Raw genomic sequence first — 288,358 nt, 5'->3', positions numbered from 1 at the left:
CTACTTAGGGCAGGTAGTAACGGCGGATCCGGATCATGAGACGGAAATAATCAGAAGAATAAGAATGGGCTGGGGTGCATTTGGCAGGCATTCTCAGATCATGAACAGCAGGTAGCCATTATCCCTCAAGAGAAAAGTGTGTAATAGCTGTGTCTTACCAGCACTCACCTACGGGGCAGAAACCTGGAGGCTTACGAAAAGGGTTCTACTCAAATTGAGGACGACGCAACGAGCTATGGAAAAAAGAATGGTGGGTGTAACGTTAAGGGATAAGAAAAGAGCAGATTGGGTGAGGGAACAAACGCGAGTTAATGACATCTTAGTTGAAATCAAGAAAAGGAAATGGGCATGGGCAGGACATGTAATGAGGAGGGAAGATAACCGATGGTCATTAAGAGTTACGGACTGTATTCCAAGGGAAGGGAAGCGTAGCAGGGGGCGGCAGGAAGTTAGGTGGGCGGATGAGATTAAGAAGTTTGCGGGGACGACACGGCCACAATTAGTACATGACCGGGGTTGTTGGAGAAGTATGGGAGAGGCCTTTGCCCTGCAGTGGGCGTAACCAGGATGATGATGATGATGATGATGATGATGATGATGATGATGATATGCAACACGAGAGCAGGCAGGAGAGCATGCAGCACATGCGCACTCATGCCGGCGAACCCGGGCTCAAGCACAGCCAAAACAAGTACACACGCACACGCGCGCGCTCACAAAACACAACTGACCGCACACAAGTGTAAACACGTTCAAGCGTAGGGAAACACAGCGATGGGAGAAGGCGAAGAAATCAGAGTGAAATCGAAACAAAACAAACAGCTACAAATGGAAACTAAGAGAGAGAGAGAGACAGAGAGGGGGGGGAGGGGGGGCACGCGTATGGTATGGTCGCCCTCGCGCGACCCGCGATCGCGGCAAGTCGAGGTGTGCGGCATCCCCCGTCGGACGTGTGGCGGCGGAAAGAAAAAAAAAAGGGGGGGGGGGGGGAAGCCCTCCTTGTCGGCCGCACCGCGCGTGCTGCTATTCCCGGCGCACTGCACGCAACGTTGCGCACGCGACGGCGCTGTGGGCGTTGATCGCCTTTCGCTGCGTTCGCTCTCCGCGGGCACCCAGCGGGGCGCCCTTTTTAAAAGAGCGCGCTCGCCTCCCCCCCCACTCAATATGGGCTTTTTATTGTATAGCCTTGCGGCATGTGCGTTATTTCTCTCGTGGACCTCGTACACGCCAGGTTGTGTCACTGCGTGGTAAGGTACCCCCACTATAAGAACCCATTTAGACAGCCTGCACAAAGCTCGTGGAAGTTTGTCGACGATGTCTACAGGTTGTTTACATATAGCCTAGGCATGTAGACTTGCGGGTATATACTGTGGACAATCTCGTACGGACTTCTTCAATAGCAACTTCAGAATTCTATGGACGACTAATAGATCGAAATGTACCTCTTGACAAATTTCTTCTGCAGTCCGAATATCCTGCATGGACAAAAGCAGAGGGATACAGAGAGAGGGAGAGAGACAGATAAGCGGGGTGGGAAAGGCAGGGATGTCAACCCGGAAAGATTCTGGTTTGCTACCCTAGCTGCCCTGGGGGAAGTGTAAGGGGAAATGAAAGATCAAAAATATGGCGAAGAGAAAAAGCAAAGACACTAAAAAAAATAGAGGAGGTTGGGAACGTACGTGGGAACTTTAGTCATGCTTTTACAAATATACAGGAGCGCAAATCAGTCTGTGATATGTCTGTTTGAATGCGTTGTCATTCTTAACGTACTTCGCGTACTTTTAGGGGACTATATATTTAGGTATCTGTCTATGTTTGTATCTATGTGTATATTTATTTATTTATTTATTTATTTATTTATTTATTTATTTATTTATTTATTTATTTCACGTACTTTCAAGGCCCGAAGGCGTTACAGAAAGGAGTGGAGTCAAAACAAGAAGTAATGCAGTAAAAATACAAACAAAAAGTACTAACAAAACATATTAACAAAAGGCATTCTGAACGGCGGTCTTGAAGTTAGTAGGGTCGGTGATGAGTGCGATTGAGGCGGGAAGGCGATTCCAGTCCGCGCTTGTCCTGGGGATGAACGAGTCACTGTACCTGTTGGTACGGCACAATGGCACCCCGATTTTAAGGCTGTGGTCAGTGCGGGCCGAAATATAAAACGGAGGGGCAAGAAGGGTTTCCTTTAGAAGGGGGTTCAAGCGAGAAACTTTGTGAAAAAGGGAGAGACGGGAAGATTTACGGCGTGGCGAAAGATCATGTAAGAGTTCGTTTCATTGAAGAGATACTCGCATAGCGAGTATGTATGTTAGTAAACATTTCCCGCCTGATTGGGTCACTGGCTAATCATGCAGTCGCCGAATGGGTATCGTATCGGGTCGCCGTGCTGAGGTAACAGGGTTCGAAACCAACCATCGGACCAACTTGGGTCGCCGAGTTTGTGGCACTGTGTACACACTTGCCGCTCTTCAACGAATTGCTTTCGCGCCGAGATGAGTCACTGCAGGCGCGCAACTGTGTTTAGTACCGCTGTTCGAGGAAACTCTTCGACGCCGACTTGAAGTACTGGGTGGGTACCGGAATGCCAGACACGCTAAAACGCTCCATTACCAACACCAACGACCGGCTGCGCGTTCGCACCGATATACCTGGTCGTATGCGGCCGACTTCTGCGCTCCCAAGCAGTCTGCGTTGCAGCCTGTGCTCTTTGACTGACACTTGTTGCGTACCTCGCCGCTGCCGCCGTGCGAAAGCCGTTGAGGAACTCCCCTTACCAGCGTTCCTCTAAAGAAATTGTGACCGCCTTTTTTGTGCTCCAACAACCAACCATTTTCCGTCCTATCAATCAATCAATCAATCAATCAATCAATCAATCAATCAATCAATCAATCAATCAATCAATCAATCAATCAATCTTTATTATTAGATAAAGATGCTTTACAGACAGAGGTATACAGAAGGAGGTAAAACTGAATTAGGACCTCCTGTTCATGGTTAACATATAAAAGTTCCATTGGTGACAAACAGCAGCCGAATCGGTGCAATTACAGAAATGATAAATAATGAGTACAGATATAAGTAAACGAAGATATTACCAGGCATCAATATATCGGCAGTAAGCAATACTGTGAAGTATTGCTTGAATGTAAACGTAGTCTGGAGACGATAATTAATTAAATCTAAGCTGATATACTGCCCACTTACGTCCGCTCGCCTCACGGAGCGCCCATCGACAACAGCCGGCGTGGACGCGGGCTCCATCTTGGGGGTGCGTGCTTGTGCGGGCGACGCACGTAGGAGAGACTTATATTACGCACCGAAAGCGGCACCGCCGTCGGCTGTGAAAGCGAGCCGGTCGCCGTCGGGTGAAAGCGCGGTCCGGGCACAGCTTCGGGCGATGCGCCCACGGGGTGACCGCGTTTGATACCGACTGCACCACGAGTGGGCCATTAACGACCTGCCCACAATGTCTGCCTCTGCGCTGGGACGGCGGATGCGTCCACACACTGTCCTTGCTGGGTGAGGATGAGCGCTATCGAATGTTTCCAATGTTTCTAAGCAAGTGAAGAAGAAAATAAAAGAAAGAAATTGGCATGCAGTAGGAACGCTGCACAGATCTGTGACCGAAGCGGTTGGGCGAGTTGCTCAGGAGTCATGTTTAACGTCTGAAACAGTCCGAACAAAGAGCAGGAGAGAAGCGGGGGCGTAGGCAAGAATAAGAAGAAACGACGTGTAGTCGTTTATTGTTCTTTCGTCCCTGTTTGCTCGCGCTGCTTCATTCGTTACAACGAATCCGTAACCGTATTTACGTCCCCGTTTGTCAGACGTCTGGCAGCGCAGTTCCTGGTGTGCATTTCGCCGTTGCTTTCTCCATTTGAGGGCGTTGATTCTCTCCTGTTCCATTCGCATTGTGTAAATATTCGGCGACGCCAATCGTCTAGCTAGCAGTAACTGTTCAATGTGAGCGGGACGTCTAAAGCTAACGGCCGGCCTGTTTTGCTTGACGACCCGTCGGATAAAGAAGGAATACTGCTACAAGGGAGAAAGTTCATAGGGCCGCGGATTAGCGAACGTCCTCGTGCACGCTTGATGATGATGGTATTGGTGGAGATGATGATGATGATGATGATGATGATGATGATGATGATATTACCGACTGTACAATTGCCGCGTCAGTCTCTTAAACCCTTCATGGAGACTGTTTTTGTCTGAAGAAGTGTGCCGCTTCTTACAACACTCATTATAAATATACGAATGCATTTCTATCGATTTGCTTTCGCATTCAATAAACTTTCTTTTCAAGTTCAATTAAATGTCAAGCATGGCTTTTGGAAGTGGGGGACCTGTGAGACAGGATCGAAAGCATGCACCTTAATCAGCAGATGTTTAATAAGTGCATTTTTGCCTGAGAAGGAAACCATTGTATGTGCGCAATGTATATTGACACTATATCCAATTTTCTCTCGTGTTACGTACTGTGTATCTGAATTGTGCCTGCAGAGTCCACAACATATCTAATCTGCCATTTTATAATGCACTCTTTTCTCTCTTGTAACAGTTCGTATCTTTAATGTTTGTGGAATTTAAAATGTGTCATTGTACAATATGTCTTTTTTTTTATTTTCGTGATGTGATCGTACATTTCCGTGTGACTCATGTGAAAATGAGTAGCCGGCATCGTGAGATGCCGGCGCCAACATCTCATTATTTATCCACGTCAATAAAGAAACAAAAATGCGCGTTTCGCGGCGACACAGAGTATAGAGTCGAGTCATCGCCCAGTCACTGCAGGACACGCTTGATTGACATCAGATGCTTCCTGACTCACCTCTCGCTGCAGACGGCTTTCCTTCGCGACCAAGGAAGAACTTAGTTGCTCAGACGTTCACTAATCTCCGAGCAAGGCTGTATGGCCTTTCTTCGGCCACGAGGAAGGAGCCGAATCGAAAGCGCCCGTTGCGGGAAAGGTGTACGTACCCCTCGATGAGTCGCGGTCATCCCCGCTTTCGACCTCGGCGGGACGTCGTCGTGTCCGAAAGTCTGCGCAGCAAGAAACGCAGAGCGCTCAGTCAGGGTCGCGCGCTTCGTAGTCCGTCGAATCGAATGCGATGCGGCGCTCGTGCGAGTCTTTTTTTTTTCTCCGCGTGGACAACACAGCCGCGCGGCGCTGAGCGATGCCTTCAAACAAGGCAGGCGCGGTTGAAGTCTGGGAGATGAGAAGGAGACAGGCAGGCGCCGCGACTGTTCTCTTTCTTTTCTTTTTCTTTTCTTTTCTTTCTTTCTTTCTTTCTTTTTACTTTTTCTTTTTTTGTTTCTGCTGAGATGCATGGCCCCGAAGGTCGAGTACGCGAGGCGAGGTTAATGGCGAGAGAGCGTGGCGCCTGGCCAGAGCAATTCGAAGCGAAGGCCGCCGCCTTGTCGAGTAGTAGTAGTGGTATAGTAGTATACGTGGACAGGATCGACACAGGCGGGCGCCATTAGAGATCGACGCTGGACTCGGAACGGAGGCTGCGCGGTGTGGGGCTTGCTTTTTTTCGTGCGCTGGACGCGGTTGCGTGCACACTGTGAGAGTGATATCGGTTTCGTATCAGTCTATATACACAAGGCTCGAGGTGACTTAGCACGCCCGAACACAGCTGATCATTCCTATCTTAAGTGAGCTATGATGCGGGTAAAAATTACGGCAATGGTAAGTCGGGCCATAGTCGTATTTTAAGTCGTAATATATAGCTCATGGGGGCGAGATTTAGCGGGTCGTGAATCTCATAGTGGAATAGCGGAGAGCCGCGTGAGTGGCAGAACTTGAGCGCATGAGTTTGTGCCATGACCGTTTAACCCTTAATCGAACGAGATCAACACGGGCCATGAATGCGAGCGATGGAACTGAACCTGCCACCAACCGAGTCAGATGAGTGCAGCAGTGACACCGATACCGATAAGCGCGGGCTGTATACCGGCACCAATTGCTTGGTAGGTCATTGGACTCGTTGCAAAGGTTTTGCCAAGTGCCTTACTCGGTCCTTCGATAGCCCATCGATGACCTTCGATGGCCCATCTTCTATGCAATGCCCAAAGAAATAATTGTGATGAAATGAGAAATTTCCAGGAACAAGATAACGTGAGCTGGCACAATATAGGATGAGAGATTGGAGATCGCTGGTAGACGTCTTCGTCCTACAGGGAACATAAAGTCAGCTGATGATGAGGCCTGAGAGAAAAGCACTGAAAGAGAGCAAGATAGAAAATGACTAGAGAAAGGAGGAAGGAAAGGCCGGGAGGTTTACCAGAGATGGGACCGGTTTGCTACCCTGCACAACGGGAGGAAAAGAGGAGGTGCATTGGAAACGAAAAGGATATGGAGAAAAACGTAAATGAGCATAAAACACGTAAATGAGCATAAAACACGAAGTGCTTTAACAGCCTATTTCTCTTGTCTTGGATCAACCGACAAAACAGAGCACGCTGTTTCATTGCGTCTCTGCACTGCCATACATTAGCAAACAAAAAGAAGGGCGAAGGCGTGCTTATGTCTTCACGGCACGTTGGGAGCCAGAGGAGCCAGACATAAAGAAGAAGTAAGAGGGAGGGAGGCAACAAGAAGGTTCTTGGTTCGTGCAGTTCTTGGTTCAACAAGAACTGCACTGGTTCTTGCGCTTCTGTCGGCAACAAGCCGATTACATTTGTGAATATAAATTGCGACAATCTGCCGGGCTTGGCCTTGCGCTTTGTGTCGTGACACCAAGACTACTACCCTGCAGGGCAGTAGTCTGGTGTTCAACCGAGCCGTCTCGGTAACTTTCTGGTGTCTGTAGACCGTAGTTCAACAAGCAACACGGCGATAACGAAGACCTACCGTCTGGCAGTGGCAGAGAGTGAAACCTTTCGGTCTCACCGACCTCGACCATTTCAAGTCATGTCGCTCTTCAGACACCTCCATACACTACATAATCGAGCAATCCGCGGCCTGTCGCTCACGGGCGAGTCAGCCCCTTCTATGTCCTCTGGTTTGCTCGCACTGCGTGGAACTAATGAGATAGTTGCGTGGGCAGCGGCTGGTGCCTGAGCCTATACTGGGTAGTGTATAGTTGCAGGGCCCGTCAGTAGTACTCCGTGCGCGCGCGGAAACTTAAAGCGCGCAGCTGTGCGCCTCTCAGAAGCGGAGCAATAACAAACGCAGCTTAAAGAGAATAAGAGGAATAACGAACTCCACGGGGCTTGCGGTCCATGGCTGTGATCTTGTGGCACTCCTCGAGCTGAAGCTCGCTGGGGAAGGGCCGGCCCGGGCCGGCCCAACCGGCCTGGACGTGTGGCGAATAATGTAGGCAGATGAAAAAGTTTCCGCGACAAATATGTCAAGGTCTCTTGCCTCCGCAGATCCTCCTTTCTTTTTTTTTTCTCTGTGGGCGTGATTTTTCGGCTCGGGCGCGTCTACCTTAAAGGATAATGTCTTCGCTTTTCCCGCGAGTGAGAAACTTGGACTACGCTAAAGGGATCGCTGGTGGCGCTTCATCTACCCAGCGGATCGCGTTTCCCGTTTCTATCATCGGCGTTCACCGCTCGATTGAACTTACCTGAATTGCCTGCAGCGCGAGCAACGCACAGGGGCCACGATTGACAAAGTTATTTTCTTTGCCATGCGGCAAGGGTGTACGAGAATCGGGAGGCGCCCTGACGACGTCACGATAACGACGACGACTACGCACGCCATCGTCGTCGACGTAACGGAAATTAACTAGCATTCGGGGGACAGAGGACTCAAATCACACCGGCGACTTGAGGTCGGGGGACCATTTGCGACTGGCGACCAAAAAGCGACTGAAGGCGACCGATGCTCAGACCGTCGAGGGCGACTCGACAGTCACCACCTCCTCACAATTGCATCACCACGTGAAATAAGTATCAGCGTTTACGGGCGTCCTGTTCCTGCACTTCTGATTGCTTTAGTGGTTTTGTGACTGCGATTGCGCGACCGCAAAATCGAGCTGCGAGCTACTGGCCCGAAATGGTACCTTCTGAGAAAAGCGACCATTTGCGACCAACTTGGTCGCGCAACCGTTGTCCATCTCCGGTATGAATGAGCTTTTAGAGATTTCAACAGGCGTCGGAGTAATGGTATCCTGTACGAATATCTTTACGAGCTCACTAAGGAACGCCAGAGGCTCGATAAAGACAGGCGAAATGAGAAGTCAGTCCGGTCCGGCCCAGCCCAGTGCAGTCAGTCAGTCGGTCGGTCGGTCGGTCGGTCGGCCAGTTGAGTGAGTGTTGCTTGTGATGCGTGGTGCTTGTGTACTCATAATGGATGCTGATAGAGGTGTGTACGCGGACAGCACGACGCGCGCGCGCGAGTGAGTGAGTGAGTGAGTGAGTGAGTGAGTGAGTGAGTGAGTGAGTGAGTGAGTGAGTGAGTGAGTGAGTGAGTGAGTGAGTGTGATCGATCTATGAGTTGCTGGTAGCAATGAGGCACCGCCATCGTTCCAGTGTAGACGGCACGTGCTCTTTTTCGCAAGCGAACGGAAGACGAATGCCCTACTCGACAGGCCACGCACCTTTCGAGCGGCCGTGCTCTCCTCTCGTTTCGCATAGCGCTTGTAACGAATAGGGCTTCGGGGCACACTCACTGTACACCGTCGCGTTCGCACACAGGGCGTGGCCAGTGTACACTATGTACAGTTTATACTGGCTGTCGTTCGAGCCGGTTCTGAGCCATATACCATCGACTTCCCGAGGCCGAGTAATTCGAACGCGTGCTGTATGTTCCCGGGTACAGGCCGCTCCTACAGCACGCAGCGGGCTGCACTTTACAGCGACTTACCATGGGCTACGGTGGACGACATTTTTTTTTTTTTTCTCCCACTGTTTGGGCGTCTCGACGTGATCAAGCTCGGAGAGCCCTTCCATCGTTCCGGAAGCTGACATATTTATACTCCCGATCACTGAAGTTTATGACCCCTAACGGTATCTAATTTTATACTTTGTGCTAATATGATCTAACTTGCACTTTGTCAGAGACCGCCACAACCGCAGCCCTCTGGGCAGACTGAGCACCAGAGGTACGGTTGTTGCACGAGTCCCCGTCGGACTTGTTTATCTTCCTTATCCTCGGGACAGAGCAGCACAGAACGTGAACGTCGGGTGATGTAATAGGGAAAGAAAAAACAAAGCTACAGCGAGCTTTTACCAATAATGGTATGCATTAAAGCCTGCACGAAATTCGATCTTCTGGGATGACATCGTGCACAAACCACGGCAGTAAAGCACGCGGATCCGACGCCACGTCGAAATCTAAATGACGCAAAGCTTGCATATATGAGTTAGCGAGGCAGCAGACCACACCAATGACACGAGCACAGCGACGTCACCTGTACTTTGTTATGTAGCTAGCTGTCTGTCTCCCGAGGACGAAGGCCATGCGTGATGCTTTCTGACTGATGATGGATGCGGATGAGGGGTGCACGCGCACAGTACGACAAGCAGGACAACGCGCATGTAGATATCTTAAGGCTTTCATACCTCTTGTGTCGCAGTGACACGTTCACTCTCGGGGATCGGCGCGGAACGGGCGCACACCCAGGGTCGAAGCTGCCGGTTTGGGCACATTCCCACTGGCACATATCCGCCGGGACCCAAGTTGTAAATAAGGCCAGACAGCAGCCGGCAGCGAGTTGTCTATTAGTAGGCGCACATACGTGCACAAGCGCATTGCGAACTATAATTTACATGCTTCAATGTGCGTAAAGATGTAAATTGGTCTATAACTCTCACACCCTTACACCCTTAAGGAAATAAGTGGGTGCGAGTTACAGATTGATTTACACCCTTATACATCTTTAAGGGTGCAAATTAGACTACAGTGCTGCTCAAGTTGCGCGCTATCGGCAACGCAGCGGCTAGCACATTCCCAGGGGTCAAAGTTTTCTGTACATGTCCCGCAAATCTGTAATTCTATCCGCAGAAAATTTAGTCTCAACTCATCTTTTGCATCTTCAGAACAATCATACTGCAGCGAAACAGGTAAAGTATTTCTAACGAGCTACACGACGACGCACTGGAACCGAGAGCGAACAACTCTACACCTTCCAACTCCTTTCACTAAAACATTTCGCACACATTATTCGTATTTGCAGCAAAGACGCACTCTGAAGTGTCTTAACTTCTACATGGGACGAGATTTTAAACACCGTCATTTTCACCGGTGCTTCCGCTTATCGCGCGCTATTTCAGCGTCCACGATCGTGCGCACGGAGCCTGATGGGTTAGTATGCGGACTATGGGCGGGCGGATGCGGTATCCTACAGCGGCGCGTGTGTGTGGAGTACCGGTCGGCCCGCATATAAAGACGCGGCTTACATACAAGCGGTCAGTGGCGGAGCGATCGCGCACATGCCTGAGCATAACCGCTCGTGTTCGACCTCATTAAAGAAGCCAGGTGTTCGATGGGCGCGGAAGGATCGAGGAATGCCGGCTAGCAGCCGCTTGACGCCCTGCGTACACAGGCACACAACACGCACCTCGCATTGCCGCCGGGTTGCGTTTAATTCTGCGCGCTACGTGTCCACCCTCGAGAGGGCGCCGTCGCAGCTGTTGGCGCGACGTCTAAAAAAAAACACAAAAAAAACGCTCCGTGTCTTTTGAGGCGACCGTATACACGACGACCGCGCTATGTACCGCGTGTTTCGGCGACGACTACCCTGTCTTTTACTCGATCATGACGTGCTCTTTCTTTCTTCCCGAAAAAAACGCGCAAATAAAAAAAAAACAGAAATGACGTGCGCGTTCGAACCGATCGAGCACGGAGCTAAAGCTGTAATAGTGACAAGGCATGGTCATTGGCATTCACAAGTGACGTAACTCGGCCCACACATTTAAAAAAAACTGAGCAAAGAAAAGGAAGGGGAGGGGGCAGTGTACAAGAACAGCACACACATAAGAGACTATAGGCGACACAAACGTACGACATAAGTGCAGTGTTTATGTCATCCGCTTTCTATCTTGCATTGTGTTTTTTTGTGCGCCTTTCTGGTTTGCACGCTGTCTCGACGGCTGGATAACTGCCGAGGGAAGGGTGGTGATTTGACTCGTCTAATTAACTGGGCTCATCCATTCGTTGTCGTGGTTCCCTCCCGTTCATCCTTTTCTCCGGTTTCCAGGTAACGGTGGAGTGAGCGCTTTTAGTCGTTGTCCACGCTGCGCGAAACGTCTGGTTAGGAGGTGCGGTGGTGTGACACGTGGCAAGCGATTAATTAACACCCTTGGTGATGTTGAGACGCAACAAACACCTCCACCGCCAAGAGATCGGACCTGAGGGTGAACAGATGTCAGGTTGCCCGAAGCGTCGATGCTCGGCCGCGGCCTTGGGGATCGTTCTAGTTCTGTTAGCTGTGTTAGGAATGGCCTGCCGAGGTGCCAACATGCAAAGTTTCTCAGCCAGCTGCAGCAGCAGGGTAGGCATTTTCTGGGAAGCCACCGTCATTCTCCTGTGTGAGCACTGTGTGAGCACTGTGTGAGCACTGTGTGAGCACTGTGTGAGCAGGACAATGCGCCGAGTGAGCAACTCTTCGTCGCCGCTACGACTAAACGCGACCGACGAACAAGGCTTTGTTACTGAACTCGCCACCGCCGATCTGGTCTGCCGTGAGCGGGGGAGTTCCCGAGGGAATGTATCTGGCGGCAACGTCCCACGCGCCTTTGAGGACGCAAGACAATGGAGAACCGGCGGCCACGCTGCGGGGGTCAGCTTGGGGAATAAGAGGCGCCTCCTTTGGTCAAGACGTAAGCCCCGAGTTCTGCGAAGCCCGTCTCATCTCGGTGGGGGCAGTGAAACCAGTGCGTACGTGTGTGTGTAAGCCCCCCCCCCCCGCTCAAAGGCGGCTCGGCTATGTTGACTGGTCGAACGTTTCCCTCACCTAGGGATCTAGGGAGCACGGAGTGTTTATAAGCAGCTGTTTGTCGGCTGCTAGTGTGTGCTCGTCATCGTGCTCGTGAGCTGTGTGCTCGAGCTCGTATGCTGTCTGCTTCGTCTTGCGTGCTCCGTTTGGGAGTCCCGCTCGACTCTCGGATGTGTCTCATGTTCTAATGTAAATTACTGTAAATAAATCCTGCTCGCCTAGTTCTGTCCCCCCAAGTTCCTCGCTATGACCTACAACCCTTACAACTGGGGGCAGCGGCGAGATCGTCCGACAACTCCTACAGCTGGTATCCCACAGCAGCTTGAAGGCCCAACCCTCGTTTCATTGTGTCCACGTACCTGGGAATACAGAGGAATATACAGGCACACGCACAGACACACTCGTCGGCGTAACCGAGCAACACGCCTACCGGACGCTACGAACCCCGTATCGTTTTGCAATGTTTTACTCCCTCTCTCTGTCTTCCTCCTTTCTAGTCGTGGTCAACTCTCGACAAGACAGAAATAGGTTGCCTAATTTAGGAACATCACTAGCGATACATATAAAACACCTTTCTAAAGAAAAAGAACTCTGAGCTCGTGGCCCCAGCCGAGCGCGTCTGCATTCTTGTTCCGGCCAAATGCGACCATCTCATTCGTCTCCCGTTTCTTTCCGACCTTTGCTTCAGCCATGCAAGAGGGTCATGGTCGCTGTCGAACGAGAATTTAGCGCCTCGAATATCGTATCCTGGCTTTTGTACTGCCCCCCCCCCCTCCATTCCGTGCAAAAACATTCTTTCTCCGAGGTGCTAAACGCCTCTTCTCACGGTGTCAGTTTTAGACTGAGGTACTGCACAGGGTGTGTTTCACCGCTTTCGTTAATTTGGGCAAGGACAACAGCTTGACCACGGCTGCTGGCGGCGGACGAGAGAATGCATTCTCCGCAGAAGTCTGGCGAGTCAAGTACAGGCCGTAAAGACAAAGCTTCCTTCTCGAGCAATCCACATTTTCGAAGTAGCATGGCTAATCTTCACTTTCATGCGACTCACGCACTAACACGGTCTTTCTCTTGTCCACAAATGACCCGCACTAACGCAAAGAGAAAACAAAAATGCGCTTCGTATATTACGCGCTTCAAACGACACGAAGAATCGAGCTTATTTCTTACTTCTACCACGCACGCTCTAAGCGATAGTAAAACGCTGCTGTCTGATGAATACACGTGCGACACACGCACCAACGCTTAGCTTCTTTGTGTCCGAGCACGACACACCTCAAAGGGACAGTACTAACAGTTTCGAAATCGTGCGGTTAACAGCGGCTCCGCTAAATACCGCGTCTTTCTTCCAAAGAAAAAAATCTCGCGAACACTTTTGAAAAGTTAACTGAAACTTAAGCATGCCCTACAGGTTTCTAACAAGTAACCTAGACTTGGCGGTGCAAGCGTAGCTTAAAAAAAAAAAAAAAAAGGAATCCTATCTGCGAGAAGAGAAGACATATCGAAAAAACAATGTTCCCAAAATTTACGCCAGCGGAAACCGCCTCCTTAAACCGCACTCGAGGTGGGCGCTCTCTGAAAACTCGTGTCAAACATGTCAAATACAAATTGTTCGTATGTCGTTCCCTTCGCTGCAGAGCCCCGATACATTTCGTACTGTCCACCTGCCTTTCTGGCATTGCCCTCGGAATGCACTGCTTGGTATGACTACGTCGCGTCGCCTGACCGCCGCGTTTTCCCCTGTCAGACCGGCTACACCTCGAAAAGAACTAAACGAGGGGGAATGTAATTGCCCCCTTGCTCTTGTCCTCCACCGCACCGAACGAAGCTTTCTTTTCCCCCTCGTCTGACGGTTCGGACGCGCTCTGACTCGACACATTGATGCCGACAAACGCGCCTTTCTCAGTTTTTCTCGGCGCTTCCCACAGGGTTTAGTGGCTTTAGATTTACTCGGCCGCGTTGTCTTTTCTGCCGCAAGACTGAATTTGCGACGCCTCTTTCTCTCGGCACTGTTTTTGGTGTTCCGTTCCGAGCGCCTTTCTTTTCTTTCCGTTGGTGGCTCCTCCGCCTGACCAACTTCCTGAATTTCCGCCGGGGAAATCAGCATGATTTCCTCCTCCGGCTTGACTGTGACTCTGGAGCTACCCGTTTCCTCCTCTTTCTTCGCACTGAGTTCTTCATCGTAGTTCAGCGCCTGACTTTCTTCCTGACTTTCGGAAGGTGCAATCGCCAAGATTTTCTTCCCCGGCTGGACTACGTCTCCCGAGCTATCTACTTCATCCTCCTTCTCGGTATGGTGTTCAGCGTCACAACACAGTGGCTGATCCTCTTTCTGATTTTCTGTCGAGGAAATCGGAAGAATTTCCTCCTCCGGCCGAACTACGCTTCCTGAGCTCGCGGTTTCATCCTTTCTTTGCACTGTGTTCCACGTCTTAACATAGCGCCAGGCTTCCTATCTGAATTTCAGTCGAGCAAGTCGGTTCCTCCCGATATTCCTCTGCGGAAAGCTTGTATTTTGCGAGCAAAACCGCCTTCACTAAAGTGTACCTTTCTGCCTTGGCTTAACTTAGCCGGACTATGACCTGCGCGACCTCTCCCAGCATGAACTCAAACAACAGCTCCGGCCATTGTGTCCAGTTGAAACGATCGCTTCTCACAAATCCGTTCGAAATGAATCAGCTAGAGACCCATGCCATCGCCTATTTTGTACGGTTGAAGCAGACTCGTCATTTTCACGCTTTCTGTTTGTGGCGGTGTCCTGCGCCCTAGCCTCATGATGTCTAGTCTTGTTTCCGTGAGCTCAATTTCATGCTGCCTTCGTTCCCTTTCAAACTGAATATCTTCCTGCCTTTGTTTCTCATGCTTCTCGCGCTCTTTCTCTTCCGCCCGTTCTTTCCTCTCGCGCCTCCATTACCTCGCATTCCTTCTCGCGACATATTTTTTACCAAGCCTCCGTGACCTCGTCCTCATCGAAACTCACTGCGTTAATCGCCGTACGAATTTCGGGCTTCCTTAACATATGGCTAATCTCCATACCGAGCACTTCTGCCAAGAGCAACAGCTCCTATTTCTTTAACACTTAATATGCATGCTTTTCAAGAGCCAACCACAAATTACCCTGTATTGACCGCACACCCGGTGGCGATAAACTACAGCTAATTGCCCGATAGAACGCTGTCCTTATCGTCCGGCAAAACGTAGTCCCTCTAGCACTCACCCAACGTGGAGCTTGCGAAGGTCGTGTCTACCGGAGCCACGTTCACAGGTCCGCCTATCCCAGATGGTGGGACTGCCTCCAGCTGCTATTTGTTCGAGTTTCCTCGAGTTGTCACAAACTACACGCCGTTACTGCGACGGTTGTGTCTCCCTGAACCACGAAGAGGAGGTCTGCCGGTCCCGGATCCACCGAAGTCGCTCTTCCTTCCGTATAGTTTCCCTCGACCTTGCAAACTTCGCGTCTCCCGGAGCCACGTACACAGGTGCGCCGATCGCAGAACGTGAGGACTGGTTTATTGATGTCACCACTGCCAACCAGTTGTTGCAGCTAGGTTGGCGTTGAGGGCATGGAATCTACCAAGCCCATCGACTACGACGTCAAGTTGTAGAAAACGAAGGAAAAAGGGTTTATTAGATTAGTTACACGGCTTCAGTACGGAAGCCCACTCCATCAGGAGCAAGTTTATCGTCTCAGTTGACATCAGGACCCTCTGTCTTCACTGTTGAAAAGCATCTGCTTTTCACCCCGTCGTCTCCCCTGGGCGAGTCGACTAGGGAATCTGAAGGCTGTCCAGCAGCAAATCACCATCGTCGACTCCGTTGCGATACCACGTACGCCCACGCTATCCATAACCCGCAGTAACTCCGCCTCGAAGAAACTGGTTTGGAACTTGTGGAAGCAAGAAATCATCCGGCGACACCTAATTCGTTCGTCGTTGCCCACCCCGTTCTTCACTCAGTCTGCCACGTGAAGGGCGGGCTGAGGGCCTTTCGTGGAATCCTGCAACAGCTGGGTTACACGCTGTCTCGACGGCTGGATAAGTGCCGAGGGATGAGTGGTGATTTGTCTCAATCAACTGCGCTTTTCCATTCGTTGTAGTGGTTGCCTACCGTTCATCCTTTTCTGGTTTGAAAGTGCGGTGGTTTCACACGTGGCAAACGTTCATTTAACACCCTTGGTTGTGTTGAGATGCAACAATATATATATATATATATATATATATATATATATATATATATATATATATATATATATATATATATATATATATATATATATATATATATATATATATATATATATATATATATATATATATATATTCAGTCGACTCCCGTTAATTCGACCTTGGTTAATTCTACTTTTCACTCAATTCGAGCGCACTGGAACTTCCCGGCTAGCCACTATATACATTGGGAAACTCACTTAGGAAAACTCGTTTAGTTCGAACGCTAAAGCAGCTAGTGCATTCGACAACCATCTCCATCAGCCATCTGGTAATGCGCGTAGCATTAGGGAGCATTAGGAATGAAAACAAGGAATTCAGCAGACGACGTTACTGCTTCACTAGGCGACGATGGTGATGGCAGGAACGTGTCTTTAAGTGATCATAACTACCTACTTGCAATGTGCCGCGGGCACATCTCAAGCAGGTATGATGGTTTTCTCAGCGCCGACGACCGCGCTCAGGTATGTGGGCCGCTTGCCTATGATGCTAGATATGGTTATTGTGACTTTGTATTAAAATAGGCTGTTGATGACAACAGACTACATCAAGCAATGACAAGAATTAGAACTCGTTAATTTTGTCATCACTTGTTAATTCGACCTTTCGGATGATTCGACCAAATCTTGCGTTCCTCTAAGGATCGAATTCAAGTCGACTGTGCTGGCAAATGCCATTCTTTTCCCCCCTATACCCCACGCACACGTTTGACAGTAAGGGAAGGGGGTGGGGGGCGCAAGAGTCTCTATCACACCTCCGGTATAGTATGCCTATGGTTTCTGTAACTCGTTGTGGTTCAAGATGGCACTGCCAGCGCTGATACTTCCGTCGGTGCCTGCGGTGTTCGCACATTTCGTAAACGTTAACAAGCCTAGGACAAACTGAAGCCGAGCGTCTGCTCCTTTACGTTATTAGCACGTACTCGTACGTACGCTCCCGAGTTGACCACCTGCCAGAAGGGCGCATGCTATGCTCATCTACACGCGTACGCTTGTATGCAGAGAGGTCCCTGTCGTCCGAATGCGGCACCGTAGTCGAAGGCAACCGCCCGCATCGAGCAGTAAAAGCAATCGCACGTGCACCTTACATCTTCATACGTAGTACGTGCGCGCGCGTTTACATTTAAGATCGTTTCCGACGCCTTTTCGGTACCCGTATACGCGCGAACAAGCCGCGCGCAGAGCAGGCGCTGCGGCTACGCTATCCCGGCGGCCCTGACGCTTCCAGGTCTACGCACACGCACAGCGTATACTTTATGAGGCCGTCCCTGCGCAGTCGGACTCGTTCGTGTGTAGTAGGCGAAACCGAGATGGCGGAACAGGCGAAGTTCACTTCGAGATATATATCTAAGGCGAGACAGAGCCATGGGAGGCGCCCGATTCCGTGGATATTACGACCAGCGCGAGTGCATATATATCGGCGCGCAGGTTGGGAACGGTCGCAGTGCACCGTTGGAGTGCGCTAGCCCCTCTCGGTGCGGATGCGCACATCTTGGAGATGGTGTAGCTATACTAACTCGGAGGCGTGCCGCACGTGCTGCCTTTAAGGCAGAACTCGCACGCCTTTCTCGCGCTTCGCAGACTGAACGGCAGCAACGCGCTACACGTGATACGGGATCGAAACGAAGGCGAAGGGTTCGCAAGAAGTGCCATGGGCACGTATAGGGATCGGCAGTGGGCGATCAAGTGAAGGTTCAGCCCTCGGTGTCGATTCTTTCGACGTGGAAACTTGTTGGCCGGAATAAGACAAGCCGTCTTGTCGAAACGTTAGCTATCCTTGTTCGCTCACTCTAGATTACACGATGCGAAGCATTCGCTTGCGTCTCGCTCGCGTGGACGGGAGGCGAAAGTTTAAAAAAAATGATTTAGAAAGCCGACAGATAACGTACGCGCGTTTTCCTGAGAAGTTCATATAGATTGGCCGGAGAAGCCTATGAACTTCCGGCCTTGCATTTGTAGGCGGCTGATAAGAAACACATATATCGGCTTTCTGCGAACGACCGGTCGGAAAATGTGTGGGCTACAATCGACCAAAGGAAATAGATTCTTTAACGACCTTATCTACAGACAGTACGTAGACTAAAGATAATGGCTAAGGAAAAGTCGAAAGGACATATGTATAGGGTGGGCAGAGTAGTTCAGAAGGGAACCATAGACAAGGTGTAGGCTGTCATAATTCATTTTATTAAGAAAAGGTGCAATCTTGAAGTGGTTCACGTGCAAGCGCGTACATGTGCGTGCCTATCTGCTACAATAATTAAATTTTCGCCAATTGGCTTCAGGGCAAATGTTGTCGTTGTGGATTTGGAAGCCGTGCAGTATTTAAATCCCGCGCGCTGAGTAGAAGCCTTGAGAATATACCGCCAGCTTTTGATATACCCGTGCCTAAAACGTGCCGCTCGCGACGCATTGGCGTTCCACTTTGTTTCTTATTAAGCGGCTCTGTTCGGAGAGAAATCGCAAGGTGGGTAAGTGTAATGAAAGAGGTACATGGAGCCTTCGAGGAAGTCTTATTCTCGTGAAGACTCAATAGAAAGGAGCAGATTGACGTCTGTCTTTCCATCCCTGTACCGGGGATCGAATCCCAGACCAACAACCCTTTCCGTGGCGGTCGCTCTGCCATCTGAGCTAAACAAGAGGCCTGCAGATGGCAGCACGAGAAGGAATTATCCGGCAGCGCCAAGCGCGAGGAGTTAGACTGAATTAAAAGGAATTTCGTTTTAGCAACACAATACGTATAGAGGCATGATACGTGTGCTATACAGACACCTTTCGATACTCAACAAAAATTCCAACAGAATTGCCCGGTTTACTTTTGGCACGCAGTACGTGAACATTTTTTCAGTGGTATAGTTGCAAGTGGAAGACTTGAAAATACCGCAGGAATAGTTTGTGGGCGAGAAACGTCGCGGAAAGACATTCATATAGTTCTGACAATGAATGCATGACAGGTTAACGGCTACTAAGACATAAAAAGGGCAGTTCCGGACACGCACCACCACCACCATCTGCTAAAGTGGTCCCGTTCACCTTCGCACGCCACGGGGGCCTGCGCGGAGTTCCGATACCTGGGGAAGCACGTCGTGCCGTACGCGCAAAAAGGTGCTTTCGTGTGCGCACAATGCACGTAATGAATGGACAGGTATACTTCAGCAACGTGAGCCATGTCACCGCGCGCGCGCTCGGCCGCCACACGTGAGGCGAGCAGTTCCAACGCGCGTCCTCAATCATTCGAGCTCGTGTCACTCAAGGACCGCTGTTTTTCCATTCAAATTGCTCCGTGACCGAGAGTTACGGCCCACGCCTGCAATTCTCGGCTGCGTCAGGCGCGCTCCATACTGCTGTCGAAATATCGCGCAGCATACGAGTATACGCGCGATTGCACGCTGCCAATCCTGGTAGAAGGATGTTGTCGGCGACGACCTAAGCATATACGCCGGCTATATGCGCGAGTGTACTTCAGCGTGGGGCCCAGTCCTCGAAGGACGTTTTCGGTCCGGCCTCGCTCTTCTTTACTGGGCCTTCGTGTTGGCCTTAAATAAAGTTTTCTTCCTCCTCCTCGCGCAGGCTGTACCTTGTCTGCTATATTTGATATAACTAACGTACGCTGCCTTAGAAACTGCCTCCCGTGGTTGTCAAATACAAGTAGGCGTTTAATATTGGAGCTTCCTATTTCACTAACAACTTCTATTCCAGCGTTACTTTAGGTATATTCAGCTGTTCGTTTACCTTACGGTGACACGTGATACCTGCGGCATCCTTATTCCACCTTAAATTCTTTCTCCTTTTTCTTTTTCTCTTGACAGTACCAGCTGTCAAGGCCTAAAATTCCAACTTTGTACTAACGCGGCGCGGCCCCAGAAAGACAAGCATTTTCTGATGTCTCCGATATTGCAACGGTGTCGTTGGAGAGTGCTCTTATGTGAAATGTCAATCGCCTTTGGCGCTATACGAGGCGCTGTCAAATGCATTTTGATCACCGAGAACGGCAGTACGGTATCGAGCTTGGGCAGGGTTGGCAAGAAGAATTGAAACAAAACGTTGAATTCTCGACAGAAAAGCACAAAAATAAAAAATAATAATATTGGAATAATGTGAAATTGAAATAATATTATCGCAAGTTCAAATCAGGGACAGCAAAAGCCTGCAGCTGTCGAAAACCGGAGCTCGCGATTCGTTCGTTCGTTCGTTCGTTCGTTCGTTCGTTCGTTCGTTCGTTCGTTCGCTCGCTCGTTCGCTCGCTCGCTCGCTCGCTCGTTCGTTCGTTCGTTCGTTCGTTCGTTCGTTCGTTCGTTCGTTCGTTCGTTCGTTCGTTCGTTCGTTCGTTCGTTCGTTCGTTCGTTCGTTCGTTCGTTCGTTCGTTCGTTCGTTCGTTCGTTCGTTCGTTCGTTCGTTCGTTCGTTCGTTCGTTCGTTCGTTCGTTCGTTCGTTCGTTCGTTCGTTCGTTCGTTCGTTCGTTCGTTCGTTCGTTCGTTCGTTCGTTCGTTCGTTCGTTCGTTCGTTCGTTCGTTCGTTCGTTCGTTCGTTCGTTCGTTCGTTCGTTCGTTCGTTCGTTCGTTCGTTCGTTCGTTCGTTCGTTCGTTCGTTCGTTCGTTCGTTCGTTCGTTCGTTCGTTCGTTCGTTCGTTCGTTCGTTCGTTCGTTCGTTCGTTCGTTCGTTCGTTCGTTCGTTCGTTCGTTCGTTCGTTCGTTCGTTCGTTCGTTCGTTCGTTCGTTCGTTCGTTCGTTCGTTCGTTCGTTCGTTCGTTCGTTCGTTCGTTCGTTCGTTCGTTCGTTCGTTCGTTCGTTCGTTCGTTCGTTCGTTCGTTCGTTCGTTCGTTCGTTCGTTCGTTCGTTCGTTCGTTCGTTCGTTCGTTCGTTCGTTCGTTCGTTCGTTCGTTCGTTCGTTCGTTCGTTCGTTCGTTCGTTCGTTCGTTCGTTCGTTCGTTCGTTCGTTCGTTCGTTCGTTCGTTCGTTCGTTCGTTCGTTCGTTCGTTCGTTCGTTCGTTCGTTCGTTCGTTCGTTCGTTCGTTCGTTCGTTCGTTCGTTCGTTCGTTCGTTCGTTCGTTCGTTCGTTCGTTCGTTCGTTCGTTCGTTCGTTCGTTCGTTCGTTCGTTCGTTCGTTCGTTCGTTCGTTCGTTCGTTCGTTCGTTCGTTCGTTCGTTCGTTCGTTCGTTCGTTCGTTCGTTCGTTCGTTCGTTCGTTCGTTCGTTCGTTCGTTCGTTCGTTCGTTCGTTCGTTCGTTCGTTCGTTCGTTCGTTCGTTCGTTCGTTCGTTCGTTCGTTCGTTCGTTCGTTCGTTCGTTCGTTCGTTCGTTCGTTCGTTCGTTCGTTCGTTCGTTCGTTCGTTCGTTCTCAGTGCTTGAAGTGTTACATAGAGGAAAACAAGGAAACAATATACAAATGTAACATAAAGGTTCTGTTTTGGATCCCACCGATGGCATCGGTTGTTGGGAACTCGGCGCTGACGCCCGTGGTTGTACCTGGGTCGCAAGCCCCAAGGGTAGCGTTGGCCTGGCGGCCTGGGGTACAACTGGAAGCATCCGAAGGTCCCGGCAAAGCATGAGTCGACTGGTAACAACAAAACAACTTGTTTATTTTAACATCGCAAAGAGTTGGCGGTCAGGTTGACCGAAGTAGAGAGACGGGAGAGCACTTTACTCAACAGAAGAAATCGGAGCCCTCCTTTTGGCGTCCGGGGGCAGCTGTTTTTATACTCTCGCAGTTGAGGGCAAGAAGGAACCCCTCAATAGACGAGCACGTGATTGTACAATGGGCTAATGGTGACGCACACTGTCGTAGCGCTGCCGGTCGGGCACAATGACTGGAATGAGAGGATGATTCCTGCTTTCGCATCGCCTGGTTCGGGCACAATGACTGGAAGGAGAGGGTGCCCCTGCTGTCGTATCGCCTGGTTCAGGCACAATGACTGGAAGGAGAGGGTGATCCTTTGCGGTCGCATCGCCGCAGTCGCGCCTGGAAACACCTGGCGGGGAGCGTTGCGGCGACGACGATCGGGCTAAAATGTCTGCCGCCCCGCCGCAGTCGCGCCGGCAAAACCACGTGTCGCAGGCGAAACGCAACAGTTCACACAACAGTAAAGGTCACAAAATATAGGTGTTCTAGGGAAGTGTCAAATTTGGTCTCTCTTGAGTGCCGCACTCCCACCACAACATTCGCGTACTCGGACACAATAGCCACTGAAACACGAAAACGCAAGAAAATACGTAAGCAAGAATACCTGCTATTTCAAAAGAACACGAACACCAATACGTAAAGGAGGAAGAACAAAGATAAGACGTGTAAACAACAACAAAGATAAGAATAAAGAGGTGAGAGTAACGGTTATCTGATCTAGTAACTTTTGTGAAATTTCTGAATCCTCCAAGAACTGTACCATCACATTTATGTTGTGTGGCAGGTTTGAGGAGTGACAACTCGAGAGTTGGAATGGTTCCGGTTTTTAAAACAACCTAATGGAATTGGAGTGGAATTATGGAACCCGTCTGGCAGATGGAATGGGAATGGAGTGAGAACCCGACATTCCGGAATGAAGTTGAAATGGGATGGACACTTAGTACCGGAGCGCTAAATGTTGATTTTGAGCGAGACTACACCACCGGTAGGTTTGTCGATTAGACTTAGCTAGACTTGGTCAATTTATTGCATTTCTCAATTTTTCCTTAATGCGGCTCTTTCATCATCTCCCTATACCTCTGCTGTTATATTCATAAACCCGATATTCTACACATTCTACACATCTGAGGACCCGAAAACTTTTCTTGGTTACACTGGTGACGTGCATTTAGACAAAGCAACTTCTAGCTGGAGTAAACTGCTTAACTGTTTCTCAAGAAATTAAGCTTAACTTCTTAGTTTTAGTGAGCTGCTATTCCACAAATTCTACGCTTCTGATGTCCCGGAAAGTATTGTTAGTGGTATTGGTGAAGTGCATTAAGAAAGAACAACATTTAGTTGGTTAACTCCTTAACGTTTTCTTAAGGAGGGAAGGCAACGTTAACTTCTTAATTTTAGAGACCTCATTAACATGTTGTTAAGGAGTTAAGTTACCAAGAATTACTCGATTATGCAAGAGCATACTTTACCTACAGCGAAGGAATGCAGGCCAATGAACGGCTACGTCGCAAACTGTAGCACCCTCTGTGAGTTCACGGCGCTTTGTAAGGTGCTCCATGGACATTAGGCAGGACATTAGGCAGTATAACAGCAAGAGCTTGGTGCCACAACCCACCGCCCCGTTCCAAAGGGGACGCTCATGACATCCATCCATCCATCCATCCATCCATCCATCCATCCATCCATCCATCCATCCGTCCATCCATCCGTCCATCCATCCATCCATTCATCCGTCCATCCATCCATCCATCCATCCATCCATCCATCCATCCATCCATCAATCCATCCATCCATCCATCCATCCATCCATCCATCCATCCATCCATCCATCCATGATATTTTTTCGCCTGCTGCCGAGTATCCAGGAGGCGCGACGACAGGCAGGCAAAGAGTTATGCTAGAAAATGATCCCTGTTATCATGGCAGTAAAATTGAAACAAGAAAAAGCTAGTAGACTTCAGGGATTCCGTCAACCATGAACTCATTTACTGCGGCAACGATATTCTGCTTGAAGACTTCCATATTAGCTTGCCTGCTTTTTTTCCTCAAATATTCGCGCTCACCCACTACGAGGGACATGGTGTGAGATTATGTTGTACTTTGCTTCACTCGAATTATTAGTAGTTAGATAGATCACAGGCAAGAATTCCCTGAATATGTAAAAGGTTACGAAGTGCATTTGTCCCCGAGGGAATAATAGTACGTAACATTGTTGTTACGGTGCTAAGACCTCAATAAATGCGTTGTTTCTTTTGTCGCTAGGCACGCAAGCACAAATAGTAAACAATGATGGAGAAAGCGTTTCGTTTACTGTAACTAGGAGGAATGTAATGAAGCAGCCCAGCCACTGCAGGAGTGCGAATGGTCCAACTCTCAGCATTTCGAGGAGATAAAAGGAGTCGGATTGCGGGTATCTCAACTCTCCCGAATGGAGTGGGAATTGTTTGGATCGCACCGCTGGTACGATCTGTTGGGATCTCGGCGCTGACGCCCGTGGTTGTACCTGGGTCGCAAGCCCCAAGGGTAGCGTTGGCCTGGCGGCCTGGGGTACAACTGGAAGCATCCGAAGGTCCCGGCAAAGCATGAGTCGACTGGTAACAACAAAACAACTTGTTTATTTTAACATCGCAAAGAGTTGGCGGTCAGGTTGACCGAAGTAGAGAGACGGGAGAGCACTTTACTCAACAGAAGAAATCGGAGCCCTCCTTTTTTTGGCGTCCAGGGGCAGCTGTCTTTATACTCTCGCAGTTGAGGGCAAGAAGGAACCCCTCAACAGACGAGCACGTGAACGTACAATGTCGTAGCGCTGTCGTAGCACAATGTCGTAGCACAATGTCGTAGCACACTGTCGTAGCGCTGCCGGTCGGGCACAATGACTGTAATGAGAGGGTGATCCCTGCTTTCGCATCGCCTGGTTCGGGCACAATGACTGGAAGGAGAGGGTGCCCCTGCTGTCGCATCGCCTGGTTCAGGCACAATGACTGGAAGGAGAGGGTGATCCTTTGCGGTCACATCGCCGCAGTCGCGCCTGGAAACACCTGGCGATGAGCGTTGCGGCGACGACGATCGGGCCAAAACGTCTGCCGCCCCGCCGCAGTCGCGCCGGCAAAACCACGTGTCGCAGGCGAAACGCAACAGACCGCCCCGCCGGGGAAAGGAGATCCCGATGGACAGGGGACTGCATCCGCTGTCCGGAGGGATGTCGCTCGATGATGCTCATAACCGAAGTCGGGCGTCCCTCGACGTTTCTTGAGCGCAGCGCACAGAGAAGGCCTCGTTCTCTTGTTCAGGTTCGCACGGGACACTGCAAAGTGACTTCGGGAGAGTTCACATTTTTGTTCTCGTTCCCGGCAAGCGTTAGAACTACGCTGAAACTCAACCGCTCAGTCAGCAAGCACGGCACAACCCTCACTAAGCCCTGCCAGGCTCTTTCCCCTTTTTATACCACTGCATAGTTCCTTACAGTAGTCTAGCATCACTCAGAACGCGTCCACAAATTGAAAAATTGCACTAGAAAGCATATCATCACTTTGAAACACTAAACAAAAGCAATATGTTAAAAAAAATCCTGCCTCAGGAAGAAAAACATCAGTAACAAACAATTTTGAGGCTGATTCCTACGTTAGGGGCTTCGACTTAAGCCATCGGCGTTACCGTTGAGACTCCCCTTTTTGTAACGCACCTCAAAGGAATATTGTTGTAAAGCGAGGCTCCAGCGCAGGAGGCGGCCATTTTTGGGAGAGATGGTCTGCAGCCATTGGAGAGGGCAGTGATCCGTCTCAATGATAAACCTCGAGCCGGCTAGATAGCATGACAATTTCTGAACGGCCCACACGAGACATGCACACTCTTTCTCGGTGGCGCTATACGCCTGCTCACGACTGGTCAGCTTACGACTAGCATACAGGACGGGGTGTTCTACTTCTCCCTTTTCCCGTTGGCACAGTACAACGCCCATGCCTCGCTCACTAGCATCGCACTGAACAATGAACCCTTTTGTATAGTCTGGCGATCGTAGCACAGGCTGGTTTGTTAGGGCACTCTTTAGGGCGCTAAAAGCTCTTTCCTTTGTCTCGTCCCAGACGACTGTTTGAGGCTCTGTTTTTCTTAGAGCATCCGTCAGGGGAGCCGCGATATCAGAGTACCTGGGGATGTACCTCTGATAGTAGCCGGCGACACCTAAGAACGACCGAATATCGGTCTTTGTGCGCGGTTGCGGAAAGTCTCGCACAGCGGCCACTTTTATTTCAGAGGGGCGGCGACGACCCTGACCAATCACGTGACCGAGGTAGACAACCTCGGCCTGTGCTAACTGGCACTTAGGAGCCTTTACTGTCAAGCCCGCTTCGCGCAGGCGGGTTAGCACTGCCCGCAAGTGTGTCATATGCTCAGACCAGGATGCGGAGAATATCGCTACGTCGTCTAGATACGGTAAAGCGAATTCTTGCTGTCCCCGCAACACTTTATCCATGAGGCTTGAAAAACAGTATGGCGCGTTCTTCAAACCAAAACTCAACACTTTAGGACGGAATGTTCCCATTGGTGAAATGAACGCCGCATACCTACTAGCCTCTTCTGTAAGTGGAACCTGCCAATAACCCCTGACAAGATCTAGGGTGGAAATAAACTGAGCGCTACTAACTTTCTCAAGGCGCTCCTCGATGTTAGGGATCGGATAAATTTGATCCTTAGTGATGGAATTAAGCCTGCGGTAGTCGACGCAAGGACGAGGTTCCTTGCCCGGTACCTCAACTAAAATCAAAGGGGAGGTATAATCACTCTCACCTGCCTCAATAACACCGAGCTGTAGCATTTTCTTTACCTCAGCCTCCATAATATCGCTCTGGCGGGGTGACACACGATACGCCTTGGATCGTACTGGCTCTGGGGAGGTAAGTTCTATATCATGAGTAAGTACAGAAGTCCTACCAGGCCTCTCAGAGAACAGACCTTGAAACTCTTGTAATAGCCGGTGTAGTTCGGTTTTCTGCTCGGGCGACAGCGGTGCTTTACTGATAAGGTCACTAATGACTTGACCGGTGTCTTCCCTGTTCGTCACTGAGCCTAGTCCCGGAAGCTCGACCGGAAGCTCTTCAGGAACGTTTACCATCATGCACACCACTGCTTCCCTTTGTCTATAAGGTTTGAGCAGATTACAGTGGTAAACTTGCTGTGCTTTCCGCTTTCCTGGCAGACTTACCACGTAGTTAACGTCCGACAGTTTCTGAACAATTCGTGCTGGGCCCTCCCACTGCACGTCTAGTTTGTTGTTTAGCGATGTGCGCAATATCATGACCTCATCGCCCACCTCAAAACGACGGGCCCTGGCTGTCCGATCATAATAAACCTTGGCCCTCTGCTGGGCCTTTGTCATTGCTTCACCTGACAACTCCTGTGCCCTTCTTAAGCGTTCGAGGAGCTTAAGTACGTACTCCACCACGACTGGGTCGTCGCCCCTGCCTTCCCATGATTCTCGAAGCATGCGAAGCGGAGATCGAAGCGAGCGACCGTACACCAGTTCAGCTGGCGAAAACCCCGTAGCCGCATGCGGCGCGGTCCTTAAAGCAAACATCACCCCAGGCAGACACAGCTCCCAGTCAGTTCGATGTTCAAAACACAAGGCTCTCAACACGCGCTTCATGACGGAGTGGAGCTTCTCAACGGAATTCGACTGTGGGTGGTACACTGAGCTGTGTAGCAGCTTTACCCCACACCTTTCGAGAAAAGTTGTCGTCAAAGCGCTAGTAAACACTGTGCCCTGATCTGATTGGATTTCCGCAGGAAAACCAACTCGCGCAAATATGGACAGTAGTGCATTGACTATCTCAACTGAGCTGAGTTCTTTAAGCGGCACTGCTTCAGGGAACTTTGTCGCTGGGCAGATCACAGTCAAAATGTGTCTGTACCCCGTGGCTGTTACCGGCAGAGGTCCCACTGTATCAATAACGAGCCGTCTAAAAGGCTCCGTAATGATAGGTACCAATTTCAACGGCGCCCTCGATTTGTCCCCTGGTTTGCCCACCCGCTGACAGGTGTCACATGACCTCACGAAGTGGTCTGCGTCCCGAAAACACCCTGGCCAATAGTACTCTTGCAAGAGACGGTCCTTAGTTTTCTTAACTCCTAGGTGTCCGGACCACGAACCCCCGTGTGACAAGCGCAACAGATCCTGACGATAGCATTGAGGCACGATCAGCTGATCGAACTCCACTCCTCGGCGGTCTAGATACTTCCGGTACAGGACTCCACCTCTTTCCACATAACGCGCAGTTTTCCTGGCGATACCTTCTTTGACATTGCAGCGTATGTTTTCTAGGCTACCATCCTTCTTTTGCTCGGCTATCAAAGCCGACCGGCTGACTTTTAGCAACCTATCAAGTCCGTCTGACGTAGGCGCGATGAGCAAATCAGTAGATAGCTCTTCTAACTTTCCCGTGTCGGGCGTTTCCTCTCCGGTATCTGGTGCCTTTAACGTTACAGACTCAAGTTTATTCAGTTCGGGCGTGCTCTGAATATCAGCTTGCTGCGCCTCTGACCCTTTTTCGTTGTTTGATAACGTCGGCCCCGCAACTACCGCCTTTGCAGCGAGCTCCCGAACCTTCGATCTGGTTAAGGCCTGAACACTAGCTTCACCAAACAAAAGCCCCTTCTCGCGCAGGAGGTGATCGGACCTGTTTGAAAATAGGTACGGGTACTGGGTTGGCAGCATAGATGACACTGCCGCCTCCGTGTCAAGCGCTCCGAAAGGTCCTTCAATAAGCATTTTTGCTACCGGCAGACACACGCTATGAGCTTCCACGGCTTGCTTGATCCATGCGCACTCGCCCGTGAACATATGGGGTTCTACGTAAGACGGGTGAACTACATCCATCGTAGCTGCGGAATCGCGAAGCACTCGGCACTCTTTCCCGTTCACGAGGAGGTCTCGCATGTAAGGCTCGAGAAGCTTCATGTTCTCGTCAGTGCTGCCTATTGAAAAAAACACAACTTTTGGTGTTGTTTCCGGACACTGCGCCGAAAAGTGACCCGGCTTCTGGCACGTATAACAAACGCGCGCTTGCCTCATCTCGAACCGCTTTCTGCGTTCGGCTTCGGCTGCCGCCGTCTCCTTAGGTTCGGTCGCACTGCTTCCACTCGCATCCGCACTACGCGTGTTCCCCTTTGCTCTCATGGGTGTGAACTTCGGCCTCTCGAACTTCGAGCCAAATTCACCCTTTTGACCGTCCTTAGCTCCGCGAGCCCGACGCGTCACAAACTCCTCGGCTAGCTCAGCGGCTTTAGCCACCGTACAAACGTCTGGCCTATCCAAGACCCAGTATCGCACGTTCTCCGGTAACCGACTATAAAACTGTTCTAGCCCGAAGCACTGCAGAACTTTATCGTGGTCACCAAACGCTTTCTCTTCTTTGAGCCACTCCTGCATGTTTGACATAAGCCTATACGCAAACTCTGTATATGACTCACTTTTGCCTTTCTCATTTTCCCGAAACTTCCGACGGAACGCCTCCGCAGACAGCCGGTACTTTTTTAGAAGACTCGATTTCACTGTGTCGAAATCCTCTGCCTCCTCTCTATCCAAGCGAGCGACTACGTCGGCCGCCTCGCCGGGTAACAAAGTGAGCAAGCGCTGTGGCCACGTTTCCCGAGAGAACCCCTGCTTCTCGCACGTTCGCTCGAAGTTAACCAGGAACAAACCAATGTCCTCTCCAAGCTTAAACGGCCGCATCAGGTCAGTCATTTTGAACAATACTCGTTCTCCTGCACCGTGTGCCTGACTTCCATTACGAGCGCGTTCCATCTCTACCTCGAGACGCTTCATTTCCAAAGCGTGTTCGCGCTCTTCTTTTTCTTTCTGCTCTTTAAGTTCGCGCTCCTGTTTCTCTTTTTGCTCTTTAAGTTCGCGCTCCTGTTTCTCTTTTTGCTCTTTAAGTTCGCGCTCCTGTCTTTTTGACCTCTCCTCAATAGTCTCAAGGCATTCCGACAGCTCGTCATCCTCAGCCTCTAACTCAAGAATAGCCTTTAGCAGTTCTGGTTTTCTGAGTTTGTCCGAGACATCCAGACCCAACTCTCTTGCAAGCTCCAACAATTTCGGTTTGCGCAACGACTTCAAATCCATGGCTGCTCTGAATGCTGCTTTCTCTACTGCTTACTATTGTCTTGCCGCAAACTAACCCGGCAGCAACGACAACCACAATTACCAGCTCTGTTTCTAACACTAACAAAAGCCTGGCAAAGCTCAGAAGAAGAAAGTCCCGCACTCACCAAACCTCGCAGGCAGGAATTCCGCGCAGTCGTTCCGCTGCAGGCAACCAGTCGTCACACAGGGCTCGTTGCACTGCTCCCGAATCGTCGTTGAGCTGCTCAGCATACAGTCAACTGCATCTCTTCGCTGCTGGCCTCCGTTGTCGCGGTCTCACCGCTGGCAGACAGATGTTTGAAGTCGGAGGCGATCTCACCGCTGCCAACCAGATGTTTGGATCGCACCGCTGGTACGATCTGTTGGGATCTCGGCGCTGACGCCCGTGGTTGTACCTGGGTCGCAAGCCCCAAGGGTAGCGTTGGCCTGGCGGCCTGGGGTACAACTGGAAGCATCCGAAGGTCCCGGCAAAGCATGAGTCGACTGGTAACAACAAAACAACTTGTTTATTTTAACATCGCAAAGAGTTGGCGGTCAGGTTGACCGAAGTAGAGAGACGGGAGAGCACTTTACTCAACAGAAGAAATCGGAGCCCTCCTTTTTTTGGCGTCCGGGGGCAGCTGTCTTTATACTCTCGCAGTTGAGGGCAAGAAGGAACCCCTCAATAGACGAGCACGTGAACGTACAATGTCGTAGCGCTGTCGTAGCACAATGTCGTAGCACAATGTCGTAGCACACTGTCGTAGCGCTGCCGGTCGGGCACAATGACTGTAATGAGAGGGTGATCCCTGCTTTCGCATCGCCTGGTTCGGGCACAATGACTGGAAGGAGAGGGTGCCCCTGCTGTCGCATCGCCTGGTTCAGGCACAATGACTGGAAGGAGAGGGTGATCCTTTGCGGTCGCATCGCCGCAGTCGCGCCTGGAAACACCTGGCGATGAGCGTTGCGGCGACGACGATCGGGCCAAAATGTCTGCCGCCCCGCCGCAGTCGCGCCGGCAAAACCACGTGTCGCAGGCGAAACGCAACAGAATGGGAATATCGTATATGTACTAGTGCGACTACTATTACATGCGGTCCCTCAGCATATAATTTCTAAAACGGCTATATGCTAATTACATACAGGTTGCGAGACATGGAGTGACGCTCCATGCAGGAGGGCTCCCTTCCTTTAGCGTTGCTTTGCGGTCACTCAGCGCATGCATCTTAGATAGCTAGCATTGCAGTGAAGGAACACTTATAAACATATGCAGCCCTAGCTAGGTCACATTAGTGAGTCTTGGAGACAGGCAGTCCTTAAATATTTTTGACTAACACGTCTACGGCGACAAAAGACAGAGATACGTCCACCCGTCGAAATGTTGGCGAGCCTGAGGGAGTCGTTACAGCATATCCGTGTTGCAGACAACATACGTACAGGCAGAAAATGAGACAGCACAGGCACGGAACAAACCAACGAGGACAAGTGGCTTCCGCTATCAAGAGCCCCGATGCCGGAGAGCAACTATGGGCTGTCCAGAGGGCCCACGATGCGGCGGTCGGGCATGGCCTAACTGTCCCAACGTGGGAGCGGCCCGCAGCGCGCTGAGTCGCGCACCTCAGGGCTTTCATTAAAGTTTTACATCCATCCATCCATGAGCGCACTGTGTGTCGATCGTCTCTTTCTGTGGCCCGTTCCTAAAGCGTGCGCAGCGAGCTTTCGGCAGCGACCTGCTACAGCGGCACGATCACACCACAGTTGGTGTCTGCTTCCAGATGCTTCGCGAGCTAAAACGGAGGCTCTTTTTTTGGCGGCCTATATTAACGACGGGCCTTGTCGGTGTTGCGAGATGAGAGGCCCTTGACCTCCTGGTCCGAAGGGTGACTCCCCCGCGGTCTCGCAAAAGCTCAGGCGCCCCGGAGCATTATACAGATCCAAGGTTGCACGAGCGACACCAACCACATGTAGTATACGTACGCACTGGTTCGCGCGCAGAATCTCGGGGCCCGAGGAGAATGTGTGCACGCGTGCGCTGCATGCTACGTTGGTACTTTCTCCGGTGGCGAAATCATGTACGCACAACCGCGTCGGCGCGGCTCAGTGGCTGTGGCTTCATGCTGCTAAGCGGGAGGTCGTGGGCTCATGATTCATGTATTGATGTATGTATCCGAGAGAGAGAGAGAGGGGGGGGGGGGTATAAGGAAGGCAGGGATGTTAACCAGTCAAGAGTCCGGTTGGCTACCCTATGCTGACGGAAGGGAGAAGGGAAGAGAGAGAAAGTGCAGAGACGTGCACAGAGAGTCATTGAGTCAAATCCGCTCGTGCAAACCAGATGTTCTCAGAAAGCACAAAAGTGCCTTCACTGCCTTCCGAGCCGACGATCGGTAGCGACGGTGCTCTAGTACTGTCTGTTCACTCAGAGGGCGATCATCTAATTTCCTCAACGTGTTGGACAAAGCTTGTCTTTGTGCTTGAAATTGAGGACAGTGGCACAATAAGTGGTCAGTGTTCTCCTCGCATCCGCAAACACCACATGCAGGACTGTCAGCCATTCCAATTAGTGCTGAGTAAGCTTTCGTGAAGGCAAGTTCCAGCCACAACCGACACAGAAGAGAGGCTTGGCGTCGGTTCAGCCAGGCCGGAGGTCTGAGTTGCAGTGAAGGGTTTAGTCTGTGCAGTCTGGTGCGCTTGGTATGCGCGGTATCCCACTCTGCTAAGGAGGGCGTGTGTGCTACAATGCGAAGTTGTCTCGCAGCGTCGGTCCTTGAGAGAAGAATGGGGACGCAGCGGTCTTCTTTGTTTGACGTCCGAGCTGCCTTATCTACGCCATCATTTCCAATGATATCGCAGTGACCTGGTATCAATTGAAATAAGATATTATAGCCTTCTTCTCTCGAGTGGTCGATAACATCCACGATTCCACACGTGAGCTGATCGTGAGTTTCATGTCGGATAAACGACGGCACACATTGCAACGTCTGCCTTGAATCACAAGAAACTGCCCATTTTCCAGCACTTTCATCATTTATCACATGAAGTGCGTCGCGTAAAGAAAGTGCTATAATGCAGCTAGGAGTACAATGTTACGAAAATGTATTTTAATTACTGTAGACATGCTTAAGCAACAAAATCAGAACTTATGCAAAAAAAGTAGAGACGACTATGAACAACCATTGCAATCAAGTGCGACGAACGGTTCTTTTAAAGGAAGGACACGGATATTGCCAAGTAATGAATTCTACAGGCTCATATCGCGTGGGAAAAGAGCTGTACTATAAGATCTGCTAGTGCGAGCGTACCCAATGTACCCTAGCAGGGTTTAAGGGTAAGCTCATAATAGCTACTGGTCGAGTATTGGTTATTTGAAAGCCCACACCAAGATTTCATTGTATTATGCATAAACTTATAGGAATCGATTTCGTGACGAGCAGGCATCCTTCGTAAGTTTGAGAATGGCAGAAGACGGGGCACTGCATTTGCACCCTCATTTGCTTTCGAGGGTGCCACTTAATTTACAGTGACACGGCCTTCTGTGCAACCTCGACTTCTTTAGGAGCGCAGCTCCCAGGCTCGCATTCCTGGTTTGACAATCGGCGCCCCTCGGCGTAACAGCGCGAACGTGCTCGTGCCATCTGCTCGCACGTTCGTCGTTGTCTTCCTTCACAGCTGGCTCCGATGCCGTTCGTCGTGCCAGCGTTCCCATACTGATCCTCGCTCCGCGAAGGCGCTCACGGCATTGGTTCCCTGCCTGTCGGTGCGGTGATTTCAGTAGCCTAATTCTTCGCCTCAGTACATGGCGAAATGAAAACAGGTGTAGAGCTGCGCTCAAATTTCGCACGAGGGAGTATCGTGAATCGTCGGACATTATTATATCACGCAGGTGATAGGGACACGCGTGATAAGGAGACGCGTCGCGTCCCACCGGACGATAGATCTTCGTACCTGACGGAAACAGTCCGGCGGGCTCAGCGGTGTGCATACGAAAAGCGACCAACCTGAATACTATGAGCGATGGCCTGTATACAACACATTTTATACGTCGCTTTTGCGTTATCTGTATATAAGAACAAAGGCCTCCGTGCTTATATTTAACTTCATTCAGACATTATGCCGAGTGGCAGCCCAGGCGAATAATAATTTCTAAAGAACATTCTAATAGAGTTGGAATTATAGCGGAGTGCAATAAGAAGAGACGGAGACTTCAGCTGCACTCCCCTGGCTCTAAACTGACTGCGATACAAGCAGACTCCCAGAACGGGCGATGCGCACGACGTCTTCCTCTTCCGCAGCTGAGGTCGCACTGCCTCGCGTGGCCTCCGATATACACGAACAGGCGCCACCTTTCTAAGAGTCAGTGTATTGAGCAAAATGTCGCACAAATTGCTAGGCGCGATATCGCGCCTAGCAATTGCTAAGCGCCTAGCAATTGCAAATTGTAGGCGCGATATAGACGCGATATCGCGGTGGTCCTCAGCTCGTCCGAACCGCAACCGCGCATTGCCGTATAGGGGTATTAGCTCGAATGCAGTGGAGTTAAAATATTTTGTTTTTCTTCGTACTATCGCAAACACGAAGCTGAGAACAACAACAAAGAAAGCAGGAAAGTAACAAAAAGTCATGATGAAAGAAATCAAGTAAACAAAGAAAAGAAAAGAAGAAGGCTGTTACTCCCATAAAAGAAATGGTCTTAGGCACAAGGTTGCACATTCTACTTATTCGGCGATTAACGAAACAATCTATCGATGCCGGCTGCCGCTGACATCACGGCCGTCCATGTACCGAGCTCAATTCCGGTGACGTCTACAGGGAAGAAAAACAAACGCCTTCCCGTGTATGCAGATAGCTATACCTTCCGGCCTTAGTCCTTATTGATTCAATTCCATGGAACGACGACGCACGCTTTGTCCTCAGACGCCGCTCACAAGTAATCTTCTTAGTGGACGGATCACGTGTAGCACAACGGCAGATCTCTAACTCGGCGGGTCAGGTTTTACTGAAATTTTCTGGTAAGGCCTTCCTTTTGTTTTCCTTTTGTGAAACGCTTCTAGAAACGTCCAGGCGTCTCGCGAGTGGCTAGCTGTTCGCAAGCAAGAAAGTCATTTCAGGAATGCACGCATCTGATAATCGCGACTGTGTGTTTTGTGCCTTCCGCCTTTGCGAGTTCTCCGAGGCGACCCCCGACGTCAGATTGGCCTTGCGAGGCCGTATATCTGACGAAACGAGCCTTTGTCTCGACTGGCTGCCTGTCCTTGGCGCGCGCGTGGCTTGTTTTGAGGCCAAGTTCGAACTGATATGGACGCGCGTGACAACTGCCCCGTCCCCGACCAACGAAGCGGCGGGAGCGTTTTTCGGTCTGTATAGCAACATCAGGGCCCGCTTTATTAGCACCATTAACTAAATGAGTTTCTGTGGACGTCGTTATTGTTCTTGCTTGATTTCTTGCTTGCTTGTTCCTCATTCTGTGGCGTGTGCCCACTACGGGGGATTGGCCAAGAAGCCGGCGATAAAAACAAAAACAAAAAGAAAGAAAAGAAGGGGGGAACGGGCAGAGAAAACTCAGAAGATAAAGTAGTAGAATGGGAGGGAAAATGTTAAAGGGGTACTCACATGACATTCCCGTCTTTCATTTTCTTGTTTTGCTTGAAAGGTCTTGAACCTAGAAATCCTAGAGAAAAAAAAAAGATACTGGTTCTGCCTCAGAGCCCTCTAAAAATTTACTATAATAGCTTTTCTCTGAGCCATTGTGGTTTCGTTTCTCAAGAGGTGTATGTGTGACGACGTCATGGCGAAGAAAGGGGTCACGTGCTTGCAAAACATCCAGATGTTTTCGTATTCTCTCCGGCTGTCGCGGTCATCTGCAGTCCTGCTATGTCGGGGCACGCGCGACAAGTAGCAGAGTAGCTTTTTACCGTTGCTGTTAAGACAACAGGGTCAGAGGAACGTATCGTTATGGCAACAACAAACTACATTTTCCTGCTGTGTAGTCAGAATCCAGACGTATCGATAACACACTTTTATCCTACAGACAGACAGACAGACAGACAGACAGACAGACAGACAGACAGACAGACAGACAGACAGACAGACAGACAGACGGACGGACGGACGGACGGACGGACGGACGGACGGACGGACGGACGGACGGACGGACGGACGGACGGACAAAGAACTTTATTTACAAGGTCCTGAGAAGCTTACATTTAATAGAATGCTTCCGATATCATCAGCGCAAGCCTCTATAAAGCCGCTGCTGCGTTACCTTAAACAAAGTGACCTGTGTGACAAATTATGACTGTGCGCTGTGTGACGTTGAACGTATTAGTGGGACGTTGACACTGCGCATGACTTAGTGACGCCCTCGCAGACCGTGTGACAGTGCTCACGCAGGGACAGTTCTATATTGTTTGATTTTGTTCATTTTCCTTTTTCTCTCACCTGTAGCACCCCTTTACCTCTTCCTTGGTAAAGGGTAGCCAACCGCAGATACCTCCTGGCTAACCTCCCTCGCCTTCTTTTGCCACACACACACACACACACATGCATATATATATATATATATATATATATATATATATATATATATATATATATATATATATCACGCGCTACCGCATCTTTACTGCTACCTAAAATCTCTAATCTTACAAAACATGACCCACCACCTTCACGCCGGGACATCCACTCTTAAATGTGAGCCATCATTATACCTAACATTGAGGGCGTGCTCCTTATGGCTCGATCGTTGACCAAAGAACTCGCTTGCGAGGAGCTTAGAGGGAACGTCGAAGATATTGTGTGGTCACAAGTTAACCCGGAACACCACCCCAACACACTATAAGCATGTCACTTTATATGTGCACAAAGGGTGCCTGGTTTGTCCCATGATTACCACTAACGCCTCCTACCGCTCCGTAGTGTACGCGGTTTATTATGGCTCGTTTCTCTCTCTCTCTCTCTCTCTCTCTCTCTCTCTCCTTTCCGCCCTCTTTCTCTTTTTATTTCCCTACTCCTTTCCCCATCCAGGGTAGCAACCGGATCTAGTACCTCTGGTTAACCTCCCTGTCTTTCTATGGCTCCTTTTCCCTTGGTCTGAAGGGGTAACATCGAGTCTTTGATAGGGACATATGAGGTTTTGTCTTGTTTGGTGACTTCACGTGGCAAGTAAACATGACGATGGCATGCGAGGGATGGCACCAAAGCTCCATGAAATAAGGTCTGATAGCTGTCGCTGTCAAGTGGGCGTCTCAGATACATCGGGGCACACCAGTTGATCAGAACTATAATCTGCAAAGCTCGCAACTAAGGCTTATCTCATCGCAGGTGCAGTTTGGTCGTGCTGTCGTGTGTACAACAAAATTTTGTGCAGCCTGGAGAGCAAGGATGCTAGCCATGGGACAAGGCAGCACATATTAAAGCACAACTTTTAGACGCCCGTTCCTGCGTTGTGCGTCGGCGTGCCTCGGCATCCCTCGGCGTGCCTCATCCTCCCTCGACTTAACTGAGCGAACGAAGAATGTGAGAGCGAACGCGGAGCGCAACGAGTAAAGCGGCAGACACACGGTCCGATTCGGTGTCCGATCCGGCGTCTGACGAGCCGGAACGGCAGCCGGAATCGAGGTGTTTTGCCGTGCCGAAGCGCCGGATCGGACGTCCGGCGTACGGCAAACCGGGCAGATTTTCATCGTCCGACGCGACCGGCAACCGCACCGTCGTCTGGCCGCAGCCAATGACAGCGCGGCTGGCATGTGACGTTCTCCGACGTTCCCTCCACGGAGGCGGCGCTGGCTGGCCGGTTTTTCGCAGTGTTTTTTTTTTCCTTGCCTGCTGCAGTTTGTTTCCGACAAGAAATAGTTAGCAGTTCAGTGAAATGATCGCAAACGTGTGCCTGTTATGCAAAGCAGCGCCTAGTGCACTAGCACTAAGCTACTGGCGCGATCGGGAGCCGCGACGCGAGAGCATTTCGCGGGCAGACATCCCACACCGACCGTCTGAGCGACGCTGCTCGCTTCGCTTGCACGTTTGCCCTTCGCAACGACTGCGTCGAGTAAACCAAATGTATTTAATTACGCACTACCTAAGTGTACAGTGTTAATTGTTTTGGCAAACATAAGCGCTCTTCGACGAGCGCGGGTTGGATCGTAAGCGCCGTCTGCCTAGCTAGGCCTACCGGCCCTATCGCTGGCTGTTAGCGGAGTCGTCAGTGGACAACGCGCCGTCGTGAAGTGTTCTGTCACTTGCAGGGGCATGATTTTATTGACAGTGTTCGTGTAAAGCGAAGCAGTGTTGTGCAGAGTTGTTTATATTGCGTTTCTCGACGTGGCTATGAAGTCGAGCTGGGGGGCTGGATCTGGGCGGAGCTTACGCGCCGCTCAATCTTTCGGATGCACGCACCGTGTGCCCCGAATCGTCGTATGCCGCATGCCGGAGCATGCGGCGCCGCACGTCGGATCGGACGCCGAATCGTACCATGTGTCTCCTGCTTAATGAAAGGCAGCGATACCGGAGAGAGCGCGAGGAAGAAAGCGAAGGAGGAGACTGCATCGGAAGCATGAGGCGGAAAGCGGGAGAGGAGAGGATGGCGAAAGGGTGAGCAGGAAAGCAGAGCGTCGCACGAGATGGCGCCATAGTATGAAGCACTGCATGAGTGGAGGTCTGTCTGCGGTGGCTGCTGTGAATTGCGCCCACGCGTCACCAACGCGCTGCCTCTCGCGAATTCCCGAGTAGCGAGACCCAGTCGTGGCACATTTTGCTCCGTCTGCAACGTGCCGCACGAGACAGATTGTCCGCACCAGCCAATATATCGCGAAATGAAAAGACGTATGAGCTGCACTCAAATTTTCGCATTAGGGAGTATCATAATCGCTGGTGAATTTTTTTTAAGGGTGTGAGCAATTTCAGAATGCAATACATGGGCATGCTGTGGCTACAGGTTGTCGTGTAGCCGGCACAAACTAACTTAAAGCGCCAGTTAGGCACTCTTACGCGGGAGCAGTTTACAGCTGTGATTATACACGAACGGCTGGTATTCTCAATTTTTACTCAAACTTTCGCTTAAGAACAACGCTAAAACGTGCGCGGCCTCCTTTTTGTTTGTCCCTTGACTATGCCGTCGGAACGCAGCGGCATTGATTAGAAAATGGGAGCTTTCGACTTTTAGGGTAATGCGCCCCCCCCCCCCCCCACTGACCCCACGGTAGCCACCCACTGCGTCAGAGCGTTCGCGTCGGCGGTGTTATCGGCGCGCAGGTTGTCTGCCAGTGCTCACGGGAAAGCGCTAAGTGCTGTTGCGTTAAATGTCTGCCCCCCCACCCCCCACCACACACACACATACACAAGTCCCCTATCTGTCCTCTTAACTGTACTCTAATGTCATTGCGAAACAACTCGCACTGATGTCTTTTGTTGTTGTTTTCTTTCCATCTCTCTCTCTTGCGACCGCGTCCGTGTTGTTATACGGTTGAGCAACCTGACGTTAGTGATACCATGCAGCCTATATCGCATCTCAGTCTGGATAAAGTGTACATACGCAACGCCGGGCCTAGTCAAGGTTGCCGAAACGTAATAATTTGGTACGTGCCAGTTTGATTTCTTTAGTTTGGGCTCCCGTGTTTCAACACTGATTGCCATGCGCCATTGACAGCGCGTGCGCCAACTCCAACGTCTCACAGAACGTTAAAAGGACTGGAGACTTTCTTGAAGCATTCCAGATTGTTTGGATCGTTAGGATAAAGAAAGGGGGGGGGGGGGGGTAGAGAGATTATCAGACACATGACACACAAGAGTTGTCAGAAAAGGTGACACGAAACAATTGAAACGGTAAAAATAGCTTGTCAGTTCGCAAGTTATCGCAGGTAAAAATGCGGCGCGCAGAGCCGGAGCACGGACCAGCGAAGCTGTGAGCGCCGTATTACGTATGCAATGGGGCCTTTTTCTCCCTTCTCCACATCCCTTGCAGAGTATAGCATGTAGGCGAATACTTCTACGCCGGCAAAGCTCACTGCTTTGAAATGAAGAGCTCTCTCTCTCTTTTAGGTTGATCGGTGCACACAGACAGATTCGGCCAAACAAAAGGCAACACATGCGATAGATGGGTGTCCTTATTTATTGGTCCCATATGTGCTACGTTGTGCCGCCCCAAACACAGTCAACAAAGTTCATTTAATGCACCGCCCATGCAGAGGCGCGATCATCACCGGAGTGTGGCTAACGAGCTCGGAAGAAGTGTTCCGCAAGGGTGGCACGGCGCATCGCAGGTCTTATTGCCGTGACGGCCGACTGCGATGGTTCTCTCGGCGTGGGCTCCTCCGCGACGACTGCGCGGCGGATCGTCGCGCAGCGCTCGAATGCTCGCTGTCGCCGATGGTGGCACGTGACAGCAGCATCTATGTGCAAGCAGGGAGGGGCGCAGCGCGTTCGCAGAATACGGGATGTGGCGAAACGGGGCGGTGCGCATTAAAGCTGCAGCTTCGGCTGTGGCGTTCGCCTTCGCGCGTGCTGTAATTATATGGGCTTCCCGATTAGGAGCGGGACGTCGGAAGACAGAAGAGGCACCCGCCGACCGTCGCACTATAGAGACGCACGCCGGTAACGGACATATGAAGGTGTGTCTGCCGGCGGGCAGACAGGGGTGAAAGTATGCGCGTCATGGTCACGCAGAGCTTTTCAGAGAGAGGTCCGCGTTATCAAATTACGCAATGAACATCGCTAATGAAGAACAACATATATACATATTGGTGGATCCAGAGGAAAGCTCTGTATGTATGTATGTATGTATGTATGTATGTATGTATGTATGTATGTATGTATGTATGTATGTATGTATGTATGTATGTATGTATGTATTCTCATACCGTGCGCACCCATTTTCGTCATTTTTCCTGCTCTTTCGCCTTGCGACACGGGGGGGGGGGGGGGGAGGATGGTTAGACCTCAGGCCGCCGGGCGAGCCAAACCAGCTGCTGCTTCGTGCGACGCTCTTCGTCGGGAACAACAATCAAGGGAAGGTTACACAAGCTAAGTTGGGCGACATTGACTCTACTAATGATGCGGCGCGATGGGCGCAGCGATCCGATTCCTCGTACATGCGCAGACTCATGACGAGAATTCCCATGACGTCAGCTCCTTGACGTCACTAATGCAAAACTCGTTCGGGGGGAGCACCAAAGGGGTATACGCAAGCGCGCGTCGATTAACGATTCGAAGAATATGCAGCGCTGCAACGGTAGTTGATTTGCGCCACGAACAAATGTCGGAGAACTTATCGGATTGAACGAAGTTAGCTCTCGTGCGTCGGTAACTATACATACGACTCGTCAGAAAATGATAATTGCGGGTTTAAACAAGTAGCGCCAAGTGACGCGGGGCTAACAGATGTGCTAACAGGGCATGCGATGAGCACATAAGGTTTAAGGGCGGCTCGGTCGTCTTTCAAGAATTTTCCGACTAAGTCTCACAAACTCAATATACGATGCACCGAAGGTTAGGGCTTGTGTCAGCCGATCAGTATAAACGAGAACCAGCTGAGTGTTCCAGACAGGGAAGCCTCGCCCATTGTACGCTACTAATCCAGCCGTGAAGCTTCCGTCCAGTCGTCGTAGCATGCAGAGCGATCACAGGTGCACAATGAAGGAACCACTTCTTCTGGTTGTCCCTTTTGCTGTTTGAAAGATGTAACACACAGCCTTCGTTGTACGGCATGGAGTCAGTAAGATAGAGCAGTTGCTAATTTCTGACAGGAAGTGGCCCTCAGGTCATAGGAAAGGGAAAAGCATTAAAGGAAGGAAGGCAAACCGGCGAAACGTATAGTCCAGGAGGCTCGGGCCACAAGCGTTGGAGCTCGTTCCTATCTTGTAAGCTTCTGAGTTCGCTACCCGAATCCTTTCATGGAAAAAATAGCGCCCGCTGTCCGCCCGCATTTGCGGACAAGTTCAGAAATGATGGCGAACATCCGCCTAGTCCGCCAGAACCGAGCAATGGAAGCATGCTTGAGGGGTTCGGTTGCGGTACCTTGTCCAGGATAGTGAGGGCCATTGGAGTAAAAGCGCCCCACAGTCCAGATCGGCTCCAGCTGCACCTCCTGAACCTGGGACAAACCAGGCGTAACCGGGACGGTGCGCGGTGGAATCAATACTCGCGTGCTTGCTTGCCAGATGTTAATCTTCTCGCCAAGGAGTGTCGCTCGGTGGTCCACGAACATCACCGTGCGAGTTGTCATATGGAGCAGTCTTACCTGGCATCCCCCATCAGCGCACCTCGGCACCTCTTTATTTCATCTTTCAGCCCAGTCACACGAAGTAGTATGTCAGATATTTCAACCGACATCCCCAATTTTCAATCAAGTCTTTCCCTGTGTGTTTTCTCTCTTTCGGCAACGAAAGGGTCCTATATACGACAGTCCTAGACGAGGGTGGCGACATGGCCTTGTTGGTCGGTCATCATTGAAAGGTATCTGCAGAGCGCAACAAAACAAAGACACAAGAAACGAAGACAAGCGCTAGTATTCGTTTCTTCTTGTGTCTTTGTTTTGCTGCGCTATACAGATAGATACCTTTCAATGACGACAGTCCTCGGCCGCGGGAGCGGACTTGGAGGACGTTCCGAAGGGCATAATCGTCGCCGGGTTAATCTGAAGTTGGGGCGGTCATTTCGTCACGCACGCGTACAATTTCCGCGCGCGGCATCCGAAAAGGAGGCTATATACGGTAATGAGGTCAGCAGGTTTCCGTGACGTAACGTTCGCTTCGACTGCGCGTGCGTCGCTCCGCCCGAGCACGGCGTGTAACGCTGACGCAACGGCAGCGCGACTCCCGACACCCACCGGGTCCCGTGATCGGTCGCAGCGGTGCGCACCTCGGCGCAGCAGCGGGAGCGTAGCTGTGTACGCGCGCGCATGAAACGCGGCGGCAGCGGCGGCTTCGACGAAACGACGCCACTTCGTCTTCGCGACGCGCCGGGAAAAAAAAAAAAAAAATCCCACGCGCTGTCGACGCGAGGACGCCGCGCCGCCGCCGTGCGCGGATGCCACCCACGGTCACGCGCACTCCTTACGGGCGCTTCGATTCGGCGGCGACAACTGGTGCGATGACACCGCGCCCGCTGCCCGCCCGCCATCTTAGAAGGCTCCGGCTTGGACCCGTCTGGGTGGCCCCTCCCGTGGCTACGGAGCTCCGATGCAGAGCACGAGGCTGTGGGTCGCGGGTTCGGTACACCCGACCGCGACGGCAGCATCTCGATGGGGGCATCATGCGGAAACGGTCGTCAGGTGCACGGTAAAGAAAAGCGCCATGGAGGTTGTAATAAATAAATAAATAAATAAATAAATAAATAAATAAATAGACAATCTGGAGCCTTCCATTACCACGTCTATCACGAGGCTAGTGCAATAATATCGTTCAAAACGACGGTGCAGTAATATCAAATCGAGTTTAAAATGTTGGCGAAGACTTAAGCCAACTGCGCAATAGGCTAGGAACTCTGCAGTTTCGGCACGTTAAACACCAGGATTATTTTTTTCTTTAGCCTAATTTGACTCTGGTGTCCTGTCTCTGTGACATCGTGTCCAGCGCTTTCGCGGCGATGGGGATAAGTTTATGTGATAATAAACGTTAATTTAAAGAGGTCGGTGGGACCCGGGAAATATTTCGTTGAATCGAACACTTCGCTGAATCGGAAACACTGAGAACACCCGCGGGAATAACGTTATATATAACCTAGAGGAACAAAAGTTGCAATTTACTGAAGTTGGTGCGAACCGATAATTAGTTCGTTAAATCAAAAACTTCGTTCAACTGATATCTCCTGAAACATTCGTGCGAATAACATCGTACTATTTATTAAGAGCAATAGCAAAAAAAAAATTGTGATTTTTGACTACCCACGCTCTGAAACCTGGCTGAAGCCTGAAACCTGAAGCCTGAAAGCTGAAGCCTGAAGCCTGAAACCAAGCCTGAAGCCTGAAACCAAGCCTGAAACCTGGCTTTATGCCCATATTTCCCCCATGCTTCTCCCTTATTTCTCTCCAAACTTATTTAAATCGGTCGAGTCGTTCAGTCAACCTAATTGCTTACGAGGTTTTCAACACATTAGGTTCTGTAAATATATGCCGGGGAAATGAAGGCGTTTTGTTAAATCGAAAGTTTTTTTTTTTTAATCGGGTTTTGCTTAAACTCAGGTTTCAGTGCATTTTTTTTTTATTTACCATCAACAACAACGTCGACGGCGATGACAATGATGTCAACAATAGTAACAACAAAGATAGTATAATCGCAAGCGTACTTGGAGGACGATTATTCATGTATATTTTGTTCATCATGATGACCCATCCGTCCACTCCACAGTGGTTATCAATAGAGGGGACAGTGTCTCGAACCTGCTCAAGCTCATTACGTCATATCGTTCATATGAGAACAGATGATAGGCCTCTTGTCCGACGCACTGTTAAGAGGTGACGAACACGAGCCTCCAATCCTGACTTCTGAGTTGGTTATTTACAGTATTTCCTTGTAACCCCATACTGGGCGACCTGAACGGATGAACGTTCATCGAATAATACATTTATTCGGCTCTGTGCCACATATCCTCCCGCCATTCGTTACTATTCTCCATAATTGGATTCATTCGCGTTTCCTGAACTTCATATTCCCCTCCGATCTCGCACGACGTGACTCCACCATAATAGCCCGTCTATGGCTTGGAATTAGCGTTTTCAAATGCGCACCCCTCTATGACTGGAATGGCCAATGGCGCACTTTGTGACTTCTTCAGGCGCGGTGAATAAATAGCGTAACTTGTTTTCTTGTGTGTGTGTGTGAGTGCCCTCGCTTCAACCAGCAAGCAGGAGTCATCACGATAGAGCCACGCTATACAGACAAGCTGGACAAACGCCCACTCACAGAAAGCAAAATCATCGGATACTGGCCTATCCGTCCGTTAGCGCGAGCCAATACGGTGCTGCCGCGTTTTCCAGGAGTCACTTAATTGTGGCACAAATTGTGACTGTTCGCTGTGTGGGGTTTTATGGCTCAGTGGTGCATTTACATTGTTTATGACGATGTAGCGCCTGCACACACTGCTGTGCATCCTTAATTCTTTCCTTCGATCGACTCTATTTTCTCCTTGCTTTTAATCATTTATACCGTTTTTCTCCTTCCCCATGCAGTACAGGATAGCAAACAGCATATATCCTACGGTTATATTCCCTGTCTTTCGTTTGCTTTTAAGTATCTCTCTCCCCTCAACTAATTTTGGATGGATGGATGGATGGATGGATGGATGGATGGATGGATGGATGGATGGATGGATGGATGGACGGACGGACGGACGGACGGACGGACGGGCGGACGGATGGACTGTCGGTCGGTCGTACGGATGAATAGGCGGAAGGACGGATATGCATCCCTATGGAATAAGAGTCGTGGTTGATACCAGCGCGCTCCTTATTTTTGCCTATCTTCTGCATCTATTGTCGGCCCTCAAGATCCAAGGTTTATGTTTGCAAACCAACGAACCTGGAAAGCATTCATTTCGCTAACGTATTAACGCATTTCCATTCTGCGCGTTCCCTGTTTCTAAGCCGCCAATAAACCAGCCGTCTTTTACTATTCTACAGCCGAGAATACACCAGACTTTCCTCTTTTGCCCTTAAAGTCCAAGGCCTCATTCAGACAGGGTATGGCGGCGTCTTCATTTACCTCTGCGTGGATGCTGCGACAAAGTGATAAAACATGCCCTATGCTTTTTCTGCGCTATATCAAGGCGCCAATCAAAGCTGAGATAAGGAAAGAGGAGCAGTTCCTATAGCACCGTCGGTCTATACAGCTAGCTGTCGCAGTGCTCGCATAGTCCCGTCGGGTCAAAACTGTTCACTCTATTATTCTAGTCGCGTTCACCCTGCCCCTGTGTACCAAGAATGCGGAGCCGACGCACCTGCGACATATAAATTCGCCGCCGGTGAAGCTCGCCATTAAAACTGTCCAAATAGGTCAGTCAGAGCAAGCCGGCCAACCTTCTCACTCGAACAGCACTGTCGCTGTCGGGTAGTACATGCCACACGCAAGCAGCCTATGCGACGCAGAAAAGGGCTCATATCGCCAGAAGAGATCGTTCCAAGATAACCCGCGATCAGCTACGTATCGACTTCGAGTTCGCCGAGTTATTCGTCGGCACACACACGCGGTCGTAAACAGGCGCCCCCCACACGATGCGACAAAAGAACGAAAAAAAAAAAAATCTACGCGAGCCGTTGCGACACCCGGCACCTCCTGCCGGAGTGCCAGGCGTGTCTTTCTCTTTCCCTCTCTCCCTCTCTTCTTTTTTTAATCGAAACTGCTTCGGTCCCCCTTTACACCCCTCGCTGTGGGTGTTCCACCGAGCGAAGCTCTTGAAGACGCGTGGGCGGCCAATCTTTTGAATGCGACGAACGGGCGGGAGCACCTTCGATACAGCCGTTTGTGTACACAACTGCATGTGGTCGTCCCCCCACGAGGAGATGCGCAGTTAAGACGAAAGCGAAAACGAACGAAAGGTCAAATAAGCGTTACCTTGTCACTAGAAACGGGCAGCGTTGTGTAAGGGTACGAGGGGCTGCCGGAGTTGTGACCGAGGCACATAAAAGGAAAGTGACGGACGCTTTCGACGGTGCTTCGAGCTGTGATTTACAGACGTAGTTTGAACAGGGGGTTTCTGGAACTACTGTAATATTAAGTAAAAAGGAAGTGAGACAACTTAGTAAAGAAATCGTAGCGTTTTCTGCATTTTTACGTAAGCCATTTCCTTTCTTGCGGTCTTTTGTTTCGTTAATATATATCGGGAAACGAAACACGTACCTCTTTCAGTCAATTTCTTCGTCAGTGACGTGCTTGTAAGTTTTCTTGGTAAACATATTCAGATGGCCCTTTAGAGGCAGCAGGCAGTAACGAAAGGAAGTTTTGTGCCCGTCCGAGTCTCGATGCTTCGGATACTTATCTGCTGGAGCTATAGGGTGCCCCCTAGTTTCCTTCTCGATTAAGTTTCTTCTAAGGTTTTCTTGTCTGTTTAACACTTTTCAGGCTCTCGTCATGACTCACTGATGCCACAGATCACGCACCACCGAACTCCTGACCTCATCTAACTGCTTCAACGCACCTTGCGTCGTTGTTTATTTACCGCTCTGCAAGAGCGAACGTTGCAAGTGCGGACAGTTACGCCTCCCCGCATAGACATCGGTACACATCTGTCTATCGACGTCATCAGAAAGCCTGCCGCCTAGCATACCTTGGGGTGCCGTCTGCTTATACAGACCTATAAGAGCAGACGACATGGCTATGGTTGGCGACGGTTGGCGTATGTGCCTGCTTCTAACAATGCTGCACGGTATTAGCAAGCCACCGCACAGAATCCTTCGGGTCTTTCGTACCTATACGTATCGCCCTGGCAAACAAACGCTGAAACGTGGAGGCGTTTTATCACGTGGCTCATCTGGGCGGCAGCCCGGCTAAGCGCGACAAGATAGCGTAGCCGGGTAAAAGGCGTTTCTTGCGTGGTAAGAATGCGTCAGAGGGTTTGGCTTGCTCCTCGTAAAATAAAGGGTTGCGTGGAGCGGCTGATTGCGCTGGGTTGCGAAGTTTCGAAAGACGCGCACCGTCGTTTATCAATAAACTTGTCATACGTGTTGTCTATAGGATTCGATTCCATGCCGCTCACGAAGCATAACAGCGCTTGTTGACGTTCTGTCAGCGCCGATTGTCAGCTGTCACGCATTATAAATAGCGTTCATACAGATGGCTGTAGTCGTTCGTTCGTTCGTTCTCGTTTATTTTACATCCTGTTCGGCGTGTTTGAATGCACAGCCAATTGTGCTGTGCCGGTACGTCACGTTTTGCATACAAATGCAGGAGCCTTTCACGTCCTGAGGACACGCCCTTTTCATGGTCTCGCGAATGCTACGTATGTATATATCTAGCCCTTCTTTTTCGGAGTGCGTGCGTGACCGCGAAGATTCTTCTGGGTCACCTTTCTTGCACCAACGCTTTTTTTTTTTTTTTTGTCATTGGTGGAAAGCCTTTCTTTCGTAGAGAACACGTGGTTAGAGTCTTTTGCTCAGATATGTGTCTTTCCTGCTCCGAGTGTAATTGCAGCTGGAGGCCACGGCCCACGCTTGGGCCGTAAAGCAAACAACGCAGGGGAACCGTCGAGAGGCAGGAAGCGTGCCACTTCGCTATCAGATATGGTAATTTCCACCGCGCGTTTCCGAAGAGCACTTCGCAGCGACGGACGCGATGCCGCGCGAAACCGTTTCACAGCTGATACGCAAGAGCAACGACAAAATAAACAATAAATACACAAAAAGTGTAGAGGCAATGCCGAGGTTATCGGGGGCGCATTCAGGACATAGCGCACAGAAAAAGACTGCGGCAGCGCAAAGCAACCAACGGCCTTGGCCAGCGGAATCGCCCGGTCGCCATATCTCTGGCATACACACCTCGTCCGTTCCATTCCCCGCGCGCTTCGCTTTGCGATTCCGTGAAACGCCGTGTTATGCACGGCACACTGCATAAGGCTCTCCATCATTTCTTGCGTACCTGTTACGTACGATATAGATCTAGACAGCGCACATCTTTTCTTCTCTCTCTTTCTCGTGCGCGTGTGTATGTGTGTCTGACACCGCGTGGACTGTGTATAAGCGCACGTGCTGGTCGCTTTACTCGCTGCGTATAGAGGTCGGCGCCGGCCAATTTCGCGAAGATCTGATAAGCGCCGCGTGAGAAGGCGATGATCGTCCAAATCGACGTCGACAAGCCGGCCGAGCCGGTCGGTCCCAGAGCGTTTCGGGTTGACGGAGTGTTTCGCGTGCGAAGAGTATACTACGCCGAGGCAGCTAGGCCCGGCCCCGCCGCTGAGGTCAAAGGTTAAACGGTGCGGCCCCGCATTGTTGACCTGGATGTGTGTGTGTGTGTGTCGTCGCGCCGCTTGTACGGCGCGTGTCGCCGCCGTAAATGACGCCGCCGCTTCTCCTATGGAGATGACGTCTATAGTGCTCACTTCTTGCGCAGCGCCTAGCGGTGGTTTCTATCTTGCATCGGATCCTGTTGTATGGGGTTCCCGCGGGGAACCTTCTTTAAAGACGGTTTGGGGGGGAGCGTCGTGGGTTGTATGCGGGGCTCGCCGTATGTATAGATCGAAGTAGGTCCGCGTCTGTGGATGATGTCAGGCTCCATCACCTATTTTTATTCCGCGTTTTTTTTTTTCTTCTTTATTCTAGGGGGAGGGGAGGCCTTATCTTTTTTTTTTTTTATTCCGCAGAGGGGTTCTCGCGTTTGTACCGAACAAGGGCGGAATGCGAGGACAACACTGACTTTCAGTGGAAGGCCTCCCGGCGCGAATGGAAATATAGGGCGCGGCCGTGTCATCGCAGCGCCGCCCGCTCATCGGTCATGATTTCTGTCCCGCCTGTTCCGCGGATATGTTTCATCTGTTTGCTTGACACTGAGAGCAGGTGCTCGTTATTCTTTTAATGCGCGAGGTCGCAAGGGTCGTGCTATTCGTTATGAGAGACACTTGGTGGGCGGTCCTGGATCGAGGGCTGCGTAATATAGAAGGCTTTGGTTTAAGCGTGACGGTCTGCGATATCACTTTAAGGTGCCTCTCAATCTAACATTTCTTTTTTATATTTAGAACTATATCGCCGCGACCCAGGCAGCTACGCCATGACCTTGTGTTCAGCAGTCTGGAGGAGCGTTCCATGCACGCCGCAGCGTGACTGGTAGCGACATCCATACGATGCTGTTCTGTATGATAGGAAAGAATAACGCGCTCAGGTGCATCACATACAAACCCCAGAGCATGTGCGCAAAGCGCACTGATAAATCTCTCGCGGGAATAGATCGGTTCTGCTAACTGTAAAATCTGCTCGCCAACACTGCATGCAGGCACCACACACCATGCACGCACGCGCACACACACAAGGAGTCGTGACCTAGCGGTTAAGTAGGCTATTGCCCTCAGCATCAGTCTTTGTGTGATGGAGTCGGTTGCATAACCTCGCTGCGCGGTTTGCTTTCAATGCGCTCTGCAGCCTAGCGTTTCTCACATGGACAATGGAAGCCGACCCAACGTGAGAGTCAGCTCCCCGCTGCTTCAAAGACTGCGACGTCAACTGCTCCGCTATGTCCGCGTTCAACGGAAAGCAAAGAAACGAAGAAAGAAGAAGAAAAAAAAAAGAGTCTGGAGGTCAAGAAGGCGAACGTAACGGCTTTCCAATTATTAGGCGACCGCAAACCGGCCAGGCGTTTCGGGGCCCTTATAACTCGGCTTCGCCTGTTTGTGCATGAACGAGTCGTCGGACGGAGCAGTCGCTGTGGTTGTCGTGATTTCTCGCCGTCGCCAACTTCCTTCCGGTTCGTTGAATAGGAGGCTGGGTGTCGATTCACCGACGCGCTCAGCAGGAGGGGATGAAAGCAGAGCTGCGGAATGTTGCTACGGAATAGTTATGTCATTTACGAATTGAGCACGCCTATCATGAATGAAGAGACGATGAGGACGAAGACGATATAAACTGGCACGGACTGTTTTTCGTCCTTGGCAGGGCTACACGCATATGCGCTTTTAAATATACCTGTATGTAGTCATTCCCGTGCATTTTTATACGTAACAATATTACTAAGGCGAAAGCCTTAAGTGGTTCGCACCCTCGATAGTCCGGGAAACGCCGCGCGCGGTACAGAAAGTCACGTGAGCTCGCCTCACGCAGACACAGCGATAAAAAAATGGTAGAAAACTACACTAAGTACGGTTCGTAATTTCATCGGCCGTATAGAATGCAGAAAGCATTCGCTACGTAAGCACGGTGTCACACGCGCACGGGAATACATGAACAGATCTCACTCGATGACCACGGAGCCACACTCGCTCTTACAATGCTGGCGTCATGAAGAGCGCTGTGCAGCTGGAACGAAGCGCTTTACATTGCTTTGCGCGGCACTGCGTCTCGCAATGTGGAGACTACGCGACCTCCAACCATACAGGCACGCGGGAACACAACACACACAAAGGCACCAGCCATCTCGGCTCGCCCTTAAGCTTCGCACCCGCCAAGATAGGGGGCGTGGGCCGCGTATGCGCTCAGTCGCGCAGACAGCCATGAGCAGCCACGGCTGGGCTAGAGGAGGAGACTGACTTCAACCCCCCCCCCTCCTACAACTGCGCGCTCTTCGTTACGTATCTTCCGACACTGGGCGCGCGGGAAGACGGCGCGCATCAAGCCACCATAGTTCTCGTCTCACCCTGGCACCCTTTTCCTCTCTCCCACAGCATACGACGCGCGGGCCACCATAGGACCTTATCGCATCTTTGTTTTATACGGGACATCGACGGCGACGGCGAAAATTGACATCGAGAGTCCATATTATTATTGCTATAGCAACAATCTTACGTGCGTAGGCGTGTTTGTGCGCATGTGTTTACTTACGTGGGGGGAATCAATCACTTTCTTTCGCTTTGCCGTTCATGCTCCTTCAACACGTGCCTCTTCATATGTGCTGTTGCACGTCAGTGTTCATTTGCATTTGCATTTGCATGACATTAGCCAGGACACTGTATATATACTTTCTCTCATCTTGAAGCACCCGCAGTGGTAGAGTAATGGTTACGGCGTTGCGCTACTAAGCCCGAGGGCGTGGGATGGAATACCGTTTGTGACAGTTGCATTTGGATGGGGGTGAAATAAAAAAAAAAACGCCCGTTTTCCGTACATTGGGGGCACGTTATTGAACCCCAGGTGGCCAAAATAATCCGTAGTTCCTCACCGGCATGTCACATAATCAAATCGGGTTTTTTGCGCGTAAAACACCAAATTTATTTAACCATCTTCAAGCTGGTGAACATGGTATGTCTCTCAGGAGCCAACTGCTGGCCTACTTCTATGTTTGCGGGCTGTTTATGCTCACATGATATTATTAATAGTCTATGATGATGTGTGGTGTTTTATGGCGCAAGGGCCATGCATGGCCAAAGAGCGCCATGACAAAGGTAATGTTAACGGTGCATTGTGAATGGTGTAGACAGTGAATTACACAATGAATTTCTATATGACATGGCTGTAAAAAGGCCTAAAATCAGTCGCTGTGGATGGCGTAAAGTATATAGTTGCTAAAATAATGACACTGACTAAGTAGTGCTGTGGGCTATGGTAATGTGGTTTCGTTAAATACATGATGCAATAAACCATAACATTGACACTTTAACTTCAAAAAGCCTTTATTAATAGTTTATGTTCGTGTATGTATGTATGTATGTATGTATGTATGTATGTATGTATGTATGTATGTATGTATGTATGTATGTATGTATGTATGTATGTATGTATGTATGTATCCGCTTACACTGATGTACACGTGTTGCCGTTTGTGCGGCCTTGATTCTACGTTCACATCCTCTTCTTTCATCGGTCACCAGAGAAGGTCGGTCGCCGATGGTTGCCAGTTCTACACCGAGGCGGCGATCGACAGAACAGCAATAAAGAAGACAGAAAGCATGTATAAAATGAAAGCTCCATGAATCGCAAAGACTATACAGCAATGGCTGAGGAATGGCGGAGAAATGTGAAAATGAGGAAAAAAAAGAAACAAAGAGAGGAAAACGGTTCGCAAGTCGAATCGCTCCGTCTTCGCGAAGTGAATTGCGTGAGACAAGCGAGACTGGCGTTTTAATGCACCCGTGTTTCCTGAGGGAGTGGTTCAAATCGTTTCGCGGACTCCTCCACGGCGGTCTTCAAGCAGCAGAGATTCACGTTTAAATGGTGCGCGTTGACTTGGAAGTTCTCTATATAATGCGAGGAACTTCAACAGGCCTCCAGCTAGTGTGGGACGCACGGGGGGCGGGATTTGAACGGTTTTCTTCTTATTTTCATGGACATATCGGTAGAAAACTGGGGGGGGGGAGGGCGAGGGGGGAGTTACAAGAGGCGAGAGCGATTTCTACTAGAGATAAACTATAGGTTAAGATATATTATTACCCTTCTACAAAATCAGACACGTTTGTTTTATGTAGAACAGAGGCTCCTGCTAAGCTAGAGAGGGCGTGAAAACAAACCAATGGCCATAGGCGCCTTATATTGAATTTGCCGCAAGAGTAGCTGTTTCTTGTGTATCTTGGAATAAAATTAAATAATGACCTAATTAATTATTATCAGACTAATTAATAGCTTTATTACTTTTGCCTAGCCCGTCGCTAATAAAAATACATAATTAGTTCCAATGCACCGCCTTGTCTTTCTTTTCAGCGCGGCTATCTGGCAACCATTCCTGCGTTCCTGCGTCGGAGGCGTAACCAAGCGAACGAGCACCGCAAAAGATGAAAGAGCGAACGCGGAGTGGGAGATGAAAGACGCGAGCCGCGAACGGCGGCGACCAATGAGAGCAGCCCCTTCAGTGACGTGTTCGCGTCAAACTGTTGTCATGCGGACCCGCCCGACCGCTCGATGCGTACTCTTATCTGGTCTCAGCCGGGCCGCTCGTTTCGTACTATCGTCTGCTCGCGTCAACTCTCGCTCGCGCTTGTTTGGTTTGCTTGGTTTTGTCTCCTTCGCGCTTTTTTCGATTGTCACGGTTCGCGATTGTTTTGTAATCTGATTTTCTGCGCGACGCGAATTGTATAGTACTTTCTGGAAGCCACGCGCCACCAGCGGTTAAAAATGGAACCTTCAACGTGTCGCGTATCAAAGCCGACGCGCTTGACCCGCAGATCAGATTTTCGACGGCATGCCTCTCTCAAATTCTTTGCCTCAATATATCGCGAAATGAAAACACGTATAGAGCCGCACTCAAATTTCGCATTAGAGAGCACCGTAAACGTCGCCGAATTGTTTTCTTCTAACTTGAAGCAGGTGGTACATTAAGGCGGTGCTGGAACGCGTTCGGCAAACGTACGTCTCCTGGGAACGGCGGCCACTGTTCGTATACAATTAAGGGTGTGTGCACGCCTTCCGATGTCTTTGTCGCCGTTGCTGACGACTTCGGTTTCGCAAGAGCGTCTCCGCTGCTGCTGCTGAGGTCCCACGCCTCTTCTATGAGCCGCTCGCCCGCGCACACAGCGCAGTCGCCGATCGTGCAAGCATAATCGCTTGTCCAGCGCCTACGAAAGTGCAGCTGTTGTGCCAAAGGCTCACGTGCTTCGGCAGGTTAATCTGCTCGCCGACTCACTCCCCATACATATTCGTTGACCGCAGTCAAATTTTATTTTCATTCTGCTGAGACACAGAGTGAAGGTGCAAAGAACACACTGCTCTTTAAAAACAGCTTGACTATTTCACGAGCCCTTCACAGTTTCACAGATGATATTAGACTACGGCAATTCATTGACTCACGCTGTCCGCACTTATTGCGCGTCGAACGGGAGCATTCCAAAGCGTCCGCAAAGGGCTATCTCAAGAGAGAGAGAGAGAGAGAAACGAAGAGGGAAAGATAGGGTGGTTAACCAAGGACGTGCCCGGTCGGCTACCCTACACTTGGGGCTAGAGAATGGGGAAGAGAGTCAGTCATTCACAGAGCTAGTCGCAGAGGAATGACCGCTGTCACAAGCGTTCGTACAATTCAGTATCCTACAGGGAGTGCAGAAGGGCTTTTGTGGCCTTTTGCACGCAATAATGCATGGGCCATGGTCCAAGGATTTTTTCTACCGAGAGCGCTACATTATCTAACAGGTTGAGCTTAGCTTGTAGAGTGTGTCGTTTGGCGCCATAAGATAGACAATGACACAGAAGGTGCTCTAGAGTCACATCACACCCGCACAAACTGCACGCCGCACTGTCGGCCATCCCTATTAGGAATGAATAGGCATTGGTATAAGTGCGACGCCCAACCACATGCGACACAGTAAAGTTGATTCGCGACAGAACAGTCCAGGTGGGAGGCGAAATCGCAAGTTTGGGTCGAGAAAGTGCAAGCGTGAGTCGGTTAAACCCAAGAGTAGCTGCATTCCAATGAACGAATGGGAGTATGCATGAGCACTGTGCGCAGTTTGGAGGCGCCGAGAGCAGTTAAATTGGACCCGCGCGAAAGGCGGAGTGCGAAGGATGTCACGTGACGCACATCTGTAATAACCTTTTATTGGGGTGCTTCCGTCGTTTTTTGGTTCAGTGTGCGCCAGCAATGGCGGCTGAAAAACGAAGCTCGCGTGATAATCACCCCTGGAAGGTGAACATTCTGGTCAAGTGATACACGTTCGCCCTCATATACCTGGTGTTCGAGCGCACGGGACGTTTCCATGCCAGCAATCTCGATCTCGCTGCGCACTAGGGCTCTATACTCCTCTCTGCTCTTTGTTTCCGCTCCTGTTTTGCCAATGTAGTGCCCTTAGATACGGCGATTGACTTAGGTATGTTGCATTGATGGAAGTATGGATGGATGGACGGACGGACGGGTGGGCGGATGGAAGGCTGAATAGATGGATGGACGGATAAATGAGCGGTTGAAGGGACTTCGATGGCTGGCTGGCGACTGGATGGATTGATTGAACGGCCCAGCTATGAGGTGGGCGGATGGACTGACGGATGGATGGATCAATAGGTTGGTAGATGTATGGGTGGATGTATCAGTTAGGAAAAGACAAATGTCTGCTCTCTGTTGAGATTGAGGATGTTAGGGAAGAGGAGGAGAGGTCAGCGTAGGGCTTAGAGGGCGGCAGTCATCCTACCAAGCGGATGACGCCGCGAACTAACTGGCGAATGCGTGTAGGCTATAGCTCCCCAGAAGTGCTGAGCGCGCCTGCACCTTCAGTTTCCTCCAATCCTCGAGGCTGGACCCCGAGCCTCGGTGCTTGTTACAATGGCCGATGTAGGCTGTACGCATTGCTGAAAGAAAGTAGATGGCGGGTGGTTGGGCTTATTCTCGCCTTGCACGTTGTATAGTCCGTCGAAGTCGATGTCAAGTATACACAGCGGTGCTATAAAGTATATATGCGCTTAATGTGTGCTTGTGCCGAAATAGCGGGAACGTACTCCATCCGGGGTGTATTAAAGCTTTCGCAAATGGGGTCGAATATGTGACGGACACGTGCTCCTTTTGTTCTTATTGTATGCTGTCAGCGCCGCTCGTGCCCAACAGGCCCAATAGAATGGAGACTTACTGGGAGTATTCGCGTGGCGTCAAGAACGTAAATTTGATGTCCCTCTTAAGGATTGCACATTCGAGCTGATGATAGTCGGAGTTAGATAACGCGCAGCTTATCAGATCGTTGTACAGCGCTATGAAGGCCGCGATGACTGAATCATTAGCTCCTCCATCGCCACCTACACCCAAGTAGAACTAAAAGCGGAACCAATGGTTATCCACATGTTGGTACTGCGTTGCCAAATTTAAGGCAAATGTGGCCAGTCACTGGGTCTACACTGACCCTGTCTTATGTGCTGGTCGAATTTAGGTTCAAGCCCACGGACTACAGGACGAAGACCGCTTTCAGAGGTGGGGAATTAGCCTTGCCTCATACATCGGCCGAGTCACGCAATCCTGTAAATTTAATCTCGTCGCCTTATCTAATCTCGCGGCTTGTTCGACTGGGTGTTTCGTCTCCCCTGTTACCAAGGTTAAATTTAGTTACTCTAATGGGGTACCAAAGGTATCGTTCGTGCACCTTGGGCGCCCCTATATATGGGTAGCCTCTAGATGAGCACCAGGTCCCCTGCTGCCTGCTTACTCGTTCCCACGAGCTGCCCAACTCCAGTCGGCAAATACTCGCCCGGTCCCTCCATTCCCATTTCCAGCCGCTTATCCGAAGTCGCAGCAAACGCGTTTGTTCTTTCTCCGGAAACGCAGTTAGAATGCAAATGCGCCTTCTCCTCGCGCCGCGTATACCCGACAGGAGGTCGCCCTAATCCGTCCCCTCTGTCTCCCAGGAGATTGGATCTCAAACACACGTCGCGCGCCGGGGCGTACAAGCACGCGTCCTCTCGATAGCGCGCCGTCGCCTCAAACAACGCGGCATTCCCGAAGCCGATTGCCCCGGCGTCGGCGACGGCGACCTTTCGTTTCGGCGATCGCTCAAAGACCTCGTCGCACACACCGCCGACAATTGGCCCGCGCGCTCGTTGCGTCGCTTTCTGCTCTGTGCGTGCGTGCGTGTGTATGTAGTACGCGTGTGTGCGAGCTTGCCCTGACCGGTCGCCATCGTGCTTTCACCCCCCGGGGAACGAACACGCCTCTGACGCCGTTCGTGAGTCAGAGAATAAATATTCCAACGTCCTTGCCAGGAGACGGGAAAGGAGGTCGGGAGGACGCGGCGGAAAACCGAAATAAAACGCAGAAAAAAAAAAAAAAAGAAAGACGCGACGGGAGAGCCGGGAGGATTGAAGCGACCGACCGAGCGCGGACACGACGGTGACGGGCCACGACGTCGGCGGGGGAAAGGACGATTTCACGTCAAAGGCGTGAAATCGCCTCCGCCACTCGCTTGACTCGGTGCTCGTACGTTGCTTGGTATACAGCGGCTGCTGCTGCTGCCGCCAGACTCTGTTCAACTCTCGAAGAGAACGCTCACGTCTCACCCACAGCCGCGCCGCGGAGGAAAGAGAGGGTACAGGCTACGGCGATTTAATTCGTGCGTTCCGCTTTCGCTTGCGTGTGAAAACACGACGCGATTTTCTTTCCCGCGTTTCGCTTTCGCCTTCGCAAGTGTGAACACACACACTGGCGAGGAGACAGAGGAGTGTTGCGTTTCGCCTGCGACACGTGGTTTTGCCGGCGCGACTGCGGCGGGGCGGCAGACATTTTGGCCCGATCGTCGTCGCCGCAACACTCATCGCCAGGTGTTTCCAGGCGCGACTGCGGCGATGCGACCGCCTAGGGATCATCCTCGCATTCCAGTCATTGTGCCCGAAACAGGCGATGCCAAAGCAGGGATCTCATTCCAGTTATTGGGCCCGAAACAGGCGATGCCAAAGCAGGGATCTCGTTCCAGTCATTGTGCCCGAAACAGGCGATGCCAAAGCAGGGATCTCATTCCAGTTATTGGGCCCGAAACAGGCGATGCCAAAGCAGGGATCTCGTTCCAGTCATTGTGCCCGAAACAGGCGATGCCAAAGCAGGGACCATCCTCTCATTACAGTCATTGTGTCCGACCGGCAGCGCCACGACAGGGTGCTACGAGATCGTGCTCGACATGGTGCTACGGCATCGCTACGACAGTGTGCGTCACCATTAGCCCATTGTACATTCACGTGCTCGTCTTTTGAGGGGTTCCTTCTTGCCCTCAACTGCGAGAGTATAAAAACAGCTGCCCCCGGACGCCAAAAGGAGGGCTCCGATTTCTTCTGTTGAGTGAAGTGCTCTCCCGTCTCTCTACTACGGTCAAACCTGACCGCCAACTCTTTGCGATGTTAAAATAAACAAGTTGTTTTGTTGTTACCAGTCGACTCATGCTTTGCCGGGACCTTCGGATGCTTCCAGTTGTACCCCAGGCCGCCAGGCCAACGCTACCCTTGGGGCTTGCGACCCAGGTACAACCACGGGCGTCAGCGCCGAGTTCCCAACAGATCGTACCAGCGGTCCGATCCAAATATCTGGTTGGCAGCGGTGAGATCGCCTCCGACTTCAAACAACTGTCTGCCAGCGGCGAGATCGCGACAACGGAGGCCAGCAGCAAAGAGATGCAGTTGACAGTATGCTGAGCAGCTCAACGACGATCCGGGAGCAGTGCAACGAGCCCTGTGTGACGACTGGTTGCCTGCAGCGGAACGACTGCGCGGAATTCCTGCCTGCGAGGTTTGGTGAGTGCGGGACTTTCTTCTTCTGAGCTTTGCCAGGCTTTTGTTAGTGTTAGAAACAGAGCTGGTAATTGTGGTTGTCGTTGCTGCCGGGTTAGTTTGCGGCAAGACAATAGTAAGCAGTAGAGAAAGCAGTATTCAGAGCAGCCATGGATTTGAAGTCGTTGCGCAAACCGAAATTGTTGGAGCTTGCAAGAGAGTTGGGTCTGGATGTCTCAGACAAACTAAGAAAACCTGAACTGCTAAAGGCTATTCTTGAGTTAGAGGCTGAGGATGACGAGCTGTCGGAATGCCTTGAGACTATTGAGGAGAGGTCAAAAAGACAGGAGCGCGAACTTAAAGAGCAAAAAGAGAAATATGAGCGCGAACTTAAAGAGCAAAAAGAGAAACAGGAGCGCGAACGTAAAGAACAGAAAGAAAAAGAAGAGCGTGAACGTAAAGAACAGAAAGAGCGAGAGCAACAAGAGAAAAAAGAAGAGCGCGAACACGCTTTGGAAATGAAGCGTCTCGAGGTAGAGATGGAACGCGCTCGTAATGGAAGTCAGGCACACGGTGCAGGAGAACGCGTATTGTTCAAAATGACGGACCTGATGCGGCCGTTTAAGCTTGGAGAGGACATTGGTTTGTTCCTGGTTAACTTTGAGCGAACGTGCGAGAAGCAGGGGTTCTCTCGGGAAACGTGGCCACAGCGCTTGCTCACTTTGTTACCCGGCGAGGCGGCCGACGTAGTCGCTCGCTTGGATAGAGAGGAGGCAGAGGATTTCGACACAGTGAAATCGAGTCTTCTAAAAAAGTACCGGCTGTCTGCGGAGGCGTTCCGTCGGAAGTTTCGGGAAAATGAGAAAGGCAGAAGTGAGTCATATACAGAGTTTGCGTATAGGCTTATGTCGAACATGCAGGAGTGGCTCAAAGAAGAGAAAGCGTTTGGTGACCACGATAAAGTTCTGCAGTGTTTCGGGCTAGAACAGTTTTATAGTCGGTTACCGGAGAACGTGCGATACTGGGTCTTGGATAGGCCAGACGTGAGTACGGTGGCTAGAGCCGCTGAGCTAGCCGAGGAGTTTGTGACGCGTCGAGCTCGCGGAGCTAAGGACGGTCAAAAGGGTGAATTTGGCTCGAAGTTTGAGAGGCCGAAGTTCACACCCATGAGATTAAAGGGGGACACGCGTAGTGCGGATGCGAGCGAAAGCAGTCCGACCAAACGTAAAGAGACGGCGGCAGCCAAACGCAGAAAGCGGTTCGAGATGAGGCGAGCGCGCTTGTGTTATACGTGCCAGAAGCCGGGTCACTTTTCGGCGCAGTGTCCGGAAACAACACCAAAAGTTGTGTTTTTTTCAATAGGCAGCACTGACGAGAACATGAAGCTTCTCGAGCCTTACATGCGAGACCTCCTCGTGAACGGGAAAGAGTGCCGAGTGCTTCGCGATTCCGCAGCTACGATGGATGTAGTTCACCCATCTTACGTAGAACCCCATATGTTCACGGGCGAGTGCGCATGGATCAAGCAAGCCGTGGAAGCTCATAGCGTGTGTCTGCCGGTAGCAAAAGTGCTTATTGAAGGACCTTTCGGAGCGCTTGAGACGGAGGCGGCAGTGTCATCTATGCTGCCACCCCAGTACCCGTACCTATTTTCAAACAGGTCCGATCACCTCCTGCGCGAGAAGGGGCTTTTGTTTGGTGAAGCTAGTGTTCAGGCCTTAACCAGATCGAAGGTTCGGGAGCTCGCTGCAAAGGCGGTAGTTGCGGGGCCGACGTTATCAAACAACGAAAAAGGGTCAGAGGCGCAGCAAGCTGATATTCCGAGCACGCCCGAACTGAATAAACTTGAGTCTGTAACGTTAAAGGCGCCAGATACTGGAGAGGAAAATCCCGATTCGGGAAAGTTAGAAGAGCTATCTACTGATTTGCTCATCGCGCCTACGTCAGACGGACTTGATAGGTTGCTAAAAGTCAGCCGGTCGGCTTTGATAGCCGAGCAAAAAAAGGATGGCAGCCTGGAAAACGTGCGCTGCAATGTCAAAGAAGGTATCGCCAGGAAAACTGCGCGTTTTGTGGAAAGAGGTGGAGTCCTGTACCGGAAGTATCTAGACCGCCGAGGAGTGGAGTTCGATCAGCTGGTCGTGCCTCAATGCTATCGTCAGGATCTGTTGCGCTTGTCACATGGGGGTTCGTGGTCCGGACACCTAGGAGTTAAGAAAACTAAGGACCGTCTCTTGCAAGAGTACTATTGGCCAGGGTGTTTTCGGGACGCAGACCATTTCGTGAGGACATGTGACACTTGTCAGCGGGTGGGCAAACCAGGGGACAAATCAAGGGCGCCGTTGAAATTGGTACCTATCATTACGGAGCCTTTTAGACGGCTCGTTATTGATACAGTGGGACCTCTGCCGGTAACAGCCACGGGGTACAGACACATTTTGACTGTGATCTGCCCAGCGACAAAGTTCCCTGAAGCAGTGCCGCTTAAAGAACTCAGCTCAGTTGAGATAGTCAATGCACTACTGTCCATATTTGCGCGAGTTGGTTTTCCTGCAGAAATTCAATCAGATCAGGGCACAGTGTTTACTAGCGCTTTGACGACAACTTTTCTCGAAAGGTGTGGGGTAAAGCTGTTACACAGCTCAGTGTACCACCCACAGTCGAATTCCGTTGAGAAGCTCCACTCCGTCATGAAGCGCGTGTTGAGAGCGTTGTGTTTTGAACATCGAACTGACTGGGAGCTGTGTCTGCCTGGGGTGATGTTTGCTTTACGGACCGCGCCGCATGCAGCTACGGGGTTTTCGCCAGCTGAACTGGTGTACGGTCGCTCGCTTCGATCTCCGCTTCGCATGCTTCGAGAATCGTGGGAAGGTAGGGGCGACGACCCAGTCGTGGTGGAGTACGTGCTTAAGCTCCTCGAACGCTTAAGAAGGGCACAGGAGTTGTCAGGTGAAGCAATGGCAAAGGCCCAGCAGAGGGCCAAGGTTTATTATGATCGGACAGCCAGGGCCCGTCGTTTTGAGGTTGGCGATGAGGTCATGATATTGCGCACATCGCTAAACAACAAACTAGACGTGCAGTGGGAGGGCCCAGCGCGAATTGTTCAGAAACTGTCGGACGTTAACTACGTGGTAAGTCTGCCAGGAAAGCGGAAAGCACAGCAAGTTTACCACTGTAATCTGCTCAAACCTTATAGACAAAGGGAAGCAGTGGTGTGCATGATGGTAAACGTTCCTGAAGAGCTTCCGGTCGAGCTTCCGGGACTAGGCTCAGTGACGAACAGGGAAGACACCGGTCAAGTCATTAGTGACCTTATCAGTAAAGCACCGCTGTCGCCCGAGCAGAAAACCGAACTACACCAGCTATTACAAGAGTTTCAAGGTCTGTTCTCTGAGAGGCCTGGTAGGACTTCTGTACTTACTCATGATATAGAACTTACCTCCACAGAGCCAGTACGATCCAAGGCGTATCGGGTGTCACCCCGCCAGAGCGATATTATGGAGGCTGAGGTAAAGAAAATGCTACAGCTCGGTGTTATTGAGGCAGGTGAGAGTGATTATACCTCCCCTTTGATTTTAGTTGAGGTACCGGGCAAGGAACCTCGTCCTTGCGTCGACTACCGCAGGCTTAATTCCATCACTAAGGATCAAATTTATCCGATCCCTAACATCGAGGAGCGCCTTGAGAAAGTTAGTAGCGCTCAGTTTATTTCCACCCTAGATCTTGTCAGGGGTTATTGGCAGGTTCCACTTACAGAAGAGGCTAGTAGGTATGCGGCGTTCATTTCACCAATGGGAACATTCCGTCCTAAAGTGTTGAGTTTTGGTTTGAAGAACGCGCCATACTGTTTTTCAAGCCTCATGGATAAAGTGTTGCGGGGACAGCAAGAATTCGCTTTACCGTATCTAGACGACGTAGCGATATTCTCCGCATCCTGGTCTGAGCATATGACACACTTGCGGGCAGTGCTAACCCGCCTGCGCGAAGCGGGCTTGACAGTAAAGGCTCCTAAGTGCCAGTTAGCACAGGCCGAGGTTGTCTACCTCGGTCACGTGATTGGTCAGGGTCGTCGCCGCCCCTCTGAAATAAAAGTGGCCGCTGTGCGAGACTTTCCGCAACCGCGCACCAAGACCGATATTCGGTCGTTCTTAGGTGTCGCCGGCTACTATCAGAGGTACATCCCTAGGTACTCTGATATCGCGGCTCCCCTGACGGATGCTCTAAGAAAGACAGAGCCTCAAACAGTCGTCTGGGACGAGACCAAGGAAAGAGCTTTTAGCGCCCTAAAGAGTGCCCTAACAAGCCAGCCTGTGCTACGATCGCCAGACTATACAAAAGGGTTCATTGTTCAGTGCGATGCTAGTGAGCGAGGCATGGGCGTTGTACTGTGCCAACGGGAAAATGGAGAAGTAGAACACCCCGTCCTGTATGCTAGTCGTAAGCTGACCAGTCGTGAGCAGGCGTATAGCGCCACCGAGAAAGAGTGTGCATGTCTCGTGTGGGCCGTTCAGAAATTGTCATGCTATCTAGCCGGCTCGAGGTTTATCATTGAGACGGATCACTGCCCTCTCCAATGGCTGCAGACCATCTCTCCCAAAAATGGCCGCCTCCTGCGCTGGAGCCTCGCTTTACAACAATATTCCTTTGAGGTGCGTTACAAAAAGGGGAGTCTCAACGGTAACGCCGATGGCTTAAGTCGAAGCCCCTAACGTAGGAATCAGCCTCAAAATTGTTTGTTACTGATGTTTTTCTTCCTGAGGCAGGATTTTTTTTTTAACATATTGCTTTTGTTTAGTGTTTCAAAAGTGATGATATGCTTTCTAGTGCAATTTTTCAATTTGTGGACGCGTTCTGAGTGATGCTAGACTACTGTAAGGAACTAGGCAGTGGTATAAAAAGGGGAAAGAGCCTGGCAGGGCTTAGTGAGGGTTGTGCCGTGCTTGCTGACTGAGCGGTTGAGTTTCAGCGTAGTTCTAACGCTTGCCGGGAACGAGAACAAAAATGTGAACTCTCCCGAAGTCACTTTGCAGTGTCCCGTGCGAACCTGAACGAGAGAACGAGGCCTTCTCTGTGCGCTGCGCTCAAGAAACGTCAAGGGACGCCCGACTTCGGTTATGAGCATCATCGAGCGACATCCCTCCGGACAGCGGATGCAGTCCCCTGTCCATCGGGATCTCCTTCCCCCGGCGGGGCGGTCTGTTGCGTTTCGCCTGCGACACGTGGTTTTGCCGGCGCGACTGCGGCGGGGCGGCAGACATTTTGGCCCGATCGTCGTCGCCGCAACACTCATCGCCAGGTGTTTCCAGGCGCGACTGCGGCGATGCGACCGCCTAGGGATCATCCTCGCATTCCAGTCATTGTGCCCGAAACAGGCGATGCCAAAGCAGGGATCTCATTCCAGTTATTGGGCCCGAAACAGGCGATGCCAAAGCAGGGATCTCGTTCCAGTCATTGTGCCCGAAACAGGCGATGCCAAAGCAGGGATCTCATTCCAGTTATTGGGCCCGAAACAGGCGATGCCAAAGCAGGGATCTCGTTCCAGTCATTGTGCCCGAAACAGGCGATGCCAAAGCAGGGACCATCCTCTCATTACAGTCATGTGTCCGACCGGCAGCGCCACGACAGGGTGCTACGAGATCGTGCTCGACATGGTGCTACGGCATCGCTACGACAGTGTGCGTCACCATTAGCCCATTGTACATTCACGTGCTCGTCTTTTGAGGGGTTCCTTCTTGCCCTCAACTGCGAGAGTATAAAAACAGCTGCCCCCGGACGCCAAAAGGAGGGCTCCGATTTCTTCTGTTGAGTGAAGTGCTCTCCCGTCTCTCTACTACGGTCAAACCTGACCGCCAACTCTTTGCGATGTTAAAATAAACAAGTTGTTTTGTTGTTACCAGTCGACTCATGCTTTGCCGGGACCTTCGGATGCTTCCAGTTGTACCCCAGGCCGCCAGGCCAACGCTACCCTTGGGGCTTGCGACCCAGGTACAACCACGGGCGTCAGCGCCGAGTTCCCAACGGATCGCTCCAGTGTCGCGACCCAAACAGGAGGAAGAGAGCGACAGACAGGAATAATAACCCTCGCGTGATGCATAGCTCGTCACGCCGGAGCCCCTCGGATGACGTCTGTCCCAGAGAAGGAACCGCTATGTCCGAGCGATGTACGCCCGTTCTCACTACGGCGTGCCCTGCTGCGCAGTTAAATGAGCGTGCGCCGTTTGTGTGTCTGTGTGTGTGCAGGGGTGTTTGCGTCGAGACAACGCTGACACACAGAGAGACCTCGACACGTGATTCCGTGTAATTTCAAGCGATGTCTGTGTGCACGCGCCTGTTTGTGCGCGCTTTAGGAAGCGAAAAAGAAACCGATGTCCTCGCGCGGCGCCAGCGGTGGCATGCGGTCGTGTGGGCGACGCCCTTGCAAGCCTCACGCGCGCGCCGCCTGTGCTTGCACGGAGCGTTATTGTTGTCCTTTCGGAATGTGGAGGCGCCTTTGTGGAATGCTGCGTATCCGTCGAGGCATAATACACGTGTTTGTCAGGTTGTCTGCCAATGTGCCATTTGTCAATGCGGGTGCCGTTTCGCTCATTCTCGTTTATTTCTTCTTTTTCCTTTCCCTTTGGGAAAGGGCTCCGGGGCTGCGGGGATATAACTGGTGTGGACTTTGTATATCTTTTTGTGACGGCGATAACAGTGCGACGAATCACAAAGCGACATTCGCGTGGTTCCTAATTCATTGTGTTGGTCGCTCGGTCTGTCTGTCTGTCTGTTGTCAACAGAATGCCACTGCACGGAAAAATAGAAAGATTATTCTTATCGCACGGTGTTCGAACTCATAACCTCTGTCTCGCGAGATAGGTGTTCTCACATGGCACCTCGGCAAATTCTCTCTTTCTTTCTTCCTTTCTTTCCGTGCATTTATTGCAGCGAGCCAATGACGCTTGCAGGTAGCACAGACAAGCGAGCTAATGAGTCCTCTCCATTTTCGGAAACACACATGTTGAATTCCCATGGTAGATCGAGATCAAGGTATTGTGCTTCGTATGGAGCTATCCCATTTCAAAGGCAGAATGAGAGCGTGAGTTGTGTGTTCCAATGGCAGGTTGGGACCAGCCACCGATTCCGCATCGCTCTGCGGGGGAAAGAAATGTTTGCTCCGCCGAAATTGGCACATTTGACCGGAAGTCCGCGTGACGTATTTCCTTCACCCGCCTCTGCTCTTAATGTCCCGGTCGCCCATTTCCGGTCGCGTGCAGCTTATGGACGACATGGAAAACATGGACGCTACGTCGCGGCGTGCGTTATTCTTACTGCTCCTGAGCAGAGACAGCTCCGACTCAGACACTATCATTTCCGAATCCAGTTATGATTCCTTCGACACAGATCAAAAACAAACGCACAGAATGCTGGCTGGGTGGCTAAAGCCACCGTAATGCTGGGATGATCCAGATGATGGTGTTGAGGCCTACCCGATCCAGCTAAAGCCCTTTAAACTTCGTAATGTAGCGCCACGCTTTGAAGAATGCCGCCTCCTCCTCGCGCGCTCTGGCTGAGGCCGACGCCGCATCACTATTGGCCTAATAACATCACGTGGGCCCTCGCGCCATGCTTCAGCGTCATTTTCCCTCGAGAAGCGTCTACGGAATTGCGAGGAGCACATGTTGGCGCCGTTCCTACGCTTGAGCAGTGTAGGCGGCGCCACGGTCGAGGAGGGAGCATGAAAGAGAGGAGAAACGAGGAGTGAAGGCGGAGGAGGAGAGTGTCGCTACTTTACGAAGTTTAAGGGGTTTTAGCTTTACGAAGTTTAAGGGGTTTTAGATCCACCTCTAGTTGAGCGCCCTCTCACGTGATTTCCCTGTACTAAGTGCCCCCGCGGGAGCGCACGCATACAATTCGTAGATTTGACGAGAGCGATCACAGACGGTGCGACGCGCTTCGTTCGTGATCCGGCCGAGCGCTCGCGATCTGCCATTGGAATTCAACAATAGTCTACCGAAGGGTGCCATGAAAGTTGATCCTCATCCTCAGAACGTGCTGTTCGAGCAACGGTATAGCTCTGCATATATTGAATACTGAAATAGCGGCAAGGATAAATACCTTACAAAGACGAGCTGCCACTGTGAACTAAATTAAATCTGATCGTATGCGCATCCGTCAGTTGGAGAATCATTTTAATTGTATTAGCGCTGCATAAATTAATGGTTTCGGCGCTTTGATTCAAGACGCGTGTCTTGCACATATATCAGCAGCCTCGTTCGAGTGACGGAGTGGCCCGCTACGGTTATGTTGATCGATGAACGCGCGTGGCCGAAGCAATTATGCGCTCCACTATATTTCCACGTGCTTCGCGGAAGACCTCGTGTAAATTATGGCGTCGCGATGCAGTGTACCGCCGAAGATCTCATGGTGACGACACATTTAGTGCGATTTCTAGCGCTAAATCTCTCCGAATTGTGCCCCCTTGACATTTCGGATGGCTTTCGAGTACACTGTAACTCTCAATTACTGGTAAGCACCCAGTAGCGCGCTTATCGGACGTCATTATAAACCACTGTCGTCACGCATGAACGGGTGCGGAAATTGAGAGGTGATTTCTCGTTTCTGCGTGCTTTTCTTGCTTACGGATCCTTCGATTACGACAAGAACTCCTCGGCTTGTATGGTACTCAAAAAAGAAAAAAAGAAAGAAAGGAAACGAATGTAACTCCCTATGTAGCTGTCCTTATTAGTCTTTAGTGTCATTTGCAATTGTGCTGCACCAGCGCGCATTTTCACGTTGTGGACAGGCGGGCAACGAGGGTCCGTGTGCTGGTCGGTCGGTCGGTCGGTCCTTGTAACATCGGCAGGCTAAATCTGCTCGACAGCGCTCTCACCAAAGAAAAATAAAACAGAAAATGTCGAGTCGCATACGATGAGTGCTGCATCGCAACGATTCGTCCATAACGACCGGCGTCGACGATCCGCTTGAAAGACGGACTCTTCGTTCCGCCAAAGTGGACTTCGCAGCAACGGAAAAGCCCGCCATTTTAGCACGGCGGTGCACAGCTTCCGAGATCGATGTAGGACGCGCCCAGTTCTCACACCTCGTCACCGTCTGTCTCAAATCATGTAAAGACGCGCAAGAGACAAGAAAGAAAGAAACAAAGAAAGAAGGAAAGAAAGAAAGAAATCTGTTGCTTTCAATTGACGGCTCGCGAAGCCTCCTTTCATTGCTGTCCGCGCAAGCCGGCGCCGAGTGACGCAGAAAGAAAGAACGGCAAGCGATCTCCGTGTGGGCGGGAGGTTGTTTAATCTGGAACGACGTTCAGGACGAACGAGCGTGCGGGGATACCTTCTCCAGGGGGAAGACAGATGCGTGCGCGGAGCGCACTTGCAAAGCCATATACGCACGGACCTCCGCCGCATTCGGAGAAGCGCACTTGACCGGTATTCGTCGAGGACCCGTCCTCGGCCTCCATATCTCAGCCGCCCACGTGGTAAAGACGTGCCTAAATGCAAGGAATGAGCACAGCAACAAGTGCAGGAACAAGGACGCCCTATAGAGGAACCGGCTTTTTCGTTTTTGCATTGTTTTAACCGACCAGTGTACACGTGTAAGATGAGCGACAACGCTTTCTTCCGGGGCTGCGTTTCATCTTCTGTGCGCGGAATTCGCGTTAACGGTGTTGATTGCCTCTCCTATACGCAATAAAGGGGAAATTGTCAGCATCCACCCGACTGTATCACTAGGATATAGCGTCCACCTTCATTTTTTTTCCCTCCTCGCGTAGTTCATACATTAGCGTATAGTTCTCACCGGTATGGAAGAGTACACTAGATGAGCGATCTAGCTAGCTGTAATTGCCACAAATGTTCCAGCTAGAAAACGTTAATATGTAAGAAACCACCTTTCATTTTCGTTGCAGAGCAGGCAGGAAAGAGTTACCGTCTTTAAACGCAAACCTTGTGCTCTCCTTCACATTGGCATGCTGTGCAAGCATTTATACTCGTCATGCCCTTCTGTCGCACTGTAAGTGCATTATATTATATAGAGTAACACCGTCTTTGTTACACCTCTTGCACTTTGCTTACTGTCGCTTGTGTGCATGTGTTGTTGGTGTCTGGCTGTGCCTACCTGAGGGTACTTCTGTGTTTGTTGTTTTTACTTTCGCTGTATTTAAATGTTATTGTAACATGCTTCTGTTGGCGCACTCGTCAAACACATGCGCATTCAAGTTTCCTTACTTCAGAGCTTGTCTTCCTCGATAATTCTGCTCTTATTTGTGTGTTGTGCGCGTGGACTTTCTTCCCCACGACTCTAACCTTATTTTTGCACACCGCTCCATCGTCACACTACTTCCCGTCGAGTGCGGCTTTCTTTCAGTATCAGTTTAAGAAGCTTCTGCGCTCTTGGAGTATGCGTCCTGTGTTACTACGGCTTCCTGAGAACTACATCACTTTTAACGAAATATCACTTATAAGGAAATAATTTTGTGTCATGCTGACTTTGTTGTAACGAGCCTTTACAGTGTCTGACAGCAGTGTAGTTCCGCGATAGGATATGTTGATTCAGCAAAGCTGTCCCAAAGAATTATCGCTAACGAAGCAGCGATATGCATAAATAAAAAGAAGTTAAGGGTGTTCTGCACTCATAATGCATAAACAACAGTAGGACGAATTTCTAACTTTCGCATTGCAGATCATCGGTCAAAGGAAAGTGATAGAGTTGGCGAAATTTGTGCTGATGGTACGTGTAAGACTGAAGCAAAGCCGGCGTCACATTGCGGAGATGATCACGCCTATGCATTAATTCACTCTCACTCACTTCCTAACTCGAATGCTGCTCACAACTCAGCTCGCGAACAGACTCAGTTTTACCGTCGTTACGCAAAAAAAAAACGAAAAATGAGAAACAAGTAAAATACTGCAGCGCAAGGCTCGATGCTACTAACAAGTCAATAACTTTACGAAGACACAGTGCTAATTATTCGTTCTTCTGTCTCAGCCCGCATTGCGGAGAAGGAAAGACTGCGCGCTCGCGCCTCCGTCTCCGCCGCCGGCCGACAGATGACGCCAGCGTTGCCAGCCGTTCCCCTCCGCGCGCGCCGGCCACGTGACCCACTGCCGCAGGAGACCGTTGCGTGTGCTCCTGTCTGGGCTGCCGTCGAGCGTCGAGAGTGAAAAGCAGACCGACCGCGGCACGAGCGAGATGGACGGGGCGGTGCTCTAGCGGGAGCGCGCGGGCGAGCGTACTACTACTACAACAACACGGCGGCGGCGGTGGCGGCAGCTTTCGCCTCGACAACGCGACCGGCGCGAGGAATTCGAAAGCGCCCGCGCTAGCGCGGTACCGGCGTTCAGAAGGTGGTGCGGGTTGTGTGTGACGTGCGCGCGTCGTGCAGTGCGTGCGCGAGTGCCTTTCGAAGTTTGTAGAAGAGGCGGCCAGCCGGCCCGAACCGACAAGCAGTTTTGAGCCATGTGTTCGGCCGCGTACGAGCTCGGCGCCGTGCGGCTGGAGATCCGGCCGCTGCGGCCGTTCAAGTCGAGCGAGGAGTACCTGTGGGCCATGAAGGAAGACTTGGCCGAGTGGATGAACACGCTGTACGGCCTCAAGCTGACGCCCGAGGCGTTCCTCGAGTCGCTCGACGACGGCGTCGCGCTGTGCCGGCACGCCAACAAGGTGCTCGAGGCAGCGCGGCGCGAAGGCCGGCTGGCCGCGCTCAAGCTGCCGGACCGCGACGTCGTCTACCGCGCAGACGTGCAGCGGGGCACGTTCCAGGCGCGCGACAACGTGTCCAACTTCATCGCCTTCTGCCGCGCGCTGGACATCAAGGAGTGCCTGCTCTTCGAGACCGAGGACCTGGTGATGCGGAAAAACGAGCGCAGCTTCATATTGTGCCTGCTGGAAGTGGCTCGCCGCGGGGCCCGGCTCGGCATGCTCGCGCCGCTGCTGGTGCAGTTCGAGCAGGAGATCGACGCCGAGCTCGAGCACGAGGACTGCGACTCGGACGAGGAACCGCCGCCGCCCCGGCCGCAGATCATCACCAACGACTTGCGATCGCTACACGAAAGGGTGAGTGGGCGCTTTCGGTTGGCCCGTGGCCGCATATTGATCGTTCGCGAACGTGTGTGACTTGGACAGTGGCTGTGACGAGCTGAAGGCCAGCGAGAGCTACGGTTCGTTGATGCTACAAGTGGCAGAGCTCTTCCGATCGGCCTGACACTTGGAGGGCGGGTGTTTTTAGCGGTAACGTCTCGGATTGTGCGGAGAAATTGTCCAGAGCCGGTGTTATATAATTTTGTATCATTTCTTCGCCCCGAGCGTTGTTCGACGAGTTTCGTATGGCAGCTCTCGAGACGGTTTGCGCATCGGAGCGCCCAGAAAATGTTTCCCACGTTTTTCTTTTTTTTTTTCCTTTTGTTCGTCGGTAATGCTGTATGCGAGGGACGGATCGCTGCAGTTAAGTCTGCGGACGAGGATACCGTTGCTCAGTGCTGCCGAATGGCGCCTCGCACAAAGGAAGCCGCTGACGAGGTGCTTGCTACACGATTCGTTGTCACGTCAGACTCGTCTGCGAATCGATTAAACGATCGGCCTCATCGTGTGAAGCCACGTTAGCTGGCAACTTCCGTGGCTGTATTGCATGTTACGTCTACAGCGGTCGCAATCGCGACTTTCGCGGTACACACCATAATAAAAAATAAAAGAAGAAATGACACGCACAACGATTCCGTAACTATACTCCGCATGCGTGGATGCGCTTCCAAGTTCACCTGCGGTTGTAGCAGTGGCTCAATTAAGACTACGGAACGTAGCCTTGGGTCTACACCACGTTTAGAAACCGGCTACGGAGCGATCTTACGTCGCAGGTACGTGTATTTACGCTTAACAGGCGCTGTGATCGGTTGTGTCCTGTTATCGTTTCAATTTATACCGAAGGTACAAACAAGCTCGGTCGTTATCGTGCGCTCCAGTTTCCTTCCGTTTCTGCGGACATTTCCAATTGGCTTGCGTTTTGGCATCGTCCTGCAAGTGCTCCTACCCTTCTTTGCTAACCAGTCAAGAAAGTTTTAGGGAAAGTCAATCTAGCCTCACGAGTAAGAAATGTGCCACGATGTGTCCATTACGGCGTCGGCACATTTCTCCGCGACCGCACGGGTGCTCCCGCGCGAAGCATTCTGTCGACCTCGGCTGACAGCAGTTGCAGCGTTTTCGGCGCGGTAGACAAAGAGGAAATTGTGTACACTAACAGTCCATACATATGCTGAAGCCAGCCTGCCACTAACGCACTAGACTCGAAAATTTACCTCCACCTGCTAATTTTCTCTTGTTACAGACTTGTATGGGCAAATATGACACACATCGACAGGCGCAAAAATCTGAGGTCTGCGGCTGCGATCGTGGCAGAAAATTAGTTGTTGTTTTTTTTCTTATTTCTGTTATTTTCTTTTCGTGAGTGCGGGATTTATTTATGCGCGCGTAATGAAGTATCGATCTTACAGCGACATAACCGTTGAGGGTTCTTTGGAGAAAGTTATTTCGCGTCTGCCGTACGTATTTGTTCATTTATCGTCACCGTGTTGCCACTGCAGAAGTAGCCAGAAAAGAAAGCCCTCGCGTCAATCGCAAGATTCGAACCCGGGAACGCGAAGCACGAGCCGTCGTGCAGCCTTCTTGTAGTTGTCGTGTATAGCCGTCTTGTAGTCGTCGTGTCCTTGTGTTGCCGTTGGCTCAGCCAGCGCTGTTTCTTGGTTGCGCGTCGGACAATTCTGTAGAGCGGCCTTCCGACATTTTTTTTTCTTTTTTGTAAAATACGTTTTCGTTCAAAGCCCGGGGGAAGGGAATAGGGAGCGACTATTACGTAACACTTTATACGGCACCCAACGCGTTCTCGTTAAGCGTTGCGCTGGAGTGCGCTCTCTTTCTAGCAGTCTATACCGCTCTACATGCGTGTTTCGTCCTCGCATGCAATGTCCTCTTCGAGCATTGAGCCGCATCTCCGAGATTAACGCAATCGAGGGCTTGGTGTCGTCACGTACGTGACGCAGATGTTCTATACGTAGTTATACATGAGCTTTTTTTTCTCCCCCGATATCTACTTCGCTACCGAAAGCCGTACGATGCGCGTTTCTTTTTTCTTTCATTTTTTTCCCCTTCTCGGCCGTGGATGACGAAAGACGTAACCGGTTGTGACAGTCGGCGTCGTCGGTCCGCGGCGCCGGCGACCTTGCCCCGGGGGGGGAGGCCGCCGTCAGCACTGCACTCGACGAGAGAACGGGATCTTGACTTTCATCGCCGCGAGATGCGCACGCGCATTGCTGAGCGAGAGGACGAGGTGAAGGAAAAGTAAGGGGAAACGAAATGCTATAAAGAGGAAAGAGCTTCAAGCCGTACGTGGAGGAAGCTGAAAGGAGATCGACTTATGCGTTGGCTCAGCGCAGTGGCGCGTTACCGGCATTCTTTTTCTTTATATATATATACGTATGAAATCCATCACCGCGTTCTGCGTGCTTTGCATAATCCATCTCAAGGTATGAGCGGAGATCCGTCACTGCGGACCTACTACATGACCTGAAAGCTCAGGTAGGCGTACTCGTTTAGAAGAGTAAATGAAGAAATAAAATTAGAAGAAAAAAAGAGAAAAAAAAAACGGCAGGAGGGCGCGCATACAGACACGGGGGATGAACTTTTCTTTATCGGCAATGCCTATCTCCGCAGTCTTGACAAATACTTAGAGCAGAACTTAAAAAAAAAAAAAAAAACGGGTTTAAACTCGAAGCCCTCTTCCACTTCAACGTGTGCTCCTAATTAGTATTCTGGTGCCGATTGACAGCTCGGGGCATAAACGCGAATGCCCGCGAAGGACGGGTCTCTTTCTCGTCGGCAGCCATATACCTGATTTCCGTGCGTCCGTCCCGCCGGCCGTCTTTTATTATTCCCCAAGCGCTGCTTTAACCTGCAAGTCGACTTCCCTGGAATGCAGATGCCACGCACCGCGTACGCGGTAAGAACACACACTCAGTGGGCGCATACCGCTGTTCGATAAAAGGCAGGGCCGCCGTCCTTTCAGGTGTGCACCTAATTTCGGCCGGATTGTCAGTTCAGTGTCGCGCGTACGCGCATGGGGAGAGAGAGAGAGAGAGAGATCAAGGACAGGAAAGGCAGGGAGGTCAACCGGACCAGTACCCGGGTTGCTACCCTGCACTGGGGGTGGGGAAAAGTTCGACGCCCTTCCTACCCCAAGTGCTGTTGCCTCGCCGTACGCGCGGTACACACCGTATCCGTTCTCGTGCTGTGAGACGAAACGAACCAGCCCGATGCGATCGAGCTATGTGTGCATAGTGATGGTTCGATTAAGAAGGGCAAGCCCGCGTGTTGTTGCCCCCCTATCTATCGGCTGTCCCGTGTGGTACAGCGGGGAGTCCGAAGACGGAGTGCCTTCGCCGATATAGGCGGCCCAGTCTTGCGTTCCGGTTTCATGGCCGCCAAGCAGCAGCAGTCCACTCGGAGCCGCGACCGCGCCCACGTCTTTTTTCCTCCGGGCTCTGGCATTGCGCTCTCTCCCGCTATTGCACAGTTGACGCACGTTTAGACGCACACGTTTGCTCTCCCACGCGCATTTCCTGGCTGCCCAGGCTCACCAGCGCTTTCGTTGGCTCGTTTCCTTTTCTCTTTTACTCTCTATCTTTCTCTCTCTTTCTTTCCTCATTCTCTATCTTTTTTTTCTTTTTTTTTGACCGTACTGAAAACCATGTTGCGCCGTCTTGGACACGGGCAAAGCTCGTCTTGTTCGCGTTTTTTCTTAAGAATGCCTGCGTACTTTTGAAGTGCGAGGTCACGCGGTAAGGCTGAGAGAGACCGGTGAAAACTGTGCTTTCCTTTGGAGGTTCACTTGCATGCGGCTTAACTCAAAATGTATACGAAGCCTTGACACAACGTACGCGATTCCAAGCTCGAGACCTCGCAGCCGTGAATCTTTCCTCTCTTTACGGTTAGGTCTCGTTTTCGTCGTCTTCACCGTGATTTTGTCTGCGCGCTTCAACTGTGTGTATGAAATAGCTGGCTCGTAATGTCGATACTGCGTTGTTATGTGTAGTGACTCTGCTGTGAATAAAACCAGATTTTTTTTTTTCGAAGCACCCATCATTTCCTCCTCTAGTAAGCGACTTCTGACCGCAAAATTAACATATATAGACTTTCGAAAGTGTGCATTGTCAGGCTAAACTGATATAGGATTTCCCTTTCATGTCAAATTACCATTGCCTGTAGCACACAGCCCTCAAGCGCGATTCCGATGAGTTGCGCGGTGATTAAACCGAAACGTGAATATCGCTCAATTCAACAGCCGCATGAAGTTGCCCGTTAGGTATGCTACCTGTGGGAGCCTGTATTGTATTAGTCTGTACCTGTATCGAAGGTGTTACGACATACAATGACTCCGGACGTATCAGAGCGAGTCAAGAGACCATAGCATCCGTCACCGTCAAAGATATAGCCATTGGCTCTCGTTAGAACCTGACCTCCGTCGAAATAACAAGTATAAGATCCCTGCCTTCACTCGTGACGTCACCGCTCACAGCGCTCACGCCTTCTGTTCTATAGCTAAATGTACCTGGACGAACGCGCTGTGGAAAGCATGCACTGCTCTTGCGCGAGCCGCTACCAAATCGCGCAGTTTTACTTTGTCAGTATTAGCCAGGGACAACGGCGAGCCAGCCTCGGAAAGATGTTATACTCAGCCGCGGAAAGATGTTATACTCAATCTTGCCTTGAAGATGACCTTTGGTCGAAGACCTTTTCCGTCGCCAAGGAGCTGTATATTCGGTCCATTTATGCACTTCTGGCATATGTGCTTCATAGACTTTCATGTTTTTTTTATTGTATTTTCTTTTCTCAGCGTTCATTTCGGAACGCATGCGACCTTCAGCTGTATGTGCGCAACACGTTGTATTATTGCGACGCGCGTATACGCCGCCACGTTAGAGCAAAGGACGCTTAGTGCACGTCATACGTGTACATTATGGCTCATTCTGAAAGGAAATCCGTAATTAGTGTTCAGACGAACGTAACTCCAAGGTATCATCAACGTCACAGGGAAATATAAAGGGCTTGATGTGGCCTGTTAGGTAGACCTGTATTGGCTCAAGATTACTGCCCATTCCTCCGTGTACTGAGCTGTAATCAGCGCAAAAATATAGATTTGGCGTTTCTTTTAAGAATGATGCATTCGTTGCTGTGATGGTATGGGCCTACAGTGTGCGCATACATTCTGATTTACTGTCAGGAAGTAATTAGTATTCAGACAAACATAACTTGAACGTATACGCGTCACAGGGAAAAAAATAAGTAAAAGGCTTGATGTGGCCTGTTATAGCTGTACCTTATATGATTCGAGTGATGCATGCGTTGTTGTGATGGGATGTGCCCTACATCACGGTTATACCGCATCATCCTGGAGTCGTAGATACCTGTCAATTGTTCCTTTAAATTTTGCTTACACTAGCGTTATCTTTAGGCCCGGCAAACAAACAAGTGTTACGATTCTAGACGGGCGGAGGCAACGCCCCTCCTGTAGTGATGGAGACGGTCGTACCAGCCGAAGAACGCCGGGTTTATTCACGCTCGGAAATATAAAGAAAAGGTAAGGGTAGAGGGAAGGAGGATAGAAAGTGTGCGCGCATGCGCACTGGAGGAAATAGCTTGCTTGTCAAGTTCATGGGTTACCGCAATAAGCAAGCTGACTACGTAGCTAGAACTTTAAGTGCTGCGCAAAACGAACAGAGAGCAGCAGAATGTGCAGGAACAAAAGTCGACGATTGCGAATGTAAGCGAATAGCGCTAACGAGCGAACAAACGTTTTCCTCGCCGAGTCCGACCATCGACCGACCGTCAACCGCGACAACGGCCGAAAGAAAACCCATTTGCTTTAAAACTGGGAGTTGGGACTGAATAGAGCTGGGAGCCGAAGGAGGAGGAATTGCCGGTCTATTGAGTGACCGTTTATTTCGCCGTGTCAGTAAAAGCACGTGTATTCTGGCTCCACGTGGCGTCGCCTCACTCCCTCCCCCCCCTCTCTCTCTCTCTCTCTCTCTCTCTCTCTCTCTCTCTCTGTGTGTGTGTGTGTGTGTGTGTGTGTGTGTGTGTGTGTGTGTGTGTGTGTGTGTGTGTGTGTGTGTGTGTGGTCTTCGCGCTGCGCCTAGCGTCCGCACTCCTGCTCACTTGGCCGGTCGCCGAGCCGCTTTGTGATCAACAGGTTGTTGTCGCTCTGCTCCGCGGGCCCGCCACGCGACGCGAGTTCATAGCTTTTTACAGCCGCGTGCCCGTCATCCGCACTCTTGCATCGACCTTCGCAGCGCACCGCCAGCTGGGCCCGCACAGCGCGCTCGGGAATGTCGTTTGCCGCTGTCGCCTCTAAACCGCGCAATCACAAGCGAGTCAGCGGGGAATCCTCCTGCGTCACGCGCACAGCCGCGTCGTCGTATCGTCCGGTCTCGCATTTTGTTTGTGCTTCCTCGTTCGCTTCGCCAGATTACGGGCGCCAGCTGCTAGGGGGGCTGTTTGTATACGATAGCGCTGTGTGCTGCTTGACGTGGGAAACTGTCGGTGGCCTCTCGGGGGTTTGTGACAAAGTGCTTTGCTTCCCTGTGGTGTACGTGGTACGCTGGCTCTGCGCCGTGCACTACGTAAAAGGCACTGCCTCGCCGTATACCCCATAAATGGTGTCTTATCAAAAAAATGCACTGTGTGAAGGCGTACGGCGGTACACCATATGTCTTGCGTTTCGCGAGGCGAATGAATCGGCTTCCGCACGTGCAACCGGAGCTCTTCTCGCTGCTAGAGTGACAAGGGCCCAGTTCTCCCATACCATCTGACGACGTTGACCGTGCATTGGTTGACCTTTAGGCGTCAACTTCAAGGATGTTCTCGTCCTTCTCGTGCACTTTCCGGACCCTGGGGCACCCCTGGTGACGTCCTTCTCGTGGGCGTGAGACACATGCCGGGTATACTCTGTTCAAAAATGCCACGTTCCTTTTATTTTGCGTTGTGCTTAACAGCCACTTTGATTTTCTACAACGTAACCTAATTCGATCGTATTTCTATGTGTTAAATCACCTGACCTTTTGTGTGTGTGTGTGTGTGTGTGTGTGTGTGTGTGTGTGTGTGTGTGTGTGTGTGTGTGTGTGTGTGTGTGTGTGTGTGTGTGTGTGTGTGTGTGTGTGTGTGTGTGTGTGTGTGTGACAAGGATCGGGGAACCCGAGGGCCTTGATTTTTTATTTTTTTGTTAGCATCTTAATAAGTTCAGAAAAAGCTGGGGGAAAATTGTGAACGATGTTATAGCGGCAGAGATATATACTCAGTGACGCCAGCATGCAGAACTTACGTTTGCAGCGGACCCCCATGAGCTGCACCCATCCTCGACTCCCTTCTTGAGCAGATCGACGCTTCGCGTTTCAGCCGAGCTTGCGTTTCCAGACGAAGAGCCTGCTCGTGTCTGTAAAGCTTCGACTGGGGCTAGTCGGCAAGACGTTGTTCTCTTTACTGCGTTGTAACTACTATTCACGCGATGGTAAAGTTAATTGAAAGGGACACACACGTGCACGCACGTGTGTACTCCTCATTTATTTTGTCCTTTGCGCGAACAGCACAGCGTGGTAAACAGAATAGTGTTCGTATCAGCGTGCACAAACAGGCGCTCACGCTGACTGCAAAGGCGTGGCCCGGCGAGCATCCCAGGGGCGCCTGGGGCTGGACACACGTTGCTTGCGTGCGGAGGAGCGGTCACCGAGCCTGCAGCTCCGATCGATACCGTTTCCTCCGCTCTATGCCGCCTCTTCCCTTTCCTTGCTCTCCTCCAGCCTGTCTGCGCTGAGACTGGCCACTGCCTCTCTCTCCCTCCGACTGCTTCCTTCCTGTCTCGGGCTCAAAGGCCCCGCGATGACTGCCGGGCCGCCGGCTCGCTCTCTTGGCTATCTGTTGCGCTTCGGCGCCGTTTGGTCCTTGTTCGTTTGCAGCCCACTTCGTGTGCATCGGGCAGTGACCGAGGTCGCGACCGTTGGTGGACGCGATGGATTCGCGCTCTTGGAACTGCACCGATAGCGAGTACTCGGCATTTTAATATGCAGGCGGAGTATGCTCGGCTCACGCGCATTCCTTTGCTCTGCGTATTTGAGGAACAAGACAGGGCAGCCGAGCGTACAGGAGACCGCCAGGACTGAGAGGGACGCTGGAAAGGAGACCATCTTGAAAAGGAGGGGAGCAGGTTACGAAAACCGCAACGCAGAGTAGGAGACACGTCGTCTACTCGCATCTTTATTTTGTTATTATTATTATTTGTCTGTGTGGGGGTGGAGGGGGTGTTGCGCGCTGCCTCCTCCCCCTCTTCTTTTCAAGATGACCGGATACCAAGCAGCCCAATTACCGACAGGACTGTGACCTTTTGCGCGTTGACGTCCTTACGCTACGAAGTGGTCTTTGAGGGGGAGCTGCATATAGTGCAGGGCTCTGGAATCATTTTGGCCGTCCGGGATTCTTTAGCGGGCGCATAAACCCCGTGCACGAGCGATATTTATTTGCATTCCGAAACCATACGAATGTCGTCTCGTGCGGGGCAGCAAGAGGCCTCATCCCGTGAGCCACCGCAGAGGGTTAACCTGAGTCGATTTCCTTACGGCTTCTCCCACAGCGAAGCTGCTACTCTAAAGGCGAGGTTGGTGGCGACGTCGCGCTGAAGCTCATGCATCAGCTTGCCGTGGCGTCTTAGATTTTGACGACGTTTTTCTTATGTGTAAGTGATTGTTTATCGGTAAACAGCGATTACGTTGTGTTCTCGATTCACCTGCAGATGCTCAACAACGTAGCCAGTTTCTAAATGTTTTTGCTGCGCCAAAACGTAAACGATAAGTCACTTAGAGATTGGTGACGCCAGGCGCTGGCGCGAAATTCGAGGATGCGAAGCTCGGCCTTCAGTGTCCCCACTGTAGTGATCAACTGGCTAAATAAATTGTAAGGGTGTTTTGAAAGAACGCCTGAGCAGCCTGAATTGGGTTTAGTCTAGTTTGTCTGAGACGAATGACAGTTGCCCGCAGGTTTTCCCTAGCTGCTCTGATTAAGTGAATAATGATTGACTGCCGTCTAAGGTTGAGCCACATGCCGCATTTATTTCCGCTCTTACTCATTTATAAAGCTAGGCCATTGTTTAAAAACATCGCTAGGTCGAAAACATGTTTTCTCGAATGTAAGTTGACTGGGAGGCAAATATAAACAGCGGCAAAGCTGTCTTTTCCGTTAAGCTGCCGCGTCAGTCGCAAATTGTTCCGAACATGGTTGCATGAGCCACGTCAAAAGCACATTCTCCTGTCAGATGCTCGCTTTGCCGCCGTTATCCGCATTGGTCGCGATTCTGTACGACTACATTGATTTTTCAATATTTCCCACAAACCCACCGGGCTATATATAGATCCATGTCGACATTCCAACATGACGCCTCTGCAACATGGCGGCCAATCCGTCACTACTGATTAAAGTATCGGGTTTTACGTGCCAGAACCACGATCTGATTGTGAGGCACGCCGTAGCGGGGGACTCCGGAAATTTGGACCACCTGGGGTTCTTTGACGTGCACCTAAATCTTGGTACACGGCTGTTTTTGTATTTCGCCCCCATCGAAATGCGGCCGCCGTGGCCGGGATTCGATCCCGCGACCTCGTGTTTATAGCAGCCCAACACCGTAGCCACTAAGCAACCACCGCGGGTAATCCGTCGCTCCTGCTAAATCACCTGCAAGCGAATCCTCATTGCAGCACCCGTTTCTGAAGCCGTTACACGGGTGCAGACGGCGTCTTCAGTTGAAGCACAGACAAAAATCTTCTACGCGAGGTAATTCCCATATAGTGCCCATTTTTGCAGTCGCCACACGATCACGTGCGGCTTCTTACATTTTTTCATTTAATTGTTTGCTTCAAGTAGTGAGAAAACTTGTCTGCTAGTGAAACTCCATGCAGTGTCCATGTTATAGGAAGCCGTCGTAGGCGGCATTCTTATTCAAGCGCCGGCGGAGGCAATGTCTTCTCTTGTCTTTTTATTTTCTCGCCCTGTCCGGCGTCGTCACAGTGCGGATATAGCGCGCACGATGTCGAGTTCGACGCGCGTTACGCTAAACCGAAAACGCGTCTCGTCCAACGGACGCGCACATATACAAACAAACATACAAACTTCATGTATACTAGGCGCGCTGCTGCGCACCTGTTCTGTACATCGCGTCTGTCACGGCAGTAGCAGAAGTACCGGTGCTGGGAGAGCGCGGCCAAGGCGAGCGCACGCTTCCCGGCCCGGAAAAAATATTGCGATGATGGCGGCGGCGGCGGCCTGCGATGGCGTCACGCGAGGAATTAAGCATTCGCTACGCCTCGCCTGTCGTCTTCTTTATCCCCATTTTCTTTTTATACTGCATCGGGGGTCGGCGCGTGCTGCGTGAAGCCCGACACTGGAGAAAGCGAGGGGCAGGTCAAGGTGGGGTCGTCTGGCGCTGATCGGGCGTCGTCTGCACAACGTCGTCTGCTTTCGCTCGTGTATGTATAGTGTAGCAGACGACGCGGTACACTTTGCGCGCCTCGACGGCTGCTTGCGGCTGATGAACGACGGAATGACGCTCGCGCGCATATCTGACAAGTGGCGCCACTGGCGTCTGTTATGAGTGGTGGTTCCGACCCCTGGATGATCACTTAATACGATATAGCCGCGGCACAGTTCAGGTGTCCACGGACAGGCGAGACGTGCCTTTTGAAAATCAAATTCTAACAATAGTATCAAGAGGACCGTTAGTATTGTTCTCTGTGTCTTGTTCTCTCTCTCTCTCTATGTTTTGTATGTACAACATTAAATGGTGGTGTACCACTTCGCTGACAGGAATTATAAGAGCGTAGCATGCAGCAAACACAACGTTCGTAAGTAGTTTTAGAGACGTCTTGTCTACATCAAAGTATATACTATAACATAGAAGCGAATAGCTTAAAATAGCTAGTGATAACAAGTATTGTAGTTGTATATTAATAGCAGTGGCAGTAGCAATAGCACTACTAATTACAGGAGACGACACACGCTGTGTTGTAATAAACAGAAAGCACCTGTTTATATAAATAACCCTCCCGTGGTGCAAGAAAAATGTAACATTTTGTCTATATTCTAGTACTGGCACGACGACAACTGCGTCATCTTATATAACGATATGAATTGCGATATAGATACGTCCGATTATGCTGAACGCTGCAACCGGGAAAGAAGCGAAGCGCATGCCCGGGTGTACGGACGATCACATGGAACCTATAACGGCAGGGCAGAACGAACAGTCGCCTCCTTTTGTCGTGGGGTCAGTGGTGTAGCAGCGGCCGACCCATTGATCTGATCTCAATTCGTGTTGCCTTTAGCCCCGTTCGCTGCTTCTCTTAGAAGATGGACCGTCTGGCATGGAGAAAAGGGAGAAAGAAAAAAAAACACTATACACGAAGTAAAACAGTACCTGCCTGGATGCGTAGCGCAACCCGTATCTCAAGCGCCATTACTCGTTGGGTACTCGGCCGTGATGAGTAGCTATATAGAGAGATAGCTATTATGAGGACGGCAGTTTGCATCGCGTGTCCGAAATAGTAATGTGGCAGCATCAGCCCTTTTGTCCTTGTACAGCCGCGTGAACTAACTGGCCGCCAAGCTAACACGTTCGCGCATGCGTGCGCGAGCCACAATCGAATAAAATAGAAGGAAGAAAAGAGAAGAAGAAGAAAAAGCACGATTCGAAGTGGTGTATACAGCTGAAATCAAAGGGGAGTACAGCAGACGAAGAACGGATGCGTGAGGGGCCGTCTGCTACGCCCGTGCGGCGTCGTCTGTCTTGATTTATCCGGTCGTGATTCAGACTTCGTGACCCGCGCGGTCGTGCTGTCTATTATCGCCTATTTCTCTCTCTCTCTCTCTTTTTTCTTGTCTCTGTCTTTCTCGTCGTTCCTTTCTTTTCTTGATCTTACGCTACCGCTCTCCCCTCGAACACGAAGTCCAGATGCAAAGCGTGCGAGCGCATATTGACTCCAGCCGACTTAACTTCGCCGCCTGAGTTAGAGGTTTTCCAGTAGTAAAGCAGCAGCAGCAGCTGCGTAACATGTGGATAACGGAAAAGAGCGCAGTCGCTTTTTCGTTCGGGAGGCCTTCGCCCCTCGATAAGTTGCAGGGCCTTCGGAACTACAGCAGACCAGCGGTTTAGGAAAGTGTATGCGCATGGGAAAAGGATGCTCGCAGCTCAAACGCCCCTCGTCTCAACGCAACAGCCCCAGAGACAGAGAAAACAAAACAAAAACACTGCAGAGCGTGGCTGCACGAGGATGTTGCAGCGTTGCCGCCAGACGCTACCGTTAAAACTAGTAGTTAAGCAAATTAAAAACTAGTGAGATAGTTTGCTGTGTCCGCGCTAATAATCAGAATGTTGGCAATGATGGCACAAATTATTGCTCGGCACGATGACGAAAAAAAAAGAACATATGGCTGGCGTAAAACGCGCAGTGTTTAAGAGAAGTAAGTTCAGTAGGTCACAAATGAAAAAAAAAAGAATGAAAAAGAGAAAGAAAGAGGTGAAGACTTTTGAAATCTCAGTTCTCTCCTTCTTGTTGAGGAAGGAAGAAGGACGATATGGGGTATTTTAGACAGCTAGAATATACGAAGCGAAATGCACTGTTACGGTTTCATTTCATTACATTTTGTTACCTTAAGGGCTCCAATTAATGGGGCGTTACATCTGGTTAATTACATTATTCGCTCGTTTCATCCCTGTGTCTGTGGTGTGTAGCGAATAGCATAGCGGCCACATATGTACCATACTCCTACCTGGCGTATACAGCGTAAACAGCTGCTTGCCGTTGCGGTGCATCTGGCCTAATAGTCAGGGCATCGGGCTATTGCGTTGGGAGACCCGAGGTTCGATCCCACGATCGGACACGTGGTTCTGATATCTTCTGTCAGTGAGCCATGCGGCGAGACTATATATACCATAGCCACGGCCAGCAAAAGCCGGGAGGGCTCGCAACGAAGGCTTTAAGATGGGCTTACTACATAGTCATAGTCATGCTTACTACATAGGCAGGCGACTTGCATCACTAAACCAACTGGCGCCATAAACCGATGGGTAAGTTCAATGCGCCCCACGCTATGTGCGAGGCCAGAAAGTTGCGCTTCTAATGCTACGCAATACCAAAACAGCAGCATACGCAGGCTTCGCTTAACAGCGACAGCGAAATGAAGAACGTGATTACATATATTATTTAAGGTATACAAGTGATGTACTATACAGATCGCAAAAGTTAACATAATAATAAGTATTAACATACCGCGCATGCGTACCCCAATAGAGGAAAGAGCTGCGGTTAGCAATTCTGCACTTCTACTACGTATGGCCAACTGAATAGAGAATATGTATGGGACCCTAGTCCATGCCCAAGTTCCCGCTGCGGCTTTTGCCAAAACATTTCTTCAGGTATTGTGCGAAGCCATGATACCTTGCGACATTGATGGTGGCTTTTGTGTTCTGCGTCTGCCTTTTAACCTACCCATACTTACTCTGGGTACCGTAGTATACAAAAATAGGCTTTCTACACCCTAATATTTTCCCACGCAAGCGCTCTTTCTTTTTTACCTCGCGTTAGAGTTTCCATGATCTTATGACTTCATTTAATTACGACGCATTTGCGCTGCAGTCCAAATTATAAACAAATAACCTTCATAGGTCCCTGCAAAAATGGGCGATGTCCCACACATGGCGTCTGTGACGTGTTTCCGGCTCCCGAATCCATTCCGGCGCATGTACTCCACACAAGCATAGCCTTCGAAGTGTGTTACTGTTATCCAGAGAAAAACCGTCCCTGGGACGTGGTTTTCGAGGCCACGCACCTATTATTACTAGAGGTAACTCTGGCGCTGTCGTGTCAGTGAGCAGGACGTCCTAACGTGTTTGGTTTAGCCAGCACGGAAATTTATGGTTTAGTGCACGGATTTGCCCGAACTTCGTCGCCTTTGGCTTCGAACAACTGGTGCAAACTGCAGTGCGCGAAACGATGATATTCGGCAAAGTTATTGCGCTCCAAACGCACCGCGATTCGAAGCGATTGCGCATGCGCGCCGATTTCTCATTTTCTTGTAACGCTACATACTCACATACTCTTCATGCGCTCACGCCGTTCACTGGCTGTGCTGAAATGCGAACACTTCACGCGAATGACCAGACGTTGGCGGGCATTGATGTCGCAGCAAACGGAGGCGATGTTTCGTGTTTGTTTGCTCTCGCGCGCACGTGACGCATACGTGGCGGCTTTTCGACCAGGCAGCATCAGCTGCGGTCACGGCGAAGTCCCGGATGCTTCGCGAGGAAAAAGCATCGCTTTAAAAGAAGTAAGCGACACCGTCAACGCGCGCGCGCCGCGACAACTGCAATAATCGCCCCCCTTCCGCGCGGCCAAGAAGACAGTGACAAACGACCCGTGCTAAGACAAAAGGCAAGGCGCGCTGGGCGGGGGGCACTCGTTGTCTGCGCGTGCCCGGGTGGCGGCCGGCAGCAAAACAAAAGGCGCTGCCGCCGGAACAATGGGTCACGCCTTCCGCCGTCGAAGCGTGCTGCCGCCGAGCGTCGTCCCATTCGCGCGATGGCGGCGACAACGAGCAGCAGCGGCCCATCGCCCAGTCCGGCTCCGGGCAGTCCCTGCCTCTGCCGGAGCCGCTGGTGTTAGCTCGTTCGTTGAAGCGTCGAACAAGAGTGCTGGCCGCCTGTTTTGGCGCAACAAGTAGTGGGCGTTCGAATCTCTCCGTTCTTCTTCTTCTTTATTTATTTATTTATTTTAGTTATTTTTTTTTTTTTTTGGCGTGCCGCTCGACTGAGGCGACACAGTTTGTTTCGGGGCCGATCCCGGCTTGAATATACGAGGGGTTCTCATTCGAAGAAATTTAAGCGAAACGAAGTGTGAAACCGGAGTGTTGGGACTGTTATATAGGTTGAAGTTCTGTGGATGCGTCGCCAGCGCCCTAGTATATATTTGGGGACGACTTGTGGAGTGCTGAAGGGCCTCGTGCTGAGCTTCGCTCCAGTACACACACACGCATGTGCAGTTTCTATGTGACACAACTCGTGTGAAGTACGTATTTTGGATGGCAATACGAACCCGTTGATATAAAAAAATGAGCTGCAAGGGAGCAACGGATACGCGTGGAAACGCGCAGTTCACCGTCTCTACAACGCGGCAACTGCCTTCAGAACGCTCAAGAAGAGGTAGCTCACTTATACATCTAATGCATGTATTAGATGTATAACATCTGTAATACATGGAATACATGTATAAGTTCATGCTGCATTCAGATCGCGCAGAATGGGTAGCTCGCTGAGTTCCACATAACGCCGCTATTATACACCTGCGCCAGGTACAGGCGCCGTGCAGATTGATGGTAGTGGCTGAGAAATGCTGGCTGCTTCGGTCTCGTTCCCCCCCCCCCCTCCCTCCCTTGCGTATCCTTCTCGTATGCGCTCTCGACGAGGAAGGATTGCGCGCGGGGGCGCCCCGCCACATGCTCCCACCTGAAAGGAATATATGTAGAGAAACAACGAAGGAAGGAAGTTGTTACGCGCGAAGTCGTGGTGGACGGTTTGCGCTCTTGGCACTGTACCATGTGGTGGCACTCTTATTTACGCCTCAGCTGTCACGCTGGCTGTCGTTGCCTGGCGTATACGCCTTGCCGTCTCTCGCCAAACGGCTGAAAAGTGTGTACACCTTTATTATGCATGCGCTAAGCGCGTCGCGACGCTGTATACGCCTTTTGATTCCGCGTGTGTGGAGGTCGGCTTGTCGGTGGAAGGTTTTAACGCGCAAACCGCCTCTGCGTTGCTACCGTGCCAGCCTGCTGGCGACAACCGCGCATGCGCGCTATGCGAGGCCGCGATCACACGCGTATAGCTAACGCCGTGCCTGCTTTGGGGGGGGGGGGGTGCTGTAAACGGAATTGGGTAAGACGGGAGCGCGGCACGCTAAAGGCGTCCCGTGACGCAACGTTTTAGCAATAAGAGTTGCTTGCTTGGCACGGTCGGCGCACACTCGCGACCGCGGAGACCACTAGGAGAACCACGGCATCAGCTAAACATGTTAATTCTTTAGCATAGCTCCGCAGCGTGGAATTGCTTCGGTCGATATTATTTGGTAGAACGCGAGTGGCGATTAGCAGCATGCATGCTTAAGCTGTTCTGAATATATATATATATATATATATATATATATATATATATATATATATATATATATATATATATATGTCTGCTCGACAAAGTCTGTGCTGACTCACAGCCAACAACAACAACAACAAGAAAGGCCTGATATAAGAGGCGAGCGAGACGAAACGCTACTACAGCCCAGAAAGAAAAGAAAAAGAAACAAGAAAAGCGAGGAGGCGGAGAATTTGCACGTAACATGGTCGTCTCGCTTACGTAAGCGCTGCGTCCATCCGGCGCTATACATACGCGTCCGTGTGCCTTTTCCGCAGCTGGCTTCGCACGACCGAGCGAGCGACCGGCTCGCGAAACCGCGAAGCCTCTCCGGGCGCTAAGCGCTAACCGCGAAGTCACGACTTCCCCAAATGACCCCGGGGCCGAGCCGAGTCTAGCCGAGTCGAGGCGGCCTCGGCCATTCGCAGCGCAGGCTCGCACTCTCTCACTACTCATCGCTATATCGAGGAGGAGCGCGGAAAAGACTCGAGCCACCCGCGCAAGCTCGGTTGTACAGCGGCAACCGCGGTTCACCGTAAATAATGAAGAAACAGGTCGGACAGTCGGAGATGCTCCTGTACGCAGCCGCCGGCGGCGATACGCAAGTCGTGAACACCGTACTCTCTGTGCAGCAGTGCGCGTCGTTTTTGTGCGCATGCGCGAGCGCGCTTAAGTTTGACGCACAAACATCAGTATATATATATATATATATATATATATATATATATATATATATATATATATATATATATATAGAGCACGTGCGAAATCTCCTGCCATCCACTCACCTGTTCAGAAAAATGCAAAAAGAAAAGAGAGAAAGAATTAAAAGAAAAAAAGGCGTGGTGACTCAGTTGCGGCACCGTATAATGTGGCTTATTCACGAGGTCGTGCGTTCGATCACCGATCGCAGCGGCAGAATTCAGATGGTGCTGAATGCAAGAACGCATGTGCGCTCACTAAGCGCACGAAAATCAGTCCGGTGACCCCCCGCCCCTTTTTTCGACCCACCCATCCTACGGAAGTTCTCTGGTTGCCTTTCCTGTCCTTGCTCTCTCTCGCTCTATTATTGTAGCTTCTTTGTTGCTTCGGTGCTTGAAATACTATCAGCGAATGAAAACGCGAACACCCCGAGAACAATGTGTACTGTATACGTATGTATATACTCCGAAAAACGCGATACGCATTACTTGCACGCCAATATTCAAGCCGCTAGTTCTGTGTGGCAGCGACCGCTCATCGCCTATTACGCACACGCGCGGTCCTCGGATTTTTTATTTTTGTCTACTTTTTCCTTCTTCCGCGTCGGCGAGAGCGGTGAGGAAGAAAATATATATACATATTAGCGCAGAAGTGGCGCTTGGGGTTCGCGACGCGTTACACGGTGCGGGTTTTGTCGCTTCTTTCGTCGAGTTCGACGTATTAGGCACTCGGGCTATATACTGTTATTCTCTCTCTCTCTCTCTCTCTCTCTCTCTCTCTCTCTCTCTCTCTCTCCGCCTGTGCTGTGTGTGTGAAGGCATTCTGCCCGATTCCGTGCTATGGCTATACCGTATACTGCTGCATGGTGCGTGAGTCTGTTTTGGTGCTTTGATTTTTTCTTAACGCCTTTTGTTCCTGTCTACACTGCGCGGCACTGCGTGGTCTGCAAAGCTGACCAGCAAAGATGCTGACATGTCTTTCTTTCTTTTTTTTTTCTTTCTTTCTTTCTTTCTTTCTTTCTTTCTTTCTTTCTTTCTTTCTTTCTTTCTTTCTTGAAGGTTTCGTTTTTCTGTTTGAGGCTGTGCTACGTCTATACCGTACGTTGTTGGCTCGCGAAGCTGCCCCAGAGAGGTCCTCCTTTCCTTCTTTCTTTTCTTTTATTTTGTTTGTCAACTCTTTGTCCTCGGAATAACGACCGTTCCGGGAGGTATTCCTCTTCCGCCCGGAAGAGTCGTCGTACAGCGTTGCGGAAAGAGAATGCACCCCGAGCGCGCTTGCGACGTTACGACGAGGCGGCGCGACGTAAGAGGCGCCGCATTGCGCTTTGTGCGAAAAAAAAAAAAAAGAAAATGAAGAGAAGAAAGGAAACAAAGAAACAAAGCAAGCGTGTTCCTCCACGAAAACTCTGCTCATGCGTGGGCCTCCGCTCGTTTGCCAGTGTCGTGGGTTGCGTTCCTATATTTGCTTGAGAGCGCATATAGTACACCTCTTGACGTCCTCAGTCTGCCGCAGTCTTCTGTTTATGCGAAACCATTGCGTAATGCACGTGACAGTCGTGTGCGTCACGTGGCACAGAGAGGCCTGTAGTAAGTTGCGATGAGCTTGCGCACACATTAACGAATTGCGTGTCACGTAATCGTGTTCTTTTTTGCATATTTCGGGAACTTTCTTTAGGACGCCGAAAAAAATTGTTACGCAACAAGGAGGAAGCTGGAAGCTTCTGTATATCGGGTTTTTCTAGAACGCTCTACAACATTCTCAATGGAGGTTTTGCGTCAAGTTAGTGCTTGCGAAGATGGTTAATTAGTCGACTATTCACGCAATTAAGGCGAATTAAGATATAAGAGAGCTTTAGTTTAGGGGACGCAAGCGGCTTGCGTTCCCTAAACTAAAGCTCTCTCCAGTGGGACTCGTTCGATACGATAGCCACCAACATATACGTTTAATCGCGTCCTCCTGTGCAGAGTACTTCAGCGCAATTTTTTGCACCTTGGTCGAAGTTTGCTGGGACACCCCCGCACGTCGACCGACCGCGGCAGCGAGCTTCGCGGATATGCTAATCTCGCGTCGCCCAGCGCCGCACCGTTCGTTCGACGACTTCCTACGCGCCTGTCGAGCCAGGCACGTCCGGCCTGCCCCCTCGTCGAGTCCGAGCGGGTTTGGGAGGGGAGGGGGGGGGGGGCTTTTTAACGGTTCATCCGTCACCGCCCTAATTTCCCTGCGCACGTTGAGGCACGCGCCGTTCGCTTTCCGTGGTTCTCTTTAGGGGACACTTGGCCTCAACCGGTCCCTGTAGATTATCCGGAGTTCGCGTGGTAGTTTATACGTTCGCTTGTTTGTATGTGTTCGATCATTAACATCTGGAGCACCGTGCTAATTCGCTAGCTCTAGGCTAAGCGTTTCAGTTTTCGTTGATTGAGGGTTCGCTTATTCTGACTTCTTTTTCTTTTTTGCCGTGCTGACTCGAAGGGGGCGGGAGAGGAGGACTGAGCTTAAAGCGGTGTTCCCTAACTGTTACCTGCCGCTTGGAAATTCGTGAAATCGCCCTGATTTCAACGAATTGTTGAGCTTGCCCCGTACAGGTATATCGTTATTATGCAACACAGACTCTAGGCATCGTTGAGGGTCGTGTCCTTCTCACTCTCATACTTTTTCGGGAAAGGTGCTAGGGAAAGAATGTTGTGCCATCAGGCAAGCTGCAGATGCCGCCCGAGTCCAAGGACTTCGAGCCGCCACCTGATCCCGCCAGCACAACCACAACTGCGGGACCATTCTTTTTTAACAAAGTTTATTTTCTTCTTCTGCATGCAGATCCAGCTCACTCACATGCTGGAATCTGAGAAGCGAAACCTTCGTGAAACGTTTAAAGAAGTGTCACGTAACTTAATATATTCTGCACAGCATTTTGCGCTATAGGGATAACCTGCCTGCCAGTGAAGGCGGCAGGTTATCCACCACGCGACCGCGCATCAGATTGTCGCCGCGATTGGAGACGGCTGTCGCCGATTGTCGCCGCGATTGCAGCCCTATACTGGGCTGCACTATATGTAAATAAAAAGGAACCCTGACGTGAGGCAGTAGACGCACCTCAGTCCTCGTGGAGTATTTTGTTTTGTTTTGCGGGGGACGTAGGCGAAATGGCGTCACCAGTTGTGTGTGCGGCAAGCGTAAGAGGAGGCCGCGGAACGCGTGCTAGGTTTATTTAGTTATTTATTTACGGGAATCGCAGCACGTGGCGAGTCACGCGTTGGCCAACTTGCGTTGCCCTTTTCAGAGAGACGCGTCGACGCTGCAGCACGCCCCTCCCCCCCCCCCCCCCCCCCCTCCGCGCGCGGCGCTTGTCGCGTAAATCCACCTGCTGGTCACGTTCCTGTCGCGCGGTGACGAGAGGGTGAGGGAGAAAGGGCGAGGGGGTTCTCTCTCTGTTGTGCATGGCGGCCTTGTCGTAGCGCACGCTTTTTTCTAAAGGCAACATGTGCGCGTCGGACGCTGAGTCATCGCCTCTATTTCTTCCTCCTGAGAGGACGGAACGGCGGTGGAGGTGAGGGAAGTGCCTCGGAACTGCTGCAGTTGACACTGAGGCTGTATAGTATACGTACTTACTACTACTACTACTACTACTACTACTACTACTACTACTATTACTACTACTTATGAAGATAATACAACGGTGGAATTATGATTCATGGCCGCAATTTCCGCGCCGCAGCTTGTCTAGTTGCTTTCCTTATTAACCAGCTGCCCCATGTGGGTTGCTCGTCCTGACTTACTTTTGAGTAGCCTGCCTTCTCTTTGTGTACTTTATGTGTGCCTCTTCTGAACGATGTTTTGCTTCGTAATGGGATTCAAGACGAACTCATCTCACTAAAAGACCGCTGGTGCACATAGTGAAGATGTCTGCAGGTCTAATACCGTCACTGATTGCGCGGCGAACGCTGTCGCGTGTGTGCGCACATTCCTTATTATTAAGTTTCTTCGCCTCTGTTCTTTTCTTTTTTTTTTTTTTCTGTCAGCTTTTCCCTTCCCTGTACAGGGTAGTGTAGGGTAGGCGCAACCTGGCTAACCTCCCTGCCTTTCCTTTTATTTTCTATCTCTCTATATTGCACACACACGCGCACGGCGCGTAGCTATAACGTCTGCGGATCTGCCAACGCGAAGGAAGCAGTTGAACGAAAGGAGATCAGCGGGTCTAGCCAGACGTGGAATCGTTTTCAGTCCGTCTCGAAAAGCTCATGCGCCATGCACCTAGGGGCGACGGTACTGCCCATGCGCAGACCCAGGGTCTGCGCTTGCACAGTATACCCTAAGGAACCTGTTTTGCATAACTGTATATGTTTATATGTAACTTAACGTGTTTGTTGAACCTTTTGGAGACGAGGGTGCGAGTTAGTTGCCTTTGACGGATGACGGGTGATGCCGGCGTGGCCCATGCACAGTTCTTCTTATTTTTTTTTTCATAATACGTTCGTGACGTCTGTGTTTCAATAGGCGCTTAGTTGTAGTTGACGAACGTTCCACCTCCTTCTTCACGTTGTCCCTCGTTTTACACGCTTTTATTTTTCTTTTTTCCGGAACCAACTAGTATCCAAGTCGCGTAGCTCACTACACTGTTCGCAACGGAGTTGCTGCCTTGGTTGCGATGTGAAAATAAGCGCAATAAAAAGGAGAAAGAAAAAGGACAGAGGCAATTCTCGCTCAAGACAATTAAACAACGTGTTCTTCGTTTAGCTTTTTTCTTTTTCTTTTTGTTTTTCTATGCGGCAAGCTTGAGACGAGTGGAAGTGATAGTGACTGCTCGCGTTTTACGAACGCTTGAAATACGAGCGTATAGCGCAGGGAACGGGGAGGGAGGCGGAACAAAAGAAGCTAGACAAAGGGTAGCCCCTCGGCAGAGACGACGTCCTGTATACTTCCAGAAGTAGACGGTTATCAGCCGTCCTGCTTCTCTACCCCACTTTGCCGCCCACTGGCGCCTCTCGCTGAAGCGCCAAGGCATTCGCTGAAGAAAAACGGCGCCTGACGCTTCCAGTGAAAGTGCGCCGGCACACTTTTGCTTTCGGCTGGACGGCGTGCTTATATTGAAAGACAAAAAGAAAAATAAAAGCAAACAAAATGCTTGGGGTAGGGGATGGGGGGGGGGGGAGAAGGAGTGCGGTGTTCCAGGCGTACTGCCTTGAAGTTTGGCTTCTTTGTCTTTCGTGTCCAGACTTTACGACGCTTTGTTTTAGAACGAGCGGTTACTGCATTGTTTGCTGTGCGTGTGCGTGTGTGTGTGCTTGTGTAGAAATACACCTTCCTTTGCTGTTATCTGTAGTTCCGCCACGCGCCGCCTGCTGTCGCTGTCGTCGGCGCGACGCACGGCTCGGTTAAAAAAGACGCGCCTGCAGGAGGTACAACAGGAACAGCTACGGAGGCCGCGGTACGTGCACGCTGCCACCGTGTGTGTGTCGTCGACTGTCAGCCTTGCTTCCGTGCCCTCTCCCATCCCTCACCCCCCCCCCTCACACTCACACACACACAATATCGTCAAACGCACTTTGTTCTTGTGTGTGTGCTTGATTCCACGAAATGCGGAACGGACGACTCGTACTTCCACAGCGTTTCCGCGTGTATCTGTGCGCAGGCGGGCGTTGCCTACTCGGTTCCTCTTTCTAGCTTTTCTTTGTCTTTTTTTTATGTTCTCTGTTGTTGGCTCATAAACGCTATGTGGGATGGGCCATGCTGCGGATGGTATTCGAAGGCGATTAGTAATTCCGAGAAAACCAGTGAGATAATTGGGAAAGGATCAAAATAATATCATAGAAAACAGAAAAAATAATTATACACTTATCTAAAGAGTCTTTGTTGAAACAACTTATAAACTCTTCAACGACTGGGCAAGCAACCTTGTGACATTGCCCAAGAGAGGAGAGTCCGAGCGAAAGTATTCAAGGAATTCAGTGCAATTTTCATCAAGTTTCCGCGTCCTTCCTCGTCACTTTCAGGAAAAATTAACAACAAAGAGGCGTTGAAGGGAGCCCCTGCCTTTTTCGAATTACATCCCTCCCTCCTTTCTGCGCGCTCCTAGCCTCAACAGAAGGCAGAAGCGCCCTACTATGAAAGGCCCCCATGGAAAATAAAAACAAACAAACAAGAAAGAAAGAAAGAAATGAACCAATTAAGCCGATGTACAGAGACGTAGCACACCACATTCCCTCTTGGCTGAATGCAGCGTAAGCTCCGCGCGTACGTGTGTGCGTTTCTGTTCCTTTCGCTGTCTTGCCTGTCTTTCTAATCTCTCGCTCTTTAGCGCCCGCTGGTCCCGTGTACGGCATCCAGAGGTCATCTGTTCCGCCACTCCGCTGCGTCTTCCTACTCGTAGCAGGGCGGAGGCCCAATCTCGCCTCAGCGAGGAAATGAACACGCGTGAGCTTTCTCCGCCGTGTGTATTTTTTTTCCGTCTCTCGCCATGTAGCTGTGTTTCAGGCAAACGCCGCGATGGTGGACCCAGAAAAAGAAATGACACTCAAGCTTCCCGCACGAATGAAAAGCGGTGCGCTTGCGGAACAATGGGTGCTTGAGACGGACTTCATCACCTTTGCGTGCGTGTCTGTGTCTGCACGTCCGTACGCGTTTGAACGGGAGTTTGTGTGAGTGGATGGTGGCGGCGTGTTACCTACACGACCACGAGGGGGTATACATTACGCTAGAGAACTGGACCAGATATTGTTTCCCACGCACACACGTATGCGTCCTCGGGCCCGGAGGGATCATATTTAGTCTCGGCGCGCGACTTTCTGTGCTGTGGCGGCGTGGGAAAAAAAAAAAAAAAAGAAATTGCCGTTTGCGTCTTACGCGCGCTACGCGCTGTAAAGGCAGTTGCAGGAGACGTGTAACCCACCGGTCCCGTGGACCGGGAGAGCGCTAAGAGTGCGCGCGGCGTCGTTTCGCACTACTCGCCGAGGGTTCCTATAAACGCATGGTCAGCTCGTCGCCCGTGCCGATGCGCGCAACGTGTTCAGCGGAAGGCCGCGTACCGTTGCCACGCGTCGCGATTGTGTGTTAACGAAATGCCCTTGCCCGCTATGTAGCGCCGATACGGAAGCACTGACGACACGAAAGCAAGGAACGCGTGTTCGGCGTGCTGTTGAGTACGCTTTTCTTGACGCGCGAATGCGCCAGCGAAAGGTACATCGAAAAGTCCTCGTAACTCTGATGCACGTACTGATGTCAAATTTGGGGACACTTCGCTACAGCTCCGATGTAATGAGACCTCAGTGTCGGCACCTGTGGTCCTCGTGAGGGAGGTTGCGCCCGATCGAATCTCACCTCAAAGCCCTATACGAAATCACAGGCACGTGTCGGCTCACTTTTGAGAGGTGTCAACAGCTTTGTCGTGCGCAGCTGTATCGACGAAGTAAACCTAAGATTTCGTTGTAGCCTGCTATTCTTAACGGAGAACATCGTTTGGGATGGGCCATGCTGCGGATGGTATTCGAAGGCGATTAGTAATTCCGAGAAAACCAGTGAGATAATTGGGAAAGGATCAAAATAATATCATAGAAAACAGAAAAAATAATTATACACTTATCTAAAGAGTCTTTGTTGAAACAACTTATAAACTCTTCAACGACTGGGCAAGCAACCTTGTGACATTGCCCAAGAGAGGAGAGTCCGAGCGAAAGTATTCAAGGAATTCAGTGCAATTTTCATCAAGTTTCCGCGTCCTTCCTCGTCACTTTCAGGAAAAATTAACAACAAAGAGGCGTTGAAGGGAGCCCCTGCCTTTTTCGAATTACATCCCTCCCTCCTTTCTGCGCGCTCCTAGCCTCAACAGAAGGCAGAAGCGCCCTACTATGAAAGGCCCCCATGGAAAATAAAAACAAACAAACAAGAAAGAAAGAAAGAAATGAACCAATTAAGCCGATGTACAGAGACGTAGCACACCACATTCCCTCTTGGCTGAATGCAGCGTAAGCTCCGCGCGTACGTGTGTGCGTTTCTGTTCCTTTCGCTGTCTTGCCTGTCTTTCTAATCTCTCGCTCTTTAGCGCCCGCTGGTCCCGTGTACGGCATCCAGAGGTCATCTGTTCCGCCACTCCGCTGCGTCTTCCTACTCGTAGCAGGGCGGAGGCCCAATCTCGCCTCAGCGAGGAAATGAACACGCGTGAGCTTTCTCCGCCGTGTGTATTTTTTTTCCGTCTCTCGCCATGTAGCTGTGTTTCAGGCAAACGCCGCGATGGTGGACCCAGAAAAAGAAATGACACTCAAGCTTCCCGCACGAATGAAAAGCGGTGCGCTTGCGGAACAATCGGTGCTTGAGACGGACTTCATCACCTTTGCGTGCGTGTCTGTGTCTGCACGTCCGTACGCGTTTGAACGGGAGTTTGTGTGAGTGGATGGTGGCGGCGTGTTACCTACACGACCACGAGGGGGTATACATTACGCTAGAGAACTGGACCAGATATTGTTTCCCACGCACACACGTATGCGTCCTCGGGCCCGGAGGGATCATATTTAGTCTCGGCGCGCGACTTTCTGTGCTGTGGCGGCGTGGGAAAAAAAAAAAAAAAAGAAATTGCCGTTTGCGTCTTACGCGCGCTACGCGCTGTAAAGGCAGTTGCAGGAGACGTGTAACCCACCGGTCCCGTGGACCGGGAGAGCGCTAAGAGTGCGCGCGGCGTCGTTTCGCACTACTCGCCGAGGGTTCCTATAAACGCATGGTCAGCTCGTCGCCCGTGCCGATGCGCGCAACGTGTTCAGCGGAAGGCCGCGTACCGTTGCCACGCGTCGCGATTGTGTGTTAACGAAATGCCCTTGCCCGCTATGTAGCGCCGATACGGAAGCACTGACGACACGAAAGCAAGGAACGCGTGTTCGGCGTGCTGTTGAGTACGCTTTTCTTGACGCGCGAATGCGCCAGCGAAAGGTACATCGAAAAGTCCTCGTAACTCTGATGCACGTACTGATGTCAAATTTGGGGACACTTCGCTACAGCTCCGATGTAATGAGACCTCAGTGTCGGCACCTGTGGTCCTCGTGAGGGAGGTTGCGCCCGATCGAATCTCACCTCAAAGCCCTATACGAAATCACAGGCACGTGTCGGCTCACTTTTGAGAGGTGTCAACAGCTTTGTCGTGCGCAGCTGTATCGACGAAGTAAACCTAAGATTTCGTTGTAGCCTGCTATTCTTAACGGAGAACATCGTTTGGAAGAAATGAAATCGATCGAGTCTCCCTTTGGACGCCGAAGTGGGCATTCCTATACGTACGCCGACTGCTTGTGTCGAGGACAGATGTATGCAACGCTATACCAATCCGCCAAGCTGAGCCAACACCCTCTAGACCAGCTAGACTAGTCTAGAGGGTGTTGGCTGAGCCCGCACCCAGTAAGAATATCTGCGGCATGAAACGATTGGCAACGTTTTGTCGTTGAGCTTCTTCGAGCACTGAAGCGGAGAGCGAGCTAACTTCGACTGCCTGAATATATGCGTAGATCTCGTCGACCAAGTAATGCATTTTAAGCGGACTTTAATTGCCGCTTAATTACAAGCGTCACGCGGCGCTCAGTCGCCAAACGGAACTTTTGAACTGACGTATACCGCCACCCTATAGTATGCGGCAGTACGTCACGATGATTTATCGCCGCAATCGGCACACGTTTGCCGTACGATCTCGATTGGATCCGCGAAGCAAAAAAAATAAAGTATGTATATATATATAAAGCTTTCTCCCCAACAGGTAACGCGCGTGCCTTGTGCACCACCGGCAACAATGCTGCCCTTGGCCGGGATTTACGATATTCGTGCGCGAAGCTGCAGTATAAGCTTTTAAAGCAAAGCCAAGAACGAGAAGTTCCTTTAGTCGTGATGAATATCGAGGCGTGTATGGCCTTAGCCGCAGTGTGCAAACAAGGAATGCTCGACGCTGGCCGTAACTTATGGGCTGTCTGTCCTCTTTTTCTCGCCTCTGCGCAAGAGGTGACCTTATATTGTTCGCTTACAATTTATTAAACGTTGTTCTGGCAGCTGAGCAGTGCTCTTTCTTTTTTTTTATGTAGCTTTTCGTGTATCTTTTGGGTTCGTTAGAGTCGATGGAAAAATGTTCCAGTGGGGGCTCTAGGCGCTCGGGTGCATTTTCTAATTTATCACAGGCTGCTGCCACCAGGCAGGCATAAGGAGGAAAGCAGACAAATTCAGGCTGGTAGTTGCAAACAAATGCGCAGCCTTAGAACAGAGAGAAATGATGACATAAAGTTAATGAATGAAACCGCAACTAAGCTGACTTCGGAGGCAGCAACTGAAGTGGCAGGCAAGGCAACAACGCAACCAGTAGGTAAGCTCTCCCAAGTAACCAAGGACCTAATAAAGAAACGACAAAGGATGAGTGTCCAACTCAAGCGATAAGAATTCGCGGAACTATCAAAACTTATCAACAATGCGAAAATAAGGTATATTCGAAATTATAACATGAGGAAGACTGAAGGAGCCGTAAAAGATGAACGCTACCTGAAATCAGTCAGAAGAAAACTTGGCATAGGATAAACCAAGAAGTATCCACTGAAAGATAAGCAGGGTAATATCATCAGCAATCTCAAAGGTATAGTAAAAGCAGCGGAAGAATTCTATACTGACTAGTACAGTACCCAGAGTAGTCAGGATACCTACATCCGAAGCATTAATGAACAGGGTACAGAAACTCCTCCTATAACTAGCGATGAGGTCAGAAGGGCCTTGCAAGACATGAAACGGGGAAAAGCGACAGGATAAGATGAACTACCAGTCGATTTAATCATACATGGTGCAAACATAATGCTTGGAAAACTAGCGGCCCTTTATACGAACTGTCTATCGACTTCAAGGGTCCCAGAAAACTGGAAGAATGCCAGCATTATACTAATCCACAAGAAAGGAGACGGTAAAGAATAGAAAAATTATAGGCTCATTAGCTTACTCCCAGTATTATATAAAATATTAAACAAGATAATTTGCACTAGAATAAGGGCAACACTGGACTTTATCCAACCAAGGGAACAGGCAGGTTTCAGAAAATGATACTCTACTATGGATCATATCCAAGTCATTAATCAGGTAATCGAGAAATCTGCAGAGTACAATCAGCCTCTCTATATGGCTTTCATAGGTTACGTACAGGCACTTGATTCAGTAGAGATACCAGCAGTCATAGAGGCATTGTGTAATCAAGGAGTACAGACCGCCTATGTAAATATCTTGGGAAATATCTACAGAGATTCCACAGCTACCTTAATTCTGCACAAGAAAAGTAAAAAGATACCTATAAAGAAAGGGGTCAGACAAGGAGACAATCTCTCCAATGGTATGCACTGCGTGCTTGGAAGAAGTATTCACGCTATTAAACTGGGAAGGTCTAGGAGTAAGGATATACGGCCAATATCTCGGCAACCTTCGGTTTGCAGATGACATTGCTCTATTCAGCAACGCTGCAGACGAGTTACAAAAAATGATTGAGCACCTTAACAGAGAGAGTGTAAAAGTGTGGTTCAATAATAATAATAATATTTCGGGTTTTACGTGCCAAAACCACTTTCTGATTATGAGGCACGCCGTAGTGGAGGACTCCGGAAATTTTGACCACCTGGGGTTCTTTAACGTGCACCTAAATCTAAGCACACGGGTGTTTTCGCATTTCGCCCCCATCGAAATGCGGCCGCCGTGGCCGGGATTTGATCCCGCGACCTCGTGCTCAGCAGCCCAACACCATAGCCACTGAGCAACCACGGCGGGTAAGTGTGGTTCAAGATTAATATGCAGAAGACAAAGGTAATTATGAATAGCCGGGCAAGGGAACAAGAGTTCAAGATCGTCAGTCAGCCTCTGGAGTCTATGAAGTAGTACGATTACCTAAGTCAATTAATCACAGGCAACCCTGATCATGAGAAGGAAATTCATAGAAGAATAAAAATGGGTTGGATCGCATACGGCTGACATCGTGAGCTCCTGACTCGAAGCTTACCATTATAATTGAAAAGGAAAGGTGTACAATCAGTGCATTTTACCAGTGCTGACATATGGGGCAGAAATTTGGAGTCTGACAAAGAAGCTTGAGAACAAGTTAAGGACCGCGCAAAGAGCGATGGAAAGAAGAGCGCTAGTCATAACGTTAAGAGACAGAAAGAGAGCGATTTGGATCAGAGAGCAAATGGTTATAGCCGATATTCTCATTGACATTAAAAGAAAAAAAATGGAGCTCGGCAGGTCATGTAACGCGGAACTTAGATAACCGTTGCACCATTAGGGTTACAGAATTGGGAGCAAGAGAAGGGAAGCGCAGTCGAGGACGGCAGACTATAGGTGGTGCGATGAAATTAGGAAATTCGCGGGTGCTAGTTGGAATCAGTTGGTGCAGGACAAGGGTAATTGGAGATCGCAGGGAATGGCCTTCGTCCTGCAGTGGACATAAAATAGGATGTTGTTGTTGTTGTTGTTGTTGTTGGTGATGATGGTGACTGCCACCGGGTGCAGCTGAAGAATGCACGTCTTTTAAGCGTTCTAATCGAAGAATAGAACGAAGAGCTATATGTAGGCTGTTTGCTGAATAGATTTCACTTTCTTATAATCGGCTGCCTGGTAGTTCAAAGAGGAGGCCTCGCGTATGTGTAGTGGAACTTGGCTTCCTGTCAGGTCAGTAACATACGGTTTTTCGTCAAATGATTGAACCATGCTCGTATAAATATTCTATTAAAAATGAATAACAAACAGAAAAAAAGATTTAAGAACGTGCTCACATGGTGCAAGTCTTTGTGCATGTAGATATCGAGAAAAGTTCGGATAATTGTTTGACTACTTATGGGGATCATACTGTGAAAATGCCAAGAAACATGTTAGCGAAAAGGTCATTCTAATGATACTGTCGTTGCGTAGTCCGATTTCCTCAAGGTATGGTTGTTTAGTTGACATGTAAACGTATTTTGTATACAGTATGTACGTGTTTCTACATATTATTTTGGGTATCATTAATATTCCTATGTGTAGTCTTTGTGTCCATCCTGTTGAACGTATCACCGTCTTCCTCGTCCTTTAGTGTACTTCTTCTTTCCGAGTAGTTCCCCCTTTTCTTGGCTGCGAAAAAGTTCAGGTCTGTACCGACAGAGGAAGACAGTTGTGATGCCGGTAGCCTGTCCTCCAATCCTTCTCTATAAATCGTGAAGGTGACAACAGCAACAAAATAGCCGAGTGCGTATACAACGAAATGACTTGTATAACGAAGAAATAATTCTGTCCCGGTTTGGTAAATGGGCCGGTGCGCGTCCTTTACAACAGGGTGAGCGCTGACATTTTTATTTGGAAGAACGGCGCATAAATACCAAAGAAAGCCAACCTGCGTGTGCATACACTCCGCATAAAAAAAAAAAAAATAAGTCAGATAATTTCATATCAGGCCATGTTGTTTTTCTATATATTTCGATTTCGAAATATAATTGCTTCAAGGTGCTGTTGGATAAGCGTACGCGTGCGCATGCTGACTTTCTTGTATTGATTCGCTGCTTTTCTGTTTCTTACCCCGTGTATTCTTATCCGTGTCTTTCGGTACCGCTTGCGTTGTTTCAAATAAGGAACGTTAACCGACTCGCCCATCTGTATGTATACACACACCCTGTAGAAGACGGTGTGATCTCAGTCGTCCCCTTGGAGCAAAGGAACAACAACTCAGTAGCGAAAGACAAAACCAAAGGACCTCGATCTCCACGAAGGTACACTGGTGCGACAGCGAAACGGCTTCCTTTCGCGCCATGACGCGCGAATCACCTTCGGCCTACGTCTCGTGACGTCATCAAAAGCGCGCGCGCTCGCCGCCAAAGGTAAGGAAACGGGCCCGCGTCTCCGCCCACCCGAACTTTTGCCCACGTCGCACCGCAAATGCGCGGCGGGGAGATAATTCGACCGCGAAGACTGCGATCGCTACGCAGGCGACCCTGTTGTGGAACGCGGGGAAGGGGGTGAATGCGGGGGGGGGAGAGGGGCGGTGTATACGATACAGAGACGTAATCGCTTTCCCGTGCGCCCGCCGCGGTTACAGAGGTGGGTGGTGCGATCGTGCGCGAAAGAAAGCCTAATGTAAACACGGTACGAGGCAAGAGCAAGTGAACGGGGAAAACAAGTAATATGCCTGGAAGCGGTGCTCTCGTGCGGAGAACAGGCGTCGAGAGCAAAAACGGGAAGCTGCTGCTGCTGCAGCAGCAGTTCGCGCGTACACGCGCTGTTCGTCTTGGCCTTGACAGCTTCGAAAGCGCAGTGTTGAGCTGCAGTCTCTCGCGCTGACGGCGCTGCACGATTCCGTCTTTATTTGTTCAAAATTTTCCTTCTCTCTGCCCCCCCCCCCTCGCCTCCTTCTCGCTGTTCTCTGCTCCGGCTTTCGCACTCCCCTGCCTCGCCACGAAAGCGTGTTCTTATTATTAATTTTTTTTTGCATGTGCGCGTGTTTTTCTGTAAAAACGCTCGCTAGTGGCGTGCAATGAGTTCAGGCGCGCTTCCAACCGGTCGACCGTGTAGTTTCGGTCGTGGTTATACAGGCTGTTGAAGGACAGGTTGTTACATTGTGACACTGCAATCTATTGGCAGCTGACGCTGGCGAGATCCGAGAGCTGCCGAAGTCTGTACGGGCTGAAGCGTGATGTCGTCAGGGACCAGAAGTAGTTGGAAGAGTGCAAGTTTATTTCCACACTCTGTGCTGTTAACTCCCTAAGCCAACATGGCTTGAGGGTACGGCGCAGGCGTAACGTTCGCAAGCAGTGGCCCCGTAACAGCTTGCAAGGAGGCGTTGCGAGGTGTTATGCTGCGTGTTTCGAAATTGAAATAAATAGACGTAATTGATTAGTCTTCCTTGAAGTTCGAAGACTTCAGGGAGGCTTGCGGTTGGCAGTCTCTTTGGCTGAATGTCTTTGTCGACCACTAATTATTGGCGTCGGTTTATGATGCAGCGCTTCCAGCGAAAGCTTGTATACAACTCGTGACAGAACGGATAGAAAAAAAAAGAAGGAAGGTAAAAAAAAATATGGGTGCTGTGCGAACGCAAGATGTTCAGCTTGGATCAACTATTTTGACGCGAGCACTGCGTCCCGTGTTTTGTTTTTTCTAGGGTCGCACGCAGTGCATTCGCGAATATTCAGCTGCGTTATCCCAGGGGCTCTGGAACGTCGAGTTGCTTCGTTGTACATTGCACTGGCCGAACGCGCTCACGTAGGCGCTGTACTACTTTATTTCAGCCGGCATGATCAGGCTGCTAAGAAAAAAAGAAGAGAAAAAAGAAGAAATAGCTGGCGGTACCATTGTCTCCAAACTCCTGCTAGCGATCGACTGCACATGCATAAAAAAAAAAAAAGCCTAAACGCGAGCTTTCTGTGCGTATTTAGCTGTGTTGCCCTTGTGCGTATGTACACTGCATTACACTCGTAATCTGGTTCCAGTAGCGTCGGCCGAGTTTCTTGTCGCTGCTACTTTGTGTGACACTCTTAATCATAATCTACGTCAGTTCCATTAAGTCGAACACCTTGATCACGTTCAGCAAATGTAGGTTACCTTAAGGGGCACATTTCTTTCTTTTTTTTTTCCGCATATATGTTACGCTCACATAGTGCAACCTAACCCTTTAAAGGCGCGACAAGAATTGTGTGCGACAAGACTAGTGAATCGACAGCAAAAGCATTCGTGTCCCGATGTCCCGTGCGTTAGGGGCGGGGGGGGGGGGGTCGCTATTGATCCCTTGGGGGTGAGAATTAATCCGGGCCCCCCCACTACGGCGTGCCTCATGATCAGACTGCGGTTGTGGCACGTAAAAAAACCCATAATTCAATTCAAAAGCGTTCAAGAAAGTAGTGATATTTAACGTGTCGCACAGATTGCGAAATAGTTCGGGTTAGAACTGTGCTGTAAGCTTGAATAACCTGTGCAAAATGTTTTATTAAGATGATTGGGAAAGTAGACGGCTGGTTGTTCTCGTTCGATGCGATTGTGTCATTGTATGTAGTGGGTTCACTTCTTTCATTGTTTTCCCACAATGGGTTGCACCGCGCATAATCTTGCAAGTTGCCTGGATACGCGCGTTCCGCTGCGAGTTAAATATAGTCGATATTCTTGTATCTTCTGTTCCGTGCAGCGAGTTTTCAGCATAGAGTCCACATTCTGTAAACTCGACAGAACTCGCTAAAGAATCGTATATCGCTAATCTTTTCCGCAGCTGTGCGCTTTTGTATGATTCCGAAGACGCAAGAAGTCCGGTGAATGCAGGATTTTAATCAACAAAAAGAAATATAATCGCGCACCTGAAAGAGCCAAGTGGAACAAGATCCAAATGTTCCACTTGCCGAGCGGAACTTGTGTGGAATTGGAGAGCTGTGCACGAGAGGCGCGCGCACACTGCACGCAACTCCGAGGTAAAGCGTCGTGAGCGAGCGAGCGAGCGGAATCCCCCGGCGCATCGTCGTCCTCCTCTCCGTCACGGGCCCGGAATAGCGCGGCGTCCTGTGGCCGCGGCGCGTCAGTCCGTCATCTCGGCGGCCGCTCGCTCCTTTCACACTGTGTGTGTGAGGAGTATATGCGCCGGCCCACGCCGCTGCAAACGCTTTCGCCCTTTTCTGGCGGCGGCAAAAGCGGGCGAAAGTTGGCGCGTCGCGTTGTCGTCGCCGCTGGCGTCGATGCGCGCGGCTCTTCTTGAACGCGTTTCTCGCGCGTAATATTGAGACTCGCAATTTCTTTCCCGTCTTTCTTTGTTTCTTCTTAAATTACTATTGCGGCGTTACGCGCCGTATAACCTCGGTGAAATATAATTAACTTACCGCGATATTTTCGTTTTTTTCTTTTTAAGCAGCAGTCATGTCTGCTTCTCCGGATTCATATCGACCATCTGGAGTTGTTGACGGTGCAACCAGCTGCTCGGCACGCGAGCGTTTCTTGGCGTTTCACCGGAGGCGGAACGCGACCGCCGCAGCCGGCAGTCGAACCCGCGACCTGGTCATCAACAGTAGAACGCCGCGACCTCTGAGCCGTGCCGCTGCGGATGGCCGCATAATGTGACCATCCTCAGTCTCCAACATCCAGAAACGAGCAAAGAGTTTGAGTTTGCCACAACGCTTGAATGAGAGAGAAAAAAAGAAATGTGGGTGTGTGGGGGGGGGAGGGGGGGGGGGCGGGTGATGTAGAGAAGAGGAAGGCACACCGCAACACAACGCATCACGCACAGCAGCCTTACAGTTTTGCGAGACACGTATCGATTTGAAGCTCGACCTTGCGGAAATAACAAATCACCGAACGCCGTTGGTTTAAGTCGCCATTACGTTATGAAAACAAGTGCTCGAGCGTTTCGTGGTGCTAGTGTTTACAGACCTGGACGCGTGTGCAAGGACACTTGAGAAAGCTTGAGCACGTGGGCCGAGCGCATGCGCTAAAGCTTGCTCAAGTGACCGCCCACCCGTGTCGCCCTTAGGGTGTTCGAAATTTCCTTTAGAGCGACCTTATCCCTTCCTCGCGTTTCTGTTGCGGTTTAAGTGCGATGCACTTACGTATCTGACACCTTTTCGGACCAGTTACCACGGGCAGGTCAAGCCACCTTCGTCAGGAACTATAGCGATAAGGTTAGCTGTTACTCGAGCGAATTCGGCGTGACCTTCTGCCCGCCCGCAGATTGACGGTCAGCGACAGGCTGCCCTTGCAGTATAGTGACGAAGGCGGGAGTTCAGCTTGACGTCGAAGCAATCGCCAGCTGACGCACAGTGAGTGTATTCACTCGCTTGGCTCCGTACAGATGAGATGGTTATGGGTTTTTCCTCCAAAAGGTCACGTGTCAGCCCGAACCGCCTATCTGGAGGAAGCGCTCGGTTTTCATAATTCTGTCTCTCATTACACCCCCCCCCCCCCCTTTGTCCATCTAGCGCCTTCGTGTCTCGCTTTCTCTGTACATGCCGTTCTTGCGCCATTACATGTGTTGTCCTGTACGGACAAGCCCAAGCTGCTCTCGTCAGTTTAGTGCTTGCACCCGCTAGTGAAAAGTTTTCTGCGGTGTTTCATATGTGCCTCCGAGGAGCGCAAGCATGAAAAAAAAAATAATTGGGGCAGCTAGCTACATATATTAAGCTTTTGCAGTGCTGCCTGCGATCTTGTCTGAAGCCTCTTGTGTGTCATACGTATATTTACAAAAGGCGCAAGAAAGCGCAACTACAGCTGCAGGGGTGGTGCACCGTCCGCTCTGCGTATAGTCCGTCCTATGTAGACGGCGCCAAAATACCGCGTCGCTCCAAACAGGGAAAAGCACGCAGGCTTCACAAATCACAGCCTCGGTAGCGCAAGTTGGTCCACGTGCTCCTTGATGGGCGACTTGCGAGCGCGCGCGCGTCAGCAGCGGAAAGACGTGAACCTGCTATCGCAGGTCTCTTCACTCGTCACACTTTTAAGCAAAGCGCCGGCTTTAGTCGTTCAAGGTATTTTTCTGGCTGGCTTAACTGCGTCGTGACCACGAGCATTTGGCCAGCAGTCTGTCCAGCAGCGGTGGCGCCACGCGGAGCGGAACAAAACACCCCTGTCAGTCTCGCGAGCTGTTGCGACTCGGCTTGAACGATGGGCCCGCGTCTGCCGTGACAGCTCGCTCGTATCACTTTATTTCTCTCGGGTTTGCTTTTGTTTTGCTTTCTCCCACAATGGAACGTGCCGGAAGAGACCGTGAAAAGAAGGCACGGCGCAAATTCTCCCTTCGAGCCGCAGCAGCTCTTTAACGCATTCCGGGGTTTTGGGCTGGAGCGCGCAACCTTCACGGTTCGAGTCTCAAACTGCCGGTTTTTCTTTCGCGAGACGGCGCAGAGAAATTGCCTGTGAGGCGCGCAAGCGCTTGCAGTGCTCTTGCGCGCCTGCATGCGCGTGGGACCGGAAGACCCGGAATAGTCCGCGACAAATGGCGGCGAGATGAGCATGTCCGTTCGTCCGTCCGTCCGTCGCCCACGTCTGCATGCCCATGCTAGAGCTCTAAGAGAGAGAGAGAGAGAGATAGCTTCAGAAGCCGAAAGACGCTCGTTTGGGCGTGTTTTTCGAGCAGAAGTGAGCGCGCGAAGATAACCCACAGGTCTCGCTGCTGCTGACGCAGACTTGGGCGCTGAGGCTCCCGCGTGCGATGTGGCAGCGTGCTATACAGTGGCGATAAGTGCTTGCGCTGGCTAGTGATGATTGGATATAACTCAAAGGTTGCACGGTGAAATCGCTGTTGCGCGCATATACGTTCCGTTGGTGCTTGCAGTCCTCGGGCTACAGCTGTAAGTACTCCACTGTATATGCGCAGAGGTGACGGCAAAGGTACAAGCGGGCCATCATCATCCTCAGCCTATACATATGTATACTGCAGTACGAAGTCGCCACCCAGCGCTCTCCGATTACGCCTGTCCTGCGATAGCTGATTCCAAGTTGTGCCTACTCCTAATCTAACCACAACAACTAAATTCTCTTCGGTCCTCGACTGCCATTCTCTTCCATTGGCACAGATTCCGCAACCCTAAGAGACCACCGGTTACCTGCCTGACGCGTTGCACGGCGAATCTAGTTCCATTTCTTTTTTCTATTAATGTCAACTACAATATATATCGGCTACCCCCGCTTGGTCTCTGCCCCACGCCGCTGTCTTCCTGTCTCTTAACGTTACGCCTAATACTTTCCGTTACATCGCTCGTTGCGGGTAACGAGTGGGTACGGTAAACTTGTGGGCACGGCATTCTAAAGCTCTCTAACTAGTGTGCCGTTCTTGCATCTCGCTCGGTAATTCGGATCGTTTGACATTCCTACGTATTGTCGATGACTCTCTCTCTCTCTCTCTCTCTCTCTCTCTCTCTCTCTGCGCGCGCGTGTGTGCGTCTGTGCGGACTGAAGAGGAGCAGACGTCGAGTGGAAGAGGGAGCCTGCCACTCCTCAGCGGTGTAAGGGGAAACGAGAGACAGGGAAAGGGAGGGGTACGTGACAGGTGACTACGCTGTAGCAGAATGAATCATATATACACATGTTGTCTAATACGCGATACCTACGCTACGCACTCACCACGCGCACGAGTAAACGCGTCCTCACAAGACGTTCTCGCGCGAGAGAGAATAGCACGGGACAGCAGGCGCTGTGCTTGTATAATACGTCCCTCTTGATGAATTTCAAGCAATTCGAGCGAGCTGTTCACCTTGCTACACTGCATTTCTTTTCTTTTTCTTCTCGCACTCAACGTCGTTCGCGATCTCGCTATATTACGTCTTCCCCATCGCGCTTTCAGCGTATCAGCGCCGCGAGCGCGCGACACCATCTCGCGTTTCGCTTGGCGGCGCGTCGCGGTGGGAGGTCGCGGCGTTTGATGTGACACGCGCGTCAGCTGCGGCTGCCGCCGGCGCCGCCTCTGCTGTTGCCGCTCGAGATCTGACTCGCCTTTAAAAGTGTGCGGCGTAGTGGGGGCTTTGAGGAAGGGCTCGTGCCGGCTTAGTCTCCAGTGGTACACAGCGAAGGCGTCAGTTGGCCACAAGCAGAAGAGAACCAGTTAAGAAGGGCTCCTCTCTCGTCCGCCCCCGATGGCACCTCAATGCGACGCCGGCCGAATGGTCGCTTTCACTGAAGGTTTAGCAAGTAACGCACGCACATTGGGTGAGACCTCCTACTTTCTGTGCTGGGGGGACGGGGGCACACGTGCCCTGTATCAGTAATGTAATGTGGACATGTGAAATGCTGTATGAAAAACATGTACGCTTGTATGAATGGGGGAACCTACCAACAGGAAAAGCCTCGTAATTGCAGGGAATTTGCAAGTTTTAGAAAATTCGGGGAAAGAAGCATTGTATTTTCGCCACAGTTTCATTGAATCGAGGGAAATTGGTAGCTTGTGGTGTATGCTAGAAGAGAAGTCGTCAACTGGACTTACGCAGTGCGCAAGCAATGGTGTACACCTATTGCTGCTTTTCTGTCAGCTTGGGGACTGGCCGGGTGGTTGTCGTGAAACAGGTGAATCAGTCAGATCTATACAGTGCGTTCCGACTTGCAGCTCGCTTGTGTAGTAGCTGAAAATTGTGGACAGGCATAGTAATAGGACAGGTATGGTAAAATTTTAGAATTCGCAGCTCTGCACCAAAAAGAAGAAAAAAAGAGATGTCGTAGTTCTGTAAACTGAATCTATTGGAACATAAGCAGACACCTTCCAAATGTATGTTTCGGTGGACAAGCAATGCGGACAAAGAGGCCGTGCCGGTAGCGCCGGTTGTACTATGCTTCCCCCTCAGTGGTTTGCCACTAACTGTACGCTCCGTGCTATGGTTCCTACCAAAATTTCTAGGGCAAGCTCTGGCTCTGCGAACGAAGCACATGGAATCCTCTGCGTAATCAGCTTGCCTGTGGCTTCGGGCGTCAGTACGGGGTTATTTATTACCCTCTGTACTTCTCTAAATTTCCCATCACTAATAGTTTTCTAAGCGCAGCTAGGCGTAAGTGTCCGCGAACATGCGTAATAATTGCGAAATGTTGCATTTATAGTGCAATAATTGGCTGAATGTGATCAATATAGCAGAGTCACAAAGCCGCTCGAAGCTAGAAGGACGGTAGCTTAGGCGAGTCCATGCACTATCCATTATTCCCATGCGTCTCTCTCTCTCTCTCTCTCTTGCTCTTTTTAACCCCCGAATCCTCCTCCCCCGCCCCTCCCCCCGTGCAGGATAGCCAACCGGACCTCTGGTTAACCTCACCGTCTTTCTACGCATCATTTCTCTCTCTGCAGGCTGAACCGCAGTATTTGTAGCACCCACAGACAATATGGGACCACAGCTCACTCGACCAATAACGTTTGTGTATAGGAAACGCTGGCGATCTCCGCAACGTTGCACGGTTTTAGAGAGGCAGCGCGCTCACGCGTCCGTCCGGAAGCACCGCGAGGAAGGTTTTTGAAGAGATGCACTGGAACGACAAGGTGCGGGGGAGAGGGAGGGGGGGAAGGACTGGAAGGCGCGTAGCTACGCTGGCGTCCGCGCCGCTGCGCGGTGGCTGTTGGCGTCGTCGGGAGAGTTTGGAAGCTTTTTGGAGTTCTGCACGCGCGCGGTGTGTCGACCGGCGCGGCCGGCGGCGTCTTTTCTTGGCCCGTCGGGTGCGATAAGCGGCTGCATTCCTGGGATGGCGCGAAAAGGGGGAAGGCACGGGGGAAGAAGCAGCGAGGCATGAGAGAGAGAGAGAGAGAGAGAGCGATGATGAAGTGCGCGGGTGGTGTTGTGCGGCCGCGATGGTTGTTGCGCACCCGCGCGCGCCTTCGCGCCATTCGCGCACCTGTGCTTTGCTTGTCTCGGTGGCATCTCCAAAGGCCATCCTTCAGCGCGTAGCCGTGTTTACATCGTGGCATTCCCCTTTCCCCCACCCGCAGTGTAGGGTAGCAAACCGGGTGCTTGTCTGGTTGACCTCCCTGCCTTTCCTGTCCTTGCTCTCTCTCTCTCTCTCTCTCTCTCTCTCTCTCTCTCTCTCCCTACTGTGAGAAGGGGGAAAGCGAGACGCGATGATAATAGAGCAACGCAGCGTCGTTCGTCCCCGCAAAGCGGGATAAAGTGAAAATGAGAAGATATTGTAGCGTAGAACGTTGTCGCGATTTCTTCCGCTGCGGAGATACGAGGCGAGCACACTGGAGATCCGTATAGACATTTTCCTGGTTTGTTTCATTTGAACTTTGGTTACTCGAACTAAAAATTTAGGTACTCGCACGTGACATAACTGTGACATCCCAGCAGCACTCGCTGCGACCTGGTGTCTCTTGGTGTCTCCGGCGCGAACTCCTCCTGGGGCGCCTCGGGAAGCGTCACAACAGCCCGCCAGAGAGCAGACAAAACACCGATTACGACTCCTCGTTGACGAGAGCCAATCGGGCCGCACAGATGCAAATACGCACAGCCAGTCGCGGGCATGCTGTTTCGAGTTTGAACTCGATGCCAGTTGTCTTCCTAAATAATTGTAATCCAAAGAAAAGTAAACTTACGCAGAAAGCTATAGAGACAGCCGTTGGGCTTTTGACGAACTAGAACCAAGAACTATCAGCGCCTATAGAAAGAGAAAGTGCACAAAATACTAGATAATGCATTCACCGAAAAGTTTGGGAAGTTAGAAGACACCGCTTCTGTCGTCAGTAAAAAAAAAAAAAAAAAAAGCCGGACGACAACGCGATCGGCCGGCTGGACCCTCAGACGCAGTGGGTGGAGCCCTTCCTAACACCCCCCCCCCCCCCCCATCTCGTGGGCGAAAAGACATATTGAGAGAAAAAGAAGATAAGAAAGAAAAGGACACTGCTGCACAACGCAGGCGACGAAGATACGTAAGGATAAGACAGCTACGCGACATTATAAACGATCGTTACATCGCCGGATGCAGTAAGATGTCGATACAAGGTTGACGGAATCCCGAATTTGCGGAAAGTTGTCGCTAAGACTGAAGGAATCCCACATTGTGCGCTAGCTTCCTTTAGGGTATATAGCTAGCCTTGCCGTGTCTCTATGCATCGCTCTCGCCTTCTAATCTCCTCTTCCGTGTCCCGATTACCGTATCTAGCCTGCGATTCTAAGCGGCAAACGTCTTGCGGGAGGTGACCGCGACGGTGTCTTCGTGTAATGCTTGCTTTCGACTTGCCGCAAGAAAATAAAGGGGAAAAAAGGAAAAGAAAGAAAAGAAACAACTATTTGTTTTGTAGGAAAGAAAATAAGTTTTTGCATCAGACGGTATTTAGCAGTCGCTACTAGTGCCGTATGTAACACGGTGGCAACTCATTGCAAGTCACATAAACGTTTGTGAAGTGCTTGTGGAAACGGATTTATCAGAGGAAGCATGGGTCGCCTTCCCACAACTTCCTCTGTTATCGCCATTTCATTTTGTTTTCTCCGCAGAGTATTGTAATTTGTTCTCACTGAATTTTTCTGAAGAACCGCACACATTTATGCAGTTAGCACTGCGTTCTTTCCCTCTCTCTAATATATATATATATATATATATATATATATGTTTGTATATTGCTCGCTAGCCACGGCAACAATGGAGGCTCGACCGGAGGTGGAATTCCCGTTGTTCAAACGGCGATACAGTTGAAAAATTGCTCCGGGCGAAAGAAAGCTGCGTCGGGCATACTTGCAATTTTTTTTTTTTTTCGCTGAGCAATTCAGATATAGGCTTCACGCTTTAAGAATGGTTGCAAAAAGAAAAAAAAAGGGGGGGGGGGGGTAGGCGAGAAGCTGCCTCGCAACACGAAGTGAGCGGGCATTGTTCTTTTCACGACCAATACAGATAAGGGGAAAAAAATAATCACAAAGTCAATGCGAAGCGTCGATCTGGCGCTACGCCACTCTCCAAAACTATACAAGGGATCTGGAGAACCGCCGGCACGGATGGTGGCTGGTCTCCGAGCTGAGGTGGGGTGAAAGCGGCGAAGGGGGGGGGGGGGAGGGAGGAAGATGGCATGGTTGAAGCCTGCGATGAGCGAGAGATGCTTTCTATCACCGATCGATTTGTCGGATCTGCCACGCCGTCGTGCTTCCGTCCGGAAAAGCCCGCGTCTGCTTCCGTGCAACGGTAGCGCGGTGGCTTCGAGTATTTCATCTTTTTTGGGAGTATGTGTATATATCGCACGTTCTTTCTGTTTCTTTTTGGGGGATTGGGGGGGGGGGGGCGGGGGAGTATGTGTATATCGTATACGTTGTATAGATTTCACACTCGAAGAAGCGTCGGAGGTATAGATGACGCGTAATCACGGGGTGGGTGCTCTGATATCTCAGCTAGAAGAAGAAAATGATGAGGAACTTCCGTCGGCCGATGCCTTCTTTAGTCGCAGGATCGATGCCTTGTTCTTCCGAGAGTTCACTCTTCAAGGTTTTCGCCTTTCTATATGGGACTGCGCCGCGGCTCCCTTTAAATCAGCGCAGCGTCTCGCAAGCTGTGGGGCCAACTTCACTTGGCCGGCAAGCGAAATCGCCGCTTTCTCTCTCACCCGACAGCGAGCAAAGATGCGGGAACCGTCTGCGAACTTCAACACGACCTCCATTTATTTCTCCCAGAAACTTCAGATTCAGAGCGACAAGTCGGTTCCATAGGGGTATGCGTCCGTGGTACATTACTCGAACTGGTCTGCACAATCCATTTTTTTTTTAATTGACGGCACAACTTGCGCACAGTGTAGCATATAAGCAGAAATATCGCGTGGTACAACAGTTGCGACCTTAGTGATGCATAAACGTAAACATTGCTCGCACGTTACATGTTGCACAGTGCGAAAGCAAGCGCAGTCGTACACATCGCCGTTAGTTGCACGGCGTTTAATTCACCGCTCACTTAAGTTAGGTGCGTGGGATCGCCATGATTCTTTTATTTGTAGTTCCATTTGGAAATTATTTGCCGAACGAGAAATGTAGGAGCTAGCCCTGCTGTTTCCAACCCCGGAGCTCTCAGTTGTGGCCTGTGTGTAACAAAACACACAGTGCGCGATTATTTCTGGGTGAGTCCGCGCGTTCAGCGCAGACGTGTACGTGATCTTTGTCACGTCCTGCAAGAAGCGGCTGCATCGCTATCTGTCACAGCGGCAATGTCGTCTGCATGCAAAGGAGAGAGCAGACGGCGCGCATATGCTGCTCGCGTTGGTGATTATTGCATGCAGGGCGACGTTATCTTCTTTCTCTTTCTTTTTGCTTTCCTGCGGCGAGTCGAGTGGTACTTGACAGAACGACAAACGCTTGCCGAGTTTTAACTTCTTTCCCAGGGTTTGTTTCCGTGTTCGAGCGACGTCCTTCGTGCGGCTGCACCGAAGATTATCTATAACATTCTCACTGCCCGCAGAACGATCGATGCACGGTGGGGAACGCCGATATCCTCTCGGCTGCGATAACCGTATGGTGCAATCCTCGAACTCCGCAAGTCCGTGGCGACTATTCAAGGCGGGATATCTACTAAGGTTTTATTATCGCGTTCTTTTTTTAACTTGTCCGTGAACGCAGTATACAATTTACTGAATACCGGAGCCGTAGGCAGCCGCGCTGGTGGCGCCACCTTGCTACGCAGAGTTCAACGCGTACGCACACAGCGCTGTAATCGCAACGACGGGCTTTTATTTATTTAAATAACTTCCGGGTCCGATGGTACTGCATAGAGAAGGATGCGTGAGAACGAACAAGGCATATTATTGCGCACAGCAGCTTCGAAGTTGCATGCGTTGTCCGTTCTCGTGGCGATAGAAGCAGGCAGATGGTTCCAATAGAGACCTGCTCTCGTGTGTGTGTGTGTGTGTGTGTGTGTGTGTGTGTGTGTGTGTGTGTGTGTGTGTGTGTGTGTGTGTGTGTGTGTGTGTGTGTGTGTGTGTGTGTGTGTGTGTGTGTGTGTGTGTGTGCGTGTGTGTGTGTGCGCGTGCGTGCGTGTGCGTGCGTGTGTGTGTGCGTGTTAGTATTTTTGTTCGACAAGACGCCAAGCTAGCATTGAGGCTGCGATGCAAACGGGATGATATAGATGTACGACGGGCTTGTTACAAGCTGTGAAGTTGAAATGATAAATTTTAATAATTCGCAAATGATCGGTACTCATTTAGGACGGTAGGGCAAGGTGGGTTAGATTAAGACTGCGCTTCATAGACGTAATACTGACTTAATGGGAAAAGTTACACAAAATTAAAAGAAAATGCGTTAAAAGAAAATACTTGAGCAGAAATTGGACTGTTCATTTTTTACTTATTTATTGAAGTCTTCATTCCTGTTAACAACAGCGGGCAGTTTTTTCAACTCGTGAACGACAGATACTGACTCTGTTTCTTTTCTCTCTCTCTCTCTCTCTCTCTCTCTCTCTCTCTCTCTCTCTCTCTCTCTCTCTCTCTCTCTCTCTCTCGCTTTCTGTTTGCAAGCTATTATCCTGTTCCGTAGTGTTTGCGTTCTTTTCTAAGCAACCGGAAAACTTCCACTCGTGTCTCAGCGCGCATCCCCACCATCTCCGTGAGTTACACAGGAAGCCTTGTCAAGATCGGAGCGCAGCCTCCCCTGATGAGCCAATCCAGTTTGTTTTCCCAATCGTCTGGGAGCGAACCTTTCTGGGGAGATTTCCTCGATGCACTACTACTCCGTGCCGCCAGTACCGTGCAGCGTAGCGTAAGTTGTGGGTCGCGTTATAGCCGACCGTTGCCAGGAAGAACCAGAACAAGGCCTCCGCCGCAGTTCAGTTTTCAAATTTTTATTTGTATTTTTCGAGTATATGCACTGGAAGCGTCCTCCTGGGCTGAAAAGCTGCCCCGAATAGCTTGGCTGCTCCCAGGAGCCGTTGTACACATGACAGCGCGAGAAGAGTTCGCAGCATTGAGGGGCACAGTAATGAAGGACGCTAACAAAATTGGGCGTTTTGAAAGCGTACTAAGCAACGACAAAAGGAAATGTAGTAAAAAAAAGGGGGGGGGGGATTTCGACGCTTTCGTACGGTACACCAGTGACAAGGATACCTAGCTGGCACGCGAATTCACTATGTCGCAATGACGCAACAATTGTTTTCTTACGATACGATCGAGAAATATGCAAGACCAATTTTTTTTAAAAACAGGTAACATTTCAACACTTCCGGTGCGAGATCAGTATGCAAAAGTGAAACCTCGTCACGCAATGAGCATCATTTAGACATGACTTCGCACGTTTAGAAGTTAATCAAGTGCATCTTTTGATTGCCCTCCGCTAGACGCCGACTGAATGGAAGCTTCGGATTACTAGCGGATTACTAGCGTGCAATTGGCGAGCTGTCGCCCTTTTTCCTCCTACTCTGGTGCACGCAAACCGGCTCTCTTTACTGATTTGCTGGCGCGAGCACTAGCTTTCGCGCTGCACGGAATTGGTAACAGGTATGGGGACGTAGTAGGAAGAATGTCGAGACGGGAGCGCGAGAGCGGAGGAGAGGGTATGGTTGAGTGTGAGTGGACATGGGAAGTCGTTCAGCTGTTCCAAGACGTCGTGCGCAATCCCCCTACGGGTGGATGGTTCGGTCGTGTTGAGTCTTGCACTGTTTTCCGGGTTTCTTCTGTATCCGTGTACCTCCCCATTCGGTTTGCCTCCTGTTCGGTGCCTCTAGGCAAACACAATGGCATGCGCTCCTCGGACGCAGAGCCGAAACCCCGCGGCCGGAGATGGGAAATGAACTCGGACGTCCGGCCCTGCTTACGAAAGCCCTTCAGCTTCTTTTATTTTCTTTTTTTTCATCCGTATGGTTTCGTTTTGCTCGGCTGTTATTCTTTCTTTTCTTCTTTCTTTCTTTTTCTTTTTCAGTGGCGCGTTGCTCCCACCTCGAGCTATTCTTTGTATGCCCGCAACTATAGCGCGCGAAAAGAAATGCGTGGATCGCGCTTAACGGCCAGCACCGCTGCGATGCCCATTGCTATATGGCGACCATTACGTGGGATAAAGCGCGCCGAGTGTGCGGCGACCTTTTTTTTTTTTTTTTTTCCTCCCGGCCCTTGCTGTATGTATACTTTTGAGACTGGCCGCTGTGCCGCCCGTCTACTTGCGTTCAGTGCCGCAGAGTCGCGCTTCCGCATGCAGTGTTTTCACCCAGCGTACAGCAGAGGAAACACTCGGTGTCGCTATATTATATCGGGCGAAGATTCTTGGTCCGCACTAAAACGCTTCGAGTGTGGTGAACTGATTTCGTTACAGCCGGATGTGTGTACTACGAGATTATAGTAAGTTTACATTACAGTTGCCCCGATCCAGTATGCATACTTCTTCTTCTTTTTTTTTTTTTTTCATGCAGACACAGAGCCTTGAGAATGCGCGTCAACGTAGTCGAGTGCACATCTTTGAAAGGCTATACGTATATCTCCTCGAACGCACTTTTCGCGCAGAGCTGCATCGAACTGTGGTGCGCTGGTTCGCGCAGACCCAGAAGCATTGCGAGCTATGTGCGACGTGAATTCCAATAAAGTACAGTTGAAAGTCCAGCGTCCGTGCGTGTCTAACGCCTTTTCACTGTATGCGCGTCCCTTTGTGTTTCGCTAGTACCCCCTTTTTTTGAAGTTCATGGCGAGCTGCTTTCTGCTGCTCGAATTCTCGTTGCTCGAGGACCGTGTACGGGGACAAGCTTATGCGAGTGTAAAGCTGCGAAGGGGTGAGTTCGCATTGCGGCTCGGGGTTACGAATTTTTGGGCTTCCTCGTCCGGGGCGTGTCGGCCATTGAAATGACGCGGGTTTCTGCGGACACTCTGCTGTAGCGCCTTCTGAAAGTACTCTCTCCCTGCCTACTGCATGAATGTTTTTCTCCCATCGTTCAGCGCGAATGTGAGTTGCGAGTGACACGAATGGAAACAGGAATGCGATTTCCCTGCGTGGGTCTTGGTGGAGTAGGGAGTTTTAGAAGAAGGTTCGGTTATTCTGCAATGTTTACTTTTCCATTTTTGAGCGGAATGGCCGGAGTTGCACGACCTTTGAATTAGGGAAATGTTTATTCTCTCGCAGTGTGCGTGCTACGCCTGTGCCTTTAGGTTCTGTCTCTGCTCCCAGAAAACTAGAGCGCTTTAGCACACCGCGCTGCCATTGTACCGTTACTCCGCTACCTTCACGCCACCTGCCAGCTTTGTGCGTGTTGTATGGCTCAATTACGTCAAGTTGGCGCGCGCGTGTATAGTAGGCGGTAGAAATGATAGCGGCAACGGTAGAGTTTGTTGCGGCAGTTTGGGATAAATGTCTCTAATCTCTTGCCTCGAATTCCAGTGGCAAAGAAGTCGAGGTATCCCGGTGGTGTTTAATCACAGCGAATGCGCGTTTCACTGCGTGTTGTCATTATTATTATTATTGTTTATTACACTGAACAATATGTACAGCTAGTAGATAAATCGTGTACAAGATAATTTGACGATATTTCAAACTACACCGAAATAAGTAATTCACCGCGCCCTTCTCGCGCACCACAGGCGTGAGCAATCGAGATCGGCGCTGCTGTCTGGCAACAACGAGATTCTAGTTTGCTGGCTTACGTACGGCGCATATGTTTTCTTCGAACTGCGTTTGCCGCCTAATTGTTAGGTTGTAACTGATTGCTTGGTTTGAAAACACGACCTTTTTTTTCTTTTTCACTGTGGTTTTGACAATCCAGATGGTCTGGTACTTCGTACCTATCTCATCTTGCGTCACATTTACTAGTCGGTGCTAAGTGTCTTCCTTCGTTCTAAAGTATACAGCCATTATGTGTTGCGGCACCCTGTTGCGGCGCACACGCACACTCACTTAAAGCCCGTTAAACTTCGTAAAGTAGCGCCACGCTTTGAAGAATGCCGCCTCCTCCTCGCGCGCTCTGGACGAGGCCGACGCCGCGTCGCTATTGGCCTAATGGCGTCACGTGGGCCCTAGTGCCGTGCATCAGCGCCATTTCTGCTCGAGAAGCGTCTACGGAGTGGCGAGGAGCGCATGTTGGCTCCGTTGCTACGCTCGAGCAGTGTAGGCGGCGCCGCGGTCGAGGATGGAGCGTGAAAGAGAGGAGAAACGAGGAGCAATGAAGGCGGAGGAGGAGAGTGTCGCTACTTTACGAAGTCTAAGGGGCTTTACACTCACTCACTCTCTCTTCCCCTTGGTCAGTAAAAAAAAAAAAAAAATGTGCGACCGAGCGCTTGCCTGAGTTCCTCTTTCTTCGTGTCTCGTCGACCCTGCGCTCCAGTTTCCCAGTGACGAACTGCTACTCTACTATCCCGACTACCCACCCTACCACGCCGTCTTATAATAGCGCATGCGCGCGCGCACTCAGTCAGCCCGACGCCAGCCGCTTCCTTAGACAAGCCGATATGGTCTAGCTAGACGTCTGGCTTTAACCGGTGCACCCTGTGTAGTATGCGTGTGCGGACAGCACGTATAGGGACTGCGCTTCGCTCTCACTACACGAGATGCGCGTAGCGATCGTTTCCTCGTGTCCGGCTCTCTAACCACTTATCTGCATACGCGTTCCACACGCGTGAAAGCGTTAAGACTTGGGACTTTCAGAACGCCGCGTGCGTTACTTGCTTGCTTGCTGCGGCCGCATATTTATATATAGATATATAGATAACGGACGCGGGTCTGAACTGCTTCGCCCCCCCCCCGCTCCCCACCCCCTCAATCGGTCGCACTTGTAATTAGGCGTTGGCAGTCTGGTTCGCGGTAGTAATGCCTTTTTTTTTGTTGTTGTTACTATTGCAGTCGCAGTTTTATAGCGTGGGACGTTATGTGCCATGCGTGGCCTCCGAAGGATAATTTCAATCCTCCGCGCCACGCCCATATTAGTATCTGCCTCGTTGCCTCGTGCTATTTATACGCCTCTCCATCCCTCCATGCAGAGGCCATGGTCTTTGTAAACGTGCACGTTTACCTTTCGCATTCAGTGTTGTTACACGAAATAATTGGCGTGACAACTGTGTCGATTTTCGATGCTTTCAATATTCTTCGTCATACCGAAAGCTGAAGAGCTGTAAAATATACGGCAGCTATACTTCTAGTACTGCGATTTGACTCCTAGCGCCGCTGTAATATCCTTTTTTTTCTTCTCCTATCGAAAATGCCTTTTTTTTCTTCATTTCCTTTCTTTTTTAAGGTTGTGAGGAATAACGAAAGCGTAGACGGCCAGCACGGCCGTTACCTATAGAAGTGAGAATGAAATGCGCGTAATCGTTAACGTGACCGTATTTAAAGAAAACGCAATATAAAGTCGAGGTAAGGCTGCCCACTGGAAAGGCCAGATTAAACTCCAGAAAAATATAATCATGAAGGTTCAATATGAGCGGTGCTTCACTAAACGCGTGCACGATGCGTACAAAGTGACGGATGCATGTTGGGCATACAAGAAGCTTCAGTGTATAGATATAGTCGTGACCATATAAAGTGAACCGACAATGAAGCTAAGGAAAGCATCGGAAAACATTTGTCCAGTGCCTTCCTTGACTTCATATACTGTCTGCTTTATGCGGTGATGATGAACAAAATCGCAGCCCCCCGGTTTCCCTCCTTGTCTCGAATATATATATATATATATATATATATATATATATATATATATATATATATATATATATATATATATATATATTTCGAACGATACGGTTCCTTTTACTACCACAGTCGGCGTTTGCGATCTCAGAACGTTGTTATTTAATTTCTGCTTTTGCTCTTGTGTTGCCTTTGAATCCTGTAGTCTGTCTAGTCATCCCCTTGTCCCCTGGTGTCTTCACGGTTCGTTCTCCGTACTGATTCTGTTCTTTCACCTTTCTCTTCTTCTTCCTCAGCCTTTGTTCTTCCTCTTCGCCTTCTCCCCCTCTCGGAGCTGGCACAACAAGCTGGCCAATAGGGCGAACCGGCCCCGGTCAAGGTCAAAGGTCGAGCGCTCTCACCTATCTGTGTCACCCCCCCCACCCCCTTCGTGCCTATATCATTCCATCTCATATCCTGCACCATCTCTCATCTCATCTGCTCCGTAACTAATCGCCACATCCCGACGTCTTATGCTTGCAGTTTTTCTTGCTCCGTGAGATGTATATGCATGCATTGCTTCATTGGACGTGCTCGAACGAAGCCCGGCTATAGCTCAGTCGGTAGAGCATGAAACCCTCGAACTCGCGATCTCGGGTTCGAACCCTGCGTTGAGGGCGGATGTAAGGGAAGTCGCAGTCCCGAAGAGTGGCCGGCCAAGCAGCACCTGCAGCCGCGATGTTGCCGCGACTGCCTTACGGTGCAGCTCGCGGAAGTAGACCCAACCTTTATGAAAGCCGTTGTAACAAATCTTTAGTCTTCGCATCATTTATTTTTTCTGTTGTTGTTGCATTGAGCACACATTCTATTTAGATTCAACAGGATAGTGTGCATGATTTCTTGCGAAGCTGCAAGCTATAAACGTTTCCGGGCTTTTTCTTTCTTTCTTCTTTATTATTATTATTATTATTATTATTATTATTATTATTATTATTATTATTATTATTATTATTATTTGCTCGGTTGGCGTAGAACTGTGAAGGTGCAGAAGCGTGCAGAAGGAGTGGCACTTGCAAGCAACCGTCCTCTGGAATGTTTTCGAAGCCTCTGGTATAACGAATAACCTAATCAATATACCAGATAGTTTCGTGAAACAATAGCAGCAATAATTAATGGGATTTTACTTACTAAAACACACTCACCTGGGAAGGGGCTGATCAAGAGGAGGGAAAAAAAGGCTCACGTTCCATTTTTATTAGTTCCGCACCCAGCAACGAGCGGCTCTGTTGTTGGTGTGACGTCAGGCTTACAGGCCCACTAGACATTCCGAATTGAATATTTCCTTGCTGATTTTTTTTATTCGTAATAAAAAAATAATTGGTGCTGAGCAGAGTGCCGAAGTTTATGACGTCATGTAGAGCAAGTGCGTCAAGATGGCGCTGCCAGCTGTCTTCTTGCTTTCCTTGTCGCATCAAGCCTCCGTTTGGGATAAGAGTCGCCCGTTCGAAGTTTCAGGAGCGTATGTTTTTCGAATTCATTTAGAACATTTCCTCTTAGCGTAACCTTTTTAAAACTAAATCGGACTTCTTGTGCAGTGCAGGCTGCCGTTATTCGGGGAACACCCCAATGTCTGTGTGTGGCTCTCACTTTTCCTGGCGCTTTAGCTGCCAGGACGTGGCCGAAGCTGCGTGACCGCGCCGCACAGCTGTGTTTCTTAAGGGTGCTAGCTAACTCCAGCAACCGCGGGTCGCCACGCTGCAAAGCTTGGTAGAGGGGAAAATTTTGAACGTGCGCTGTATACACTCGTGTGCGTTCGCTTTAACAGCGAACCGCACTTTGCGTTACTTCTGGACTTGATTTAGGCTGTTGACGTAGAAATGCCACGTCGTAACGCCAAACCGCACTGTACGTTTGTTTTCCCCGCTCTTCGACGTGACGCGTGGTAAGCTTTCGTTACGCGAGGGAAGCAATAAAGATGCCGCTGTTGTACGCATAAGGTGTTTTCTTTTATCTGCACCAAATGTTTTAAACGTCGCCTATGGCCCAATTCTAACCCTTGAACTAAATTTCTCGTTGAAGCGGACATTGCTTCCGCAAAAAAAAAAGTCGGATGCGTAACATACTTGGCTTGATGATGATTGTATGCCTAAGTATAATGATTATAGCTAAATCAAAATATAATCAAGGGAAACCAAGACTTAACCAGGCTAAACCAAGTTTTCGCTTTGCGTATCCAGGGTAAGCTGAGCTAAGCTGCAGCCAAATTTGAGACTTCGTTCGCCAGTTTAAAACTATAATTCCTACTTAAATCGCGAACAGAGTGCTATAGATTCCATGACTATAAATCGTGCTCGTTCCGTTCCCATCAATGTCTCGCAACACATTCTGGCCAGTTGTCAGTCTCGTTAAAGCGCAAGAAGTAACAAAGTTGTCCAGAGAGTCTTTGTCTTTGTGCGCTTCCTCTAGCACAGCTCGTGGCTGAGACCCGAAGTCTCGCAGCTTTTCAAGGCGTCCCACAGCCTCGGCTAGAATTACCAAGATTTGAATCTGCCTCTGACGTATCATCTTCCTCGTCGCAGTCTTCTCGTTTGGGACGAGCACTGAAAACGATTGCCCAACCTGATAGCTCAGCACAGGTAACGAGCTCACTGCCACACTTGCGCGTAGCCGCCCCTGGAGGGACGATTTGGCGGCGGCGGGCATCGGCTACGCCAGCGCTGCCGAGCGCAAAACTTCGTTTAACTGATTTGAAATTGGAACTGAAATATTCGATATTTAGAAATTCCTTTAACTGAAAGGTTCTTGCATAGAATGCACAGGAAAACCGCGGGGCATATTCTAATAGTTCATTGTTCTGAAATACTCGTTAGAACGACGTTTGTACAACTGAGAGTTTACTGTACGTGCCGTGAAGTAATCAATTAAATTGATAATTAGTGCAGTCGCGGTAATTGTTCAATTAAACATTCCGATTTCTCGTAGAACTAATGTCCGCCACACCGTGTAATTCTAGTCGATCGGTTAGAATTGCGCTACCTACCACAGCCTATTTCTTTTTTTTTTTTTTTTTACTTTTGTACAGCTATAAACGCCTGACATAAGGCGCGCAGGCCTTGTCCAACCACCTATTGCAAAGCCTCCAATATCCTCTTGGTGGGCTTCGATCTACTATATCGGCGTCAGGTTGAGGAACAGCGTTCTCGGACGATCCGCTTTTGGCGATCACTTTGGCCTTCGTCGTGACGTAGCGCTCGACCCAGCCAATCAGCTCATCCGGTTTTGCTCAGCCGGCCAATAAACGCGCGCGCCGAAAAGTGATATCGCCGAAAGCGATCGTCCGAGGGAGTTGCTATACATCCCTCTGTTCCGGCCAGCAGCCCCGTCGACGCTCATGGGAACCAAGGTCGCATCTCGCTCTCTTCCCATGCCCGTCCGCGTGCCCTTCGACTGTTTACCATTCGACGCAGTTCGGCTCCGTGATACCGGTGGACGACCCGTCTCGGATCCCATAGAAAGCGGCTTCGCGTTTCATTTTGCGGCTCGCAAACACGTGACGTCGCCGACGCCCATTCTTTCCCTTTCCCAACGTGCGTCGGAATTCCGCGTCTAACCAGGCATATATTCTAGGCACTATACCCGGCATATCACGGACCTTGTCATTAACTGCGTTTCTTTGTCGCTTCAGACGTTCTTGCGGCGGCGTTTATTACGCTTAATCTTTCTAAATGCTAAAAAAAAGGAAAAGAAAAAGATGTAGCAAGACAATTAGTGCCGCATGCGCAACCATTGCGAATCGCTGCATACGTATAACGCAACCTTTAGTTGAGAATGGTCAATTTCCAAAGCGCACGATGCCGTTTTCAAGCCGGAAGGACGATTCTTTTAGGCGGACTTTCCTTCATTTCAGTGCTGGCTGAACAGCCGTGCTTGCAATTGATGCAGACATTGCAGACATTAAGCGTCATTTATGTAGCCAGCTTTCTTTATTATTTGTTTTTTTTTGCAGGAAGCTTTATAGCGATTTTATTTGTGAACTATAACGGGACAGGAGTTCCGCGTGCGCTGCCTCGCTGCCGTCTCGAGGCGGTCGCAGCGCGGCGAGACCACGGAGGTGACGACGTCAGAGCGCTCAGTCGCCGCGCCGCGTCCACCCAAACAGTGACGCAACGACTTTTTTCCTCGCCTGACGCCGCAGAGAGAGAGAGAGAGTGAGTGAGAAAGAGAGAGAGTCGAGCCCCATGCGGCGGCACCGTCTCGCCACTGACTCATCGCCGGCACCGGCAAACTTGTCGAGGGCAATCCCCACGCGTTGGGACACTGCCACTGGCAGCGTAGACCGCGTTGAGAAAAGTATAAAGAGGGGGGGGGGGGGGGGGGGTGCTGCGCTTTCTTGGAGCGAAAGCAGCAGTGCTTCGTGGAGAAGTGCAGGCTAGATACGAGTACAGAGTCGGGTTTCTTCGAACTTCTCCGAAGCACTCGATTCTTTTGACCACGGTATCTCGTTTACGAAACTTTAGCGCTACGACGTTACCGAGCCGGTCCTGTTATAAGGGCTATGCATTAGGACGTCTATCGCACAGAGGAGTCACTCTTCTAACTCGTCGCATTATTGCGCGCATACTGTCAAACGTGTTCCATTGGGATCTACTACCCTATGACCACTGTTGTTTCTAGCCTATGTAGGGTGATTTTTTTTTTCTTTAAAGCTGCGCCAAGTTTTTAAAGATTGCCTGCGACAGATGGCCCAATTCTAACCCTTGATCTAAATTACTCGATGAGGCGGCCAGTACTTCTACGAGAAATCAAAATGCGTAATCGAATAATCAGCGTGATTACGCTAATTCATTTTAAGGAATTACTTTATGGCGGGTATTTCAATCTACGAATTATAGCCGGTGAAATCGCAAGGCGTAGCCACTTGGAACGAATTCGCAGGACTGCACCACTTTCGAAATATTAATATTCGAAGTGTGCGATGAAATGCATTGGCGTTCCAGTTTTTCTTTTTTTGAAGACGAGCAACAGAAGACAACAGAAGAGCAACATTGAAATTTGAGCAACAGAAAACAACCCCCCCTCCCCTTAAAAGAAAGAGAGGGAGAGAGAGAGATACGCACACTGGCAACCGTAATGGCATGCCAGACGAGCACAGGCGTTGTTCCTCTGCTTTTCTTCTTTGTAACGTATAAGTGCAGCATTTCTGTAAAAAGGCCTTAACGGTTGGCTTTGCTTTTACGCGTCTTAATTATGACTCATATGCAGACGAGTCAAAGGTCAGGCACCTATTTAAAAAAAAAAATAGGAAACGCGAGGCGCCAGCGAGGTATTTTTTTTTTCTTTTATGAGGGATTCTTGCAGAATCTCCTTTTAACTGTTACTTATACGAACTGGAAATCATCACCGGTAATCACCTGATTGACTGAATAGAAGAAGCACTTTCCACCCCAGACGGAGTCGTGAATGGAATTCGTTAACCCTTTACAAATCTAGAAGAATGCGGTCTACCGACATTCGCCCGTCAGTGAAAAAGACGAAGGCGTCACACTTTTGACGAATAGTGACCTGGTGCGAAGACTGAAGCACACGACCGCTGTACTATATGTGATCGTTGCCTCGTGATGGGGAAAGCACAAAGAAATAACCGATTCCATGGCAACAGCATTTCCGTGTTGCCTTATGGAGTAGGCACCGCCAGCGCAATAGAATCGATTCGCTTAATAGGTAGGGACGTCTCATTGTCGTCTGGCTTAATCTAAATCAATTCTGCGAACGCGCGCGGTGAAGGTTGTAGGCTGTCATTAAGGAGCCAGCATCTCCGTACGAGCATTACAGGCGAAGGCTAAATGAATGCGTATGGCATTGTTCCATTGTTTCCTATCCCGGCGTGTGTAGATGACCTGTGCGGTCCCAGTTGCGATGCTGCCGGCTCTTTCTTTCTTTCTTTCTTTCTTTCTTTCTTTCTTTCTTTCTTTCTTCCTTTCTTTCTTTCTTTCTTTCTTTCATTCTTTGCCGTTGTCTCTCTGTAGGTGCGCTGAATTGCGAGTCCTTGGCTTAAATTGGAAATGCGCATGCGCACGCACCAATTACCCGTTTACACGTATCGTCTAAGCCGAGAATCCGCCTTTCCAGCAGGGTCTCCGAAGGTAAACAGGCGTCCTGCAAAAACGTCTGGTAGAAACCTGCAAATGGGGGCGCGTTATAAACTAAAAGCTCTTGGCATAAAACTGAGAGCGCACAAACTTGTCATAGCAATCTTCTCACTCCAAACGTGTCGGTAAAAAAGAAATAGAAATCTTGTCTGGGGCTTTACGCACCAGAACCACGAGTTGATAGTGAGGCACGCCGTGGTGGAGGGTTCCTGATTAATATTGACCATCTGGGGGGTTCATTAACGTGCGCCTAATTAATGCACGGTATAGCGGTTGCGTTTTTGCATTCCGCCTCCATCGAAATGACGCCGCCGCATCCGGGGTCGAACCCGCGACCTCATGTTAGATAGCGCAACACCATAACCACTGAGCTACCGTAGCGAGTACGTCAAGATTTAGCGTCACAAAGACAACGCGCGATCTAGAAGCGCAGCACAAGAAAGCCACGAATTTTCGTAGGAAGTGACCCACTTACCTCCAGGAAGCTGAACGAAGAATAAGTTACGAATGCCATTCACATACAGCGGCTGGAGTGCAAAGATGGCGTGCGCTGGGCAGCCGACCTCTGCAAGTAAAACGGAGCAAAGCAGACGGGCCAGCAGGTCTGATGGCGCGACGGTTCGTCCAACCGTAACGGTATGCGCTTGCAGCTTGAGAGTGAAGCACACAGAGCAGCAACAGATTGGGCTCACAGGCAATGTAGATAGACACAGTTGGCCGATTTTTCAGGAAGCTCAGCACAAGGAAGCGAAGTGTAGTAGTGGTCCCACGGTATGCTTGCAACCATTTGACGACGATTTAAGGAGGCAGTCGGGCAGTGCCAGACGCAGCTGTCGCTTTCCGTTATGTCGGAGCAGACGTGCACATCGTCTGTGCGTCGGTTGAGCTGTCCGCACTGGACTGTTTGTTCGTATGTTGCGTACCCAGTGTGATGTTAGCCTATAAGTTAGGCACGTGCGATAACTTTAATCTTATCATATGAGACAACTATAAGCTTAACTTAGGCATGTCAAATGTATAAAGTAAAACAAAGTAACAATCAAACAAGAGTTCAGTGGCAATTTAGCGGTTGATGCGGAAGAGATGCGTTAGCATTACGTGCAGCTCTTTGACGTCCTTGATTCGTGATTTAAACCGCGTTCACCACATTGCAAAGTGATGTTCAGGAGCTCACTCGAAACGGGTCCTGCCTCTTCGAGGCGCAAAGTACAAGTGAGAGTAGTCCAGAGCAGACTACCGTCAGTTTACCTCTACAATGTGACTGGATTCCTACACTTCATATCCATACACTTTTCTCCGCTTTGACACTCCCAATCCGAACGCATTAATAAAGTGACGAAGAAAGTCCAGTGCAGACAGCGCGAGCAGACTTGCGGACGGTATGCACGTCTGCTCCCAGCGTTCCCCAGAGTTCCCAGCGTCGCAGCAGATGTGCACATCGTCTGCACGTCCGTTCCGACCTGAAGGGAAGCGACGTGAAAGGAATTCAGGGAAGCCGACTTCGGTCCGAGTTTCCGCGCATGGTTTGTCTCTCGCGTCCGATTAGCCTGTGACGCCTCGTCGCCTACGGAGTGCAGCTTCAGCATGCTTCAACAGTCCTTACACGCCGCCTGCCGCTTCGCTTGCGATGGCGCCAGCTAAGAAAACTGCTGCGCCAAGCGTCGCAGAAAGGCAACGACATCGACGGGCGAATCTCGCCTCGAGTCCGGCGAGAGGCACGTCAGCGTGAAGCGGAACGCCTGCGCGCGTTCGAGGCGCTCGCTGCGAACTCTGTCGCTGGCATTACTGATGCCGAGCGCGTCGCCGCTCAACCGGCTGGCCAAGACAAAACGGAGCCGGATCAAAATGTTCGTACCTTCGCCGAGGCGACTCGACAGCAGGAAGCCGCCGCCAAGCAAACCTGCAACACGGTCGCCGGCGCGCAAATCGCGCTCCTTTCGCTGTAGCGGACCGTGGGTTCACGAGGCAAACATGCAACAGCTTCTGTGAAGACGCGCTTCACTTTCGTGTTCTACCGATTCCTATGAAAGAGGGATGAGCCGTATCATTTTATTTTAGAAAAAGTTTATTCCAGCAAAAAACGATACCAACACGTTAACGCACAATGACTGCGCATTCCCGCCAGGATGATAACTATACAAAGTACCGAGCATTATAATACCTTTTGTGTTTAGAGAAAGTTTATTTCAAGAAACGACGATGCAAACACTTGAGTCGCAATAACGCCACCGGGACCAAAACATGTTCAAAGTAAGAAGCATTCTATACACGCTGCGTCTTCAAAGAAATGTCGGAGTCCATCTCTCATTTAACAACGTAGATCAACGGAAACGTACAGTCTTAATCAACCGTAATAATATATAAAATGATGTTGAATACTTTCAATGTGCACTATGGTTCCATAAAATTTAATCGCACCACGGTACTGCGCCTTTAGAGCCGAATTCTGAAGTGACACTTCATGGAAGTCGTAACAAGGAACCCCCTCACCTGCTCTAAGTAAATGTCTCTAATTAGATCAATGTTTACTTTGGCGCTTGCGGTAGTTTCAATCTTAAGTAGCATTCCTAACAAGTTCAATATTAAGCATGTTTCTTTTTTACTTAATCATGACTGCATTCTTGGTGTAGTCAACATACCTGTATGTAAGATAGCAGGATATTGTGAACAGTGCTTCGTTTCGGAAATTAGGACATCCACAATTTTTTACATTATTTCATTGTTTCTAATTTTGTGTTTTATCGTAACCTGCGATACTTGTGCCCCGTTCTTTTTTCTCTTTTTTTCTCTCTACATATTCAGCTTGAGGCGCGTTCGCACCGAAGTCAAAGTCGTTCGTTCGATGGTCGTCTGGGATGCCTGCACTGGGTGTTCTGTCGTCTGCGTTCTGTTTCGTTCTCGTCTGCTTGGTTCTCTGTCGTCTGTGATCTGTTTCATCCGCTCTTGTTTTTGTCGCGCTGCGTAGTCTTCAGTCGAGGAAGAGTAGTGCTGCACTTGTTATATCGCTTCATAATCGTTGGTGCCTTCGGGTCTCAGTGATTACAGAGGAGGACGCTTCTGGCTTTGTCTCTCTCGTGAGCTTCAGCCTCGTTTTTCACCAAACCATATGTGACGGTGTTCGCTGGATCGAAACGGGAGCACTCGTGCCGAGAGCGCTTGTCGTGCAAGTTGTAAGCTTTCCGCTGCTATGTTTAAGGAAAAACCTGGCGTAGACGAACGAAGGCGCCCTATAGCGATGGCGACGACAGATTCAGCAACGTTCCGGCATTGGTGCGGCGTTATCGTTGTTGATGTTATTATTGTTGGTCATAACAGCACCTTGAGTGTCTGCCCGCTCGTACATTCAAACTCTACGGCTTCATTTCACTTCGACAGCCGTAGAAGGTATACAGTTCGTCCAAATTTATTTGCGCTTTTGGCAGGCTTCATCATCATGTATAAACTCTTATCTTTATCTTTTTTTTCTGCACTTATCTGTTAGGAGGCGTCTAAAAAGCAGCTGTGTCGGTCTGAACACGACATGGTACCAGACATGGTACCATGCGGGGCCCGCTTTCTATACGGATATGGAAGAATCTCCTTCCATCATTCCACGCTCGGATCTCGGAGGGTGCTTGTAGTTTTCACGTAGCATCACGGGCGCCGCCCCTCGCCGTGTTAATACCGAAGCATGGTGACCACGATGACAACAGTGCTCCATATTATCACGCGCATGTTGTTTATTATTTTTGACTGGGGATCTATTTTGACCGGGTCGTCGCTGTTACCGATTTGTCGCTCAGCGCAAGACGTGCCTGTCGTGTTGTCGCGTTTCTTGCTTACGCCGCTTCTTGGCAAGCCAATACTCCAGGATAACGGCTACGATGACGTTGTAAATCAATCAATCAATCAATCAATCAATCAATCAATCAATCAACCAATCAATCAATCAATCAATCAATCAATCAATCAACCAATCAATCAATCAATTTTATTGACCAGAAACGAAAGGAACTGGAGGGACATCTGGGCAAGAAGCTGTTGCAGCAGCTTCACGGAGGCCCTGAGTCCCTTGCATGGCAGTAGCACTCACATGACATAAACAGAGAAAGATTTATGCACAATACCAATACTTCCATGACATGCTTCATACACAACAAACATTGCACATCGCACGTGTGAATTAAAAAGAAATGACACTTCACACTTGAATGCAATATACTGAACTGTCACAAATACACATCGATTAGTATGGGCGGGATGTTATGTGTTAACGACTCTAGGCTGTAATTATTTTGGTACCTTTCGTACCTCGGGGTTTCGTGTAGCGTGTTTTGTATTTGTGCAGACTTTCAGCTTAGCGAATACATTCCATCGGTTTTGTTTTCAGTTCATCTATTGTGTGAAATGCAAGGTCCAGACTTTTTGTCATGTTCTGCTCATTTCTGAGCTCGCGGTTTTCTATTCGTAGATGTATTTCTAAACTTTCGCAAAACAATTCCAGTTCGTGCCGCATCTCGTCTCTTACTTTAGCAAAATCAGACTTTAGTTGCTCCCTTATCTTGGCCAGTCCTTTCGACGTAGTTTGGCAGTCGTACTTAAAAATAACAAGCGAAAGAAATCGAAATTCAACACATAACTCCGGGAAACTTCACGATACTCGGCAGCAGCGACGAAAAAGCACGAATGTATGCAAATACAGTAGCTTCGCACTAACCTGCAGCATAAGCAGAACGATGCTTAGTGTCGTGCACTATACACTTCTCTCGCTACTGCCAAGTGAAGGCTTCAGGGCTTGAGTGGCTTCTTTTATACGGAGAGACCAGTGACGTGGGCGCGGTCGTTGCAGGCCCCAGGAGCAGACGATACCAATGCAAACAGTCTATAGGTGTCGCCTGCTGCTGCTCTTCTTTTTCTTTTTTTTTGACATAGTAATTGTGCTCGAGACACTGTTGGTAACGGAAGCGATGGTTAGAAAAAGCAAAACAGAATAACGTAATTTCTAAAATTCGCGTACACAGAATGCAAATGTACGCAAAATGTGAACGTTCTTGGGCAGTGCATCTAGAGTGCCACATTCCGAGCACCAGACTCGCGAACGCGCTCTAAAGAACCTCGGCACTATAATACGCCAAGAAACACGGGATCAAGTATACGAAGTGTGACACAAAAGAAACGAGACTAAGTGTGTAGCTTGAAAAAAGAGTGGAGTTGACAACAACTGTTTTGCTGACGTAATCACACACAACCTCCTCTATTCATGCGTCCAGTTTCGACGGAATCGATCACGCCAGTTGGGGGTGCTGTGTCATTGAGTGAACATGTGCAACTGCATTCTGCCGGAAAAAATGTCTGATGTAAGAACCGAACAGCGAATCAACATCAAGTTTCTTGTGAAACTTAAGAAATCAGCCGCGGAAACATTTCAAATAATAACCGAGGCTTATGGAGATGTAACTTTGTCTCGTGCACGTGTGTTTGAATGGCATAAGCGGTTTTGAGGGGGAAGGGGCAGTGTGGAAGAATATGAACGCGCTGGGCGCCCAAGGTCAGCGATTACAGACCAAAACATTGCCAAAGTTCGTGATGTGATCAGTGGTGACCGAAGATTAAGTGTTCGTGCAGTGGCGGAGTTGGTTCACTTGGATAGGGAAACTGTTCGACGCATTTTAACGGACGAATTGCACATGAGGAAGATTTGTGCGAAGGTTGTTCCAAAAGTTCTGTCCGTTGACTAAAAACAGTGCCGTAAAGACGTGTGTGTGGACATGTTAGAACGCATTGCAAACGAGCCAAATTTGTTGGAATCTGTTGTAACATGTGATGAGACATGTATTTTTGCATATGACCCAGAAAGTAAGCGCCAGTCAATGCAGCGGAAGTCTCCAGGGTCCCCAAGACCCAATAAAAAGCACGCATGTCAAAATCAAAATTCAAGGCAATGTTAATTGTCTTCTTCGACATTAATGGAATTGTAATGATTGAGTGGGTTCCCAGTGGTCAGACTGTTAATCAGCACTACTACATTGAAGTACTAAAAAGACTTCGTGAAAAAATTAGGCAAAAAAGGTCACAGTTGTGGAGTAATGGATGGATGGCTGTCGCACCAGGACAATGCACCCGCTCACACGGCCCTATCTGTCAAGCAGTTTCTGACTAGCGAAAACATTAGTGTGATGGGGCATCCTCCTTATTCACCTGATTTGGCTCCATGCGACTTTGTTTTACTTCCTAAAGTTAAATCTTGCTTAAAGGGAACGCATTTTAGCTCAGTTGAAGAGGTTCAGGCAAAAACGTAGAATCTCTCCTTAAAGGCCTTCCAAAAACCTCGTTCCAGAACGGTTACCAGCAATGGCAGCACCGAATGCAGAAGTGTGTGCATGCTGAAGGGGACTACCTTGAAGGCAATAATGTCACAGAGAACTGATTCAGTAAGTACAACAAGTTATTGGACCAGTCTCGTTTTTTTTTTTTTTTTTTTTGTGACACCTCATATGTGCTCTTCAAGACGCAGTGTACGGGCAAGAAGTATGTGCGATCATGACGAGCACGTAGACAGTACGAGCATTCGAGTGTGTGCTACATTCTGATCATGAGTTAAAAACAACACGGGGAAAAAAATTGCGGTATTACGTGGCAAAACCACGATCTCGTTTTGTGGCACGTCGACTCCGGAAATAGAGAGCTTTAGCTCAGCGAGCCAGCGGGCCCAGCGTAGACTCCAGTGCGCGTGTGCGGTCCGGAGTCCGGATCGCGCCTCAAAGCCAGATCGTCCCCTTCATAGGAATGCGAAAAGCTGCCCAGCGAATGGCATCATAAAAGAACGTTCACTCCAGAACAGTGGGCTATTTGATGCTGATAAATATATGTCCGGAGGCCATAGCCGAGTGATTTCGTCGGAGAGGGCTGAAGGGGTGGGGATGACTGCAGAAAGAAGGACATGACAGTTGAGTGGTACTGGGGAGCCAACAGGCCCTTGCTGTGCCTGACCGGCGAGCTCTTTTCGCGGCGATCTGGCGCCGAGCCAGCCTGGCGATTCGCGTTGCACAAAACGAGCCGCTGACGGCGGTGTCCGATGCTGCTGGCGTTTCTCGGACGCCTCGCGATGCAGTGGATCGCGTGGCCATCGAAGTTGAGTTGAGTTGAGAGAGAGAGAGAGAGAGAGAGAGAGAGAGAGAGAGAGAGAGAGAGAGAGAGAGAGAGAGAGAGAGAGAGACGACCATCGGGCGGTTTTATTTATTTTCTTTCATTCGGTTCTCGAAATGGCGGGGTCGGTTGCGCATGCTTCGGGAATCCCTGTGCACTCGTTCGCTGTATAGGCGCCGGGCCACGTGACGCAAGCGCTTTGAGGGACGCAATGGTTGTGGGTATAACTCCTTCCGCGGGAATGTGGCGTTCTGCGAGGCCTGGGAACCGAGCCCGCGACCTCTATATTGCCCTCGGCAGCAAACCGCCGTACACCTGTGAGGCACCGCTGTGGGTAATGTTCGGTGAACGAGAGACTAGAGCTTGTCGCGCACGACGTAGCTTAATGCCGCAACTGGAAAGAGGTATCGTTCGGCAAGCGGCAACGTTAACGCAGGGACGACAGAAATGAAACGGGAACACTGTTCACCTGACCGCCTATACTACAGCCAAGCAAAAGGATCAAGAGGTGAAAAGAGAGGGGGAGGGAGGCAGGGAGGTTAACGATAACGAAAGTTGGGTTTGCTACGCTCCACTTGAGGTGGGTAGGAGCCCTAGAAGGATGAGGAAATTTAAGAGCAAATGCCGTATTCACACAACGCCGTATACTGAAACGCAGTTCCACATAAGTTAAAACAAAAATTGCTTGTTCAGATATTTTTTTCTGACCACGGAAAGTATACAGTCGCAGAAAAAAAATATCAAACACGGAAATGTTAACTTATGTAAAAATTTAATTAGCAAAGTACTTAGTTATTTTGTAATAGGTTAACGAAACTATCTATCCACAAATGAAAACTTGCTCGAGCACGTCAAAAGTCTCTCGCGATTACAGCAGAGCTTTAGGGTGTCGAATACCCGCCGTGGTTGCTCAGTGGTTATGGTGTTAGGCTGCTGAGCACAAGGTCGCGGGATCGCATCCCGGCCACGGCGGCCGCATTTCGATGGGGGCTTGATGCGAAAACACCTGTGTACTTCGATCTAGGTGCACGTTAAAGAACCCCAGGCGGTCGAAATTTCCGGAGTCCCCCACTACGACGTGCCTCATAATCAGAAAGTGGTTTTGGCACGTAAAACCCCATAGTTTAATTTAATTTAAAGTGTCGAACCCAGAGTAGCAAAATTAACTCGCTACGCATTGCAGGGTTTAGATTCTACCGTTTGCGTTTTGCAGTAATGCTCACGCCTGGACCAGGGCGCGCTGTCGCAGTTCGGTCGGTCTAAGCTCGACAGGTTGTGATCTGACGAGGAGCGAAGGTGGTAGGGGCGCGGCGAGAGGGCGTGGACGTGTCGGTGGAAGGATGCTACCCTTTATAGCATGACCGCGGTGGCCGGGGCATCCATATAACGGAGAGAGAGAGAGAGGAAGCATCCGTCACGTTCGTGTCGCCGCGATGTCGCCGCTGTCGAGGGCGGAAGTGTGAGCGTATGGGGGTGACAGACACCGGCAGTCGTCGCCCGTAAGCGCCTCTGAGAGGGGAGAGAGACATAGGTGGGGAAGGGGCGCCGGGAAGGCCATTAGCGCGGCGTCGCCAGCGCGACCGTATTATTAGCCACGCTGTGCGCGCGCGCTAAGCGGACGCCGTTGACGCCGCCTAAACTCGCCCTACTTTCTGCGGCGTTGAACGTTTGTGTGTGTACTGCGCTGTGGCGTCAGGCGCCTGGTTGGAGAGAGTAAATACTTCTCGCGATGAGGGGGGGGGGGGGAGGCGTCAAATTCGACGTTGTAGATATATATATATATATATACATATATACACACGCGTAAAGTGCGCGCGGGGATGTCCGTATGCACGCTTGCGTCATTGCAAGCGAGACATGGCAGCTGGCAGACAGGTGTCAGTTATCAGCAGCTGTGGCCGTGTTATGTCGACGACTATCTCTTGTCGTTAGTATTTGAGGCTTCGCGAAAGAGAAAGAAGAAAATGTTCTCTTGCCGAAATTTGCAGTAGGAGGTGGGTGGAAGGGCGGGGCGGGGGAACGGGTGTCCTGGTGCTTAAACTATAGCATGTACTAAGTCATGCGAATATCCAGTCTACCTTCAGTCGCCGTTTCGAAGTTTGTCCTGCGAGATAAAAACGGATGAAGCAACTTGCACGTACAGGCAGGGTCAAAAGTTTACGAACCCTGAAAGAGAGCATTACATCTAGCAGTACAAAGAGAGCGTCTGTACTGTCCACTCCGTTTCTTCCCGCCCGAATTTCCCCTCAACAACACTACTTGATGCACCAGCTGGCCTATGCTTCTACAGTACATCTCATGAACGCATCCTTTATTTCAAATGCGCGACGTTCTTATAGCGTACGCAACCAATATATTGATTGTTCGAATATTGTATCAATGGCTGCAAGCTAGAACTGGGCTGACGTTTTACTTTTTTGTTTTTCGCGGAACCCGCATCCCATAATCTTCCGACCCTGCCTATATACATATATAGCTCGTTGTATGGTGCATTAGGGTCTACTCTAGACCCTTGCTGGACCTTGATGCACTTTGATATACACGTGGCATGTTTCTTGCCGCCAACGTCAAGGAAGCGTTACGGCTGTCAGTGCTCGAGTATAAACGTCAGATGCGTGCCTTGCGCTCTGGCGTAACGTCTCGGAACTCACCCGCGCACTGCGTACCAGCGAACGCCTTAATCGGAGCCAGATTGACAACGCGCGTCCTTGGGCGGCCGCGCGTAGATCTGTCAAGCGGCTCCGTCTCCTATCCCAGCAGCGGCTCGGCAACGCCCAAATCAAAAGCTTCGGTCCACCACCTCTTCGGCGAAGGCAGGTCGTCGTCGTCGAGCCTCCGACGGCAACGCCCCCCGCACCGTACGGAAGTCGCCTTTTGTCGCCGCGCCGCGAGTCGGGCGTTTTGACAACGACAACAGCGGCGGCCATAACTCACGCGTTATGTTTATATACACATAGATGACATAAACGTCCCTCGAGTGTGCGCTACTTCGGAAGGCACTTCCTGCCTCGCTGCTAAAACGCATCGCACCCGGTTTGCCCGTTCATCGCGAGCCCCGCCCGCCTTTCGGCCCTCGCATATATCACGCTGTCCACGTGGGCGCAAGGTCGCCGGTTCGATTCAGTAATCGCGGCCCATATGCTGGTGTGCATGTACATGGAGGATAAAAAGGAAGGAAGCCGAGAAATGGAAGCTGAGAAACTTGGAACAGTAGTGATAGAAAAGAAAGTGATAGACATCAGTATTGATAACACAGCAAACGCGGGTATATAGCTCGCATTCCAGCCGAGATTAGCGGCAAGAAATGGACTTGGACAGGTCGTGTAAGCGTAGAACAGACAACCGATACTCTCTTAAAAGCAGAAACATGGTTACCAAGGGAAGGCAGTCAGCAGTGTCGGGAGGATTATAGGTAGTGATTAGATGAAAAATTTTGTAGGAAGGATTACGTTAGAATGGTGACGGTGGTTGCGTTATTGCGACAGGCGATGCAAACCTGGCAGTCTGCGCCGGCACGGGTTGGCTGACGTATGAACAGGGGTTCCGCATGAACCGAAACATACGTCCTCCCTGCTATGGAACTGAATACGACGACAATACGAGGGAAGTTTAGGCAGCTCGACCTCCGTGGCAGTACGGGCGCCAATTCCCGGTCGACTTGTCGGTGGGTGCGCACGCTACACGACAAGCATATTGGTGCATCGATGGGTATATGGACCGACTCGGAGATCTGTGCTCACCACTCCCGCGCGTCGCCGCCGAGTCGCGGCAGAAAGACCACGCTCCTCCACCACGTTAAGCTGTGCGGTGCCAATATCGTCCTCGCGTGGGCGGCTGGCTGGGCGAAGGGCTTCTCTTATGCGGGGTGAGAGAGGTGGCAGACGTGGGCGACGCGGCGCGAGAGGTTTATGGCCCGGAAAACCGCGTGGCCGGCAATTACCGCCCCCTCGCGAGGTCTTTTCGAAGGACGGAACAGCAGCGAGACGGACCCTCTCCTGCGTGGCGAAAAGAAGAAAGGTTGTCGATGTAACTATGAACGCGACGAGCGTGAAAGACCGGCTCGCGGAGCGGAACGGAGGCGCTGGTGTCTTTAGCGTTTTGCCGGATTATGTGCATGATGTTTGGTGTCGAGGAAGTTTACGGACCGTTTTAGGAAACATCTTCAAAACGGTTGTTTGGAAGCGGCAAGCTTTCTTAGAAGGAAATATTGCGCCAGAAACGATAAGAGAAATACATATTTGACATGGTACGCGCGCGTTGAGTTTATGCGTGAACGCCGTTGAAACTGCCGATTGAAAAGCATTGCTGAGCGTTTGCTTACGCACCTCACTATATTCGACAATGTCGATTCGCATGAGAAGTCTCTATCGTTTGCTCTCTCTCTCTCTTTATCGTTTACGGTCTCTTGCGCGGGTGCGTTTCTCTCGCCATTTTCAACCTCCGAAACGTGAAACCTAACTAAACAATGCGCGGAGTACATATAGAGACGGGCACGTTAGTAATCCATACTATTTTCGTACCTCGCAGACGACACGCGGGTGTGGGAAAAGAAGCCGACGGCACTAGTTTGAAGTCAGCGGCAGCGTTGCCTGTTTTTTTTTGCGTCGTCTGCAGCGGCGGATAAAAAAAGTCGTGCAATGGTTGCTCAGTAGTCGTCTTCGTCTGCTTACTCAATTTTTCGCTCTTCATTACGTTCCACCGAGGGAATTCCTCCTGCAAGTTTATGCTCTTACGGCCAGCATGGGAGCAGGCAGCGTTTAACTGTCGAAAGGGATAAAGCGTAGTGGAATAAAAGAGACGGAGCTATAACAGCGGAAGCGGCGGCGTAACCGAGGGGCCGGAGTATACTGTATAGTATGACCGGCCATTTGTCACTAAATGCCAGCTCCCACGCATTGCTTCGAGAGTAATGTCGGGTCACGGGAGTCGTTTCCTTTCGCAAAACTGGCCGGCGAAAGAGCAAGCGCAGGTCGCTGTGCGTTCCGCATCGCTCAAAGGGGGGGGGGGGGGCAGACCTCCTAATCCATTTTCCTTGGCGCCATTCCTCCTGGCCCCCTTCCCCTCCCTGCCTGCTCTTTTTTACCGCTTGTGCTTCCTTCACTTGTCCTTTCGTTCATTTGCCGCGAGCCTTTTAGGTACACTGCTAGTGTAGACAAATCAGAACACCGCGTTTTTAAGAGTGTGTGCGTGAGAAAGTAAGAACGTCCTCTCCTTCCTTCACTTCCCCGACTGTCCGCCGTGTTGCCTGAGTGGTCATATAGCATTTAGCTGCCAAGCGCGAGGTCACGGGTTCGACTTCTGAACGCGGCGACAGCATTCCATTGGGGGCGGAATAAAAGAGATAAGTAGGTAAAATACCCGTGTACATAGACTTAGGGGCATGTTGAAGCACACCAGGTGGTATCAATTACTTCGGAACCTTCTTGATGCTGTCTAATTTAACCTTGTTTTTTTTTTCGCGCTCCTACATCATCGTTGGCAACAAAGTTAGACAGCGCTGACGGCTTTTCGCGTGTCACGTTGAGTTGCCGTATGTTTTTGAGAGAGAGAGAGAGAGAGAGAGAGAGAGAGAGAGAGAGAGAGAGAGAGAGAGAGAGAGAGAGAGAGAGAGGGGGAGGGGGGACCGTATGGCATCAGGGGCATGGGTTTGCGGTGCCATTATTTGGAAATGCAATGAAAGCCGCGACGAGCTTTCTAACTCGGTTAGTGGCCCTTACAAATGGTGCCAAAGTTACACGAACGTACGCGAAAAAGGCATCATCAGCAGGATGGATAAAAAAGGTATAGCAGTCTTAAAGGAAAGCTCTAAGTTCCACCTGAAACGACGACAGCTGAATGGCGAGACTGCGACAAGGACGACGGCGGCACAACAGCGGCACGACAGCCGACACGTCATGGAGCCGGTATTAATTTCTTTGGATGAAGACGGAATTTCACGTCGCGGCTACTTCTTTGTGCGTATACGAAACGTGGCGACGATGAACGTGATCATATTTTCGACAAGAAATGTTATTCAAATCTGGAAAAAGTATACTTGTATGAGCTGCTGCGCTGTCAGGGTCGCCGGTAGCGGGTTCCCGTTAAATATACCGTGTGTTGCAGGTAACGTTATAGCCAAGCTGTTCAACAACAACAAAAAAAAGGTAACAAAAAAGGAAATAAGACGCGCGGTGCAAGATACAATTATAATACCTACGGTGGTAGGACGTGAGAGGTCTGAAGACTGAACACCGTAGGTTTAATAATTGTATCTTGCACCGTGCCTCTATAACTTGTTTTTTTTTTCTTTTTTCGTTTACCAGCTTGTCTAACCTTAGCCGAGGCACCCTAACTAACCGCGTTGTATATTAACGTACGGTAACCATACAGGCGCTGTGAATATGCGCAGTGAACGGAATGAATTTCATAGCTGACACAGGAAGAGGATTTTAACACGAATACTTCCTTCGCCCGCGCTTGTGAACAAGGCGGCCGTTCAACACACGTCTGAGATCGAGTGTCAGCCTTCGTAGCTTTTTTTACAGTCTTTTTCTTCGCCGCTAGTCCTTTGTATATACTTCTCCAAAGCACCACCGTTGTCCCCGATTATGATGCGAATTACATTCGAAAAATCATTCTGTCCTGGTGGTCAAGCCTGTACTCACGATTTCACCTCTTCACGGGTATTGTATACACGCGTGCGAGGTGCAAGGGGGCTACTGAGGTCACACACAGCTTCCGGTCACTGCTGGCTCGACTTCCTTCATTATGCTAATGGTTCCCCGGGAGACCTCTCGTCGATTTCGAAGCTTTATAACCGTTTTCCCCTAATGACTCTTGTTGATCGCAGGCCCGCTCATTAAGGGAATTCCGCTTCGTAATACAGCGAGGACGGTTGCGACCATATGTGTACCGTGGGCTTTATTGCGCCTTGGGCTTCGCGTGGTATAAGGTATTAGCAGTCGAACGGATGTTGTTCCGCGTAGCGCCTAATTGATCCGCACGCGTCGTTATCTCGTGTTGTCGTGAGGCGGCGGTATTTCGATGAATGCTTGTTGGCAACTTGCACACCGGCGCTTTTTCACCCCCGCGGGAACGACCACCTTGTTGTGTATGTGACCTGGCGCTAGAGCGGACAGCTAGGTTCGAGGTGCCAGCATTGAATCTGCGGCTGCGGACCCACTGCCACCAGCTCGTCGGGAACGCGAGGAACGCGAAGTGAACTATAGGCTTGCGGAGGAACGTTGTGGCTGCACCTCTGACCCCGTGTTCTTTATCTCCTCGGAGCCCCATGCATTGCCTCACAAACCTCGAATAAACAAAGGCGGTTCGCGCGACTTCACCCTCTGCATGCACTTTTTTTTTTTTTTTGCCGAGCCCGACCCCTTTATATCACGGCACTTATAGTCTCGTTCCACATACACCAAGTTGAACGTATACCTACAGAAATGTTCCGCTTGATGGAACTTATACGCACGTGGAACGACATTACGAGGGTGGTGTCGGGCCACACCCGCTTTAGCTGTACATGCGTTGGTGTCAGCCGCAATTAGCGAAGCTATTGTCTCACGACTTGGCTCTCGTTCGCCGACGTTGCTGTTTTCCTGAAGATAGGCGCATCTTTTTCGATGGCCACTCTCATGTGCAGAGAAATCTCGGTTGTAGCAATATTAGAGTAGTCGTGGTAAGTCTGGTAGGCGGTAGCTGGCAGTATACTATAGGCCTGTGGCAGTGACGGGATTGTGATGGTTTCATTGGTTCACTGTTGCTCCATGCGTCTGCAGCCAAGCTCTGGCCGTACCCGTGCTTGTTCAATGAAGCGCAGGCGCTTCATTGGACCCCCAAGACGAGCGGTGAAATCGATGGCAGCATGTGCTGCTGAAAACTGTTTCCAGCGCTCGCTAGGCTGTGTTACGGCGCTGCTGTTGGCACGGCAAAGTTTCGGAGCTGGTTGCCGCCCTGCGCGCGAGGGTGTGTGGACAGCTGACGACGCGGCGTCGCCTGTTAGCACGCAAACGCGCGCGAACGTGCGTGCGATCGCGCGCAAGGTCGCGCGGCGGCATTGAAAGGGAAGGTTTGTCTTTGTCGGCCGCATCGCGCGGAGGATCGAGGAAGTGACGTATCGCGTATACCCTGGATGCATGAACGGCGTCTCTATAGATGGAATGCGCCGGGCGCGCCGGCGCTTTCGTTTGTGCTTGTTTCCTTATCGTACCGTCGCCTCCGCGCCTTTATTTGTGCCGTCGACGGCACTCGCTCGCGCTCTTCCGGCGCTTTTATTTGGGAGCTTTTTTTTTTTTTCTTGCAGGAGCCAGTTTGACGCATTCCACTCCAATACGTATATCGCGTTACGTCCTGCAGACCCCGCGGGGCTTCGTGTAGTGAAACCGCGTGCAAGAATTCACCCTCCCCGTATCGAAGAAAAATACGAATGAAAAACTAGTGTACACGCGTTTGTTTAAGCGTAAGGACGTCAGTCCGTAAACGCAGTTCCGTTGCGGAAATGTGCATAGTGACTCAGGTGAGCCACTGAAGACTGGATAGGGAACAGGAAACTTGCCTGAGAAGGCCAGAGGTTAACCAGGGGCCGTATTCTGAAACGATCACTGTCGGCGATACTACCGTCTTGGGTGCCAAGAGAAGGGAAACGCAGTCGAGGACGGCAGAAGACCAGGTGGAGCGATGAAAATGGGAAATTCGCGGGCGCTAGTTGAAATCGGTTGGCGCAGGACAGGGGTAATTGGAGATCGCAGGGAGAGGACTTCGTCCTGCAGTGGACATAAAACATGATGATGATGATGATGATGATGATCTCCTTGGCCACGCCTTCGCCATCGGCGCGCTCTGATTGGCTGTTTTAGCAAAACAGAATGAGCTGATTGGCTGGTTGAGCACTACGTCATCCGATTTTGCTCAACCAGCCAACGAGTGAGCGCTACTATTGGCGATACTATCGCCGAAGTGGTTCGTTTCAAAATACGTCCCTAGAATAACTGCGCCGCTGCTCCCTTTCTAGTAGGATGACGTGGCTGCGTTTGTCTGATACACTATGGTAACGCCTGCGATAGTTGCGATAATATTTTTCGTCTACTCCGCGATAGCCGAGTCGTGCTTCTGTAACCATTTCCGTATATGCCTGCTGCCGCTCGAGTGACATGGAATTCGGTGTGCCTACAATGTAGAACACTCGATCAAAAAAAAAATACTTTTACATTGCCAGAACCACGATCCTATTATTGGGCACCGAGTAGCGGAGGACTCTGGGTTAATTTTAACCACCTGCGTTTCTTTAACGTGCGCTCGACGCACGGCACAGAAACGTTTCTTTCTTTTCTTCTTTTTTTGTTTGTTATATTTCGCTCCCCATCGGAATGCGGCCGCCGCGACCGGGGTCGAACCCGCCACCTCGTGCTCAGCTGTGCAGACTCGCTTATAAAGAGGCCTGCTGTATATAAAATGTGGTGTCGGTTGGTTTTGCGTGGCACAACTTGACTATACCACGCATTTCTCTTACCTGCGCTAGCTGGGGGGCGCGTCTCGTTTCATTGATAACCGCGATACCACATCCGTCGCCGTCACCGCGCATGCCGTGGAGTAACCTCGCGCGTGGGCCTGCATGTCTGATTCGTCGTGGAAGGCTGAGGGCGAAGTTGCACGCACGTACATTTCCGGGGCCGAAAGGTTCCGGAAATGCGCCTGTGTGTATATATATATATACGTTGTGGTAATGCGTATACTATAGATGTACGTTCGTGTATATAGTTATTTGCGTGAAAGTGAAGTTAGACTATGGATGTTTAACGCCCCGGATCTGTCTGAAAAAGTGGCGGAGGTTACGCGCGTTCGTTTCCGGGACTGAACGTTCCGGAAAAGCATCCCGTGTGCATACGTTGTGCTAATTCGTGTGCGATACTTTAGTATACGTAGTTATTTACGGGAAACAGTAAAGTGAAATTGTAGACGTTTATATAACGTCCTCGATCTGCGCACGCTGGGTTATGACGGGCGCCGCGTAGTTTAAGGAAGCTCCGCATTTAATTTTGACAGCCCGGGGTTTCTCTAACGTGCACGTCAATCTAACTATATGCATGGGCGTTTTGTATTTCGCCCCCAACTAAACGCGGCTGCCACATTCGGTTATCGAACCGGTGACCTCGTGATATTTATTGAAATAGGGTAGTGGCGATTGGGCAGGTAAATAGCACAAGGAAAAAAAAATTAGACGATTATGGGATACTCGTACCGTTTATAAGATATACTGCACCGCTTATAAGATACTCGTACCGATACTCGGCCGCATTGCGGTTAGGTTGCAATGCGAAAACGTCCGTGCAGTCAGAGAACGGTTGCACGCTAGGCAAGGTGGTGCATTTTTTTCTTATCTTTTCTTTTATGGATGGAAACCTTATGTAAGCATAGTGCCTAAACGACAACGTCGTGCTGGAAGTTGTCCTGGCGCCGTGTTTTGTGACGATTAATTTCGCTTTCATTACTCTGCCGTTTATCGGGACGCCGGCACCTCGCCAAAAAACACGATCTGATAATGAGGCACACCGTAGTGGCGGTCTCCGAAACTTTCGACCACCTGGGTTTATTTAACGGGCACCTAAATATAAGCAAGCGGTGGTTTTCGCATCTCGGCCCCATCGAAATGCGGCCGCCGTGGCCGTCATTCGATCCCGCGACGTCGTGCTTAGAAGACCATAGCCACTAAGCAACCGCGTCGGGTCCCTTGGACGTTGAGCGATCTTAAATTGCGGAAACTGATGATTTTGATTCTGTAATTCTGAGCTCAGTTTTCCATTCGCCCGCGTGTTCGCTGGCTGGCGGCCGTGTAGGCGATTAATTTCTTCGTTAAAGCGACTTCTTCGTTCTTGCGATAATAATAAGCGCGACACCAGGGCGAAAAACAGCCGGGACGGCGACTAAATGGTTGGAGAAGACGCTTTTTTTTCTCTCTCTCTCTCTCTCTCGCTCATTTCGTGCCTCGCCTTACGTAATAAGCAAAAGCCAGGCGCGAGCAGATAGCGACGGAAGCCGGAACCGTAGTTTTACGGCTCTACCGACGCGCTTCGTTTATCCCTTTTACGGCGCATATTTCTTCTTTGAATGAAAATAACGAGACAAAAGACGACAGCGCTATTGCGGTTCCGGCTTCTATTGGCATTCTTTAAGGGGTCTTTCCCATTTCTCTCTCTCTCACGCACGCACCCACCCTCCCCCGTCTCCAACACACCTGCGCGTACACACACACGCACGCACGCATGCGTGCACGCCCTCTCCCTCTTCTTGTCGCAAGTGTTTTACTGGCACTTCGAGGAAATGTTTAACGACTCCGAATGCACCGTTTGATAACCCCGGGGTGGCGTCGGCTGATATAAGCGGCACTCACGAATGAAGGTGAAGGTATCCTGCCCGTGGTCATCGCACTTCGGGGCATCGACCATTAGGGAGATATCGAGGGGCATTTAGCCAAACGGCAAGACGTATTCCGCACCTCGACTCCTTTAGCGGTGTCGTTTATTTTATCATTTTGGCTTATTTTAGCCTAGCGTCTGTGGCATATACCGCCGGCTGGATCCTCAGAGCTGCGCTCAGCTATCGCGAAGAGACAGGAGCGCATTAAGGGAGCCTTTATTGCCCTTGACGGGAGCAATAGCCGGACGGAGGGAAAGAAAGACGGGCAGGCGACGGGCGGCGACGTCTCGGCGGCGGGTCCGACTTGCGTCGGCTTGCGGTTTGGCTTCTCGAGAAGTCGTATAAGTCGCCCGATATATATATTGCGTGGCCGGAAACCGCGCGGCCGGTGCGTCACTGAAAGAGAAATTGCGACTGCTGCATAACAGGATGCAAACGCGAGAAGCGCCCGTAACTTGACGAAGGAAACCTTCTGCGAACCACAACAGACTGTTCCGTAGTTCTGTAAACTCTGCACTAAGGAGAAAAAAATAGAAATGTGCCCTCTGACTCCTATCTTGCTTCTTAACAACAATCTTCATCAACCTTGGGTGCATTTCCTTCCTTTAAAGCGCCCGCTTCCGGTGTGCTTTCAAGCCACGAATGGCGCGCCCCTACAGCGTGACATTGCGGCGTATCCGCGAAGGGAGAGTGGCGAGGGCTGAGCGTTAAATAAAGCACGTTGCGCAAGGATGATGACGATTACTGTTGGGGAAACAAGATAAGCTTCGAAGGCTGCAAACTTCTGTTACAATGCACGTTTGTAGACCGTACAGTGCAAACGTTCGCGGAAGGCCATCGTTTCCCATGGTCGGCCTGATAGACAGACGGAGAGAAAAGCGGAGACACGGACGGACAGACGGACAGACGGACGGACAAACGGACGGACAGACGGACGGACAGACGGACAGACAGACGGACAGACGGACAGACAGACGGACAGACAGACAGACGGACAGACAGACAGACGGACAGACAGACGGACAGACGGACAGACGGACGGACGGACAGACACAGACAGACACAGACAGACACAGACAGACACAGACAGACACAGACAGACAGACGGACGGACGGACGGCAATGAAATGGATGAAATACATATCATGCTCGGTCCCCAGTGGTTGAGTGGCGAGATGCGACGAGAGTTCGTGCGCACGATACGCAACGCGTGATCGAGAAAGTGGAATCGCCTATACTATACGCGTCGATCGCTCTACTTGTCGGGCGAGACGCGTTGCCGCCATCGCTGTCGTGACCACTTGTAGAGAGAGATAAGGAGGTTTGGTCATCGACTTCGCCAGATAACGCGGGACTGTATGCGCAGCTCACGGAGTCTGTACCCGCTGGCGCACTTCCCGGTGCAAAAGTCACGTCCATTGTTGCGAGCTGTTTGCGGTCATTAATTAGGATTGCGTTTATCGCCGGTGCCTGTCGGGGCCTCTCGACGATGGCGCATTGTTGTGCTGCCGATGACTTGCGGTACAGCCAGTTTCACTGAGAGGCTTCGAACATTATCGTTCATTTGACCGCAGGGACTTTTCGGCCTCGGTTCTTTTCTGACGAATGTTTGGCGTGCCTTTAGACCCGTGTTTTTGCGACGCCAAACTTTTCCAGGCGCACTGTAGACAAATCTGTTATTGTTAGCTAAAACTGTATTGTTCGTCTGTCACACTTGATTGACTTCTTTTTTTTTTTTTCTTGGGCGTGTACGCGTGCCATCTGCTGATAAAGTGGATTTCTTTGTTCCTGTTCAGGATCACGCGCTCGCGTTGTGTGGGTGGACCCCCGGAAGTCCACGTTTGGACGGTATCAGAGTTTTTCCAGGCTTTAAGGTGCTCAGGCTGTCCTTGTCTGTCAAATTAACATTGTCATTGCACCGTTATATAACACCCCATCGTTTACACGTCCAATATTTTCTTGATTGTATACATTTTAGGCATCTACGCTGCAACTAACCGTTATATACCCGTTTACTCGCCTCTGGTTATTTCCCTGTCTTCCCCCCTCTCTCTCTCTCTCTCTCTCTCTCTCTGCAGGCTTATTACACCACTGAACTTCCCTCATGTTCCAGGTCATATTAACACCGAAGAATCTAAATATTTCGTGTTGGCGCTCTTTGGGAAAATCTGCCTCTTGCGCCAATAAACAACACAAAACAACATGCTCTGCTTGCAGACTTGACATGTAAGCATCAGACTCCGCGCGTCCCAAACTCCGCAGTGGTTAATGTAATCTTCCTGAATTCAAGCTCCCAATAAGGCTTCTCAAGCACGACGGGTTTACAGGCTCTGGATATTGAATTCCTTCTGACTTCGCAGGTGTTTTAAACATCGCACGCAACAAAAGTTGGAATTGGTGGTGGGTTCGATCTTTTCGGGCTCAAAGGTTTCTGGACTTCGTGGAGTGCTCACATTTCGCAAGTTCTAAACTCGCACTGGCCTGGGCTGCACGCACGCATGTAGTTTGGGACCTCGTTAGCACTGACTTCATGTCTTCCCTTTTGTCAAAGTTGTTCGTCGTGCTTTTCGTGCTTCCGTTTGTTTTCTTGTCCGTTTCTCGTGTGCGTTTTTGTTTCTCATGCGGAGAACACAAAAGAACACGCCTTGCCATCTCCACCACCACTTTCTAAGAGCGATACGTGTGCAGACGATTGCATCGCATGCCTCAGCGCAGGAGGCAATATAGCCGGAAACGTTGCCAAGCAACAGAGCTTACTCGCTTTATTTGTAGTCGGAATAAAGCACGCCTGCTTTCCCAAACGTGGTGTTAAGAGAGTATTGGCCACTTGGAACTTCTTATTACTGGCTTAAGAAGCGGCGTTCTGAGCGTGGCGTTGCGTCACGGGACCGCAGCGGTGACGGGCTCGCCGGAGACAGTGTATGTATGTTCGAAACTGCGGCGCATTGAGCCGTTCGTATGCACACGCGACGCCACCACTATGGCGTGTGGTGGCGCCATTAATCAGCTCGAATGTTGGCCACCGACATACAAGGTGGGCGTCGTCGTTTATCGGCGTATAGAGCGGATAAATGAAGCGGGCGAAATCGAGGTGAACCTCTCTCTTCGGAATGCGCAGAACCCTGAACCCAGAGGGTTGGGGTGGGGGGGCGAGAAAACGAAAGAAAAAACGAGCTCGTTTTCTCGGGGACACATCGATTGGAGAAAAAGTACGCGTAGATATACGAATTGAGTATACGTAACGTAGACGGAGAGTCGCGAAGCCAAGCCAGGTCAGAACTGAAGCATGGCAACGCCCCGGCAACCACCTACATTTTGTTTTTCCTTTTGATAATTTCTTTTCCCGTTCTCATTCTTCTTTCTTTGTCTTCTTTTTTTTTTCTCATTCCGTCTTAAATCAGGCGTAGCGCGCTATTCAGCTTGCGTAACCCTCGAACGATCACCTCGCCGGAATGCGCCTCTCTTCTGTGGTGTACACTCACCTCGTTCGGTTTCTTTCTTTCTTTCTGTTTCGAGTGCGTCAACGGCGTCTCTTCCAAGATTTCTCCGATCCGATGGCGTTGCGCGCGTCGTCCTGTTTGCGCGATATCCTGTCGCTCCTCCGGAAGCGCCGCTGAGTCGTTAGATGAGAGGCGCGTAATTTGCGTGCTGGAATCGGCAATGCCGGAATGTGAAATACGAGTGCCTGCTTGATTCGTGTCGTGGATTCCCAGAAGACCGAGAGAGAGAGAGAGAGAGAGGGGGCGAGAACGAGCAGTGTTGCTTTCTTGCTGCTTTTGGTTGAACTATATAGTTGGTCAAACATACTGGCATAAGTATTATGGCGCGAAAAAGGCAAGAAAGAAAAAAGCACCGACAGAATGTTACCGAGGGACAGGTGAGGTTATAGCCTTAAGTACCTCCTTGCTAAGCCACCCTGTACCGGTGCTCATTAAAAAAAAAAAAAATGATGCAGCGTTGAACACTTCGAGTATATCGCACAGCCCGCATGTCCTCAAGAAGCGGAGGAACGCTTTCAAAGCCTTGCGTGTTTTACCTTAAGAAAATTGATTGCCGTAATACTGATGCCACGTACTGTGAGAATGTAGAAACGCCTGGTGCGAGCATGCGTTGGCTATGGCGTAAAAAAGGGAGCGGGCTGTTTTTTTTTTCTTTCTCTTTCTTTCTTTGCTTCTTTCTTTCTATGTGCCCTTTTATTCGTTACTCACGACTTTCTCCTCCACTCGCTCCTTTGTTTGGGTTTGTAACACACCCGCCGCAGCTGTGCAGCAGCCTTTCAAGCGAGGCACCGAATTGCTCGGCCGTCCGTTTGTTTTCCCAGCGCTGTTCTAAACAAGCCAGATCCCTCTTTTAGAGGCGCCGCATTGAAAGCGCTCAAAGGAACACTTGCGGGGGTATACACTCTGTGTGCCGTGCCTAAAGATACCGTCTTAGTGCCGTAATTAATTACGGAGACCGTGTTTTTTTTTCTTTATTTCCTTTCGTTTCTTCGCCCGAGATGACGTGTGCTCCCCGCAATGAGATTGAAGAAGCCACGTAATTCCTGCGTCACTCAAGGCAGTTCAGCGGGATCGCAATTTTTTGCTATGTCGTAGCAGAAGTTTCGCTTCGATCTAGTTTGCCATACATAGTGGTATATAGGAGGGTTAAAGTACCGCTGACATGACATTTTGAATTTGTTCATTTCTTTTCTTCACACAAATACACTTTTCCCAGCTTTGCTAACGCACTATAAAAGGTAAGCCTCTCCGCATGCAATGCGGGCCAATTAACGTGCCGCGTAAATGTCCCCTTGAAGACGGCACTTATTTATAGAAGAAGCCGGTGTCCAGTGAATAATAAACGTCGAGGCTAGAAATGTTGGTTCTCTCCGACAAGTAAGATCAGTTGCTTCTTGGCGTAACCCGGCAACGTAGTGACGCTAGGTTGCCGGGTTGCCTAGCACTGTGCAATTTCGAAGTTTCAATGCTCTGTGCACGCACATTGGCCTCCAGAACGTACACTATAGCGAAAAGAAAAGGGCTATACTGCATTTGTGAACTGGGGCTATGATGCAGAAATGTTGAATGCGTTGTTCTATTAAAAGGACGGAACCAGACCGAACGCTTTTTCTAAGGGGAGGCCGCAGATAGCAACCGCCAAAAAGAAAGGCGATCTGTGATGAGGACTATTATATGCAGATGAAAACGATGAGGTATTATAAAAGTGCTCACACTCTTCCCCCTACCCCTTCGCTAGCCCCCCTCTCTGGAGCGGCCAACCTGGTCGCAAGTCAAAGGATAAGTGAACGACGAATAATTGAGGCTGTATCCGTCGACAATCTCACTGTTGCGGCTACGGCGGTTATCCACAGGATGGGCCGGAGCAAGGTGGTGTACTTCACAGCACACGTTTGTTCTACGATGGTGCACAGGCCGATGTAACGATGTAGAAACTTCTCACACTATCATTAATTGAATTATTAATGAATAAGCTAACCATTCATGCGACAGTTATGGTCTTCTCCACTTATTTTACTTCGAGAGAGAGAGAGAGAGAGAGAGAGGGGGCACACTACAGTTCATTCGTATCTTCACAGCACCTAAAGAAAATGATGTTCAACTAACGGGTAATAATGACAGAATTCGACGTGCCGACATTCGTGAATCGAATCGCACGGTGGTGTCCGCACAACTCACCATCGTCGCGACGCCCACTTCGTGATGAAGACGAAAGATAACAAGAAAAACAAGAAAACTAATAATAACAATAATAATGAAAGAAATAAAGTACTGGGCATTAGCGCACGCGCGTGAACCTTTTCGTTGCTCGCCAGCGGCAAAATGCATATTATTCGAGCGCACGATTATGGAAGGGTTGCGCGAGAAAAGCGCAAACACCGTCTGCTTGCTGATGCACTGGCGTTCGGCAGACGAACATTACACACGGCACCGTGTTTCACGCGTTGCGCACACAAACATGGTGCGAAAAACAGTCTGCAGCTGTAACCCCCCCCCCCCCCCCCCTCGCTCCCTCTTCTTGCCTTTCAAACACGTTTTCTCCACGAACGACGGCGAAGAAGCAGGCAAGCAAGCCCTCGGCTGCTGTCATAACGGCACGTCGTGAAGCGAAAGTTGCGTATTACGTCTTCTTCTCCGTCTTCTGTATCGCTTTTCTTTTTCGATAACCGTTGAAGGAAGCGATCGCGTCCTCTTCCCCCTCCACTTTTTTTTGTTTTTTTTGACGTGGAGGGCGAGGGTTCAGTCTGTTCCGGCTGTCTTTGGAAATGGAGCGGAACTAGCCTGTTCCGCCTTCTCTTTCCAGATCTCATTGAAAGAAACCCGTCTTGCTCGATATACGGGCGTTAATCCGCTTTCGATGTTTGTGCGTTCCCCGCAAACGGGCCAGAGACGCACACAGCCGAGTCACCTAAGTGCGCTGAACGGGATGTTTGCTTTTAATCAACAATGAACCCTTGTGCTTATATTATACTGTAGGCCTAAAGATGTCTGTGACAGGGCACCCAGTCTTGTCCTCTGCTTTCTCCTTGTGTTCTATAGCGTTGAGGCGTCGCTGTACCGTCTTTTCTGGTCATACCTATAGGTTATTTTTTTTCTTTATTTCGTCATCGACTTCTCATTCAGTGGCCTCGTTTGCATGGAAATAACGAAAGGGTTCAACGCACAAGGATTTCTCGGCTTCTCGTAGAACACAGGTCTTTCTTGTCAGAGCCGCCCGTTCTCGTAATCCTGAGCTGTCACACCTTCTGCGCGCTCAATCTTTGGTTACACATTAATTTTGTTCTTGCAGCGCTTTGTTTTGTGGCCAGCTCGGATGTGTCGCAGCTCAGTGCGATCTTCGAAGTAGTATGGCCGATCGAATAGAAACCCTGTCAGGCTTCCCCTAAACTTGACTCCGATTTGGCGACGTACCGTCATGAAAACCAGCGCTTCATGGCACGGAATAGGCGCTGTTTTTTTTTTTTTCTTTTACGTTTGGTCGTTCACTTCCTTTCGAAATTAATCCCTATACTCAACGTGACGGTGCACATCTTCGTACTCGAAGTCAACCATTACAGTCTTCAGCGTGAGCGTTACCGGGCGCTGACCTTCGCGGCAGAGCGCGAAGACTCTGTGCATCTGTCGAGTCCGCCTTTGGGGATGCTCTTCAGCGGAGAAATGTTTTCGAGGAACGTCTTGCACACGCTCACACTTTCAGCATTTTGTGGGCGCCCCATTTGGCTCCCTTGCCTAGTCGTGCTTCACGCACCGTGCAAAAATGCATCGGGAATGCTGTGTGTTTGGCATTTCCTTTTCGTACTATTGCTGAGCGCGAAACAGGCATACACGCTGTGACAGCGGCGCCGCCGAAGCAGTAAAACGTTGCCCGTGAATTTTTCTTTTCCTTTACGTCTGCTCGGGGCGGCGAGCAGACGAAACTGGGAGTTCGCCGTCGAGGCACGTCTGCGCTTTGCAGAGACGCGATCGATGCGAGCGAAACATTTCGTCGGGCAAGGACATCCAGTGAGACGCTCTCCGTGAATACAAACGAGACCGTCTCGCGCGCTGCTCCTCGGCTTTGATCCGATTCCGTCGCCGCGCATGTGTTGCGTACGATGCAGTTTCCTTCGAAGAGCAGGACGTTGCCTGTTCTCTCAAGAGGGGGGGGGGGGGGGCAGCTTTGTAAGTCTTACGTGACGCTCTGGCCTCAAGGAGAACAGAAGGCCAAACTTCGTTTTAGTCGAAGATTTACGTTCGTAAGACATAGTCGAGATTGTTTTAAGAGCACCGACGGCAAGGACGATTCTGTGCACATCTCCACTCGCTTGTCCTCGTCATTAATGCACCTAAGACGCGTGAGTCTCTGCCTTGGGTTGCCTTGAGCAGATGTTTCAATAAGTGCTGCCTTTCTTTTCTTCGCTTTATGTAAATGGTTAATGGTATGAAACACCAAAAACCTTCGGTTTATTAAGAGGCGGACAGTGGTTTAGCATAGATGCACCTCTGTAATGACGTTCGGAAAATATTACAAGCGGGTATTCGCAGCAGTGGTTTCACTGTATTGCACTATGGGTAATTTGGGTTAGACAAATAAAAATTTCGTCAGAAAGTACAAGAGGGGCAGTCAGTGCGCAGCGCAACCTTTGCTTCGGCTTCCCTCGCGCCTATTGACAGCGCCGTGTAGGTTATCGCCGCCTCCATCGACCTCAATCCAGAATTCACAGCTCCTACACAACTGCAACGCGGACTCGATTTCACGAAAGCTCGCTATCTCCTCGCCCCCCAGCGAGAGAAGCGCTCGAGCCGGCAAACGTGCTCGGCAGCGCGCGCAGCTTTAGCCGTATAGATAACAAATACCCCGGCATGCAAGTACACACATTATACATCAACGCTCGAACGGGCAAAGTGGGTGGCATTACCATGTCGTTAGCATGTGGTAACCCGTGAACTCTTCGGCGATCGCTTCTCACGGAGAGGCAGGCACAAAGGAAAAAACACTTTCGCTTGCGCAAACACTGCTGACCCCCCTCGGCATGATACCCCGGTATCGTAGTGCACTGAGAAGTTGCGCAACTCCGTGTTTCGAGACGACTTCGCAGCCCGTCGCACTAACAGGCATATACACACGCGATGCAGGGTATACGCGCCGCTAACAGCAGCGCGTTCCGCGAGCTGTATAATACAGTTCGGTGCTTTTGTAAGTCTCTCCGAATTGATTAACCGCCCTGCGCGCGGCGCGGCGCGGGTTAACTAACGCATCCGCTCGAACGCAATCCCCCCCTGCACTGTGGTGCCACGTGAAGCTCCTCTTCGCAGGAAAAAACGCGCTCGCAGAGGTTGGCTCGCGAGGGCCCCTCTCTCTCTCTCGCGTTGTGTACACGCATGTAGAAGGCCTCTCGTCACACGAGGGAATGCGCGTCGCGTATATTAGCATAGCAGCATGATCGCCGAAGCGCAACAATGGATAGTGTGCCCTCGTTTCACCGGTGAGGCATGGTTAGGATGCGCGCGCGCCTGCGTTTGTGCGAAGCCGAGCGCCAAGCGCAGGTGAAACCTGGCAGTGTGGTTCGGGCACCCCATGTGGGGCGTATGCGGATTGTGTGCGCGCGAAGCCGGATACGCGTGGTTACCACGGGGAAGAGAAATACACTGCACGTCGGAGCAACGATATGCGAGAGCTCGAACGGCGCTTCCTAGACGAAAAAATTCCCTAGAGAGAATCGTGGCACTGCGGTCGTTAGCTATACCACAGCTAGGAATGACGGGTCATATACGCGGTTTTTTTTTTTTTCGAGTCTTCGTGCTTGTGGCTTCAGCCGTACTTGTGGCGTTATTTGCTGCGCTTTATCTTTGTAACTTCCCAAGCAATCGTGCATGTCTCCACATAGTGAGGCAATAAAGTTTTTTTTTGTTTTTTTTGTCACCTGCACTGCGTACAGACGGGTGCAGTGCGAGGCAGAGGCTACGGTGTCGATTGAAGTCGTAGCGCTGCACACGGACACGGACAAGAAAGACGACAGCACGTGGGCATGTAGCGCACGTCCTGTGTGGCGCTAAGAGTGTAGAACCTTCGCCGTCGTCGCCACATACGTATACCGACAGCGCCAACCGTCACAGACAAAATGGCGCCACGTGTTTGCAACGCCAGCCGTTTGTCTTTCGTTTGCTACTGACACGCGTCGAAAACTGCGGTGTGCAGAGCGTAGTTGTCGTGCTACACTTTAAAAATGGCTTCTTGCAGGCAGGTGGAGCTACTTTTCCTGTACCAATTAACACACGCACGCGCGCACGCACACGCGCACGCACACGCGCACGCACACGCACGCGCGCACGCACACACACACACACACACACACACACACACACACACACACACACACACACACACACACACACACACACACACACACACACACACACACACACACACACACACACACACACACACACACACACACACAAACACACACACACACACACACACACACACACACACACACACACACACGCACGCACGCACACACACACACGCACACACACACACAGCGACTTTCCTGCACTAGCTACACTTGTGTGGCCAATGTAGGAGAAACAAAATCGCCCTATTGTAGGTGTCGGCACGCATGCGTAATTACTTCGAATTTTCGTATCTATAACGCAACGCCTTGTTGAAAAACTTTAAATATTGAAAAGTCGCTAAGCCGTTTGAAGCCAGAAGCACGAAGTTTAGGCAATTTCATGTGTACCATACCCATCGTTCCCGTGCTGGGGAAACTACAATGTTTGCCGCCCCCGTATATATTACAGCGCCAGAGCTCCCTTGTAGCCTTAATATAGTGAGCTTTATAGGACAGAGGGAGAGAGGGGGAAAGAGAAAGACAGTTATACTTATTGAGCAATTTAGTACACGGGGCGGATCCTTGTTACAGTTAGCCATGTGCCGTCTTGGCTCGACCAGCCCTCTAGACCAGCGGGAGTTGATCTTGCGATAGAGAACTGGACAGCAGTATCCCCCCCCCCTTTCCCCCATGCTCAGGGGGAGGAGAGGTGGGTAGAAGGTACGGGTAGCTGGCACGCTCTCATACGATGTGTCCCGAGAGTGCCTGGCTGACTGCAGAATTTTTATAGGCAATTCAGTGCCATGGCTTACTGAAAGCGATCGCCCTCTGGAGAACGTTGGCAATCGAATAAATGTCGCTTCGAACGATACCACCACCACCACCGCTCGTCTAGAGCATGTCCTCGCCGGGAACTCCGTTGGCGTGTTCACTGGTGATTGCTTATTGTTATGCTGTTGTTATGGCTTCTTGTCGCGACGATGGAATTTAGTCACCCGCAGAAGTCGTAGGTGGTGGAGTGCCACATTGGTCGATTTGTTATCGCCTATTAGTGTTTGCCGGCGAATCTAGAATAGCTCGCAGTGGGGTCAGTGAGACAGAGGAGACAAATTGGTAGAAAGTTAGTTCAATCTGGTCTGCTATATGCTACTTCAGGAAGGCGTGCACACGCGATAAGGTGCCTCATCTCTCTAGTGGCCACCGATCTCTGTAAGCTGCACAGACTGCTGTGAAGCTCGCCTCGGTTTCGGTGCCAGTTGTGTGCGCTTGCCTGCGGTTTATAAAGAAAAAAAAAAGCTAGTGTCCGTGGCGAAAAAAAAAGAGAAAAAGTTGAGGCCGGCCACTTAACGCGCTCTGGAGAAGCAAGATACTGGCAGGTGGAAAAGAAAACGGGTCGAGATGGCCAGGACTTCCGGCTAACATAGCCTCAGCACGAAGTCGTTGATCGCGACATTCGCAAATGAGTTAGCGGCCAGTGGTTGCGAGTAGTCGCAGATTGCAAAACCCGTAGAGAAACAGGCATATGCGCACGCGTTATCGTCCCCTATATTTCGTGGGCAAATACTCGATTGTCGTCATAGATTACAGATATCATCAACCCGTTCAAGCCAGTATACTCCCCTGGCCGTCGGAGAGTCTTGCGCAGGGACCATGAGAGTCGCTGCAAGCCAACGAGCGTGTAGTGGCTTTGACGGCGACTCAAAAGCTCTCTGAAAAGCAGTAAACAGGAAGGGAGACCTTCCCCTGTTGATTACCTTTTATATATATATATATATATATATATATATATATATATATATATATATATATATATATATATATATATATATATAATATACACAAGACACCCGAGTGGTCAACGGTAGGTGACACACCCGGCTTTGTTAACAACCTCTGAAATGTCCAGGCGGAATAATTGCTACGCCAGGCTCTCCTGGCTATTTAGCCCCCCTCCCCCCTAATGAATAACTTGCAGAATGACACAATGGGACGAAGTGAGACGTAAATACACATATAGCGATGATTGTGTGTGTGTTGCGCTGCAAGTTATCCGTCGCGAACCTACTACAGCCCGACGGTTTATTCTTGTAACCACGGGTGCCCAACGCTTACCACCGGACATTAACGGGGACTCGAACCGATGACCTTGAGGGCGGGAACACCCGGTACTCTTTCTCAATAAAGTTTTCTCTCTCTCTCTCTCTTTCTCTCTCTCCCTCTTAAACTAACCACGTGACGTGTCTATACGATAAAAAAGAAGCGGAAAATTTGCGCCTTGACTGTTCAGAACGAGGATGGCCAGTGGGCTATAAATAAAACATTCTATATTCTAGTGCAGTCGTCCGCTCTGTTTTGCTTGGCTTTTTTGCTTGGTTCTGATGGCCGCGGCGGAATCGGGGAATAAGCAGAGCTTTTACGCGGCATACATCCCCGCGGGGTGGCCGCTGTACAGGGCAGGCCAATTCGGACGTGCCCGCGGGGACGACTTGCGGGACGGTGATTGATGGCGCGTTGTTCGTCGCTTGCATGGCCAGTCCCGTTGAATATAAATGATGGCGCATCCTTTCCCGTGCCGCTCCAGTTTGCATAGCCCGCGGTGTCACGGCAACCTTGACTGTTCGCCGCAACTGTGGCGAGGATAGCGGCCGGAGGTCGCGTTTGTTCGATATATATATATATATATATATATATATATATATATATGCAGTGCGCGTATCGAGTCGCCGTACAGTGGGCGGCCTCTGTGTAGGCTCATCATCACGTGTGTAAGGACGAGCAATAAGCAGGGACATTTAAGGGAATTGATTTATTACTTGATGAAACAATGCATGTATGGCGTCCCGTGATACTCTGGCAAAGTCAGTAAACACAGATACGACGTGAATAATTTTGGATGAATTCTCAAAGGAAAGCTTGATCAACCCTGAAGTGTGCGTGCGTGTCAGAATGTGTTGATGCTTGTAAGTGACGGTCTGCTGTTCCTGCTTACTTAAACTCAACACACGAATTAGACAAAAAAAAAAAATCGCGAAGAAAGAAGACGTGTTGGGGTTCAATGAACTTTACCGGCGTTTGTTAATCGTACCGTCGTGTATCGTGTTGCACTGCATAACTAACTGCCAAATGCGGAGCACGTCTTGTGGGTTACGTCATCAAACCTTCGCGCGAGTCATTGTCTGTCTTTATCCTCGCATCTCTGGTGGGTTTCCTTGCACGCAGTGGCGGTTTTCCTGCGACAAATACAGATGTTGCCTATCAGTTCTCTCTCTCTCTCTCTCTCTCTCTCTCTCTCTCTCGTTGATAGCCCGGCTGTTGTGGCCAGGCCACCAGCGTAGCGTCGCGTTCCCATTCGTGCGCGCCTTCGCAGGCTCCTAAAATTGGCGGCCTTCAGCGGCTTTACTCAAGGCGAGCGTTTAAGATAAGCCACGGGGCATTCGGCATGCCCCTAATTACGAGACGTTCAGCGCTGTGGCGCGGACAGGCCGTAAATCTCCTGCACGCGAAATGCCCGATCGAATCCCAACAAGACTGCCTTGCGTCGATCGACCGCCTGGAAGCGAACAGCAAAAAAAAAAAAAAAAGAAAAAAGAAAAAAGAAAAACAAAGAACTCCCTGCGGCCTAAGTAGTTATGCAAATGAGACTTGCTCGCGTGCTGGTTATAAGCGCGCTCGCGAGTTAGAGAAGCTCGACGTCGGCGAAATTTGTTTCGAAAGGCTTTCGTGGCGCGTTCAGAAATGGCTTGTTTTCGCTTTTGCCTCCCAGCTGCGCAGTTCGCCGTTGTTGGGGGCCTCCCCCCCTTCTTTTTCTTTTTTTTTTTCCTCTGTTGTTTGTCATTGTTTCTGCGTTGGCATTGTTTCCAACTGCAAACATTGTTTTGAAACGCGCTCCGACTTGGCTGGCCAAGCTCCGTGCGGCGAATGTTTCCAATATGCACACCCCAAGATGATGGCTGCATTGTTATATATTGTCGCAAGATTTTCCGTTTTGTTTGTTTGTCCGTGTTACATATCCCCGTCGCTATTCTTCCTTGGTACGGTGCGGTTTTGCTGACTTTTGCGCGCTGGATAACTCAACTTTCACGGGACTTTGTAGTCGTAGTAATAAAGCCTGTTGCTGGGCCTCTGTATTGTCAACATGCGCATTCATGCTCAAAGCATTCACGGCACTCCAACCATCCCTGTAATGGCTGTTTCAGCCGTCGCTTCGTTACGGGAAAAAAAAAACAAAGAAAGCATTATTAGGTGGTTGTAAATCACACGAGGTAGGAGCGTCTTCCATTGCTATCAACTTCAATCGCTTCAGCACATTGCTGGTCATGATTCGTGACCGTGTCCCCTGATCTCCCCCCCCTCTCTCTCTCTCTCGCCCTGATTTTTTGTATGTTTTTTTTCTGCGCGTCTGAAATACATCTGGGAAATCATAAAGAGCGCCAGGATGGCTACCTCGCTCACCCGCTTCCCCCATTGGAGTCATCCATAATTCTCGAGGCTTATAAACGGAAACCGCTGCTGGGACGGCCTGTGAGTGCAGATATGGTGGTATCTGGAAGACATAGAGAGAAAGAAATGACAAAAAAAAAAGAGCTAGAGTGTACAAACAAAGACAGCGGAAGAGGAGGAAACGAAAGATCGAATCAAAGCGTGGATGAAGGAAATAACGAAAGCTTTGAGCTGCTGGTGTGTTTGTTTCCGCTGATCACTGTCTCTCGCCGCTTACTTCCTTTCCTGCTTGTGATCTGGGTGACTGTGGCATAAACATGTCTCCATGAACGACAAGAACGACGTCGACGATGATGATGATTAGTACATCGCCGGCGCTAACGTAATTCGTAGTTTCGTGGACCCAATACCCAGAATTGTAGGATTCCTAGACGTAGACGCGGATTACGAAAAGGCGTGTCCAGGAACAACATCTGGATGACGACACGCCACGATGATGCGATCGACCATGGCGCGCTTGTAACATCCTCGCGTGGAAGAGCTCTCGGAAATAAACGAGATACAAAAAAATGTGCAATCGATACGACGCTGCCGAGCCGTTTAAGCAAGCGGACATGGGGATGTGGTGACTTTACCGATATACTAGAGATGGGGGGGGGGGGGGGGGGTTGGCACGTTTGTGGGCCTGGCGAGCTTTTCTATGTGCTGGGCGAGGAATACGGCTTACGCACGATATAGACGCGTGGATGTACGCAGTAACAAAAAGAAAGAAAGAAAGAAAGAAAGAAAGGAAGAAAATAAAGTCAGCCATTTCAGCAGACGCCGTGCGCGCTTCGCCTAAGCACGACGTCACAAGTTTTTTAACGAGAGACCAGACAACAGAAATCCGAGTGAAGGGTCAGGGAATTCGCACATGCCGCGCATCCGCTTGCCTGATTCGCCACCCGACTGTAAGATGTAACCTATACTCGGCCATATTGCGCTCCTTCAGAGCTCGCCTTCTGTGAAGAGCATTCCCCTGTGTTATCCTATGCGGTCAGGGATTGATTCTTTTGGCTGGAGTTAACCGATATGGGGCGCCGTACCGACTGCAAACATCGTTGGCCTTTCTCTCTCTCTCTCTCGCTCGCGCGGTCGTATGTTCCGAGCCGGCTCGTCTCTTTAAACGAGAACGTGTCCTTGCTCCGCACGCGGCTTCGTCGTTGTCGGCAAGGACAGAGGGGCCAACCATCGACTCTGCTGCCTCCAGATTTGGGCGCGCGCTTCCTTTCTGTTACTGCTTCCCCGTTGAGCGCACAGCCTGTATAACTCGAGCGCGCGTGAAACTCGTTTTCTTTCTTTTCTCGCGCCTTGATGGAAAGCAGCTGCTCGGCGTGCTTCGACAAGTAACGTGGCGCCCGCGCTTGCGGTCCCTGTCGCGAACGGCGCCAGCTGGTTGCGTATATTGCGCTCGAGCGGGGCTACAACAAAACGCCCCTACAACGAAGTGGCTTGTATAACGAAGCAATATTTCTATCCGTCTTCAATTGGGACTGTGCGATGTGCGACGTTTACAACGAAGTGGCCTGTATAACGAATGATCTCGTAGGTCCCCAGGCACTTCGTTATAAAGGCGTTCCACTTGGCACGATCGTCCTTTTCCTGCGTCCGCAATTTTACAGCATTCCTCGTTGAGTTTGACGTGTACAGGAGGCTGTAGAGACCTCTCCTCAATCCACCCGACCTCTCTGCCTTTCTCTTCGTAAGAACAAGCTTGCTTCTCCTCGTCAATTACAATGTAATAGTGCGCGCGAAAAAAAAGTGCAAGAAAAAAAAAACGTTGAATTCGGAATTGGGCAGCGCGTGTTCGTTGGATGAGGTGTGAACGTGCTAATTGCACTGAGCACACTCGCGAGCGAGAGTCCGTGGACTACAGATGCCACGGGGAAAAAATCGTTTTGCAGCCAAGGCGTGCAGGCTGGAATCAAGACGTATGCAGCCCACGTGTGCCTGTTCGACTAACGCAATGCCATTTAGACGATTTCACGTTGAATGACCGTACTAAAGTTTTTTTCTTTTTTTCTGGCAACTGTGGTCTGCGGATTTTCGCTGGCGACTGTGCGTTAATTACGGCGCTTGTGGGGAGTGTTTTTGTCCCTTTATGTCGGTAACCTTTTAGTGGGAAATACTTGACGTGGGTTACAAGCAGCAGTTCGATGTGCCTCCGACCAAGGCCTCAACATCTCTTATATACGTAAGCGACTTTAGTGAAACGTTGAACATGTAGGTCTGTCTAACGGCCTGGCATCTATACTCAAGCGTTGTGTTTAAAGCTGTAGTAGAAGAGAAGGGCTTGTTAAGCCAGCTTAACTGCCAAAATGAGCATCGCCCGTCGTATCAAGAAAATCGCAATACGCCTGCTACAATGACGTTCTGTCTTTTTTCTTGTAATTTCTATTTCTTAATCTGCAATCTTATGAAAGATGGTTGTACTGTTCCTTCGCAAGAAACAACGATTCAACTTCACATCGAGCAAAAACAAGTGCAGTGCTTGCTCGGATTTTATTGCTTGCTTTTTTTTTTTTGTCAAGTCAATGATCTTCGTTACTCATGGCGCTTGAGCCCTTTCCAGAAGCGAAATGCAGCAGCAAGAAGCAAGCCATTCCGACCTCTTTACTCTACGCAGAAACGGGTAAAACGCCACACAATCTGCACGCACTCCGCGAACGACCTCCGCGCACGAGGCACGTTGCACGGGTCATGCGGACCGAGCACATAAACATTGTAATTCTACGACGTCACATTCCAGAGATAACCGGGAGAAGCGCCGAGCACTGAGTCCATGCCACGGCAGGCTAGAGCGGGCGGACCATGCGCTCTCCCGGCCTCGTATTGTGGCGTAGCTGTTCGGGTGGCGCGCCTGTTAGACCGTGATAAGGGACGTGAGAGACTCGGCGTGGACGGGTGTGTGACGTTCGCGGTACAACGACCTGGAACGCTTTATCCTTTTTTCTTCCTTCTGTAGCTGTAGGGTGCGGGGGTCCCGAAGGTGGGTGGCAGTTTGGCCAGCGAGGAGGCGGCGTATCTGAGAGCCCTTATGCGGAGCTCGCTGCAGATTAGGGACGTTCTGTGCGCCCTTGGCTCCGTTCCCAATATGTTCCCAATGGACCTGACGCGGAAAGAGCAACGATGTCGCTGGAGAGGACTGTCGGAATGCTTGACATTGCGCTCCCGAACGGGAAAGCGTGAAAATGGAGCAGATATGAGACTCGACGCTCTTGCGTCCTTCCCCTTACTGCCGATTTTATGCATTTAGGGACCCTCCCGCAGCATCTGCGAATAGCTGCGCCGAAGCGTGCACGTACGCTTCGGGCTATTTTCGCGAGTCGAGATGGCCGGCAGACGGGAGAGGGCGGGAAGTGACGCCGACCATTCAGCGCGTCTTCCCCTTTTCCCCTCGACGAGCGATAATTGAAGGGAGATTAGGTAGCAGGGGAACTATGGCGCTGGCTTCGTTCCCAGTGGAGCTCGGGGAAAAGGAAGGTAGCTGGAGAGAGGGCTGAGAATATGGCTCACCGTTGCACTCGCCAACAGGAAAACACTGAAGGAAAGCAGCGGACATGACACCGTGGTTAGCGCATGTCCCCCCGGGACAGCGCACGTGCTTCATTCGGGGAAGCTCTCCCGTTGGGCGCCAATACGTATCTGCGCTTGGGGTGATTTTAGGGACTCGCTACGCCAGTAGGCGGGTGGACTGGAGGGTACCCCGAGCGACTCTTAGCGTGGCAGCTTATCTCCCACTTTTCCCTTCGTTGCTTAGTGATAATTTAAGGGAGATTAGGGAGTAAGGGAAGCTCGCGGCAAGCTTGACCCTAGAAGCGCTGTCGGTGAAATTTCGCAGGTCCACACCGAGGTTTGGACCGCATGTTTCCGATCGTTGTGGGCAACCGTTGTCGACAGCTCCAACGCAACCACTGGAACGCATGGGCAGTTTACTTGATTTTTTTTTCTGTTTATGTGTAGTAATGTTAGTGGTGCACTTTCCTTGTCTCCTGTTCGGTGTGACGAATGTTCATCAAGACTTCTCCGCTCACTTTTACTATGCGTAAAAAAAATCCTCTTGTACCGTCACTATTTCTTTGGTGGTTTTATGCGACGGCGTTGATTTTTATAACAGACTCCTAGTACATATTTTAAAGCTCTCCTGTCTTTGGTGAAGCTATTACTGAATTTTAATTGGTGGTCTGTGTTATCTTTGCTTAGACCACGACCCTGTCCATCCCATCGTTAGTGGTTGTAACTCGTGCGTTCTTTTTATCAACTATGCTGCGCTACTTGGCTTCCATTTCCAACAACCAGCGAGCCTACACTCAACCGTCTACCGTTTAGTGGTTTGTTGGAGCGGAAAGCTCAGCATCTGGTTATCTCCTGACTGAATGCCTTAACTCAGTAAAGCCATATGTGACTTCAAGATGTTAGCTACGTTCAAATCATAACTTTGCTATCTAAGCTCCCGAATTGCCAGGCCTCACGTTAACAACGCGCACGCGCACGCGTTTGTGTGTGTGTGTGTGTGTGTGTGTGTGTGTGTGTGTGTGTGTGTGTGTGTGTGTGTGTGTGTGTGTGGCCTGCCTGCTCTTGCTGTTTTGAAAGGCAAAAAAAAAATTGCCAGGGGTTCAGTCTGTTAGATGTCCGGGCGTGATGTGGTTCAAGTGTACATGCTAGGAATTGTCTTACTACGACTTCTTCAGCAAATACTGCGCCGTTCAGCAGATGTGACAATATTTGCTGACATGATGCTACGCGGACGCGAACATAAGGCGATCGCGGAATCCTTGCCAAATTTTCATTTTTCACACCTAGCTTGTAAACTCCGAAACCGTGTTATTTCGATGACCTTGATCGTTTTATTGTTCGTTTGCTTGTCTACGGTCTTTCTGACGACGCTCTAACCTTCCACTTCTTTTCTCTCTTTGCAGGTAAGCTGAACCGGACTGCCTCTCGGTTACTAGACAAGGATAAAGGGTGCGCACTGAACGGGTGAGGTCGTTCTGCTGCATGACTGCTGCAGCGCGCATTTGCTGCAGTTGACGAAGCAAGGCTACTTAAGAGATGCAGGCGGGGCGACCCTTCGCTGCCGATTTGAACATTGACTGTTCGGTCAACAGGAAATATTTACGGAATATTGTAACCCGAACTTGTTTCTTTGCATTGTTGGGGCCAGCTTAGTTACGCATTCTGTTTATACATCGGAATGCCGTCTTTAAAAATGATGCAATGGTTTATGTACGAGTACTCAAAGGTTTGTTTCGTGCCGGAAGTTTTAAGAGAGAGCAGTAGCAGGTGCACGATACATATTAGCGCAGTAGAATAGCAGTACACGTTGAAGAGGACAGGACAGGCGTTCGTCCTATTGCACGTGGCTTGTCTTTTGATTGCAGGCCTACAAATCAAGTCAACTGAAACCAACTCGGTCAGCGACATATTTTAACCGCTATGTCTGCTAGAACTCGTCACAGTGGCGCGCACATTTGTTACTGCGGGAACATAGTTTGAATTCACCGGTACGTTGACATCGCATGCGCACGCCAAGCGACGTTTCCACTGCGAGTGTAACTCGGATTCGCACAGGGAGCTCGAATCGATGTCGTGGGAAAGAAAACAAATGCAGATGAAACACAGTTTTGTTGTTCAGATTTAAGCAAGTCCCGTACAAGTCGCGCGTCAGCCGTTTCCTGCGTTCACAAGGGTACTGCACCGCTCGACACCTGGGCAGAAAAATATTTCTTCTTGGATATTACGTCTTTTTAGTCGTTATACCGTGACATACTGTCAAGGGCCGAAATGTGTGCCTTACATTTTTAACCTTTCTCGGGGTGATGACCTCGTTCTTACTGTATATTACGAGGCCGTGTCAAGGCTCACTTGATCAAAAGGCACTTTACTTTCCTTACGCGGCATGCATTTATCCCGGCGTTCTAAATGTATCACTGCGCTCCTCTGACCGTCATTATTAACACGAATCGATGCTGGTCAAGTGCCATGACGCGTACTTTCCCCGTTACTGTCGATCACTGCGACGAGAAAGCCTGACAAGCGGAGGTGATTGCCTGAACCGCAGATGATGGAAAGAAGAAGAAAACGAAGACAGGCAAAATTGCAATAGGATGAGATCCACAAAGAGAAGGGAAACGAACGCGGACAGATCGTGTCGAGCGTTCAGACGTGTACATCGTCACCGCAATGTATTTTCTCTCTCCCACCTAAGTACCACACCGGCCCCTCGATATCCTTCCTTATTCTTGACCCTAACGTCTCCCGGCCGGGACCGAATGGTGGCCTACGCGGCGCGAACTGCGGCTCCTCGGTGGGGCGTGTACGCGTGCCTTGTCCGTCCCTCCGTCTGATCTCCGGCGCTTCTTTCTCCCGCCCCTTGGCTTGCTCGCGAACACCTCGTTCTTTTCTTCGTATAAGGACCCGAAGCGTGTCCGAGTGGTCGGTGACGAAACGAGCGTTGACGGGCAGAGCGAAAGAAACAACCCACGTATTGGCGCGCGTCGCCACGGCGGAACCGTTGTCGGGAGAAGGAAGAGGCGCGAAGGCCCTGGCGACGTGCCTCCTCTTCGCTTTCAGCGGTGTGTGTGTTAGTGCGTGCGTTTGTGTGAGAACGAGCCGTGCGGTCGCCCCGCTCGCCGTGCGTTTTTGTATCTATATCTTTGGGCACACCGTGCCAACTTGGCGAGCCCGTGTGTTTGTGCGCGCTTGCGGCTGTGCGTGTGTTCTTACCGCACGAACTTTTTGTCACAGACCGATGTTGGTCGTGCGCGCAATGGCTGGGCGTGTTCCCCCCACCACTTCCACGGAGGAAGACGAAGTGCTGACCATCTCGCGGCGGGGACGACTTTGTCGCCACCAGCCGCACGACTTTTTTTTTTTCTTTCTTTCTTTCGAGAAGAGGCAATCTCGGAGATCTTGCCAAGAGAGGAAAGTGCCTCTTCTTGCGCGGTTTCACCGTATCCGGACGTTCGAAGGATTAATGGCCGCCGCTTTCCAGTTGTCACTTTTAAATGTACACGGTCTGTTGAGATTGGGCAATCGATTGTCCGGCCCATCGGCACGGCGGCGCTTCGCGTGAATGTAAATGGCAGGTAATACCAACCGAGTCTTTGCCTGCCAACTCGGCTATAGCCGCTTCGTTGTTTCTCGTTTCGCTCTCGTGAAAGCCTTACCCCGGAACAGAGGAGTTTGGTATCGACGCTTATAGCATCTGATGGTTGGAGTATCTCCACCTTATTGAGCGTCTAATTTCTTTAACACGTAAGAGAGATGAGGGTGGTGGTGTGAGACTGCGTATTACAGGAGTGTTCAGCTTGGCGATCGCGGCAGACAATTGGATTTTATTTGATTTATTGGCACATTTCGATGAACATTTCCGGATGCATTTCAATTGCTCCGCCTGAGCTTCTCTTGCAGCGTCACCTTGCAGCATCACCGGTGATCTATCGTGCCACACCTCTAGCACACCAGTCTCTCTTATAGGTGTAAACAGAAAGCTTCAAACTTTCCTGAGGGCTATCACGAACTCTCCCGCAAACACAAGCTGCCGCAGGCAAGCAAGCGGGAGGCTTTCTTTTTTGTTTTACATATACATTTTCAAGAAGAGCATCCCTTTTCGCTACGGTAGCTTGTGCAAGACGACAGAAAGTGTTCGACGACTCGTGCTTCGTTGCGAAACCAACTGGGCGGAGAGTTGGCATGCCTTTTCTTAAATAACCACGCTCCAGTTCCTCTCCGATGCAGTATAGAAGAGATTCACATGTCGGCGAAACCGTTCGGAAAAGTGCTCGGGGATGAGGCGAGTCTGGATAGTGAGTCTGTGGTGACGAGGTATTGTATTCTGACAAGCGACGCCTTGTCACCATTTGCGGAGAACAGTGTAGCAAGGAAAATAAGAGCGCCTGCGATACACGCGCTTGACTGTGGGCGCGAGCTCGCAGAGTTGATCGACTGCTGGGATATTTGAGCGTATCGTTATGCCGGCTGATAAACGCGGTAAGATGATGACCGAGCGGCGATGCGCCCTACGACTCTGTATCTCTGTTGTTTGCCGCTTTTCCTTCTGCCACTTGAAAAACACTTGGACGCTGCTTTAGCCTTCATATATCAAAGTGCTCAAGGATAACGAGGGCATGGTGGACGTTGTTGCAATTGAGGAAACATTTCTGTTGAAGACCGACGCGCCGCACTCAAATGACTAAAGATTGATTGCTAGCGTGGCTCCAGTCGTCAGTTACAGATACCGGCCCAAGATATTGAGCTTGTTCATCCTGATAAGGGAAACGTTGATTAGGACCTCGTCCCAGGCAACGTTGGCGCACGCTTGTGTGGCCGTGCCTTGCGTTTTGATCTCGTGTTGTCGCGCGAGAGCAAATATGTGTCAGCTAGGAAGCGTAGATGTGTATAGTATCCTCGTTCAAATGACCTCATCAAGGCAGGTAGATTTCGGATGGTCGCAGAGAGCGTGAGAGTCATCGTGTCTCTTCGGATGGAGCCGTCTAGTTGCACTTGGCGTTTGTTATCAGTCATGCTCTCTTTCTACCTTTGTTTGTTTGACTGTTTGCCTGCGTGCGTGCGCATACATGGCGATTACCTTAGTGACAGCTAGTTTGTATGCGAGCTGGTATGCGGACGTGGTTGTGAAGGCTTAGCTCCGCTGGTTTGCAGATGTGCCGACGTTCGGGCTTCGAGGAACCAACCGTAACGCCCCCCCCCTCCCTTGAAGGAATCGTGTCGGGGATAGACTGCCTAAGCGAGATCAAGATCTCCCTGGGCGAGGTCGTTATATGTACGCTCCCTTTCTCCTTGTGCGGCCTACCTCTTCAAAATCCGTGCAGCCTTCGGGAAGTTGTCGGGATTGCTCGCGTGCCGACTTTCCAGAATTCTTATATCGCTTTACGGTTTCGGCCGAAAGTCCGCTTCTCACCTTTAGCCATTCTCCATTAAACGTGACGCGCATGCACTGCGCGCGACGCGTTGTCGTCTGCATCCTTCCGTTATCGAGAGCGGACGAGGCTGCTTGCGACGCGGGCGCGGCGCGAACGATCGAAGCTTGCCCACAGTTCTGGGCTGCAGAAAATAGTGCCCGCGTTTTGAGAGCGTTCGTGTGCGTCGCGATCGTTTCAACCAAGACCTCGTCGAGCCATACGAAGTTCTCCGATACCATCACGACGAGCACCGTGCAGTGTATCGTCTGCCCGCCGATATCGTGAACAGACGACGACGCCGTCACGGAGGCACGAAACGTTTCGAGGCCTCTCGCTTTCCCGATTGGTCAACGAGAGAGCGCTCAACTTCTCCAGCTTGCTCAAGCTTTCACAATGGTGCACGCATCTAGTTAGATATCAGGTGCATTTCCATAGGGCGGGCGCCAGGCGGGCGGCTGCAGCGAAGTTACGACGAACGCGGGCTGGGAACTCGATACGCTCAAAACGGACTACTATATAGATCACAGGTTCTACAGTTTTCGTCTGCGCGTAGGAACTAAAACGAGGAAGGTTGGTTGGTCGAGGTCTGCCGCGCTTGGGAATCCGTTGCTCCGTTCGAAGGAGAGAGATGCCACGCAGTCCGCTGAATTATCCCATGCCTTGTCGTAGATAAGACACTCGCTCGTTTGTTCTCAGGTGACCCGCAGATATCCTCACCTGTCTTCTCCCGCAAACATTACTCTCGTCTGGTACGGGGTGTATGCGCTCGTACGTGTATGAATCCCCTCCGGGGGGTCCGTCCCAGGCTATAGGACATCAATCGCTTGATTGCTGTATGTATTCCAAGCGCTTCACCTTCGTAAAAGAACGATAACTGTATATATATTATTATATATATGTACCGCAGGGAGAGGCCAATCACTCCGAGCATTTCGCTGCTAAAATTTTCCTCTGCACGTGGCCGTTGTTAAACTTGGAGATCGAGCAGGTCATGTCATTGACCCCGGTCATAGTCAGCACTGACGAGTTCAGATCTGTGTTTCCTTTCCGCGTAGTCGCTATCAGCTTGCGCTAATATCAGAGCCGCGACGTGGCCAGAGTAACAATGGCGCAGTCAGGTGTGTTGGCATAACGTTGGAGAAGCATAAGCGAGAGCCAAGCAAGCGTACTACAGAGACGGGGCTATGTCAACGGTGATATGGCTTCTTCGATTGACCTACAAATTCTCTTTCTGCTACATGTGAAGGAATGCGCTCCCGTGCCGCTTATGCTATCTGCTCGCCGCGGTGGGTCGGACTCTGTGGGATTCCTTCTGCTTCGAGCGAAGTTTTTCGAGCCTCTCTCGCTACTTAACGCCTATTTTTATTGCCCGTTTAAGTGCCCGTGGCGGCGCCGTATACTGAAGTGCTTGCAGCCGCCCCCTGTGACGGCCATGCGTTTTGGCGGTATGTGTTCGTCGCTAATTAAAGGGGATGAAATTGCATCAAGAAAACGGCCAGGACTCAGTCTGTCGATATTGGCGGCTTCTCACTATAAATTAATAAATAAATACGGGAAGAAAGGAAGTTCAGTCTGGGAGACGCGGGAACAGCGTGAAATCCGTGACGTCGCGCTTACGTCAATGGCGTCGCAGATCGCGCGCCAAGTTCAAAAAGGAGGCGCGAGTTTGGTCTTAATTTTATCCGCTAATAATCGGCGTTCAGTCGCCGTATAGAAACTCGGATGGCGTTGTTGACATGACAGTCTACGAGTGTAAACTTGTATAGCGTTTTTATTTACCTTGAAACTGCGTAGCGGATATATGCTTCAACCGTATAAGGCAACTTGACTGGCATTGTTTTGTTTGCGTTGCACCGAATATGTTGCTTCCGTAAGCTGCAACAGCCGTGGTCGTTGTCTGTCTGTAGGTTTCGCGTGCGCTACCTCCGGTCTCATCTGTTTGCTTACCTGTTTGTAATCACTTGTTTCGCCGCGCGCATGCACGGGGGTAAACGGTTGCAGTACTGTTTTCCGTACATCCTGTCAAGCAACAGAACGACCCCAAGTATATCTTATACGGCTTATAGTTCACTTCAAAAGTCACTAGAGGGAAATGGGGCGCTAGTGTCTACGGAAGCCACAAGTACATGGTGGTTCGGCAAACGCGGGACTGAAGAGCAGTCTGGGGAATTGGCAAAACTCAGTTTATATGGTTTCGCACGACTTCGTAACTTCGCAAGTCGTTGATGTTCAACAAACTATTGTTAGTAGCGCTTTGTACCGTGTTCTAATCTTTCTTTCTTTTTGCGTCACTCTAAGTTATTGTCATCGCCGTGTGTGCTGCGTGAAGCAGAAGTGAAAATATCCGCAAAAGTCTGCGCGTTATACTGAGCTGCACTTCTACACGCAAGTGCCCGCCGCCGAAGTCTTCATCCGGGAAGCTCGATCGCTAAGCAGCGTACATACCCTGCAAGCTGAGTCACCAGAGCTGTAGCTAATGAATGTCATACACTACTCCGTTCATTAGTTTCGACCGCGGGAGACTGCAATGACGTCGATATTGGCGTCTGTTCCTCCGCGTTCTCGCTATTATGGCGCCGCGCCGCTATAATGACGTCTCGTGCATGCTAGCATACGATTGTCATCTCTTCTTCTGCAGACGACGTCGCCGCTCCGCGGACCGTCTGCTATTCCTGACAACAAGCAGAGGAACAAAGCACACTTTTTCTTCAGACATAATACCCCAGCTTTATCGTTCTAGGCCCTGATGTTGGTTCTTTCATCATGCGTGAGTGAGATACTTATGGCGTTGACATAGAAGCTCGGCTTTCGTATGCGGTACTCGGCTATGCAGCGTGGGCTGTCAGAGATGCCATGCCGTCCAGGGAATTGGCCTACGTGGCCTCGAGTGGCGACATTGCTTCGGCGTGTGTGGATAGTAAACGTCGCGAAGGATCTGCACTTCGTCACTTCGACGGGTAGAGAGACGGAGACTCCACTAAGAGACACATGCAGTATACGCGCATGCGGAATTCTTGCTCTTTACAGTTGCGCATGCCTCGTTAATAGTACACAGCGGGCTGTTTTTAAGGGATGATTCATGGTTGGCGTTCAGCGAGCGCGGATGAATGACGAGGTTGTTGTGCTACGAGGTCCTGAGGAAGAAGGAAGGAAAGATAAATGACCGAACTGTTGTGTTTCATTTTGTTTCAAGCATTTGTCGTTGCATGTATCACGTGACGCCTCTAATATAGTCTGGGCGTAATCTCAGGCTCGAATTTTGGCGCCTTATTTAACGGTCATATTGTTTGAAAATTTAATGAGATTTTATTGCGATAGCAATTATATGGACACTCGAGGCGCATTCCTGCCTTCGGCGTCGCCGTGAGGTTCCGTGTAAAGTCCAAGGGCGATAAAATCGTCTCCGTGCGCCGTATGCTGTACGTGCGAGTGAGAGCGGGCGAGGTGAGCCGGCGATGGGCGGCTCAATCTCTCCAACGAAAGCGAGGAAAGCGGGGCGGGAGCGCGCCGTCTTCCGTCGCGCGCAAGGCTCCGTTGGGTGGGAATGGAGATGGGGGAGGCGTTCCAACCTGGGCGGCCGCGCCCGCCCGCCCGGGCCGCTGTTATCTTGAAAGCCAGCCGCGATGGGGACGGAGTCCGCTGCCCGCAGTGTTCCCACGGCTTAGTTGGCGTTGCTGCGAGAGGCAGCACGAAGGTCAATTCGCTGGCTGCTACAGACGCGCTTCCTTGCTTTACCGTCCTGACAGCGAGTTTCCGCGGTCATCGAGTGAGATGTGAGCATGTTTGCTTGTGGGCACGGGGCAGCATGCTTGTTAATTTAGTTAGTATGCCTATGTTTTCATGTTTATACGGCTGATGAGACTACATACTTGGTATAGCTTTCCACTAATTTGCTATCGCAATCGATGCTTCGACTTTCGTGCGAAACTGCGACTTTTTTACGATATTTTCCGTGCAAAAGAGATGCCACTGGAGGAAGCTTCACGTTTTCATTGGATTATAGTAAGCACCACACGGATGGTTTATTTCATACAAATGAATGGAACACCTTCAGTGCGTTTGCATTATGATTAAGATGTACCGTTAGGGCATTCTCTTTGGTGCTTGCTTTCCCATTTAAGCTAAGTTTGCTTTATGGAGTTGGACGGGTTCTCGTGCAGTGGTTCAACCATTTCTGTTAACGCGGAGGTTACTTCTCTGCGTTGCTGGGATTACTGCGGAGCTTATTCTTAAAGCGAAACTTTTCTTATAGCGTCTGACGGGTTTAGATGCTGTGGTAGTGTTTGCACTGTAGAGAGGAGGGTGCGGATGGTGAGGAAAAGAGAGGGGCGGAGCAGAGAGGAGAAAGATGGGAAGAGAGGTAGTAACGTGCGCCCATTGGTTAGCGCAAGTCATGACGTCATTAGACCACGTTGATAGAGGCGTGACGCGCCGGTATTCGGCCTCTGTCACAATGATCCCCACAGAAGCTGAATCTTCATCATTTTAAGCAAAGAAAAAAAAATCGGAAGACTTCATGCCTTTGAAGCGCCGCCTCTAGCCCTCGTGACATTGCCGCGTCGAGAGAAAGAGAAGGAAAGATGGAAAGTCAGGGAGGTTGCTAGACTTTGCCCAGTTTGCTACCACACACGTGGGGAGTGGAATGGGGGAGCGAAAAAAAGTGACAGAGAGGGAGAGAAGGCCTGAGTCTCGACGACTCTTTCACATGCTCCCAGGAAGGTGCAGCGTATCTATAGTCGCTCACTCAACCCTATTGCCTTCAGGTACTGCAGAAAACGTTTCACTTTGCGCATTTGCCAGATTTGGAGCATGCATGTCGGCCTAGCTTGGCAACGCTGTTGTACATAAACACTGCTTCAGATTGCACTCGAATGTTAAAATTGAATTCTGGGATTTTACGTGGCAAAGCCACGACATATGATTATGGGGCACGCGGTAGCGGGGTGCTCCGGATCAATTTTGATACCACCTGGAGTTCTTTGACGCCCACCCAATGCGCACGGTACACGAGCTACGAGTTTTTGTAGCATTCCGCTTCCATAGGCAAGTGGACGGGGTCGAGCCCGCGACCTCGAGCTCTGAGCAGGGCAATACTGTTAAGCCGTTAAGATAACGCGGTGAGTATGCATAACATTACAACGTTGCAATGGACGAAAATAAGCACCGTTGAGCGCGTCGCATTTAATCGATGCAATTCAATTACTCGCTTCAGCTTCGGTTCGCACAGCTTCCAACGCGTACACTGGATCCGCGTAATTACTTTCTCACGGGAAGCATAACAAGATGATGAAAGCGAGGAAGATAGAATCTCTATATAGGCATCCTATAGCTCAGAAAGCGCATAAAAGTAAGAATGCTGCGCGTCCACTTCATTCCAGACGCCGCAACCTCGACAAGCGGCAACGAGCCGAGAAGAACCATCCGCGACCACCTTTCTGTCGTACCTCTACAAGGAACGTGTCTTACACCGAAACACGCCGTGACCTCACTTTCCACGTGTGAGCACGTTGTTATACATGCGTAGATCAAGGATCTCTCTTTCGAACAACCAAAAATCGCGCCACACATTATCACCGTGTGCGTCGTTATCTTGCGTGTTTTGTGAACTTCGCTTCTCCTGCGTTGTTATCTATTTATGTAAATGCAGTCCTTTTGCTACTTCGTGACCTGTGGCGCATACTATAGACAAGCTCGGCGAACGAGACGCGTATACAGCAAAACGTGTATGCACCGTGTGACTATACTTGGTCGGTCGTGCGCAGCGGAAAAAGTCACTCGCAAAGCCGAGGGTGCGAGACCTGGCACTTACACGCTCTTCTCCTCATAAACCACGAAAAAGGAACAAAAGATAACGCGAGAGGCGCCGCGCCGACGTGAAAGCCTTATCGCTACACGTCTCCACACGCGGATCTTGCCTCATAGTACATAAAACCTCTGCCCTACCCGCCTGTTCGATACACATATAAAGCTGAGCGGCGACTAGAAAAGAACATCAAATCACGGATAGTTGTTGGTATCTGTCATAGCTCGGTTTCGAGTTTCAAACGCCGGGCACTGACCTCGCTTGAAGCGTCGTAAGCACTCGTGGCCTGAGTGTCCTGCCCCGGTAATACAGTGCCGCCGCCCTGTAGGTATTATATATACGTGTATGTGCACGAGTTTTGTGCTCCAAAGCTATGCGTATCACGGAGGGAACGCGTACGTGATCGCGGTGTTGAATTGCTCCTCCAGCTAAGTGTTCGCGCTGTGCCTTCTTCGTGACGCGGATGTATATGCTCCTTGAGTTCGCGAAGCGCAGTGGGTGCTTGGACCTGAGAAACTATGGTTGACTGACCTCTGCGAGCGGCGATGCAGTACATAGACCATATCTTCTATAGCTTAGTGTTCGTCGATGCATAGTTTTGATGACATTCTGAAGTCAGCCAATTGGCTGTTTGGTCTTGAATGCCTCAAGTTTGTGTTCTGTTTCCGCGGTGTGCATCACGTGCGAGCGATGCGTTAGAAAACGGATTACGTCATCTATAAGGCCACGTTCTGGCCTGTATAACCGGCGCGCGGTGGGTCGCTCGCTGAGCACTGAGTGGTTATTGCTCGTGGTGTGATGGTCGTGCTGAAAGCGAGAGGTCGTTGGCTCGATTCCCTCCGACAGTGCCTTGGTTGTTTTCACGGTGGAATTAGAACACAAAAAGCTCGGTTTAGGAGCACGTTAAGGAAATCCAGCCAAGTTAAATGTAGTCGTTCATTAAAACGTCCTTCGTAGCCTACAGTGCGCCCTTTGGGATATAGATAGACATGCCTTGGTAAATTTCTATGAGAGATATTATTACTTACCTACATTTAGCCTGTCTCAAAAGTGCAAGTTAAAATTTTATTCCACTCTTCGTCATCGGCGTTTTTGCTGCTACTGCCGAGACAAGCATGTAGTGGTATGGCAGGATGAGCACTTATGTGGCCCTTGTGGAACGCATAGCTGTTGTAGAGCTCTTGTAGACGTACTTTTGGGTATACCTAATGTTCGGCCGCCCTTTCGTAAAACATTTGTTTCCTTTCCTCTCGTCGGCGCCCTTGTCGCTGTTCTGCTGCCTTTATCGTTCCTGCTGGTTATATAGACAAGCAGCAGGGGTCGGGAGGACGCACATGTTCACCCCGCGCATCAGAAACCTCTCGTAGAGCTCTTGTAGACGTCTCATCAATTACCTAATGTTAAGCTACCCGTTGCTCCCAAATTTTTATTGTTCATTCTATCTTCGTCGTCGGCACCTTTGTCCCCGTCCTTGTTGGTGCATGCTGCTGCTGCTGCTGCTGCTGTTGTTGACGTTGTCGAGACGAGTAACAGGGAGGGCGGAGGGGGGCGCGCTCATTTGGGGTCGCCGTCACAGGCTGCTTGCGTACGTAAGGACGGTCCTGGTCGTTTTCATTGTTTCGCGCCGCGTTGCGTCAGCCAGCGGAGTGCGCGCGGCGTGTCGGCGCCATTGTTGTTGCGCGGCGATGCATTTTGGGCGACGCTGGTGGGTGGTCCTTCCTTATGCGCAGCCGCGGGCTGTAGCGAAGGTCGTGCCGCGTTATTTTGTACGGAGACAGAAGAATGGCGTTCGCAGCATCTTAATACGGGTGGGGGGTGGGGGGGCGCATTGTATACCTCAGTGCTGAGCGTATCGCGACATGCGTGCATAAAGAAATAACGTGTCGGGCGGCGTGTTTCGTGCCGATTGGGCCGCGTTGCAATGCGTTCCTATAGCGGCCTGTACGTACGCCCGCACCGACACCGAAGATAAACGCTTCGTGACGCAATTCCTGTTTTTCCGTACAGAACGAAAGTGCTTCCGCCTCGTTTCCCGAGGCATTGAATCGATTTTTCACAATTTCCTCTGCACTCTTAAAGAAATTTACACCCTTTGGGTTGTATTTTGTTCCACAACGATAATCGTGGTCTGTCTTCCCCGCATTTCCTTTATTTAACGCTGCGAGCCCGGTACTTCCTAGTCACGAGCGGCTTGCGCGTTATCAGCTTGACGCAGCATTCTCGACGGGAAAGTAGCGAGCGCCGAGTTTTCAAGAGAGGAAACGCGAGCAAAGCAGACGACGATTATTGTTGCGGGACAAGATAAGCCCCAAAGCGTGTACACTTCTTTAAGAGTCAATACTGCGACGTGCAGCGATTCTTTCTACTTTCTGTTTCTAGGGCCGTAGTCTATTGTTTGTCATTGTTTTAGTTTACAATATTTGTCGCCTCTCAGTTTGCGCTTTCTTTTTCTCATTTCTTTCTTTGTTCCTAAATTTTCCGTTTTACTTTTCTGTGCCTTCTATCTCCTTCCCGATGAGTGGGCTGGCGTTGTGCGCCTTCTGGTGGCAGTTGCCAGCCGGTTCTGTACTTTCTTGTTCCGTCTCTTTGTTTTACATATTTCTCAAACCGAATAATAATAATAATAATAATAATAATAATAATAATAATAATAATAATAATTTATGAACAGGCTTTTATTGGGAAAGCTTATGTATAGGCGACCTTTTCAAGTCTGTAAGCAAGAGCACTGTGACGCATGGTGGCAGTCATCTCCGCGACGTTTCGGTAAGAGGGAGGCCTATACAACGGCCATACAAGAAGTCATCTCGTTGACCAAATTAATTTCTTGCAAGCACGCATTTTCTGCGCCGCCACCCTTCTCCAAGTTACTGAGACGAGGTTAGGCTGCCTTTTCTCTACGCAGGGCGGGTCCACTGTGCGCGAAGGGGAGAGGGCGCGGAATCGCGTCGAAGGTTCACGAGGAAGCGGTTCCCTTTTGTCCGTCGTCGATCGGACGGAACAATCGCGCGGACCACGCCCGGGCGTTTTTTCGAATCGCCGCGTCCAACGCGCGCCGATGTAGAGCGACGGTGCGGGCGAAACAATTAGGGCCGAAGTTTTGAGTTCAGAGTGCCACGCGGTCTTTGTGCGAGCCATCCTTAGATTGCGAGCGGCGTGAAGCCGCAACCTGCGCTGCGCGCTCGTCTTTGGCTTTACGGCGAGGCTCCATTTGCCACGCGCCGACGGCAGTGGCTGTGAAGTCTTGCCGCGCCGAAGCCTACGCTACTAGCGGCGGGCGTTAACATGATAACTCCGGCGATTTTTCGATGTCCACTGATCTTGGCCAAATTTTGAATACATGTTCTCTTTTGCACTCTGGTTATCTGCGCCAAGCTATATGGCTGCGAGTCATTTAGTTTTTCCTGAAAATGAGTTTTAAAGATCGGTTGCGTTCCCGACTCACGACTGTCTGCTGGCCACCCTGTGTTTGTGACGTCAGAGACCGCACCGCCACTGCCGCTGAAATATTCGCTTAAATCGGCGCTGTCCAGTTCGGAAACTCTGTAAAAGCTCCCTGCGTCGTCGGGAGACATCATCAGCTTCGCTTTCTTCGGAGTCGGCGCCAAGTGTACTGCGTGTTTAGCCTGCGTTCTGCGTGTTTACGTTATGGTAGTGTAAGACCTGACGCCATCGACTCATTGTGCTGTCGCACGAATCAGCCACCCGTTTCAGTTTCGGTATCTGGTTTATTGGTCATTTAAAATCACTGATGAACTTCTAAGCAACTTCAATCACCCTATACCGGTGACAGGACTGTCAATGCCATGCGAAAACGACAATATCCTAATATGGTTAAAAAAAAATGCCGGAGTTGACTTTTAAGAAGTCAGTCCGAGGGGTTTGCCGTTATCCGGTGCAGACCGGGCGCAGCGCGCATCATCAGATGACGTACTTCATTTTCGGCGTATTTTCGGCGTCAGCGCAATCATCTTAACGCTGCGCGGTAGCTGCGCACACCCTTAAAATGACTGAGCTTGTTCGTTGTACTAAAACGTCGCGGAGAAAGCCGCGATTGCTGAACCAGGACTCTCTTTCCAAAAGGTCCTAACCCGAAGGGAACTGTCGCCCTTTCTAACTAGGCCAGATCAGGATACGCGGTGTCCGGCGTCGTCGCCTCATGGCGGGGCCGAATGCAGCGCTGGGGCTCCGCGATCGACCCCGCTCACATGTGCAAGTGAAATACCATGCTCCTTCCTACCTCATTAACGCCTTGAAATCGTCAACGACGATTCATTTTCGTTTTCTTCTCTCGCGCTTCCCGCTTCGCCGTCAAAGAGTGCCCGGAATACCGAGTTCGCTGGAACTGCTCTGTGTATTTTACAGACGCTATACTGTATAGCACCAGTTTATGTGCTAGCTTTGCCCCTTCCCCCACCCCCAGTGTAGGGTAGCATACCGGATGCTATCCTGGTTGACCTCCCTGCCTTGCCTACCCTTGTTCTCTCTCTCTCTCTCTCTCTTTGCGAAATTAAGGCGCGTTTGGCGTCGACATGCAAGTGAATGTGTGTGCCGTGCCAAAGTGGACTATACTTGCCGTCGGCGTCTCGCGCTCGTCCTCTCTCGCAGCCTCGCCGGTCAGCTCGACGTGTTTCTCGGCTTCGCCGGAAGAAACAAGGTCGCCCGTCCGGCTCGCAGCTCGGCGGGAGAGTTTTCGCTCTTACGAACGCACGCTCGAGGAAGTACGGCCGCGTTGATTATACGGGTGTAGTTGATTATAGAGGCTGTCGCGGTGAGTTATATTTATGGGTCGGCACTGCGCAAACATGCGCGAAAGCAGCACGCAAGTCGTCCCCAAGCGGCGCAGGAAAGCCGGTGCCAGTGTGAGCGCGATGTTGGGCAACGTTGACCTTACATTCGGCAACGTTAGTGCTACATTTGCGCAAATTGGAGGGCTATTGGGGTCACGAAAACCGTAGTATAGGAACCAATGCGTAAGAGACGCAGAGCGCTTCTTGGGTATGACGATTTAACGAAGCTGTTTTCGTGTCTCTTCGGATTGATTGCGCAGCGGTAAGCTTATGTTTGGTTACCATACAGCGACTATAGCTGTAATGGTCTGTACATTTTCTCAACTTGCCTGTAATTTTCGAAAGCGGTGTAGTGCGGGTCGGTCGCTTAGGCATACTCGGCCATACTGGTTACACAGGAGCGTGCGGAGAAATGAAAAACGGTGCAACGAAACATACGCGTCTATTTAAGTGCACGAGTTGCCAGTGGATATCCTTGCGAATTGTTTTCGCGCTTTCAGCGGCTTTTAGGCATCGTGAAAGACTGAGGTGTCGTGAAAGATACTACCCAAAGGGTGTAACTTTGTTTAGGACTGTGAAAACAGTTGCAGCCTTTGGTGCGTATATTTGCCACACAACGATAATCGTCATCTGTCTTGTACGAATTTCCTTTCTTTAACGCTGTGAGCCCGATACTTCCAAGTCACGAACGGCATGCGCGTTATCAGCATGACAGAGCATTTTCGATAGGAAAGCAACGAACGCAGCCTTTTGAAGAAAGGAAATGCGGTTGAGACAGATGACGATTATTGTTGTGTGGAAAACATACACCCCCAAAGGTGTAAACTTCTCTCAGAGTCTAAGAGTGTATAATATTCGGCAGAGTTTGAGCACTATATAATGAACTCGTGAACGGGGCGGAGCGAATACGAGGACAAGATTAGAGGCAATATATGTATAACACACCAGCGGTCGACGCTTGTATATATATATATAAAATTTTTTAAGTGAATTCACCGCGGCCGCTATTGCGTTTGCTGTGCTGTCTGCAAAGAAAAAAAAAGGAAGGAGAAAAAAAAAAGACAGGTTGCAGGCCTGATTCCGGCGGCATTCCGATGGGATAACCATCGACATGCAACAAGCGCTCGTGTGCCTTCCGCTAGAGGCACTTGAAAGGTCGCAATTAACCCGGCATCTCTGCCCTGCCGTACGACTTGCCTCATAATCGGATTGTGTTTCTGGGATGTGAAACTTCAGAATTTAGTTTAATTAATATAGGTTTTGATTGAGCTTTAGCAAGCCTGGTTATAGCACACCCGGTATCGCTGGACCAAAACTGGCCATATCAACTATAAAGCGTAAGTAACATCGCAAAGGAAAAAAAAATAGTTATAAACGACCAGCGTATTCCGAACGGGAAAGGGATAACTAGGTCGCGGCTATTGGAGCGAAGCCATCATGTACCGCGCAGTGACAGGCGTGAACATTTATGTGCCGGGCAGCGCGTTAGACCAGTGCGGTCGTTTAATTGAGGTTGCGTAACAATGACAGGAAGTCATCCAGTGGGACAATGGCACCGCTTAATCTGTGCTTTCGTGCTTTCTTCGTGCTTCGCGTCTGGGCAAGCGTGGCTTTCCGAGAGCAGTTATGTTTTTTTTTTTTCTTTCTGCCAGAAAGCACGTACCATATGTAATGGAAGTCTATGGCTTTCCCGCTATACATGGGAAATCGGAAGAAATATTGAATCTTGAATGTGTCGTCTATAAACTTTCGGTCCCTATTTTGGTCAGTGTACTGGCAGAATGCGGGAACCGTACCTTAACCCTACGAACCGGAATATAGGTCTGGCCGGTGTATAGCCCTTGACCTTGGCTTGACCACACGACGGTTGGCAATATGCTAAACTCCGCTGCATAAAACGAGGGGAGACTTTAGCTGTTCTTTCTTTCGAAAAAAAGACTTTTCGGCGTATATTTCCTGGTTGGCACGCTATTTTCTTTTTCCGGAACATCACTGAGCGGTGTATAAACTCAATCAATCAATCAATCAATCAATCAATCAATCAATCAATCAATCAATCAATCAATCAATCAATCAATCAATCGGTCGGTGTGTTCCATATGGCATAGATGTACAGCAATACTTGTAGTGTATACATCAAGATCCTATACCGTCACGCTACTTCGAATGCATTCTTTCTACGCAGAAATAAAATGCATAGAGCGAAGACGAGACGAAGCGTAAAGCACGGCGCTAAAAGCTAACAACTGCACGTATGAGTTACCTGCCAGCAAGTACCGTAACATTGCACGGGCGCAGGACGGAACCACAGGTACACTCGGTCGTCCGTTCGTTACACCGCGTATTCGCCCCAAGCCGACGCGGTTGAAGCGTGAGATGTATTCAACGTCAGGGTTGCGAAGCATCGCGGGCGCTGCACTCGGACGGCGCGTGTGCGGCGTTTCTGCGGGGACTTGCGCGCCCGTGTTCGCGAACGCGCATCGGCGGATGCGTGGCGCGAGCATCATTTGCAATGTGGGCCAAGCGACGACGACGACGCGTCCGGTTCGCGGCGCGCCGCCCGATGAGCCTTTGCTGCTGCAGCCTTTTATACTGCGTGTGGCTCGCATCCGATATCGCGCCGCCGTGGTAGCTGCGAGCTGTGGCCCGACCCACGACGCCGCCTCGCTGGGAACTATTACGCAGCGCAGGCACCGGGCTCACTCATTTCGCGCATGGCAGAGAGAGAGAGAGAGAGAGAGAGAGAGAGAGAGAGAGAGAGGCGAACCTTGCGGCGAAACGAGCACACTGTGTGGGCTTGGTGCGCGTGGAGAGTTTACGCACTGGGCTGGCAATATCTGCGCAGTATTATGTTTTTGAAAGCGACGAGTACTGATTCCGATCGGAGGGTGCCGCTCGAGTACCGCGCGCGAGAAGAAAAACGAAAAAAAGTCCGTTGGCGATATTGCGGTAAGCGCGCGAGAAATGCGATAGCATTACATCGCAACTGTTCGAGTTCTCGAATCCTCGATTTAAACCGCGTTCACCGCGTTGCGAAACACGTCCTGCCCCCTTCGAGGAGCGAGGTCCACCTAACTGTGGTCCGGAGCAGAGCACCGTTGGTTTGCAAGGAAGAGAGCGCTGGTACACTGTGGTTGTATTATTAAATAAGATTTTTAATGTATCGTCGCGCGTGTAGGTCGCTTTTGGACAGAAAAAAAAAAAACTCTTTTCAGGACTCGCTGTAAAGGCTCACACTATCGTTGCTTTCGAACGCACTGCAATAATTCTTCGTCGATAAGCTCTTGACTATGCAGTCTCAAGCACATGTTTTCAAACTGCAACGACGTCACAGCATGTCGCGGCAACTTCGAAGGCGGCGTCGCCACGTATTTTAATGAGTTAACATTAGAAGTGGAAAAGTGAAAAAAGAAAAGTGTTTGTGAAATGTGGGAAGCCGGTCACGAGGTGAAGGTAGAGGGGGCATAGGAAAACTCACAAGGGCGCGCGCGCGTTTGTGCGTGCGTGCGTGTGTGTGTGTGTGCGTGTGTGTGTGTGTGTGTGTGTGTGTGTGTGTGTGTGTGTGTGTGTGTGTGTGTGTGTGTGTGTGTGTGTGTGCACATTGTGCTAGCGAATAAATTCAGGGAGAGAGAGAGGAAATCATAAATGAAAGGCAGGGAGGTTAACCAGGAGTGAGCCCTGTCACTGGGGGTAGGAAAGTAAGAGGGGGGTGAGTAAGAGCAGAAGAGAAAGTGCTCAGTTCAAAATCTCGACGTGGTAACCGTTTTCTGCTCTACATCACTTACGGTCACTCAGTCCGGGTCACAGACGGCCGCTGATTCCGGTAGCTTTCAGAATATCGCAGCAGCGCGTTTTGTGGCCTTTTGTAGCTGCGATATGTGAGGTCATAGTCCCAAGATCTTGTTCAAGGTGAAAGGTTTTCTATCTAACTTAATTTGAGCTGTGCAAAGGTCGTGTCTTTCATTTTCAAAAGATGGGCAGCAGCACAGTAGATGTTCTATAGTCTACCATGTTGAGCGAGCACAAGGCCTACATATTCTAATATACTTTTTGGTACACGCGGGATATAGATCAACGTTTCTAATAAGTGCTGCTGCACACTTATATATCAGGTGATGCGCTTATGGATTTCTACTGTTCGAGTGAACTTGAATGTTCGGTCCGAGTCATCTATGGTAATACCGGAATGACTCCTTGCACCGACGGCGAAATGCTAGAAAAATGTACTCAGCGTTGGCGTAGAGGTGCGCGGACAGATGTTACCGACGTGGAGTTTAAACCTGCGGAAAGTGAATTTATGCTGACAGTATGTGACGTCATCGTACGTCATCATGCGTTCGTGGTGCCCGAACGCTACGCGCGTGTGCGCTTCACTAGAGAAACGGAAGGATTGTGCGGAAAGCGGCGCATGAATAGCGAACTCGATACCAAAATGATAATTTTGTCTTTCTTTTTTTTTTCTCACTCTCTCTTTTTCTTTCTTTTTTTCATGCTCTCGCTGGGCTCGTTGGTCAGTGGAGGTGGAGGGCGGGGGGAGGGTCTCGCGATTCGTGGTATTCATATTGCGCGTAGTGCCACAGTTTGTCATAAAGCAAAGCCATCGAAACGCGTCGATTAGCCCCCCTCCCCCCCGCCCCCTCGCACGGCTGCTGTGCGCCCATAGATGGAGCGTTTACTGTTTCACGCGTGTTATAATTCGCTCCCGCTTACAGTGAAGAGCATCAGGGAAACGAACAGAGAGAGAGAGAGAGGAAGATGAATGTTGTGGAAGAGAATGAAGGGGGAGGATAATTGTTGTGCGAGGGGGGGGGGGAATGAAAGAAAGAAGAGACAGCCGGTCGGGGTGTTTCCGAAGGCCTCGTGAGAAATCACCGAGTGCGTGTGCCGTATCGCGTTCCGTGGGTCATTATGCGGCTCCCACGTCACATCTCCGCTTTTTCCATATTCGCGAGGGCGTTTTAATGTCAAGGTCTCTCTCTCTCGCTCTCTCTCACTCTCTCTCTCTCTCTCCCTCTCTCCCGGTGTTGCGTGTATGAAGACCGCGCTTTGACAAGTCGCTTGTGGGCAATTTCTCTCCTCACGTTCTGCTGGCTTTTTTCTTGTTTCGCTTCTCCTTGCTCACCATTTATGATCGTAATGGCTCTGCCTGTCAGCCTTCATTAATTCGCCCCCTGACTGGGTCGCAGTAAATGGCTGGATTACCGGCAGGGGGCGTGTCGATTTACAAGATGTCTATGGGACAAAAAAAAAAGGAGGGGGGGAGGAAGGGTGAGGTGGCGCAGAAATGTTGCAGACGCATGTTTGAAAGATTCGCGTGCTATGTATCGAAACGAACAGAGGCGCGACAGCGTGTGTAAGTGTACGAGGTGATCTAATCAGGCGAATGACGAAAAGAAACAGAGAAACTGTATTTGCAGTGATCACGTTGCTATAGTTTAGATTATGTTGTCTGCTTGAGTTTCCAACACGAACGGACGTCGCCATTACTGCTTAGACTGCGTCGTCCGGTGCAATGGTACAAGAACTATCATTAGCAGCAACGGCTCATACCCCCCCCCCCCCCCTAAGCAAGAAAAAATGCAATGGCTCATGCCCGCGTAAAGCTGCGTCTACAAGCGCTCAGCAATGGGAAGCGAACAGTGCGCGCATTCATTGAAATCACTCGTACAACACACAGGACAGCGTGCGTTTCAATTCCCAGGTGAGAGGATGCAACGTAATGTCGAAGAGAAACGTTGTTGGCGCGAATCTGACCCCGCTATACGAGCGCGCGAAGCCGCAGCTATGCGTCGAAAACGAGCCGGAGAAGCCGAACTGCGAAAGCAGCAACGCGACGATGCGAGGCGGCGCATTACCATGTGTGCAGCAGGCTTTTCCTTCACGTGTTGCTGGAGTGTAACACTGCTGTAATGCTGCTGAACTTTTTCATTCTTTAGTTATTGGAGACTTTCGTACCTCGCAGTGTTTCCTTTTTTTTTTTTTTTTGTCTCCGTCAGATTTTTCCATCGGATCGTCGCGTCGCCGAAGTACATTTGAAGGCAAGGAGCATTTTTGGATTAATGTAAACACGGGACACAGAAACGTGGTATTTATAACGCGCGTTCGCATTCCCACACGTAAGCAGCTTTAAGTGTTTCTACCGAAGTTTCGTACACAGAACCGATGTACATAAAGTGGAACGACATTTTTTTTTTTAAACGCGCCAAGAGAAATTGTATTTCGCACACACTCGTGACTCGAAGCACTACACATGTCACAATCATTGATATTCCTATTCATCCTATTCATAGAGACTTTGTTGGAGATTGACAAGGAAATTTATTCACCCGTAGGCACACTTACAGCTGTGGCAGGAACGAAAAGTACAATATGAGGTACATCACATGTAATACATCATACTTGTTGTAAACAAAAAAGATTAACAAATGAAATAATAAATGGTGTCTTCTTGACACTGGCTTTGTCACACACAACAACAACAACAACAACAAAACTCATTACCGTATCCACGCAAAAGCATTATTGTCGGCCTCGAATTTATGAAAGGTACTCGGGGCACATACAGACACAGTTTGAACTAGGGCAACCGAATTGAGCATTATTCTGGCTGTAGAAAGACTTTGCCTCGGGAGACGGTTATGTACCGCGTAGACCAGCGGCGAAGAAACTCGACTTCACCGAGTTTGAACAACTGTTCTTCAAGATGACCCCATATTAACACCCGCAGTTTCAGCATTCTGGGGTACATTGCTCTATTTGCCTGTCGAGATCGTTCTGCGATGTTACGGAAGCACCACAAAATGTAGCTAGCGCTGTAGTACACGAGACTCGAAAACCGATCTCGGCGCTGTGGTGGCCGCACGATGGATATTCCGAACATTCTTGCAACTAGCTTCCAGAAGGTGCGTGCTACAACGCAGTCCTTAACTACATGCGCGTTGGTCTCTGTTTGTGCGCAATATATGCATTTATCATTCGCTACCATATGCCAGCGTTCAAGCCTGTCTTTTGTAGGTAGAATGCCCCACTGATACCTTAAGGATACATTGACAGAACTGTGTTGGAGATATTCGCAGAAACCGTGTTGGAGTGGAGGTACCACTTTATGTATAGCCTACATAGTTTCTAAAGGCATACTCGTGGATTATGTTACAATATTTTCTTTAAATCTTAGCATTTCTGAAGAAAGCTCATGTGGCGCAACGTAGTTGTACACACAGCACGAACCTTTTTATCCAATTTTACGCTTCAAAAAAAAAAACATGTACCGTCTGTCGCTAAAGTAGAAAAATTCACCGACGATTCGATACTCCCCAATGCGAAATTTGAGTTCATTTCGGTGATTATTAGCTGGCGCGGACAAACTGTCTCGTGCGGCACGTGGCAAACGGAGCGAAGTGTGGCGCGACTGCCTCGCTAATCGGGACATCGCGAGATGCAGCGCGTGGGTGACGCGCGGGCCTGATTCAATGCAGCCGCGGCGGACAGACCTCGATCATGCAGCGCTTTGTTCCCGCATGTGGCGTCGTTCGACGCGCTCGTCGCATGCCATCGGTGAAGATGCGATGGCGCGCTACTCTGGCGCCATCTCGTACCGGTCGTCGCCCCCCTACGCTTTTCTTCTCGCGCTTTCACCATACCGCGCCTCCTCCGCTATCCTCCTCGCGCTCTCTTCGCTCTCGCCGTATTTCACCCCCGGCTGCGCTCTGCGTTCGCTCTGCTCGTTCGCTCGGTTACGCCGATGGAGACGCCGATGCACGCCGGTGCAGGAAAGGGCGCCTAAGAGCTGCGCTGTAAAAAGAAAAAAAAAGTGTGCATCTCGGACAACATCGTTGCCTCGTGTGCCTGTTCCGCTAGAAAGCATCGCACGCGTGATGCGGGAGGCTTGTAGGTTCGGCGCCCTTCATTGTCTCTTGGTTTCATGTGGTTCTTACCACGCAGTTGTTACATTAAAAAAGTGTCCATAAAGTGGTAAATGCGAGAGCAATACGTTAGCATTACGTAGCACCTCTTTGAGGTCCCGGATCCATGATTTAAACCGCGTTCACTGCATCGCAAGGTGTTTGTTGTTCGGGAGCTCACTCAACAACGCGTCCTGCCTCTTCGAGGAACGACGTACAACTGACGATGGCCCGGAACAGACCCCCGTAATTTGCAATTGTGGTGGTGATGTGTTGCAGCGAACACTTTCAAAATCTTTTGAAGGCTGCCTGTGGCATATATCAGAATTCTAGTTCGTGAGCTGGTCTACTCGAAGAGGCGGATATTACTGGAAAAAAAGAATGGAATGCATAATCGACTAGCTAACAATACTACAGTAATTTAGTTTTTAACTAATTGCCTTATTTCCCATATTGCAATTTACAAATTCTAGCCGTGGAGTTCGCAAGGCAATGGAGCCGCTTGTGAGGAATTCTCAAGATGACACCAGTTTCGAGATATTAATTCCATAACTTTGCGGAGAAATGCATTGGTGTTCCAGTTACTTTTGTGCTTGAATGCGTAGAACGACGTTTTATTATATACACGCTCTTCTAAGATCTCGCCTCGCTACTTCTACCGCGTGACCGACTTTTCACACCTCACACGCATACACCCCCCCTCCCCCCTCCCCCCTCCGCTCCACACGGACACACTTGTAATGCATGATCATTACAAAAGTGCGCATAAAGCATTGGTGATAATATAGGTGGAAAGCGCATGCGACCTTTGCCAAAGTTGGCGCCTTTGTATCGACGCTGAAAGTTCAACCACCGGCCACAAGAACGGGCAAGAAAGCCACAGAAAGCGGTTCGTTTTAAAACAAAGAAAACCTCTTGTACTACTTCTCGCTTTGTGCAGTTCTTCGAGGCTCAAGGTAGCGTGTGGCGAGCAGCTTATTTGAGCACCTGTAAAGCGCACTGTAGACGGGACAAAGTATAAGGCTCTTCACCGTATATACTCAAGTGTGCATTACCAGCTAGCAAAAAAAAAAAAAAAAAAAAAATCTACTCTTCTGAGTAGATTTTTTTTTTTTTAGAGTAGAGCTCGTCGTTTGCCTCTGCATGTTGGGGTGTGTCTCGGACCTCCTCGTTCACCCCCTCTGGCTCCCTTGGCGCTCCTTTTATTCCCAAATTGTGGCGCTTCTTCTTATCTCGTAATTTCTGTTAATTATACTCCTGTGGCGAAAGAAAGCGTAACAGGCGCCCTTTTTATGATGTGACTAAGTCTGTTTCTGTTACTTTAGCTTTTAGCGAAACGAAAGGCTCATCTAGTGAGAAAGTCATCCGGGCGTTTTAATCAGACGGAGATCGTACCTCGCTGTGGTAGCGAATGCCTCGGCAAAGTCGAGGAAAGAATGTCGTCGTTCTGGCGCACGCCCCATACCGTTCCGGCAGCAGAAACGACAAGAAAAAAGAAAGGAAATTGTGGCGGAAAAGAAAAAAGAACATCAACTGGCGCGAGACAGCATTTTTGGGTCGCTGTTTTCGCTCGTTAATGAGCAGATTGCGAGTCAAAGAAAAACAGAAACGAAAGAAGAAACTGTAAATAAGCGAGGAAAACGAAAAGGAGACGGGCTCATACCGCGCGCGTGCAAACGAGGCGTAAATGAAAAGGCAGCGCGCGCTCGCACGTCTGCAATTCGTGCGTTGAACGGCTTGTTTATATGGGCGGGAGCGTTATTTGTTGTTGCTGTTAACGTTGTCCGCTGTTGTTGTCGTCGCCGGCGTCGTTAAAGCGTTATACGGCGCCGCAGCGGGATACCGAGTAGCTGCCCGTGTAAGCGACGAGATTTACGGGGTCTCGCTCACTCTGGGGAGGGCGGCAGGCACATTCCACTGGCCTGGTTTTGCCCCATGCTTGGTTAGACGATGAGCCTTGCTTCGTCACGTACGGTGCGCGGTCACGTGTGTGCGCTGGATACACTCTGCTGCAGTGTTGCAGAAGGTACGCTCCGTATTACCAATAGGGCTTGCACACTCCATGTAATAGTGGTATACGCGCACACCCAACGCGGAGTTTCAGCGACGCCCTTAGTGGGTTTATACGTAAACAGCCAAGAGGAATTAAGGTAATCTGTACTAACTGATTTCCATAACGAAGGAATAGTTCTGTCCCGGTTCTATAGTGAGCTGTTTGGTGCGCGAGTGGTTTCGGAGGCCCCATGAATTTCGTTATGAAAGGCGTTCGAATGTATTAACAAGTTGCGCCTTCGCGATATCAAAAAGGTCGCTCATACACCCCCGACACTTCAGCTTTCCGCCTGTGTGACCGCGGTATAACACGGATAGTTGTCTTGAAAACTTGTTCTCTCGTCTGTTTTAGCTTCTGCGCTTAGTCTGGTCAATGAAGGTTATAATAAATGTTATAAAAAAAGCTTACGAACATCTGTGAAGTCGTGCGCTTGCACCAGTTCGGAGCAGACGACGCGGATGCGCGCGCAGACGCTTGCAGCAGCATTGCCATGCAGATGATGGTATAGTTACACCTTCGCAACGCAGCCCCTTTATTAGCAGATAAATAAGTAAATAAATACTGGGGATTATGCCGAGTCAACATTACGATATGGCCATGAGGCACACGGTAGTGAAGGGGGGGGAGGGGAAGGTCCGGATTCATTTTGACCATGGCTGGGGTACCTTAACTCGGCACACGGGCGTTCTTGCATACCCCCCCCCCCCCCTATCGGAATGCAAGCCGTCGTGGCACCCTTATTGAGCAGACTAAGCGCAGAAGCAGAGACTCGCGAGAGAACAAAGTCCGAGACAACCATCCGGGTTACCCGGTCGCACTGTCGGAAGGTTTCTTTTTCTTGAGAGAATCGAGCGATAAAGGGGGATACATGGGCTTTGCATCGAGGGACAACTTTTACCGCATAGCTCTCGGGTAGCTGTCGCTGCATGCGTGTTTGTTTGTTCGATAGGCGTTCTGCAGGAGAACGCGGCCGCTGCAGTAATGCTTTGCGTTTTTCGAAGGTGAGCGTATAATCGGGCCATCTGTATTGCTCGCGGTTACACTTTCTGCGTGCGGGAATGTGGTAGTTGTCGCCGAGAAAGAAAGAAAACAGAAACGAAATTGAACCATTAGCAGGCCGCGTGCGCCGCAGCCAATCCACTCGCGACATTGCTGCGCCCAAAAAGATGGCGTTCGGAGATACGGAGTTTCAGGGTGAGATCGATGCGAGGCCTAACCGGCGGAAAACCAGTCGTGTCGAACGAGTTATCGCCGCTGTTTCCGCATGTTCGCCGTATAGTTAAGCGCATAATTGGTGACTATTCGCTCCTCTACGGTAACTATAGTACAATACGCCCGTGGGGAGGGAGGTATCAATAATGTGATTTGGTAGGGAGCTTCCGAGCGAGCTTAGGTTACGAAATTATGCAACGTAAGCACGTGCACTGCTTCGATTATTTGCTTCGTGGGCCGCGGTAGATTTGTGTGTGTGTGTGTGTGTGTGTGTGTGTATATATATATATGTAATGTTTGCTGTCGCGTGGAGATACTCGGGAATATTTTTTGTATTCCGCCTAATTACATAATGAGTTAATTAATGAATCAACTCACATATTTACATGAAATGTCAATGAAACAATTGTAGAGCAATATGAAAAACTTCCGATACACCTTTCTCTTGCTCAGTACGCGCTACGTAAGTGTTTTTGCGAGCGTGAAAGAAGCCCGCGAATACACGCAAAGTGCCTCGAGCGGCCAGTCGCGCTGCGTCTTCGTTGACTTCTGTTGTCCTACGTGTTCTCTTGCGCTGTCCCCCAAGTGGTGCATGATATCTGGGACACCCTGTATGTCGGCGCTTATTGAACTGTCAACGTCGCATCACTGTCGTGTGCGTGCTGGAACGATTAGCACCAGAAACACCGTGACATCCACGAAACACTGGTGCAGCCACAGTGAAGCGTCCTGTTATATACTTTGCCTCATGGGTAAGCAGACGAGCAATATCTTGCACGCAAATCCAGTCTTGTAGTTGAGCCTCTCTGGAGTTTGCGGATTCACGGAATCTTGTTCGGGGGCTAAGCTCCTTCCGGAGCAGACGGCAGGAAAGCCGCGAGCAGCAGACGAACTAGCTCGAATGCAATCCACTCTTCAATTCGTCTTTTTTCTTTGGCTCGTGGGCCCATGGCGCACCGTGGATAGGGCTGAGCTCCTTCCAGAGCAGACGGCCAACAATGTTTTGCAAGCAGCAAACGATAATCCGGTGGCGAGACGACGCGCCACATCAGCAGGGAGGTTGTAGCGGCTTTCGCCGCCTCAGGATTCCTTGGTTTTGTTGTTGCGCCTGACGTGAGCCGACAACGCGTCTCGGTTGCACCGCCGGCGACGGACTGGCGTCAACCTTGACGATCGCTGCTCAGTAAGGGGGCGGCCTCCGTGTGCGTCGAAGCGCGGCGACCCTTTTGTGTGACCCGTGTGGGAGCGCGACGTGCAGTATATGCGCGCTGGCGCCGACGACGACGCGCAGCCTGCCGAAACGCGCGGGCCGAAACCGTTTAATCACGTCAGCTTCCGAGGGCGCGTACCGCCTCCGCATTGCGAAGAGGCGCCAGAGCTCTTCATCATACCACTCGAGTGGCTGCTCTGTCTACGCTTCATATTGTTTCAAGTACCGACGCGGTGAATATACATCAGTCAGTATACCTACGGATTGTCGCGCCATCTATGTGTGTAAGAAAGAGCTACAGCAATCAGTCTAGAAGAAGGAACATAGCGAGGTCAACCAGATGACCTTCCACGATCCCACCTCTTTAAATTTTATTCTACCGAATGCAACAGAAATATATAGTCCGTGAAACGTACAGTTCACCATTCCCGTCGTGGTCAATGTGCATCAGCGGGGATGGGACAAGGACAGGCCTTGCCTGGGCAGAGGATGCACGCGCGTTCTCTGTTCGGCGGTGGGTGTGCATTCCGGTGGGATCGTGGACACGTGCAGACGGCAGTCCGATTTGCTACCCCACACGAATGGACAAGGGAACAGAAATACCTCGAAGCGAAGGCCGGGAAAAAACACTGCGTGCGCGCACAGAAGAAGATGCACACCATGATTGCAGACGGTTTTGAACCGGTGCCATGCGATACTGCAGTAGTGCGCGAGTAAGTTTGAGCGCCCAGGACAAATGTATCCATGGTCCCAGATTCCTAAACAGACGACCCCGAGAATCGCAGAAGCAGTGACGGTTATGCGCGCCACGCGTCTCCCAAGGCCAGTGTTGCTTTATTGCTCGCTACTTACTCCTTTTGTGCATCACATTTTCTTTCTAGAGCAGACAGGCGTTCCCAGTCTCCTGATGGCAATTGCCAGCGAACTGTAGCCCCTATCCCCCCCTCATTTTTTTCTTTTTTCTTTCCCTTGTTATCGCCTCTGCGCTTGCAAGGGATGCGTTTGCTATGGCTGCTGAAAAACGGCGACGTGATGTACGACCGGGCATTGAAGAAAAGGTTCACAACGTACAAAAGAATGGCGAGTCAAACTTAAAACGCAGCTTGAAACAACCCCCGCTCTGTCTTCTGCTGCGCTATCCTCGACCAGACGAGTAAGTGAACGACCTTGCGCGCGCGCGCGTTAGCTTAACACTAGAGTCAGGTTAGATGCAAAACACCTGCCTTCGTGTGCTGGTCGTCTCCCTCTTCAGCCTTGCATGCTAACACGTATAGGAGAGCGTAGGGCGACATAGCCGTGGGAATGATGACTGCTTGTCACCGGTCGATCCTTCATTTCGACACGTCAATTCGGCTCTCGCCCGCTGAGCAGCTGTCACTGTCAGTGCAGCATTACCCAGTGTATACAGCGCCCTGTGTGACCCCTTACAGCTAGTTCAGAAAGCTCTGGCATGTATGCATATTCCATCATTGATGCCTTCTTCTTCTTTTTCTATGGCCCTTTATATTGCGTTTGTCGATGCACCTGGCAGACAGTTCCCTACCCTCGTGGTTAATTAACGCTGCCGCACAGTGTAGGCTGTCTCTCGTCGAAGTCCGTATAGTCTGGAGATGGCATCGACATTCCTTACTCACGCCGTACACTTCTTTATTGTTCGACGGCTCGTTCCGATTTCGTTAGTCACTTCGAGACATCGTAAGTGGCGGCTAGACACACGCGACGCCGGGCACTGACATGAAAATTAGAGAGAGAGAGAAATTATGTTTCGTTTGAAATCTGGCAAGATTTGGTTAGTCTGGCTGCTGACCAAGCCCGGCTTGGTCATCCTAGGCTAAACATTGGCGGAAGATCGCGCGACACGTCGGCTGTGGGAACAGACGGAACTTTCGAAACAGGCAGAAGGCGCATAAAGTTTGACGTACTCACTGGAATGCAGTGGCAGCGGGAGACTACACCCCGCAGAAGCAAGGATCTGCGCGCGTCTCGAGCTCCTAAAACGAGACAGATTGCGCGGTCCTCGCATTCCTCGCCAGCGGTCCATTGTTCTCTTTCTAACCTCCGCGCCAAAAATAGGTCCTGGCGTTTTTCTCCGATGTCGGCACCAGGGGCGTAACCAGACGTTTTCGGGCGGCGGTGTAGGATGGGATGAGATATGTCTTGCTCTCGGGGCCCGAAGGGTGCGAGACAATAATTGATGGTTTTTCAAGTATTGCAGCTTGCGTTGGGGTTATTAGGGGCGCCGTAGTGCCGTGTTTTGGAATAGCTTTGTCCTCGCATGAGGTTGTTTGACCTGCGTATGCATGTAATCCGAGTGCGCAGGTGTGTTCGAGTCATTTCGCCCCCGACGAAATGAGGCCGCGGTGCGGACGGGAGTCGAACCCCCACGACTCTGTGCTCAACGGCAGGGCGCCACAGCCTCCACATTGAGGAGCCACAGCGGCGGCAGTAAAAGCGCTGCTTTTCTGGAAGGCGGACAAAGTGAAAGACTCCGAGCATGGCCTTTGAGATCGGGCGGCGCACCTTCGCGCAGCCCGGTTTCGGAGGCCATTCTTCGAGAGGCAGTTCCGCACGGATACGATGTTCGCAGACGTCTTACGATGTCCGCAAACAGATTTGGCCGCTTCAGCACGTGTAGAAAAAACAACAACAGCAACAGCAACAACAACAACAACAACAAAAGAATATGAGCTGAAGGCCTAACTTTCTCCCTTTTCTGTCTTCTAAATTTTTCTTTAACTGCAGCGCCGGTACGTGCTGTGCGACTTCCCAGATGTTAATGTATTCTCCCTCATTGTGCGACGTTTCGGCGCGGGAAATGTCCTGAAAGCTTGCAACGCGTCGAGTCATTGAGTATTTTTGAACGCAGCGTAATCCTTCTTTAGCAGCTAAACCATTAGGCGGACCCACGTAGACGCTGCAAAATTGGTGACGTCACGTTAAGCCGTTTCGGCCACTTCTGGGTGGCGGACGTGCCGCCGGGATATTTCGTTCTTGCGTCTTTTTTTTCAGGCTACAAAGCCTCATCTTACGTCATGGAATGGCCGTTTTGCTTTCGCTGAGGGCGTACTTTGGTAAGTTTCATCTTGAGTTCATAGTCCTCTTTAGCGTCGATATAGGAACGGACCGTTCTGGTCTGACTCTTTCGCAACCTCGTTGAGCCATCTGTTCAAGTGATCCCTGTCCCTTAGGTGGTGGCTCGTGTATGGAATTAATGCGCCAGACAACGATAACCACGCCGCCTAGCGTGGTAGAGATTTTACGCTCGAGAAGCATCGCTCGATACCACGCACAAGAAGCCGATGCGATACCGGTGTACGATGTACATCAGACCTCTTCTGTTGCTCCCGCTTTCTACTGCTGTCGGCCCTGTCTGCGCAGCCGGTTTTCCAGCCTGTATAGTCTGGAATAACAAGTATACGCGCACCGTCTCACCAAAAACTGTGCAGTATTGGTAGGACTCACATTCAGCTTCATTCAGTTAAGGTGCTCGTGCACGGTACTCCAAGCGACGCGTATCAGCATCCGTGGCCACGTCGTGTGTGTGTGTCTAGAGAAGCACGCAGAACGATGTCGCAACATTAAGAGCTGTGAGATCGAAAGCGTCGTTCAAACGTAAAAAACCGACATTCGGTTTCGATCATGTCTCCAGGGGCGCATCGCTTGCTATACGGAACACTGTCCACGTGGACGATGTTAGATCACAAACTATGATACCATAAATCCTTAAGAAATAGAGATTTAGGGGGAGAGAGAAAGAGAGAGGGAGAAAAAGAGAAGGAGAAAAAGAACAAAATATATCAAAGCTGATTCACTTCATTTTTCTTTTTCTTTTGCACGACTTTGTACTTTAATTCGCAGTTGTGCGCGCGCACGTCGGAGTGAGGGCGACGGCGTTCTGCTTCTCGGCGCAAGGTCGCGGGTACGATTTCCGATCGCGACGGCCAGATTACTGTGGCAGCGGGGTGCAAATGCGCCAGTAGATGTAGATTTATGTGCGCGTTGTGGACTGAAGCAGATCTAAGTTGAATTCCGGAGAACTTCAGTGTGGAGTCTCTCAATGTCCGGCTTTCGGGCGATGATGATGTTGATCGACGCTTTCGACGACGTTGCTTTCGCACAATCCGATCGATCGATCGATCAATCAATCAATCAATCAATCAATCAATCAATCAATCGATCAAGCAATCAATCAATCAATCTTCTTGCAAAAACTACCCATGATATCTTTTGGGCCTCAACAGAATATCCTATGACAGCCACAAAAGGTGAACAGAAATAAAAAAAAACGTTTTATATATATATATATATATATATATATATATATATATATATATATATATATATCAACGCAGGCATGTTCGCAGAGGAGGCAATTCTGCATAGAAGGCACGGCAGGCGGTCTAGATTATTCGCGAAAATACAGGTCAGCAATCTGTTCAGGAAAGGGATCGCTTACAAATGGATACGGCGAAAGCGTAATTGGAAACGCCGTTGGCGGGAAGCGAAGATGAGGCGCCGCGCTCGAAAAACGCGAATACCCAGTGGGGGTAGAATTTAAAGCGAGACGGAAATAAGATTAAGCTTCGCTCCCCGTGAGGTGTCTGTCACCAGTGCTTAGGAAAGTCGTCACGGAAAAGAAAGAAAGAACGAAAGAAAGAAAGAAAGAAAGAAAGAAAGAAAGAAAGAAAGAAAGACGAGTCGCTGAGTTTGGTGCGCAAGCAGGTCTTAGTAAGAGAGAGAGAAGATAAACCAACGAAAAGAAAGAGAGGAGAGTGGAAGATTAGTTTCCGGAAGCCATTTGTATCCTCGGTCTACCTGTTGCCGCAGCCTTCCGCTCTGCTGCGCTTCCTGCATAGCACTCGCCGCGTCATTTTACATTCTTTTTCATTATGTTTGTTTCTTTAATACGCGTTTTGAAGCAACGCGTATATAGGAAGTGACCTAGTTTCATTTATGTGTGTGTGTGTCACCATCCCGAGTAAATTATTCGGCGTTCCGTTTCGCAGTTATTATTGTCCGCGACACATCAAGCGTTGCTGTGCGAGTGCTTAAGTGGACACCAAAAAACATATATTAAGGTCTGCCTTCTTTGCCCGCCGTCCTGTGGTTTGGCGTGGGTTGGTCCGGCTCTCGCCGAGTATACGTTTTTTCGCTATAATAATATTTAAAAAAAGAAGACGTAAGAAATTCCGGCAGAGCCCATCTACGACGAGTGTCTTAGTTAATGCGAGAACTTTCGTACCGTGACACACGCACACTTTACTAAACTTGCATTACATCGTCGTTCATCTCGTTATAGTTGCGGTCGTGGATCGCCATATCGGGGTGCTGTGAATGCTGAAGTATATGAAAAGTACTCAAACCCCTCACGAAGGCATAATTTGTGACACCGGCTCTTCTTGCGGTATAGGTATCAAATCTTCAATGGCTAGATACAGCTCCAATGACTCCTTCGCGAACTGTTTGATTGAACCGTTTATTGCAATAAGGATGGCTCGACGCGGCCCCTGGTTGAATGAAAAGAAGGGAGGAAGAGGGGAAAGAAAAATCGCATTCTGCGGTCGACGCCGGTGCGCGCATGCCTGCGAAGGCTCATACCGATAGCAGGGTGTCCTCGGCGCAAGCGGCATTTCGAGGAGTATCACCCACACGCTTGTGAGGGAGGATACACAGAAATCTTAAACTTATACAGAGGGACGAGAGCGAAATATCCCCCACCCCACAAAGCTCTAACGCAGGAGGAAGCAACGAGTTGGCGCAGATTGCAGACAAACTCCTTCCCAAATTTATACATCCTGAACAAAATGTACCCAACACAATACAGAGACACCTGCCCATGGTGCGGGGCCACACCCACACTATACCATGTCACATGGGAATGTAAACACAATAAATCATTCCACCAACACAATAACCCGAGTGCGGAGCAATGGGAGAGTTGGCTTACCAGCTGCGAGCTCACGGCCCAAAGGGCCTTAGTGCAGCACGCTAGTCAGGTAGCTAGGCTCAGTGGAGCCCTGGAATAGGGGCCCACCCTTGCTGGAAGAGGCTCCAAGTCGCCGGCGCCCAAGACGACCGAGACCTCGAGACGCTAAATCCTTGAAGGAACCAAAATAAAGTTTCTCTCTCTCTCTCTCTCTCTCTCTCTCGAGGTTGAATCCGAATCCCCCAAGCACTTGATGTCCGCGGTAAAAATTCTCTAGACCATTTGTTTTCAGGACTGCACTCATTTGATCTTAAAGTCCCCCGCTTTCGCTGTAATCTGGATGTCCCGTTCGTGAGTTGTTCTTTCGTGCGACCCGTTGACGTCATCGCATTTATAACGCGGTGCTCTCTGTGTGCCGAAATTTGTTCGGAGTGACGAAGAGCCTCTTGCGAAGCGTTGTGGAGGCCGGACACGCGGCAGCTGCAGCAGGCCGAAGTCCATGGGGGTATATAGCGGTACGCAAAGATATGCGGTCTCGCATTTAAGAGGCGCGTCCGACTGAGGCGCATTCGATGATACGTATAGGTTCATGGGCGACTTCAGCCTATAGCAGCCCGACGTGCGAAGCTGCGCAGGCGAAACTCAGCTGAGGTGACGACGAGAAAAGGGGAGGTTGTGGACGAGGAGACTCGAACGTTGACATTTTTTTTTTTTCCCGTCGCCGAGCGTTCCTGGGTCAGCGGATATGCATCGCCTCTATCCGCTGGCAGCATGGCGGATACGGGACATGCAAATGCGCACACAGACGCACACGCGAGACGTACACGAACATTGACATCAGACCGAACGTTCGCGGGTGCGTGAGCACGCATGGCCACTCCACGAACACATTTGCGCGCGCACATGTATAAATATACCCTCATACACGCATACAAATGCACTCATGCACACAAACTTAGATGACAAATGTGTGACGCGTGTGCATACCGCGCAGGAGCTCGCGCGACGGCACACGCTGAACGAGCGTGCGGACACGACTCGCATGCATTTGTAAACGCGATCGAATCGAGTTTAACGGTCCCACACGCCGGATGCCTTCTGCGGAGGAGCGATTCGCTGGGACACCGGCGGAGGAACGGATCGCGCCAGTGACGCGTATACCCCCCGTAGCAACACGGCCTTGGCGTCTTCAATTTTGCCTCCTAATCTTCGCCCTCGCGAGGGACACCGCTGAGACGAGCTGTATCGCTGGCGTTATCTGCAGTGGGCGCGGAGACTGGAACCGCGTACACTGTCACGCGATGCCCTCGTGGTCTCCCTTGCCCCAGCAATCAGTGATGCTGCCCTATCCGTGACCCTTATATATGTATATCTGCGGGTCGCTGGTTTCGTCTTTCGAGGGAGCGGTCGGGTTACGGCGCTTCGTTATGCAGTGGGGTGGACGTTGCCGGCTGCGATACGACTGGCGCTCGACTTGGGGACGACGCGTGTCTCAGTTGGGCGTGCGCCTCGTTGCAGCGCAGCTCTCCGCATTTCGTGACTGCGATGTTCAATGTTCATGATCATCTTGCGCATAGGTTCAACCACAGAGTTCGTTATGACGGCGTTAGAAGTCTTGAAATAACCGTACCTAGTGAACAGTATGTTTACTTTCGTTTTGTAGTCGGAAAACTCCCCCTCATTGGGAGCAGTTGGAGGTTGCCTTGATCATGCATCCTTGGAGGACCACCTTGCCTTTATAGACCCGAGTCTGTGGGCCCCGGACTAGAACAGGAATTCCGAAACGACCCACACTGTTTCATTATGGAAGCACGCTGATTACGTGGCGGCTTTCTTTCGTTCAGTTATACCTGAAGCGCGCCAGTGGCCTAGCGCCCTTGGCGCCGAATTCGACTTGGGTGCCCGACCGCAGAAACGCTGCTAGTTTTCCGGTGCACGCACTGAATTTGAACTCCTGGCTCTTCTCTTGGCAAAGTTGACTAATAAGCCTAACCCGCCGTGGGGACGTAGCGGCTGTGACGTATATGCGCTGCCAAGCAGGGGGAGGCTCGGGTTCCATGCATCTCATATAGCGGCCGTATTTATATGGAAGTGGAATGCAAAAACGCTCCTTTACGACGCATTGGGCGTAACCCCAGGCGGTCGAAATTATTCCGGAGCACCCCTCCCCCCACCTCTTCACGCGTGCCTCGTAATCAGACCGCGCTTTTTATTTTCGCGTTAACGCCCGAGGGTTTAGCTTTTCGGACAAAGTCTGTAATTAAAATTTTGCCTGCATTTCCGTCCTTTCCCATCTCTCTATTTCTCTCGTGCCTAAATATTGTCACGTTATATGGTGAGGGTGAAGAACCAGTCAGTGCCAAAAGTTTCACTCACGAATATAACTGAACTGAAACCTAAACGATGTAGGCGCGTTAATATGAGGAGACTTCACTGTAATATAATTTACACCTTTAAAAGTGAGAAATGGTGTAAATATGTCTATAACTCACGCCCTTAGGGTGTCAGTTATATAAATCACACCCTGAAGGTGTTAGTTATAGAAACATTTGCACCTTTTCTCACTTTAAATTATTTTACAGTGTCGCTCGCTTAAACAGATGCGTGTTTCTCGTGTAAGAAAAGATTCAGCGCGATGACTGTAATGCCCCTACTATAACTATACGTTGCTGGGGTCACGCATAGATGAAGCGCAAGAATGAACAATAATAAAAGAAATGCGACGCCGCTCGCACAACGTCGGCCGTATTCCTTTGGAGGGTGGCTCGAGCCAACTCGTGAGGCCCGGACCATAGCAAATGCTATACGCTTTGTCCGCGTAACCATATAAACTTTCACTGCGTCGCGTTTGTTTTCAGTGCTGCGTATCCCAAACGTTCTTTAACACCTCCACCCCCCAAACCCCAACCGCCGCGTTGCGTCACATTACAGGTCATTGTTTGAGAACAACGCCTGGCTCTGCTCATTGAGGGCGCGTGCGAGCCGATTGGGATCTGGGTGGCCCGGCTCCACTCTTTAACCGACCTCCCCTCTCGCGACGCTGGCTGCGAAATTATCTTTCAGTAGAGGAGCGCACTGCATCGCGAGTTCTGATAAGCTCGTAGCCGCGGCCTCGCGGGAAGGAGGGGGTGGACTTTCGCAAGCGACTCTCTCGCTTTTTTGGCGAGCACGGTCTCCCACCTACGCCGTGTGGGAGTATGGAAAAAGAAAAAAAAAAAACCTTGGTGCTGCTGCTGATGAGACTGCAACAGAGAAGCAGCACCGGTCAGGCCTGTCGTCAGTTATTCAGCGGAGCCGTCCGTACAGGAGTCCCGCAACGGTTTTTCATCCGGCGGCGACGATGCGTGGCTCATGAAATGCGTGGCTGGAAGCGGCAGTGGTATACGTTTACGTTGACCCGACGCGAGCAGGTCGAGTCGGATATCGGGCTGGCCGAACCCTACGTGACCGCGTTGACGTGAACTGGCGCGTTCGATCTCTGGCCCTTCCCTTACGTTGTAAGTAAACCGCTTTAGACGATCATGTGCTACGAAACCATTATGGCCCCTCCTTAGCGTGCGTTCGGTAATGTCACCGGTTGCGCGGGAAAAAAAAACGCCGTGAGGATTCCCAGAAGTAGCATCGGCATCTCTCTCAGCGAGCCACGCAGCTATAGCCTTGAAGACGCGTCACAGTGGCGAACTGCGTTACTTAAACACAGAACTGTGTTACTCAAACATAAGCACTTTCGCGGGGATGTATATAGAGACACACCGAACGCGGACAGCATACCGAGAAAACGAGAAAGCCTTCTCTCGCCTTAAGCTCAGCGTGCATGCAGATCTTATTTTTTCGGGCGCGCTCAGATATACCGCGCGTCTTTTCGAGTCCGAAGGTACAAACGTGCCACATGACGTATATATACAGGATTCTGTGCCTATAGTTACGCGTGTACCGTGCATAAACACACGCGACGTGTGCCTAAACGCTGGGTCGTCCCGTGTGAGAGGAGCCTTGCATGCAACCACGGGCACGCTATAGGAAACGTCTTTCGCGACGTGGCCGCGAGAATGCGGCGCAAGGCTTTTCGGTGCGCACAGCGCGCGCGATGAGGCCGGCCTCTCACGAAAGTGCGGGTCAAAAACGAAACTGCGCGCGCTCGCAGTCCAGCGGGCCAGCGCGACGCCAAGGTCGTCGTCGTCGTCGGGAGAGGCTTCGCGGCCCACGCTCCTTAAACGCGCCGCGTCGCGCCACCACAAAGCGGAGGCGAGATCAATCTCGATCGCTGTTTGGGACCGCGCAACCGCCGACACTGCGCCGCACCACGATTCAGCTGGCTGCTGCTTCAATGTGCTTCAGTGCGGTCTCTCTCTCTCTCTCTCTCTCTCTCTCTCTCTCTGTTCCGCGAGAGAGTGCGTGTGTAACTGCCACTCTTGCCGCGTCGGCCCACATACCGGAGCAGAGACAGCCACTAAGTGGCCCGTGCTAGTTCGCATGTCGCTAAAGAGAAATGCCGTTTACAAACCATCCGTGTTGCAAACGTTCGCAGTAACAATCGCCTTCCGGGAATGTTACCGCAACTTTGATTTGAAGAAGTATTCGATACACAGGCATTTTTTTTTCTCGGCTTCTGTGCGCCTAAAGGCGAGAGAACGCCTGGCAGAGGCTGCAACAACGAACATTTTGTGTTCGCACTGGCGTGTACTACAGCAGTAACGAGGTAGTCTTGTAGCGTGTACGTTTTATAAAAAAATAACGTGGACTAGAGTGAACAAAGGGCAGACATGAGCGTCGCGTAAAAAAAAAAAAAAAAAGAGCGCAGTAACGTTAATACACGACATGCGAGTATAATACGATAAAGGGATGCACATGACAAGTGGACTTCTGAAATTCCAAATACCACGGCATCGATCCACTCCAGCCGTACCCGCCAAGCGCTAACAGCCGCGTCCAACAGTACTTCAACAAGCTTCCAGCTTCATGAGTCAAGCGCAATTTGGTTATGGTCATAACCTATATAATATTATAGTTACGCGCTTTAAACGTGTCGCGTTGCGGACGAGCATTAAACGGAGTGTCTGTGCGCCCCTCTTTTCCGTTTGTCGTCGTATTCAGCGCGCAGCGCACTCGTAATTGACCCCCAAAAAAGACCAAGTAGCTGCCTTACATGTGGTAGGTGTCGCTAGAGAAATCAGAATCGAGGGAGGATAGCCCACAGAAAAAGTTGGCGTTTTTTTTTTCCTGCTTCTATGTATTGTATTAAGACAGCTTTTGAACTTACGGGCCGACTTAAGTCAATCGACGTCCTGGAAGCAGCCCATTTAGAGTTCTAGGGAACACATCAAACCAGAGACTCGCGCGTCAGTGATACTTCTTACCGACTTTTCGCTTCGGACAGGCGTCGACCTCCTTGTGGCGGCCAAACTGACATGTCTATAACAAGGCCAAGCTTTCTACGAGAACGTAATCTTGGATTGTAGCGCGAAGTCACATAGACAGAGACTAGAAGCAGACAGGACGAGCGCTATCACCGTACCAACTCGCCCAACTTTCTATGCTTTTGCATCCTTTGTACGAGAACTCTGACAGAATCCGCACCCGCTAAGTTCGTTTTTTAAGCGCGGGGCGTTCTGGCATCGTATCTTGTCGTTTGCGCAGCGACTTCGAATCTTTCGACTAGGGGGCGACAGCTGCACCGATGTTCCCATTGATTGGGTGTTTCTTGCACGCGCGCTCCTGGGACCGTCTATAGCATTTGAGCATGGTCTCCGTGATCTTGGGCGCTTCGTGTGCGGCGCAGCCCGACCTCGGAGGCCATCGTTCCGAGATTGCAGCGTCCAGCGTGCGCTCAAGATACAATCTTCCACATGCAGGCAAAGAGGCTGCTCGCAGTCGGAGCCAGTGTATGGCGCCACCGGAACAGTCCAGTCCTGCGCTGACCCTGGTCCCGACCTACGCGTTGACCTCGGCGCTGGAGAAACGCGCGCATGGCTGATTGTAAAAGAAAGTGCCGCATTCGAAGCCCCGCAAGCAACGTAGCGACGCGGCTTGTAAAAATGCCGCTTCGCGGCGGTCACCGCGGACAAAGAGGCGTTCGTCTTGTCGACGTGCCGACTGTTCCAAATGGTTCTTCGCGGAGCTGCTAGCGGACAGTCGGAAAGGGGGGAGCGTTTACTACTGTACTATGCCAGCATTCCAGTTCTTGCCAAGTCACTCTACTTTGACGGCTAAAGGAAGCAGGCTTCGAGCAAGGCTTCGAGTGCCCCTGCCGCTTGGCGCCACTTCTGAACAACAGTAGAACTGAAAACTTGGCGATGTGGCGTAAATCTGCTCATCTTCGAAACGGCATGAAAGAACGGACGACGGGAAGGAAGGCGACGCGCTTGTGTCGCCTCGTGTTATAACTTTAACGCTTCTACGCTTATGAACTAAAAGAAAAAAAAAACGCGACTTGGCTTACTGTAGGTGCGTAAGAACAAGTGTGAACGTTTTCTTACTTTCTTTCAATTCACTTTGCGGAACAGCCGTCCGCGCAAAGTGCGGTCATATAGAGACAAGGAAAGCTTCACTTTAATGAATGAAAGAGAAAACGAAACAATAGCCTGAGAAGGCGCGCATGGATGCACGATAACGACGCGCACGCGCATTGCCGACTCTGCGCACCGTGTGGAGGCCAGGGAGATGCGGCGCTCTTTGCCCGTGCCCAACAGTCGTTGCAGTGCCGTGGGTACGCGCCGCTCCGAGGCGTGAAAAACGTTCACGCCCATCCTGATGCCTGTATATCTGCCGGTGTATAACGCGCACACTGGATTTTCTCGCTCATAACACGCACTAAAGATACCCGACGAGCACTAACGCGCCAGCTATAGGGCTGCTGGCTGCGCGACAGGAAGATTACTTTTGTCCCGTTTCAGAGTAAGCCGGTGGATAGAGAGAAGCACGAAGGAAAGCAGACGTACGTCCGCTTTGCTACCCTGCACTGTGGAAAGGGCTAAGCGGGGCAGAAAGGCAGATCGCAGGAAAGGGAAAGACCACCGGTAACGCGCACACTCGAAGGGGCGCACTAGGCTTGTAAACGGCTACGGAGACCCGAAGACGGTGTATGCAGTCGAACTGGTTCAACACTGTCAGGACAGGGCGGGGCTGCAGTGAGAAACCAAATATCAACGCAGGTATGTACCATACGCCGACTATAATACACTCCATTCGCATCGAGAAAATGCGTGGAATGCTGCCTCCCTATAAGTGCCGCAATGTCTTGTAAGCTCTCTGCCGTGACGTCAGGTTAGCGATCTGGCAGGAGAGCGCTTAAATAAGAGAATGTCGACGCGGTTCGAAGCGCCACGTCGCGTGGAAAGACAAGAGCCCATATTTTTCCCATTGGTTACGCGGGCGACAGCGGTGGGATCCATCTGCCTCCCAAGACGCGGTTTTCAGTGGAAGCGTACGGAGGCCTTCTGGTAGGTGACGCCGCAGTCAGTGCGTGCAGGTCATTTGTTCTGTATACGGTTTACGGCAGGTACAAATTCAGAGGAAATCACCGGTTAGCGAACAGTTTTTGTTTCCACAACTGGCTAAGGGACGAAAACAAAAGAAGCGTCCCATTGTCACTTTGTGTTCTTTCTTTTTTCCTTGCGCCGATCAGTGGGGAAAGCTGCCTTTCTCGCGCTAAGTGTTGTTATTCAGGGTTGAAGCTACCAGCAGGGGTGGCGGCTGTGCGCGCGAGAATGCGGTATACATGTGCGGCGCGCGATATGTAGGTCGTGCGTTGCTCTCGTAGCAGACAGCGCTTCGCGGATATACGCTTTGCGCAGGCGTCCTGATGCGAGTGTACTGCGACGCTGCAGACGCTATAGTCTTCGATACCCCGTATTAGAAAAGCATTGCGCAGCTGATGTTACGACAAGAGAAGAATGGATTCTCCGTCTGCAACGCATTGGATCCACTTTTGAGCCTGCCATAGTTATGTCTGTACGTCGAAGCGGCTGCAATGAGCATACATGAATTGATTATTCATGCCTTGTTACTCGTACTCGCTGTATAAGTGGTGTTTATTTATTTAGAGAGATAGAGAGAACGAAAGAGACAAGAGCTTTTCTTTTTCTTTTCTTTTTTTTTTTTCTTTTGTGAGCGAAGTCTGTGTCGTCGCTGTCGGAGTCGAGCTAAGTTTTGGTCATGACGCTGATTATTATGTCTGGACTCGCCGACGCATTTTATGCGATGCACCAGCAGTGGTCAGTGTGTACATACATAATATTTCTTGGGGTGTAGAGGTCCAGCTCGCCGAGATGTAGAGATTGAAAGGTAGGAGATGGTTTGAGGCACTAAAGTGGGTGGCTTAGAGCAGTCTGTTCTCCACACATCTTATGTCCCTATGGATCCTGTTGTATACTTCGGATAACCACAGCTTCGCTTTCTTTGTTTTCTAGGCCCTATTGATGATCCAGCAGAAAAATAAATAAAAAAATATCGCTCATCTGCGCACGTTTGCGCTATAAGAAGTGATCTGCATGTATACAGCTGTGGCGACTGATCACTTGTAGTATACGTTTGGTTTAGAATTATTCGCTCAAGGCCGCGCGCCGACTCGTTATCGTTCTCGGTAGGTAAAATTTCATAGGCACCTTCTGGTATTGGGAATGTTGCAAATGAAGGAGGAAGCTGGCAGTGCCGGTGGCCTGACTTTATTGTCGCATGGCGTAACAAATTCGAGGACCTTCTTGTTGCCCTTGAAAACAAATTAAACAAAAAATCACAAGTGAATTTATTCCGCCTTGTATACGTAACAAAAGGTGTAAAATCTTTCACTGCCCCTACTTTTTTATTTATCTCGTTTGCAAGAATTTTGGAAAAGGTTCTTGGTTACGTGCTTGACCTGAGAGCAGGCATGCGAAGTGCTCCTGTGGAGTGTGACACTCGTCTTCCCTTCCTGCAAGCGTTCTTCCCGTAACGCCCACTAAACTAAATCTTCGTTCTTTTGCTTGTAATGGCTTGTCGCGTAAGGTGCGATCCGCACTCATCTCGTAAGTAGGACGGTGGTGTCTGCTGACGCCAGTATCCGACAAGCCCGCGCAAAGTAATATGACGGCGCTTGCACACCCTACATGGTGCCCCCTGCACTGCGCCTGTCCTGGAAGCGCAGAGTAGGAAAAGGAAAAAAAGGAGCGCCTCAGAGTGGTTACGTGGGGTTTGTGTGTGGCGGACCTAGCGATAACGCATGCGCGTGCGTTCTTGACATCTCTGTCTGCACTTTCTGTCTTTGTTTGTTTGTTTCTTGGCGACCACCGAAGCGCATCACCGTCGTGCTCACCTTGAGAGAGGGAAGCGCTGATTCTTCTTGCTCCTCTGCTTCCTCTGCCCTTCGATCTGCTTCTTGACTTCTCCTTCTTCTCCTCTTCTGCTTCTTGACTTCTGCTTCTTCTGCTCTTCTGCTTCTTGACTTCTGCTTCTTCTGCTCTTCTGCTTCTTCTGCTTCTTGACTTCTGCTTCATGTTTTCTGCTTCATCTTGTTATTCTAGCTTCTTGCTGTTCTGCTGTTCCTGCTCTTCTGCTTCTTGACTTCTGCTTCATGTCTTCTGCTTCATCTTGTTATTCTAGTTTCTTGCTGTTCTACTTCTACTTTCTGCGTTAGTTCCCATTAAGCGGACTCTCGCGCGTCTTCGTTGCAGCTCGCATCGTCGTGCGGATCCCCCTCCCGACGGACCGTCGCAATTACTCGCTTCCACTCCTCCCGATCGTTCCTTCTGAAGTAGACTCACAGCCGCAATAAAGAAGAAAAAAAAAAACGAGAAAGAAGAGACTACAGTTGCGTACGCGATCTACCTAGATAGACCTTCGATGGGGCGGGACGCCGCGAGATGGCGTTGAAGAGAGCGGCTACGCACGTATGATACACCGAGGGGTATAGAAGCTCGCTTGATCACTCCAGGTCCTCTCGAGTGCTTTCCAGATACCCGCGTGTACCGCGGCAGGCCGCCCTCCCATTTGTTACATTAGCGCCGCGATCGCATAGACACACACACACCTCGGCGCTTGTCTGTAGGGTACGCTTTCCCACCTTTCTCTTTACTTTAGACGCTTGTCATTTATTCACGCGTGTACGTGTCCGTGCGTGTGTGTGTGCGCGCTCGCAACCACTCCTTCAGTGCGCGTACACACTACATAGGCGGCCAAGTTCTTCGGAGGGTCCGGTCTGACCTAGTTCCTCCATGGCGCGCCGCTGTGTAACGAGTAATCCGGGCCGCGCGCTCATCGGCTGTATTGCACCATATCGGAGTGTACGTACCCATCGCATGCGGACTGCGCCCCGCGCGTCCTTGCGGCCTTCAGCTCAAGGTTGCGCAGTGCGAGGATTCAGCGTCGTTTGTGGCTGGCGACGGTTGTTCGTTTTATGGTACAGAGCTTCGGGGAAGCAGAGAGAGAGAGAGAGAGAGAGATGGTGGGTGGTACGAGGGAGTGGCAGATATGGTGCATCATGGTATACGATGCTTAAGGGGGGCGTGAACTTGCTAGAGTTGGTAATTCGTACTAAACATTCAAAAGCGCGTTGCGAACAAGGTATGGAGGCAGAAAAGGGCCGCGTTTGTTGCACTTGCTTCTTTGCTTCTGCGCAATTTGTAGCGGGCAGCTTTTGCAAGTTTACCAGGTGTGATGCAATGCTTGGTTTCCGTGCTAGGCTGCACGTGTGCCTTAGGTTGACCATGTGCCGATAACAGAGGTAAAATTAGAAATGGTATTCTAGTGCATCGGCGCGCGCGCGCGCGCGCGTTTGTCTGTGTGTGTGCGTGCGTGTGTGCGTGTGTGTGTGTGTGTGTGTGCGTGCGTGTGTGCGTGTGTGCGTGTGTGTGTGTGTGTGTGTGCGTGTGTGCGTGCGTGCGTGCGTGCGTGCGTGCGTGTGTGTGTGTGTGTGTGTGTGTGTGTGTGTGTGTGTGTGTGTGTGTGTGTGTGTGTGTGTGTGTGTGTGTGTGAAGGTCGCGCTGCAAGCGTGCATGCATACTCCAGCAACCAAGTAGCCTGGCGCACAGCGCTGATTCCTTTAATAAAGCAAACCTTTCAATGCTTACTTTCCAGGGTTTTGGGGTCTGGCGCGTCTGCCTGGTCGGTCGTCTGCCGAGTAAAGTGCAGTTTACCGTTTCGCTATCTCCAGGATTCGGCTCACTCACGTGGGTGCGCCTACCCTGGGTATGCGGGGTCCTAGCAAAGGGGGCGAATCTCGGAGGAAAATATAACGCGTGGTCACGTGGTGGGAGGTCTAGGTGTCTTTACTGGCATGCAGGTAATCGATGCGGTGCAAGACGCTGCGCAGAATATAATCAGTTGCGTGACATTTATTTAACCGCTTCGCGAAAGTTTTGCTTCTCAGGTTCAAACATCCGAGAGCGGATACTAATAATATAATATTTGGGGTTTTACGTGCCAAAACCACTTTCTGATTATGAGGCACGCCGTAGTGGAGGACTCCGGAAATTTTGACCACCTGGGGTTCTTTAACGTGCACCTAAATCTAAGCACACGGGTGTTTTCGCATTTCGCCCCCATCGAAATGCGGCCGCCGTGGCCGGGATTCGATCCCGCGACCTCGTGCTCAGCAGTCCAACACCATAGCCACTGAGCAGCCACGGCGGGTGAGGGATAGCGGATACTATAGAAGTGCTAAGGTCGGATGTAGCGAAGCGTTTCCAAAGTCTTGCATAGATTTCGAACAGCGGCCAACCAGACCCTTAGGACTGCCACATAGCGTGAGAAGTGCGTCTTGCGCAGTTTCGCCGACTTTCCTGTACGAGTTGCTCGGATTTACGCACAGCTGCGAAAGTTTTTTGTTCCTCTCTTCTGTACGCTATGCAGCATTATGCTACTATATTAATGAAGCGATGTCGCCCGGCACTATGCTTATGCCTCTTACGAAGTTAGCTAGCGCTCGGTAGGAAGTGTGCCACTATCGACTTCCTCTCACAGTAATGTCATGTCTTAGCGCACCTTTGTATTTTTGTTGAGCGCAACAGCGCACGTTCGCCGTAAACTGTAGCGCGGGGGAGGCGTAGGGCTCAATGGTACCGCCTACACACTTGCAAAAAATAAAAAAGAAAAGAAAAGAATATCGTACTTTGCGGGTCAACTAGACGGACAGGAAGCACATTTCGGCGTAACTTTAGTGGCCCTCTTTCCTCCTCTTTGCGCTATTACGTCGTTTATTTCTTTGTCGTGAACTTCACAGGGAGTGCCAAGTGCCGTAACGAAGGGGCCACTCAGCCCGCCTTCGTTTTTCGTTATTGTCTTAGGGGGTCGGAAGTTGCCCGAGTGAGTGATCGTAAAAGACACGGTTCATGGGGTCACGCAGGATGCAAGAACTGCCGCCTCTGGGCCACCCTTATTGTCTCGCGAAATCCGCGCAGTGCTGTCGAAGCTACGCGTCTCGTGCAAGTTACAACTGAGACGTGCTGCTTTCTTCTTTTTTTTTTTTTTCGAAGCCATCCAGCGCGTAAGGCGGGGATGTAGATGTAGACGTAAATGTAGGGCCTCGTGATGGCATTGGCACGTACGACCACTATACATGAGGGGCGGGGGATTGGGCAAGAATCGGACGCCCGAAATAATAGGATATACGAAAGGCAAAAGAAATCGACCACTATAGTTGAGAAATGTAGGTGGGCTTGAATAAAATAAACTTACGAAGCGCATCAAGGAATAAGTTATACAACCGAAATAAACATGTAACGCAAGCTAAACTACATTTGCTGAAAAGATAAACGAATTGAGAACGAAATTATTTGTTGAGTAGTACCGAACCTCAGAAAGCCCTGAATGACAGAACAAGCCTTCCCATTGCAGTGCCCGAGATTTCGGGCACCCCAAGGGTAGCAAATCCAGGATAGCTTAACCGAAGAAGGCTTCGGAGATCATTGGCAATGTTAATGCGATTAGGAATATCTATTACGATGGTTGTGTCAATTTTGGTGAACGCGTTTTATACGCTTGATGAGTGTTACTTGAACCATCCGTTGCGATGTGGTTATCTTTCTTCGATTCATATTTCATGTTATATTCACTCACTTGTTTTGGCATTATCGTGTGCTTGTTTATTGCTCGCCGCATAACATCGAGAAATGGACTAGCTTCATTACCTCGCTCTCTTGTGGGCACACCCTGTATAACAGAACAGACCGCATTCTTATAAAGAGTGGCACATACGAAATGGTGCGTACCCACTGAGACATACCCAGTGTGGCTTACGCAGTCGGCGTCAAAGGAAAACGGTTACAGACAGACACGGATATATACAAAAAAAAAAAAAAGAAAGGCGTGAAGATGTCCTGAGAATGCTAATCGCCTTAAAAGCGCTTCCTGTGTAGTGTATTTCGTATTTGTTTGTTTGTTTGTTTGTTTTTCGCCTTCGTGTCACCTTCAGCGCACACCTAAGGTTCTATACTGTCAACTAGTCCCCATTCGTTGCACTAGTACACCTGGTGCAAAGAATGTTTGACTAATCTCTGTGGTTAGAAGACTCCGGCACCAGCATCTCCAACGCTGCACAGTATATATACTAGTGAAGCATTGTGGTGTGTTTCAGTTTTACTGCCTGGACCGCGAGGCTGGCCGAGACACCTTTTTGTGTGAGTGTGTAGGCGAGCAACACACTCTCCCCGTCTCCTTGCGGTTCGCTTGCGCTGGCATTCGCTACATTCGGGAAGACGGACGACACGTAAGCCTAAGGCGAACATCGATGCAGTAAAGGGCTCGGCCGTTACGGAATTCAGTGCCCCCCCCCCCTCTCTCTCTCTCTCTCTCTCTCTCTCTCTCTCTCTCTCTCTCTCTCTCTCTCTGTTTTACCTGCGCACATTCTCCGTTACGAGCGACTTTACGGCCTATGCCGGAAGAAAGGCCAGGAGCCGCCGCCACGTTAGTTCTATTCTGCGCGGTGCAGGCTTCCATTGAGTGACGTCTGCCCGTGCTGTGCCAGTGCTCGCCTGGCATATTTATAGTCTACTTTCAGCGTGAATTCGGAGTTCTTCAATTGCGTGCACTATGAAATCTTTTGGAATGTGCCACACGATTGGCGAACTGATTTATTAGGCTTCGTTGGTATGAAAAAAAAAAAAGAAAGAGCCGTAGACGCCTATTTATTTCTTCTTAAACATGCCTGCATGGCCGTGCGCGAATCAAAAGCACGGGGCATTGAAGAAGTGCCACTGTGGCGTGCATTGTATTTAGTGTGTAGCTTTTTTTTTTTTTTTCTGTGCACCACCTGTTACGCTTGCGCCGTGTAGTTGAAGATACTTCGTGGGCGTATATACGCACAATTTGTCAGCATAGCAGCGCGAATATTGTCGTAGAGGCTTTTTGCACAGCTGCCATATCAGTACGCGGCTTGCTCTAGAAAAAGATCGGTTCTGGAATTGGAAAAAAAAAAAAGAACACGCGTAAACAAAATACGACTGGCACCGCTATGTACATCGAAGTTTCTTCATTATCGCTACGCCATGGCACCGACGAGACACCATCCTTGCTGAGTCCGGAAGATTCAAATGGAGGGGGGGGGGAGGGGGGTGCAGCAGCGTTGCGTTCGACGTCATAGACCTAAGCGTCCAACTCTTTTCGCCCCCCAATTTCTCCCTCTTCGCGAAGGCCAAGCGCACCTACAGGCCGATGACAAATGGTTCCGCGCGGGTGATTAACTGCACGTAACTGCACGTATACTCGCGCGCCGCGTAGTATACAGCACCGCTGAATCGCGTGCCACGCATCGAAATTCCTGGCGAGGCTGAGCAACGTTGATGCATTGTATGCGGGGTAGGTTCATTCGTCACTCTCACTGCTCTACGAAATGTCTCGATAGGGCTTTATTCCACCAGCTTTATCCCGACACTTATATGCCAGTAGTTCTTGCAGGCACTGAAATGACTTCGCTATAGCCTAGACCACATGCTCTGGCGTTGCCCGTCGTTGCGAGGCACAGAGCAAATTAATTAGGACAAGTGGCTCACCGCTATCATGAGCCCCGACGCCGGGGCGCAACTATGGGCTGTCCAGAGGGCCCACGATGCAGCGGTCGGGCATGGCCTGACTGTCCCAACGTGGGAGCGGCCCGCAGCGCGCTAAGTCGCGAACCTCAGGACTTTCATTAATGTTTTGCGTCCATCCATCCATTCATCCAAGCGGAGCTGAAGTTGACATCGAGGCGTGCCGATGGCCGCGCGCACTACACCGCCTCCGGCCCGTATCGATTGACCAAGCAGCGTCCGCGTACGAAGTTCTGTCTACGAACTGCACTGCTCTCTTTTGAGGCTCTGTCGCCGTACGCGTCGGCTTTGCGACGACGAACGTCAAGGAACGACGTCTGTGCCACAATTTCGGTTCTCTCTCGTGAAACTTTAGAAGCGCCCGAGCGGTTGCGTGATGCAGTCCTGAAGAAAACGCCACAATAGTTTACAAATAAATAAATAGACAAATAAATAAATAAGTAAATAGGTTAAACTCAGGCGAATGATTTATCATGGTAACGAACGCTCTAGCGCGCAGATCACTGAATATGGAGCAGTTCCTGACAAAAAAAAAAAAAAAATCCGGGCTCTTTATTATCTCATCTTTTTCTCATCTCATCTATCTCATCTAAGGAGGTTCGACAGCAAAACACCTTGTATACGTAAGGCCATACTAAAGAGAGATCGCATTCATAGCGAGTCCTTTATAAAACAGACAAAAAAAAAAAAAAGAAGAAACGGCATCAGTGCCAAACAGTGCTCATTCGCAACGTTCGCGAAGGGACCCCGACCCGTGCCGGTATAGCCTCGAGCCCCGAGGTCACTGTCCCGGTGCCGCACTGCAGGCATCGGTCGATGCGTCGCCGAGGCAGTCTCTCCTCTGTCGAGCGCGGTTTTGCTTCTTTGCGCTGCCGTGCCGCAAAACAGTGCCTGGCCGCTTCTCCCTCTCGTCGGGTCAGTCGTCGTTGCTCTCCTCGCGGCCAAAGCCGCCGTGTCCCACGCGACCGCTAACGCCACGCCGCGTTGCACCGCACATATAGGCGGCGGCGGCGGCCGGGCGATCACTTCGCAGTTGACGCGAAACTTTGTGCGAGGTCCGATACTTACCCGCTCCTGCTGCACTCGCCGTTCTCTACCGCGCAGCAGCATCGTCTCGCCGGCACCACGTAAGTGTGTACGCGCTGATAATCGCCTATAGCACCTCTATATAGCACCTCTATAGCACCTCTATAGCCTACATAGCCGCGAGCTCGCCAAAACACTCGCTCGCACTTACGCCACACCCCCTTTTTTCGCTTTGCATCCGATACGCTGCTGTATACGACGCGCCAGAAGAAGAACGCCGCGTTCGGCTGGAATTCGGGTCAGCCTGCTTGCAATGAACACCCGGTTATGTCGCAGCGCTTCCTCCGCCCCCCTCTCCCCTTCACCGTTCCTTACGCGTTGCTTCCACTCCTCTTGCCCCCTCCGCCCACTTTTTTCTTTTTTTCGCTGTTTCTTGCTGCTGCTGCTGCTGCTGCTGCTGCTGGCGTCCCGACATGCTATGGTTACGATTTTTCTTTCTGTTTTGTCTCGGTGTCACCCCTTCGACTTCGTCTGCCGGAGGTTCGTCACGCCTGCAGGAGTTGCGCCCGAGAAGAGAGATAAAAAAAGAGAAAGAGAGAGAGAGAGAGAGATAAGGAAAGAACGACTGTAGTATACCCTTGGAGCACTCTTAACGTCTCCGCTAACGCGCGCATAAATTTCAGGACGAGAACAAAACAAAAGCTCCCGCGTTGGCACCCTAGTTCTTTGTTTAGGTTTGTTCAGTTTTTCCCCTTTCTCGAGCGAGAACTCTGGCCCAAGAGGAACGCCCCGTGGCCAGTCCCCTCTGCCCCATGGGGTGGCCGGGTGCCAGCTGAATCGAGGTGAAAGAAGAGAACTAACTCAAACGGCCGCGTATGTATATACTCGCATTTCAAACCGCCGACCAGCGCGCGCGCGCGCTCTGTTCGAAAGCATGAAAGCGTGAACTGTGCCGCTGTGAACGCGTAGAAAAGAAAATATCAGCAAGAAAGTCGGGAAGAGGAAGCAAAAAAAAAAAAAAAAGTCTTTAGTCTCGCCTGGCCTGCTCTCGCATCTGCGATGCCCGGTTCTGCTATAGCACATTCCGCGGGCTTCCTCGGCCGAGAATGCTCGGTTCCCGTATTCTTGTAGGAGCGATGTCATCGCGAAGCATCTGTGCGAGTTGTCAGTATGCGACGCTTATCTCGCGCGCTTATCGCGGACGTCGTGCTTTTCCATGGTCTCTCTCTCTCTCTCTCTCTATTTTTCTCAGTTATATAAATGAGTTGCTGGGGAGGAGACAGGAGTCGAAAAATACCTCACCTACTCTATTCATCTTCGTTCTGTATAATCTGTTCTGTAGAGAGAGAGAACAAAAAACAAAAAAAGGTAAATTTATAAGCATAAAACACACGACTGCCACAGGCAGATAAGAATAAGTACCAAACTGCTGCTATTCGCGAAGCCCCGTGCAGTTTCCACTCTTGTCTCGGGTGTGTATGGTGCCGGCGGTAATAAAAGAAAAGAAAAAACGGATGATCGGAATTTGTGCGGACGAGCTCCGCGGTTACGGCCGTTCTCATAGCCTCTCCGAGTTTTTTATGATGTCATCATTTTGTTTCACGTACACTGCCGGACGGAGCCCTATAGGTGCCTCTAATTTACGCCCGTCCCCTTGGTGCCGTCTCTCCACTCCAATTCTTAACCGCTTCCGTTTCCTTCCGGCACACCTTCGGTTACTCTCAATATACCACGAGTTATTCGTTCTGCGTGTTGCAGTTGACTTACGCAATTAACTACCACTTCTTCCCATCACTCTAAATCGTTGAATATCGGCTACGAGGCGGAATTAGCAAGCGAAACGAATTCCTTCGTACTGCTGCAGCGTGGATCAGGAAGTGAACGGCACCGTTTTTCCCGACCAGCTGGCGTACTCCTCCTCTCTCGTCGTCAAAACGACATTTTACTCTTTCTCGAAGGACCCCCCTCCTCACCCTCTGCGTGCCGGCGGAGTCCGCTTATCGTTTATCTGGCGGCGTCATGCTCGACCCATTACTCGCAGTCTGCGACTTTGCTTTTACGTCTTCGTTCCAGAAGTTGGAGCAGACGCCGTTTCGGTTAGGCGGATTGCTCGCGCTTGGAAGAGCTTGTGCGCGGAGTGTCAGCTGGGAGTTAATAAAGAGCGGTTGGTTTAGACGAGAAGTTTATAAGCAAAACGCGCACAGGAAACAAAAAAAAAACAAAAAAAACAAGGAGAGCCATCGTTTGGGGACGCGCAGAAAGAAAGAAAGATCGCGAAAGAACAGCGCCGGGCGGAACTACTACGCTAGCGAGGACGTCTGTATTGTTTTTAACCTGAACGGTTATAGCTGGGGGTCGCGGCTATGTATATTTGCGGCTCACGCACGCGGCCTACGGGTGCGCTAAGTACGGATGCGGCAGTGAGGCAGTGTGCCTTAAACGCTGCCTCTTTTTAGACTTCCAGTGAAGTGCCCCGAAGAAAGACGGGAGTCGGCGGCGAGAGTTACCGTTGTGTTCTTCCATTTCGTTTCATTCACTCAAACTGTATATAGCTCTCTTTTGCCTACGCTCTGCGAACATAGCTTCGGTGACCCGCGGTGTTTTTGAATTGACAATTAAATCGAACACTACTTTATAACGAAGTGTAGGGGGTCTCCGAAATCGTTCGTTATGCAGGTCGCTTTGTGGTAAAGTTCGGGAAGCATACAATATAAAGCCGGGACTCAACTATCGCTTCGCTATACAGAGCATTTCGTTGTATAGAAGGCGCTAGTTGCACAGGCGCTCGACAGTATGTGCTGCTTCCTGCTTCCGGTCGAGACGTACGAGTATGTAAAATAACATGAAATAAATGAACGTTCGACATCTGTGCATGCAAACGGCCGTTGTGCACGAATATAAAAATTTGCTTGAGATTAATGTTCACTTTTGCGGTACGTGAATATGTGCGCAGCTGGGGAATAACATGAAACAGCGCAGGATGATGAAAAACAAACACAATTGCACGTACACGTAGCCCATTGAGTTTGGCAAATCAGTGCTGCGGAATTGCGCAAGGTGGTGCAAGGTTCACAAGAGGGAAAAGATCGACATCCACCCGTATGCAGCGTGAAGTTGCAAACTAAACCCGTGCGTGTTTGTTTTCGTAGCCTCGCGCCTCATACGGGTAGATGTCAGTTTTTTTTTTCCTTTAATGCATTGAGTTTCTTTATATATACAAATAAATAAATAAATAGAATATCGTTGCGTCCAAGTGCGTAATAGTGACACGGAGATAGGAAGAAAAGAGGAGGAGAACGACGACTGTGCCGCTGTCATTCCTGCTGTTTGTAACCTGCTGTTCCTGCTGTTCAAGGCCTCAATAAACCTTTTCCGCCTGGTCGTAACAGCTTGGTGGAGGTGCGGGGTAACTCCTGAACTTCCAAAATCGCACTGTTGAGCAACAGGTTCCCTTTCAATAGCGTCAAGCTGGTATCCAACGGGGCTGCTCCAGAGATCTACATATGCTATTGCAAGCTGAAGACATACTGGATGATATTTCGGTTGGCTTTGCTTGTTCCGTATTGGTGCTTGAGCTGAACACTCATCAGATGAAGCTGGCGGCCAAACTGCAGCATGCGCTCCATAGCTGTTAGATTACACCGCGGTGCTGCCGCTTTTGTGGGCCAACCTCCATATCTGTATATCCAAGGTCTATCGGATGAAAGTGACCTCTGTGCTGCTGACATCCATTTGCCCATTGGCCGCCATTGTCCGTCCCTCACTGCCCTCCACGACTATGTCTTGTCCCACAGTCACCATCATTGTAGTCCCCATTCAATGCGGTGTCCCCATTTGTCGTGCTGCCGTCCAAGGCTGCCACTGCATTGGAGGCCGCATCACTTCCTGTTGACTTCGGTGATGGAACTCAGTAGCAGTAACCGTAGGCTGGAGCCAGGCGAGCGCCCAGCTGCTCACCATTTAATTTACCACTTCACGAAAACTTCGCTTCACATAGGTCCCAACATGTGCGTTGTATCGGCGTAACCTTTATTGCGATAGCAATTGTATGCACACTCCACGCGCATTTTTGCCGTCGCCGTCGCCGTGATGTTCCGCATAATGTCCAAGGGCTGATAACACCGTCGGCGCGCGCCGTATGCTGTATGTGCGAGTGAAAGTATGTGCGCGCAAAGGTTAGCCGACGATCGCGTCTCAATCTCGCGTGCAAGGGGGCAAAGCGCGGAGGAGGTCCGCCGTCTTCCGTCGCGCGCAAGGAGCCGGGGAGAGGGGAAGTAGGGGGGGGGGGACGTTTTACTTCGACAACTGCGTATGGCGCGGTCGCGCGGGCTTTATCTTGAAATGGATCTGCGTTGGGGGCTAGTCTAGGTGGGCCGACGGCTCGTAGCTTTGCGTGTGCTGCGTTCTCGCCGCTCAGTTTGGGAGGCGATGGACAGCACGAAGGTCAGTTCGCTCGCTGTTGCTGCCGGGCGTCCTCGCGTCACGCCAGCGTTTCCGCAGCAAGTGTCCGCGGTCATCGACTGTGATGTATGCATGTTTGCCTGTGCGCGCTGACAGCATGCTTGTTAATTTAGTCTGTAAGCGAGTGTTTACCAGTTCGTACGGCCGATAAAACTACTATCCTTACTTATTATGGCTGTCTACGAATTTGATATCGCAATCGATGCTTCGCCTTTCGGGCGAAAGTGCGGCTGTTGTGTTCTTTTCACTAGCATGTCAACTGACGGTTCCGTAAAACACAGGTACAGACGCTAGTAGAAGCCCTCAAAGCCAAGCCGACATTCGGCGCCACGTTCCAGGCGTGTCTGATAGACAACACCGCCGTCGCAAAATGCCGCCTGTTTAGTGAGAGTGCTAAGAAGGTGCGGCCCTTATCGTTGTCTTGCCTATGTGGACTCTTTGCCTAGCCTTCGACAGCTGCAGGAGATAACGGAGGGCGATAAGCGGAGGAGGTGTCTCATAGCTGCCGGAAATTGCTCCTGCTATTGTGGACGTCATTTGCCGGTGGTTTCACGAACTGCTGGATTCGAGTGCAAGCACGTGTTTTTCTGTAGGAAATAGATTCGCAGAATAAGCGTTCCTGTTTGCGTGGAGAACCTCGGAAGGATGTGTCCCTGTTATCAGTGCATGTTGAGAGTTACGTTAACTTCAGAGGTGTTGTGGGTGCGATAAAATCGTTGGCAGGTATCTGTTGCGCTCACGTTAATTCGAAAGGGCGCGCCCAGAATTTACGCGTTGTTCAAGTTAAACTGTTATACTTACCCGTGAATATTTCTCGAAAGAACGCTAACCTCTGCCAAAAACTCTAACGGTCTGCACTATTGAATCGCCTTGTACGACCCAGAATACTCATGCCAAGAATATATCACTTCTGCTGCGTCTGTGCGTACAAGTCAGCTCTTCAGTTTTATAAGTGCGAATGAACGATGGGCCGGCGAAACTGGTTGCATTTCAATTTCTGATTGCGTTTCCTTGTCATTTGAGGCGTATAATGACTATGCAGGGTGTTTCGCATAACTTGAGTATCTATTAGGTGGGCAGGAGGAACGGACACTGTCACCCGCTGCACACCCGGTAGCTATATGCCTCTGGTTCAAGTCACGTGAAACACCCTGTATATTCAATGTCGGGAGAGCCGGCTTTTCTGTAACCACTTTTTTTTTATGGTTTCTGCGACTTACTGAACAAAAACTGTAGAATTTAAAAATAAAAATTAAGAGGAGCTGTATCTTAGAAGTGTTCATCATCGACCGGCAGATGGAGTGCCAGTCGCGTACACTGTCAAGTTTCGCCAGCATACGTTGTTACGAACGCTTCCTTAACCCTTCCTCCCGTGCAGGGTAGCCAAGCGGAATACTCTCTCTTCCTGCGCTGATTAAAGTCCTTAGCAAATCCAACTTGACCTCTTTCACAGTCCTGTGTACATTGCTCTGCCTGTTTGTTTTCGCTCGAGCGCTGGCCTCGCGTGCCCTGCGGTGCGACGATGGAACCCTCGAACCCTTTTAATCGCGAGGTTCGTCCTTCTCCGGCGAGCAGCGGCCCCTGGTGTCAGTTTCGCGATGCCGCACGCAGGCATTTCCGCCGGCCGTGTTGTTTCGCTTCGGCTGTGTCATCGGCTCGCTCCTGAAGGCCACCGACTCCGGAATACGCGGAAGGGGGGGGGGGGGTGCTCGCGCTAACGAGAACGGCGGTCACTTACAGCCATTATGTGCTGATGATGACTATACGAGTTTGGCCCTCGGGGTGGCCGTGTAACAGGATGTATTCCTCGGAGGACAGCGATCCCTGAACGAGAAAACCAACAGTGAGAAAATGGGATTGGGCTGAGTCCAATTAACTCCGATGCCGCCTGTTCAAATACGTGTAGAACGCAGAAACGCTTTTTGCGAGATAACTGCTTGGCCAAATTTAATGAAATTCGATGCGTTTAAGAGAGGAAGTTCAATTCTAGCGGCTGTTCGAAGCGGAATTTTGATTTGAGGCGTGAATTTCTTAAATACAATCTTCAGAAAATGATAAGCTCGAAAAGAATAGCACGAGGTTTACAAATTTGTAACGCTGCACCAGGAAGAGACATCGCAATTCTGTCAGCTGCATCTGTTATAGCGTGGAAAGCGGATGAAATTGATGTCTAAATTTTTGTCTTACGTGAATTCGTTACATTGTTTACAAGGGTCTTGCGAAAATCCTATTCGCATATTAGTGGTCTATATGAGAGCCATGTATAATACATCGATTTTGTCTGCTTTAGATATACTATTGATGCAATTTACATATATTTGACATAAATCTTCATTGCTTAGTTAGAGTTGTAAACGTGATAGTTTCGTTCTCTGAAAATTCGTGATATTAAACAAATTTAATTAGAAAAAATGACTGCCTAAATAAAAAAATTACTAGTGCCAACAGTCTCTAGAGTTTATTTTCTTTTAAATGCATCAAACCTCATCAAATTCGGTGCCGTGGTTGCCGAGAAGTACGATTTCCCCTTTCCCGTGCGTTTTGATAGGAGCCGCCCCCGAGCTGAAACTTCCTCTCAATGCATGACATCTTCGCCCGCGCATCCGCGCGTAATGACCGGCTTCACGAAGCATAGTCTCTTGTGGAGCTACTTGCCAATGGTCAGTGCGCCCAAGTGTCGGAGGTCACGTGATGTACTGCTTCAGAAAGGCGGCGCAATGAAACGGTAAATGGAGCGGCAGCACGGAACGTTCCCTTTGGGCAAGCACTGCCGCTCCCCATTACAACTTCGGACTGCGAACGCTCGCGCACGTCGAATGTGCCTGAATGGGCACCACGCTGAGTGGACAGAATGAACACCACGCTTGCTTAGTTAGTAAGCGGACGTTTGCTGCACTTTGCCGACAATAAAACTGCAAGCCTTAGCTCTTGCCATAATACATTGCTATCGCTGCCAGTGCTTCGCCCTTCGGGCGAAGACGAAACGTTTTCAGCTCTTTGCCAAATGTAATTTCGCAGAAGCATGCGGTATTCTGGCTTGAGCTCTTCAAAAGTAACGATGTCGTTTAATCTCCTTTGAGCAACCTTTTCCTGCTTTGGAAGGCATCCTTTCGTACGCGTTCCACTCATAAGAAATGATTTCGGACGAGCGCGGCTCCTTATGACTCACGCTGCGGAAAACACACAGCAGCGCCAACCGTCGCTGTGCCCTTCCTGATCCGCGGGCAGACGGATTCTCCCTCTCCACCGTCTCCTCAGGACAGACAAGGACACGCCCGTAGCCGCACTGCGCGTCCGGCTTCCCTGCAACGCATCTGCGCACACCCACCTGGCGCGCGTGTCTGCGACCCCGGCCGAGTCGGCTCGCGAATCGATATCGACTTCTGCGCGCCGCACCGACCTAAATATAGGCGCAGTGCCGCGGCCTAGCACCGGCACTGCAGCACTGCGCAGTGCACGGCAGCAGCGCCGTGAAGCTGACGACCAGGCGGTGGCCTTCGCATGAGTCGTTCGTCGCTGAAACGTGGAAGGCTTCGTTTTCTTACTAAGTGGGAGGGAGGAGGAGGGGGGGAGAACTTATGCAGGGTGTGGTCGAGAGAGAGAGAGAGAGTGTGTGTGTGTGTGTGTGTGTGTGTGTGTGTGTGTGTGTGTGTGTGTGTGTGTGTGTGTGTGTGTGCACGTGTGCATGTGTGATTAGAAATAGAGGAGGTGACCTTTTCAAGCGGAGCTGACCGGCCTAAGCCTTTGACTTTCCTCTAGAAATTTTTTTTATGTTGTAGAATTGAAAAAACAGACGAATAACCACGTAGCAGTGATGATCTGAAGGATGAAAAAAAGTAGCATGAAGTCGGCTGACATCACGTGAAGTGCACCGGAACGTTATTGATCGATTACTGATGACGTGCTTTCACTAAGAGTGGGCGATAAGATTGATGTGGGGCTATCTGTTCGCTATGCACACGGCTAAGTCCGGCAGCACACTGCACTTCTGCAAGTGCGGTAGCAGACGGCGCGGCAAAAGGCTCCTTTGGCTTGCCGTTCAGTCAGGCCTGACAAACGGGCTGTGGAACGAGGTGGGGCGCCTCTTCTAAACTGTGCCACGGTGACTGTAGTTGTTCGGCTTTCACTTTCGCTTTCTACGAGGGAAGGGGGGAGGGGGGGTGGGCTACAAGCGAGGAGCAACAACAGAAACACATTCCAAATGCCGCCGTCAACCGGAGAGGCGGAAACGGGTCGCAGGATTGCGCCTGCAGTGAGTCAACGCCGCCTCCGCCCCCCTTCTCTTTCTTTAAACACAGCGAAGGGGAAGCTTTTACTAACTCGTTCGTAGCACGAAACCGGAGCGGTCGTTCGTCTCGAAAAATAAAAGAAACGGAAAGAAAGCGATCAAATATGTGTGCCAGGGCGTCGGCCAGGACTATTTTAGACTGGAGCGAACGGCGACTGTATGCTCTTCAACAATGTTCAGTGCAAATCGGCTGTAGCGTCCTATTGTGCACGCTCAGTACTTAAATCTCTCCCTCTTTTCCTCATCCTAGTGTCCTTACCCCCTGTGTAGGGTAGCAAACTGGACGCTCGTCTGGTTTCCCTCCCTACCTTCCCTTTCCTCACTTTGGCTCTCTCTCTCGAGCGTTCGAGGGGTTACGGCGCGTAGCCGTAGGTGTGATTATTGCCAATCGCCTTCTTTCGTTTTGGTCTCCTCTGAACCAGTCTGCCCAAATTCTCGTGTTTAATATTTTGGTGCGCACTACGCGGTCAAGGGAGAGAGAAAATGATGCGTAGAAAGGCAGGGAGGTTAACCAGAGGTAGTTCCTGTTGGCTACCCTGCAGGTGGGAAAGGTTTACGGGAGATAAGAAGAGAAAGATAGTGGAACGGGGAGAAAAATTTGAGCTATCTATGGTGTACAGAAAACTTTTTTTTTTTTACACCCTTAAGGCTAAAAGGTGTCATCCGTGGAACTCACCAGCGCCCTTGAAGGCGCAAAATTCCTAACCGTGTGCTGGTGCAATAACCTGCTGAAACACTTCTCGCGCATTCGGTGCGACTCGTGCCCAGACAAGGGCCGCGACTCCGCTCCACTGCATCCAAATTCGCATCACCGAGGCACGCGCAAACCGCGGCGCCTGTCGTAACACGCGAGGCACGCGGCCCCCGTGGAGTGCCCGCGTATAGGCCAGTAGAAGCAGTGTCTCCTTGATTCCCCGGCCGAAACTCCTTCTTCTTCCGGGGGCGTCCTCGGAATTCCTTGGTCAGCTTCCAAGAGCGCGCTTGTCTTCTCCGTGAAAGATGCGGAGGTGGAAAGGGAGGGTCCACCGCTGATGTGTCGCCGGCACTGCGCGCGTCGTCTGCTCGCGTCGTCTGCGAGTCGTCTCAGTTGTTCTTCTGCTTCTTCTTGCTTGTCCCTCTCGCGTTCCGTGCCTTGCGAGCCATGCCGAAATGCCGTGGGACGAACGAAGCGTCGCCGCTGTAGTCTCGGCGTCGACGTCCACGACGCCGGCGTGGCGTCTAGCTCGCCGTCCCTCTTTCCCCTGCTGCCGTCGCCCCATGCCGGATAGCTGGCGCCCAACGTGGGGCCCCGTTTCTCGAGACAGGGGCGCAGCGTCGCTTTCGGACGCGGTATACCTACCCACCCGCCTACCTACCTCGTGAGGCAAGCAGCGCGAAAGAAAATAACGCGACGAAAAAAAGAATTGAAAAAGACGGACGCCCAGCGCTGCCTCCTCAGACGAGAGAATTCGTCTTCGGGGCCTCGCCTGCCCCGCGAATCTCGCCACGACGCAGAGATCGCTTGATATGCAGCAAGCGTGCTGCGCCGAGCACTGTCATCCTGGGTGGGCAAGTTGTGTCGAGGGACGAGGCTTCGCCTCTTGGCCGGGATGGCTGCTGAGGGCGCCGTGTCAGGAAAATAACCACTGCTTAACGCGCTGTTAAAACTTTCTTTACTCGGAACTTACGCGCGTGGCCCCGTTCTTGATCACCGGGTGCAGCGAGGGAACGCGGAAGCCACCGCGGCTTAGATTCCTGAGCCAAGGTTTTCTTGCTATAGACCGGCCGCCTCTGGAGATTCACTTCACGCGTTCCTTCACTTTGGTTCTGAATACACTTGGCGAAAAGTTAGTCAGGAGATCAGGGTGAATAGTCAAATGAACAACGTGCAAACAGACTAATCATTTGTACCAAACGAAAGGGTAAGAAAGAGGAGGGGGAGCTTGTAGTGAACTTCCACTGTGTGTAAGCAGTTGCGTAGCCAGAATTCTTTCTCCTTTGTTGTTTTTTTTTTTTAGGGAGTGGGGTCATGGAGCACGTACTTGACTGGGAATGAAGAGGGAGTGGGCATGCTGGACAGACAGCGGATTAACAGAGAAATTTCGTGCCCGGTTTCCTTTCACCCCGTCCCCTAACTGGCTATGCCACGACCAGGCACCGTGGGGCGAGTTGACGAGGCACCGTAGGCGAGTTGACGAGGCACCGTAGGCGAGTTGACGAGGCACCGCAGGCGAGTTGACGAGGCACCGCAGGCGAGTTGACGAGGCACCGCAGGCGAGTTGACGAGGCACCGTAGGGGAGACGACCAGGCACCGTAGGGGAGACGACCAGGCGCCGTAGGGGAGACGACCAGGCACCGTAGGGGCCTTTTATTCCCCGAGCTGGCGCCCGCAGCGCGCCCGCCGTCTGCCCATTGTCTTGCGTCTTGGTCGGCGCGTGGGAAGGAGTCTCAGTAGGCGTTCGCGCGGGCTCAGTAACTATGGTTGGTCCGCCGAGCCCATTTAGTCACAATAGCGACGAGGCTAGGGCGTAACGGTGGCGTTCCGAGACAAGGTTGCCGCTGCTGTCGCAACTGGCAGGCATAACTTGCACGTCATCGGGCCGTTAACACCGCACGCTCTTTGCTGAGGATACTTTCTTGGCGCAGTCTCAGAACTATCCACGTGCTGTCTCAGCGCGGGTTTGCAGCGTGCCATTGTGCATTCCATTGCTCTTATGCGCGTCTCCATGTGTGCGCGCGCGCATGTTTTTGTTTGCGCCTCGCCGGATGGGCCTGTGCCTGCGGGCGGTTTGCGGCAGAGTGTGTGCGTATGTGGGTATATTTGAGCGCGTGTGTTTTCAACGCTTCGTTATTTCTACAACACAAAATGCAAGTAGTGTGAGACGGACACGAACACGACTGGTCTTAGTATCTTAGTATTTCGTCAAAAATTAACGGATTGTTAACTTTCACATTGTGACGTGTGCATATTATGTGTGTATGTGTCTGCGTGTGTGTGTGTGTGCGTGCGTCTGTGTGTGTGTGTGTGTGTGTTTGTGTGTACGTGTGTTTGTGTGTGTACGTGTGTTTGTGTGTGTGCGTGCATTGGCGTGGGTGCAGCAGTGGAATAGCTTCTTCACTACAAGGCACCAGTGCCAGTATAGTGCAGAGGGAGGGAGCCAAGCTTTTCCGGTAGTTCAGCCATCAATCACCCGCTCGTCACCCTCCCTCCGTGACAAATTGACTGAAGGATTCGCGTCCTCGCAGAGGAAGGCACAGACCGTCTTTGCGCCCCGGGCACAGAAAGATAAAAAGACAGCAGGTTAGAAAGCGACAGGCTGCGAGCGATGCGCTCTCGTGTGAATTGTCGCTCTTGGCAGGTTCTATACGTTGTGCTCAGTTTTCATTTTCTTCTGTCCCCCTCCTCCCCCACCAGAAAAAAAAAAAGAAGAAAGAAAGCTAAATGGGCTACCGCCTATTCTGCAGCCAGTTTCGACGCTGGTGTCGCTTCCTAGGTGGTCTGAGATCGCTTGAAGAACGTTGCAAACTGAACGGGTGGCGACGTGCAGCCTAATTATCCGTGAGAAATTGTAGAGCAGAGAGATGAACGGCTTTTAAACGAGCGTAATGGTGGGATATCGCTTCGTCTCATTGATAGATAACGCGTTTCTGGTTTTCAGCGAACACGTTAAGTGTTGGCAGTTTGTCAAGAAGAAGAAAAAAAACTTCAGAAAAAGTACCGTCAAACGCGCTAAACAAGTTTTTCTTGATTTTTTTTTTCATTGATCCACAATAAAGGTACAAGAGCTCAGAAGATGTACTCTTTGTATGCCCTGTCATCCGTGAGTGCTCCCTTGCTGATGCCATTTCTTGCATGGGACATGTCTTGCGCGTTTAACGCGGAATCGCGGATGAACATTTGTTTCCTGAGTATGTGTGCATTATTTGTTTGCCTTTCTTATTTTATTCGTTGTGACCTGTTCGTGTATTGCGTTTGCGTTTTTCGTGCTTTGTTTATAAGGTTTTGAACTCGTTATGAACAGACAGCAGTTATCCAGCACTCGTGTAAGCTGTCAAAAAAAAAAAAAATTATGGTGGTCGTCTTCGACCTTGCCTTTACAAGTTCAGACTTGTTGTTCGAACTTGTAAAGGTTAAGTATCCGAAAACATTGTTTTCTGTTACATGTGTTAACATTACGCAATATCTAACGATGCGGCTTTTTCCTTCTTTTTTTTCTCGTTTTGCAGGTAAGTTCCGGCTGAATGGCTTCTTGTGCTGGCATCTTGCCGTGACAACCACTTTTCCTGGTGGTGAGCTGAAACAACCTTCGCTCAACTCGATGGCTGTCGCGTTCCGCCGATGAGTAAGCGGTTTCGGGTTCGAATCCCACAGCCTGCGAGCTGGTTCGCAGAACTTTTTAATGAACGGTCTATGACCTAACCGATCTAGTCATCATAACATGCCTTCGAAGGTGACAGAGCGTTAGCTTGGTCGAGCATGGGTTAGGTTGAGACATGAGATACGAGAATTTGCAGGCGTGAGACGTATCGGGCAACGATGGCTACACGAGTCGTCGGGGAAGGCATTTTGTTTTGCGTTGGAATTAAAAGGAAGAGTAACTTCTTGCAGACGTGTTTGCGGGCGGCCGGGTTCGTTGTCTTGCCGCCGCCATTGCAGTGGCCACGGTGCCTGATTGACAGGTGGCGCTACGATACCTAAGCATGCGCAAATAAGTTTTTTTCTACTTTCTTTCGTTTTCCGCCGCAGTGCGTCCTTCAGTTGACAGTCGGCGTTTTTGTTGTCCTGTTATCTTCCCTTGTGTCCGCGTCTGCAAGCCTTACCTTCTTTCACGATGAAAGTGTAGTCGTTCTTGAGCAGAGAGAGGGGGCAAGAGAGAGAGAAACTTTGTTGGTGCACAAGTTCGCAGCGGGGCGCCACCCGCCGGGAGGCCTTGAGAAGATCGCGGCGTCCGCCGTGGCAGCACGCCGCTATCGCAGTAAGATGATTTCACAGCAGAGAAATCACTGAAGTATTCTGATATTTTTTACTCTCTCTGTCTCTCTCCTTGTCATCAAAGTGACTTCATCGAGGACCGAAGTATGACAAGTTTCCTGCCTCCTCTTTCTTTCTTGCTCGCACTCTCCATAGTAGCGAGTCTCGCTAGCGCTGCAACCTCTTCTCCAAGCCGCTGAGCACCACGGCCAAGGTTGTTCCTCCCCCCAGCGGCGCTCAGTTTCGCGCCAACGCAGCGCAAGGATGTTGCACAAGTGCGCGCTGCGCCATGAAAAAAAAACAAAACAAAAAACAAACAAAGCATGAATACCCGCAGATAGATGCTCGAAAAAAGAAAGATGTGGAGAGAGAAACGGAGAGAGTGTTTCAAGGAAATAGTGTCACGCATCTCGATCTCGCGATGAAGAGCAGGCGTGGCCGCATGGCGGCGCCCCGAGCAGGAGGGTCCCCCGCCGCGTCTTCGGTTGTGCGCGCGCAGAGTAGCGCTTTTATCGTACGTTCAGCGTTCAGAGGGCGCCTCGGGCGGTGGCGACTCGCCTCGCTTGTCTTTTGTCCCGGGTTCTTTTCATTCCTTCTGCACGCACCAGTTACACACACTTCACGGGTCTGCGGGTCTCCGGGCGCAAACGACATTAACGCCTCCCTCTTGACTTTCATGCTCTAAGGCCAAGCCGACGCTGGAGGTGTATACGTTGAAGAAGCGGTCGGGAATCTGCTGTGCTCTTTTTTTTTTTTTTTTCTCACTTGTTTGGACGGAGCCATATCGCTACTGTGTTACTGGGTGTACAGGGCTGGTGGCACATAAGCTCTGGTTTTGCTTTAGGAAAAAAAAAGACGAGATAATAATGAAATGTTTTTAAAGTTCTCTTTTTTTGCCCCCTTATTGCGCGTTATCAAAATATACTCCTGATCCTTTCTGGTTCGTGATATCCACGAACAGCTCATGCAGTGGACGGCACAATTACAAAGTTTACAAAGTCTGTCTACAAAGTTTGCGTCGAACACTCGCTTTCGGGGCCACCCTGTTATTCCGTTCTGAATTAAAGGTTCGGGGATAACCAAATGACGCCGGTAACTATGTGCAAGCCGGAGCTATAGGCGATGTGGAACCCCCGATAACAGTTTCTGTCGAGAAGGCGCGCGCCAAGTTGCAGTTGTTTTCGTCTCGTTTCATTTTTTTTTTTTTTTCCACGAGAAACGCCGAAAAGCCGACACAGACATCGGTACACAGTTCATATCCTGTCGCGCTGGCGGGCGCCAACGTCCTGGTCTCGGAAACCCTTAGTAGAGAAGCGTATTACATGTAGCAGGACAAACGTGACGATAAAATGGTTCGGAGACCATATGCATGCGTTGCCAGCGGTCGGTGTAATAACATATATACGAGCTCGACTGAATCGGGCGATGCATCTATATCGTTCAAGGCGCGGGTTCAGCCCGGGAGGTCGTATGCCGTTTACCGCGCACCGACCTACATGGGCGCGCACGTGTGTAGTACGGTGCGTTCGCGCCAGGCGAAGCATCGACGCTCCGAATCTTGCAGCACGCCCCCGAGGCAAAATTTATGAGCTCTCATTAGAACGTCTTCCTCGCTCTCTCTCTTTCTCTCTCTCTCTCTCTGTCTCTCTCAATCTTCCTCGGTCGATTCCCGATTGCTGCAGCTTAGTCTTTCCTGGCTTCTCGGGTGACCGCCGGCGCTATCTTTAGCCAGCCGCCATTATAAATCTATTCGCGCTTGTCTTAACTGCTCTGCGGCGGCGGCGGCGGCGCAACTGCCTCTTTTCTACCTGGTGGCTTCGCCTTGGAAAGCGGTCGTCATGCAACCTTTACTGCAGCCTGCATGCGGCCACGGCTGGTACGTTGAGAGAATCGCGGGATTCTGGAAATAGTCTACAATAAGCGGAGTGCCGGTTGTATTGCGAGCATTGTGTTTCTGCAAGTGTTATATTGTAAACGTGCGTTCTCTAGCGTTGCACTGTATATGCTCCGGATCATTCGCATAGAGTGGAGTTTTGTTAGGGGGGTCCGTTCGCAACCGCGCACTTCGAGAACGCTCCGTATGTAAGATCAGATGATGAGAAACAAGATGTCGCCACCACCGCTGCTGTTTGCCCGGTGCATGTAGCGATGATTTGTTATTTAGTTATTTATTTACTCATTTTGGAGTGAGGGGCGCACTTGACCGAGGATGGTGAGGAAAGGAGGGAGGGAGCGCGGCCGGACCGGCCGCATACTAACAAAGAAATTTGGGGGTGTGGGAGCACGCGCCCGGTGTGCCTCCGCCCCCCCCCCTTTCCCCTACTTCCTTCCTCTGGCTATGCCACTACAGTCTACGCTCATTCGTGCCACCAGAAAGATCTGCCAGCCAGCGTGCAACATGCACGCGTAGTGAACGCTTCATCCGCCGACGTGCACAATGCCGTGGTTAATGTCACCTTTCAGGTTGTCTTTAATAAGTAAGTGCGCCAGACAAACCACCAGTGGATCGCGTTTGGTATCCACGATAGCTTATATCGAGCTGTATATGTAGTGTACACAGTGGTGACAATACGCACACCCTTCGAAGCTATAATAGCTTGCTAATGAAACCGTTCGGCGCTCGCGATGCCGCGAACTCGATAACGACCCCCCCCCCCCCTCCCCACGACGGGGGAGAGCAGTGGTCTCCACCTCCTGTCTTTATCTTCGTATTCACTCTTCTCCCGCGTTATCGCCGACAGAGATCTCTGTCCGCTTTCCTCGACGTCCTCGCAGCAGCGTCCGGGATCCTGCTGTGCCGAATCGCCAGCGTGCGCTAATAGAGATCTCGCGATGTCACAATCCTCGTCGTGCTGTTCGGATATGCGGTCGCGGACCTCCGGAAGGCGGCACGTAACAGGATTTCGTGCGCGGTCTTTTCGGCGATAATTTATTTGTTGTCCCAGCTTCTTGTAGGCGGCGACTCCCGCTGACGTTGTTGAGCTGTTCTGGCGTTAAGTAGCGTATACGTGGGAACGCGCCACGACTTCTAGCGATAACGTTGTTTGCGGAAGAAATCAGACAGACTGGAAACAAGTTGGTCTAAATTTCTTCTTCTTCTTTTTTTTTGCTTGCAGCTAGTTTAGCGCGAAGGAACCCATCGCACAAAACGGCATGGAAATAGCGCAAACGAACTATTTATTTATTTATTTATTTATTTATTTATTTATTTATTTATTTATTTATAGTATTAAAGACTTCTGGTTGAGGGTATTAAGAGAGGGCAGAGGAGGGGGACATCACTTGTATTGCGCAGCACAGTGTTGTATTTTGTTTGTTGTCACAACACAAATTCCGAATGTACATGTAGTAAGATAGATATTCGCTGTGTCAAACAGATAACTATCAGGTCAGGGAAGTACCACGAAATCTCAAGCACGCTCGCGCATACAGAAACTGTAAGGCAGAGAAGCATCCACAAGTCTTTATTTTCTAATCGCATCTAGCGAGACACTTGTCAGTTGCCAGCGCTTATCTTGGTGCCTCTTTGTGTATGTAGTGGTTTGCTTTCCGCTAGACTTACTGTACAAAAAAAAAAAAATCGTACATCAACTGGTCCAACTAGAAGTTCTGTACTCAAACAACGGTCTTACAACGGAGGTTTGCCTAAGCAGTGGTGCAGCTGTAGGCTGTGGTGCAAGCAGAACAATAATAAACGCGCAAGAACAAACGCACAAAGCTAGCTTTGAATACAGGTTCGTGTACAGCAAAAATATACGGGCTACTTCGGGCTTTTGCCACATACATCTGTAAAAGCGAGTACGGGAGTTCCGATAATTTCCGAAAGCGTTGGAACACCACGAGAACTCCCTTAAACAGCCTGTAGTGTAGTGAGCCTCGAGGTCGCAGGCACCGTAGCCTGGATACCTTTAGCGAAGTCTGTACGTGGGGAAAGCATGCAGTGATAGAGTGAGAAAGAGGGAATACGGGGGTTTTGCGGAAACGTTACGTATAGTTTCATATTTCAATTATCTTGGTTTAGACGCGGCCCACGCAACTTGTTACTTGCAAGCGGAATGCGCGCGAAGCATCAGCTGAACGTGCAGTGCAACCTTGCGAACAGCGCCTATACTACATGCACATAGCACTCGCACTAGCGATTCTCACCTGCCACAACGATATCACCCATAACACGTCGTGCCCCACCAACCTACACTATTCAATCCTCAGACTCTGGCGTCGTTATGAGCGCACCGGTTTCCGAATACGTGACTGTGTACCGTATTTCCACGCCCGTTCTTCCCACTCTGGGCGACGGCGACGACCGCTGTATTAAATACAGGCCTCTGTCTGTCTGTCTGTCTCCGTGTGCGTGCGTGCTTGCTTGTCATGTACACACGCGGAGATGCGCTGTCAGGTCGGGTTGTTGGCTTCTTGCAAGCGCGAAGGCGTCTTCCTCTCGCTCGCATCGTTTCCGGACCGGATGTTGGCGCATCGACGTTCGCCCTTGGAGAGTGGCCCTCGTCGTGTTTAATCGGCGACGCCCCGTTTTCTGACTATACACGAATCAGCGCCACTTCCTCGTGCGGTCGCGCGTACTTTCGACTGCTTCCCTCTGCTGCTCTCATTTCCAGTTACAATGCATTGTGCGAACCCTTGAATAGTGGAAGCTCGGCAGATGCAGCATATACCTATGCACGCGGGAATTGAGAAGCTCTGTGCGTGTAGTCGCGACATTTTAGTCACCGTACATTCGAGACGGCATTTAGGACTCTGTAGAGGCTGTCACGATTGTGCGTGTGGGGCTCTTACGAAGCACAAGCCGACGCTGGCAGACGCTGTGAACTGCTACGAAAACTGCTGCGACTGGAGAGTTTTAGAGCTACTCAACTCAAGTTCTACTCAACCGGACTCACTCACTCTCAGTCTCGGAGGTTGGTTCACTTGAGCCTGATTGAGCCGACTCGCGAGTGAGCTTGCCGACCTATGGCACCAAGTGAAGCATGCTCACAGAGCGAAGCGTTGTCTGTCGCTAGACGCATTTCGATTGTTCGCGCTCTCCTGAGCTGTCGGCGGCGGCACAAACTATCAGTAATAGTGGAGGCCTCGCCCGCGGGAGGCTGCCTGTCAACGGCCGCGTCCTCCGGGGCTCTCCCGCTGAGTGCGTCATCGACCCAGCGCTATTGCGCCGCCGCGGGGGCTTTCCAGTTTGCAGCTCGGCGGCTGTCCGACATCTGCTCGTCAGCTTGTTACTCTTTTTTTTTTTTTCTCCGCATCGCTGTAGCGTTGCTGCTGCAGCAACAGCGGCAACAAAAATGCAGCATCGAGACGCACGCGGAATCGGCGTGCTAGCTTTCGCGACGAGCTGGCGCGATGTCACACGCTCTTGGTTGTTCCTCACCTCGCCAATTCCGTGCAGTGCGCGCGAGTGCCATCAGTCGCGTTAGCCAACCAGGAATTAAGCAGCACAAGGCGCCGTTGTGCCCGCCTCTAATCTCCCTCGCCGCGAGGCGACACATCGGCCGAATGGAAACTGCGCGGAAGGATTAGGGTCTGTTTGGATCGGACTGCTGGTGCGATCTGTTGGGAACTCGGCGCTGACGCCCGTGGTTGTACCTGGGTCGCAAGCCCCAAGGGTAGCGTTGGCCTGGCGGCCTGGGGTACAACTGGAAGCATCCGAAGGTCCCGGCAAAGCATGAGTCGACTGGTAACAACGAAACAACTTGTTTATTTTAACATCGCAAAGAGTTGGCGGTCAGGTTGACCGAAGTAGAGAGACGGGAGAGCACTTCACTCAACAGAAGAAATCGGAGCCCTCCTTTTGGCGTCCGGGGGCAGCTGTTTTTATACTCTCGCAGTTGAGGGCAAGAAGGAACCCCTCAAAAGACGAGCACGTGAATGTACAATGGGCTAATGGTGACGCACACTGTCGTAGCGATGCCGTAGTACCATGACGAGCACGATCTCGTAGCACCCTGTCGAGCACGATCTCGTAGCACCCTGTTGTAGCGCTGCCGGTCGGGCACAATGACTGTAATGAGAGGATGGTCCCTGCTTTGGCATCGCCTGTTTCGGGCACAATGACTGGAACGAGATCCCTGCTTTGGCATCGCCTGTTTCGGGCACAATGACTGGAATGAGATCCCTGCTTTGGCATCGCCTGTTTCGGGCACAATGACTGGAATGCGAGGATGATCCCTAGGCGGTCGCATCGCCGCAGTCGCGCCTGGAAACACCTGGCGATGAGTGTTGCGGCGACGACGATCGGGCCAAAATGTCTGCCGCCCCGCCGCAGTCGCGCCGGCAAAACCACGTGTCGCAGGCGAAACGCAACAGACCGCCCCGCCGGGGGAAGGAGATCCCGATGGACAGGGGACTGCATCCGCTGTCCGGAGGGATGTCGCTCGATGATGCTCATAACCGAAGTCGGGCGTCCCTCGACGTTTCTTGAGCGCAGCGCACAGAGAAGGCCTCGTTCTCTTGTTCAGGTTCGCACGGGACACTGCAAAGTGACTTCGGGAGAGTTCACATTTTTGTTCTCGTTCCCGGCAAGCGTTAGAACTACGCTGAAACTCAACCGCTCAGTCAGCAAGCACGGCACAACCCTCACTAAGCCCTGCCAGGCTCTTTCCCCTTTTTATACCACTGCCTAGTTCCTTACAGTAGTCTAGCATCACTCAGAACGCGTCCACAAATTGAAAACTTGCACTAGAAAGCATATCATCACTTTGAAACACTAAACAAAAGCAATATGTTAAAAAAAATCCTGCCTCAGGAAGAAAAACATCAGTAACAAACAATTTTGAGGCTGATTCCTACGTTAGGGGCTTCGACTTAAGCCATCGGCGTTACCGTTGAGACTCCCCTTTTTGTAACGCACCTCAAAGGAATATTGTTGTAAAGCGAGGCTCCAGCGCAGGAGGCGGCCATTTTTGGGAGAGATGGTCTGCAGCCATCGGAGAGGGCAGTGATCCATCTCAATGATAAACCTCGAGCCGGCTAGATAGCATGACAATTTCTGAACGGCCCACACGAGACATGCACACTCTTTCTCGGTGGCGCTATACGCCTGCTCACGACTGGTCAGCTTACGACTAGCATACAGGACGGGGTGTTCTACTTCTCCATTTTCCCGTTGGCACAGTACAACGCCCATGCCTCGCTCACTAGCATCGCACTGAACAATGAACCCTTTTGTATAGTCTGGCGATCGTAGCACAGGCTGGCTTGTTAGGGCACTCTTTAGGGCGCTAAAAGCTCTTTCCTTTGTCTCGTCCCAGACGACTGTTTGAGGCTCTGTTTTTCTTAGAGCATCCGTCAGGGGAGCCGCGATATCAGAGTACCTAGGGATGTACCTCTGATAGTAGCCGGCGACACCCAAGAACGACCGAATATCGGTCTTGGTGCGCGGTTGCGGAAAGTCTCGCACAGCGGCCACTTTTATTTCAGAGGGGCGGCGACGACCCTGCCCAATCACGTGACCGAGGTAGACAACCTCGGCCTGTGCTATCTGGCACTTAGGAGCCTTGACTGTCAAGCCCGCTTCGCGCAGGCGGGTTAGCACTGCCCGCAAGTGTGTCATATGCTCAGACCAGGATGCGGAGAATATCGCTACGTCGTCTAGATACGGTAAAGCGAATTCTTGCTGTCCCCGCAACACTTTATCCATGAGACTTGAAAAACAGTATGGCGCGTTCTTCAAACCAAAACTCAACACTTTAGGACGGAATGTTCCCATTGGTGAAATGAACGCCGCATACCTACTAGCCTCTTCTGTAAGTGGAACCTGCCAATAACCCCTGACAAGATCTAGGGTGGAAATAAACTGAGCGCTACTAACTTTCTGAAGGCGCTCCTCGATGTTAGGGATCGGATAAATTTGATCCTTAGTGATGGAATTAAGCCTGCGGTAGTCGACGCAAGGACGAGGTTCCTTGCCCGGTACCTCAACTAAAATCAAAGGGGAGGTATAATCACTCTCACCTGCCTCAATAACACCGAGCTGTAGCATTTTCTTTACCTCAGCCTCCATAATATCGCTCTGGCGGGGTGACACCCGATACGCCTTGGATCGTACTGGCTCTGGGGAGGTAAGTTCTATATCATGAGTAAGTACCGAAGTCCTACCAGGCCTCTCAGAGAACAGACCTTGAAACTCTTGTAATAGCTGGTGTAGTTCGGTTTTCTGCTCAGGCGACAGCGGTGCTTTACTGATAAGGTCACTAATGACTTGACCGGTGTCTTCCCTGTTCGTCACTGAGCCTAGTCCCGGAAGCTCGACCGGAAGCTCTTCAGGAACGTTTACCATCATGCACACCACTGCTTCCCTTTGTCTATAAGGTTTGAGCAGATTACAGTGGTAAACTTGCTGTGCTTTCCGCTTTCCTGGCAGACTTACCACGTAGTTAACGTCCGATACTTTCTGAACAATTCGCGCTGGGCCCTCCCACTGCACGTCTAGTTTGTTGTTTAGCGATGTGCGCAATATCATGACCTCATCGCCAACCTCAAAACGACGGGCCCTGGCTGTCCGATCATAATAAACCTTGGCCCTCTGCTGGGCCTTTGCCATTGCTTCACCTGACAACTCCTGTGCCCTTCTTAAGCGTTCGAGGAGCTTAAGCACGTACTCCACCACGACTGGGTCGTCGCCCCTACCTTCCCATGATTCTCGAAGCATGCGAAGCGGAGATCGAAGCGAGCGACCGTACACCAGTTCAGCTGGCGAAAACCCCGTAGCCGCATGCGGCGCGGTCCTTAAAGCAAACATCACCCCAGGCAGACACAGCTCCCAGTCAGTTCGATGTTCAAAACACAACGCTCTCAACACGCGCTTCATGACGGAGTGGAGCTTCTCAACGGAATTCGACTGTGGGTGGTACACTGAGCTGTGTAGCAGCTTTACCCCACACCTTTCGAGAAAAGTTGTCGTCAAAGCGCTAGTAAACACTGTGCCCTGATCTGATTGAATTTCTGCAGGAAAACCAACTCGCGCAAATATGGACAGTAGTGCATTAACTATCTCAACTGAGCTGAGTTCTTTAAGCGGCACTGCTTCAGGGAACTTTGTCGCTGGGCAGATCACAGTCAAAATGTGTCTGTACCCCGTGGCTGTTACCGGCAGAGGTCCCACAGTATCAATAACGAGCCGTCTAAAAGGCTCCGTAATGATAGGTACCAATTTCAACGGCGCCCTCGATTTGTCCCCTGGTTTGCCCACCCGCTGACAAGTGTCACATGTCCTCACGAAATGGTCTGCGTCCCGAAAACACCCTGGCCAATAGTACTCTTGCAAGAGACGGTCCTTAGTTTTCTTAACTCCTAGGTGTCCGGACCACGAACCCCCGTGTGACAAGCGCAACAGATCCTGACGATAGCATTGAGGCACGACCAGCTGATCGAACTCCACTCCTCTTCGGTCTAGATACTTCCGGTACAGGACTCCACCTCTTTCCACAAAACGCGCAGTTTTCCTGGCGATACCTTCTTTGACATTGCAGCGCACGTTTTCCAGGCTGCCATCCTTTTTTTGCTCGGCTATCAAAGCCGACCGGCTGACTTTTAGCAACCTATCAAGTCCGTCTGACGTAGGCGCGATGAGCAAATCAGTAGATAGCTCTTCTAACTTTCCCGCGTCGGGCGTTTCCTCTCCAGTATCTGGCGCCTTCAACGCTACAGACTCAATTTTATTCAGTTCGGGCGTGCTCTGAATATCAGCTTGCTGCGCCTCTGACCCTTTTTCGTTGTTTGATAACGTCGGCCCCGCAACTACCGCCTTTGCAGCGAGCTCCCGAACCTTCGATCTGGTTAAGGCCTGAACACTAGCTTCACCAAACAAAAGCCCCTTCTCGCGCAGGAGGTGATCGGACCTGTTTGAAAATAGGTACGGGTACTGGGGTGGCAGCATAGATGACACTGCCGCCTCTGTCTCAAGCGCTCCGAAAGGTCCTTCAATAAGCACCTTTGCTACTGGCAGACACACGCTATGAGCTTCCACGGCTTGCTTGATCCATGCGCACTCGCCCGTGAACATATGGGGTTCTACGTAAGACGGGTGAACTACATCCATCGTAGCTGCGGAATCGCGAAGCACTCGGCACTCTTTCCCGTTCACGAGGAGGTCTCGCATGTAAGGCTCGAGAAGCTTCATGTTCTCGTCAGTGCTGCCTATTGAAAAAAACACAACTTTTGGTGTTGTTTCCGGACACTGCGCCGAAAAGTGACCCGGCTTCTGGCACGTATAACAAACGCCCGCTCGCCTCATCTCGAACCGCTTTCTGCGTTTGGCTGCCGCCGTCTCTTTACGTCTGGTCGGACTGCTTTCACTCGCATCCGCACTACGCGTGTCCCCCTTTAATCTCATGGGTGTGAACTTCGGCCTCTCAAACTTCGAGCCAAATTCACCCTTTTGACCGTCTTTAGCTCCGCGAGCCCGACGCGTCACAAACTCTTCGGCTAGCTCAGCGGCTTTAGCCACCGTACAAACGTCTGGCCTATCCAAGACCCAGTATCGCACGTTCTCAGGTAACCGACTATAAAACTGTTCTAGCCCGAAACACTGCAGAACTTTATCGTGGTCACCAAACGCTTTCTCTTCTTTGAGCCACTCCTGCATGTTTGACATAAGCCTATACGCAAACTCTGTATATGACTCACTTTTGCCTTTCTCATTTTCCCGAAACTTCCGACGGAACGCCTCCGCAGACAGCCGGTACTTTTTTAGCAGACTCGATTTTACTTGGTCGAAATCCTCTGCTTCCTCTCTATCCAAGCGAGCGACTACGTCGGCCGCCTCGCCGGGTAACAAAGTGAGCAAGCGCTGTGGCCACGTTTCCCGAGAGAACCCCTGCTTCTCGCACGTTCGCTCAAAGTTAACCAGGAACAAACCAATGTCCTCTCCAAGCTTAAACGGCCGCATCAGGTCAGTCATTTTGAACAATACGCGTTCTCCTGCACCGTGTGCCTGACTTCCATTACGAGCGCGTTCCATCTCTACCTCAAGACGCTTCATTTCCAAAGCGTGTTGACGGTCACGCTCTTCTTTTTCTTTCTGCTCTTTAAGTTCGCGCTCCTGTTTCTCTTTTTGCTCTTTAAGTTCGCGCTCCTGTTTCTCTTTTTGCTCTTTAAGTTCGCGCTCCTGTCTTTTTGACCTCTCCTCAATAGTCTCAAGGCATTCCGACAGCTCGTCATCCTCAGCCTCTAACTCAAGAATAGCCCTTAACAGTTCAGGTTTTCTTAGTTTGTCTGAGACATCCAGACCCAACTCTCTTGCAAGCTCCAACAATTTCGGTTTGCGCAACGACTTCAAATCCATGGCTGCTCTGAATGCTGCTTTCTCTACTGCTTACTATTGCCTTGCCGCAAACTAACCCGGCAGCAACGACAACCACAATTACCAGCTCTGTTTCTGACACTAACAAAAGCCTGGCAAAGCTCAGAAGAAGAAAGTCCCGCACTCACCAAACCTCGCAGGCAGGAATTCCGCGCAGTCGTTCCGCTGCAGGCAACCAGTCGTCACACAGGGCTCGTTGCACTGCTCCCGGATCGTCGTTGAGCTGCTCAGCATACCGTCAACTGCATCTCTTCGCTGCTGGCCTCCGTTGTCGCGATCTCACCGCTGGCAGACAGTTGTTTGAAGTCGTAGGCGATCTCACCGCTGCCAACCAGATGTTTGGATCGGACTGCTGGTGCGATCTGTTGGGAACTCGGCGCTGACGCCCGTGGTTGTACCTGGGTCGCAAGCCCCAAGGGTAGCGTTGGCCTGGCGGCCTGGGGTACAACTGGAAGCATCCGAAGGTCCCGGCAAAGCATGAGTCGACTGGTAACAACGAAACAACTTGTTTATTTTAACATCGCAAAGAGTTGGCGGTCAGGTTGACCGAAGTAGAGAGACGGGAGAGCACTTCACTCAACAGAAGAAATCGGAGCCCTCCTTTTGGCGTCCGGGGGCAGCTGTTTTTATACTCTCGCAGTTGAGGGCAAGAAGGAACCCCTCAAAAGACGAGCACGTGAATGTACAATGGGCTAATGGTGACGCACACTGTCGTAGCGATGCCGTAGTACCATGACGAGCACGATCTCGTAGCACCCTGTCGAGCACGATCTCGTAGCACCCTGTTGTAGCGCTGCCGGTCGGGCACAATGACTGTAATGAGAGGATGGTCCCTGCTTTGGCATCGCCTGTTTCGGGCACAATGACTGGAACGAGATCCCTGCTTTGGCATCGCCTGTTTCGGGCACAATGACTGGAATGAGATCCCTGCTTTGGCATCGCCTGTTTCGGGCACAATGACTGGAATGCGAGGATGATCCCTAGGCGGTCGCATCGCCGCAGTCGCGCCTGGAAACACCTGGCGATGAGTGTTGCGGCGACGACGATCGGGCCAAAATGTCTGCCGCCCCGCCGCAGTCGCGCCGGCAAAACCACGTGTCGCAGGCGAAACGCAACAGGTCACACAATGGGCAAGAACCCGGCCACTTTCCTTCCCTGGAGCGCGCAGCTGCAGCTCTCGTTATGCTTGGCTGACGCGAGCTCTGTTGCCTTCGCTGTACACTGCATGGAAGTTGACGAGACTCCTACTGATATTTTAGATTAAAGATTTACGACAGGAATATTACGACAGATTCTGGATGTCGTGATAGACGACATGACAGGTTCGCACACACCGACCGCGTGCAGTTTGCGCAAGGCAGGAAGAAATTCGGGGCAGCGTTTCCCAGTCCGAGTCTATTGGCGCGTGTTTCGGATTAGGCGGGTATAACAATGCGGTGCACGTTTCCGCCGCACAAATCGGCATTGGCGCGTGGAGGGGGAGGGGCTTCTTACTGCGCGTGCGCGAGTATGGCACCACTTAGAGACAGTGCTTCGCTGTTGTTCTGTTAGCGCAGCGTGCGTGCGTACGCGTAGTTGTAGCTGCGAAGGCGTACCCGGGTGCCGGACCGCGTTGGCTGTCAGTGCACCCGCTGACAACGCGATGGGGACCAGTGCGGGGGAAGCGGAGAGACGGTGTATGCACTTTCGTTAATGCCCCGCCGGGAGGAGTGCTTTCGGGAAGACGCGTCCGGGCATTGCCGGGGGAGTTTGGGGGTTGTTCGACTGATGGATCACCGCTTCTCACCTGGCCGCGGCGCTAGGCGCGGAGAATGACGGAAGTGCGCGTTCGCGGTGTGGTGGTGCGCCCGAGTCAGCGGTCAGGCGGTAGCCCTCGAAGGCTCGCTGCGCGTGCTTGTAGGATCAGCTTTTCTCGGGAGAGAGGGCGCTGCTCCCGCTTTTTCTTCTTCTTCATCATCATCTTCTTCTTTTTCTTTTGACAACAACATGACGCGACTTCATTGGAACGGCACTGCTCAACTGCTTGTCTTGTGCACTAAGGAAGTCTGATAGTTTGACCATAGATCATCTGCTTGGCGACCCTACCCAGGGGATAGACGAGGAGGGTATAGAAAAATTGAGATATACAGAAAGAGAGGGTTCCCTAACACATGAGTGCACAAGGAAACGAAACGAATAAGAAAAAAAGTGCAACGAGTTTTAACGACAGGCCATGCTTGCTTGGGCTACGTAAACTGCATTGGGCGTATTGTCACGCGGTCAAAAGCTATCGCATCAGCCCCCGTCGATGTTAAATTATGCAGTGCCACTTTCAAAACCGTGTGCAACGATATAAGCGACGAGGTCTGTGTTTCTATGGTTTTTTACGTGGACCGGTCGTCTACAGCTGTGCTATATGCGCGTGGAAGAGCGATTGTCGCTGTTTGTAAAATTCTGCGCAGTAACGCGCAGCGGGTCACCGATACCCTTTCTTTGTCAAAAAGCAAGAAACGGCACCGCTAGCTACGTGTGTTGCTATGGTGAGACCGCTTTGTCGAAAATCCTGTCCGCCCACCTAATCCCCACGTTCTGTGGATCGGGCTTCCGCACAAGTTTTCACCGCCGCGAGAGACCTTCGTGCACTTCGGCAGCAGCAGTGCGCTTCAACAACGAATGGGCGCCCTTGATTAACAGCTCAATTACTATCCCCCCTTCCCACCTTTTCGGCTGCGAGGCGGCTGTCAATTAATTGATTCTCCGAAGCTGCGGCTCCATTTGCAGTGCAACGCAGCACCGTCGCGTGCCTCAGCTTTCACGCCTTTATTTACAGCCGGCTCCGCGAGCGCGGCGTGGTTTATAATTGCAATCCTCCGCCGGTCGACATTGAAGCTGTAAATTAACACTGCCGACCGGACAAGATAAGGTTGGACGCCACAGCTGGGCTTCGCGTGCCCCCCTTGTTTTGCACGCTTTATTTTGGTCCCGTCTGCACCCCGCGCGATGTGGCGGCGGTGTATTCAAGGCTGACGCTGAAATTGGGTAGGGAAAAAAAAAAAAGAAATGGAGGACATGGTTCGCCCCAACATTCGAACGCGCCGCTTCGTCGACGAGCTTGCGTGGGACGTGCGGTATGTGGAGCCTGATTAAGAGTCGCCATTAGTCAACCCCACTTAGGAGGCGCGGAACAGCGCAGCTCGGCAAGGGCGTGAAGCGGCGCGCCGAGCGCACGTTCTCTCCGCCAGGGTCGCGACTACTGGATTTCCACGGCGCACGCGATAGGTCGTGTCGTTGTTGTGGTTTTGGAGGGAAGGCCTCCCCGTATCAGGCCTGTAACGAGGTCGGTTTACGCGGGCCTAATGCGTTTTCTGTTCCTGTAAGCGAGAGACAGCGGGGATTGCTTTTTTAAATGAAGACGTCGCACGTGCAGACGTGGGATCTTGGAGAAGCAGACGACTTTCTTTCGCTGCTAATGAATGAGCCGTCTGTTCATAAATGGTGCGTGCTCGCCCACCGCAATGTGGTGCCTACGCGGAGCACTATATATACGTATATTATATATAGGTGGTTGTTAGAGTGGCTAAGTGATGCAGCGTGAGCGTCATGGAGCCAGAGCGCCTATATACGTACTTCAAGGCGCTCTTCACTTCGCGACGCCATGTGGTGGTCTCAACGTAGAGGGCCTTGCGGAGTGCCTTGCCATATTTTCCCTTGTGTTTGTGTGTGTGCATCATGCGTATTAGGGTGTAGCACGTTATTGGGCTAAGCTTGCCAGGGACCATCATCAAATAATCTCACTTACGGCTCCTTCTCCACACCCTCGTGTTAATAATGCTTTCGCCAGCAGGAAGAGCCGATGATGCTGGCGTTGCCATTTCCGTCAGTTTTCTTTTTCTTTTCTTTTGTATGTGTGTGTTATAAGCTTAAGAAAAATCTTTCTCATTGATTTCGATTATTAAACGTTTCTCTCTCTCTCTCTCTCTCTCTCTCTCTCTCTCTCTCTCTCTCAGTGTTAACGTCACTTCCTTGAAAACGTACCATTACGATCGCAGGGCGATCCAAGCCTGCGCTATGCTGAGCTCAAAAAGCAAGCGTGACACGTGCTGAAGTACGCAACTGGTTCAAACGAATTCAAATTCTGAGTCTTCTGTGTTCACGTCATCCAAAGTCCTTAGCGACGTCACCTTATAACGTATCTTATGACGCAGCTACAGGGATGGCGCAAATTCAGGCCGATGCGTGGTGTGCTGCTTGACCATTCGCCCTCACATTGCCCCACTTCTCGCCTCGTCTTCGTCGGTAGGATTCCTGGAGGGCGACGTTGCGCTCTTCATATGGCGGGATCTCTGACGTCTTACTATTCTATGTTACTTTCGCATTCGCAAATACTTAGGGATCTTGTTTTGAAGCTATAAATTCACACAACTTATGACGTTCACCCTGTGTATGCCAGTACGCTGGGGACGCCTCTCACGGGAGCCTACCCGCCGGCCTCATGCTCGTGGACTCAATTAATCTCGACTGCAGGAGCAAGATATGGCGCGCAATTAAAGTCGTGCCGGAGAGTAATTAACACCGCGGACGAGTAAGCGCGTTCGCTCTTTCAGCCAAGTACCTATAGCAAAGCCGCGCTGTAACGGGGGTCGGATATTGCGAGGCATGCCTTTCGAAGGACTCCCGGGAGTATACCGTATAATTACCGAATATCCCGCGGCTGCTTTAGCGACGGCAGCGGGCGCTCGCTATTTAATACCCGCAGGGTCTTCACCCGCCAATGGGCGCACGCCTGTGAAAAATCAAGATAAGCTTAAACCAGGGGCGGGTTGGGGTATTCTGTGAGAGCCCTCAAAGTCTCCTGTCCGTTTCAGCGCGCACTGATTGGATAGAGATCGAAGCCTTTAGTGCAGGCGACAGTCGTCACCGCCGATCGACTCTCGAGCTCTATCACTGATATGAACTGTCCACTGCATGGACACTTACAGACACCCCCCCACCCCCACCCCTCCCCACACACACACGCTCTGTTTAAAAGTGGTTGTCTCACAGGTTGAACTTGTAGTTGAAAGTGTTTTCAGATTCCTCAGCTTTCAGCCCGCCGCGTGTAGCTTCCATCGCACGTTCAGCCAGTCATGCTGCTGCACTAGTCGCGCGACCCGTGGCCTGCGTACTTCAGACTGAGACTGTATATATATATATACTGTCTGCCTCCTGACGTTCTCGTTATGTTCGACGTGTCCGCTGAGCTACTCTCATTAACATTTTTGACGCCGTATTTTGTTCGCGCTATACAGTGCATGCACGAATGCTAAACACCGAACCACGTCCTCCTATCCCATATACACGACTATGCGTCGCGTTCTCTTGTGAGACGTCTCTAACCACGGGTCGTTAGCGGTGGTTAATAACGGCCTGACGGCCGTGTGTATGCACGCGTCCTTTACTAGACTAGAACGTGAAGCCCGCTTGCTTCTATTTGTGCCCGCATGATAAGTGCTCACTAGGCTCGTGCTCGCGAGAATTCACGTCTTGCGCGCGGGCGTCTTCGCGAGAAAGCAATTACGAGCGCTGCTGCATCACATTGGCGGATCGAGCCGCGCTGTATATAGGTGTACGGTTTGCGCGCTGATTGGGGCTATTCTGGTCCGTTCCACGCGTTTCGGAATGAGTTGCGCATTGGATGGCGGTCGTTCCGAGGATCGTATTGCGCTCGTGTGTCTGGGTGACGGATGCAGTCTGTCCAGTTCGTATGCAGATTTCTCTGGCTGCGCTGATTAAGCAAAAAAAGAAAGAAAGAAAAAAAAAAGCGGCAGTTCCTTCAACATGGCGCCCAAAATTGCCCGGAGTTGAAGCGTCGAGGATCGCGGACAAGTTGGTTCTGCGTATAATCTGAAATGTAACAACGTAACCTTGGAGGCGGAGAGCTGACAAAGACTGCGCTTGACTTGTGCTCTTCCGTTTTGTCCTCGTCTCGAGTCGCGATTTGACTTTTTATTTCTCATATCTCTCATTTTTTGTCCGGCAGAGTTTTCTTATAAGCGCGCATTGCAATACGCACACGCGTTATACTATGCGACTTCACTACCACTTTGGCGACTTGGCAGTCATAAACTGCTTCTTATGAAAAAACACTGTTGCGATCTTGCGGAGGCACTGATAGAGAGAGCTCCTTAAAATGTAACCCGTGGTACAACCCGCGACCTCGGTCTTGTATGTATATCAGCAGGGCACCATATCCATCTAAGCGCCCACGCATCATCGTTTAAGTGGGGGAATATAAGTCTCAATACGTTTTTGTCGCCGTTGAGTCGAGGCCCTGCCGGCTGCTTCTCCAGTCGCACATCTCCTCAACGCACGCGCGTGCGTACAAAGACAAAGGCCGAGGAAACCGCCTGCCGTCCTTTCGTCCGCGTTTCGTCGTGAATTTCCGCGCACCCACTAATCCACGCCAACGCCCGCAATGTTGTAAACGAACACTCGCAAACCATTTCGCATTTTTCCTGTCCGCAATCTCTTCGCGTTATAACCACGGCCGGCCGCTCGCTGAAGCCACCTATGCATGCACATAGGATGCGTAGCGCGCGATTAAGTTGTGTGCATTGCGATTGCGTGCTCGTGGGACGCCGTCGCATAGGGCGTGGCCTCGCATTTTAGCGGCATGCACTTGCGTGCCGTTACGGCGAGCAGAGCGCGTTGTCGCGTCGACGAGCACGTCCAATGCGCGGCATTTCAGAACGCTCGCACAATGGGAGTCTTTGCAGCGCGCGCGCGCGTGATCTATGCAGCGGCCGTGCGCACGCAACCAGTATGCGCCTCGCCGAACGACGCGCTGCTGCAGTTTCTGGGCAGATTTGCTGGAATCCTGGAAGGTTATCTTATTGTGGTTGCGTTGGAAAGTATATATGCGGGAGGATCCTGGCAGCAGTTTCGCGATGGTCCTTCTTCCCGGACGTCACCGAAGTTCGCGACGCATATAAGCGCTTGCGCGTAGAAGGAAGAAAGTGAGAATATACACGTGCTGGTCTGTATGCAAGGACTTTCAAATGACGCAGAGGGCGTGGAGGCGTCGCGGTTAACCGCGTCTGCAATTCCGCGTGTTCGGCGTCTTATCTCTTAACGGTCTGGGTCGCTTCTTATGTGCACGCGACGTTCACCTGTTACTCTGTCCACGTATGTGTTGCTGCCCTCAGGTAACGCGGCTCGCGTGCGGCTTGCTTGTCTTCTGGGGGAAACAAAAAAGAATGTACCGGCTTGAGGCGTTTCCTGGCTATTTTTGAATTCGCTGGGGCGTGAACTTTGTGCATCCGATGATAAGCATCTCGTCGGGCCTCTTATTCACGTTATCATTTTCTTTCTTGCTTCGCGGAGGCTCTGCTCTGCAGCGACGCAGGGACGGCGATACCAGTACGAAAATCTCCCAACGCTATATTAAACACGGAAATGCAGCGCTACAGGAGAAGAGACCAGAGAGGAATGAGCATGCAGGTACTGCGATGACTAACAACTGTGCAATGTCATGTGGTGCCTTTTATACCTGGAGATATAGCAGCATATAACAGAGATTTCGAAATGCACCGCCAAATTCAAGAGACAAAGTGGTATCCATCCACACGTACGGTGCCCGCTGCAAAGCCGTATAGCAAGAAAACCGATTTCTTGGAAAAAGTTGGGGAAGCAACGCTGACGCGATCAACTTTGGAAGCACCAATCTCTAAGGTATCTGTTATACTTGTAGGGAACTTTAGCGGGGTGTCCGTGTAATGTTTCGCACTCCTGGAAGGACGGGCGTACGTTTGAGTGAGTGAAGTAACTTTATTTTGGTCCAGAGAAGACGCAGGGGAGATCCGGCGCCACCCGGCTAGTCCCACGTAGGGACCGCCAAGCCCAGCTTGACGGCCCGATCGCGGGCACTCTGGACGGCCAGGGTTTGGTCGTTGAGTTCGTTTGCGCTGGCGACAATGCGGTTGAGCAAGAACAAACGCACGGTTGCTTTGTAATACGAATGCTTTGCGTGCCACCTTCTTTTGTGGTTGGTGACGCTGACTAATCTCTGTATTTGAAAAGGCACAGCGTGATGATAAGTACGTACAGTTGTTTGTCAGCGTAGTGCCTGTGTGGTTTTCTTCTCTTCTTTCCAATCTTGTCCCGTCTTCCACAGTGCTGCGTTTCTGTGATCACGAAGCCCGTCAGTCAAGCCCCTGCGTTAAAGCGTGTAGCGTGCAGTGTGTTCTGAGCATTTTGCTGTATATGACTCGCCATCGGAATCCACCGGCTGGCTTTCGCGACTCGTTTTGTTTCCCACCGGCTTCATTTCGCGCACTCCAACGCCACCGCGACTTCCCTCCCGTCAACTCGCGACTTCGGCGAACAGTTCCCGACGACTTGTCACATATCTCCCCCACATATACGGCGCGAGGTACGCGGTGACCCCGATCGCTGGGAAACGTTTTTCGACGAAAGGGAAGCCGACCCGTTCCCGAGGCATAACGCATATATCGACGACTGTCTCGGCACGCGATCTTTTCCTATATACGCACTCCAACTATAGCAAAAGAGGGACCCTGCTGTGCGTCGAAGCCGAAAAGAAAAAAAAGAAGACGACGACCAACGGCGCACTGCTTTCGACGCTGTCAGCGCTCCGCGGATGCGTGCCATCGATGCAAAGCGTTGTTGCACACACAATGGATGCGCGAGGGAGGAAAAAAAAAAATGGTCGAAAGTTCAGCCACGGCTCCGCCACGCGTTTGGAGCAGTTTTTCTCTCTTATAACGGGCACTCTCGCCGGCCCCCGTAACGGACGGATAGTACGGAGCGATCACTTTCTGTTCCGCACGTGAAGGCGGAGAAGGAAGCTGCCGCACGTTCGTGTACGTATAAGATGCAGCCATGCGGGACCGAATGGCGGTCGCCGCCGCAGGCATCACATCATCATCGTCATCACCATCGTCGTCTTCGACGTTCGGGCGGCTCTCCGTGGTTGTTCACCTTTCGTTGTGGTTGCTGCTGCTTCGGCCGCAGTTGTGCTCGTGGCGTCAAAATGCGGCGCGGGAACACGAGGAAGGCGAGTGCGCACGCCCTCCTGCGAAGGCCCTGCGGATGCGTGCACCGCTTCGCGGTTTCTTCTCGGGAGCGTAGAAAGAAGAAAGCGGAGAGGAGGCGTCCATCCAGTCGTGGTCCGTCCCGCGGGCGAAACAATCGCGCCATTAGCGTTGTGCGTCTCCGTGTATGCCACCCGCGCGCGTGCGTGCGTGTATCGGGAGAGGTCGTTTAGTGCGCTTCCTCGTTTTTGTCGGCGTGCACCGGGTCTTCGATGAGGCGTTGCGCTGTACGCGCGAGAGCGGCGCCGCTGTCCGTTCGTCTGGGCCTCTCGGGAGAATTAGAAGGGATACCGGACGCCTGAACGGGTTTTTATCCGTGCCGCCAGGCTTGCTACTCTGCGGTCGTCAACGTAGTGCCTGTTTCGACGTCTCAGCGAACTTGAGCCGGCATGTTCCGTTATCTTGAAGCTGTACAATAATTGCGTGTGCGTGTGTGTGTGTTGGGGAAGGGGTATTACTTCACACGCGCATATTCACTCTTACATTTGACACGCGTCGCGATCAACCTAGCCGTGTGCATGCGCCGCTCGTCTGCGAAGGGGCGACACTCTCTCTCTTCAGAGGTCATTTTGTTCAAGCGAAGACACCGTGTAGGCTTCAAGTGCGTCGTAAAGAAACAAAAACCGATGACCCTGTGCATTATTAATTCCATGTTAAGGAGTAGTGCGACCAAGTGAAGGTTGAGGTGGGGCGTTGAAATGCAATGCGCTGACCGATTACAAGGAGCTTAGATACCTTAAGGCATTACAGAAGAAGGATAGGGATTTGAAAGAGTCCAGCTACTTCGTTTAACTTACAGAAGGAAAAACAAATACCGCGAAAAATGTGTGACCGCGTGCACCAGTTGCAGCAATGCTTTATAGGAAATACTTCAATGCAGATTGACAAGAATTCTGACATGTCCTTCCATTTAATGACGTCGTCCATAGCAGGGTGTAGGAGCAACCTATTTATTGTTGGCCACAATGGCAAGCTCGTTAATCCATTTCTTTTAAAGCTCTAAAGCAGTGCGCATTGTCGGCACCTTTCGCGACATTGCCACGACAACATGCGAGGGCGAATCAGGAAGTGTTTGCCCCTGTTTTTTATTAGCCAAAATATATAAGGTACCATACAGGTAATTACAAATATAGAACGTACTAGTCTACGTATCTTGCACTATTCTTCCACGTAGGCCCCACACCGGTTCAGACATTTGTCCGATCGCAGCACTAAATTTGAGATGCCCCTGCGGTAGAATTCGCCTGGCTGTCTGTGGAGTCACCGTCGGACTGCTGTCTTGTCTTCACGGCCCTTTTGCGAACTCGCCACACCACCTCCTCACGCTTCTCAAAGCGAGACACCTTATCCCATACGTGGGCTGCATTTCCCTGCGGATTTCGATGGGCGCTCTTCCCTTGCTCTGCAGAAAACGAATCACACTTTGTTGCTTGTAAGCCACGGACGTGTGAAGCACTACCGCTATCTTCAACAACTGACAGCAGCGCCTTGCCGCGGAGCGACCCGCAGATATGGCCGGGCCGGTCCATGAAATGTACACCGCAGTGAAGGGATATGTCCACTCCGCATTTACAGCCGTAATTTGGCTTTAAAAAAAAAAAAAAACAGGGGCAAGGACTGTCTTACTCGCCCACGTATATATAATTGAGCTACAGCGTACAGCTGAAAGGGGCGGGTTATTTTGAGGAGCTTGTTCTTAAAGTCCGCCAAAGTACACGGACGTGTTGACGTGTTTTACACGTTTTGTGCTGTCCCACGTGAACGCTTCCTGCAAAGGTCGAGACTCGAACCCGCTACACCGCGCTGCACGCCACGCCGAATATCGGCAGAGCAGCCACGGGCCGAGACGGCAGCGGAAAGTCCGCGCGCTCGCCGACAGAGAGAACAGCTCCGTGATGCGTAATTTTCGCGGAAGGACCCCATCGTGATTCACTCGCTAGTCTCCTCTTTTGCTATATCGCTCCGCAACGTGCCCCACCGGCGCCCTGAATATTACTATAAGCGTTGCATTGAATTTACAGCCGATAGAAAAGAAAAAGAAAAAAAAAAAAAAGCATCGGGGGGGCGCGACGAGAAAAGCGAAAGAACAGCGCCGCGCACCGTTTTCCTTTGTTTCTTTTTTTTTTTTTTTTTCCCGGCTGAACCGGAGACGAGTGCATGTGACACGTACGGACAACCCCCACGTGCCGTGGTCGCCCGAGCGTGGAAGAAGAGGCAGAAAGAGCGGCAGTGGGGGGGGGGGGGGGGGGAGGGAGCGCGAAATGTCGCCCCCTGCGCGTGCGATCTGCATGGGGCTAGGGTGGCTTAATGGGGCTGTGTCGCAAGGTGTGGGTGGGTGGCCCCCGAAGGTTACATGCGTGTGGACATCTTGCCGCTTCCTTCCGGCATCCGGAAGTGCGACACGCGCGTGACGAAAGAGGGGCGCCGCGAAAGGGCATCCGCCATTTTGTTTCTGATTGGCGTTGCGCCTTCGGAAGCGCGTGGGAACATTTTAACCGGCTTGCGCGCTCTCGATCGCCGAGCACGGGAGACATAACAGCGGGCAAGGTTGTGGCGTTCGCGCGATTTGACGTCACAAATTCGTAGTAGAATAGTTAGCGCGCACAATTGACAAGGACACAGTGAATGGGGAACACACGAGCGCTTACTCACAACTATATTAGTGTCCCCCCTTCACTGTGTCCTTGTCAATTGTGCGCGCTCAACATTTTACTACGAATTCGTACCGACTCGCCCAACTATCAGTTCTGCTGGCGTCACAAAAGTGGAACGCTCACGCACCCCGATTTCGCTCGCCGTCGTTTGAATTCTGTGCAGCAGTTGCTGCGCTGCGTGGCTTAAAAAACGATGCGGCAGTTCTAGCGGGGATTCTACGACTTCTATATAGTGCTCCACCTTGCTATTGCTTCTGCATGCAGGGAGGATCGACGTTCTTGAATTCCGGACGCGTGGGGTTCCTTAACTTGCTCGTATATCTGCGTATACACGGGCTTTCTTTTTTCCCCTATTTCTTATTTTTTTTTCATTCTGACCTCATTATATAGCGGTACCCGCGGCCGGGTATCGAACCCTCGACTTGTGCTTAGCTGCAGGACGCTGTAACACGCGCAGCCTCCATTGCAAGCGATACGGGAGCAAAAATTAAAAAAAATGACTGTTTTCACTTCCGCTCTGCATTCTTTGTCCTATAGCTCCGCTTTAACCTTTGTGTCGAGTCACCTTTTCATATCGTAGTTACGCTGTAAACATTTTGACGTTCCACATCAATGTCGTGTCATTAAGGTGTCTTTTGTGTACAGACCGTCTATCCGAGAAAAGCCGTAAGATGAAGTTTGCGCGAAGAGCTGTATCACTTTTTTTTTTTCGTTCACGAGAGAGCGCCTCCCTATTGTGAGGACGCGTCGGGTACCATAGAGTTGTCTATGTCTAATCTTTTTTTTTTTTTTATCGTTCGCCTAACTCTTTAGTGAGGACCCTTCCTCGCCCGATCGGTCTCGCAGGATACGTGACGTCATCGCGCGTTCCGCGTGCTTGTTGCCTCCTTACGGCGGCTCGAGATCCGAGAAAGGCGGAGAGGCACGGCTGGCGAAGGTGCCAGGCACCTTTACCTTTATATATATATATATATATATATATATATAAAGGTAAAGGTGCCTTTTCGTTGCCATATGATGTTAACGAATGTGAACATAGGTCTGTTTAAGCCGGCTATCCGAAAATTCAAAATGCGGCGCTCGGATTATAATAAAGAAGGGAAATGGAAAAAGAGAGCAAGAGGAAGGCCTACAGGTACAGTAAATACTCATTGTTCAGGATTGGCCGCATTGAAACTGCAGCTTCGTTGCCGCTGCCTCCCTCCCCCTCTCACGAAGTGTGGGCATCGAGGCCGGACTGAGTCGTCAGGGATGTGCGGGCGTGTACTGCACTGACCGACCTGCGTCCGTCTTTACACAGCCGGCGCCCACAGCGCGTGCTTGCGTTCTTTCGAAATACCGACGAAAACGTGGCTCGCCCTGGAACCAGAAAAGCACTGGCGCCTAGCAACGAGAAGTCACGGCAGCGGGTGGTCTCCGCTCTTGATTTCTGGGAACCACCCACTCTGTTTTCCTTCTTTTCCTTTTTTTCGTTTTGTGTCGCCGGCGCGCCGTCCGCGCGTGCACAGGCCAGCCGCATTTACTTACGCGTGATGTTGCACCGGGCGGAAAACATAGAAAAAGAAAAAGGGAAGGGAGGGGAGGGGGGGGGGGAGAAAAGAAAACGTAGCCTGGAGAATGGGCCACAGCGATGACGAAAGAAGCCACGGAGAGATGAGGGCGCGCTTTAATTTGGGGTTGTCGGTTATTACGGATGACCTTGACATGACCTTCAGCTCTGCCGGCCGGCCTTGGCGCAGCCGAGGAACGAAACGACCGACGGCAGCTAGCCAGGCAGTCGGGCGGGGGGGGGGGGCAGGGGGGGGGGGGGCGTTATACACTGCGGCAGGTGGGAGCGAGAGTGGACGTTTACCGGACTCCACGCTTGCGCATGCGCACCGGTCGAAACTCCCGCATAGTATAGCTGTTGTCCAGCGTGGTAGCCATGAGCAACGATATCACGTAGTTCGTGCGGGGCCAATAAACTTCCGTGGGGGCACGCTTTTGGGATCTGGGACGCGCAAATGCATCGGTTTTGCGAGCCTTTGCGGCAGACCATCTTAATGCGGGTCGTCCGAGAGACAGCGGTAGCGTGTTAAGCCTGTGCTCAACGAAACTTACCCTAGTACTTGAAGCTGGCCTTGCTTCCTACTCGACGCAACATGTCCAAACTGTCCCCATGCTACGACGGAAGCGGATGCGTGGCCTGCCCAGCTCTATCCCCCCCCCTCCCCCCCCCTCCTCCCCACTGTTTATCACACATTTTTCTTCCTATCTCCTTGAATTTACGGCTATCATTTTTCGAACACACTTTAGGCCTGATGAGAAACCTCTATAGGTAAAAAATATATTAAAAACGAAATGAAAAGAAAACGTTGTGGTTCTGTAGCTATACGGTGTTCTGTTGTTGGGTGAATATGTCGCACGTTCGATTACCATCCGCTCCGACCGCGTTCCGATGGAAAAGGAATGCACAGTGGCTCCTACGTTGCGCTCTGGGTGGACGTTCATCTGGAACCGCGGACTGTCGAAAACTATACTCCGGAATTCCTGCCCCCCCCCCCCCCCCCACACACACACCGCTTCTGAGTTTATCACAGCCTTCTGTGTACGTTGCATAGCTAATTTTTTGAAGCCGGCGTTTCACGTGCAGGGTCTTCCATTATCGGGCGGCGGGGAGGGGGGTGCTTAATATACTCGAGCGCTGCTTAAGAGGAAGCTTTAGCTCGAGTGCTCCTATCTAAATACATGTAAAAGGAGAATTCGTTTTTCTCGGCAACCACTGCACCAAATTTGACGAGGTTTGTTGCATTTAAAAGGAAAACTTAAAATCTAGTGACTGTTGGTTTCGAATTTTTGAGATAGGTCGTCAATCTTTTATTAAAAATTGGCGAAAATAAAACATTTTCAAAAAACGAAACTATGAAGTTTACAACTCTGTAACTCAACCACTAAAGATTATAATACAATTCTGTGAATTGCATCTAATAGTACATCTAAAGCGGACAAAATTGATATGTTACACATGAATATAAAAAAAATTTAATAATAAAGAAATACAACTTTTGCAAAACCGCTGTAACCAACGTAACAAATTCACGTAAGATGTAAAATGACATATTGAATTTGTCCGCTTTGAATGATCTAATGGATGCCGTTTACAGAACCGATATCGCGGTTCTGTAAACGCTGCAGGGCAAAGGCCTCTCCCATACTTCTCCAACAACCCCGGTCATGTACTAATTGTGGCCATGTCGTCCCTGCAAACTTCTTAATCTCATCCGCCCACCTAACTTTCTGCCGCCCCCTGCTACGCATCTCTTCCCTTGGAATCCAGTCCGTAACCCTTAGTGACCATCGGTTATCTTCCCTCCTCATTTCATGTCCTGCCCATGCCCATTTTTTTTTCTTGATTTCAACTAAGATGTCATTAACTCGCGTTTGTTCCCTCACCCAATCTGCTATTTTCTTATCCCTTAACGTTACACCCATAATTCTTCTTTCCATAGCTCGTTGCGTCGTCCTCAGTTTAAGTAGAACCCTTTTCGTAAGCCCCCAGGTTTCTGCCCCGTACGTGAGTACTGGTAAGACACAGCTATTATACACTTTTCTCTTGAGGGGTAATGGCAACCGGCTGTTCATGATCTGAGAATGCCTGCCAAACGCACCCCAGACCATTCTTATTCTTCTGATTATTTCCGTCTCATGATCCGGATCCGCCATCACTACCTGCCCTAAGTAGATGTATTCCCTTACCACTTCCAGTGCCTCGCTACCTATCGTAAACTGCTGTTCTCTTCCGAGACTGTTAAACATTACTTTAGTTTTCTGTAGATTAATTTTTAGACCCACTCTTCTGCTTTGCCTCTCCAGGTCAGTGAGCATGCATTGCAATTGGTCCCCTGAGTTACTAAGCAAGGCAATATCATCAGCGAATCGCGAAATACTAAGGTATTCTCCATTAACGTTTATCCCCAATTCTTCCCAATCCAGGTCTCTGAATACCTCCTGTAAACACGCTGTGAATAGTATTGGAGAGATCGTATCACCCTGCCTGACGCCTTTCTTTAACACGCATATATCTGTCTAAAGCGCCGCAACGGCCAGATTGTGTAATGTTGTGCGTCTGCCACGTGCACTTTGCGCATGTCATTCTCATCGCGTCCATCTGGAGTAGCTGCGCATGCGGTGAGACAAACCTATCTATCTATCTATCTATCTATCTATCTATCTATCTATCTATCTATCTATCTATCTATCTATCTATCTATCTATCTATCTATCTATCTATCTATCTATCTATCTATCTATCTATCTGTCTGTCTGTCTGTCTGTCTGTCTGTCTGTCTGTCTGTCTGTCTGTCTGTCTGTCTGTCTGTCTGTGTCTGTCTGTCTGTGTCTGTCTGTCTGTCTGTCTGTCTGTTATCTATCTATCTATCTATCTATCTATCTATCTATCTATCTATCTATCTATCTATCTATCTATCTATCTATCTATCTATCTATCGCGGCAAGATTACTAAACGTTGGAAGTTGTATGCGGGCTTATGCGGTATAAGCAGGCGTTTCCTTTTATTATACCTTTTATTAAGTTTTTTTTTTCCTTTTTTTATACCTTTTATTAAGTTTGTGTGCAGTGGCGACTTCCTTTCTTTCTTTCTTTCTTTCTTTCTTTCTTTCTTTCTTTCTTTCTTTAAACGCCTCGTACATCTACGCGTTTGCACGATTTTCTACCGGCACAACGAGCAACCAACGGAGAATGAGCGAATGATGATGAAAGAAGGGACCAAGAGGAAGCAGTAATGATTTAATTTGAGGTTGCCGGCTTGTGATGGATGATCTTGACGCGACGACCATGGCCCGCCTCTCGGTTCGGCGCGTGCGACGCATCGGCTTGTCGCAGTGAAACGGCTCTGGCTGCGTTCCCAGCCTGACCTCACGTTAGTGTTGTCCGTCCGGTACCCGCGTGTGCGGCATCATAGCGCAGCAGCGTGCGATCATTTGCTAATTATATTGCAAATTGAGAACAACACTTACCTTCGCGCTTCTGTCAGAAGCAGTCTGGATAAATTCTTTTTACAATATGTTTAATTAAACTAAATAAGATTTTACGCGCCGAAACCACGACAATCATTATGAGGCAAGCCGTAGCTGGGGGCCCCGGATTAGTTTTTACCACCTGGGGTGCTGTGACGCGCATCCATATATGCACGGCACACGGGTGTTCCTGCGTTTTGCGCCCATCGAAATGTCTGCGTTTTTACGAAAGGACTCTCTAAATTCCAAAGTTTAAAGAGAAACACTATACGAATTCTAGTCTGACAATGCCTAACTATATTTTCGTTTGTTCCGGGGTGATAATCTGATCGCTACCGAAGAAAGAAATGAACGGCAAACTTCCCGTATTCTTGTTTTGATTTCGCGCCAAAATATGCTCGAGGCAGTGGCCACACAGGCGTCACAGATTTCGAAGTATTTTTTTCTCGTACTTGGGTGTATAGTATTCGGGCCGCTCGCCAGAGTGCTCCGCCTGTGCCGAGTGATACGCGCTCTGCGTTCGCAATCGTGAAGATCATCGTGATATAGTATGCACCTTGTCATCAGGGTGGCCTCAAATGAGGATACCCGAGAGTGAAATAGCAGCGAAATCGTTGCAACGGAGCTTCGTTTCTCTAGTGTTGCAAAGCTCTCTCTCTCTCTCTCTCTCTCTCTCTCTCTCTCTCTCTCTCCGTAGCAGGGATGATTATTGCAGCTCCTGGCGATAGAGAGTACCGTAAGGATACATGGCGGGGGGGGGGGGGGGGGTCGCTTTGCCTGCCCGCGTAACCCAATGCACCCCGAGGTCTCGCTTATCATCACCATTATCTTTTCTCTTTCTTTTTTGCCGTGACGATCACCACGTACTCTCACGCGGCGCGTGTGGAAGCAAACACGCATCATTCACTAACGGCGCAGTAAATGAGGGTGTTTTGTGCGTCGTGCGTGCGCCGGCGAAATAGCACGAGAGTAATGCTGATGATTTCGCTGCATGGTGTCTCGTCCCGTACGTCGTTCATAGCGTAGCCTGTTCCACCCTCGGGCTGGTTTGGTCGGGGTGGCTATTGACCAGAAGGGGTCAATAGCGTTTGACACTGAACCGTCGTCGTCGGCCCACATAGTGGGCGATCTGCCTTACCGCCGTCGGCGCTGCAGGGTGACCGTGTAACCATCCGTTCCCTCGCGAAAGTTTGTACCGATTTGGTGGCAGTTGTGTGCACCCGGCGTGTGTCTTGTCTACTTCTCTCCTGGTGTTTGCGTCTTAAAGGCTGGGTTCCATCGTTTCTGAAAGGATGTACCAACAAGCCCAGCAACAGACTCTTCTAAGAAAAAAAGGTTTTGCCGTCTCCTCCAAACTATAGCAGAATGCCACAATGGGGATCGTTTTCTCTTCTTTCTTATGGCATTTTTTTTTCATCACGAACGGATCATTTTTCTTTTTTTTTTCACGGCGTGCTGACACTGTAGCAGTGCCAATTCCTGTATATGTATCTGTACCCACTTCCCGTATCAGCCTGAAAAGGCTTACGGTATGAATAAATAATATTAATAATAATTGTTGCGTCTTGTAAAATAGAAAATTCCTTAGTTGACCTAATTGCACCCCCCCCCCCCCTTTCTTTTTCGGGTTGCTCATAAAGAACAGCAGTTAGAAGTGGAATTCTTGCGCATTAGCTTGTGTCGAGTGCGAACATAAGTGAGGATGCCTTCAGCAAGCGTTCCCAATGAAGCTTAATTGCTTATTTGCTTAATGATTAAATAAACGGCGTGCGTGAAAGAAAACAAAATAGTACAAGGACGCATGTATAAGGTAAAAATAAAACACAACACACACGGGTACCACAAGACTATATTCAGTGAATCTTTCTTTTTCTTAATTCCTTATTATTTGCCCCGTCTTGATACAGCTAATAAACAATGGGCACATGTGGTTCGTTTTCGTGTGCTTTATCAGTACGATGCACTTTCTTCGCCTTCTTTTCTTTTTTCGCACCGCTCGCGCATTTATAAAGTAATCAACCCACAATAGTCGTTTTAAATTTGTGGTGGATAGAAATATAACAGCGGGTATGCTGGAAGTCACGGCGGTTATGAGAGGAAATTGTAGCGATGGTGGACATCTATTTCATTGTGGGTAGCTCGATCGGCCGGCCGGGCCACGCATGGGTCGGCAGAACAGGCGGATTACTCACTGGTACACACTGATACTCACTCGCCGATGTTTTCGCGCGCTCTCTATTCGCTCACACTCACGTGATCTCACGCCCACTAATACTCACCGACGCTCGCACGCTTTCATATAGTCAGCTTCGCTAAAACTCACCGGCGCCCATTGACGCTCATACCCGCGTCCATTTCCATTCACCGGCATTCACTCGCACACACATACTCACATCCAGTGAGTCACTCACGGACAATCAGGCATTCATAATCGCATCCCATCAAAATCATTGTCACTGGGCTTGCGTTCGTTCCACACGCTAACCGGCGCTCACCGCACGCACGTTCACACTTACGACCACATTCACCTTTTGATCACTCAGTAACGCTCCGTCTCACGATTGTGAAATGAGGGTGAAGCGAATACGAATCGGTGTACTCGTGAGTGACCTATATGCCCGGGTGACGTAGGCGCTGTAGAAGCTTGCGCCCGTAGTATACTGATACTCAAGCAGAAGTTTTTGTTGGGCTAGTTGGTGCATGTTACTGAAGTACTTAAAGCGCCAAACAGACGACACTCTCGTCCGTGTCTCTTCTTGTGTCGTCTGTTTGGAGTTTAAGTACTTCAGTAGTATACTGATACACAGGCTGGGCGATGGTGGCCGGCACCTTGGCTATGGTGGTGGATGCGCTGGTTGCTATTGGCCTCATATGGAACCATGCTGGACCCAGAAGCCAGAAGTTGGGCCAACTTGAGCGTGTGCCTCCCCCGTTCCATCCTTCCCCCACGAGCCTTTATGAAGGCGTTGCGGGGGCCGCACGCGAAGGCTTCACAGAGTATACGTTTGACATTCATGCCGGCTGTTTATAAGCGCGCTGCGCGCAACTTCTTCTTGGACGCAGCTGACGATGTGCAAAGCCGGCACGCGTGGAGGTGAGCCCCACACGGAGCCCTGTCATCACAGTCGCCCGACCGAGCGCGCGCCCATCTCGACCGTGTAAACGCAACGCGCCAGCCCTTGAAACCGGTCGTCGGCGCTCGATTGTGGCTCTCGCCTTTGGCGTCTTGTATCGGACGCGGCTGCGAAGTGTGTAGTACCACTCTATGGTGTGTGTGTGTGTATATGCGCCACTCCTTCTAATAAAGCCCTCTCTCAGTGTACTGCAAAGCCGTGTCCGCCATTTCGACGACGTACGTGAACATACCGCCTCCTTCTTGCACTTTGCTTCCTCGCCGAGTAAGCGAGTCCCCCCCCCCCCCCCCCCCCCAACCTCCTTTTTTTTTTTAGAAACCTAGATACGAGATTGCACCATGTCGGTCTCGTTTCGCTGGGCAAAAATAATGCTATGTGGACTCCCGGCTCAGGCGTGTCGCGTGTATTGGCCGTATCTGGAACGGATAATAGCATAACCCGCGATATTGCTGAGGGCCCCACTGCGATCGGAGTCTATTATGCCGCATGGCACGTCGTTTCATCGTACTGTCCGCGTACGTATTATCGATAGCCTTACTGCATTGCCGTCATACCAAAAAAAAAAATGCAGACGGGAGTGGCTATACTGCTGACGACATCTCTCGTAACTGTTAAGTGTTATCCTCCTGGTATCGCCATCTCCTGGCGCAGAGTATGACCAGAGAGGGCGCATAGCTGTTACAGCAGTGTTCAGCCATATTCTACTTAGCTGCTACCAGGCGCTGCATGTGTCTTAGCGGCTATGGTGTTGCGCTGCTAAGCACGAGGTCGCGGGATCAGATCCCGGCCGCAGCGACCGCATTTCGATGGGAGCGAAATGTAGAAAACACCCGTGTCCCCGTGTATTGCGGGCCAAATGAATCCAAAGTCCCCCACTACGGCGTGCTTCATAATCAAATGGTGGTTTTGGCACGTAAAACCCCAAGATTCGTTCGTACTTAGTTGCTGACGAAAAGTCTCCGCAGCGACTTAATTCGTTAACCATGCAGCCTGTTCAAAGTTTTTCTTTCACAATGACATCAATGTAACTCGGCAACGTAACGAACGCGCTGCGTTTGGACTAAGTATCACGAGATGTCGCTAAGAGTGTTGCTAATGCAGTCCACGTCTGCAGTCACCCGGTATTCCGTAAATAGTGAGATACACACGGCCGAGTTAGAACTCTGTAATGATTCTCTAATAGTGAAAGCTCGTTACAACGAAGTTGAAGGTGTAGCCGGAATTACTTCGTTATATATTTGACTTCTTTATACACGTTATTACGCGTACTGCGTGGATCTCAATGGAGATATCAAGGGAATTCCAATTGCTTCGTCATCTCCGTTGTTTCGTCATATACCGTTTCGCCGTGACGAGGTCGTACTGCGCGTACGCCATCATTCTCTGCAGTCATATCTGTGTGCAAGAAAAGGTGCGGAATGGAGCGACCCTTCCGTCCGAGTGGCACGGGAACAGCGCGCCTGACGACAGCGAACGAGGAAACGAGGCCGTCGGTTTGACGAGAGGCCGAGACGCGGGTCGGCTCTCGGCCGTGACCGTGGCCGCGAGGTTTCGCGTGCACCGTGCATCCGTCGCCGCCGCGTTGGGAGTCTGTGTGCGGAACGCGCCCTTCCGCTACTTCGACTCAGCCTTGCCGCTGGCGGCAGCTTGGCCCCGGCCCTCGGCTCTGTTTACGCTGGCGTGGATCGTAAATCTGCTCGACCAAGGGCGGTGCGCGCCTCTTTTACACGGCCGGCGTTCGACACGCTGCATCTCGTTCTCGAATAGCCGCGGTAGGGAAGACACAGGAGGTTCACGCGATTCTGCGACTAGTTCGGTGCAGTTAAGTGCCAGTTTTGGGAGGAGGAGGAGGAAAAAAAACGTTTATTTGGCACCATATACATGGAGCTGAAGTTCGTCGTGCGAGAGTCTACTGTTAGTCAGGCGGCCAGGAGACCTTGAGCCCTGGCGACTGCCTCTGCCCACTCCGTAACCCGACTTGTGTTTCCGGGTCGGAGCTGAGCAGCGTGGCATCCCACCGCTGAGGAGTAGTGATATGCGGACCCTGGGGATTATTCAAGTTGCTGTGTTTGAGGGCAGCCCCAGAGGATGTGGTATGGATTTGCGTTCTCTCATTGGCAGAGTTTACAGCAGCTGGATTATACTGAGGGATAAATGCGTGATAGCATAAAAGGGGCCGGGAAAGTATTCGTTTGGAGTTGCCTCGAAACGATTTCCTGCCTCTTCGTAAGCGTTATCTCCTGATATGTTACAATATGCGGTCGCCCGCCGACAACCCCGGGCTCTCAGCTCCTGTACCCTCGTCCCCGGTCGGTGGATGATGGCCTTCGGCTCTGAGGATGAATGGTAGAGCCTGGTTGTGGGCGGCCTCGTTACCGGGAAGCGACTCGTGGGCCGGAGCCCAGGTGATTTGGATGGTGTGGCGGTTACGATTGCGATCGAGGATGGATTTGGCAGCAGTGGTTATTCAATCCCGTGCGAAATTTCGGACTCCAGATTTGGAGTCGCTTATTATGATGGCCGACATGAGTCGTCCTTCGTGACTCACTATACTGCCAGTGGGAAGGCCGGTCGCTTTGGTATTTCCTCAGGTTCCACGTATACGTTACGGGCTTATTTGCTTGAAACCGCGTGTGGATAGTTTTGGCCCTATCTGCTCTTGGGTCTGTGTGGTGGATAGGGCGCCCGTTGCAAGGTATGGGTGTGGTCTTAAGGTGTTGCCGCTGAACCAAGGGAATGTCTACTTTGGGTGTCATGGTCGGTGTATATCTTATCCGCGTTTCTGTTAATGTGAAACGGTCCGCTGACGTCTGTGACAGCCTTTCGTATTGAGCCGTAAGGTGTGCGTCTGTCATCTCGTCTAGGGTGTTATGTACACCTACGGCGAATGGGCACTTGTAGCCTGTATGCTCGGCACGTACACACCGCACGAGGCCCACATCGCCTCTCGCGCAAGCGCACGGAACGTTGCGAACACAGTTTCGGTTATTATTCGTGAATCAGTTGCTACGTGTTTGACGAAACATGTAGCAACACAGTCTTCACAGTCCGCTTCGCGAAGACAGCTATTGGGCTCAAGAAACGATGCGAGCTATATATTTTGCTGTGCAAACAAGATGGCGGCTGAGCCAAATGCGTGGAAGCTCGACGCGAATAAAAGAGAATGCAGATGTCTCGACGCGGATTATCGCTGAATTTCGCCAGTGCGTGAGTGTGGGATCAGTGATTATGACGTTCAGCTTTCTTGTTTTTGTTTTTTCTCGCCCGAGGTTCGTTTTGGCAGTGAAACGGTTTTCGAAGCTTGCTAGTTATCTTGAATGGAGACGTAATGAACACTTGTTGTTTGCCCGCAAACTATATTTAACAGTACAGCGTCCCGGCGTTACACGGCGTCACAATCCACGACGCCCCTGCGATCCGGTGAGAGAACTGCGAAACCGGTGAGAGCGGCAAACGGGGCAGTCCAGGCACCTGACGTCGCCATATATTCGAAACAGCCTGCGCACGCTAAAGCGGCTCCGCGAACTTGTGTAGCGAACTTGCGGCTCCAATTAATGGGTGACGCGGACAAAGCAACCCCGTTGTCGCCTTCGTCGCTACTCGGCGGGTGTATATGGGGGGGGAGGTCAGTGGCAGCAGCGCGCAGCCGCGGAGACCGATGAGGCCATTCCACGCCACAGCTCGTAGCATGCGCGCGCGCGAGTGGTGGGCTGCTATTTTCGGTTCAAATTACCCGCGCTCCGCCCGCAGCTTCTTCGCGCGCGGCGCCAACGAGCGGGGATAATCGTATCGTTTCCGAAGCAGCTCGGCGACGTGGGGGCCATTAGTGCTCCCGAATTAAACGACAAATCACGGCTGACTGCGGTGCCTCTTAGTCGCGGTTCAATGCTTGCTTGCTTGCTTGCCTGCTTTCCCGCCGCTGGCCGTGGGTTGTTGCAAGGTTACAAAGTCAGCCAGGGTGCGTGACCTCGACCGCGAACCCGCAGCGCCGACGGGTGAGCCTCAGCTGCCGCTGACGCGTCCTCTGGCCTGCGGGTGTGACGCTGCTTCACTCTTTTTTTTCTTTTTTTCTGTCTTCTTTCTTCCTGGAGGGGACGTTGTTGTGTCGGCACTTCCATTGCACTGCTCGGGCAGGCTAGTTTGTATTTCACCACTTATCGTTGTCACTCTTTCCCCGGCCGTTGAGTCTGCTTTTCCCTGTGGTGCATTCCTTAATTACCGCCGCCAGCGCAGAGCTAAGAGCGGTCTTTGTACCAGAGCCACGTGACCAGAGCCGAGCGCTATGCTGCAGGCTGTGGCGGCCACTTGAGGATGTACCGTCGACCGTGCAGCTTTTTAGACATTACACAGCGTCAGTAGAGAGAGGTCCGCGCAGGTTATTGGCGCATCGTCGAGGAGCTACCTTCGCTCGTGTGCTCTTGTGTATAAAGTTTATTCCCTCTCTCTCTCACTCCCTCTCATACGCTCTGTCTCACTCTCACTCTCTCTCTCTAGATAGCGCAGCTCCGAGACCGAGATATGCCTGTTAGGACTTGCGACACGTTGAAAATGTTGCTTTTCGAAGTTTTTGGAACCTTCTCCGATGCGGTCGTTGGTACAAGCAGTCGGGTCGGACGAGATTTGCGCACTTACGTATCGCGCGTTCATTACGCTCCTTCCGGTTCAGCAGTGAGCTATACTTTTTGTGTACACGCTCACCCTCTCCCTCTCGCGCGCGCACACACGCACGCACTCGCCATTTTTCGTTGTTGCCCGAAGCTGTGGGGTGCCTGCAGACAAGTCAGCCCCGATGCTCTCTTGGCCGCCGCCGCAGAAGAGCCGGATACGGCCGACGATATTATTGTACCGGGGTGCGCGAAGTGCGCCGTTCCCCGAAGCAGGTTCAATGGTCGTCTCACTTCGCTGGACCCGAGACAGACGTCGTCGCCGCCTAGCACCTCAGCGCCTCGCTGAGCGACAGCTGAAAGCGCCGCCCGTGTTCTAAATTGAGAGCTTCGTTATTTAATTCATCCCCCGCCGGGTCGTAACCCTCCTTCGCCGTCTGCTCGGACACTTGGACCGCGGAACGGCTGCGTGATCTCAATTTAGACGTGTCTTAAAGGTTTTTCTCACTGAAGGTGTGCGAGTCTCAAATGCAGTCTTCGTCACGAGTTTCGAAGTAACTCTGTGTGACGACGAGCTCCGTCTTCGAACACTATTACCGCGAGATGCTCTTGTAGCACGTCTGCCGGTTCTAAGCTCAGAAGATTGAGGATCGCTGTCCCTGCGATGCATCGGTCGACCATGAAAGCCTTTGTCCAAGTCTCACTCGCGTTGTGTGCGCCTACATACGGTCGTCACAGCTGACGGCGGTCTATTCTACAGCTATTCCACAGACTATGATGTTCTCGCGTTAACCGGTCCCTGTTTTGAGCTTTCTTTTTCGTTTTTTTTCTTTCTCCATACTCTCTCCCCCCTTTCTTTTTATTACGCCTCCACTTTCTTTCTCCTCCTTTATTCCATCTTTCTTTCCACTCTTACCGCACAAGGTCGCGGTACGTGTTGGTGTTGCGCCGTCAAGAGGTGTGACTATGTGAGTGGGCATTGTGCTAGGGACATTGGCTGAAGGTAGACTTTTCCGTCGGCGCAATCGGTACTCGGGATCATTGCGGACGGCTTCCTTGGGTAAACCGCTGTGGTCTTCGCCTCTTATCAGTGATAGGCTGTCGTTTTAAGAGTAGCGGGCTTTAAGAGACCTGATTTGGTGACTCAGATGCGGCCGTACTAGAAGAGGCCGCTAGTGACCCATTGCATGGATCCGTGCGAGCTCGAGGAGTCGCAGTAATCTTGTACATTCGTGGAACAAATCGATAAAACGAGGATTCAAAACTATCTGATTGAGGTGGTCGGTGAAGTCCAGTTCAGCTGTCCATTATTTTCCCCTCACTAGTCGCACTAGGCTTTCTTTTCTTTTCTTTTTTTGTCCTTTGCCTAGTGGTATGTCAGTATTGTGCACATCTTGGCAAATATTTTGCGGAGCCGACAGCTGACGAGGGTGAAGTTGCGTGCATCTCACAGAGGCTTTATTGAGAACTTTTTCGTAGTTTTGTTTATATTTGTTTGTATGAAACCAACACCCGGTTCTTAGGCTACGCCCCAGAGTTTGTTTGTGCCAATTTTGAAGGCAACAACAACAACAACAATATTATTATTATTATTATTATTATTATTATTATTATTATTATTATTATTATTATTATTATTATTATTAATAATAGTTTCCGCCAAGAGAACATGCGGTTGTAGTAATGAGCTCATAACCTGGGTTAATAGCTGAAATCTGCTGACTTTCTTTTTTCCAAGTTTGAAGCTGCTTCATTAAACAAATTCGCGAACCCTTGATCTCGGACAGGCCCGCAGCGTAAAAGTGAAGTTCATTACTCGCAAGTCGAATGTGCCAAATAATTTCTCGCTTCTTCGCGAGCGCACCTGCTCCGCGTAATACTCGCGACATTCTGACACTCGAGCGCGCGCTGCTTGGAACGAATCAACCAAGCATCGCGCTCCCTATCTGAACGCCCTTCACTCGACCCTGAGAAGGTCGTCGAGATAGGCGGGTGCGGTCGGACGTTCGCCGCTGTTGGTGGTCCTCGTCGTCGTCGTCCTTAACCTGCGGACGGTGTGGATGCGCACTTGGCGTTATCGGGAGAGTCCGTCCGATAAGGAGATGCCAGCTTCCGTGGCCCTTGCGTCAGCCTCTCTGCGTGGACGATGTAACGGCGGAGAAAATGTGGCTTCTGTCTTAGTGCACGAGCTCAGCGTGTAACTCTGGCGGGCTCGCGCTCGCTCGAATTAAAAGCTCGTCGGCAGACCCCGCGTTTCGTGTCATTTACGGGAATGACTAGTAAGAAATAGTAACAGTAGAATAGTAAGTGAAGGCGGTATTCGTTAACTGCGCTTCCGGAATAGCAAGACTATCGCACTATTGGCTAGCGGAGGCTTGACCAAGCCGTGACGAGAAACGGAAAAGTAAGGGCGAGTGGTGAACGTCGCGCTGGAGTTTCCGCGTCAGCTTGCGGTGATCTGATTGACAGTTTGACAGTGTAATTAGTCGGGCCTTGTTAATCCGTTGCCAGGTTGAGTAGTTCCTACAATGTGATGCTTGTGCACAAAGATTATATGCGCTGCACTCCAAATATAAACTCATCGTTCGACGACCTAGTGAGTTCCTACAGATTCTCTTTAGAACGAACAATTTTCGTTCGGGTCAGCGGAAATAGTTTACGTGAAAGAATACTTTGTTGGTATAACCTGATTTACTGCTGCTCAATGACGTCCCTCTTAAGTGAGCGTTGCATTCGAGGTGAAGCTTTTCCCGTACCTGCCGCAAGAAATAGCTGGCTGCTGAATAAATATGCAGAGACGTTTCGTATGCAAATGAAATTAGCGACGTTGTCAGGTCAGCTCCGCACTTGCAGCGGCGGTAGAGGCGCAGACGAGGCGTTCTCACGCTTCTAGTGGCACTGTAGTGACTATGCACCGGCGCCTCCTGGTGAGAGACCTCGGAAGTTCAGGGCGGCAACATCATGCCAGAGGAGCCGTAGTTTGGATTCCAACGTCCCGAGTAACGAAAACGTGCTCGCAGCAACGTCCCCTGCTTGCTCGTTGGCCTCGCAATGCGATGGCTGCTAAATACGAGGGCGAATCAGGAAGTCTTTCCCCCTATATTTTTCTTTTGGGCCAACTTACGGCTGTAAATGTGAAGTCAACATATCCATTCCCAGCGGTGGACATTTCTTGGACCGGCCCGGCATCATTTGCCGGTAGCTTCGCGGCACGGCGCTGCTGTTAGTTCTTGAAGATGGCGGTTGTGCTTCACACGTCCACGTCGCGCGAGCAACGGAGTGTGATTCGTTTTCTACGGAGAAAGGGACGAACGCCCATCGAAATCCGCAGGGAAATTCAGCCCACGTATGGGAAAAGGTGTCTCGCTTTGAAAAATGCGAGGTGATTGTGTTGCGAGTTCGCTAAACGCCGTGAAGCCAAGACCGACGCTGGTTGCACAGTCAGCCGGACGAATTCTACCACAGGGGCATCTCAAATTTAGTGCTGCGATGGGACAGATGGGGGGGGGGGGGGGGTGTCTGAACCGGGGAAGGTACTGTGTAGAAGAATAGTGTAAGGTACGTAGAATAGCGCGTATGTTCGTAATTACCTGTATGCACCTTATTTTGGCTAATAAAAAATAGGGACAAAGACTTTCTGATTCGCCCTCGCACCTTAGCCATCTGACCTCGCACTTCGAACCAGCAGGCCTCATGTTGCATAGAGGGTGTGTCGATGCGACGTAACTTTCGTGACAGTTACAACGCTCTGCATTCGACGATTCCGCTTTCTTCTCGGCGCAATTCGATAGATTCCAGTGAGCTCAGTTGTCCATCAGCCAACCAATACGTTTCTTTAGGTGCCCCTCACTAAGGAACACCGGCGGAACAACGGAAATAATTTGCGTTTCTTATAGCCCTTGAGTTTCTACGTTGAGTTCTACAATTTCTTAGTAAACAGTAACCTTTAATGTTGCCACTCGCAGGATGTAGACTGGCTTCTGTAGTCTGCCACCCGTATTGCAGGGCTTCGCTCCCCATGTGTAGTACTCGGTCATCTAAGAAGCTAAGGCAAGACAGCCGCGTACGGCGTACACAAACAGCCTAATAGGAAAGCAAAGTTGTGCAGTACGGTTGCTTTTAACAGTCACGAGGTCTATGTTCAGGCTGGCACGGCCTCGCAGAACACGAACGAACACGCGCACACACAACACATACACACAGGAACACACAACACCCGCACGAACGCACAGCACATGCGCACACAACACACGCACGAACACACAGCACATGCACACGCAACACACACACGAACACACAGCACATGCACACACAACACACACGAACACACAACACGTGCAGACACGCTCAAACACACGCAAACACGTGCGAACACACAGGACTTACACACACGAACACACAACGCACGCACGAACACACAGCACATGCACACGCAACACACACGCACGAACACACAACACGTGCAGACACGCGCGAACACGTGCGAACACACAACACGTGCAGACACGCGCAAACACGTGCGAACACACAACACATACACACACGAACACACATCACATGCACACACAACACACAAACACGCAACACATGCACACACAACACGCACACACACACGAACACACAACACATGCAGACACGCGCAAACACACACAAACACGTGCGAACGCACAACACACACACACGAACACACAACACCCGCACGAACGCACAGCACATGCGCACACAACACACACACGAACGCACAACACACGCACGAACACACAGCACATGCACACACAACACACACACGAACACACAGCACATGCACACACAACACACACGAACACACAACACGTGCAGACACGCTCAAACACACGCAAACACGTGCGAACACACAAGACTTACACACACGAACACACCGCACATGCAGACACGCGCGAACACGTGCGAACACACAACACATACACAGACGAACACACAACACACGCATGAACACACACACACACACACGAACACACAACACGCGCAAACACGTGCGAACACACAACACACACACACACGAACACACAGCACATGCACACACAACACACACACACACACAATACACACACACACACACGAACACACAACACACGCACGCACGAAGACACAACGCATGCAGACACGCGCAAACACACAACACACGCACGCACGAACACACAAAACGTGCGTGCGCACGAGCACACGCGCAGAGACGTAAAAATACGCACTCGTTCACGTATAGGCCGACGAACGCAGCGACAAGATAAATACGCGCCCGAGTACGCAGTGCGCGCGCGCGCTTCACGAGCCGCGCACGATGAACGAGGTGCAGCATTCCTCGGTCGGCAATCGGCAAGGAGAGGGAACGCGCACTCCTCCTGTGTTGGTGCGCGTGGCCCGTGTACGTCGCCGCTATTCTCGGTGCGCGCACGCACGCGACCTTCCTCACCCGCCGGGCTTGCGGCTGCTGCCGTCGCTTCATTCCAGAAGCACCCGACAGATAAACCCGCGCGTGTACAGCGCAGCGCCTATTTTGAAAGCGCGCGCGCTTCCTGCGTATGTGACATGCTTTTGCCTTCCCACTTGTCCCTGGCCCTGCGGCTGCGCGTTACGGCTGCCGTGGGCTCGCATTTGCGCGGTCGCGAGTTTCGCTGTCGGAGAACTTGAACCAAAAATTTAAAAAAAGAGAGAGAGGAAGAACGTGGAGAAAACCAGTAGTTAGCTGAAGGAAAAGTGTGGGATGACGTAATTGCGCTGTATCACTGTGACTATTACGTAGTTGGGATACTTGCCGCGCCTCTGCGCAAACTTCGGTCGTGAAGCTTGACCGCGCAAACTCAGCGGACGCCTAACACGGAGTGCGTGCGTGCGTGCGTGCGTGCGCGCGTGTGTGTGTGTGTGTGTGTGTGTGTGTGTGTGTGTGTGTGTGTGTGTGTGTGTGTGTGTTTCAGAGACAGCTACAGCAAAGGGATCCACGCAGCTCGGTTCACGGAGAATGCTGTTTAGTAGGATTAGCCACTGCGATGAAAGAAACAACACGAGTATCCGAGGGTGTTTCGATAATAGCTGATTGCAAGGTGGCGTGATGTTTCTGCAGATTTTGACTGGCCTAACGCGCACGCACTGGCTGCATTTTTACCAACCGACGTTCGCTGTTTTCCGGGTGTGAATTGTTAAGAAAGCATATAGTCTACGAAGCCATGGCGGTGCTCACGTATCCGCGCTGCAGGTGTCCGAAGGTGTCCGAGTAATAGACCCCACCGAATCGCGGCCATACAGGCACCGACGCGCAATAAGGCATCGGCACACGACAATGCTTCGGCTCCGAGTCGCGAGTCACATAGAACGCGAGATTCCAGCAGAGCTCCGAGCTTGCGAGGCCCACGCACTGACGGCCGTGATTGTCGTGCCAACGACCTCGGGGTTTCCGAATGCCGCTACTCCGGTTCTACGAGCGGGCCCTCAACCCCCGTGCCGAGGCAGCGCGTACCCCTTTTTGATGCAGAAGCAGTTGTCCTCTGAGGGGGAGGGGTTGGTAGCAGGAGTCTCGGAAGGAGTAGGGGGGGTTGCATCGTGGCCGTTCATCCCTACGCAACGCTCCACGGTATAAGCGGCGCCGACGACGGGTCGCCGCCTTTTCTGTCTTGGTCTCGCCTCCTAGGAGCCACGCCGCTCGCCTCCGGCACAAAGCCGTAGCACACAATCGGAAGCCTCAACCCGTCAAAGGACGCCTCGGAGAAAAAAAAATGAAAGAACAGAGAAAGGAGGGCTGCAGTGTGCGAGATGCTGCCGCTGCTCTAGGAGCCACGCGAGCTCCACTGTGGCGATGAGGGAGACGAATACGCGGCGGGTTATTAATGGCGCAAGCATGCTGGCAAAGCCCGCGGTCGGCGCGCGCGCGGGCGCCGGCATTGACAGCTGCGGCGGTGTGGCGCAGGAAGGCAGCTTGCATGCCGCCGTCGCAGCTGCGCGGCCTGCGTTATAAGCGGAGTTCATGAAAATGCGTACGAGCGAAGCTTCTCGCCATCGCCGACTGACGGGGCCCCTTCTCCCGCTCCTCTGCCTGGAACCGATGATCCTTCACTTTTGTCTTCGATCGTTGTCGCCTCGACGAGTCTGTGGCCGGAAACGGTCTGGTCATTACTTTCTCTGGCGCCATCGCCGATCAGATAGATACGCACCTAAGGCTTTATGATGGCTTGCGCTGCAGGAGGAAAAGTCACAAGGAGGACCGACCGGCGGAAGGATGAAAACAAGTCATTCGTTCTGCTTTGCATTTACTTTTGTTTTTTCACTTCCTTTAGGAGAGGTAGTGAGAAATGCAGTTTTTGCTCACTGGAGATACTTAACACGGAACTCGTTCTTCACTACCGATTCCCATACAAGAACGGCGAGAAAGGAAAATGAGTAGAAATAAAATGAAACAACAAGGTTGACAGAAAGGAAAAGTTGAAGCTGCTATGGTGTTGGCGCGTAGGACAGGTAAAGTGGAAAGGCGTTTGGGGGAAACCTGTATGTGGCAACGCGCTTAGAGTGATGATAATTATGGTATGGGGGGGGGGGGGGATGGTCACGAATGCTGAGTTGTGTCCCGGTGCTTTCATGAAATGCCTGGTCATAGCACGCCGCCATTCTGAATATCTCACAAGGGAAATATTGAACTCGCGGTTTCCGCCTGTGTGAAACGCTTTCTCCGTTTTATCGACTTTCACCGGGGCTGCGGCAGTTGCTTTAGGTGCATATCTAACGTTATTAAAAACCTTCGAGCCACGATTCAGCTCATTTATGTGCAGTAGGATTAAAACGTAAGAATTACTAAGACGACAGCTTACTAAAGTCATGCGCGACTTGTACGACAACATTCACTGCCAGGGATGCACACTTGTCAAACGAGGGAAAGCTCAGCGCGAAAACCAACGTCTTGACAGGTGTCAATTGTTGCCCTGGCGAAGAGGAGTACCCTCACCGAAATGTTGGCTTCGCCATTAGTCTTCCCTTGTTCATCCGTTGTCGATCACTCGAATTTTCCATATTTTGTGACGCTTTTATGTTTGTGTTGTTTGTCATTTCCTGCCAGCTCATCATTGTTACCGCTATAGAGAGTGTGTTCGATTTCTGAGCGTTGCGTTCCATGTGTGTCGTGCAGGTCGTGGACCTGCTGAACAGGTGTACCTGCCCGTCTCAGTTCCCGATGATTCGAGTCGCGGACGGGAAGTACAGGATTGGAGACACCAAGGTGCTCATCTTCGTACGGGTGAGTATATATTCAGTGTTGAACGCGTAAACATTGGAAACGGACAGCAGCCGTGGCTTGGCCGTCTTCAGTACTTCTGAAGTTGGTGCAATGGAGTGCGACGTGTTGCCTGCTTTTCAGAGAAAGAACTGGTGGAGCAAAGACAGACAAACGTTCGAAGTAACTGTCTGATTACCCTCTAAAGGGTGTACGGTAGATGATAAGGTTCTCTCGGAGCAAGCCGGTATAGTGTTGATACTGGCATAATGACGTATGCGAGACTTTACGTATGAGCATCAGCCGTGGAGGTCATCTTAACTTAGCGCCGTGACTCCGAGCTTGTATACTGGCGCTATAAGGACCAGACGTCTAGAGTTCCAGGAACTCACAAACTTATGTGAGGTTCATCTTCTGTGTCGAGCACGAGGTCGCGGGATCGAATCCCGGCCATGGCGGCTGCATTTCGATGGGGGCGAAATGCGAAAACACCCGTGTGCTTAGATTTAGGTGCACGTTAAAGAACCCCAGGTGGTCAAAATTTCCGAAGTCCTCCACTACGGCGTGCCTCATAATCAGAAAGTGGTTTTGGCACGTAAAACCCCAAATATTATTATTATTATTATCTTCTGTGTCGCATATCGTGTGCACTGCGGGCTGGCCCTGGTTATGTTTTGCTTGTGGCCTCTGTCTCCTCTTCCTCCGTCTCTCTCTCTCTCTCTCTCTCTCTCTCTCTCTCTCTCTCTCTCTCTCTCTCTCTCCCTCCTTGATGGCTCTGACTCTTTACGGACTGTCGTGCAAATGGGACAGCTTGACGATGCAGCATATTGTGTGTGTGTGTGTGTGTGTGTGTGTGTGTGTGTGTGTGTGTGTGTGTGTGTGTGTGTGTGTGTGTGTGTGTGTGTCTGTCAAGCACCTTAGCTCTTCCTTAATTTTCACAAGGACTGAGGCACAATGTTGCAGGCGCGCGAGAACTTGTGCCTTTCGTTTTTTGCTGGGTTGCTGCATCAGCACAGTTTCTTTGTCAACTGGAGCGCCAACTGGACCTGATCGCTTACGACATTACCTTTCCACGTTGTGCTTCTCCTCGCAGATACTCCGCAGTCACGTGATGGTGCGCGTGGGCGGCGGATGGGACACGCTGGAGCACTACCTCGACAAGCATGACCCCTGCCGGTGCAGATCAGGTGAGCGTCGGGCGGGCAATCTCTCCACGCGATCTACTGCGTGATACTGCGTGATACTGCGTGATATTGATAACGGGTGCGATGCGTGTTCCTTTTTTTTTTTCTGCATACAAGGTATCCAAGAAATTCGGGAGTGACTTGCGCTTTCTGTACTAGAATACAGTAATAACATATATTCGTGTGTTGAAAGAATCCTCGTGCCATGGTATTGGTGCGGTAGAGGGCACCAATCTATCATCACTTCGTTAAACTGTTTAACAAAATTAAGTATGGGGGCAATCTTTCGAAGGTTTGCACGCAAGGCATGTAGGAACAATAGAGCTAATTCTGCTCTCTCTGTCACAGCTTCTGCCGGAGAAAGTTAATTGGCCCAATAAAGTGAGGAAACCTTCTTGTGTTTCGTTTTTCCTTTTTACAGGCCACAGGACATCGACTTCGGCAAAGCTGACCATGACTCCCGGGAAGGGTGGCAGTCCAACCATGCAGGTCACATACAATAGGTCAGTGCTGCATACCTAAACTCTCTTCTTGTACATTTGGATGTCGGGTCATAACTTTGTAACACATACTGCGTCTGCCGGTGTGTTCCTTGTGACGATATGTCAATCAACAAATGTTAGTTCATTTGAGACATTGATCTAGCAAATATAGCAATTATGGGCCCGTTTGGCGCACAGTGCAAACTTCTGTTGCGGTCCGATAAGCTTACACTTAGCAGCAATATTTGTTATAAACGGGTGTAACGATTGAATTGTTGCTTCCTTTCGTACTTCGCCGAGAAGTGGCTTCATAAATAAATAGTTCAAAAATTCACAAGGAAAACCCGTCCACCCATTTATCCGTCACCAAGAGGAGTGGCTTTTGTTCGTGCTGATAACGACACTGTGCGTAGAACGTGAGGCGCCTTAAATGCAGGGCAGGATGGCTCAGAGCATTTCCTAACACCCTCAGCCGCAACCCGACAATAACCGTTACCTTCTGCGCACTAAATTATCGTTTCACGCGACTTGATGCGCTAATGCAGAGACGCTTGCGAAATAATTGCAGCAGAAGTTCTTGATACCGTAATCGCATCAGGCTCACTTCGCAACACTGACCATCTCGTCCCTTATTCTTTCGCAGACCTCCCGCACCGAGCTACCCCTACGGGAGCACGTCGCCGCTGATGTCACACAGGGGCCTGCCGCACAACAACTCTCTCACCGGCGACCACGACCGAGACCTGACCCCATCGAGGATATCACACTGCAGCGACGACTCGACCAGCTCGAGCAGCGGCGGATGCGGAGTGCCCGCCGACAGCAGCAGCGAGACGTCCGAGGGCGAGTTCGCCAAGACACCCGGCGGATCCCGCAAGTGCTCGCCGCGCAAGATCGCCAAGACCGGGAACGTCACGCCTCAGCCGGGAGAGTTCGGAAGCCCCAATGGCTCCGCCTCCTGGAAGATGGGAACTCCGGACCGACCCGACTCTGCCGGAGGCTTGCCGCGCTCGCACGACGTCATCGACAGCGGCGCTGCGTCAACGGACGAAAGCTATGCGTCGTCCGCTTCGCCCACCGCGTCTCCCGCCAAGACGAACGGAACGACCTCTTCTCCGAGGCACTCGATCTCCGGTGCTGGGTCCAGACAGACTCCCCCACCGCCGGCGTCGTCCGCCAAGTCCAGGATTCCCTACCTCGCCACACCCCACCGGGCCACGAGCACGGAGAACCTGACCACAAACGGATCCACGTCCCCTATTCCTCCACACCATCAGCAACAGCAGCTGTCCAAGCAGCACCAACAGCAGCAGCCAACGACCAACGGGCGCGTCCGGCAGTCGTCGACTCCGCCCAACCCTAGCGCCAGGCGTCGTTCTGTGGACGCCGGTCTGGCCACTCTGCCCCGCTCCCGGTCACACAGCAGCGAAGGGAGCATGATTGCCGACAAGGGCTTCCTCACGCGAGGCGTTCCGGGCCGCTGCTCGTGGAGGAGTCCGCCCCCGGTCCGGACCTCACCGCGATCCGGCGCCTCCGATGGCGCCGTCAACAAGACCTGGGCCTTCCGGCAGCGCGGTTCTTCGAGACCCGCCCTCACGCCGGACCTGTTCACCGAGCCCGGCTCCAAGAGGAGCGTGGTCCACTCGAGCCCAACCAAGTCGCAGAGGCCCAACGTGATATCGCCCCTGCTGCAGGAGCTGCTTCGCGAGAAGGACCTCGACTCGGACGACAAGATCCTGAAGAAGATGGAGTTCATCGTCAACCACTACCGCTCGCGTCTGGACAGGGGCGAATGCGGTGAAGCCAACGGCAGCTCCACCCTCCCCAAGGCCTCCCACACGGCACCCACGTCACCTGACAGCTTCTGCAGCCCGCCGTGTCGGAGGCGAGGCTCCAAGATTCCCATGGCTACTTACTACGACAGGGACTAATCCAAACTGTTGTTTTGAAGACTCTCTGCTTAGAACTGCTGTCCGCCCCGTTGTGTGCCGAAAGATCATCGGTGCTATTGCGGGTTCGGGACAGTTCGAAGTGGGAAAAAAAAGACAAGTTTGCCAACACGACCGGCCCTCTCTGACAGGCTGGAATGCCGCCGTCGAGAATTGCTTTCCTCCTGACAAGAGGATAAGTTGTTAGATGCTGCAAGAGAGCGCTCCTGCATGGCCTGTTATAGAGAGTGATGATTCACACGGTCTTACAGAGCTGCGGTTCGCGGGTTGTCGTGCGAGTTGCAGAGTTTCTTGACAACGGGAGGCGCGCAAGGCGGGTGAAAACTTTGAGTTTGGCATCCCAACAACATTTTCTTCGCGTGCACGCAACACGCGAGGTCCACCTGTAATCACAGCTATAGTTAACAACTCGCAACAAATCCACCTGTTGCATTGCGCAGAGGTGAAAGGAAAAAAAAAATAAGAAAGAAAAGGCACGCGCTGTTGTTTCGGGCGGAAGCGCTGCTCGGAGCTGAAGTTCTTTTTTTTTTTCTTTCACAAGATCAAACTTTATAGCGTTACCTGAAAATGAGGCTCGTACGAATATAGCAGTAGTCGTACCAGTCCGAGTGTTGAGCGCGAGTCTGGACAAATACGAAGGTACAGTCGCCGAAACGTTTTACGTCATAGGACGACCTTGGGAATGAGGCGAAACCCAGCAAGAACGTGGTCGTACAATGATAATAAATGCGCTCAGGAGCTTTTCAAACACGCGACAGATTAACAGTGTAGATATATTTTTTAAAGTCTATTTTACCCGACACGACCTAGCGCAGCAGTATAGGGACCGCGTTACTCTCGAAACTTCGCATTAGCGGAGGGAAGGAGAAATAGAAGTGGCAGTTAGTGAAATGTCTGGAGAGAGAACACCGGCGTTTAGCTATTTCGACACGCTTGAGAATAAGTAACATGGCATTTAACAGAACGACGCTGTCCGAGACATCTTTAAAGGTCACTTTGCTGGCTGGTTCGGTGCGAGTACAGCTTCCAATACTGCCCCCAAGGAGGGGCGGATGGGTATTGGTGCAAGATGTGCTTTTCTTTTAGATATATTGTTCGAGACGAGTGCCATGCATGATGTGCGTGAAGAGTTTACGAAGAGTGTTTGTATATTTGTTTTTTTTTTTTGCTTTCGCTGAAGCAGCAAGACAAATGGCAGCGCGCTTGTTTTGCTCTTTTGTTTGTTACGGTCATTCTATTCATTATCTCTCGGTGTTCGCACAAGCAGCTGGTTTTATCTTTTTTAATCTGTATAGCGTTGCAATCGGCATCACATCGGACCCAGGCGCACATCTTGAAAATGGCTCGGAAGTCGTGCGTCTCGTATAACGTGGTCCGCTTTCGTTGCTTCTTCTAGTCTGCAGGATATAAAACACAGACGCACACAGGCCGGTTTCCTTTGAGACCAACGCAACTATACGTGATTTGGGAAGTTACCGCAAAGGGCACACGAGACTTCAAGAAAGGTACAACACGAGGCGGTACCCATAAACGTGCCTACTTTTGAAGTAACGCAACGTGGCAGAGTGTGGGTGTAGGCGTGGTCTGTGACCCACACTCTGCTACGTCACATTCCTTCTAAACTAGGCGCGTTTATGTGCACCGCCTTGTGCTGTCCCTTTGTTCAAGACTCCTGTGTTCTTTGCGATAACTTCCCAAATCATGGATCACCGACTGGCCTACACCCACACTCTGCTGTGTTACCAACTATAAACTTTCACAATGAGTATGAGGCTTCCATGTTCGCTGGCTCCTACGCCCTTAATTGTTTGTTGCCCTGTAAGAATTCTATTTACAAACTGCTGACATCGCATGAGGAACGTCTGTCGACAGCCTTTAGATTGAGGTCGAATGAGAGACGTAATGAAAGGTGAAGATGGCAGCAGACGCGAACGGCGAACGAAACAGAAAAAAGTGTTTGTGGGAAGATGAAAACTTGGAAGTGGCCAACAGGGGTACCGAACGAGGGAATGTCCAGCCCGGAGACAACGCTTCGACAAGGAGCACCTGTATCCCTCAGGACCCTGACGAAGACAAGCACCCTTTGTCGAAACGTTGTCCCCATACCGCGGATTTTCTTGTTCTCCCGCTGTCGATCGCTATGCGAATGTGGTGCAATCGTGCGTGAAGTTTAATGATACGAGATAACTGTAGCTGCCGGTAAGTACTGCAGCTATCAATTTGATAGCTTCAGGGTAGTCACGCTTTTTCTTTCGCGGCGTGTCAGCGCTGCACTACGCACCGCGAGACAGTGACAAGTGTTCCTGCATGCAGTGCATGTTTCTGCAGACCAGGCATGGGCAACCGCAGCACACGTTTCCCATTCACAAACGTTGATCAGTTGTTGTTCCTCAGCATGGAACCCCTAGTGTATTGCCGTCACTGCAGCTACGCTAGATGTTACGGCGTATGCTGAACTAAATAATGCTGAACAAGATAAACGCAGACATTCGGCACTGTCTGTTGGTTTGAACAAGGTAGACAACGTACAGCCGAGTTCATTGAATGGGGATTCCGCAAGTCTTCGAAGCCGAGTTTGGCTTCGTAAGTCGAGATTTCTTCGTTAATTAGAAGTGACTGAAAGGTTTCCTAGCTTTAATTGACGCCCGGGTCGTTTGGCAGCTGTTGTACTGACTACACCTTGATGGGGTTACACCGGACGTTACCTTAAGGGGAAAAAAAAAAAACGAGTGTACGATAGGCTGCGTAACGGATGTTTAGATGTTTATTAGACCGCTGAATCCAACACGCGCAACTGACGCTGCAGTCATTTGTACATAATAATAATTGCGAATGTTTAGGTGAGGAGGAGCACTGGCATGTGCGGAGGTGTAGATGGCACATTGTGAGAAGACGTCGCTTACTGTTGGCGCGCGTTCGACAGCGCGCTCAATTTGAAGTGCTATACATTGTTACTTAGCTTTAAAAAAAAATTTTAAAAAGACACGCCCACACGCCAGACGCCGTGTTTGGGTAAGCACGCCATCAAAAATGATGTAACAAAGTGTTCTTTTTTTTTTTTCTAGGAACTGTCAACTTGGTCATTGTTGTCGGTATGCTTTGTCGTTGCCTATACCTCAGCTAAAATGTTGTAAATAAAAGTTCTGTTTTTAACAAAAGAATGTCGCATGTCTCTTGTTCACTGACGCGCATTATTGAAACACGAACAAGCCAAGTGAACTGTAGAACACGTCCTGGTATTTCCACGATCACTGGGCGCTAAACACCGAAGGGACACTAAAGCGTTAATTTAGGCTAATAACAAAGCTATAGGCATTGGTACCAGACCTAGCTTCTACTGTAGCAGAGCCGCTACATTTACTGTCCTAGGAGGCTCGGTAAGACGCAAAAACGAAAGTGTCGCACGCCAACCCTGAAATTGCTTACCGCAACCTCTGGCAATGATGTCACAGATTTTGTCAGCCTCTGCTTGTGTCTATGTAACTGTCTATTCTCAAGTGTTTATTCTAGAGGAGGACTGACATTTCAATGTGAAGGACCGAAATACTCAACCTAGCATATTTTGAGCACTTCTTCCTTCGTCAAGACGGCCTAAATACGAAGATACACATCGGTATCGCAAGGTGATTGATGTCTGTGACGTAACATTGACGTACTGGTGTTGATGTTTCGGTGAGTAATTAAGGAAAGAGAAACTTGTCCTTTTTCCCCAACTAGTGATAAACCTTTTCCTGCGGAATGGACGCAAACAATCTTCAGAAAATGCTTTACCATATTACGAAAGGATCTGGGGTTCCTCATTAGTGTTCTTTTAATAGGAAGCCTTAGCTCGAGGCCGACTCCGATTACCCTGTCCAAATACATGTAAAACGCAGAAATACTTTTATGAGACAACGGCCGGACCAATTCGCAATAAATTTGTTGCATTTGAAAGAGAGAGAGAGAGCAGCGTTTTGATTTATGGCACAGAATATTTTGCAGAAATTCCCCGGAAATTGGTCAATAATAAAGAAGTTGATGCATGAAATTCAGAAATGTGTAGCTGCGCAAAAAAAAAAAAAGCACGTGTTCCAAACTCGCGCGTTCCACACAACAGTGGACCGCACTGTACACCGATTGTAACGTAACGCTCCGCAGTGCAGGCACTCTTTGTTTACAAACACGCGGCTCGCCCACGCGGCGCGCTCTCCGAGAGCGGTGCGAAACTGCGGCACTCCGCTGGGTCGAGATGAACGGCCGCGATTCGGAGGCATAAAACGGGTGCGTGCGGCTTCCGAGGGGAGGGGGAGGAGGCGCGCGGCGAAGAGGCGCAGGGTCCGGGAGGCCCCGCGGGCGGGGGGGGGGGGGGGGGAGGTTATAAGGCGCGCAGTCGCGGCACGGGGTGTAGTATTTGGAACCCGAGGTCGTTGGCACGGCAATCACGGCCTGGGGCCCGGACCCCCAAAAAAACGCCCCGCCCTCCGAGGGTGCCCCGCGACTTGCCCGTCCCAACGCCCGTGACCAAACAATCGCTGCTTGCGCTGCCGCTGGGCGGCTTTGGATAGCTTAATCCCGCGCCTCTTAAAGCTCGTGGTCGAGAGGAACTGTGGGGTTCGCGACGTCACTGCGAGGAGAGGGCGACATTCGCCCTTTAATAGTGAGAAACTGGGCACAGCCTTGAGTCCGCCAGTTGAAATTTCTGACACCCAAGTCGAATGTGAGTCGAAAAAGAAAAGTGAATCAGTCAACCATTCAATCGATCAATCAACCAAATGAACTCTTATTTGTCCATGAGATACGTCGCCGTATTGCAGAAGAAAGCTGCACACTTCAGCTTAACAAGCCCCAGGCTCCAGGCATGCGATAGGGGAGAAAAAGTTATGCAGAACGAATTCCCGATGTTTGTCTATGTAAGTGAAGCTTTGTTGGTTTTGGAGACAGATTACGACGTGTCCATGGTTTGGGATCGTCTAATATTATTTGTTATTATTATTATTATTATTATTATTATTATTATTATTATTATTATTATTATTATTATTATTATTATTATTATTGGATCTTTCGAAGGGTCGCCAAAGACAACTGAGAGAAAAGGTCTTTTGCAGTCCCTTTTACATACGTCTGAAGATGCCATTTGCCTCTGTCTGGATGCTTAGTAGTTCAGAGTATCTTTTTCCCAGTTACTTGTGAAACGCAACCTTTTTTGCTGCTATCGGAAAACCCCGTGCACTTGAATTTCAAATAGCTCGCCGCTATGCAGAGGCGTCGTAAATCACGTGAGTGAACTAAGAACGCGTACCGCACAGCCTTCTTTAATCAAGCGCCACAGTCGTGGACCGGAGCCGATGATATACTCACGAGAGTTAAATACGCGAAATGGGCGCAGGATGTGTGGCCCTAATCAGGCACTATATAACCCGGTGCAATACGATACGACATCAGCATGCATTTGCGAAGTTTATGGAGTTAAGAAGTGGAAATGGAATGTTCAAAGTGCGGAAGGGATGCTAAGAAGTCTTCCTTCTATATATTTCACAAAGGTGCGGATACACCTGTAGAACAAGAGCGGTTTGGCTGAGATGCATCGCCGCAAAAAAGTAAACAGCACAAACACGTAGAAAAAAAGATATTCGTGAAAAAACAAGATACATCCGGGAAACTAAATTATAAAAAATGAGGACTTGGATTATGTGCCACAGCGTAGTTGAAATGAAATCACTGTCGCTTCTGAACTAGAATAAAGACAGTTTGTAAAAGGTAAACTAGGGGTTGCTAGTTAACTAGATTACTTGGCGATGGTTAGCAGTCTTGGCGTTTAATGTGTAGTTTGCTATAATGTTGTGGTTGGCTACAATAAAAGGTGTCGGTGGCTACAACAATATTTAAAATGTAAACCATCGCTCGTACTGCGCGTATGAGACGGTTTTCTTTGTCCATGTCTTTTCGTGCTGCGTTCTCCACAGCTACCATGCAATGAAGCACTAAAAGGCATTTCCCAATTTGCAGTAACAATTCTGACTTTGTCGAGACGTGCATACAACGGAGTACAACATGTCAACGTAATGCGACAGAACGTATCAGATGACAAAGCGGGCCTTCAATCCGGATCGCAGATCGGGGACCAAGCAGCGCCGAGTCGCTGAAACACAAGATCACGAGTTATAGAATCATATATGCACAAGCATCCATGAAATCCAACTGTCTGAGTAGTTGGTTGATGATGAGCGACTTTGTGCGTACGAATAAGGAAGTGAGATACAAACATAACGTACAGCGCTGTATGTCACATGTCTCCTTGCTCTTTTATGATGCGTCGCAAGTTATGTTCGAAAGCGACACACATCTCATCATACCAGTTTCTGAGTAACAAGACCGGCGCCCTGGCAACATCCGTTGCTTAGCGCGAAAAACCATGCGCGCATTAATACAGATTTTCAAGTGCACCAGCCTCTGTGACGATTTACAGTCCTCCCCTGCATAATCCCGAGTGGATGCAGCGTTCCCTCTCTCCCTATTTCCACCTTCGATTCCTCCTTTCCCTTACCCCATCTGTAAGGTAGCAAACCGGCGCTCAATCGTTTGACTTCCTTGCTTTCCTTTTCCTCTTCTTGCGGTATCTCTCTCTCAGTATATATATATATATATATATATATATATATATATATATATATATATATATATATATATATATATATATAACGACGTACGCAGACGCACGTTCTTCACTGTCGAAAGTTTACGGCTGGGGTGCCAGCCTTCGCCAGCCTGTATATATATTTGCCATGCGCTTGTTTTCCAACAGACATGGCCCCTTCTCGACACTACTATGTTATTTCAAAGCACTTCGTCTTCCCACGTGGGCCAGATGCGGCAAAACGTTCTCGCCAACAGCAGCGCCAAAGAGAGAGAGAGAGACAAAAGGAGAGGAGGAGGAACAGAAGCACGAAGTGAACCACAAACAAAACAAAAACGTCATTGGGCGAGAGGGCGCGCTTTCTAATTGACGAGACACAGCAGCTGCCTAGCTCTGTAGCGTGGCTTCGCCGCACTTTAAGCAGAGGGTAGATTTTTTTAAATGAAAGCAACAAAAGAGGCGAACATTTCCCCGCACCGAACCGGGACTTCTATATCCGCACTGCCATCTGCAGCTTTCTCTAAAATAGATAGAAAGGGTGGGTCTTCGAATCGTCCCCCTTTTATCGGGAAATGTCTGACTACCGCTCTTGATTGGCCAAGCTAACCCCGGCGACAAGGGGGAGAGCCGTACGTTCCACCCGACTCTTCCATCCACCACGTGCCGAAGCGTATAATCTCTGTGGAACGGGACCGAATATCTAATCAGCAAGCAGAAAAAGACGAGGAGTAAACAAGACACAAAGAGCTGCGGCAGGGGGGGGGGGGGGGGATAAAAAGTATCGACGAACAAAACGAGCACTCCCGCTTTCAAAATAGGCATCCGGACCCTCTCTCCAACTTGCGATTATCTGTGGCATACCGTGGAGAAAGATAGAGAGAGAGAGAGAAAGAGATGAGAAAGGGGGTATACGACAAGAAAGGGGAGAAGGAAGGTCGCGCTGTACGTCGAAAGAGGAGAAGCGCGTTCGCGATGGCGCAGCATTGCATGAACCGCGTGCTGGTCCCCGCGCGGCACGCGCCCGGAATAGCGTCTCGAAGAGACACAACAAGGCGTCTTTAGGCTTTTATTTCTTTTTTTTTTTTTGTATTAGGCTTGCTTTGCTTTCCCTCATGCCTGTACGAGGATGGAATGCCGCACCTCGTGTGTCGCGCGCGCGACTCGCAGGCAGGACGCATGTACGACAGTGAACGCGCGCGCCTTGTGCGTCGTGTTTCTGAACGCGCGACCGTCGCGCGCGCGCGCGTTTGTGTGCGTGCGTGCGTGTGTGTGTGCGTGCGTGTGTGTGTGTGTGTGTGTGTGTGTGTGTGTGTGTGTGTGTGTGTGTGTGTGTGTGTGTGTGTGTGTGTGTGCGCGTGTGTGTGCTGTTACTGTTCTTCTCAGTTAGCTTGATTGAATGTGGTAGCGGAGAAAGGAATTATTCATTGTGAGGTTCGTTACAGCGCAACACAAGAAACACGGACAAAAAGAAGGTATAAAAACTTCCTTTTGTGTTGTCGTTTTATGCCTTCATTTTGTCCGTGTTTCTTGTGTTGCGCTGTAAAGAACCTTACAATGAATTCTAACCGACTGGCCCGACTTGCCGTCTTGATGGAGGAAGGAACGAACCGGGAGGGAACCGGATTGAAGCCGGACTAGTCAGCGCAACACGGGATCGTCGCGTCAGAACGCGCGGCAGGTTTCAGCTGCTCCCCGTGCACGACTGGCGAGCATCTGAACAAGCGCGCATCAGTTTAAAACAACCGGGAACTAAACATTCCAGGCCAATAAGCTTGGTCTCGGGGGTTGCGTGCTTGGCCGAGCTTCCGAGTGGGAAAACGAAGTAAATGGCTTTCACGCGGGGTTGGCTCGCCAGGCTGGCTGCGGGACGCAATGCTTTCTGTTGGTTTATTTCCTTCCTCCATCTCTGTCGTGTTTGCGGCACTGAGCAGCACGCGATCCGTCAGATTGCACCTTATTGTCAAGTTCGCCAGCTCGTCAGGAGTTCTGGTTCATCAACATGGCGAAATTCTAGAACGTGGCGCGATTAGACCATGTCCTGAAAATCACCCCCCCCCCCCCCCCAATCTCTTGGTTTCGAACGCAACGTGAAAGTGAGGATAGAGTAAATCAAATCTGCGTGTGGAAAGAAATGGAGGGGAGGGGGGAGGGGTACATTTGCCGAGTTGAAGTGAGTTGTTCACGTTAGCTTCAGCTCAACGTGAAAAGGCAACGTAAAGACGACGACATCGTTTCCATTAAATTAATTTATGGGGTTTTACGTGCCAAAACCACTTTCTGATTATGAGGCACGCCGTAGTGGGGGACTCCGGAAATTTCGACCACCTGGGGTTCTTTAACGTGCACCTAAATCTAAGTACACGGGTGTTTTCGCATTTCGCCCCCATCGAGATGCGGCCGCCGTGGCCGCGGGATTCAATCCCGCGCCCTCGTGCTCAGCAGCCCAACACCATAGCCACTGAGCAACCACGGCGGGTGACATCGTCTCTATGCCTCCTTCTATATGTGTGGCGATGAGGCCAACCCAGTTATCGTACAAGTGGAGTAATTTTCCCGAAGGAGGAAAAAAAAAATTGCCGTCCACCCAAGAGTACTACAAGAGGGGGGAACTTTGGGCCAGCTGGTGCGACATGTTTAAAGAGGAAAAGCACCGCGACTTCAGACGGGACGTGAGGAAGGAGCGGACAGCTCCCTTACAAAAGTTTTTATAGAAAATCTATAGACAGTCTATAGACGTCTATAGACTGTCTATAGACTTTCTATAAAAACTTTTGTAAGGACGAGCGGTATCGGACAGGACCGCGCGTCCTGCCCACGGACAGCTCCCTTACAAAAGTTTTTATAGAAAATCTATAGACAGTCTATAGACGTCTATAGACTGTCTATAGACTTTCTATAAAAACTTTTGTAAGGACGAGCGGTATCGCGCGCGTCCTGCCCACTCCTTCTTCACGTCCCGCCTGAAGTCGCGCGGTTCTCTTCCTCCTCACACAACAGGTGAGTAGCACGAAGGCTTCCTTTCCGTGCTATGTATGAGCGTGTCATTTTATGCTGCGGCCCCAGATCTCGCACTGAGCACGCACACCGATGCATGTGCCTCTTCACGCATGAGCATAACACACCCGTAGTCTTCGTGCAGGCCCATAAAGTCATGCGTACAATTTATGAGTGTGTCATTTCATGCATCGTACTCGCCATCCGGAGTAGCATGCCAAGCGTGCGGCGAGGCCAACATCCCAAGCACTCATTAAATAAATAAATCCAATCAATCGGTCAGTCAGTCAATCAATCAATCAATCAATCAATCAATCTGTTTATTTCCACTTGAAAGGGCGGAGGGCCAGAAAGTAAAAGCACTAGAGAGCTTGACAAGACTTCCTAGCCCCTGTACGGTTAAAGGACGTCTTTCCCTGTCTTTAGCTCTCGGCTTACTAAAAAAAAAAAAATATCTTGGCTTTAATAAATTTAAGTATGGCTCAGGCAGTCACTGCATGCCGAAGGAGTTGCAATCGCGCCCTCTGCTCTTCAAGTGTATAACAACAGCATTTTTTTTTTTTTACGCCATAGTTAAGCAAACAGCAAATGCGCAAATAATGGTACGTCGCCTCGAGAGCGCAAGTACGCACCGTTCGGAGAACGTGTCGGTGGCCGTGTCGTCTACGCGGCGCACTTGCAGGTTGCGCACCACGATCATCTTTCGCGGTCATCGGGGTGCGACGATTCAAAGACCGCCCGCGGTGTAACTCCGCCACCCGTCACTTCACCGTTTTCGGTCGCGCTTAAAACGCTTAATGACGCTTTTGTCTCTTCGCGGGTGGCTCGCAAACGAAACTATTATTCGCCGCTACTTCGCGAGCGCGTCGCGCAGTGCGCGGCCGTTGTGTGTTGTGCGTGTAGGGCTAGAACAATCTGCCGGCGCTGCTAAGGGCTTGTTACGCGGCCGTTTGCAGTGCGTGCAGAATGACCCTAACTAACCTTTAACCCACCGCTTCGCGAAGTGGCCGCGCGCGCTCCAAGCTGTATAGCGTTCTAAACAGCGCCCTCGCGCCACGACAAAGAAACCACTCGATCCTCCGTTCAGCCCTGTAAGCGCAAGAAAGGAGTGATGAAGAGAAACAGCGCCGCGTCTAGGCACTCCTGTAGGAAAGACGGCGGAGTGCTCGTACGACCATCTGCTAATGAGGGAAGCAAAGCGGTTGTTTCACGATTAAAGAAGCGCCGAATAAGAATTCTCGAAAGACGATTGAATTACGCACTCCTACGGTAGCAAAACGGCCACTACCTCCGCGAGAGGAGGCCAGGCAGGCCAGAAAAATATAGAAAAGCGATACGAAATAAAGAGGAAGAAAGACAGAGGAAAACCAAATGCGGGTGGCGACGCCAACGGCGAGCTCAGGAACCATCCCGTGGTGACGTCGCGGATATTGACGGCGACTGAGCCGGCTTATGTAGGTTACATGTAGAGATGGGCTCATCCATTGGGCTCTAAATAAGGCACACTCTTGACTTATGAGGTTTTCCAAAGTCACAAAATACATATGTGTGCACCTTGAAATCTGTGACGTCGCTCTGACGTATGCCGACGCTGCGGTGTCGCGAGCGATACTCGAGAGGTGGCGCGGGTCCGAAAAGTGTTTGCGCTACCTGCGCGATGTCATAAAAAGAAAAAAAAACGGAAAGAGAGAAAGAAAGGGGAAAAAAAGAAAGGAAAGCAAGTTCAGTTTTCATTTTATCATCTAGTAATCAGCATTTCACCGTGAAATTGACGAGAAAAAAAAATCGAAAACTCAGTTTTGAAACAATTGCTACTTCATAAATCCAAACTGGTTCGGTGTTTACTCTCATTGTCCCTTTACACTTCCGCAAAATACTGTTAACGCGATAGCGTTAAGGGCCCCGCGTCGCGGAAAATCCGGCGTCCAGCGTCAGACACCGCTTCGCCAAAGAGAATTTCGAACCAAATTGCGAACCACGCATACCCGACCACTGTTCCACCACCAAACTTGCTCATGCCTTGTCTTTCTTTCTTTACAAATTTATTCCTCGTAATTTTGAGAACGGCAGCTCACAAACAAATGCAATGAAAAAAAAAGAACAAAAGCACCGACAGCGCATATCCTTTATGTTCATCGTCATCATCATCATCATCAGCAGCAGCAGCAGCAGCAGCAGCAGCCTAGTTACGCCCACTGCAGGGCAAAGGCCTCTCCCATACTTCTCCAACTACAGCTCTTCTCAAACTGAAACGTTACAAGTGCAAAACAATGACAGGAGATCGACCCACGCAAGAGGCCGCGTTTCTACCAGAACGCTCGCCTTCGCGCATAGCGTTCGCCGCCAGCGTTTTCCGGTAAACGTTACTGTTACATAAGCTACAGTTGCCGGAAACGATGGAGAGCAGTCGGAAGCCTTTGAATGCTACCCCGTTCCACGCTTAAAGGCGAAGCTTGAGCGTCGTCGAAATTTTTCGTTGCGTTTGCATATGCGACAATCCGTGTTTGTTTTCATTACTCGTTTTTCTTTTGCTCGGTTTCGTTTTTTTTTCCGCCGCGAAGGAAGTGTGGCAAAGCCTGTGTGGTGCGCTCACCGAACACCAGCTCCCCGCGTGTGGTGCTCCAAGTTTCCCCGTCGTATACACGACGCCTGCCCAGAGCGCGCCGTCCTCTACACACTCCAGCACTTCGACGCAGCAGCGAAAGCAGGCAGTGCGCGGAGTGTGGCTGTGCAGATTTACGGTCTCGCACGAGAGAGTAAACACAGCTGCCGCGGTTGCGGCGGCGGCCTCTGCGGTCCTATAACCGCGCGCTCGGGCAAAGCTTCCCGCGCGTCCGCGCCGGAAAAATATGAGGAACGCCTGGTCGCGCCACGGTCACGGCTCCCCTCTTCCTCGGCCTTTCCCTTCTTTCGCCGTTGCGCCTCTGACGTGTCTGTGGTTTGATCGATTCGCGGGTGCTAAGGTATATCGTAACGTCCCGGCGCAATTTCTCGGGCCACGCGAGACGCCACCGGATTTATTTTGACCAGGTTGGATTCTTTAACGTGCACCACCTGAAATCTGAGGTGCATGAGCGTTCCTTTTTTTTTTTTTTTCATTTCGTCCCAGTCGAAGTGCGGCCGACGTCTGGGATCGAACCCTAGACTTCGTGCTCCGACGCCATAGCCACTGAGATAAGGCGGCGCAGGTGTGACGCCTGCGCGCGTTTCAGAACGGACAAGCTTTTTGCTTCTGCACGCGTTTTTACACGTGAGACGAGGGAATACGGTTCGCATTGCTGGGAAGGTACCGGCGGACCAAGCCTTGCGAAAGCTGCCGGCAATTGGTATGCCCTAGAGCGCCGCTGATCAAATGTGGTAGAACCCTATATATGCCGGGAGTTTCCGCGAAGACTTGAAGTATATTTATTTATTTTAAATCACGTGCGGCCGATAGCACAGTTGTAATCATTGCGTTGTATTGCTCAAACGGGCGGACATTCTCTGCACAAGAAATGAAAATTCCGAATCGACTAATTAACAAGAAATGTCAGTAATTACGTTTTTAACTAATTACCTTACGACACACATTCAAATTTACCAGTTGTAGCTGCAGGAAGATCTCAAGGCGGATTCAGTTGGAACCAATTTTTCACAATTACACCAGTTTCGAGATAATTCCCGAAACTTTGCGAAGACATACATTGGCGTTCCAGTCAATTTCGCGTTTCGATGCACAGGACGGTGGTTTGCTAAACCACGATGTGCGCAGAGCGACAGCAGACAAAGGACGGCGGTGGCCTCCGTGGTCCTTCGCCTGCTGTCGGGCTGTGCGCGTCATGGATTACCAACCAGCCTGGTCCCACACCTTGTTTTCGCTAAAAAGGTGATTGGAGCGACAGTACACCTTTACTGCAAGTTTAATGGCGCATATCTCGAGAATGATATCATCGGCATAATTATTTCGGAGTGAATGTTCCTCACAGGCTCACTAGTTACCATTCGTAAATTACAAAATGTGCCGTACGGTGAACCGTTAAAAAACTTCATTAGTGTCCTTGTTTTGTTTGTGAATTCGGCGAATATGCATTTCGATATCGCGTGCAGACGATGTCGGCCTGTTTGGGCAACCCAGCCCAACGATTGGAATTGTGCTGTCTGCAACAGGCGATTTTTAAAAATTACTTAATGCCTCCGCAGAGACACCTGGTGTAGAGAGGCCGTTAGAACGTCATACAGGGAGGACTTTATCGTTAGGTTGATTTACACAGACATCATGCGTTGCCAAAATTATAAGAACATATCGGAGGGGGGGGGGGGCGCAAATCAGCGAAGGCAAACTATTCTTCCGGCTCTGAACTGAACTCATGTACCGTAATAGCAGCAAACTCTCGCAGCGGACAGCCCCAGTGTTGCTGTGGAACGTTAAAATCAATCAATCAATCAGTCAATCAATCAATAAGTCAAGCAAACATTCATTCACTCAATCAATCGTCCAATCAATCAATTTCGAGCTTCTCACTGCATGCAGTCGTAGAAAATGGGCGAGGACCGAAGCGAAAAAGGCGACGGGACATGGCCCGCACTTGCAACACTATAGCTCTCACCAACATCTAATTATTACAGCACCAGACGTCACTTGCGATTAGTAGCTCGACAGCGCAGTTGTAGTGCTCCAAATTTTGTTTATTACAACATCTGTTAGCGATAATTAGGCGTGCTTGTCGCTATTAAGGTCCGTTTATTCGCGTAGCACACCTCGAATTAGCTTACCCGGCCCTTTGAAGAGACGCTAAATAGAAACACTAAATCAGCGTAGACTGATCGAGTATTCTGTGCAAACTCTAGTTTCTCTAATTGCGCCGTCAGAGGTCGATTAATAGAAGAGAAGTTCAAGGTCAAAGCTGTTTTTTTTTTTTTTTTTTTTTTAATGTTCGCGCTGAAGCCCCACCAACGGTATATTGACCCTTTTCGCGGAGCAGTTTCTTCTAGAGAAACGAGATGGCGCTTCCGGCGGCGCGCCGCAGGTGGCCTCAGCGACAGCTACACAAATACGAAACCATTACCGATTCTACCTTGCTTCTGTGCTATCAGCTGTTGGAAATGCAGCTGAGTTTTCGTTACCGCAGTGTGCTCCAATCGTGCTGCAAACTCTGGAGCGCTGGAGTGAAGTTCGTGTGCAGTAGTTGGCTGCAAATATAGTGACCGGCATACGAAGGAATGGA

At 50.6% G+C, this 288,358-nt stretch overlaps 1 protein-coding gene across 1 annotated transcript; it reads left to right on the top strand.

Moving 5' to 3' along the window:
• The first annotated feature begins 69,666 nt into the window (after positions 1–69,666).
• On the top strand, positions 69,667–276,705 carry pigs (GAS2-like protein pickled eggs). Its single transcript, XM_075685051.1, has 5 exons — positions 69,667–70,596; positions 269,846–269,953; positions 271,023–271,116; positions 271,535–271,616; positions 272,239–276,705. The coding sequence occupies exons 1-5, from the start codon at positions 70,000–70,002 to the stop codon at positions 273,524–273,526; spliced, it is 2,169 nt and encodes a 722-aa protein (XP_075541166.1). The 5' UTR covers positions 69,667–69,999; the 3' UTR covers positions 273,527–276,705.
• The last annotated feature ends 11,653 nt before the right edge of the window (positions 276,706–288,358 follow it).

This window comes from Dermacentor variabilis, chromosome 3 (assembly GCF_050947875.1).
Source record: "Dermacentor variabilis isolate Ectoservices chromosome 3, ASM5094787v1, whole genome shotgun sequence".
Lineage (NCBI taxonomy): Eukaryota > Metazoa > Arthropoda > Arachnida > Ixodida > Ixodidae > Dermacentor > Dermacentor variabilis.
Note: the sequence above shows the minus strand (reverse complement) of the source record. Positions and strands in the feature narration are given on the sequence as shown.

Coding starts and splice junctions, on each gene's coding strand:
- pigs (XM_075685051.1), top strand. CDS start 70,000: ATGTGTTCGGCCGCGTACGAGCTCGGCGCCGTGCGGCTGGAGATCCGG. Junction 269,954..271,022: donor AGGTGCTCATCTTCGTACGG/GTGAGTATATAT, acceptor TTCTCCTCGCAG/ATACTCCGCAGTCACGTGAT. Junction 271,617..272,238: donor ATGCAGGTCACATACAATAG/GTCAGTGCTGCA, acceptor ATTCTTTCGCAG/ACCTCCCGCACCGAGCTACC.